Genomic DNA, 288,358 nt, shown 5'->3' with positions numbered 1-288,358 from the left:
TTTTTGTAAAGTAGACAGTCCAAGGTATTTAGTAAGAGGCATGGTGGGTTTTTTGAAGTTGTAATTTTTTCCCACAATTCTTGGGAAAATTAAGAAAAAAATTTTTTTTTCTTTTTTTTCCCACAAAGTTGTCAATTTATAAGCTATTTCTAACACATAGCATGTACACAGCAAAAATTACACTCAAAAATACATTCTACTACTCCTTCCAAGTATGGCGATACCACATGTGTGAGACTTTTACACAGCCTGGCCACAAAAAGAGACTCCACGTCCAAAAAGCACCTTCAGGCGTTCTAGGAGCATAAATACACATAAAACTTTCTTACTACCTATCACACTTTTCAAGGCCCTAGAGCACCAATACAATGGAAAAGTATTGAACATATCATTTTTTTCCACAGGTTTTTGGAAAATGTGTGAAAAAAATTAAAACTTTTTTTTTTTTACACAAAGTTGTCAATTTATAGGATATTCCTAACACATAGCATGTACACAGCAAAAATGACACCCCAAAATACATTCTGCCACTCCTCCTGAGTATGGCAATACCACATGTGTGAGACTTTTTCACAGCCTAGCCATATAGAGGGGCCCAACATCCAAGGAGCATCATCATGCATCCTAGCCACTTGCCTAGGCCTATTTTTGACATTTGGTGTTTACAAGCTAAAATCAGTTGTTTTGCTAGAAAACTGCTTAGAACCCCCAAACATTATATATTTTTTTTTTAGCAGAGACCCTAGAGAATAAAATGGAGATTATTGCAATATTTTTTATCACAGCGGTCTTCCAAACGCAATTTTTTTGGAAAAAATTCACTTTTTTTAATTAAAAAATAAGAAACCAGTAAAGTTAGCCCAATTTTTTTCCATAATGTGAAAGATAATGTTACGCCGAGTAAATAGATACCCAACATGTCATGTTTCAAAATTGCGCACGCTCACGGAATGGCGACAAACTTTGGTACTTAAAAATCCCCATAGGCGACAATTTAAAAATTTCTACAGGTTGCTATCTTTGAGTTACAGAGGAGGTCTAGGGCTTAAATTATTCCCCTTGCTCTAACGATCGCGGCGATACCTCACATGTGTGGTTTGAACACCGTTTACATATGTGGGCGGGGTTTCTGTATGCGTTCGCTTCTGCGCGCGAGCTCACGGGGACAGGGCGCTTTAATTTTTTTTTTTTTTTACTATTTATTTTATTTATTATTTTTTATTTTTACACCGTTTAAAAAAAAAATAAATATTGATCATTTTTATTTCTATTAAAAGGAATGTAAACATTCCTCGTAATAGAAATAGGCACGACATGACCTCTTTTTTGTGAGATCTGGGGTCAAAAAGTCCTCAGATCTCACAAGTACACTAAAAGATAGAAAAAAAAAAAATAAATAAATAAAAATTATTATATAAAATGAAAAAAAAAAAAAAAAAAGGACCTTTAAACCGGTTGCTAGGCAACAACATTTTACGCCATCCCGGAAGGGTGATCCCACGGCGAATCCGCCGCTGGGACCACCCTTATCGGAAAGCCAACCGTCCACCGTTTAAAAAAATACCAGGGTTATGGCAGCTATCTGCTGCCATAACACCGGTATTTAGGTTTAAACGGAGGACGTATATAAACCTTTTTGGACTTGGACATGGTGGCTGTATGAAGGGTGACAGGTACTCGGGTACTTTGTTAGGCAGGTGACAGGTACTCTGGTACTGATGAGCAGGTAGCAGGTACTCGGGTACTCCGATAGGCAGGTGACAGGTACTCGGGTACTCTGATGGGCAGGTGACAGGCAGGTGATAGGTACTGATGAGTAGTACTGATACTGATAGGTGATACTGTACTGATGGGTACTGATGATCAGTACTGATACGTGATAGGTACTGATGAGTACTGATGAGTAGTGATGGGTACTGATGAGCAGGCGGCAAGTACTCGGGTACTTCAGGCGTCAGGTACTCTGATGAGCAGGTGGAAGGTACTCGGGTACTCTGATGGGTAGGTGACAGGTACTCAGGTACTCTGATGACGGGTACTCCGTTGACAGGTACTCAAAGTACCCGAGTACCTGTCATCAGAGTACCCGAGTACCTGTCATCAGAGTACCCGAGTACCTGTCATCAGAGTACCCGAGTACCTGTCATCAGAGTACCTGATGGGCTGGTGACAGGTACTCGGGTACTTTGATGGGCTAGTGACAGGTGCTCTTTATTGGGGGGGCAATCAGTGTGTTTAGCGTGCACTGTAATCGGTAACTAGCTGTTACCACAATCTCCTCCTCACACAGGATCAGTGTGTGAGGAGGAGAACATGGTGACAGCTAGTTACCGTGTTCTCTGTTGACATTTGTGACCGGCTGTGATTGGACACAGCCAGTCACGTGGTAAAGAGCCAATTTCATTGGCTCTTTACCTAGATCGGGGATCGACTCTGTCCGAGGGACGAGCCTCGTCCCCGATCGCTGCTCTGCGTGCCCCCGGGGGCGCGCATTGCAGAGAGAACGAGCGGCTCGTGCTGGAGCCGCTCATGTGATCGGCTGTGATTGACACAGCCGATCACGTGGTAAACAGCCAATTTCTATTGGCTGTTTACCTTGATCAGGGATGGGCTATGTCCGAGGGACGAGCCTCATCCCTGATCGCGCCGCTGCGCGCCGCCAGGGGCGCGCACTGGCTGCTAGAACGGGCCGACGTCATATGACGGCGGCCCGGATCCTTACAACCACTTTGCCGACGTCATATTACATGACTCGGTATGGAAGTGGTTAAACACACACCAAAACTCCAGGCAGCTTTTAAAGGGATATTGATTACAAGTAACACTAACTTTTCTCTGTATTCTCTTCTTAAGTATCAATTGTTCAAATATGAAAGATGTTGTAACAACTAATTTTTCAAGGTTTACAAAGGAGTAGAGCATGTTCACTTTGCAAAGTGAATTTTTAAACATGCACTAATATAAGTGAAAAATACCTTGCAAAGTGAACATGTTTTACTCCTTTAGTAAATCAGTCATTCTGTTTCAAACTTAATTAGAATAGAGTTTCTCAACCGGGGTGGCATTTGGGCTCCCCAGGTGTGCTGCAAGCATTGGACTAAGTTTGTCTTGGACTAGCATAATGAGTTGCCATAGTGTTGGTAGGCCAATCTCCAGCATCATAACATCTGATTATGTTCTAGGGCCATGACGTTCAACGTCATTCATTGCTATGGAGTTGGTGGCTGGCCAGCCTGTACAGTTACAGCGCATGATGCTGATCCAGGGCAGGTGGTATAAATGCCTGCCTCAAGCATTTAGGAGAAGACCTGCTCCACCCCCTGCCCTCCGCCGTGTTATTGGAACCAAAGGTTAAGGCTCGATGTGAAGAGGACACTGTGTGATTATGGGGCTCTGCGATGGGGGAACTGTGTGATTGGGGGGTCTGTGATTGGGAGACTCTGCAATGGGGGAGCTCAGATGTAATGGGGGCTCTCATTTATTGAGGTTCTCTGATGTATAAGAAGGTTTCTGATGGGATGGGGAGACTCAGAGGTGATGGATGTCATTGGGGGTTACTGATGGCAATTTCATCAAGGAGGTTGTGTGCATCATCCCAGGCTCAGGTTTCCCATTGATAAGTAACATTTCAATTTTTTACATTTTAGACTAGGGTGCCTTGAGATTTTGCATACTTTCAAAGGGTACTGTAACTGAAAAAAGGTTGAAAAACACTTGGTTAGAAAACTATAGCATATGTAAGTTGACACAAAGGAAACTATTTTCGGATGCTTAGGGTATAAAGAGATGAGGATTTACACACCAGCTGATAGAAATTATGTAATTTTAGAAATCTGTAAAAGGAGTTTAGGTCTCGTTCACACAGCTAATTACTTGTGCCCCATGCAGGACCATGTTTGGCCCAACGGGGATGTACAGATGCTGTGTGCATCCCCATCCTGGCAGTCCCATAGATGTCTAGTGGGACACATGGCTGCACGGACACAGCCGCTGTGTCCCAATGTGACATCCGTGCTGGTGCACAGTCCTGAAAGCACCCAGGGTGAGTTCCAGGCACACAATCGCACCCACACGGATGTCATATTGGGACACAGCGGCTGTCTCCATGCAGCCATGAGTCCCAATAGACATCAATGGGACTGCCAGCATGGGGATGCACACAACACCTGTACATTCCTATGGTGGCAAAAAAATGGCCCTGCATGGGGCACACAAGTAATCAGCCATGTCAATGAGACCTTACTTGCAAACTGTATGTTGTAACTGCCTTAAAATTTGTAAAGACCTGATCCGGTTGTTGAAGAAATCAGCTTTAAGCTGGCCATAGATGGATGAAATTTTCTCAGTTCAGCAGGGATCGACCAAATTTTGACCCATCTTTGGCCATTCCCACTCCACAGAATTTATTTTAAACTAACAGGTCTGCACTGATGCACTATGAAGAGTCATTATATACAGTAGCATGATGTCTTTTGACATGCATATTCAAAGACAGATTAATGTCATTATACCATTGTTGCAAATATGTGCTTTATAGATCCTGGGAATGTTCCTTAAAGCTTTACTCTAGGCCGATATAAAAGAAAAACATGGATGCAGCTTTTTGTCCAGATTTGGTTTTTCTTGATTTTTTCTTTTTTTTTTTATGTGTAATTAAAATAAATGTGAAGGATGCAATTTCTAGGTTTTTTTCTTTTTTTGCCTGGATCCACCTTTTTTTTTTACCTTACTTTCTACGTGCTTTTTTATTTTTATTTTTTGCAATAAACAAATAAGTGCAATATATAAATGGTGCTATCATATGTATCCTATTAGACAAAATAAAATAAATTAAATAACATTAATACACAACCCGTGGATATATACTAATATAGTGAGTCCATATTCCCATATAACTATATGAGAAGAAAATACAATAAAAAAAAAAAAATAAATAGCTCGAAAAATATTCAAAAAATATTCAAGAACTTGAGCAAGCAAGGATCTGTGGTAACGCCTATTGGGAGGGGCGAAACTCATCGACGTAGATTCCGGCCCTTCAGCAATGTCAACTCCAGGTTAGTGGAACGCAGGCGGAAGTGTAGTGACACGCACGCCTCTGTGTTCACATCGATCCTGAGTTTAACAAACTTCAGGATTTCCATCATTATGATACGCGATTTGACGACTGACATGCTGTAAGTGTAATTCCTCTTATATACTTAATAAAGCTCAAATGTATTACACTATTGGACTCATTCTGTCCTCCATTTCAAGTGTTGGACAATAGGAGAATCCAGGAAACCATATCCATTATACTTACCAGCCAAAGCTTCTCAGACCCCTATACAGTATTGCTAAGGGGTCCACATTGTCTGGTAAGTGAATTCACTTTGGGGGGAGTGAAACACAGCCACCTTGCACGAAAGTCACACATTGGCATGGACTTTGTGAAATAGGAGCATATTTCACGGACTTTCACTGGACACTTGCTTGCTCATGTTTTTGAATTTTTTTTTTTTAATTTTTTGAGTGATTTTTTTTTTAATTGTATTTTCTTCTCATATAGTTATATTGGGAATATGGACTAATTATATTAGTATATATCCATGTGTTGTGTATTTATTTAATTTATTTTATTTTGTCATCCACGGTGTGTCTAAAAGGATACATATGATAACACCATTTACAGTATCTCACAAAAGTGAGTACACCCATCACATTTTTGTAAATATATTATATCTTTTCATGTGACAACACTGAAGAAATGACACTTTGCTACAAATTAAAGTAGTCAGTGTACAGCTTGTATAACAGTGTAAATTTGCTGTCCCCTCAAAATAACTAAACACACAGCCATTAATGTCTAAACCGCTGGCAACAAAAGTGAGTACAAACAAATGTCCAAATTGGGACCATTTAGCCATTTTCCCTACCCGGTGTCATGTGACTCGTTAGTGTTACAAGGTCTCAAGTGTGAATGGGAAGCAGGTGTGTTAAATTTGGTGTTATCGCTCTCACTCTCTCATACTGGTCACTGGAAGTTCAACATGGCACCTCATGGCAAAGAACTCCCTCAGGATTGGAAAAAATAATTGTTGCCCTACATAAAGATGGCAGAGGCTATAAGAAGATTGCCAAGACCCTGAAACTGAGCTTCAGCACAGTGGCCAAGACCATACAACGGTTTAACAGGACAGGTTCCATTCAGAACAGGCCTCGCCATGGTCGACCAAAGAGGTTGAGTGCACGTGCTCAGCATCATATCCAGAGGTTGTCTTTGGGAAATAGGCGTATGAGTGCTGCCAGCATTGCTGCAGAGGTTGAAGGGGTGGGGGGTCAGCCTGTCAGTTCTCAGACTATACGCCGCACACTGCATTAAATTGGTCTGCATGGCTATCGTCCCAGAAGGAAGCCTCTTCTAAAGATGATGCACAAGAAAGCTCGCAAACAGTTTGCTGAAGACAAGAAGACTAAGGACATGGATTACTGGAACCATGTTCTGTGGTCTGATGAGACCAAGATAAACTTATTTGGTTCAGATGGTGTCAAGCCTGTGGGGCGGGAACCAGGTGAGGAGTACAAACACAAGTGTGTCTTGCCTACCGTCAAGCATGGTGGTGGGAGTGTCAAGGTCTGGGGCGGCATGAGTGCTGCCGGCACTGGGGAGCTACAGTTCATTAAGGGAACCATGAATGCCAACATGTACTGTAACATACTAAAGCAGAGCATGATCCCCTCCATTCTGAGACTGGGCTGCAGGGCAGTGTTGCAACATGATAGCGACCTCAAACACACCTCCAAGATGACTACTGCCTTGTTAAAGAAGATGAGGGTAAAGGTGATGGACTGGCCAAGCATGCCTCCAGACCTAAACCCCATTGAGCATCTGTGGGGCATCCTCAAACGGAAGTTAGAGAAGTATAAGCTTTCTATCTTTCACCAGCTCTGTGATGTCATCATGGAGGAGTGGAAGAGGACTCCAGTGGCAAATTGTGAAGCTCTGGTGAACTCCATGCCCAACAGGGTTAAGGCAGTGCTGGAAAATAATGGTGGCCACAAAATATTGACACTTTGGGCCCAATTTGGACATTTTCACTTAGGTGTGTTCTCATTTTTGTTGTCAGCAGTTTAGACATAAATGGCTGTGTGTTTGAGTTATTTTGAGGGGACAGGAAGTTTACACTGTTATACAAGCTGTACAATCACTACTTTACATTGTAGCAAAGTGTCATTTCTTCAGTGTTGTCACATGAAAAGATATACCATATATACTCGAGTATAAGCCGACCCGAATATAAGCCGGGGCACCTCATTTTACCATAAAAAAGTGGGAAAACGTATTGACTCAAGTATAAGCCTAGGGTGGAAAATGCAGCAGCTACTGGAATCAACTGGAGACACAAAACAGGGGCTGCGGGCATGGTGCAGGGGCTGCGGACATAGTTCAGGAGATGCAGGGCTGTGGGCTTGGTACAGTAGATGGTACAGGCATGGCACAGGAAATGGTACGGGCATGGCACAGGTGATGGTACAGGCATGGTACAAGAGATAGTATAGGCATGGCACAGGTGATGGTACAGGCATGGCACAGGTGATGGTACAGGAGATGGTACAGGCATGGCATAGGTGATGGTACAGGCATGGCACAGGTGATGGTACAGGCATGGTACAGGAGATGCAATGCTGTGGGCATGGTACAGGAGAATTTCCTGTACTATGCTCATAGCACTGCATGAGGAAATGCAAGGGCTGCAGAGGAGTCTCACTTACCTGTCGGTGAGGCGTCTTACATTTAAAAATGGCGCCGCTCGCTGCCAACACGTCACCACGCATGCGCCGCCGATGCGCGGGAAAACCCGTACACGTTCGGCTATTCCCGGGCAGACAGCGCATGCGCGGTGATGTGTCGGCGCCGGGCAGCGCCATTTTTAAAAGGTAAGTGAGACCGTGACTCAAGTATAATTTGAGAGGGGCTTTTTCAGTGTAAAAAAACATGCTGAAAAAGTCGGCTTATACTCGAGTAAATACGGTAATAAAATATTTATAAAAATGTGAGGGATGCACTCACTTTTGTGAGATACTGTATCCCATGGCACCATTCTGCTTGCAAATATTCATTCCTGTACTGCCTCCTGAAACCCCTCCTTTTAGCACCTCTGTAGTTCAGAAGGCAGGCTCTGTGGAATGTGTGACAGAGCAGTGCCTACTCACAGGACATAGTAAATATGTGCTACAGAATTCAAGTAAGTAAATGTGTGGGGACCTTAGAAACATAGAAACATAGAATGTGTCGGCAAATAAGAACCATTTGGCCCATCTAGTCTGCCCAATATATCTGAATCCTATGAATAGTCCCTGGCCCTATCTTGTATGGAGGATAGCCTTATGCCTATCCCATGCATGCTTAAACTCCTTCACTGTATTTGCAGCTACCACTTCTGCAGGAAGGTTATTCCATGCATCCACTACTCTCTCAGTGAAGTAATACTTCCTCATATTACTTTTAAACCTTTGCCCCTCTAATTTAAAACTGTGTCCTCTTGTGGCAGTTTTTCTTCTTTTAAATATGCTCTCCTCCTTTACCGAGTTGATTCCCTTTATGTATTTAAAAGTTTCTATCATATCCCCTCTGTCTCTTCTTTCTTCCAAGCTATACATGTTAAGGTCCTTTAACCTTTCCTGGTTAAAGGACCTGGTTTCCTGGTTTATAAAGTAAGAGCCTGAGTTCAAAAAGTATGTATCTGATGCTTAGAGTAAATCACTGTGGATGCCACAGTATGTTGGTTTGTGCTTGCGTATTGCCCTGTTTGTCCTGCCAGGCCCTTGTGGATCCCAGGACCACAGCTCCTGGGATAGACATTCCCAGCGGCAGCCAATAGAACATGAGCATGCGATTTATTTTTAACAGATTTATAAGTATGGGCCCCTTGGTGGCCCCTTAGTGTTTTGCATTAGTATAACATTATCTACTATCTTTATTACATGCCACAAACTGTTTAATTTCATATACGTAAATTATGTATTGCATCAATCCCTGAGGAAGGGAACGGATGTTCACGAAAAGCGTCGGCCTACCAGGATGCATTTTCATACCTACCATGGATTGTTCTATAGAATACTGAATTTGACCACAAATATATAATATACTATGTATAACATCACAAATCTGTTTAATAATACGGTACTTGTCTGTGTTTACTTGCTGACATTGTATGTTCCATACTTGCATTTTATATTTCATCATTGGGTGTGTTGCACCTCATTTAAAGTCCCAAGGGCAAACCTTTGCAACATTGTAGGGTAAGCTACTTAATCAGAAAGATCAGGGTCTGCATTAGTGGAATAGACTTCAATCCTGATGTCCCATATTTTGTAGAACTTTTTAGGGCATCCCCTCGACAAGTAGGTGGCCTTATTTAGGGACAGATTAGAATTGACCTATTTTTTCCATACCGCTAAGGTGGGGGCAGATGGAGACTTCAATTGAAGAACAATAGTTTTCCTCGTATAGAACAATAGCAGCCCAACCAGAGTTCTGGAGGCTCTGCTGTGGGCTAGTAAACCTACTAGACCCAATAGACAGACCTCTACTGTGTGCAGTATCTGCATAATGATCACTGTGTTTATAAACGATCCCACCTCTGCCCAGAATGTGTAGATGTGGAGGCCTTGCCAGAAGATGTGTATAAAATCCGCTGGGTCTGCTGAGCATCGCCAGCACATAGCAGGGACAGAGGGGTATATTTTATGCAAGCGTGCGGGGTGAGATAAATTATATGTAGTATTTTAAAATGTATGAGTCCATCTTTAGCGGAAGCTAATCATAGGAAGGGACATTCCCATATCTCCTCCCAGTCTTCATCGTCCATTTCAGGGAAAACTGATGTCCATTTAGATCTAAGAAGCTTGAGTCCTGTATGAACAGAAGGGAGCATAGACTTATATATATTAGATGGGGAGTTAACCAGAGTGTCATCTCTGAGTATCATTTCAAGGGTTGAAGTGTAGAAGGCAACTGTGGAATGCATACCTGAGCTGTAGATATCTGAAGAAGTATGCACTGGGGAGGTCAAACTGTGATTTCAAAGTGTCAAAGGTCTTCAAGTCCCCCTGTGAGCAGAACCGGTCCAGGTATTTAATGCGCTTTACTGCCCAGACCTGTGGAGGCAAATCAAGGGAGTAGAGGTTAAACCACAATGGGGTATATTGGGAAATGTGCCTGGGAGGAGTGGGTTATTCTACCCGAGCCAACGACCAGGCCTTTAGGACTGTTTTTATTGCTGTTGTCAGATGAAGGAATGTGGTTGGACCTCTCTAAACTAGATTTTTTTAACAACTCAACAAATATGAACCCACACAGGCAGCCTCCTAGGCCACAGCAGCATTAGAGTCGTCTTCTATCAGCCAGTTATAAGCATGTGTCAGCATAGCAGCCCAAAAATATTTATATAGGTCAGGGCATGCCAACCCTACCCTTTACTGTCCTACCCTGCTGTACCTTGTGCCACTTATGTAAATAAAGGAACTTTTCTTCATTGGATTCCATGGTGGTGTGTGACCATTTTATTCAGGTGGCGGGCCGAGGTTCAGCACCCACCTTGAATCGTGGACTTTGACTAACCTGAGCGATATTATCTCTCTTCATTGTTTCATGCCAACCCTTCCTGCAGCCTTGGCCTTTGTATCACCGCTAATTTGAATCTTGGTTGCTGTGAACCCCAAAAAAAGGAGACTAGACTCAAGTTGAGCATCTTAAAATATTTTTTAGGGATCCGGACAGGGAGTGCCGAAAAACGTAAAGAAAGACAGGAAGCAGTTTCATGTTAAAAAAATTGATACATCCTACTAGGGATAGGGGGAGATTTACCCACGCTTTCAGTCTGGTCTTCATGTTTTCTATTAGTGGTAGTAAATTTAATGTGCAAAAATCTGATGAGATCAGAAATTTCAATACCTAAATACCTAATCCTGTTTGTCCATAGAATGGAAAGTGTGGGGTCGGCCAGAATACGGGCATCAGGGTCAATAGGCAGAATTTGTGATTTTTCCCATTTATTCTTTAATCCAGAACAACTAGAGAAATTTGAAAGGATTTGTAAGGCCTCTTTTAGGGAAGGTCCCAGGGCATTAAGAAATAATATAAGGTCTCAGGACTGAACTCCATGAGCTCTAGGACCACATGCATGTATGACCAGGCCACGGATATAAAGGCCTTCTCGATGTCGAGTGCGGCCATAATCCTGGAGGTGGAGTCAACTGAGGGCAATTGTAGGTCGGTGAATACCCTATGTACAGTTAGGTCCATATATATTTGGACACAGGCACAATTTTCATACTTTTGGCTCTGTATGCCACCAGAATAAAATTAAAACAAAACAATCCAATTGAATTTGAAGTGCAGCTTTAATTCCAGGGGTTAAACATAAATGTCAAGTACAAATTTTAGGAACTGCAACCATTTTTGTACATAGTCCCTCCATTTAGAGGGGCTCAAATGTACTTTGTAATTGGACAAATCAATAAAATCATAAATGTTAATTTGTAATATTTTGTTGAGAATCCTTTACTGGCAATGACTGCCTGAAGTCTGGAACCCATGGACAATACAAAGACTGTGTTTCTTCCTTTCTGATGCTTTGCCAGGGTCTAATTGCAGCTGTCTTCACTTGTTCTTTGTTTGTGGGTCTTTCTGCCTTTAGTTTTGCCTTCAGCAAGTGAAATGCATGCTCAATTAGGTTGAGATCAGATGACTCGGCTATTGCAGAATATTACACTTCTTTTCCTTCAAAAGCTCCTGGGTTGCTTTTGCAGTGTGTTTTGGATCATTGTCCATCTGTACTGTAAAGCGCCATCCAATCAACTTTGCTGCATTTGCTGAAACTGGGCTGACAATATATTTCTAAACACTGTAGAATTCATCCGTCTGCTTTTGTTTTCTGTCACATTATCAATAAATACCAATGGCCCAGTGCCACTGGAAGCCATGCGAGCCTATGCCATCACACTGCCTCCACCATGTTTTACAGTGACTTCGTGTGCTTTGGATCATGAGCTGTTCCAAGCCTTCTCCACACTTTTTTATTCCTGTCATTCTGGTACAGATTAATCTTAGTTTCATCCAGACAAAGAATGCTTTTCCAGAACTGGTCTGGATTTTTAGATGTTTTTTTGGCAAAGTCTAATCTGACTTTTCTATTCTTCATTCTTATGAAATAAGAAAAGTAAACAAGAAATCAAGATGGCTAAAATCAACTTTGAGAGACAAATAGCGGAGGATAGTAAAAAAAACCCAAAGAAATTCTTTAAATATATCAACAGCAAAAAAACTAAGGCAGAGCATATTGCACACATAATTAACAATGATGGGAGGATGGTTACAGAGGACACTGAAAAAGCAACCGTGCTAAATGCTTTTTTCTCGTCAGTCTTTACACAGGAAAAGGAGGGGTACACTGACCATGACTGTATGGTTAGTAGTAATACACAGGACTTGCCACCATGGCTAACAGAGGGGGAAATCAGGGAAAGGCTGGATAAACTTAACACAAACAAATCGCCAGGACCGGATGGCATACATCCGAGAGTACTCAAGGAACTCAGTAAAGTTATATCGAGACCACTGTTCCTGATCTTTGCTGACAGTATTAGGACAGGAGATGTACCAGGGGATTGGAAGAAAGCTAACGTGATTCCAATATTCAAAAAGGGCCAGAGGCATATCCCGGGAAATTATAGGCCTGTCAGTTTGACATCAGTAGTATGTAAACTTCTGGAGGGGATGATAAGGGACTATATTGTAGAGTTTGCTAAGGACAACAACATCATCAGCAGTAATCAGCACGGGTTTACAAATGGGCGTTCTTGTCAAACCAATCTCCTTACATTCTACGAGGAGGTGAGCTGTGAGCTAGATAGGGGGAGACCAGTGGATGTGGTGTACTTGGATTTCGCTAAGGCGTTTGATACAGTTCCCCACAAGCGCTTAATTTATAAAATAAGGTCTGCAGGTATCGATAGCAGGGTTTGCTCTTGGATACGGAACTGGCTAAAAAGGCGGGTCCAAAGGGTAGTAATAAACAGCGCATACTCAGACTGGTCTGAGGTGGTAAGCGGGGTCCCCCAAGGCTCAGTCCTGGGACCAACCTTGTTCAATTTATTCATAAACAACATTGAGGTCGGGATCAGTAGTTCGATATCAGTTTTTGCAGATGACACAAAATTGGGCAGGGCAATAACTTCACAACATGAAGCAGATATCCTGCAGAATGACCTGGACAAAATAACAGAGTGGGCAACGACATGGCAAATGAGGTTTAACGTGGAGAAGTGTAAGGTTTTGCACTTGGGGACTAAAAACATAAAATCACAATACACGTTAGGAGGGGAGCCCTTGGGGGAATCAAAAATGGAGAAGGATCTGGGAGTATTGGTTGATGATAGATTAGGAAACAGCATGCAATGTCAAGCGGCAGCTTCCAAAGCCAACAGAATATTAGCATGCATAAAGAAAGGGATGCATTCCAGAGATAAGACTATAATCCTTCCACTTTATAAAACTCTGGTCCGACCGCATCTGGAGTATTCCGTCCAGTTCTGGTCGCCAGTCCTCAGGAGGGATGTGTTGGAGCTGGAGAGAGTCCAGAGAAGGGCAACTAAACTAATTAGGGGATTGGAGGACCTTGACTATGAAGAGCGTCTACAATCGCTCGATTTATTCTCCCTGGAGAAGAGACGTCTGAGGGGGGACATGATAGCAATTTATAAATATCTTAATGGGGATCCCAGCTTAGAAAAAAAGCTGTTCATTCGAAGGGATTGCATGAGGACTCGAGGGCATACAATGCGATTAGAGGAGAAGCGTTTTAACCTCAGGCAACGTGGGGGGTTCTTTACTGTTAGGGCAACAAGATTGTGGAATTCTCTACCACAAGAGGTGGTTTCTGCGGGTAGTATGGTGGCTTTCAAAAGACTCTTAGACTTACATCTCAAGGATCAGAACATTCAGGGGTATGGGAGATGATTACAGCCACACATGCCTACACAGGTTGAACTGGATGGACTATTGTCTTTATTCAACCTCACCTACTATGTAACTATGTATGTAACTATGAATGATTTGCACCTTGTGGTGAACCCTCTGTATTTGCTCTCGTGAAGTCTTCTCTTGATTGTAGACTTTGACAATGATATGCCCACCTCCTGGAGAGTGTCCTTCACTTGTTTTTATGTTGTGAATGGGTTTTTCTTTACCATAGAGAGCAGTGGCGGCTGGTGCTAAAAACGTTTGGGGGGAGGGGGGGGCGCAAACAGAAAAATGTAATAGGCATTGCTTTGCTGCAAAAAACGCGGTAAAAAATTGTGTGACTTTGAGGTCACAAAAGTGTGAAAGGGGCCTTCAGGAATCAAGAGTGTGCCCCCTTCAATGCAGAGTGACCAGTGTGCCCCTATCAATGCAGAGTGACCAGTGATCAAGAGTGTGCCCCCTTCAATGCAGAGTGACCAGTCTGCCCCCTTCAATGCAGAGTGACCAGTATGCCCCCTTCAATGCAGAGTGACCAGTGATCAGTGTGCCCCCATCAATGCAGAGTGACCAGTGATCAGTGTGCCCCCATCAATGCAGAGTAACCAGTGACCAGCGTACCCCCTTCAATGCAGAGTGACCAGCATGCCCCCTTCAATGCAGAGTGACCAGCGTGCCCCCTTCAATGCAGAGTGACCAGCGTGCCCCCTTCAATGCACAGAGGCCAGCGTGCCCCCTTCAATGGAGAGAGATCAGCGTGCACCCTTCAATGCAGAGTGACCAGCGTGCCCCCTTCAATGCAGAGTGACCAGCGTGCCCCCTTCAATGCAGAGTGATCAGCGTGCCCCCTTCCATGCAGAGAGACCAGCGTGCCCCCTTCCATGCAGAGAGACCAGCGTGCCCCCTTCCATGCAGAGAGACCAGCGTGCCCCCTTCAATGCAGAGTGACCAGCGTACCCCCTTCAATGCAGAATGACCAGCGTGCCCCCTTCAATGCAGAGAGACCAGCGTGCCCCCTTCAATGCAGAGGGACCAGCGTACCCCCTTCAATGCAGAATGACCAGTGTGCCCCCTTCAATGCAGAGTGACCAGTGTGCCCCCTTCAATGCAGAGTGACCAGTGATTAGTGTGCCCCCATCAATGCAGAGTGACCAGTGATCAGTGTGCCCCCTTCAATGCAGAGTAACCAGTGACCAGCGTACCCCCTTCAATGCAGAGTGACCAGCATGCCCCCTTCAATGCAGAATGACCAGCGTGCCCCCTTCAATGCAGAGTGACCAGGGTGCCCCCTTCAATGTAGAGTGACCAGCGTGTCCCCTTCAATGCAGAGAGGCCAGTGTGCCCCCTTCAATGGAGAGAGATCAGCGTGCCCCCTTCAATGCAGAGTGACCAGCGTGCCCCCTTCAATGCAGAGTGATCAGCGTGCCCCCTTCAATGCAGAGTGATCAGCGTGCCCCCTTCCATGCAGAGAGACCAGTGTGCCCCCTTCAATGTAGAGTGACCAGCGTGCCCCCTTCAATGCAGAGAGACCAGCGTGCCCCCTTCAATGCAGAGTGATCAGCGTACCCCCTTCAATGCAGAATGACCAGCGTGCCCCCTTCAATGCAGAGAGACCAGCGTGCCCCCTTCAATGCAGAGAGACCAGCGTGCCCCCTTCAATGCAGAGAGACCAGCGTGCCCCCTTCAATGCAGAGAGACTAGCGTGCCCCCTTCAATGCAGAGAGACCATCGTGCCCCCTTCAATGCAGAGAGACCATCGTGCCTCCTTCAATGCAGAGAGACCATCGTGCCCCCTTCAATGCAGAGTGACCATCGTGCCCCCTTCAATGCAAAGAGACCATCGTGCCCCCTTCAATGCAGAGTGACCAGCGTGCCCCCTTCAATGCAGAGAGGCCAGCGTGCCCCCTTCAATGGAGAGAGATCAGCGTGCACCCTTCAATGCAGAGTGACCAGCGTGCCCCCTTCAATGCAGAGTGACCAGCGTGCCCCCTTCAATGCAGAGTGATCAGCGTGCCCCCTTCCATGCAGAGAGACCAGCATGCCCCCTTCAATGCAGAGTGACCAGTGTGCCCCCTTCAATGCAGAGAGACCAGAGTGCCCCCTTCAATGCAGAGTGACCAGCGTACCCCCTTCAATGCAGAATGACCAGCGTGCCCCATTCAATGCAGAGAGACCAGCGTGCCCCCTTCAATGCAGAGTGACCATCGTGCCCCCTTCAATGCAAAGAGACCATCGTGCCCCCTTCAATGCAGAGTGACCAGCGTGCCCCCTTCAATGCAGAGAGGCCAGCGTGCCCCCTTCAATGGAGAGAGATCAGCGTGCACCCTTCAATGCAGAGTGACCAGCGTGCCCCCTTCAATGCAGAGTGACCAGCGTGCCCCCTTCAATGCAGAGTGATCAGCGTGCCCCCTTCCATGCAGAGAGACCAGCATGCCCCCTTCAATGCAGAGTGACCAGTGTGCCCCCTTCAATGCAGAGAGACCAGAGTGCCCCCTTCAATGCAGAGTGACCAGCGTACCCCCTTCAATGCAGAATGACCAGCGTGCCCCATTTAATGCAGAGAGACCAGCGTGCCCCCTTCAATGCAGAGTGACCAGCGTGCCCCCTTCAATGCAGAGTGATCAGTGATCAGTGTGCCCCCATCAATGCAGAGTGACCAGTGATCAGTGTGCCCCCTTCAATGCAGAGTAACCAGTGACCAGCGTACCCCCTTCAATGCAGAGTGACCAGCGTGCCCCCTTCAATGCAGAGAGGCCAGTGTGCCCCCTTCAATGCAGAGAGATCAGCGTGCCCCCTTCAATGCAGAGTGACCAGCGTGCCCCCTTCAATGCAGAGTGATCAGCGTGCCCCCTTCCATACAGAGAGACCAGCGTGCCCCCTTCAATGCAGAGTGACCAGGCTGCCCCCTTCAATGCAGAGAGACCAGCGTGCCCCCTTCAATGCAGAGTGACCAGCGTACCCCCTTCAATGCAGAATGACCAGTGTGCCCCCTTCAATGCAGAGAGACCAGCGTGCCCCCTTCAATGCAGAAAGACCAGCGTGCCCCCTTCAATGCAGAGAGACTAGCGTGCCCCCTTCAATGCAGAGAGACCATTGTGCCCCCTTCAATGCAGAGTGACCATCGTGCCCCCTTCAATGCAAAGAGACCATCGTGCCCCCTTCAATGCAGAGTGACCAGTGTGCCCCCTTCAATGCAGAGTGACCAGTGTGCCCCTTTAATGCAGAGTGACCAGTGTGCCCCCTTTAATGCAGAGTGACCGGTGTGCCCCCTTCAATGCAGAGTGACCAGCGTGCCCCCTTCAATGCAGAGAGACCAGCGTGCCTCCTTCAATGAAGAGTGACCAGTGATCAGTGTGCCCCCATCAATGCAGAGTGACCAGTGATCAGTGTGCCCCCATCAATGCAGAGTAACCAGTGACCAGCGTGCCCCCTTCAATGCAGAGTGACCAGCATGCCCCCTTCAATGCAGAGTGACCAGCGTGCCCCCTTCAATGCAGAGTGACCAGCGAGCCCCCTTCAATGCAGAGTGACCAGCGTGCCCCCTTCAATGCAGAGTGATCAGCGTGCCCCCTTCAATGCAGAGAGGCCAGCGTGCCCCCTTCAATGGAGAGAGATCAGCGTGCCCCCTTCAATGCAGAGAGACCAGCGTGCCCCCTTCAATGCAGAGTGACCAGCCTGCCCCCTTCAATGCAGAATGACAAGCGTGCCCCCTTCAATGCAGAGAGACCAGCGTGCCCCCTTCAATGCAGAGAGACTAGCGTGCCACCTTCAATGCAGAGAGACCATCGTGCCCCCTTCAATGCAGAGAGACCATCGTGCCCCCTTCAATGCAGAGAGACCATCGTGCCCCCTTCAATGCAGAGTGACCATCGTGCCCCCTTCAATGCAGAGTGACCAGTGTGCCCCCTTCAATGCAGATTGACCAGTGTGCCCCCTTCAATGCAGAGTGACCAGCGTGCCCCCTTCTATACAGAGTGACCAGCGTGCCCCCTTCTATACAGAGTGACCAGCGTGCCCCCTTCAATGCAGAGTGACCAGCGTGCCCCCTTCAATGCAGAGTGACCAGCGTGCCCCCTTCAATGCAGAGTGACCAGTGCACCCACCTGATTTGCAGCGGCGGCTTCTCCTCAGTCCTCCGCGTCTCCCTGCGTCTCTCCGAGTCCTCCCGCCTCCACCTCCTTGGCCAATGGCATGGGTTCGCCTTTCGACCAATCAGGAAATGGGTCTCGGACCAGCTTCCTGATTGGCCAGGAGGAGGATCCGTGTGACAATAGCAAATTTTCATTCCCTATTGTCACACAAATGGGTGGGCTAGGGCGCAGTGCTCTGCTCTGCGTCCCGGACCCACCCTTTTCTTAAGCCTATTAGAGCCTCTGGCTCTGCTTCAGAAAAAAAAAACCCCATTGAACTCCATGCGTCCGGCGCTCTGCATGTAGATTAGGGGGCCGGATGCATTGATAGGGGGGGCAGCTCCCCCAACGCACCATCCGCCACTGATAGAGAAGATCCGACGATCATCCACCACTGTTGTCTTCCGTGGATGTCCAGGGCTTTTTATGTTGCTTAACTCAGTGCATTCTTCTTTCCTCATAATGTACCAAACTGTTGATTTGGCCACTCCTAATGTTGCTGCTATCTCTCTGATGGATTTCTTCTTCATTTTTGAAGCCTTTCAATGGCCTGTTTCACTTGCATGAACAGCTCCTTTGAACGCATTAAGTAGGTACACAGTAATAGATTCCAAATGTAAATACCACACTTAGAAGCAACTCCAGACCTTTTACCTGCATTATTGATGAAGAAATAATGAAGGAGTAGCCCACACCTGGGCATGAAACAGCTTTTAAATCAATTGTCCAATTACTTTTGGTCCCTTGAAAAAAAAGGAGGGGGGGCTATTCTTAAGAGCTGTAATTCCTAAACCCTTCCTCCGATTTGGATGTACATACCCTCAAATTAAACGAGAGTGTGCACTTTCAGCCCATATCCATTATATAACTATAGCTTGAATATGTTTTGGTGAATACCTGAAAAAAATCTAAAATTGTGCCTGTGTTTAAATACAGTATATATGGACCTAACTGTATATTGTTATCAGTTGACTTCCCGGGCAAAAAAACGGTTTGGTCAATACTAAACAGGTTAGGAAAAATTTTAATCAATCTAGTGGCCAGAATTTTAGTTAAAATTTTTAGATCATAGTTTAGTAGGGAGATAGGCCTGTATGAGGCGCAATTGGACTTGTCATTTCCTGGCTTTGGAGATAAGACTAAATTGGTCTGGTACATAGAGGGGGTAATGTCATATGTTCTATATAATCAGAGAATAAACTATGGAGCTTAGGTGCCAGGGTGGCTGCATATATCCTGTACCACTCCCCCGGAATTGCATCAGAGCCTAGTGTCTTCTTAGCCAGGAAAGAATGGATTGCTGCTTCAATTTCCTCAATCGAAATGGCTTTGTATAGTAGAGCAACTTCCTCAGCTGAAAGTTTGAACAAAGTTATGGCACTCAGAAATTCCTGGAAGGTATTGTCTGACGGGCCCTGAGTGGTCTTGTACAGTTTACCAAAGTAATTTGTGAACTCCTGTAAAATATATGAGGGGTCAGAGGTCAGGGTATTATCTACATAGCGAAAAGTTGAGATCACAGTTTGGGACTTAGCATCTGCTACCAGGTTGGCTAGCATTTTCCCATTGTTGTCCCCCAACTCAAAGACTCTGCCAGCCAAGGAGCGCATATCTAAGTGTGTGTAGCGGAGTTTAAATGTAGAGACAATTCATGTCTCATCTGTGCAAGAAGACCGAAGTTGTCCAGAGGTGGGGATACAGAAAAGGTTGCAGCTGCCTTTACCTACTTGTCCTCCAGCTGCTGAAGTGACTTCACCACTTTAATGGCGGATATATACTCTCCAGGCATATGTGCTTTAAAAGCATCTCGCACTATTGGGGGTGCTGCTGAGCCGTCATTATATTACCAATACATTGTTATCTTGGGAGAGACTAGTTTCCCAACCTTTAGGCCCTGCACCAATTTAGGAGCTAAGCGCCAGCAGTTAAAACACCTGACATCTTGTACTTTGACACAAAGCTTTAGAGGGGCATGATTGGAGAGGCCAGAATCTAAACAGAAGACTTCTGTGAGCGCTGCCATGGCATGTGTATTACCAAACGCCAGATCAATACGAATTCCAGATTTGTTTGTAGAGTAGAAACAAGAATATGCCCTTACCCCCAGGGATTGGAGGAGTCAAGCTGGGGGTCCATAATGGAGTTAAAATCCCCAGCAATGTATAACAGGGAGATATTTAAAGGAGCCAATTTGTCATATAAGTGTACAGGACCTGTTGGTTAAAGGGAGGGGGGATATACACATTGACAAAAGCAATAAGCAACGCATTCATTTCTAGTAACAAATCAATATATCTCTCCAGTGGGTCAGTGATGAGGTGTAGAACTTTGTAGGCTAGAGATTTGTTCAGAAGGATAGCCACGCCTCTGGCATAGCTTGAGTAGGTAGTGTGGAAGGATTGTTGGTCCCACAGCCTGCATAATTCCAAGAGCTTATTACCTACCAAGTGGGTTTCCTGGAGGAACAACATATGGGGTCTGTGATGGTTAGGATACTTGAACATTAGTGCCCTCTTAAACTTGTCATTGAGACCCCAAATGTTAAATGATATTAGTTTTAAAGTCATGACATGAAAAAGGGTGGAAATTACCAAAACAGGATAACAACATAGAAGCAGAGTAGTCGTCCCAAGGAGGAAAAATGAGATAAGTTCTTTGAAGACACTCGGTACACAGTAATATATTGTGCCATAAAGTATATGGAGCACACACTCCTACAGATAACATACTTATAAACGCCCTACTGACCATAATTCCCCAACAGTTAACTAGCTCAGTTTAAATCCTGTAACAATTGTGCAATTGCTTCAACTGTGTGGTCCAAGTAGGGGACCAGATCTCTTACATCTCTAGTAGCAATCTTCTTTTGTCACCAAGGAGAGCCAGCAAAAGGGGGGGGGGGTGCAGATATAATTATATACAGTTCATATAGAGTCACCTATGGACTGCTCCCCTTAGGCATAGGAGCTTGCGTATTGAGAAGGATGGGGATATAGCTGGCGGGAAGAGTGGAAAAAGGGTTGGGTAGCCCGCAAAGCTATCCTCAGGATGCCTAGCAATGATATACCCTCTTACCCTTTTGGGCAGGTATCTGGCATCCACAGGTTGAAATAAGGACATCCACAGGATAGTTAGTAATGGTAATAAAAAGAAAAATTGTGTAAAACGAAACAGTACCTCTCAAATGCAGGAGAACAAGTTGTAAAGGCCTGGTTCTCAGCATCAATGACAAAGGAGCAGATTGACTTATCGCAGTATGTTGAGCCAGGTATCTGCTTCGGCTGGTGTGTCAAATAATTTGTAGTGCCCTCATCCTGGACCCATAGGCAGCTTGCATACAGAATGCTTTACTTTATGTTATGTTGGCCACGTACATCTGTGAAGGTCTGGCGCTTTTTTTTGGAGACGTCGGGAACAGCATAATAAATGTGCTGCAGTGTCGCAGGTTCTGGTGTTTCCTGGCCTCCGAAAGTATACAATCTCGGTCTCGGTAGTTTAAAAACTGTATCAGGAAAGGGTGAGGGGGGCCCCTGAGATGGGGCAGCCCATTGGTACTTGATGTGCTCGACTACATATGTGGGGGAGATGTCCCCAAAGCCTAAAAGATCTTTAAAAAAGGCCTCCACGAAATCCACTGGGCGGTCTCCCTCTGCGCCCTCAGAGGGACTCAGGACTCTGACATTATTGCACCTCAAACGATTTTCGGCACCATCTGTCTTTGCAACCAATAATTTTACAATTTTTTGCAGCTCAGAGATCCTGTCCACATGCTGCCATGTGCAATCCTTTACAGCCGAAACCTGGGCCTCAAACTCTGATTTTGTACAGATCATTGTGGATGAGAATACACTCCTCTGCTAGGTGATCAATTCTGACCAGTAGTGAAGCCTTGCTGCTTTCAATAGCAGCTAAAAGGATTCTGGTATCACCCACTGGAGGCTGAGACAGAGAGGGGGCAAAGGCTGGTGTGGGGACGCCTTCCTCAATGACTGTGAGTAGTGCCTGGAGCTGCTTGGGTTAGATGGCGTCAGCATGTTGATCTACAGCGGAGCCACATCCGTGGATGGTTCTGTGTGAGGCTGGGAGGCAGCGGAGCGCTGCTTAGAAGGAGCAGGTAGGCTCCGGTGACAATATAGAGAGATTAGAGTGGGCTCATGAGGAACAAGTATCCGAGGATGATTAGCGGATGGCAGGAGCTCCACACGAATATGTTCGCTCAGGTCCTCATCCGACCATGACCCCACAATGCAGTTGCTTTGAAAGGAAAAAATATTCTGCGTCTCCAAAATAACTACCCTATGCTGGTGTCTAGTTTGCCTGCATCATACATATTGACAAGGCTCTCCTATAGGCAGTGATGAAACCTCCACACTTCTGGCTGCCTAGAAAGTGATCTTCTGCTTTTTTACATTTATTTATACAAAAACAGCATGAGAAATGTGAATGATTTATTTGCAGCAGATATATTTGGCTGTGTCACAGGAATACAGTGTGTGATCAGTGAAAATTGCTCACTTAATGGAAGACATTCTGTGCAGGAGTCAATAACAGGTCACACCAATAGCCTGCATTGAATATTGGGTTGCTTGTGGAAAGATAAACTGTTTTCTCTAAATGATTTTCACTGTAATAACAAGCGTGTCTATTTTTGAGTGAGCTATGTTCTGCTGTAATATATGATTCCTTTTTAGAGCAAAGTGATATGATAGCAGTTTGCAAGCTTAAAAAAATAAATCCAATCCAATAGACGTGTTTTAAATGAATATGAGAAATGGTGATTAGATGTCCATGATGTAATTGAGTCAATAGCTTTAATTACAGCTAAACAGTACATTGCTGTTAATGTTTAGATGGAATATTCAAAAATACATGCAAATGTCTCTATAATGTTTATTTGTACAAAATAACTGGCATAATCATTTTCCACACTAAATTAGGTTCAATGTGGGCTTTTAAGCAACAGAAAATTTAAAGGACCAAATGCTTAAAACACATTCATAGGAACTGTTTATTCTGACCTATGGTGTACGTGCTCCTGTGATCCACATTCTACCTCCACCTCCTTCCTTGGTTCCCAGTGCAAGCTAAATTATAGAACCTTCAAAAATCCCTGATTCCTTGGCAAATGGAGCAAAGGAAAACCCTCTCTTGAGTTGGAGATAAAGTTAGCAGTGACACCCCTCTGAAGTGAAGGGTAAGATGGTACCCCCCCTCAACTAATCTTGCACCCTACCTGCCCCCCCCCCCTTTTTTTTTTGCTGTTAATAGTCTTCCTATTCTCTTCTCCCTTTGTTATCCTCTTTTGATGTGTGAGGTTTTTTCTTGAAGACACACAGAGTTAGGTTGGCCATAGATGGGATCACAATTCCACCGGTTCAGCAGGGACCATCCAAATTTCAATCCATGTATGGCTGTGTCCATCTGACAGAACTTGGTTCTGAAGCAGCCCATAGATAGCTTGATTTTCTTTTGGTGAAAGGAAAGAGAATCGCTCAACTGTGTTGATGGGAAATGCCTCCTGCAGCGCTATTGTGTTCTGCCAATGGGGGAGCCTTCCCGGCTAGCAGAACACAATGGTTACTGCTAGCAGCAATAGCCACTTTGCAGTAATCAAATGTAAAAAAATCTGACAGGCTGGTTGTACACAAGTCAATCAATGAATTGACTTGGGTACAATCAGCTTGCCTATACATGGACTGAATCTTAGTTGGTCCTTGCTGAACCGGCTGCATTTCAATCCATCTTTGGCCGACTTAAGATCAACTTCTGTCTAATGGGAATATTGGAGAAAAGGAGTTCCACTGTCAGAATACAATGTCTCAGCGTGGAGGATTCCGTCTTCCACCTTCCTTGTGTGAATGAAAAAAATACAAATAATCTATGGCCTGCTTTAGTACTTGACTGTTCTGGAAGGAGGCTTCACCTATACCACCCTTGCAGGTGCACCACTAAAGACTCTGACTAGGCACTTGTGTCTTTCCTGGGTGAGGTCCATTACACAAACCCTCACTGAGGTCCTCCTCCTTGATGATGCCGACTGACAATATCTGGTCAAAATCTACTTTTTGTATCAGGTTTTCAAATAAGATGATACCAGATTAGAACTCTCAGAGAAGAATTTAAAGAAAAAATCTATCTTCTACTGGGAATGGTTTGATTTGTCTGTGTAGCGTTCATATAAAATTGGTGAAGTATAAGTGCTGCTTACTCAGTGTGTGTGTTCTTTGAGTATACACATACCCAAAAATTACTAATAAACAGTGTTTAAGCCAAAGTGCCAGTGCTAAACTATAGCAGATGTATAATACGTAAAACTTTTCAATATACAATCGTGATCATAAATATTAATAAAATTGTGCACATAAAAACCAAAATATCAAAGTGATAGTGCTTATTAAATATATATATAAATAAGTATCTTGAAATAAATACTTATAAAAAAGTTCATAAATTCTTCAATTGATTAAATTGTGCTAAGTGACAGTCTTTGTGCAAATCAACGAATCCAAAAAGTGCTGAGTGCTTGTACAGGACATACTATTCAAAGTGCCGGTGCTCAAATATAGTGAGTAGGTGCTCCCCTCTCAGTCCCCTACTCACCAGAAGACAGTCAAATATAAGCCTTAAGGATAATCCTTATAGGGATAAGAGCCACGGAGAACGCCAACCAGCAGACAAAATGGTTAAAACACTCTGCACCTCGCACCATCCAGGATATGCTCATAGGTAATAAAAAGAGATAGCTTTCATGCTTTCATCGTGCAGTATATCTAGACTTTATTTCTCACGCAAAAAAGGAATTACACTTACAGTGTTGACAGCATAAAAACGACTTCACTAATCTTACGGGCCGCCAAACTATGGCTGTGCGCTCCACCCGTATAAAACCCGGAAGTTGGACGTGACCGGACGTTGCGTAGTACGTATTCGGACTGCTTGACGCATTTCGCTCCACCAATCAGAGCATTTTCAAGTCTTGATATAGTCTTGCTTATTTCCTGGTGTCCTCTGTTCCTTTCTTTCATTTTCAAATGCTTATTGTGGTACCTCATAAAAATCTAAAATATAGAAAAAAATAATCCGACCCCTGGACTTCTATGGACCTAACACAATAAATCAAAATTAAGTGTACAACAGCTATATTAAAAACAAATTCCAGCCTATGGAACCATGTGCCTTTTAATTTATGTACATTGGATGTATGAGATAGCACATTTTTTTTCTGGGACAATTTATTTGCATTGGGGAAGTAGCTCACGTTGACACTGTGAAGGAGGGTGTGGAACACCTGGTGTAAATTTGGGCTTGGCTTCTCTTGAATTGATCAACATATAGGGGAGGTACTAATCAATCTGCCTATGTTCCCTACAGAAAAAATTTTCAGTATCTGTGGATGAGAGGTAGAGGGCGCTATGCCTCTTTTATGAAATTACTGGACTTTAGTATTTCATGGGAAGAAGGTGCACTTTTTATAGTAACATGAATGTATAGCTCACTTTGTTAGTAAGAATAGGAATGATGGTTACAAAACGGAAGTGGGTGAGAATAAAAGTAGAGGTGATGAAGGATCATTTGCGATTATCTCTTTACAAAGTCAAACAACGTTAAGGTACACTTGGTGCATTATTTACGCTCCTGTAACCAAATCCCTGATGTCCCAAGTGAGGATAGTGCTGGATCCCTGAACTGGTAAGTGTTCTTTTACAGTATTTGTAGCTGCTGACTTTTAATTTTTTTCAAAACACAGCGAAGAACCTCTTTAAGTAGTCTGTAAGAAAAGTTATGTATCATTCTGTATCCAGGTATAAAAAAGAAAAAAAATTAAGTTTAAGTTTAAATGGTTGTTTTGGTACAGTCGAGTCTTCTAAGATCAAAAAATAATGACTTCTCCTATTCCACTACATATCCCAAAATTGCTCATTCTAGGACAGATGTCGAAGTCAGCCAAATCAATCCTGTACGCCCAACTGGGCAAATGCCACCACAGTTTTGGATGTGCATTTGGGCATAAAGGAATTACTTGCATTGTCCGCGCACCATCCTTTGAAGTGGTAGTAAACACGTTTTTTTATTAACTTGTACCTACAGGTAAGCCTCTAATAAGGCCTACCTGTAGGTACAGTGAATATCTCCTAAACCTGCACTGTTTACACTGCATGCAGCAGGTGATATCACGGGTGCATGCGCTCTGATGGGACGGCATACCCATACCATCTCTTCAGAACTCCGGTCCGCGAACATGAGTAATGTCATCACGGCTCGGGCATTCAGACGACAGAGCATGCGAACCCGGAAAATAGACCATGCCAAGATGGAAGATGGATGGTGACAGTGTGCCGCTGGAGGGTTTGTTCTATGAGATGGAAAAGTACCTTCACACAGTACTCTTGGTGGATATAACCACTCAAATCATCGTTAAAAAAATGATTTCTTATTTCTTCGTACAGTTACAAACTACATGGACACGTTCCTCTCTGTCCCTTGTTGGAATAGGGTAAGTTAGACAAACTATTTTTTTAATGATAAATGTTTTTACAAGACTGCTTTATTGAATAAGGCCAAACAATGACAGTGATCAGCAGCTGCTGGCTATTGTGTTTTGCTCTCAGAACCTTTAGGCCTCCTTCAGTTGCGTTTTAGGTGTATTGTCTGTCAGTCTGAGGATAAAAAATGCCCCCATGTTGGTAGGGAGTTAAAATATCTCCAAATACTGTATCTTATTGACCCCAGTGCCCTGTGGATGAATTGACTGGCTCTGGTCCTCTGTAGTTTCCATATATATATACAGTAAAACCTTGGTTTGAGAGTAACTTGGTTTGAGAGCGATTTGCAAGACAAGCTAATTTTTTAAATAAATTTTGACTTGATATACAAGCGATGTCTTGATATACAAGTAGCGTCATGTCACAACTGGCTATAAAAAAGAAAAGAGGAGCCTCCTAAAGTGTAGCAATATGGTTACATTTAATGAAGGTTCAATATTTAGCAACTCACATGGTTGATGATTAAAACAGGCACATCTAAGTATGCAGGCATCTGGGGTAAAGCTGTTCACATAGACCATCTTCTGCAAAGCCATCTTCATCATCCCTTCCCCGCTGCACTCCACGAGTGATTTAAAGCCTCACTTTCAGATCACTCTACTGCAGGCTATTCTTCCCGGTCATGATTGAAGACCTACAGTGGTGAGAGCCGGTGGTTCAGAAGATGGTCTATGTGGACAGCTTTACCCCGGATGCCTGCATACTTAGGTGTGCCTCTTTTAATCATCAACCATGTGAGTTGCTAAATGTTTAACCTTCATTAAATGTAACCATATTGCTACACTTAGATGCGCCTCTCATCTCTCTTATATTCTGTAGCTCTGCTAGATTTTGCTTCTAATCCCCTTGGGAAAGCTGCATATTGTGGATGGACATTTTATGGTTACACAACCTATCACATTGCTATAGTTTTTGTATATAGACTATAAACTGAAGGACTTGTGGAACGGATCATCTGAGTTTCCATTATTTCTTATGGGGAAATTTGCTTTGATATAAGAGTGCTTTGGATTACAAGCATGTTTCCAGAACGAATTATGCTCGCAATCCAAGGTTTTACTGTATACATAAAACCTGTGTAAAAACTGTCACCTTGGCAAAACACCTATTTTTTACTTTACTCTGTAAACGAATAGATAGTTGGCAACTCTGGTACCTCAGCCTCCACACCACAATGCAACACACATGGTAATCGCCAGTGTGTTGTGTTGTCTAATATAAATTAAATCTGATGGACTGCATTAAATAAAAAATACCACGCGTTACAATACCGCCTGTTAAATTCTGCACCCAAGTTAAAAATGCATTTGTGCCTCCTTGTCCAGTTGCCTTTGATCAGTACGGGTAGGTGGCTGATGGAGGTGTGGGTCTGGGGCAGAAAAATCGCATCTTAGCCACCATTTTTTACGAACCCCCAGCAACCCATCTGAAAGGGCCCTAACGCACTGTAAAGTATCAGAACAATCTGAATGGGCCCTCTGAAGCTGGTCATATTAGGTTCATTTTTTACTAAAAAAAAACTGATTTTTTAAATCCACACAAACAAGGAGGATGGAAGAATTCCCCACACCAGGATCTTGTGCTGCTGTTGGAATACAATGATCAGCACGGCAGCTAATTGGCTGCAGCTACTTACTAAGAAACATTTTCAATCATGTTCTTTTGACAGAAGTCCTAAAATTATCGACTTCTGTTGAGTGGGAACAGCCACACACTGATCGGCTGATCCCTGCTAAGCCCTGCGATTAGCTTAGGATAATTGCCAGACTAGCCAGATTGTTGATCTTAACAAGGGTAAGGAAAATCCCCTAAAACTGAGGATTTATGTGGAGAATCTCATAGTCCCAATCTTCCACGACTTGCCCATAATCCAAAAATTTGGTGCCCACAGTGGTTCGCCCGATTGAGGCAGGGATCTGTTCCCTATTGGAACTATTAGGGTAGAGGGTGGATTGTCACGTACAACCCTTAGTTTTAAAACTGCATGATTATATCAGGGACACCAGTGTTGTACTATCACAGATTCAGACTACCAAATGGACATCCAGCTTTTTGTGGGTTACTATGGATGTGAGAGCACTTTGTTTTTTGATCCCCCACAGTGCTGGTCTGTAAGGTGTCAAACATCATTTATATAGGTATAGCTCCTATTGTCAAGAGCTTCAGGAATTTATTCTTGTGAGTGTTGAATTTCTTTTAACACACGATTATTTCCTGTTTGACGGGTGTTACTATATTCAGAGCTGTGGGCTTCAATGGGGGGCAAAATTCTCACCTTCCATGGCCAATTTGTACACGGGATGTTGGGAGGAGTTATGGCTGTTCTCCTTGAGTAACCTTTTTTCAAAAAACATATTTTGGTATTGGCGCTATATTGACGATCTGCTGATGGTGTGGGATGGTGACACTACTTCTCTTGACAATTTTTTGGGTTATATCAATGAAAAGCAATGTAATCTTGGTTTACGAGTTCATTTGATGCCCTGATCATAAACTTTCTGGATGTTACATTGCAGGAAGAACCTAATAATGGTGATATTCATAGCAGTACATACAGAATGTCCTGCTTGGGCAATACAACTTTATATGCTATTAGTTGTCATCCGTCACACACCATCTCCACCATTCCACGTGGAGTCAAAAATGCTCCTCTGATAATGCTTTTAATAAAGAATGTAATAACTAGGGATGCACCAATACCAGTTTTTGAAGACTGAGTACGAATACCGATACCTTTTCTCAAGTACTCGCTGATACCAATTACAGATACCTATTTTGCATCTCTCTCCATAAAGGCAGCAGTTAGACTGGGTCCGGTTTTGATAGAGGGATTTCAGCCCCCTCTGGTGCTACTTTGTTCAGTGGTTCAGGTGCGATTCAGGTGTGAATTGTCAAAGTGTATGAGAATGGAAATCGCACCTGAACCATGTTTAAACATCATATTTTACTCTTTGTAAAATGCACTACAGAGGGCATGTGCATACACTATATTGTCATAAATATTGGGACGCCTGCCCTTACATGCACGTGAACTTTAATGGTGTCCTAGTCTGTAGGGCTCAATATTGAGTTGGCCTACCCTTTGCAGCTATAACAGCTTCAACTCTTCTGAAAAGGCTGTCCACAAGGTTTAGGAGTGTGAATGTATGACCATTTTTCCAGAAGCACATTTGTGAGGTCAGGCACTAATGTTGGACGAGAAGGCTGGCTCCCAGTCTCCCCTTTATCTCATCCCAAAGATGTCCTATAGGGTAGAGGTGAGGACTCTGTGCAGGCCAGTCAAGTTTCTCCACCCCAAACTCCCTCATCCATGTCTTTATGGACCTTGCTTTGTGCACTGGTCCAAATCGTTTGGTGGAGGGGGGTTTATGGTGTGGTGTTGTTTCTCAGGGGTTGGGCTTTGCCTCTTAGTTCCAATGAAGGGAACTCTTAAGGCATCAGCATACCAAGATATTTTGGACAATTTCATGCTCCCAACTTTCTGAGAACAGTTTGAGGATGCCCCCTTCCCTTTCCAACATGACTGCACACCAGTTCACAAAGTAAGGTCCATAAAGACATGGATGATTCAGTTTGGGGTGGAGGAACTTGACCTGCCTGCACAGAGTCCTCACCTCAACCTAATGGAACAACTTTGGGATGAATTAGAGTGGAGACTGCGAGCCAGGCCTTCCCGTCCAAAATCAGTGCCTGACCTCACAAATGCACTTCTGGAAGAATGGTCAAACATTCCCATAGACACACTCCTAAACCTTGTGTGTGGCCAGCCTTCCCAGAAGATTTTAAGCTGGTATAGCTGCAAAGGGTGGGCCAACTCAATATTGAACCCTACAGACTAAGACTGGGATGCCATTAAAGTTAATGTGGGTGTAAAGGCAGGTGTCCCAATACTTTGGACAATATAGTGTATGTGAACTGGCTCCATTGAAAAGGCTGCAGATTCACATATCAGGTAAATTGATTTCGGTTCAAAACGCATTAGATTTGCATATATGTGAAACGGGTCTTATAGTCTGCAGACACAAAGGTAATGGTTTTAGTATAGGAGCATTTGCACGAGTTCAAGTACTTGTGCAAATGCTTAGCATCGGCACTGATGCAGATACCAGTATCAGTGCAATGCTAGTGATAACATCAGGAATTGTTTGATACAGACAGGCTACACAAGCTCAGTTATACAGAGAGGTTTGGAATGGACAAGGGTTAAAGACAGGGAGGAAATCCTTGCAGGTGATATGGCGAAAATCGCAAGAAGGAATAAAACTAAGGGCAGGTATAGGGATGAAAGTATGAGTGGCTTGCCCATAACTTTTGTTACAACCTTTTCAAAAGAATACCAACAAGTAGTGAACATTATTAAAACAAATTTACCAATCTTTTATTCGGATTAAAGTTAGCATACTGCTTTTCCAGCCATCGGGCATCTACCTTGGGTTAGTGCCAGGATATGATCAATCAGCTAATTTTAAAAATAGAAGAAGGACGTGTCTACTGAGTGAAAGCAAAAAATAGTAAAAAGTTAATAAAGTAGATAGTAGGGCTCAAAATATCCAAGAAATAAATAAAAGTCCATAATAGTGTTAATAAAAGTCCATAAAAATATAAATTGATGATTCAATAACTGTCCACCACACCACGTAAATCTGTGTCAACGCTCCCTTTTGGATATCTACTCACCAAATTTGTTTGCCAATTCTCTCATATTGGCAAAAACAGCAGATGCCCACTCTGGGGTTAATGATTATTCACAAGATGTGTCCAATCTGCTTCTTGGTCCCCAGTGCAAAAGGAAAGAACTCTGTGTCACACATACCGCTCAAAATCAGCCAAATTAATGAGAGAAGCAAAGTCTGGGCTATGGTAGACTTCAACCCCAGAGTGGGCATCTGCAGTTTTTGCCAATATGAGAGTATTGGCATACATATTTGGTGAGTAGATATCCAAAAGGGAGCGGTGACACAGATTCACGTGATGTGGTGGACATTCATTGAATCATCAATTTATATTTTTATGGACTTTTATTAACACTATGATGGACTTTTATTTGTTTCTTGGATTTATTCACTTGTTTTCACGGATGATATTTTGATCGCCACTATCTACTTTATTATCTTTTTACTATTTTTTGCTTTCACACAGTAGATACGTCATTCTAATGTTTTCTGTTTAAGTGGCAGCTGATCATACATATTTTTTGATATGGCGCAGTGGTAGGATCTTTTCAGTACCGCGCCCCTACACTGATCCTGGTGTGTTTTTTAATTATAAAAATAACAGTGCTAAAAAAGTATTGCTTGTCAACACCTATAAGTGATTCAACAACTACTAGGGTACTACAAAATACCCAGATTGGTGTAGTGAAACTCTCACCAAAATATTACAATTACACAGGATCTTTATCAGAAGTGCTATGTACTAGCAGCCTTGGACATATAAATAAACAAAGTGCAATATCCTAAATGTCACTCCATATTTTAATGAATAGAAATAAAAAATAACTAGGAGATGGCGTCCCATACGCAACGTCATCCTGCAGCCATCTCTGCACTAAGTAGTGTGCCAGCGATTGTTATACACAAGCGATATACGGCTGCCACTGCCTATAGTGCTTCAATTGTGCAAACGAAGAACACTAGGGTCTGTGTGCTTTTTTTTTTTATCCCTACATGTATATTGGTCATACCTTAGACCCATCCATCCGGACAAGAGGCAGTGAGGATTCCGAAGTGGCAGACACTATTTCTATCCCTCTAGAGCCATGATGGTGAACCATGGCACCCTAGATGTTTTGGAACTTAATTTCCCATGATGCTCATGCACTATGCAGTGTAGTTGAGCATCATTGGAAATGTAGTTCCAAAACATCTGGGGTGCCAGGGTTCGCCGTCACTGCCCTAGAGGGAGAACTGCATGTTGTGATCTACTGGTAATGCAGGGGTCATGACAGTGAGGTGAGAGGCCATACTGCTCTTGTGATGTAGATCCTGTGTCATTTTATTATTTTGGTGTGAGTTGCGCTGCACCAATTTGGGAATACAGTATACCTACCCTGGGTTCCCTATTGTCCCCTAGCCTATTTTTCCCTTTGGAAGAATCCCAACACACCTGGCTCTCTTACCCTGTGTTGTTACCTTTATAATTAAAAAAACATGCAGGTACTGTCACTTTAAAATGATAATTCACCATTACAAAAAAAAAAACCTGTCTATGCAGGTACGGGGGTGTTTGTAGATTAAAACAAGCTGTGTAGCTTTGACTAAAGATGAATAATGCTCTTGTTATAGGTGTAGGCCATTTACATATCTTATAAAGCCTGACTGGAATACTCCCAGAACATTGCTAAGTGAGGCCTATTCATCACTGCTCACCTCCACCATCACAGCAGTGAGCTCTTTCTCTGATTCAAACCCCTTCACAAACTTTCTCTCCCCTGATGCAGTAGCGCTGAACTTACTCCTGTGATGGTCGTGGTGAGTAGTGATGACTAGGCCTCACTTAGAAAAGTCCTGGGAGTTTTCCAGTCAGGCTTAATAACATGGGTGTCCGCATGTAGGGGCAAGGGGGAGGGGGTAATCCCCCCCCCCCCCCACCGTAATCTCAACTTCCCCTTTAAAGTGGTTGTTAAGCCACTTTATACCATCCTGTCTGGTCTGTTTAATAATCCTGTGTGCCTGTGTGCATGTGTTTTAAAAAAAAAATAAGCTGTTCTTTACCAGTTTACAGAGCGCCGAGTGCCGCTCACGTGACCCGTCAGCTCTCTCCTCTCCCCATCTGACAGCTGCCTGCAGCAGGCAGGGCCGAGGATTCTTCGCTGACATCAGTCAGGGGGGAGGAGGAGGGGATAGGCAGGGGATAGGGAGAGGAGGAGAGAAGCGGCAGGTCACGTGAGCGGTGAATGGCTCTCTGAAAACTTGTAAAGAATGGCTTATTTTTATAAAACACAGACAGAGGGGCATATAGGATATGAAACTTTTAATGAAACTACAGCAGCAGGAGGGAAGGAACTGGCAGTGACACAGGCGCAAACAGGCAGTGTCACGGTCTAGAGTCAGGCTAGAAGACCAGTAGCTATAGCAGAGGAAGCTCACATGGGAGCCAGCAGGACAGGAACACAGGTTGGTCACCTGGCAGATGACGCAGGCTCACCTGAGGTGTGGAATCTAAGTACTAACCGGTGTTCACCAGCGCTCCTGATGGTGGAGATGGATTTTGCTATGTGTTAGTATCAGGTTGCGGCCCTTAGGATCGCCCCGCCAGGAGGTGAGCAAGCCAGGGACCAATAGCAGATATAGCAGGTTCGGATCAAGTAGAAGCATAGTTTGGAGTAGCCAAAGGTTGGTAACGAGTAGTTGCAGGTTGGGATTAGGGAGAAGCGTAGTCGAGGAACAAGCCAAATGTCAATAACGAATGGTAGCGAAGATACGGGCGGCAGCAGATATTGGCTGGTGAAGGCACAATATTCTGGCAACCAGGAAGTGCAGAGACATGGCTTAAATCAGGAAGTTCATGGGAGGAACAAAGGGTTTAGGTTCAAGGCAATTAAGATTTACGGCAGGATCATTCAAGGATTTGTCCAGGGAACTGTCCAGCATTTCAGGTGGCTCAGTCATTGCCAGACACAGTAGAGGTCCCAGGTTCAAGTCTTTTTAGTTTGACAAATGCTTTAAAAATAAATGCTGCCATTTGCCCTTTAAAAATAAATACTCAAAATAAGTATAACGACTAAGCCCTTCTCCTTCCCATGCTTACTAAGGTATGTAAATGGCCTACACCTACAGCAAGGGCATTATTCAACTTTAGTTAGAGGTGCACAGATTGTTTTTATCTACAGATGCTTCTTATCTGCATAGGTAGTTTTATGGTAAAGGTGAAATATCCCTTTATTGTACGTGCTAAATCTTTTGGTTCACTAGTCACTGAGAAACCATTCAATATTAGACAATACATTAACTGCAGCACAAATGATGTAGTTTATACACATTTTTGTATTTCATGTAACCTACAATATGTTGGATGTACAACACGTCCCTTGAGAACTAGAATCAATGAGCATTGTTGTGATTCAAGCAATCCAAATGCTAGATACAGTATACTGAATCTCTAATGTTTCACAATGAGTATTCAGGTGAACTTTCATTTTTTAGGTTTCTGGTTGGCTCCCATGCATAGAGGGGTGACAGGGAGAGGTGGATTCTGGGAAAAGAGGTGTGGTGGATATTCAAAGTGATGACAAAGGTTCCTAAAGTGTAAAATTTGAGATTGGACCTTGATTTACACCTACATTGATCTCCAACTCTCTCTCTCCTCGTTTTCCTTTTGGATATATCTGTCTCCTCTGTCCCTCCTCAGGCATTCTTACACATGGTTTATACATGTTTTATTTCTTTCTATCTGATTTATTTGGATCTTTTGTTCATTTTTATTTTTACGATACGTGTTTATTTTTGTCATTGTTATTTTGTACCCATTATGGTGTTTGTTTAGCTCCTCCTAGCCTCTCATTCTTGAGTGGTTAATTGACGGTCTATTTAGTTGGGTGGTGCTTAACCATATCACTATTTATTGTGCTGTTTTTGTTTATGTTATTTGTTATGACTTGGGCCATTTAGGCTGAAACGCGTCAACTTGCTGTACTAAGGCTCTGTGTTCTGTGGAGATATTTATATATATATATTAATTATACATATATATTCTTTGTATAGTAGATTTCTGGTCTTGCCCTATTCCTGAAAATTCCACATCATACCATTGTCTACCTGTGGTCCAAAAGGACCAAGAAGCAGGGACAGGATTCTTACCTGGCGTCAAGTCAGCTGTGGCCCTACGCACAGTTCATTAAATATTGCCCTGTCAGTTTGTCAATTTTTCCTTATAAAGTTACCGTTTTTCTGCCACTATATCATTCAGCTTCCTTTAGTCTGGCAAGTCCAGAGAGAGAGAGAAGAAAAGACACGGGCTCCAGTGATCTCATGTGGAATGAAGAATCTCTGGGAGGTGAAGACTTTATTGATTGCAGGGAACAGATTTAGAGGCAGTCATAAAAGTGATGTATTAAGTGAAAATGTCCTTTTATCTGAACAAAATGAGGTTTTATCTGTATTCCCAAGTAATGATTCCTAAATTGCCCAGCTGCACAGCTTGAAGCATAAAGTAAAAAAAAAAAAGTCATAAGTTTGACATAAAGTACTTTAATTCTTTAATTAAATGTAATTCTTAAAAGAAATTGTTCAGCAACAATGCTAGGACTCATGTTGCTGAAGTAAAGGGGACTGAAGCATCACTTCAAATGATTGCTGAAATAAAGACCAAACACTGTTGGCAATTTGGGTGCAATTTTCAATTGTGCAACTAGAAATCACCCAATCATATTCCCAAGGTCAATGCATCCACCCTGCAGACCTCTGACACCTATAAATGATTGTTGTGGTCAATGCACTGAAATACAAGGTCTGCTTCCCACACTGAATGATAGCTGTAAAAAAAAAAAAAAAAAAAACCCTGCATAGAAAAGATATTGAGTATACCTACCTTCCACCCAACGTCCGCTCAAGGGACCTAGGTGAGGTTGACAATGCAATCTTTCCAGCAAGATCTTGGGAGTGCCGAGTATCCTAAATCTCACAAAAAGACACTCTACAATAGCGCAGGAATATCTTCTTGAGAGGTTTTTGGATACACAGTGTTTCCAGGATCTCGCTGGAAGAGCCTCAACATTACCCTCTCCAGAAAGCTAAGTTGTTTTTTTACCTTTCCTTTTTCGCCACAAGAGAGAAGATCAGTAGCTGCCTGTGCCTTTTGTCTATAGTGCTACTTAAAAATGGCACTACAGAAATAGCCATCCACTACTCCACTATTAATAAAGCAAAACTAAAGTTAAAAAATAAAAAATTGCGAACAGGCAGGATATTTATTGAAGAAGAGACTTGCAAATGTCTTTTTTGCAATAAAATCCACTTACCTGTCTGCTTGTAGTCCCTTGTAGATTGTACACTGAGCTGCATATGCATGGATCAAGCTATATTCCTGGCACACTGCCTGTGGTACTGCGGGAGTGACGGCATCCTGTAACGGCAATCAAGATGGCTAAGGACTGGCACCTAGAACAAGCTATGGAGAAGAACCTGACTTCGCTGGCATCGAATTGTTGGAACTAAAGAACGTATTTTTACCTTTAGTTCTGCTTTAAATGCACAGAAGTAGTGAAATTGTTAAAGCGTGCAAAATAAGAAAACAAATGGGTACATCTCTGAAACTCATGCACATTTCCCCATGTTTTATCTGTTTAAAAATCCTGCATGGACAGAAAAATACCTGGTGATCTCGCCAAAAATCTACTAAGCTCCTAACTTCCTAAAAATCTGAAGCTAAAAATATTTTATTACAGGTACTTACAGTATCTCACAAAAGTGAGTACACTCCTCACATTTTTGTAAATATTATAAGAAATTACACTTTGCTACAATGTAAAGTAGTGATTGTATAGCTTGTATAACAGTGTAAATTTGCTGTCCCCTCAAAATTACTCAACACACAGCCATTAACATACAAACCGCTGGAAACAAAAGTGAGTACATCCCTAAGGGAAAATATCCAAAATGGGCCCAATTAGCAATTTTTCCTCCCCGGTGTCATGTGACTCGTTAGTGTTACAAGGTCTCAGGTGTGAATGGGGAGCAGGTGTGTTAAATTTGGTGTCATCGCTCTCACTCTCTCATACTGGTCACTGGAAGTTCAACATGGCACCTCATGGCAAAGAACTCTCTGAGGATCTGAAAAAAAGAATTGTTGCTCTACATAAAGAAGGCCTAGGCTATAAGAAGATTGCCAAGACCCTGAAACTGAGCTGCAGCATGGTGGCCAAGACCATACAGCGGTTTAACAGGACTGGTTCCACTCAGAACAGGCCTCCCTATGGTCGACCAAAGAATTTGAGTGCACATGCTCAGCGTCATATCCAGAGGATGTTTTTGGGAAAAATACATTAAGTGCTGCCAGCATTGCTTCAGAGGTAAAGGAGTGGGGGCTCAGCCTGTCAGTGCTCAGACCATACGCCGCACACTGCATCAAATTGCTCTGCATGGCTGTCGTCCCAGAAGGAAGCCTCTTCTAAAGATGATGCATAAGAAAGCCCGCAAACATTTTGCTGAAGACAAGCAGACTAAGGACATGGATTACTGAAACCATGTCCTGTGGTCTGATGAGACCAAGACAAACTTATTTGGTTCAGATGCTGTCAAGCGTGTGTGGTGGCAACCATGTGAGGAGTACAAAGACAAGTGTGTCTTGCCTAGAGTCAAGCATGATGGTGGGAGTGTCATGGTCTGGGGCTGCATGAGTGCTGCCGCCACTGGGGAGCTACAGTTCATTGGGGGAACCATGAACAGCAACATGTACTGTGACTTACTGAAGCAGAGCCTGATCCCCTCCCTTTGAAGACTGGGCCGCAGGGCAAAATTCCAACATAACGACCCCAATCACACCTCCATGATGACCACTGCCTTGCTAAAGAAGCTGAGGATAAAGGTGATGGTGTCAGGTCACCTGTGGCCAGGTGACAACTGCACCCTGTTGGAGGCAGGGGCGCAGCGCAAGGTAGTGAACCCTATAGCAGACTGCTGCGGATGGACCAGAACGTGAACCCAAGATTCCCCAGGGCGCGGAGTCTAAGACCCAGCAGGTGTTCACCCGTGCCTCCAGTGGTGAGGATGGACTTCGCTGCAGCTGGGCCCAGGTCGCGGCCCCTGGGGTCCCCCAGGTCACGCTCCGTAGGGAGTGAAGGGAAGCAGCCACTCAGGACACACAGAATGGTGAAGGGCAAGCCAAGGTCGGGGTAACAGGCAGACAAGGGTAGTCAATAGACAGGCCAAAGGTCAGGATAACAGGCAAACAGGAATAGTCAGGGACAAGCCAAAGTCGGTACACAGAGTAGTAATTTCAAGCACACTGCAAACAGGAACAGGAAACTAATACTGTTGAACAGCAAAGCAGGCCTGCAGTGCGTTGGTTAATATAGACTTCCTGTGATGACCTGGGCGGGGCAGGAACAGGAAGTAGAGGTGATAAAAAGGATCCAGAAATGCAGTCTGACCTCTAATACAGACATGAAGGTACAGGTAAGCTTGCCAAGCTCTATTGCAAGTCCATGACAGATGGACTGGCCAAGCATGTCTCCAGACCTAAACCCTATTGAGCAAAAGTGGGGCAACCTCAATCGAAAGGTGGAGGAGCGCAAGTTCTCTAACATCCACCAGCTCCGTGATGTCGTCATAAAGGAGTGGAACACAGTGACAACCTGTGAAGCTCTGGTGAACTCCATGCCCAAGAGGGTTAAGGCAGTGCTGGAAAATAATGGTGGCCACACAGAATATTGACACTTTGGGCCCAATTTGGACATTTCCACTTAGGGGTGTACTCACTTTTTGTTGCCAACAGTTTAGACATTAATGGCCGTGTGTTGAGTTACACGGTTATACAAGCTGTACACTCACTACTTTACATTGTAGCAAAGTGTCATTTCTTCAGTGTTGTCACATGAAAAGATATAATAAAACATTTACAAAAATGTGAGCGGTGTACTCACTTTTGTGAGTTAATGTATATAGCGCTGTAAATATACGCAGCGCTTTACACATATAAAAAACTAAAAAAAACCATTGAAGTGGTGCGCTGTTCAAATAAAAATGTGTATGTACTTTCAATGAATTTATATTAATATAATAATATGACTCATAACAGTTTCTAAAGGAAATCCATATAAAACTTGCAACAAATATCCATTCACAAATCAAAATTGGCTAGTATATGGTGTACAAAAATCAGTGCACAATCTTATAATGAACATGCATTAATAATGATGCAGTTGAAAGAGAAACAGAAAAATATCTTCTCCCAATAAAAAATTAATTAATAACAAAGTCTGTGAATCATCGGGTCATGTGTACCCTACAGTGCACTTAAAATGTTCAGTGATATTTAGTGAGTCCTAATTGTGTGATTAAACCACCTAGTATCCAGCTCTAGGTGCATGGCGGGCTCATCTGAAACAAACAGATAATTCCCAATGTAAGCAAAGCTTGCCTCAAAGTAATCCTATATCTTCCCTTTAGATCCTCCTCTATCCAGAGTAGTTAGGCTCCAGGGGCACATTCAAACAAACAAGATAGGTTCATCGTGTGTGCAGTTTGTTTAAAAAAAAAAAAAAAAACCTATTTAGTTAAAAACATCTTAATCCAATGCACTCACATTCACATTTAAAAGGGCTTGTAATTCGCCTTACAATATTCCCAAACAAGAGAACTTGACAGATGATAAAAGCGGCTTCAGTTCACAAACTTCCTAGCATGGGTCGCGGTGACACCGAATCTGACGTCACAGGCTCCTTCTACGCGTTACGTCACTATTCACTTGATTTCTTCAGGATAGGAGCATGGGGACAGATGCTGGAACTATATAGTCTCCAGCTTGATTGTGTGTAGTCATAGTAACTTCACTCTGGGTTCACAAAGCGAAACATTGGCATACAATCAGCTGTAAATAGGTGAACCATACATCTATATGCCATACCAAGCATAAAGGCATTTTATTTCACTGCTAACATTCATGTATCCCTAAATGTATACATCACATTCATTAGACAAATAGAGTACAAACACTGGATATTTATAAAGAAAAAATATACCATTAAAAAATAATAAATAAATATATAAAAAATATTATTAAAATTATTACAAATAATTGGAATTAATAGGAAAAATTTGTAAGATGGATTCTATGTGTTGAACTTCTAAATTGACTTTACATTTAACCAATAAGGTGTTCATTATTTTAAGATCAACGTATAAAATTATAAATGTGTAGCAGGGTATGTATAAAGATTACTCCACCTAGTGGTTGTGATGGGTATTATGGAGGTCTAATAATTGGAAAGAAAGCAATTTAAATCAAACTCAATATTATGACCTTTAGGCTGGAGTGTGCCCAATTCAAAAATCCAATAAGATTCACGTTTGCTTAATTCAATAACTTTGTTACTGCCTCTCCATTGTGGTTTGAATTTGTCTATATCCCAGAACTGTAACAAGGTTGGATCATTGTTGTGATATTGTGAAAAATGTCTTGATATACTATGTTTGGGGAAACCTTTCTGAATATTCTACACATGTTCTTTTATTCTTTTCCATATAGGTCTCTTGGTTCTACCAAAGTTCTGTTTTTTGCATGAACATATACAACTCCTTCAGTTCTACAAGATATGAAGTCCTTAATCTGATATTGCCTCCTTGTAGTCATAGATATAAACTGATCACATTTTACTCCATTTTTGTTCATCTTGTGACAGGCATAACATGGCTTTCAGGGAAAAAAAAAAATTTTGCTTGAAAAAAAGTTAAATTTTGGTTCTTTGGGGGGGTCTACAACAATTTTTGCTATGATGTCTCGTAAAGTTGGGGCTCACATGTATATAAATTTTAGCTGTTGAGGTAATATCGATTGTAATTGACTATCTGCTCTTAAAATGGGCCAATATGTTCTGAATAGTTTTTTCTACCTGCTTGTGTTGTGTATGGTAATCTAGAATAATCGGTACTTCAGTTAAAGGTCTTTCATTTCTTGGTCTATCTTGAATAAGGGTTTCCTTAGGAATGTTGGCTACTTCTTGGATCTTTTCAACGATAAATTTCCTAGCATATCCCGTTCAGTGAATATTTGGCATATCATCATGGCCTGTTCATGATAATCTGTTGGTATAATACAATTTCTCTGTAAATGTACCAGTTGGCCTTTTGAGATATTTATAAGCCATGGTGCAAAATGACAACTCTCAGCCAGTATGTAGCTGTTGCGATCCACACTTTTAAAAAATGTTTTCGTTGTTATTTGATTATTCTCAGGTTGAATGGTCAAATCTAGGAAGTTTATGATTTTTTTTGTGGGATTCACAGGTAAGGACAATGTTTTTATTGTTCTAGTTCAAGTTAATAAGAAATTATTTTAGCGTGTCTTCTTCTCCTGCCCATATGATGATCAAATCGTCAATGAAGCGTTTGTACAAAACCAGTTGGGGGATTTTTGTATACCATGTCTTCCTCCCATTGTGCTATAAAAAGATTTGCAAAGCTTGGTGCATATTTGGTTCCCATAGCATTCCCTTTTATTTGTCTATAATACTTGGAATTATGACAAAACTACTTGTATTGTAGTCCATATTCTAGACATTTTAATACATATTTCTTTTGTTTTGTTCCAAGATCACTGAAATAATTAATGGCCCATTTTGTTGCTTCTAGTGCCTCATCATGGTTTATGATTGTATATAGAGAAGATACATCCACTGTAGCTAATGTGTAGTGTTGATCTCCTAGTTTTAATCCTTCCAGGGTTTGTATGAGATGTTTGTTATCTCTCAAGTATGGCTGTTTTTTTTTTTAACCACTAAGGGCTGGAGGTAACAATCAATGTATTCTCCTAGCCTTGCATTTACTGATTGAATTCCATTCACGTTCGGTCGTCCTGGTGGGTTCTGTCTATTTAAATGTTTTTTTTGGGACAAGGTATACAATAGGTACTCTGCATACATTTGGGAGCAAGTAATTACTTTCTTTTTCATTAATAAGAATTTTCTTTCTGAGACCCTGTTTTATTAATAGTTACAAATCTTATATGTAATTTTTTGTAGGATTCCCCTTTAATTTTAGCTAAGTGCTATTATCACTTAATTGTTTTTCTATTTCTTATTGTACGCTTGCTTAGACAGCCCTACAATTCCCCCTCCCTTATCTGCTGGTCTAATCGTGATATTTTTTTCTATTTTCAAGGTTCTGTATACCTTTCTTGATATCTTGAGGGTCATTCGTTTTCTTTATCTTGAGTTTTTCTAAGTTTTATACTAACATTGTATTGAAGGCCTCCACATGATCCTTATCTCGATTAATTGTGTTGAATAATGATTTATTTCTTAAGTGATTATGTACTGTGCCACTATTTTCATCGATTCTTCTTGTACATGTTGGTTCTGGTTTATTTAACATATATTTTTTAATATTGAGGTTTCTAGTGTGTGTGTGTGTGTATGTATGTGTATATATACATATATATATATATATATATATATATATATATATATATATATATATATATATACATACAGTGCCTTGCAAAAAGTATTCGGCCCCCTTGAACTTTGTGACCTTTTGCCACATTTCAGGTTTCAAACATAAAGATATAAAACTGTAATTTTTTGTGAAGAATCAACAGGAAGTGGGACACAATCATGAAGTGGAACTAAATTTATTGGATATTTCAAACTTTGTTAACAAATAAAAAACTGAAAAATTGGTCGTGCAAAATTATTTAGCCCCCTTAAGTTAATACTTTGTAGCGCCACCTTTTGCTGCGATTACAGCTGTAAGTCGATTGGGGTATGTCTCTATCAGTTTTGCACAACGAGAGACTGAAATTTTTGCCCATTCCTCCTTGCAAAACAACTCAAGCTCAGTGAGGTTGGATGGAGAGCGTTTGTGAACAGCAGTTTTCAATTCTTTACACAGATTCTCGATTGGATTCAGGTCTGGACTTTGACTTGATATGTTTATTTGTGAACCCTTCCATTGTAGATTTTGCTTTATGTTTTGGATCATTGTCTTGTTGGAAGACAAATCTCCGTCCCAGTCTCAGGTCTTTTGCAAAATCCATCAGGTTTTCTTCCAGAATGGTCCTGTATTTGGCTCCATCCATCTTCCCATAAATTTTAACCATCTTCCCTGTCCCTGCTAAAGAAAAGCAGGCCCAAAACCATGATGCTGCCACCACCATGTTTGACAGTGGGGATGGTGTGTTCAGGGTGATGAGCTGTGTTGCTTTTACGCCAAACATAACGTTTTGCATTGTTGCCAAAACGTTTTATTTTGGTTTCATCTGACCAGAGCACCTTCTTCCACATGTTTGGTGTGTCTCCCAGGTGGCTTGTGGCAAACTTTAAACAACACGTTTTATGGATATCTTTAAGAAATGGCTTTCTTCTTGCCACTCTTTTATAAAGGCCAGATTTGTGCAGTATACGACTGATTGAGTCTCCCACCTCAGCTGTAGATCTCTACAGTTCACCCAGAGTGATCATGGGCCTCTTGGCTGCATCTCTGATCAGTCTTCTCCTTGTATGAGCTGAAAGTTTAGAGGGACGGCCAGGTCTTCGTAGATTTGCAGTGGTCTGATACTCCTTCCATTTTAATATTATCGCTTGCACAGTGCTCCTTGGGATGTTTAAAGCTTGGGAAATCTTGTTGTATCCAAATCTGGCTTTAAACTTCCTTACAACAGTATCTCGGACCTGCCTGGTGTGTTCCTTGTTCTTCATGATGCTCTCTGCGCTTTAAACGGACTATCACAGTGCAAATGCATTTATACGGAGACTTGATTACACACAGGTGGATTCTATTTATCATCATTAGTCATTTAGATCAACATTGGATCATTCAGAGATCCTCACTGAACTTCTGGAGAGAGTTTGCTGCACTGAAAGTAAAGGGGCTGAATAATTTTGCACGCCCAATTTTTCAGTTTTTTATTTGTTAACAAAGTTTGAAATATCCAATAAATTTCGTTCCACTTCATGATTGTGTCCCACTTGTTGTTGATTCTTCACAAAAAATTACAGTTTTATATCTTTATGTTTGAAGCCTGAAATGTGGCAAAAGGTCGCAAAGTTCAAGGGGGGCGAATACTTTCGCAAGGCACTTTATATACACTCATACATACATACATATATATTTATGCTTAATGATGTATAGTTCACCTATTTACATTGATACTGATTGTATGCCAATGTTTCGCTTTGTGAATCCGGAGTGACGTTACTATGACTACACATAATGAAGCTGGAGACTATATAGTTCCGGCATCTGTCACCGTGCTCCTACCCTGAAGAAGTCACGTGACAAGTGACATAACACAGGAGGAAAAAGGGTGTATATAATTCCGCGCTTAGGATGGGTATATATGTAAGGATTAACACCACACCTGGCTGCTGCCCACTTCAAAAAATGCAACCCAATCCGTATCACCATATACGGACTGCACTTATATAGGACTCCTTTTGGATTCAAAGTCACCGAGACTGCACATGCGTTTGGACTTATTTATTGGATTAATTATACGGACACTTTTTTTGATACTGCTATTTATATACATATTCTTTTATTTTCAGTTTTAAGAATACTTTGCACTTTTGCACTCACTTATTTATTGGTAGTCATTTATATATATTTATTTTCGCACTTATATTTATTGATACACTTATATTTATCGATTGTCATTTTTATGGATGTTAATTTACCACTGGTTATTATTTATTGAACTCCATCATTGTAATATTGCTTTTATTACTTCACATTTGCCACTCATTTTTGCACCTTCCTGCACGATTGCACTTAGGAGGTATATTTTTGTTGATATATTTTGAACAAGTTTTTATCTGATGTTTTTTTATGCATAAACCTGCCCTGATTTATATTTGCTACACCAAATTATCCAAACATATTATACATAGATCTTACCAGGGGTTTTTCCTATAGATCTCCATACAACACCCTACCATCAGTACAGTAAGATCCTATCCCTCAAGCACCCCACCAGGCAGCGCCAATCACTTCCCTTTTCCTTTCAATAACACAGGAGGAGCCTGTGATGTCAGATCCGGTGTGACCGTACTTCTACCCTGAAGAAGTCAAACAACTAGTGACATAACACAGTAGGAGCCTGTAACGTCAGATCTGGCGTCACCGTGACCCATGCTAGGGAGTTGGGGAGCTGAAGCTGCTTTTATCAACTGTCAAGTTCTCTTGTTTGGGAATATTGTAAGGCGAATTACAAGCCCTTTTAAATGTGAATGTGAGTGCATTGGATTAAGATGTTTTCAACTAAATACATTTTTTTTAAAAACGTACTGCACGATTAACCTATCTTGTATGAAGTGCCCGTCGAGCCTAACTACTCTGGATAGAAGAGGATCTAAAGGGAAGATTAAGGAATCAATAATTATCACTGAACATTTTAAGTGCACTGTGAAGCACATATGCACCGATGATTCACCGATTTTGTAAATAATAATTTTTTTTATTGGGAGAAGACATTTTTCTGTTTCTCTTTCAGTTGCATCATTATTTATGCATGTTCATTATAAGATTGTGCACTGATTTTTGTACACCATATACTAGCCAATTTTTACTTGTGAATGGATATTTGTTGCAAGGTTTATACAGATTTTCTTTAGACGCTGTTATGAGTCATATTACTATATTAATATAAATTCATTAAAAGTACATACACATTTTTATTTGAACAACGCAATACTTCGTTGTTTTTTTAGTTGTATGTTTTTTCAAGACTTAGGGCTCTTTCACACAGGCGGACCGTTCAGATCCACCTGTCCGCTGACATCCGATCTGTCAAATCTGGACGGATGGAAACCCTATTTTCCATCCGTCCAGCGGATTGGATCGGATGGGATCGAGTGAGAACGGACTGATGGTCCGTTCCCATCCGATTCCCCCATAGAGATGCATGGAGAACTAACAGCTGTGTAACGGAGACACAGCTGTCATCCTCCTGCTCAGCGGGGGATCAGCGGATTGATCCCCCGCTGAGAAAAACGGAGTCCTTCCGACGGACGGAGTGTGTGAAAGGGGCCTTAGAGGGCTTGATTTTTGTGGTAGCAGCAGTTTACACTCTTATTAGCAATTTCGGTCACTAGCTAGCTCACCATAACAGCACACCAGTGTACCCGATTCATAGCTTTACACATATATTGTACAATTAGTCCCTGACTTCAAGGAGCTTACAATCTAAGGTCTCTAACATTCATACATATATTAGGGCCAACGTCGACAAGAGCCAATTAACCTTCCAGCATGTCTTTGGAGTGTGGGAGGAAACTGGAGTACTCAGAGGAAATCCACGCAGATACAGGAAGAACATGTAAACTCCAGGAAGGTACTGCTGTGGTTGGGATTTGAACCAATGACCCTATATCTGCTAGGCAGAAGTGCTAACCACTTAACCCTTGTACTGCTCATATGTGTGCACTGAAAATGGCGCATGCACACTATACGTTTTTTTAAGCTCTCTTCACAAACAGTTGGCATGCACGTAGTCAAGTTGAAAATGGGGAAAGTGGAAGAAGACTTGAAGTGTTCTATCAGTGTGAAAAGTAATGGCAACAGTATTCTGGTATTCCAAGGTTGTGCAGCAGCAGTGCAGAAGACTGTTGCCATAATTTTGCATGCTGATGGAATACTTTAAGTCTTCTTCTTCCATTTTCACAATGACTACAGGGGGTGCCAATTTGAAAGAGTGCCTTGGTGCAGTGATAAAGTTTCATGTCTATGTGGTCACTCCTTTGGTGTTTGGCGGTAAATTTTTCAGATGAGTTTCATAAGTCAAAAGCTACTAATGTGAAGGAAAATAAAATTAACCCAACCCTATCTTTTATTATTTTATATTCCAAGGCCATTCTAAAGAATAAATGACACTCTCCTAGCTATACTTTGAGTTCAGAAATTCAACCACATAGGGACTGCCATGTTGGGTTGGAGGTCACAGCAAGCATGGAGACACAGGCTGTACATCATCAAATGCATGCCTCAAATTCTGTGCATGCTCTGCTCTCAGTTATGGGTTTCACACACAAAGGCTGCAAATAAAGTGTTGTGGAACTGTATTCAGTTACACGATGCTGGGGAAGGGGTTTGGCTTAAAGCAAAAGTAAACAATGAATAAGGAACAAAAAAAAAACTCTCTCTCTGCAAGACAAAGACATAATGTGCTAGTATGCATCGCATACAAGGACATTATGAAAGACCTAGAAATGAAACCCTCCAGCTGCATGCTGTTTCCAGTGGTGTACTGTCACCTGCAGAGGCTTCCACTTAAATGGCCAAGCAGCGATGATGTCACAGCTATGGCACAGGGCTCTGAAGGAATGGCACGGGTATGCCGTTCCTTCAGAGCACATGCGCTGGTGATGTCACCGGCTGCTGCTTACTAGAATATCTCCTAAACCAGGGCTCAAAATTTCAAGTCCTGAGCTACTAGCCAGGCCTTAAGAGTTACTTGCCAAAGTTGCCCTTCCCAGCCCTACCCTCATTTAACCCCTAAGCACGCAATCGTAAATTATCTCATGAAATTACACTGTTATAAGTTTTATGCAGAATTAAGTTAAAAAAATAAATATTAACAACTTTAACAATATTAACATAAAGCATATCAGTACCCATCAGTGAAACCTATCAGTGCCCATCAGTGCAGCCTAACAAAGCCCATCATTGCTTCGTCATCAGTGCAGCCTATCAGTGAAGCATATCAGTCAGTGTCTATCAGTACAGCCCCATCCATGCAGCTTATTAGTGCCGCCTCATCAGTGCCCATCAATGCCGCCTCCCCAGTGCCGCCTCATCAGTGCCCATCAGTTTAGCTTATCACCACATGGGGATCACAAGGAGGAATCAGGAGGAGAGCCGATTGGATCACACAGAGAGAGGATCTCCCACTGTGACACAGCTTGGATCTAAAATGATGGCCACTATCAAACAAAGTCCTGCCTCCTGGACCAGCTCCGATGATAGATAGCATACTAATTAAATTTCCCAGCATTGGACCAATGTGCTATCTATCATAGGAGCCAGTCCAGGAGGCAGGACTTTGACAGCGGCTGGCATTTCAGAACCTCTCTGTGTAATACAGTCGGCTCTCCTGACAGTTTTCTGGCTGATCGCTACTGGCAGAAGTGGTGCAGCCTTTTTTACAGGGCATCAGAGCGGCCCATAGGGCAATTTCTTCCCTGCCTCCCTGCCCCCCGGGCTGCTCTGATGCCCTGTAAAAAAAAAAAAAAAAAAGGCTGCACCGCTTCTGCCAGAAGTGATTAGCCAGGAAACTGTCGGCCCACTCCGCCCCTGCTACACACTCACCCTCAGCTTATTTCCACTAGCCAAATGCGAGTTGAAATTTTGAGGGCTGTCTTAAACAGTGCACGTTTAGGAGATATTCATTTAACCTACAGGTAAGCTTTATTATTAGCTTACCTGTAAGTTAAAATACAAATGGAGAGTTTACTACCACTTTAAGAGGGAGGAGACACTATCGACTTTGTCAGAAAACTCTGAACAGAGGGATAAAATTACCGTAATCAGAGATTGCAGACTTGGAGTGCTGTGGGAGTCGATTTTTCTTCTGCTGCAGCTAAGGCCCCATGCACACAGGGACTCCTCCAAAAGTTTTTCTTCTGACGGGAGAAAAGCAGCTTCAAAATCATGGTAAAACAGCATTTTTACCAATGCATTTAGGTGCATCAAGCTGTTGGGAGTTTATTCATTTCATTGGCCAGAATAGTAATTTATTCTGTCGAGTGAAATTAATAAACTCTCAAACGCTAAAAGTGCCTAGTACTTGGGCACGTTTAGGGTTTTTTTTCGACTCCCTTTCTTAAACGTGCAAGTGAATTTTTTTTTTTCTTTGTTCTCTAAACACCTATGTGCGCATGGACACTCAGGCTTACATGGAGGGCCGTTTACAGGCAGGGGGAAAAAAAACCCTACAATGTAATACAGGAGTTTTTGAGTTGCAGGGTGCATGAGGCCTAATACACAAATTGATATGCTTAGCAGCTGTATAGGAGCATTACAAAATGACATGTCTCCATCAGCACTGCCGGCTATAGCTGGAGATGCTGATTGAGAGAAAATTTTGGAATAGGCCCTTACATGGATTGAAATTCAGCTGTCCCTGCTGAACTGGTCAATTTTTAATCCATGTATAGGTGACTTTAGGGGGAAACTACCATTTTGACTACTGTACTTGCATTTTTTTTCATCACATCATTAAAAAATTTACATCAAGATTTTTCCCAAAAATAATTTTGTTGTATACAGCAGTTGGTGCTAAAATATTATCTGCCCTGGGTCTCAAATACTATAAGCACACCACGTTCTTTATTATCTTATTTTAAACTTTCTACAACTTGCTGATCACTCTAGCGTAGGATGAGCTGTGGATATGATCAATTTTAGCAGGGATTCCCAGAAACTTGAAAATTATTTCAAGGGTTCCTCCATGACAATAGGATTGGTATAGAGTGTTGTTAAGGAACAGGGCACCCCTGAGCAGGTACCTCCGTTGACAGATGCTCCTAGTGCTTCCCGAGGGCTCCAAGCACTCCACCAGACACCGTAAGCACTTCAGGCTCCACGAACCACCGCAGCTTGGTTAGGGTCTTGGCATCTCCTACCCACCCTGGACCAACGACAAGGCCCCAGGTTCCTGTGGGTGAACCTCTCTTTCCCCAGAGAGTGCAGCACGAACAAGCTCTTACACAAGCTCTTATAAGAGCTTAGTGATTCTCTAAGGGAGTATGGAAGACCATAGCAATCCCTGCAGCAGATTCCCCCAATAACGAGACAAAGCTTCGAGATGAGGGTAAAACAGGAACAACATTTATTGGAAGAACAGAGCACACTTTTATACAGAAATTGGAACATCCTTCCCCCAACAACCACTTTCCCATTGGTCAATTGTAAAGTACTTGCAGTTCTCACTAAGGTCCTCTCCAGCATATGCAAATGAGGGCTTGAAAATGAGTCAACAGGGATTGGTCAGATAGCTTTGACCAATGCAAGGAGACAGGAGCCCCAGGGGGCAATCAATGTACACAATAGTCAGACACAGAACAATGGTTCCCTAACAAGCCCTCAATACACATTACTCTGAGTGTCAATAGACCGCCCGTCTCCTCAGAACTTCCTGTAATGCCCATATTAGGAGTTGGCTTCCTGTTCCTTACAGTTTACAGGAATAAGTTTTAGCTTCCAGGAGAGGCAAGGCTCCATTAGCCACATGTTTAAAGAAACACAAAAAGACACAAAAATGCATAACTCCCAGTCTACTGAACAGAACCCATCCCCAGATAGCCTGGATCTGAGCGCTCAACATATCCAAACAGCGCTCAGATGCCACAAACACAGTCAAATTTCCATGGGGTTTACGTTTAGCCTGGGCTGATGAGAGGGTCCATAGTCCCATTGCAGGAGGCGAGCAACCAGGCTTCTCCAACGCCCAGTGGCGAGATTGGTCTCGTCACAAGTGTACTGTATGCCATCTTGCGACATCCTTCCAAGGCTGCAATCTTTATATCAGGGTGTGTCATTTGTCCCAAGATGTGCCCTCTGCTTACCATTACTCCACCTTGGCTTGAGACCTTGTGACTTCTGTTGTGATTGCTAGATGATTGTGTATTACTGTGATCATTCATTAACCGGTTGCCGACCGCCGCACGACTATATACTGCGGCGGTCAGCCCCGGCCAGGCAGAGTGACGTATCGATACGTCACTCGCCTGTCACTGACTTGCGAGCCTATCGCGGGCGGGCGCGCGCCCGCCGAGGCGCGCGCCCGCCGCGGCTCGTTCACAGGCAAGTCAGTGCGTGTGACCGGCGGACTCGATGTCCGCCGGCCACACTACGATCGCTGCTGTGAAGGGAGAAAGACAGAGCAGCTTGTGTAAACAAGCTGCCTGTCAGTTCTCCCTGTGTAAAAGTGAAGATCTGACCGTTCTACTATGTAGAACGGTTGATCTTTGCTTTTACACCAATAGCCATGTCCCTACACAGTAGAAAGCACGCCCCTAGGACACACTTAACCCCTCCCTGTCCAATAAAGTTAACCCCTTCCCTGCCAGTGTCATTTTTGCAGTAACAGTGCATATGTATAGCACTGATTACTGCAGTAATGTCACTGGTAACCCCAAAAGTGTCAAAAATGTCAGTCAAGGGTCCGATCTGTCCGCCGCAATGTCGCAGTACCGAAAAAAAAATCGCAGATCGCCGCCATTATGCGTTAAAAAAAAAAACACCAAAAATGACAAAAATCTTTCTCTTTGTTAGTAAACGCGATAACTTTTGCGCAAACCAATCAAAATACGCTTTTTGCGATTTTTTTTACCAAACATAGGTAGCATAAAACAAATTGGCCGAAAAATGTTAAAAAATTTTGATTTTTACTTTTTTTTTTGGGGAATTTCATATAAAAAAATGTGAAAAATATTGTTATTTTTGCAAAATTTACGCTCTTTTTTTGTTTATAGCGCGTGATCAAAAAATCGCACAGGTGATCAAATACCACCAAAAGAAAGCTCTGTTTGTGGGAAAAAAAGGACGTCAAATTCGTTTAGGTACAGCGTCGCACGACCGCGCAATTGTCCGTTAAAGTCACGCAGTAAAAAATCGCAAAAAAACCCCTGGTCCTTTAGCAGCCAAATCCTCCGGGGCTTAAGTGGTTAAGGGCCACATGCCAGGCCAAATGGAGGGTTTTCACTTTTTTTCCGGGGTGCAATTAGTAGTTTAGATTGTGTCATTTGTTTCACAATGTACCTCATGCTTGATTGATTCTATGAAAGCTGTAGGCCGGTCATTCCCCCAGCACCTATACTGCTCTTCGGTTTAGTTCATGTGTCTGGGCTGTGCCTGTCAGTGGCGATAAAAGTGTTTTCTGATGGTGGGGAAATCTTCCTGCTGTCAAAAATCAAAGGCTCGGAATAAAGTATTCCCCCATTCACATTGAATGTGTGGATGGGGAATGAAGTAATTTTCTTTCATTCAACTAGTGGCTTAAACAAAAGAAAAGGAATCATGTATGGCCAGCCCAACACTAGTAGTCAGTGTAGAAATTACCCCTTACACTGGTAGTTGGTGTAAGATTGCCCTCTTGTCTTTGTGGTGAACATATGTAGGAAATCAATAAATTGCTGCACAGGAACCCCCATCAACCTCAAGAGGAACCCTAGGGTTCCACTGAATCTTGGTTAGGAAATACTACTATATAACGATAAACATTACAAAAAAAGGACCAAACAGGGCATTTTGAGTACTATTACGGCCTGGACTGTCTTAGAAGTTGTACAGGTGGAGAGGTTCCAGGAATGGCAGATAATATGGACTTCTGGCACTGTATGACCTACGTTGACCTTGGTTTATGAGAAGAAGCATCACTTTCCAGCTCCCAGGAGGTGAATATCTATTACAGGAGAGAATTTACACAGCTATATTATACCTACTTTCATTTCACTGAAAGTCCCTCACAAGTGTCAGACTGATGAAAGCTTTGTAGGAGGACAATCTCCTCTCTTCTCTACAATTACCTTTTTCATTTTCTGCGTTTCATTCATGCCACTTTCCTGCTTTTCCAGTGTCATTTTCTCCTCCACTACACTTGACCCAGGAGTATTTCCAAGCTTTACTTCATGATTATCTCATATTTACAACATTCTCTGTGGGCCATGTGAAGTTAAACCAGGATTCTCCACCGTCTTTCCCATGGCTTACGTTTCATTTTATTCTGCTGGAAGAACTAAGTAAGATATATTCAGTAAATGAATAGCTCCAAAATATCCGATTTTCAGAGAGACATTCCTTCAGGTCTAAACAGGTCTTATTATTATTGAATAAGAAGAACAATATGCCAAATTTAGTAAGCTCTAGCAACCAGCTAGAAAGAATTGGTCTGATTATAGGGAAAAAAAAAACTTGATTGGTCATTATAGATTAATGTATTTTGCACTTTCTGGGCTCTTTCACACAGGTGTTGAAAATAGCGTGGGTCGTGTTTTTTCTGCTTCCCGCCCAAATATTGATGCCACTCAAAATTGTTAAAATAGGGAGCAGATGGAGGTTTAAAGACTGAAGTGTTAGCGTTGCCTTGCATCGCTTTGAGGCAAAATGAATGCTACCTGCAGTGTTTGGGTTTGTTCACATGAGCTTGGGAGACGGTAAAAATCTGTGGTTGAGCTTTATCACCCCCAAAGACTACCCTGTTTAACTGTAGAGGCAGTGGCCTGGGTGTACACGTCACAGCAGGGATTAAACCCCCTGTCGCTTTCAGCAGGTGTAGAGCCCACCAGAGAAGACCCATTCAAGTGGCACATCTAGCATCCTGCAATTGTGTGCAATGCATGCAACTGTAGTGTGCAATTCAAGGGGTTAAAGCAGGTAAAGGGGAGGAGAAACAATGTCTCCTCACCGTCTGTCAAATGTTCTCTAAAGCGCAATCTGAACGCTATAGATGCATGAATGAACAGTAAAAGCTGCTTTTGAAACACGTGTGAAAAAGCCTCCTTATTGAACAAATCTAGTTGTCTTATCTAAAATAATTCTTTTAGATGCCATTTGTATTGCTACTCTATTAGATATGTCCTTAATACTTTGCTGAAGTTTTTTAGGATGTATCGCCAATACTTAAAGTGGAAGTTTAGTCAAAACCTACTCTCTGCCACATTCGAAGTCTATTATTTCTAGCCCTTTAAAGAAAAAAAAAAATCACTATACTTACCTGTTCTGCAGCCACTCTGATCTGGTCCCACGCTGAGCTGTCAGTATACAGTAGAACTACGAGGTGAGTCTAAAAAGTTTGGTGAATAGTCTGATATCTCAAGGGCAACGTGGGTCAATTGCCCACTTATGCAAATGGCTATCCAGACACACATTGAGAAGCACCACCTAGCGTGTAGTACACGTGACTGTCAGGGTAAACCTGCTGTGGGCAGTGGAATGTAGTAAGTGTGAGAGGTAGGGTCATAGTGCAATACAGCAATGAGTGAACATTAAGTTCTGCTACAAATTGGGGAAAACGGTGATGGAGACACATGAAATGTTGGTGCAAGTGTATGAGACGGAAGCCGTGAGCAGAAAGTTTACAACTGGTTAAAACGCTTTTGCGACAGGAAGGAAACGTCTGAGGATGAGCTACGTCCGGGTCAGTCGACGAAAAGCAGAACCCCAGACATGATCGAGCAAGTGGGACAAATGCTGGAATGAGATCGGAGACTGACTCTACGATTGATGGAGGAGGAATTGGGCATTAGCAAGGACACGGTGCTCACCATTGTCCACAAAGATTTGGGTAAGTGGAAGATCTGTTCCCAGTTTGTGTCGTACAACCTGACAGACTAACAGAAAGTGAAATGGATTGAAACCTCTGGAGATTTTATTACCATGTGTGACCAGGATCCATCCTTTCTGCAAAACATTGTCACAGGGGATGAGACCTGGTGCTACCGATCCAATCCAGAATGCAAGCGGTAATCGATGGAATGCTGTTCAGGGTCTTCCCTGTGACCCAAAAAGAGTCGCCTGCAAAAGTCCATGGTCAAGACAATGTTGAAAGGCACACGTTTTGCGGTCGAGACGGCAATCCAAGAATGTGTGACACACCTCGTAAGTGCATCCATATTATAGAGCACCAAAACGCATTGTAGCATGCAACATTGCCAAAAAACACCTTTAGTAAATAGATAGAAAGGTATATTGTATTTACTTGTTTTAACCTCTTCCGGACCGCCCGACTCATATATACTGCAGCAGGGTGGCCCTCCTGGGCTAAATCACGTACCTGTATGTGATTTCTAGTTCCGGGTCTTGGGTGCTCACACGCACCACCGGAAACCCGCTTCCACTGTGATTGGACATAGCAGGAGCCAAGCAGCGGGTCTGGTGGAATGAGCAGAACAATATATGTACCACTTCCTGCTTAACACTACACAATGAAACCAGCGTGTAGAACCGTGAATGCTGCTCTGATCAAACTCGTGCATGTATTCCCGTCACTACTACTGTTGTGAATCCCATTCAGCAAAGCTCAGAGGACAATGCCCAATAGGATTACACTACTATTCCCATAGACGTGAGGCTATCTGCAGGGAGAGAGCCATGCTGTTTCCACTATGGTGATCAGGCATAGTAGAAAGACGAGAGCGTGTATCCCTTCATAAAGGCAGATAAATATCAAAATGAAATTGACTCCGCACCGCAATACACGTAGATCTATACCGGCAAACAGACCCGCGCGTGGAGTGTTTGCCGGCAGAGATACCTATGTAGAGAGAACACGTCTACACATCTAATGCCCCGTACACACGTACCGATCGTCGGCCGACCGATCGGCCGTCTTTTGTCCCTGGGCTGTCCTGTCCGCTGAAAAGTGCAAAAGACTGCACACGAATTTTGTCCGCCGACTGCAGAAGTGATGTCATGTGATGGTTAACTTTCCGTGTGTTTTTTCTTCTCTGAGCATGCCCAGTCTTGCAAATCTGCTGATTGTCGGCCGAATTCTGTACTGACTGGCGAACAATCGGCCGTTCTGGTGTCGGCATACAAAAATTTTAATGCTTGCACGACAGATTTTGTTCGGCCGAAAGTGCGCTGTCGGCTGTCGGAAGCATCATACTAACAAGCCTACAATCGGCCGACAATCGGTACGTGTGTACGGGCCTTTAGGGAAGGTTTTTAGTGCCAGTAGTCTTTCCTCAATGTCGGTTTACACGTATACGTTCTAATGAGAGTATTGCAAGCAAACCAACAACAGAAGCCTAATGTCAATCTAAATAAAACACATCCTGAAAAATGTCCACACTAGTCCTAATAAAATTTCCACAACACAGCTCCATATTCTTAACCATAGGGACGTCCCAAAGCAGTGCGAAACATGAGGGGTGGGCATAAAAACCCAAGGCTAAACACATGCCAATCCAGGTAATAGCTCAACTAGAACAGGACCCCAATCCGAAATACACCCATAAGAGGGAAAATACAGACCCTCTAAATTGCAGCCTGCAAAACTTTTGCGGCCAAAGGTGGCAACTGCAGATGCCAAAACATCCACTATGTAAAACTTTGAAAAAGTATGCACCGACGACCAAGTGTCCACCGTGCACACCTGCACCACTGACGACTGATGACAGAAGGCCCAAGAAGCACTATGTGCCGAGTAGAATGTGCCGTCACAGGGCGGGGTAACCCCACCCGTAAGTGAATAAGCATGGGTCACCGTCAGTCTGATCTATCTGGAAATGGTAGCAGAGGAAGCAGGAGCCCCTTCCGTAATCCCAAAGAGCGGGTCTGATCTCCGAAAGGACTCAATGGCTAACAAATAGACCCGAATAGCTTGAGCAACATTCAGATTTTGCAAAGCAAATACCCTGGGATGAGCCGGCCTGAGAGACAAGGACAGCAGCACAATGTCCTCATTCAAATGGAATTTATAGACAACCTTCGGGAGGAACGAAGGCTGTGGTCGCAGGACCACCTTATCCCAATGAACCACCAGATAGGGAGAAAAAGACAAAGCCACCAAGTCCGACACCCTGTGAGCAGAGGTGATAGCCACCTCATGTGACAGCGTAAGGAAAGGGATCTCCCATACGTTTTCAAAGGGAGGTTTTTGAAGGACCAACAGAACCAGGTTCAAATCCCACAGTGGCAGAGGAGTAAAAAGACGACCCCCTGAAGGCATATATGCACCAGTTAATGGGAAGCCAAAGGTCTCTGAAAAAAGACTGCAAGCAGACATTTGGCCTTGCACAGCACTCAAAACCAGTTTCTGATCAACACCCAGTTCCGTTGAAGAAAGGACAGAATCTGAGCCACCGAAAATGAACAAAGATGGGCTCCTTGAACCTCACACCAGGAAATGTTCGCCCTTTACATCCGATAAAGCTTTTGAGGTGCAGATTTCCTCACCTTCAAAATGGTCAGAAACACCTGGCTCTCAACAGCCAGGCCGTCAAATCCAGCGACTGCAAAACAGGATGGAAGATCGGCACCGGACACAACAGATCGTCCCTGAGAGGAAGCCTCCAGGGGACGGAATGGCCGGAATCCTATCGGCCTCGATCCTGCGTAGAAGTCATGGAATTAGCTAGAGCTGTGAAGCATATAAAACAGATGGCACCTGCTCCATGGATCCCCCAAAGCATCCGTGGCGTCTGCCAGAGGATCTCGCGACCCAATAGAGCCACCTCGGCGGGGCCCCACCACAAACATATCTGATGAAACACATCCAGATGAATGGACCAGTCCCCCTGGTCCAATGTTTGATGACTGAAGTAACCCCCATGCTAATATTCTGTGCCAGAAATTATGCACGGCGGAGATGGCCGGAACGAACAGTTCTGCCCACTGGAGAATGCCAGACACCTCCGAGACTGCCAACACACTCTTTGTGCTGCCCTGGTGATTCACATAAGCCATGGCCGCGGCGTTGCCCGACTGAATCTGCACTGGGAGCCCCTTGAGCTGCTCCAATCTAGGCAAGCCTGATCACTTGAAGTTCCAAGACATTGATCAGCATCTGGACTCTTTTAACGTCCAACAGCCCTGGGCCGAGTACAGCCCCAGGACCCCTCCCCACCCGGACAGACTGGCATCTGTCATAACCAATGTCCAGTACAAGTTGAGAAAGGACTTGCCCTGAATCAAGGTCGGGGAGCACAGCCACCAGACCGGAGAACTCTTTTTGCCGGACACAGACAAATCACATAGTCCAGCGACTTGGGATACCTGTCCCTTTGACCAGAATCTCCTTTTGAAGGAGTCTCGTGTAGAACTGTGCAAATGGAACTGCCTCAAAGGTGGACACCATCAGGCCCAACACTCGCATATACGCCCGAAGGGAGGACAACTTGTGAGCTAGCAACAGTTGAATCGCAGAATGCAACTTCTGCAACTGCATCACAGAAAGAAACACTCTTGCCAGAGCTGAATCCAGTCAGCCCCAGATAATCCAATCTCCTGGTCGGAACCAGGGCAGACTCCTGAAAATTCAGAAACCACCCAATCACCCACAAAGTCTGAAGAGTAATTTCCACACTGGCCGCCAGAGCCGACGGAGACTCCGCTCGCAAGAGGAGATCGTCTAGGTACCCCCCACAGCAATCCCGCACTGACACAGCAACGCTAAGACAGGGGCCAACACATTCATGAAGAACCAAGGAGCAGATGCTAGACCAAAGGGTAACGCCACAAACTGATAGTACTCCTTACAGCAAAGCGGAGGAAATGCTGATGCTGGGTGCAAATAGGAATGTGCAGATAGGCATCCTGACAAGAAGCCAGGGAAACCCCTTGATACAGGAATGCCACTGAGGTCCAGAACTGCGAATTTGCCTTCCTTCCTGGGAACCATGAAAGGGTATAATTATAACACCCAAAAATTTTCCAACACCGAAACAGGGATGAACACGCCCTGGGACAAGTTCTGCCCTGTCCACAATAGAGCTTGCAGCCGATCTGGGGGGCAGGTGCACACTGGAAGGAAGCCTTCTAGAGGACAAGAACCAGATACAACCACCTCGTGGACACCGATCGCTGACCCGGCAAGGCCGTGACCCCCGAACCAGCAAAGACGTCTTCCCACACAAGACATGGATGGGGGAAAACCTTCATGCCGAAAGGGCCTTGTTAACAGGCCACTAGAAACCTTTTGAAGAGGCTTTTAAACTTTTTCTGAAGTCCTTGTGGGACGAAAAAACTCCTCGTGAGCTGAAAAGGAAGTCCCACACCGCAGGCAAGGCACCTTCTCCTTCCCAGACAGTGGAAGGAAGGTACTCTTACCCCTTGTCAGACTCCTAATGAGGTCATCCAGGGTAGCGCTCGCCCTGAAAAGGGAAGTCAGCAGGGGCTATTTCGGATCCGCAGACTAACACTTCAGCCACAAAATACGCCTAAGCACCACTGCTGAGACAGATAGCTTGGAGCCTCATGGGAACCACATCCAAAGATGCATCGCAGACAGACTGCAGACCCTGGCTCGACTGATCAGCCAGTTTGCCATAGGTGGAGGGAAAATCAGTCGCTCCCCCCCCCCATCCCCCCCTAGTCAGACGCAAAAGCGTTGTCCACCCTGTCAGTGTCTGAGACATCAGAGCGGAGGTCAAACCAGGCCCCAATAAGGCGCCAGCCATAGTAAACAACGGGCCTTACCAATTCTGCCTGTCAGTCAGCCTGATGGCAAACGTTGCCTTAGTCAACCTGGAAATAGGGGAAAGCCGCCATCGGTGGGACCATCCACTTCCTCGAAGTGACTCCTCAAAGGGATACCAGACAGCAAAGCATCTTGGGACCATCAAGGGTCGTATAGGGCGCACGCAGCACTTCGACACAATCGTCAAAATAAGTTGGATAAGAGAAACCTATAACCACATGGGACGGCGTGTGGGTGAACTGAACGGATATGTCCACAGCAGCCTCGGCTGTATCCTCCAACATAAGTGGCTCCAGTGCTGATGCAATCAGTGCATCTACCAGCACCTTCTTTGGGCAGCGCAGCAACCATGGAGGAATCATCCTCACTGTCTAACAGGTCAGGGAAACATGGACCCAGACCCCATAGGGTGGTGACATCCGCAGCGACTGAACCAGATGCAGGATCTGAGGAGACAGGAGGGGGGTGCATTCGCTGAGCTAACCCTATCCTTACCCCGCACAGGGCTCAGCGACTCAAGCCCGACACAGGGGGGCGCCGACTGAGGCCCACGAAGGGGGGGCCACTGACAGGACCCTGCAAGGGGGTCCCCCGCGAGCGCCTTTCCAAGAAGGCCCGCATAGGAGGCTGCAAACGGAACCTCCTTAAGGGGGGCCACCCACCGCTAATGTGGGGACCATGACCACTGGGAAAGGTGGATACCCCACAGAACCATGGCAGCAAAACCTGCCTGGGACCCTGTCCCACCCCCCCCCAGAGCCGCCCTACCGGAAGGGGGCACCTAGTATGTCGCAAAACCATGGTTTAAATTTTAAGCTGTCCTGTCACGAGAGCACAATCCAGTGGAAACCTGCGACTAGCCAGGGGAGCGGAGGGAAGACAGATGTCCCGGGGTACAATGGCGGCTGTAGCTGCCGAAACTGGGGCCGCCCCATACAAATTCCAGCAAGTAGGCTGCAAAGCAGCAGCCTAAATTTTTAGTCTGCTTGACCGCGTGGTACTTGGACCCGCGGACATCAGGCCACCCGCTCCCTAGGCCCACCAGCTGTCCCAAGGGGACCCAGAAAGGACACCCACCCTGTATCAGGCCCACAGTGCACCACAGGAACCAAGGCCAAGGGCACCCACAGTCTGGGCACCAGCCATCCCCCCCCCCATGGCACAGGCAGACAAGCAAGCTCAAATGCCACCCTAGAGAGAGGGAAGGGGGAGGAGGAGGGGGGGGAAGAGAACCCTGGAGTACCTGTGCTCCACACCGTATCCAGGGAAGGGGAGGAGGGGGCACTTACCGAGCCAGCGAAGCGTGCAGGTAACACTCCCAAGACAGAAACCTCCTAGCCACCGAAGTGGGGGAGCTGTTGGCCAGGATTGCTGCGACTCAGGCCGAAACTCGGCTGTATGTGAGCTTGCGAGATGTTTAACTTGCGGGCCAGCCCCCTTCCAGTGGTGCTATGTCTCGGCCGACCGAGCGCGGAGCTACAGTCTGCACTCGCTCGCTGGTCGGGCTGAGGGGACCACTGGAACTGCAATAGTCCAGTGCTGTATCACAAAAAAAGCCTGGTGGTTTCTAGAAAATCTCCACAGGAAAAAACGGGATCAAAAAACAAAAAATAGACAAAAATGCCAGGACTTAGGGCCCGGCAGGGAGACTAGGTCTTACTCCTGAACTAGGCAAAAAAACTGGGTATATCTAAGTAGAGAGGGGGATTATGCTGAGGACAGCCCATGGGGCGTAACCAAAACTTGTGTGTTTTCTGCCTAGTCCTACTCCTGTAGAGGGCAGCATAACCCTATGGTGAAGAATATGGAGCTGTGTCAAATGGAAGAGAATTTTTTATTTTTTTTCAAAATTATCGGTCTTTTTTTGTTTATAGCGCAAAAAATAAAAACAGCAGAGGTAATCAAATACCACCCAAAAAAAAGCTCTATTTGGGGGGAAAAAAACAGGGCCTCTGTTTTTTTGATACAGTGTCGCACATCCAAGCATTTGTCAGTTAAATAACAGTGCTTTATCCCAAAAAATGGCCTGGTCATAAAGGGGGTTAAACCTTCCGGGGCTGAAGAGGTTATACTTTATCATGAGCTAAACTTCACTGCCAGTCCATTAAAAATGAATGTGTAACCTTATTGTAACAAGTCTTAACGCACAATAACCTAACGCATGGGGTGAATGGGTTCTTGATGATTTTTCATAAGTACGATATTGCATTCATTGGTTTTTTTTTTTTTTTTACGTTTCTGCCGGAGTTTAGCTTCAATAGGACAATATTTTTCAACGATATTTAGGTGTTTAATCCAAAATCTTTAATGCTTGGTATTTTTATCATACAAGTCTGAGCACATACTAGCATAAAGTGAGGGGAAAAAACTATTTGATCCTCTGCTGATTTTGTACGTTTGCCCACTGACAAAGAAATGATCAGTCTATAATTTTATTGGTAGATTTATTTTAACAGTGAGACAGAATAACAACAAAACTATACAGAAAAACACATTTCAAAAAAGTTATAAACTGATTTGCATTTTAATGAGTGAAATAAGTGTTTGATCCCCTATCAATCAGCAAGATGTCTGGCTCCCAGCGGTCTTCTATACAGGTAACAAGCTGAGATTAGGAGCACTCTCTTAAAGAGAGTGCTTCAAATCTCAGTTTGTTACCTATATAAAAGACACCTGTCCACAGAAGCAATCAATCAGATTCTAATCTCTCCACCATAGCCAAGACCAAAGAGCTGTCCAAGGATGTCAGGGACAAGATTTTAGACCTACACAAGGCTGGAATGGGCTACAAGAACATCGCCAAGCAGCTTGGTGAGTGGGTGACAACAGTTGGTGTGATTATTCGCAAATGGAAGAAACACAAATTAACTGTCAATCTCCCTCGGTCTGGGGCTCCATGCAAGATCTCACCTCGTGGAGTTGCAAGGATCATAGGAACAGTGAGGAATCAGCCCAGAACTACAAATGAGAATCTTGTCAATGACCTCAATGCAGCTTGGACCATAGTCACCAAGAAAATAATTGGTAATACACTACAACACGAAGGACTGAAATCCTGCAGCACCTGCAAGGTCCCCCTCCTTTTCTCTTCCCTGCTCAAGAAAAAACATGTATGGGCCCGTCTGAAGTCTGCTAATGAATGTCTGAATTATTCGGAGGATAATTGGGTAAAAGGGTTGTGGTCAGATGAGACCTAAATCGGGCTCTTTGGCATCATCTCAACTTGTCCTATTTGGAGCTGGAATGCTGCCTATAACCTCAAGAACACTATCCCCACTGTCAAACATGGAGGCGAAAAATATTGCTTTGGGGTGTTTTTCTGCTAAGGGGACAGGACAACTTCACCGTGACGATGGACGGGGCCATGTACCATTAAAATCTGGGATGAGAACCTCCTTCCCTCAGCCAAGGAACTGAAAATGGGTCGTGGATGGGTATTCTAGCATGACAATGACCCAAAACACACAACAAAGGCAACAAATGAGTGGCTCAAGAAGAAGCACAGTTAAGTCCTGGAGTAGCCCAGCCATTCTCCAGACCTTAATCCCATAGAAAATATGTGGAGGGAGCTGAAGGTTCGAGTTACCAAACGTCAGCCTCGAAACCTTAATGACTTGGAGAGGATCTGCAAAAAGGAGTGGGACAAAATCCCTCCCGAGATGTGCGTAAACCTGGTGGCAAAATACAAGAAACGTCTGACCTCTGGGATTGCCAACAAGGGTTTTGCCACCAAATACTAAGTCATGTTTCTCATGTTTTGCAAAGAAAGTCAAATATTTATTTCACTCATTAAAATGCAAATTGATAACTTTTTTTAAATATGTTTTTCTGGATATTTTTGTTGTTATTCTGTCTCTCACTGTTAAAATAAACCTACCATTAAAATTGTGGACTGATCATTTCTTTGTCAGTGGGCAGACAAAATCAGCAGGGGATCAAAAACTTGTCTTCCATCACTTTACATCCCTGGAATCTTCATTACCTTTTTTTTTTTTCAACTGGAGGAGGGGCTTTTTTAGCCTAGCACACCTTCCTGCCGCCATGCCTGAGATAAGGGTAGATGGATTCCAGGAAGTAAATGCTACATGAATCTGCAGTTACTCAAAATGATCATAGATAGAAATGCTAGGGGAATGATTTCTCAAAACATAATGTATGGAGATATGAATGAATTTGCTTCTTACATTAAAAATGAATTAAATCACATTTTCAGCTTGTGGTACTCAGATACAGTTCCGCTTTAATAAACAGAATATTCAGATTTATATCCAAACACTACTGGTTGTTGTATATTCATTTTATGTATGAAAGATATCATTTTAATGTAACTATTGATATCAATATACATTTTACCATCAAAAGTATTGGGACGCCTGCCTTTACACGCACATGAACTTGATGGCATCCCAGTCTTAGTCCGTAAGGTTCAATATAGAGTTGGCCCACCCTTTACAGCTGTAACAGATTCAACTGTTCTGGGAAGGCTGTCCACAAGGTTTAGGAATGGGTCTATGGGAATGTTTAACTATTCTTCCAGAAGCACATTTGTGAGGTCAGGCACTGATGTTGGACGAGAAGGCCTGGCTAGCAGTCTCTGCTCTAATTCATCTCAAAGGTGTTCTATCAGGTTGAGGTGAGGACTCTGTGCAGGCCAGTCAAATTCCTCCACCTCAAACTCGCTCATCGATGTCTTTATGGACCTTGCATCCTCATATCAAAGCTTTCCTCCCTGATGACTGGTGATCTAATGATTGGTGCTCTTACAGCTATGAGGCAAAAGGTACATGCTTTGGAACAAATACCATTTATTGATGTCCCCCCCATAAGGGTGCATTAACATTTGTGAATGAACCCAAACTCTGATTAGATGCAAAAACCCCACTGGGGGTTCCTTAGCTGGGAGAGGAAGCCCCATTGAAAGCAGTGGAAGTTTGCCTGCTCTGGCAGCCAATTGTCTCTAATAAGGGATTACATGCAACTGCTATTCTTTCCCATTGCTTTCAGTGAGGCTGCCTCCCACATCTAATTACAGGAACTCCTGCTGGGATTCTTGCATCTAATCGAAGTGTGGGTGCATTCGCAGGTGTGAATGCACCCTAAGACAGCAACCTTATCTTATATGTAAATATGGCCTGTTTGGTAAAACAATCTGTACTGGCCTGTACTATTTGAAATAATAAGTTAGTTCATGTGGATAACAGCCCAATGCTTTGACATATGTATCTAAATTATTTTCCCAGATGTCTGCATTTGTAACAAATGTAGTTCTCCTTATCAAGCCTGCAAACAGGATTTCTCCGAGCATTGGTGTCTGGAAATGATTCCTAGTGAAATGATGCCACCTAGTGTGCACACACTGACACGTCTGAGACCTCTAGTCACCAGTGATCATATCTGTCCAAATTCTTTATTAAATGATCATCATTTTAAAATATTCATAAAATTAATTGAACATTTAAGAGTCAGACTCTTCCCGGAATGGCTGGAACAGAGAGCCCCCCTAAAGGATGTGATGTGTAATGAGTGAACATCTGGCCAGCCCCGGGTGATAGTCTTCAGAGGTTTCAAAGCTTCTCCAGGATTATACACCAGTTCCCCTGATCATGGTACGTGTGCTGGACTGTAACATCCTGCAGTTTTCTGCACAGTGCCTCCATCTCCCCTTCCCGAAACACGTGGTAATATCGATGATACACTGAGCTGGGCACCAGCTGCTCTTCCCCCGTAGAGGTTTCAGAGTTCTTGGATTGACATTTTGGCTTGAGATGCCATGGCACTAAAAGGTCCTGAGAGTCGAAGGCTGTTCTGTTAGTGTGAACAGGTAATTTGCTATTGAAGTCCTGATTCACATCAGCTTTGCTACTCAGCAGTAACGGTTCATTAGAACTTTCCTTCAAGTATTTCGATTTCTTCTTGTTGTACTCTTGTTCCATCGCCCAGACATAGATCAACACTTGCCCACCTTTCCTTAGAAGACCAGTTAATTCTTGTATAGCTGCCAATCTTCTTTCCTGAATATAGATGAAAAAAGCACTTTATAACATTCTGTTTTCAAATGCAAAGGAACAGTCAGCCTCACTGCTTTTAAAGCAGACCCCATCTGGATGACATTTCATCTGCTAAAGCAGTGGTTCTCAAATCCGGTCCTCGGGACCCACCAACAGGCCAGGTTTGCAAGATAACTAAATTACATCACAGGTGATCTCATTTGCTTCTCAGTGATTGCAGTATTCTAGTCTGCATCCCCCAAGGTAATACTTAAAATCTGGCCTGTTAGTGGGTCCCGAGGACCGGAGTTGAGAACCACTGTGCTAAAGCACCGTGTGTAGTAAACAAATGTCAAGCCCGTTTTTTCATTTAGAAATTTTCATTTTTTTTTAATATTTTCTGATATCCCCCAACCTCTTTGCAACCACTTCTCTACATGGATGCACTCTGATGACAGCTGCATGTCATTGCTCAGGGTGGGTTTTCTCCACACTGGTGGACAATGCCTGTGCAAAGCTCATGAGACAAGAAGGGGACAACACAGGAGCACAACCGGGGGACAGGGGCACAGAGTTGTCACCTCATAGCAAGAAACACCTCAACAAAGAAGACCTTCATGGTATAATCACTGGGTATTATTTTAACCACTTAAGCCCCGGAAGATTTTACCCCCTTCCTGACCAGGGGGTATTTTGCGATTCGGCACTGCGTGACTTTAACGGACAATTGCGCGGTCGTACGACACTGTACCTAAACGAATTTGACGTCCTTTTTTTCCCACAAATAGAGCTTTCTTTTGGTGGTATTTGATCACCTGTGCGATTTTTTGATCATGAGCTATAATCAAAAAAAGAGCGACAATTTTGCAAAAATAGCAATATTTATCACATTTTTTTATTTGAAATTCCCCCCAAAAAAATTTAAAAATCAACATTTTTTAACATTTTTGGCCAATTTGTTTTCTGCTACATATGTTTGGTAAAAAAAAAATTACAATAAGCGTATTTTGATTGGTTTGCGCAAAAGTTATTGCGTTTACTAACTAAGGGAAAGATTTTTGTCATTTTTGTTGTTTTTGGTGGTAAGGCATCAAACAGTAAATAAATCAAAAGTAGTGGCAGCGGCTCGGAAAGCGTACCAGCGTCATAATGTCCTTCCTGACATGTTTCATCCAATGGGAAAAAGAAATCCCATTGGATGAAACATGTCAAGCTGGACGTTATGACGCTGGTACGCTTTCCGAGCCACGGCCACTACTTTTAATTTACTGCTTGATGTCTTATCACATTTGTAAGTAGAATTGTAATAAACCTTTGTATTACTACCAAAACAGGGGACTACTATCTTTGCCTCATTGTCTTTCTGGTGGTGGCTCTCCTCATTATGAGAGCTTAGGCAGCCCCATTATAAACGTGTCCAGACACTCTGAGAAGAAGAGGATAGCTGATGAGAGGGTTTGGACAGAAGTTCGCCCTTTCTATAATGCCTCGTTTCCACTGAGCGGATCGGTTCGGGTCAGTTCGGTACGGTACGCTAATTTGAGTGTTTCCATTATGAAAGTGGCCCATACAACCGAACCAAACCGCACCATTCCTGGTCCTGCTTCAGATGTAGGGCCATAGGAAATGGTACGGTACGGTTAGGGCGGAGCTACTGGCGTCACACGATAGATTCCACTGATTGGCGGACAGGAAAACTTCAATGCTCAAGTCAAATGAAAGAGCAAAACAAACACCTGATTTGGTGTAAACCCCACATGGTCCCTGGTGGCCCGACTTGCAGTGGAAACGCTCACCTGAATAGACCGGACCATTCTAACCCTTCCAAACTGTACCGACCCGAACCGCTCCGCTCAGTGGAAACGAGGCATTACTGGCTCTCCCCCTCTGTACTTTCTGTTACATGCTTCATACATATGATGGTCTGGTAAGCAGCCCCTTTAAGAGCACTCCTATGGTATTGCGTGCTATCATTTCACATGACTGATGGTGAAGGGATTTCATCTGTATGGACATTGAGCAATCATTAAATTGTTCACTCAGCGCTGCATTTTTGGACTTTTTATTTTTATGTATCTTCCGTCAAACAGATTTATTGTAGCTGCTTGTATAGTGATGTTTTAAGACTAGCGCAGATATCTTCCATTTTATATTCCTTTGTTTCCCCCTAAATACATACCTGAGCCCGATCTCAATCCAGTGATGTGCACGAGAGCAGAGGCTCCTCTCGCTACTCATTGGCTCATATGCAGCAGCAGCAGGAGCCATTGGCTCTCGCTGCTCTCAATCAAAGCCAGTGATGAGAGAGCAGGGGACACACAGAGCGGGGCTTGGGAGTGAGCAGGCACAAGTGCCCCTATAGCAAGCGGCTTGCTATGGGGGCACTAAGAGGGGGGGAGCACCGAAGGGGGACCTAAGAAGAGGAGGATCGGAGCTGCTCTGTTCAAAGCCATTGCACAGAGCAGGAAAATATAATAGATTTGTTATTTTAATAAACAAACGTAGCTTTACTATCACTTTAAAGTGGTTTTAAAGGGCATAATATATTTTTTTTAACTTAATGAATTATATGCATGTCCTTCTGTGTGCAGCAGCCCCCCTAATAATTACCTGAGCCCCATCTCAATCCAGCGATGCTGTACTAGAGCCACAAAGTCCTGGGACTCTTCCTCCTCATTGGCCAAGACAGCAGCAGGCGCCATTGGCTCCCACTGCTGTCATTTAAAGTCAGTGATTAGGAGAAAGATGGGGCAGGGCGGGCCGCGGCTCCGTATCTGAATGGACACACAGCTGCGGCTTGAGTGCCCCCACAACAAGCTGCTTGCTGTGAGCCAGGAGCACTGGCCAGGGACCCAAGAAGAGGAGGATCTGGACTGCTTTTTGCAAAACCACTGCACAGAGCAGGTAAGTAGAACATGTTTGTAATTAAAAAAAAAAAAAATGAAGACAAGACTTTAATATCACTTTAGGTAGATTTCTGTCAGTTTTTTACAGCTTAGAAACATCTGCTGCGTGTTTTACCTTAGAGAACTGGTAGAATGCCAAAATTCAGCTAACAGAGAACAGCTGTGATTCCATTGCCTCCTTTGCAAACCCGAAGATTAATTTCTCCACAGTGCTTAAAGGAACATAGGTGAACGAGGGACTATTTGTAAGCGCTTGTACTGCTTACGAAAATACTATAATCTGCATAGTCTAGGCACAGGATCACTTTAAAGGAGAAATCTATTTATTTTCTCTGAAGGTGTTACTTTTTCTTGAATTAAACACTTTGTCTTAGTTTGACATGTCAGCTTGAGTGTCAAGAGTCAATTCTCACTAGAAGCATGCAAGCTGCTGCCTTCCAACGGCTTGACATCATAGACAGCCCCATGTATATAGAAGCGCAAGAACAAAAAAAAAAGAAAAAAAAATGGGGGGGGGGGGTGAAGTCACCAATTCAAGGAGCATTTAGCATTGTAGGTCTCAGCTTTGCCCAATCATCTTCTCGGGTCCCCAGCAGCGATCTTGGCTCCTCCTCTTCTTTTTGTGTCCCCATAGCAAGCTGTTTGCTATGGGGACAAACGTTGCATGCTCGCTCCCCACTTGTGTATCTATAGATTTCACACTCCATAGTCTTTCAAATTCCGAAACATGTTGGATACACTTACCTGTTTCAAGAACCTCTGATCTGCATCCCTCACCAGGATATGTGTAATATCTATTGAACGTGTTTACATCATCATGTTCTTCAATATTTTATCTCTATATATGCGATTTGTGATTTTAAATGGATTAATAAATGTTAATTTTTATCTACTTTTCCTATACTCTCCTTATTATATTTACTATTTCCAGCCTGGTCCACATAAATTCCCCAGGGACATTGTTTTTTGTTTCTTCTATGAATTAGTTTGGGGAAGGGATCTCAGGCTGGTCTGGCATATCTCTGTATCAACCCTTTATTTTTTGCATAGTCTTACACAGTGGGACTTAGGCCCGCCCCCCACTTCCTCTTCTCTGCAACTGATTAACAGCAGCAAGAGCCAATGGTGATATCTTCTCCTCTCTCCTCCCCATCACACCGGGAAGGGCGGGCACAGGGAAACTGAAAATGTTTTTTCATCTCAATGTAAGCAATGCATTAGGGTTTAGATTTAGTATCACTTTAAACTTTTTAGTTAGACAAATGTCCTAAAAAAAGCAAAACACAACTATTCGGACAGGTCCAATAATCTACTTACCTCAGTGGCGAAATGGTGTATCACTGCTATAGAGATACAGGCATCAAATGAACCAGGTCTAAATGGAACTGACAACGCGTCACAAACACACGCCTCGTATTCCTTTTCTCCGCAAATGTCTACAAGATTTTTACTGCGGTCACAACCTATCTGCACCAAAAGGAGGGAGAGATTAGAATTATAAACAGTAGAAATATGGATGAGTCTCCATAAAGTATGTTTGCAGAAGACCCCTGAGAGATGCTACAAATGTGATACTCAAAAGAAATAAAAGAAGAACTAAACATTGAAGAAGCCAGGCAGAAACTTTGCTGGCTAAACAGCAACTGCATCCAAGCAGCTGCAGTCTTTGTTTTGGTATTCTGACAGCCATAGGTGGCAGCTGTCAAAACACCGTAACCAGCAGGAGAGATTTGTTTATCCACATTATTAAAAAGGATGAAGAAACAAAAGACATCTATGCCTGTATGGCCAGTTTTACTGTAATTGATGCTGAAGAAGTTGGCCTACATGTAACTGTAGAGAAAAATTACAAATAAAGGCCTGTGAAATAACAAAATATATTAATATGCTAAAATTATCAGAATAAATGGATTTTTGTAAAATCTTACCGTAAAATCCTTTTCTCTAAAGATCATTGACAGACGCAGTCCTCTTGATTAATATCAAATTGGGTTATACTGCCCTCTACAGGAGTAGGACACTAGGCAGAAGGAAAACGTTCTGGCCACACCTTAGGGGCAGTCCCAGAGGGTATATCCTCTCTCTCTCTGCTACAGGATGTTAGTTATGTCACAAAGCAGTGTCAGAGAATTTAACCCAACCCAACTCAAAAGTAGAGGGGCGGGTACTGCGTCTGTCAATGAGCTTTAGAGAAAAGGATTTTAGGGTAAGATTTTACAAAAATCCATTTTCTCTGTCGCTCATTGACAGACGCAGTCCTCTTGATTAATATTAAATTGGGATGTCCCAAAGCAGTGCCACAAATGAGGGGTGGGATAACAGAAATCAAAATCCAATCTAGAAGGCCCACCCGGTGCCAACTAGAAGTTTTAAAGGCTCATCAGACAACAGGATGAGACTCAACTGAAAACCCAACAGAAAAAAACCCTCGAGGTAGACCAACGGTCTCCTCAAATTGCAGCCTGCAAAACCTTGCGGCCAAAAGAGGCATCCGACGATGCCATCACATCAACTTTATAAAATTTTGTAAAGGTATGAACCGACGACCAGGTAGCCACCTTGCAAACCTGGACCACTGACGCCTGATGGCGGAAGGCCCAGGAAGCACTGAGCGCCCGAGTGGAGTGCGCCTTAACAGGGAACGGAGGATTCCGACCCTTAATAGAATAAGCCTGTACCACCGTCTGTCTGATCCATTTGGAGATAGTCGCGGCAGATGCAGGCAACCCCTTTTTGGGGCCATCCGTGATCACAAAAAGTGAATCCGTTTTACGAAACGAGTCCGTAGTTTTCAAGTATACCCTGATTGCCCGAACCACATCCAAGGAATGTAACGCAAACTCCCGAGGATGACTGGGCTTAGGACACAAGGAAGGTAGCACAATATCTTCATTCAGATGAAACTCTGAAACCACCTTAGGAAGGAAGGATGGATTCGGACGAAGAACCACCTTATCCCTATGAACCACCAGATATGGGGAACGACAGGATAATGCGGCCAGTTCTGACAGAAGTAATGGCCACCAAGAAGGCCACCTTCTGGGATAATGTAAGCAAGGGAATCTCCCTGATATTTTCAAAGGGAGGTTTCTGAAGAACCGACAACACAAAATTAAGATCCCAGGGCGGTAAAGGCGCGCGCACTGGCAGAGCCAGGTGCCGCACCCCCTGGATGAAATTCCGCACCAAGGAATGGGTAGCCAAAGGTTTCTGAAAGAAAATTGCTAACGCTGAAACCTGACCCTTGACAGTACTCAAGGCCAGCTTCTGCTCAACCCCCTGTTGCAGAAAAGCCAAGATTCGGGTCACCGAATAGGCACGTGGAGGAAATCCAAAGGATTCACACCACGCAATATAAGACCTCCATGTGCGATGATAGACCTTTCTGGAAGTCGCTTTCCTTGCTTTAATTAAAGTAGGAATAACTGAAGTTGACAATCCCTTGTCCTTCAGCACCTGAGTCTCAATAGCCAGGCCGTTAAAGCCAGCGATTGTAAAACAGGATGGAAGATCGGTCCCTGAGACCGCAGATCCTCCCTGAGAGGAAGTTTCCAAGGAGCGTCCGCGACCAGCCTGACCAAGTCGGTGTATCCGGGTGGACGAGGCCAGTCCGGAGCTACCAGGATAACTGGAATTCCCTCCACCTCTATCCTGTGAAGAAGTTTCGGCAGCAACTTGAGAGGAGGGAAGACATACAGTAGCTGATACTGTCCCCACGGGGCGACCAGCGCATCTGCTGCGTCCGCTCGAGGATCTCGGGAGCGGGCTATAAACCTCCGCACCTACCCGTTGAGCCGAGCTGCCAACAGATCCCCCTCCGGGGTGCCCCAATGAAGGCACAGCTGGTGAAATACCTCTGGATGAAGAGGCCATACCCCTTGATCCAGAATCTGAGGGCTGAGATAATCAGCCTGCCGATTTTCCACCCCCGGAGTGAATACCGCGGAGAGAGCCGGAACAAACCGTTCCGCCCAATGAAGAATGCTGGCCACTTCTATGGCCGCCAGGGCACTCTTGGTGCCCCCTTGGTGATCGACATAAGCCACGGTCGACTGGATCCGAATCGGGCTGCTCTGGAGCTGCTCGGTCCAGTAAATCAGACAAAGTCTGATCGCTCAGTTCCAATACATTTATCGGTAACCAGGATTATATTGGAAGAAATGACTTCCCCTGGCTGAGCATCGGAGACCGAAGCCACCAGACCAGAGACTCCCTGGTCCGCTCGCTCAACCGGATCCGATTGTCCTGAGAATAGGGATTCCGATTCCATTAGAAAAAAATCTCCTTTCGGAGAGTTCGGGCATGAGACTGGGCATACGGTACTGCCTCTAAGAAGGCCACCATCAGTCCCAGGATCCTCATGCAAGTCTGAAGGGAAGGCCAGTTGACGGACAGTAACATCCGAATCGTTCACTGAATCTTGCGGCTCCTGGTGGGAACTAGGAATGATCTTTGGGAAAAGTGAAGAAAACGTTCTGCTCAAGGAACGGGAACTACCGCTCCCTGTTGCATCAAGTCCATTACTGCCCCCCGCAAAGCTTTTAAGCGATCCGGGGATAGTCGAATGTTTGAAGGGAAGAATCGCACCGGTAGAAGTGATCGAAACTCGATCTTGTATCCCGACCGTATGACCTCGCGAACCCCTTTGTCCGGGATTCTGGAAAGCCATGGATCCGGAAACTGGCGAAGACGTCCCCCCACCCCAGAGATGGGTGGGGGCGCACCTTCAGGCTGTATTGGTCTTATCTTCAGGTTTGGCTGAGCCGGACCTTGGTTTACCCGACCAGCGCCCTTTGAAACCCCCTGCAGGGGCTTTGGAGGGCTTTGCCTTATCGCCCGCCCCAGCGGAACGAACAAACATTTTATGAGCGGAAAGGAAGGTCCTCGCCTGTTACGAGGTCCTTTACCCTTAGCAGTCTGTGGCAAAAAAGTGCTCTTGCCCCCAGTGAGATCCTTTATAATCTCATCCAAGGTGGCCCCAAACAGGCGATCCCCTTGAAAAGGGAGATTAGCCAAAGCTTTTTTGGAACCTTGATCCGTCGACCAGCACTTTAACCACAACACGGTCTGAGGACCACTGCTGAAACCGATGCACGCCCTAGCAAGGGAGTGGCGTCCAGGGCGGCGTCACAGATGAACTGTAGCCCTTGTATAATCTGCTCCAGCAAATCTGATACTGCTGGGGGGATACTTCTCCCCTTTATGTCACGGCGTAACAATTTGGTCCATTCTGTCAATGTTTGTGAGACTAAACCAATGGCCACCACTGGCCTAAATGTTGACCCGCTTCCACTTTTCGATCCACCGGATCCCTAAAGGACGGAGCGTCCTCCAACGGGATAACAGTGGCTTTGTTTAGTCTGGAAATCGGTGGGTCCACCACTGGTGGTACTGTCCATCTTTTAAGGAGGGATTCCTCAAACGGATAGCGCCTAGCAATGCGTTTGGAAATAGCAGGGGTTCGTTTCGGACGATCCCATTCTTCTTTAATTAGATTACCAAAACATTTGGGCAAGGGAAAAACCTTTGCCATCTTGGTAGGCTTGCTGGTCCCAAAGGGAATTTCAGTGTCAGCTACCTCTGCCGGTGTAACCTTAAGACTTAAGGTTTCTCGGACAGACATGACTAGTGCGTCCACCAACGCTTCTTCTTGTGCTATGGCAGAGGCAGAAACGTCCTCCTCGCTGTCTGAGGAGACCATACCCGAGACAGCAGCCCCAGAAGAGGGACCTGCAGCTGCAGTGACAAGCTCAGAATCCGTATCTGAAGTGTCAGATGAAATAGGGGTAGGCGGGGGTCGCTTTCTTGACCCCCGTCCCTGACAGGCTACCTCCACCCGGGATACCAAAGACTCCAAAACTGCTGATAATGCATCAATCACAAGTGGGGCACTGGAGGGTCCTGCGGCCACCTCGAGGGGATCAGGTGGGGATACATGTGCGGCAGGGTCCATGATTAATCCCAGACACTTGCCAGCAAACAAAAAATAATTGCAAAGAAAAAAACTTTTTTTTTTTTTTGTAATCCCCCGGAGCAACAGCGCCCCTCAGTGTTACCTGCTTTGGACCCCAGAGAGAGAGAGAGAGAGACCCCAAGGGCTCACCACCTGATGCACAGAAGCTTCTATCCACCTGCTCTCAGCGCTGTCTCTTACAGACAGGAAGTCTTTTGGATTGTTTTCCGGGGTAAAGGAGGCGGCTCCGCCCCTTTACACGCCTTCCGGCGCCTCCCATGCTACTCCTCGAGGTAGCTGGTCATCTCCAAAATGGCCACCCCCATGCCGGAGACACGAGGCTACGCCAAGATGGCGGCCCCGTGCGACCTGCGGGAGGATGGCGGCGGCCCCTGTGGAAAGATGGCGCGGCCTGTGGAATGCAAGCATCGGCCTGTGCGGCCTGCGGGAGGATGGCGGCCTGCGGGAGGCTGGTGGTGGCGGATGGCGGTAGTCCAGGCAATTGCAACCTTATGTATAAGGTAGGATATATCACCCTCTTACATGGCCATCCTAACAGTAATGCCAGCCACTGACTTGATCTGTGCAAAACCATTACACAGAGCAGGTAAGTGTAACATGCTTGTTTAAAAAATAAAGATAAATTACAACCTTTACAATCTCTTTTATGTAAAAACAACAGGATCCACCTAGAGGGCGCTCAAGCTACAATGGTCCTACCACTGTGCCTTAGTAAAAAAAAAGTTATATTGCAAACACATAGATGTAGCACCCTCCTAGATAGGTGCTAGGAAAAAGCATTATTATGCTCCATCTGCTTATCAGGGGAGCCTGATCTGTTAGTCATGCCTGTTGCATGTGTCCAGGTGTGAGTCACTTGGTCTGAGGGAGTGTCCCCACTGTATCCAATAGGGGAGCCTGTTGGACAGTGGAGGAAACCTGGCCAGTGACACATTGGCTTTTGTGGGAGTCCCAGTGGGAGGGCACTCTTGCAGTGCATCCTGGGATTGCTCATAAAAGCTGAGGGGAGCATGTGACAGGGCGTCTTTTGCGGGAAGCAGAGTCCCAGGAGGAGGTGGACTGCTGTCTCTCCTCCTCTTGCATGAGGAAGGTGGTCATAGGTGGTTGGCCTAGTGAACCAGGTGTGGTGCTGAGCTGCAGAGGATCCCATAAAACTGACAGTGGAGCTACTGGAAGCGTCTTCCGGGAAAAACAGTGTCCATGAGTACCAGGGGACATGCCAAAGGGTCTGCCCAGGAAGGGGACCACTCCACTGAAGTCAGAGGATAAAGAGTCAGAGTAAAAGGGGTGCCAAGTATAACCCCGAAGAGTAGGGGTAAAGGGGGTGCCAAGCGGGGCCCTGAAGAGTAATTCACTATACAGTTCGCTTATCAAATACTTCACTACAGTAGCAAGGTGAAGCAGCGGCCTTGCCGCACTCAACATAGTTAGATGTCCTAAAATTGTGCATAGTTCATGCAGTTGGAGTATCCCACTCATCCCTTCTCCTATCCAAGTTCTAAAATAAAACCAACGAAAAAAAAAAACACATCCCCTGGACTGTTTTCTGACTGAGCCAAACGCTTAAAGTACTTTGAATTTCTAAGTTGTTGCTATGGGTAACCCAGGGGAACCCGCTTCAAGCAGCTCCCCACAGAGTAGTGCTACATATAATATTGATAAACAGATGCCACTTAAACAGAAAAAGCATTATAACCAGATCTACTCAAAATAGAAAACAAATCACAAAGTAGATAGTGGCGCTAAACATAAACGCCCGTGCATAAAGCGATTAAAATTAAATCAAGTCCATAACAAAAAATGTCTATGAAGGAAATCTTTTGTGAGAACTTTCCACCACACCACGTGTATAAAAGTGTCCCCACTCCCTTTCAGTTGTCCACTCACCAGATGTGTATGCCAAATATTCTCATATTGGCAAACAGAAGCAGGTTCCCCTCTCAAGGGTTAATGATAATCACAGATGGTGTCCAAGCCCTACTGAAGCTCCATAGATGTATATCATGGATATAAAGAGAGAAAGGAAATGCCCATACTATACTATAAAAACTCTTTATTAAAAAGTAATCCTCATATATTGCACTCACATTTGGCTAGTTAAAAAATGGCACACAACAGCAGCAAGTACGCTGACATATCAAGGTTGTAGCGGAGCGAACGTAATGGAATCCATATCTCACCCGACTCCTCGCTATGTTCCCGAAACGTCACTTCATGTTTGCATGGGTAAATACTTCTAGTTGCTGTACAGCCAAGTCGACACGTTTCGTCATTCCCGCTTTGTCCTGTACCCGCTTCTGTTTGCCAATATGAGAATATTTGGCATACACATCTGGTGAGTGGACAACTGAAAGGGAGTGGTGACACTGATACACGCGGTGTGGTGGAAAGTTCTCACAAAAGATTTCTTACATGGACTTTTTTTTGTAATGGACTTGATTTAATTTTAATCACTTTATGCACGGGTGATTATGTTTAGCGCCACTATCTACTTTGTGATTTGTTTTCTATTTTGAGTAGATACGATTTTAATCTCTTTTAAGTACAAGAAATCCAATGGTGTTGACCTTTTAAATAAATAGAGACGATTCAAAGAGTATGCTTACTAAGGACAGTAAATACAATCACCATATTTACTATTCTCTATGCAAAGTTAATAACCTCTAATCATTTAGTAAATCATCCCCAATCAGCCTGCACACTCTCATGGAATTTTGCAGCCAGTATATCAGCCCCCATACAAGCCGGCAAGCAGGACCTTGTCTCTCCTATACCCAGGGAGCAATTTTGTGCTGTATTGTGCAGAGGTACTATCTGAAAAAGGATAAGTGTCCACAAAGGTACACTCATCCTTTTTAAAAGGCTATGAATCTGGACAGAAACCCTTCACGATTATTTAGAGGAGAGAAGACAGCAAATAAATGAAGACAATGCAGAACATTTAACAAAACACTGATGTGGAAAATGTTCTCATTAAGTGATCCAAATAGAGGAAAGAAAAATGACCTTGAAAGTGATCGGAACACGCCAAAAATGTTAATGAATTGTAAACTAATTGAAGCGAACAATGCGTATTAGTGTGTCATTTGCATCTAAATTGCATGAAATGCATTTCAGCCCTGACTGGCTTTTTGTCTCCTTCCAAATATAGCAAAGAGGAGATGATGAAGTGAGTTATGAGGCTCAATTACAGTTTCTGGGAGCCGTTAACTATGGGTTATTGGTTGTCATTTCTGTGTCATATACACAGAACATCCTTAGTGTGAGCTATTACAAGCAGCTACATCTAAAAACAAAGCCACTAAAAACTAGGACAGTATTTGCATTTGCAAAGCAATTAATTCACTAATGATTTTTTCATTTTCTTTACATACTCACACTTAGAGAACCTAATAAATATGTCAGAAATCTGCATTCCCCTTTAGAAATAGAGTGTAAAGCTTATCTAAACTCACAAACAAAAATGTAATGTAATGCATTTTACCAATCCTTAGATGTGGTGGCTGCATCATTTTTCTTTATTCAGTTTTTTCCCCTTTATTTTCATCAAGTGATCTGGAGAATAACACACTTCCTTGTCCCTGGGTAGCTACACTTGCTCCTCCACTGCATCTATGGTGAGAGCCATGGTTGGCACCCAGGCTGGACTTCAAACATGGCTTCCTCTCTTTATTTTGAATATATAGGGGCTAATGGAATAAGGCAGACCATACACGGTGCAAATTTCTTTCCTGCAACCACAGGCTGCAGAAAAGAAATTCGCTCACTTCCCCGATCAACACAGACAGTGGTGATGTGGGTATCCCTCCTGCCCAGCCATTGTCTTCTCCAAGCGGGGGTGCAGGGGAAGCCATCCCCACCGAGAGAAGACCGTGAGTACGGCTAGTGGCTATACCAGCCGCTATCAATAATCGCAAGTAAAATCCAGCAGGCTGGTTGTACCCAAGTTGATAGATTGATCAATTTGGTGCATTCAGCCTGACCATACAGGGTTTGAATCTTGGCCAGTTCCTGCTGGACCACCCAAGATTCGAACCGTCTATGGCCAGCATAAGTAGTTACAAAAGAAACATAACCATTGTTTTTGCTTCCAGTGTATCTCACAAGACATGCATTCCTGACAAGATCAACAGGTTTTCTGTATATATATATATATATATATATATATATATATATATATATATATATATATATATATATATATTTTTTTTTTTCACTCTTTAGGGGGTAGGAATTTATATATATATATATATATATAGGAAATAATATATAAAGGTGTAGGAATATATATATATATATATATATATATATATATAAAAAACAGACTTTTACTTAACATATGAGCACTGGTGACTGGGATTTGCTCTACAGTATATGATGAAGGACGTTTAACTTAAAATCATGGACATTTTTTATTCAGCACATCCAGTTTTATTGATTGAATATTTTAGCATTATATTTAATTTTATTTTTATTAGGAGTATTTATTGTATTTATGGGATATATATATATATATTTATGCACATGGTAAAAGGAAAATACCATATTCTTTTTGCACATCGCGAATCTAGACACATTGATTTACATAATATATTTTGAGCAGCACTTTATTTAATCATATTTTCTTTCACACTTACCTTAAGGGGAGTGATTAGTGCAAGCGGCATACTTCCTTTTTACCCATAGAAGCTTGCAGACTATTTGTTACAGTTTATTGATAATTATGTATAATTTTTTCCTGATTACCAGAATTGCCCAACACTTGAGACCTACACAGGGCATGCCAGTACAGGTGCAGCCCATTCAAGTTAATGCGAAAGTAGTGGGCAGGTGTTGGCAGTCTTGCACTAGCGTTTCCTGGCAAGGCTGCAGATTGCATGGAAGGCCACAGATGTTGAAAGAGATGAATACAGAACTGCAGTGTAGGACACGGCTGTGTGTATTGAGATGGCTAGGGAGTGGAGCTGGGAGAATTCCTTGTAAAAGGTGAATCTTTCTATTTCAAAAGTATTCATCTTTTGCACAAAATGTGCAGTATAAGCAGACTAAACAATGCTGTTAGTAATATGCAAACGTAAACCTTTATAAAAAACCATAAACAGCTATCTATAACCATTCCCCCGGCTGCTAATATGCTATAAGCACCCCTTCAGCTGTCACAAGAAGGGTAGAGGTATCTGATGTTTAGGCTATGAATGACAATCTCTTCTATGGTATGTAAAAGGCAAAATGTCGGAAACCAGCGGGGCAATAACTACAGTAGGTCATAAAGACAGACTAGGGTATGGTCGTTTGTTTATTAGTTCATAAGTTGAAGAGTTCATATTTAGCAACAGTTTCAACAACATATAAATTAAAGTGGAACTTTACTCTCTCACTTAACATTGACTATTTTTAATCCCTATGCTGCTAGCATTAGTAAATAGATAGGAAAGTATATCATATTTACTTGTTTTGAACTTTTTTTCCCCCATTTCTACTGTTACTTCCTTGGTTCTTACCTAAGCAAATTACGTGATACATCTCAAGAGTCTCCAGGAGAGGTTTTTCTCATCTAAGCCCACCCCCTTGCCCGAGCTAAGCCCAGATTGATTCCAGGAAGTAAATGCTACATAAATAATCTGCCCTTACTCAAGATGGCCACGGCCAGAAATGCTAGGGGGTGTTTATTAGGGTTTAGGGTTTTTAGGGGTTCTCAGCAAAATAAAGCATAGAGACATGGATGGAGGAGTTTGCTTTGAATAATAAAATTGTATTAAATCACGTTTTTGGTTTGTGGTGCTCAGATGCAGCGTAATTCCACTTTATTAACTTACCATGTACAAGTCCTTATTGACACCAAGATATTTCCCATTGCCACAGCCCACATCAGCCACAAGAGAACCCATTGGCAAAGACCTGAGAAAGTCCACCACTCTGGGCCATGGAGTGTGTCTTGTGCTGCTGAAATGGCCAGCAATGTCCTCATAGACCTTGTGGACGTATTCCTTTTCCAAGGATGTGGCTCCCAAGTCTCCAACCAGAGCAGGGGAGCCCCTTTTCTGCTCTTCTTGGCTGTCGCAGACTGATGGGAAGGCTGCATGAGAAGAGAAATAATTATTGTAAATTTACAAAAATATAGTTTCTAAACCAAATGTTTAAGCCCACTGCCCCAGTGACACCCACATACATCCCCCATGCCTTTACCCATGGTTACATTTTTAACATTCTAAGAATAAGAGCAACATTTACAACTTTATTTAAGTCCTTCCACTGAGAACAGCCCAACATTATATAGGAACAATTGTCTTGTGTCTATTATACTACCTAGTTACCTGCACATTTCGCATTGGTTGGTCCGCTCTACTCTTTTAGGAAGAGATCCACAAACAAACAGTAGTCAAACGGGTGCCTACTGCCCATAATATTATGCATGTAAACAAAATTAATGGTTGGTTGGCTCTTAGAAAATCACATCTCTCATTCTGATCAAATGATATCCTAGTGGAGAACAATTATATGGTAATGTTGGTAACGCCAACACATGCGCTAAATAAAATGCCTTTAAGAGTTACTAAACCCAGGAGCCTGCATTCACTATATCTGGCCTCCCACAGTACACAGAACATGGAAATGCAATTATTTTAGTAAATATAAACTAATAAATTGGGGAATGGCGCTGCCTAGTGGCGGTGATATAAATAAGGGTAAAAAATGTATATAATCTAATGAAATAAATCTGAAGGAAAGCTGATGTACAGTATATAAAATGTATAAACGATAAGTAAGTATTGTATCAAATGGTCAATAAAGTGACATGTGCATAAGTACCTATAGGGGACGTGTGCACATAGATGATAAGCGCCGTCGCATCACTTCCGGTTCCGGCGTGGAACGCACTGTGTTCCAGACCTATCATACACTGCTTGTTTGAATCATTACAAATGTGAGTACCCTTTATCTGTGATTTTCAATAAAGCATCACACTATGTGCCTTTTCCTTATCCCATATGGCCTTTGTGTACATGATCTGTCCCGCTGAAACTGGTTGACCTTACTTTGGAGCATTGGAGCCACTACCCCATACAGACAGGACCCCACCAGACCCCGGGCATCCTCTTTTAGGAATCCTGATACACCCCGGTACCCTACAGGGACCCTCCAGCACGTCCATCCTAGGACCTACAGAGGGAACAAGGATCCATCTGAAGTACCACCATCCCATTTATACCCGCTCTATAACCCTGTGTAGGGTGGGTATCTCTGGTGAGTGGGCTACCTACTATAGGGGTCACGGTCCGGAGCACCTCCCCTCACTACCCATCACAGGGTCACCTGGTAGTGTGTATTATTTACACGAAGAATTTTATCAACTGATTTATAATATTTTTTGGACTTTTGTAGCCACTAAGTCAACTTTTTCATCTTTTTTGGATATTTCTAACCACTAAGTCGCCTTTATATCATTATTACGTCACTTTATCCAGCAATAATATTCTTTATTGTTGATTATTATATCATTATATCATCACTTATCCACATCACTTTATCCTTATTTATATCGTTATTTATTTAGTAGCACTTGGTCACTTTCATATATATCATCTATGTGCACACATCCCCTATAGGTACTTATGCACATGTCACTTTATTGACCACTTGATACAATACTTATCTTTTATACATTTTAAATACTGTACATCAGCTTTCCTTCAGATTTATTTCATTATATTATATAAATTTTGAACCCTTATTTATATCACCGCCACTAGGCAGCACCATTCCCCAATTTCTCTTTATCTTTATATAGTCTTTGACTATATTCTAGGGAGGCAGCAGCCTACTACTCATTTCTCATCCAAGTATATCACCATAAGCGCGGAGTCTACCATCTATAAACTAATAAATACCTTTTCTCATCAACAGTATATAGCAGTCTTGTGACTTCTATCAGCGTCTGGCCGAGTACTAGTTAAAGCTTGAAGGAGGAGTTTTCATTCTCCACTGACTGTCCTATGAGGCTGCATAACCCCTGACCCTCTGTCTGGACAGTGCCGATTGGCCCAATGCTAACCGTTAAAATTTTTTAAAGCGTCGTCTATGGAGATTTTTAAGTACCGTAGTTTGTCGCCATTCCACGAGTGTGCCCAATTTTAACCTGTAACATGTTAGGTATCCATTTATTTGGGGTGACATCTTTCACAATATACAAAAAATTGGGCTAACTTTAGTGTTTTGTTTTTTTTATTAAGTCATGAAACTTTTTTTTCCCCCCAAAAAATTGCTGCGCAAATACCGTGTGACATAAAAAGTTACAACGACTGCCGTTTTATTCCCTAGGGTCTCTGCTAAGAAAACATATATCATTTTGGGGGGATTCTGAGTAATTTTCTAGCATGATAATGATGGATTTTACATGCAGGAGTGGAGTGCCAGAATCAGCCCAGTATGGAAGTGGTTAAACTGTCACACAGGAGCATGTAGATGTAATAATAAGCCTTGTACAAGGTCAGTCTAGATCTCCCACAACTCTCTGTAACTGGGTTACAGTGTATGGGCCGGTTCACACCGTAGCGATGTAAGACATCGCATGTGATTCGTACCGGACTGCTGTGCATATCACATGCGATGGCTGTGCGATGCAAATTCAGCCATACAGATTGTATGGCTGAATTCCCATTGCATTCGGACCAAACTCGTGCAGGACCCTTTTTTTGGTCCGCATCAGAATCGGATCGCATAGATGTTCACACCCATGTGATCAGATTCCTGTCCAAATTGAGAGTTTGCACTGCGATATGAGAACTGATCTGGGGGTGTCATTTATTTTGTATTGACACTCCCAGCGGTTTGCATATGGCAGTGTGAACTGCCTGCGAGTCGGGTGCGATGCAAAAACCCGCAGTGGATTCGCAGGGTTCCCACATCGCACCAATGTGAACCGAGCCTTCAAGAGGAAGTGAAGCTAGAGGGTGACAAGTGTGGAGAGCACCAAACAAAACTATCTGCCAATGTTTACTAAAGTATTTTCTCATTTTTTTTATACATCTTATTAAAAAACAAATTCTCTATAAGACGTACCACATTCACAGGGACTATGTCTGATTTTCCTGAAAGTGAAGGATGTCCTTGTCCCCCTCTTGTTTAACGTTAACTCCTCTGTGTTCCCGCTGACAGTCCCAACTTTCTGCCCTTCTGACACTTGAATCACGTCAAACTTTCTTGGAGTGATGCTGGAATAAAGGAAAATAATTACATGGCGTGGAGCAGGGACGAGGAGGAAATGGCCTTAGCAGTCACGATTAAGTGTCAAAGTCAATATGCAGCTGTTGAAACTGTCAGCCGCACAGCCATTACATTAGGAGGGAGAGAAGGAAAACGGTCTTTGCTATTGAAAAATAAATGAAGTGGAAACATCCATAAAGAACTAATAAAGTGGTCAGTCTGTGAGCTGTTTTCTCTTCCAGAAGACCCTATACTTTATGATAAGGGATGCACTGTGATGCATGCCAGTGTTTTAATAAAAAAAAACCCAAAAAGGTCCTTTTATGGCTGATTCACTGTGCTGTCATTTCACAGAGCAAGTAGCAATTTCATCCATATGTCCCAATATCAATTCTGTATGTCTTGATATCTGCGGTCTGTCCTGATATCTGCTTCCTGTCAGCCTTATACATCTGTCCCCAGCAAAATATCACTGATAAAGTCACACATCTGCTTGTGAAAGTCTTCTGAGCTGGGCCTGAACATTAAAGTGATTGTAAAATCTCAGTTTTTTTTTTCTTTAAAAATAACAATCATGTTATACTTACCTGCTCTGTGCCGTTGGTTTTGAACAGAGCAGCCCAGATCCTCCTCAATTTGGGTCCCTCACTGCCTCTCCTGGCCCCTCCCTCCTGTTGAGTGCCCCCACAGCAAGCAGCTTGCTATGAGTGCACCCGAGCAGCAGCTCTTTGTGTCCATTTAGACACGGAGCCGCACTTCGGTCCCACCTCTCTACTCATTGGCTAATTGACTTTGATTGACAGCAGCGGGAGCCAATGGCGCCGCTGCTGTCTTTCAGCCAATCAGGCGGGAGAGTCCCAGTCGGCCAAGGCACTCGTGCATATCGCTGGACCGAGATGGGGCTCAGGGAAGTATTAGGGGGGTTTCTGCACACAGAAGGTTTTTTATCCTGATGTATCATGCATTAAGATAAAAAACCTTCTGTCTTTACAATCCCTTTAAAGCTGAGGTTTAGATATCTGTACATATTTCTGTTGGACCAATGGAAGTATGTATGTGCCATACTTGTGGGATACCCCTAGAAGTTGGAAATCACTGTAGTAGACACTATTGCTACAGTGATCTCCACTAGCTTCTGGGTCCCGTGTTGAGCGGCTGCCCTTCTACATTGCAAACACAGGTGGTTGCTTGCTTAGCACAGGTGCCAGTAATAGAATGCTTTGAATTTTCAAATGAATACAAAGTGTTCTGATTGTACGAGGTGGAGATCAGGACGTCACGCCCCCCCCCCCCCCCCTCCGACCTCTTGTGTCTACAATGCAGCAGGGCAGCCACTTGGCACAGGACCCAGAAGATAGTGGAGATCGATGTAGTAGCAGTGCCTACCATAGTGATTTCCAGCTTCCACTGGGATGTAATGGGCAAAGAAACCTGCCTTTTATACATATGTAATTATAAGCACAATTGGGACCTATTGCTTTAAGACACAGACACAATTAAAGTGGAATTGTAGGTAGAGAAAAAAGACCTATACCAATGCAGCTTGGGAACTATTATTACACCATTATGTGTTTTTCAAAATACGAAAATTGTAAGTACTTTAATGTTACCATGTATAACCTTCTTCCATTTCTAGTATAGCAGAGCTGGGATGTTAGAGGAAGAAGCAGCACAAGGAGCCAATCAGTTCATGTGGGGAAAAGAAGCATGCTGATAGAAGGAGAAAGCAGAGTGACACAGAGAGATGAGCTCATCACTGTGCTGCCGCTCCTTTCATTATCCAGTCCCAGGCTGGGAGCAGGTCCAGTACAACCTGAGCTCAAAAGAAGAGAGTAGAATAATACTGACCTTCAGACTGAGCCTGGGACCTGAAAAGTAGCAGCAATCACTGTAGCAGCATTACCTACTACGGTGAATTCCAGCTTCCACAGGGATCCCACAGGTATGGCATATACATACTCACATTGGTCCAAGCTGGGCCAATTTAAAAAAGTATAGCCAAAGCTATTTTGGCTATTACAGGAGTAACGCATTTCTGTGATCCGTTTTCAGCAGAAATTCGGGATCCTCCAGAAGCCTGGACCAACAGCTGGTTCAGCCTCTCGACGATCTACTAAGAGCCTGGGGGGGGGGGGGGGTGTTAGAGCAGAGAGCTCTACTACAGTGAGGGAAAAAGTATTTGCTGATTTTGTCCGTTTGCCCACTAACAAAGAAATGATCAGTCTATAATTTTAATGGTAGGTTTATTTTAACAGAGACAGAATAACGACAAAAATATCCAGAAAAACGCATTTCAAAAAAGTTATAAATTGATTTGCATTTTAATGAGTGAAGTAAGTATATGATCCCCTATTAATCAGCACGATTTCTGGCTCCCAGGTGTCTTCTATACAGTAATCCAATCGCTCCACCATGGCCAAGACCAAAGAGCTGTCCAAGGACGTCAGCACCCACAATGTCCCCCTGCTCAAGAAAGCACATGTACAGGCCCATCTGAAGTCTGCTAATGAACATCTGAATGATTCAGAGGAGAACTGGGTGAAAGTGTTGTGGTCAGATGAGACCAAAATCGAGCTCTTTGGCATCAACTTTACTTGGCTTGTTTGGAGGAGGAGGAATGCTGCCTATGACCCCAAGAACACCATCCCCACCATCAAACATGGAGGTGGAAACATTATGCTTTGGGGGTGTTTTTCTGCCAAGGGGACAGGACAACTTCACTGCATCAAAGGGGCAATGAATGGGGCCATGTACCATCACATCTTGGGCGAAAACCTCCTTTCCTCAGCCATGGCACTGAAAATGGGTTGTAGATGGGTATTCCAGCATGACAATGACCCAAAACACATGGCCAAGGCAACAAAGGAGTGGCTAAAGAAGAATCATTTTAGGTCCTGGAATGGCCTAGCCAGTCTCCAGACCTTATCTCCATAGAAAATATGTGGAGGGAGCTGAAGGTACGAGTTACCAAATGTCAGCCTCAAAACCTTAATGACTTGGAGAGGATCAGCAAAGAGGAGTGGGACAAAATCCCTCCTGAGATGTGTGCAAACCTGGTGGCCAACTACAAGAAACGTCTGACTTCTGTGATTGATAACAAGAGTTTTGCCACCAAGTACTAAGTCACGTTTTGCAAAGGGATCAAAGACTTATTTCACTCATTAAAATGCAAATCAGTTTATAACTTTTTTTGAAATGCATTTTTCTGGATTTTTTTGTTATTCTGTCTCCCACTGTTAAAATAAACCTACCAATAAAATACCCTTTTCCTTCACTGTAACTGTCTGACAGTCGCCGACTCTCTGCTCACAGAATGTTGAGAACTGAGCGATCAGCAGTCTTTGATCGCTCTGTTCTTACTGTAGAACGGGGGGGGGGGGGGGGGACAGATGCAGAATCAGATTGATCTAGGAGAGTATGTTTTGGGTTCTTTTTTTTTTAACAATGTAAAAGCAGTCATACCTAAACTTCAGCTTTAACTACCTCCCACCCGGGCCATAGTACATATACGGCCGGGTGGGAGCTTCCTCCTTCTGAATGGACGTTCCGGAACGTCCTTCAGAAGGAGAGAGATCGCGCCTAGGACACAGAGCAACGAGACTCGGCAGGAGGGCCCTGTGATTGGCCCTCCTGATCACATGACGGCTGTGACCAGAGGATCGTTTCTGCAGCCGGGGTGATCAGTGAGTATTTCTAATTACTCACTGATCACAGGGGGGGTCTGTGCTGGTAATCAGATGATTGATTACCAGTGCAGCCCTGGGGGGAGGGGATGCCACTAGAGCCACCAGGGATGCCCACCCATGACCACCAGGGATGCCCACCATGGCCACCAGGGATGGGAAACAGGGCTCAGAGAGCCTGCCAGTGGTGCCCCCCTATCAGTGCTGCCCACCAATGCCATCTATCAGTGCTGCCCACCAGTGCCCGTTATTGCCATCTATCAGTGCCGCCCACCAGTGCCCATTATTGCCTACCAGTGCTGCCTATCAGTGCCCATCAGTGCCCCCCATCAGTGCCGATCAGTGCCGCCCATCAGTGCCACCCATCAGTGCCCATCAGTGCCGCCGATCAGTGCCCATCAGTGCTGCCTATCAGTGCTGCCTATCAGTGCCCACGAGTGCTGCATATCAGTGCTATCTATCAGTGCCACATATCAGTGCCCATCAGTGCTGCATATCAGTGCTACCTATCAGTGCCCATCAGTGCTGCATATCAGTGCCACCCCATCAGTGCCACCCCATCAGTGTCTCCTCATCAGTGCCTGTCAGTGCGGCGTCATCAGTGCTCATCAGTGCAGGAAAAAACGTATCCATTTACAAAATTTTATAACCTAAACAAAAAAACTTTTTTTTTTTTTTCAAACTTTTCCTTCTTTTTTTATTTGTGCACCAAAAAAGAAAAAACCTGGCGGTGATCAAATACCACCAAAAGAAAGCTCTATTTGTGGGGAAAAAATGACACAAATTTGGTTTAGGTACAATGTTGCATGACCGCGCAATTGTCATTCAAAATGCAACAGCGCTAAAAGCTGAAAATTGGTCTGGGAAGGAAGGGGGTTTAAGTGCCCAGTATTGAGGTGGTTAAACAAAAATGTTGGCAAATTTATGTCCACCCATACCTGTTTTGGGTGGGCTTGTTTTAACAATCTCAGTAACACGTAGAACACATGGGTGGGTTTTGTATTGGTACATCGGAGTTCTTCTTTAGAATAATCTGTGTTGCTCTGATGTTAGAGTTGTTCAGACATCGCTGTTACTTCCAGGCAGTTAAACAAAGCTTACAACATCTGGTATGTTTGCCTTCGCTGTCTCTTGTTGCACTGTCCTCCACAGTCAGTGTTTGCTTTCTAAATAAAACAGCAATAAACCTCCAGCTGTTCAAAAGATGGGACTGTGCAAAGCGTCAGTCTCTGTGTAGATATATGACACTATTGCAGTTTCTATCACAATGTGCTCCAGTTATAGGAGGAGATGTGCAGAAATGCAATGACTTAACTACTTGAGTACCAGCATGTATACACCTCTTCATTACCAGGTCAGTTTTCAGTGCTGTGACAGTTTAAATGACAATTACTCCACCATGCAACCCTGTTTCCAAAGAGGCAGGTACAGCTTTCTTTAGGTGGTATTTAATAACCACTGCAGTTTCTTTTTTACTATTTTTTATTTAATAATCTTTATTTTCACATTTTAACATACAAACAGATAAAGAGTAAAACAATACAGTTATGAAAAAGGATAGATCAGAGTAAATCAAACTGTTAGTGACAAGTCATACAAAGTCATGAGTCACGTTCATAATGGACAGCCGTGATAACATGAAGATTATGCCTATTGGCCAAACAGAGGCGAACCTCATAACTCCTGTCCTAATGACCGATCGCCAGGGAGGATCCCCAGTGCGACCCAGAGGATCAGTGACCTTCAGTAATTGGAATCAACCATCATAATCATCACCACCCATACTACACACTAAGGTAAGAACCATGATAACAGAAGCAGAGCAGAGAGGAAAGGAATAGACAACGATCCCAGAGGAGTCGCCAAAGGGTTAGAGACAGAAAAAGGGGAAAGGAAGAAAAGACGTCACGGAAGCATCACTGACCTCTTGGTGCACGCGTCCAGAAGGCGAGATATTGGGACAGAAAGAGAACCATCTTTTTTACTATTTTAACTTTTCTTTGAAAAAAAAAAAAGAAAATGGTTTTCCTTACTTTCTGTTATAACTAACAGAGATGCCAGGACAGTACCAACATCCCCAAAACGACCCCTATTTGGACAGTTGACACCCAAAGTGATCTAAATTTTTGCCACAATTTTATGGAAATTAGGAAACATGTTAAAATACAGGTCAATGCAGAGACATGATGGAGCTGACATATACAGGAGGAAGGGAGGTAAAATGTTTAAATCCCACTACCTTGGGATATCTTAATCTAGAACGAAAGAATGATAAATTATTATTACCTCATTTCTCTGTTGTGAGGGGTGGGCTCTCCCCCACCATGCTGTTTACATTTGTGGTCTCGGTGATTGATTAGCATAGCTAGGATTAATTCCTGCTGTTGGAGCGCCAGTATGGTCTGATGTCCGTCAAGTATTTATCCCCATTGGCGGTTCCTTGTCACCCATGTGGATATATAGCTTTCCTCTGCCCCTCTATGTACTGGTTCTGATGGGGATGCCGGTCATTCTTTGCAGTTGAGCGGATGGGTACGTTTCAATTAATAATGTACTATGAATTATTGAATGTAATTGAAATTTAAAATATAACTTATTGTATCAAGATATGGACTTTTGACATTATTGTATTTCTATCAATTTTTTCGTGCTGTTCATTACTGTATGTTTTTCTTTTTTTTTTTGTTGTATGTGGCAAAAGTTTGCATATATCGTATGCGGTCCCTGATGAAGCAGCTCTAAGAGCTAAGGCTCTGCGAAACGTGTTGGCCCTTATACCACATACGTATGAGGCCTACATTATACCAGCTCAAATGTTTTACTGACATTTTGTTATGTATGTATAGAAAGTAAACCTATGCGCTACCAAAAGAGAAGGGTACGGAGAAGAAGGAGAGGAGATGAAGATATATAAATGGAGCACCAGAGGTCCGCAGTCAATTCTGTAGTGTCACCACATACGATACAATGCAAATATAGGAATAAAACCAGCGCAAAAACCCCTTTAAGATTGGTGAACCATAGAACAGATAATAAGTATCAGTCTTCACAAAAAGTGCTAGATGTGCATAAATATATAAATATCAGACACAAGCATAAATAATTTCATGGACTTGACTAAAAGAATAAAAAGTAAATAGCTGGACGATCAATAAATATAATTCTTCGAAATATTGAAGGTAAAGTGACATGTGCAAATGTGCAATATGGAAGAAACGTAATAAAGTGTTCAAGTGATCTATAAAGTGATCAAAATACATATGTATACTATATGCTCAAATGTATGTTTTAATATTTTTTGTATCAATAAAACGTATACTTTTTTACTAAGTTGACTTGCTTATGACAACCTCATAGCCTTTAAAGTCCTGTCTACAGGGCGTGAATAGGAGCTTACTCAGCTGGGGGTTTATCCCAGCGGGTGAATCGCCATCATTTCTCGCCCTGTTTTTCTTACTTTTGATTAGCACAGCAATCACATGGAACTGAGCTGCTAATAACAGCTCTGTACACTTTGTCTATAACTTGAGCCTTCCGATAATGGCTTGGTTCATGACCATCAGGCCTCATTCACACAAATGTACTCAATCGTACACCCGTGTGAGGGCTGTATTTTTCCTGCACAGGATGCATAGGTGTTTCACGTATCCATGTTAATTTCAACTCAAGTCAACTGAGATACAGTGGCTGCACGGACACTGTTCCCAATTTGACACCCATATGAGTGCCAGTCCTCAAACCTGAGTTTGTGGACCTGCACCCACATGGATGTCAAATTTGGAGCAGGGGCTGTGTCCTTGCAGCCTCTACATCCCAAATGACACAAATGGGATTGCATTAGGAGGGATGAAAACACCACCGGTGTATCCCGTGCAGGCAAAACACAGCTCTAACATGGGTGCACGCTTAAGTATGCCCGTGTAAATGAGGACTTAAAGGATGCACTTGCTGTCTGTGTCCTATTGCAGAGAATTTTTTTTTAATTTCTTGTCTCGTGACACAAGAGAGTGTAAATCTCTCTAAAATAAGAGAAACCCTCTTTTAGACAACGGTCACTGGAACAAGTGTCCTCACTGGAAGACTTCAAGCATTTGGCACCTTTTTGGGGGGAGTGGGTACCTGTTTTTGACAGGTACCCGTCCCCGGAAAGTTTGGAAATCCTCCTTCCTCTGCTGCCGGGTCATCCACACAGCGCAGTAAGCTTTGCGCATGGGCAGTAGGGAACCAGCTGTGAAGCCATACAGTATTTGTAGCTGCTGACTTTAAATTTGTTGGTGAGAGGGCTGGAGCTCCTCTTCAAATTGTTTATAACCTTAAGAAATAATGTCACTGCCAGCCCCTCTCGCGTATCCAGCCATAATGCACAGTGTAAATATTTTTTAAAATCAATGCCTCTAAATACCTTTTTCAGAGATCTTCAGGCTGGTCACATGACTCCCAGCAGCTCTCCTCCTCCGATCCAGGGCTACAGTGAGAGGGGCCGAGATCTCCCTCTGACGCTCAGCCCCTCCCGCTGTAGCCCTGGATCGGACCTGAAGCTATCTGAAAAGGGTATTTAGAGGCTTAATTTTAAAAAAATTTTTACGCTGTGCATTATACCTGGATACACGAGAGGGGCCGCAGTGACTCTATTGAAAGTCTAATTTTCTACTGATAGCGGCAAAAGGCAGGAAGGGAGCGGGAAGACAGGACAGAGGGGAGCTGTGGATGATGGAGGCATGCAAACTGACCATGATAATCGGGGCTCAGCAGCCACGATAATCGTGGTCAGTACAGAGAGGGGGACACAGGAAGTGGCAGGATCAGCCAGGTTTTTTTTTCAGTTTCAAAAGGGGCAGATTAGACACTGTGCTGTTTTTTCTGCTATAAGGGAACAGGAGATTTTTTTTTTCTTTGGGTTACAAACACTGAGTCAGGTTGTTCATGCCGTGTGGCTCTATATTAATTTACAGCAAGGTACAAATGGGCTTTAAAAGCCTTGCAACAATTCCATATTAGAAAAAAATTACCTATTATAAAGTGCCCGTCTTTTGTCAATATGCCAAAAAACAAAAACAAAACAAAAAATCTGCATTACTCACAGGAACTAGCGGTGTTCTCCCTTTCATTTTCAAACTCGAATGTTCCAATAAGGGAAACTGGAAAACCCAGCTGGGACTGGAAACCATTGTATGATGATGGCATCCCTGTGTATGTTGCCATTGTTAGCTTCTTTAATAAATATTAAAGTTGCCTGGCAGAGTAAACCAATGTGTGTGCGCATGCTGGTTATGTTTTTTCATTTTCTTGTTATATATAAAGGAGAAGTGTGGGAGTTGGAAAAAAACAAGAGAACTGAGCAAACAAATGACCGCTGATTGCTCAGTTCTCAGGTCTGCTCTGAGCAGAAAACAGTGACCATTAGTCACCACTCTCTGGTCTGCTCCTCCAGCGCTCCACCAGCGGCTGGCTCAGGCTCTCAGCGGCATTTAGAGAGGCTGCCAGTCAGGAATCTGCATGGATCCCAAAATTATTGTCAAGATCCTTCCAGAGCCTGGAGTGGCTCTGTGATGTCAGCTGACAGCAAACTTTGGCCCACCATTGGCTGATTCTGTGTCACAGGAGAGCACAAGTAAGTGTACTCCCGTGATCCAGAAAAGGAATGTAGACAAAAAGCTTTTGCCATACTTCTCTTTTAATACAAAATTTATAAATAAAATAAACACATTAAAAGAAAAGTTGCCTGTATGTTATTCTCACCCTCTGTTTTCAATGCATTGAGTCACTGACTAGGAACAAGTATGCAGACAAGGACTTCTATTTGTCCTCTTACTTTCCCTATGTACTTGTTGAGGGCCAGTGACTTAAGCTAGAAAGAGCCAAGCAACTAGAATTTTCACTTCCTGAACAAAAATGCTATGGTGACCAATGCAAAAAATACTTCTAGCTTTGATATGTTTAAAAGAAAATAATGAAAACTTAAACATAGCACGACATGACAGTCGTCCAACTTTATCCATCCTACATACCCATGAGTCCACAGATATCTCGATTCTCCACCCATAACTAGAAGGCTTCGGCGTGGTACCATAACTGGGACACTGGAACCATTTGGATGCTTAAAGTCCATGACGATCTGTAATATTTCATTAATATTTAGAATGTTGTTTATAATCCACATTTTATAAATATGTAAGAAAAAAAAAAGTTTGGAAAAATAAACCGTTCGTGAAATAAAAGCTGAATGAGTTTAATTTTTTTTAAATTTAATTACTTTTAATTATTCCTAGATGAGGTTCACAATTTGTTGGCCCAAGTGGCAGCCAATAAAACAGAGAGAAGGAGCTTTCCTACTTTTTGGTAACCAATTAAAGTTGGGTTAGCCAATGACAGTCTGAATGTGACCGGTTGGTCAAGTTGCCTGAGACATTTTTTTTTTTTTTTTAATTAGAGGTGACGGGGTTATAAATATTGCTCATTGCATTGCTGAATCTTTAAGTGGAAGTTCTTCCCAGAAATAATCAATGAACATTAAACAGCCACATAACACATGTATTTGATAAATGAATAAGACTATTTTTCACTTCTGTCCACGCTCTGGTTATCCAGCATTGGAAACTAGTGATCGACCGATAACGTTTTTTCGTTGCCGATACTGATATTTTGGCCATTGCATATCGGTATCGGACGATATTTTTGTACATTTTTTTCACTTGACAGGTACTCTTATGGAGGGATCTGGGGGTCTAAAACACCCCAAACCCCTCCTCTGCACTTAAAAGCGTTCAAAACGCCAAGTTTGGCTGTTTTGAATGCTGTCATTTTTTTTTAATCTGGTGCCAGTACCCGGAAGTGATGTCATGAAGGCGGCAGGAGGGGGGCGTCCCCTCCCGCTCTTTGTAATGTACAGCCTACCGTCGGTTTTGGATGCCGGTACTGGGGTGATGCCTCTGGCTGCAGGCATCACTCCGGTACAAGCACTTTCCCGAAATATCGGTAATATCGGTCACCTTGGTGGCTGATTCCGATATATCGGGGAAAGTGCATACTGGCCCTCGATATATATTGCCGATAAATCGGTCGATCACTATTGGAAACTGTTGGTTATTACTAGCAACACCATGCAACTCAGGAAGTGTGTTCAAGCATTTTTTTTGTATAACTTTGCAATCACAGAACAGATAGAATGAGGGGAATCAAGTGACTCCATGAGTTGCACCAAGAAGTTCACGTTCCTAGCGTAATTCTAGGGTGAGCTTCCACTTTAAAGGATAAGTGTACCCTCAGACAAAATTATCATTTTTATTCCCCCCACCTTGACCTAAAATACCCCACCAATTCTTTTACTTAGATACATACTGACCCCCATCCTGCAGCCTGCTGCAATGTTTACATCCATCCAAAAAGTCTTCTTTGCTGCGCCTATCCCTGCACAGTTGGTCCCCATAGACTTTCAAGGAGCATCTCCTGAGCTTCTGTTTCAGGAGACCACCTCATAGAAGTCTGAGGATTAACTGTATATACACTGCAAGCATAAGGAAGACTTTGCAGAAAGATACAAACATTTCTTTGCGAGTGCATTAGCCCTTATGCCTCATGCACACTGGACGTTTTTACAGCGGCTGTTTTTGGCTTCTGACATTTTTTCTGCAACCAGTAAACTCCCTAGCATGTTATCCTATGTGTCCATGCACACATAGGCTGTTATCAGCAGTTTTTGGCAGGGGCGTTTTCAAAGTAAGGTACGTAGCATACTGCTTTGGCCAGGTAAAGAGTGGGGATTTCCTAAAAAATTATCAGTGAAAATAAATTATCACAAATTGCATTAAATTTTATCCTGTGAAACACTTTATAGAAACATTAAAGGGTCCCAACGTGATAGTGTTTCGTATTTTTTTTTATATGATGTAATCTATGCTGTTAAAGAGGAAAAAAAAGCAAGCTTTATTCTTATATAAAGTTGACCTATCATTAAAGTAGAATTCCAGGCAATTCCAAGCTAAGACCAAACCTGCACCAACCCCTCTTATAAATCCTATTCTAACTATCCTGTGCAAGGAAGATGTTTTTACTTACCTATTCTCAGGGCACTCCGCTCGTCACATGATCAGCTCTCATCGATGGCTTCAGGGGAGAGGAGGGACAACCATCAATAATTGCTCCATAGTTTGTCTATGGGTGAGTGACATCACTGCAGAGACATTTAAGCCACTGTCGCCGACCTCTCCTCTCCCCTGAAGCTGGCCACTGAGGAGATCATGTGACCATACCGTAGCGCACTCAGAATAGATAAGTATAAGCCTCTTCCTTTCACAGGGTAGTTAGAATAGGTGTTAGAAAGGGTGGGAGCAGGTTTAAAGTAGAACTATAGGCACAATTTTTTTTTATGATTTTGGATAGAGTAAGGGAGGAATAACCCCTGTCAGATTTTTATCTTGCCATCTGTGTGCCATTGGGGAGATTTCCCTTCACTTCCTGTCCCATAGCCAAACAGGAAGTGAGAGGAAATCCCTGCAAATTAGCAAATTATTTGGGGACCCTCAGGTCACCAGAACTAGTGTCCCTATTGGAAGATTTGACCTCTATTACCTTTCTGGGGACAACCCAAAATTTGGGATTTTCTATTACTTTCACTTTCAATGATAATGGTAAACAGGACAAATGGAAAGGTGACTCTTCTTAACGGGAGCACAGACAGCAATAAAAACTGACAGGTGTTCTAATCCTCCTCCACAGATTGTGCCTTTAGTTATACTTTAACCACTTACCGCCCGCCCGCCGTCATATGATGGCGGGACGGTGCGGCTATTATCCTGGGCGGACGTCATATGACGTCCGCAGGAAATGCAGGGCAGGCGCGCAATCGCGGGGGCGCGCCGCCGTGCACTGCCGGTGTCGGCGTGTCCCCGGGACACAGCCGGTCACCGGCAGGGGGGAAACAGCCAATAGGCATGGCTGTTTCCCACGTGAACGGCTGTGTTCCAATGACACAGCCGATCACAATGGAGGCGCCCGGGAGATGACCGCGCATGCGCGATCGGGAACGCGGTCATGTCGGTGGCACTGTGTTCCTAAGGAACACAGCTGTCACCGGCGGTAGTAAACAGTCACTGAAAGTGACTGTTTACTAAGTGATCGGCTGTGAATCCATTCACAGCCGATCACAAAATGTAAACAAAGAGCAGTAACTCACTGTTACTAGCTCTTCTCCCCTCATACAGTTTCCAGTATGAGGGGAGAAGAGCTAGAAACAGTGAGTTACTGCTCTGTGTACCTGTAAAAAAGTAAAAATCACACCAATAAAAGGTCCCCACACAGTCCTCAGCCCCCCCCAATGTCACCTGTCACCCAACAGTCACCTCATCAGTGCCCAGAAATTGACACCCATAACGTTCACATGTGAGCGCAGCGATCGCGGGCAGAACACTGCGATTCTGCCCGCGATCCGGAAATCATTGCAAATTGCAGGACGCCTGTGCGTTGCCCGTTTTTTGCAATAGCACCCCAAACGTTGTGCGATGTTGCCGCCATTTCCACCTGCCGAATCGCGGTAACATCGCGCAAACATCGCATGACGCCCAAAAAAGGTACAAGAGCTTCTTTGGGGCGTCATGCGTTGTTTGCATGATGTTACCTCGATTCGGCAGGCGGAAATCGCAGCAACATCGCACAGCGTTTGGGGTGCTATTGCAAATCACGGGCAACGCACAGGCGTCCCGCAATTTGCAATGATTTCTGGATCACGGGCAGAATCGCAGTGATTCTGCCCGTGATCGCTACGCTCACATGTGAACGTTGCCTAAAGTTCACCGGTCACCAGAGACTGCCATCAGTACCGCCGTGCACCATCGCCCGTCACCTGTCACCCATCAGTGACCATCGCCCGTCACCCCATCAATCACCGTCACCTGTCACCCCATCAGTCATCGTCACCTGTCACCCCATCAGTCATCGTCACCCTATCAATCATCGTCACTTGACACCCCATCAGTGATCGTCACATGTCACCCCATCAATCATCGTCACATGTCACCCCGTCAGTGATTGTCATCTGTCACCCCATCAATCATCGTCACTTGTCACCTCATCAATCGTCACCTGTCACCCCATCAGTCATCGTCACCTGTCACCCCATCAGTCATCGTCACCTGTCACCCCATCAGTCATCGGCACCTGTCACCCCATCAGTCATCGGCACCTGTCACCCCATCAGTCATCGGCACCTGTCACCCCATCAGTCATCGTCACCTGTTTGCCATATACATGCAATCACTTACTGACCGCCTAACGACTATATGCGTCGGCCATTAAAAGCAAAATACTGGGGTTATGGGGTTATGGCAGCAGATAGCCCCCATAACCCCGGTATTTTTTGAAACAGCGGGCGGTCGGCTTTGAGATAAGGGTGGTCCCAGTGGCGGATTCGCCGCGGAATTACCCTTACGGTGCAGGGGAAGAGGTGCCCCCCCCCCTCCTGCCGCGTCCCAGACGTTTTCCCAGCTTACCGGACCCGCCGGCAGCGGGGAAAACTATCCGGTCCCGGATCCTCAGAGACAGGAAGTCAAGTGAGGGCAAGATGGCCCTCACTCGACTCTATGGTCTTGGAGGACCGGAGCTACGTCAAGACGTTGCCTAGCAACCGGTTTAAAGGGACGCTTTTTTTTTTTTCCTCTTTCAACAATTTTTTTTTTTCTTTTTTAGTGTAGTTGTGAGGTGTGAGGTCTTTTTGACCCCAGATCTCACAATAAAGAGGACCTGTCATGCCTATTTCTATTACAAGGGATGTGTACATTCCTTGTAATAGGAATAAAAACATTTTTTTTTTTTAAACTGTGTAAAAATAAAAAAATAATAAATAGGAAAAAAAAAAAAAAATTAAAGCGCCCTGTCCCTGTTAGCTCGCGCGCAGAAGCAAACGCATACGCAAGTCCCGCCCACATATGTAAACGGTGTTCAAACCATACATGTGAGGTATCGCCGCGATCGTTAGAGCGAGAGCAATAATTTGAGCCCTAGACCTCCTCTGTAACTCTAAGCTAGTAACCAGCACAAATTTTTAAAATGTTGCCTATGGGGATTTTTAAGTACCAATGTTTGGCGCCATTCTGTGAGCATGCGCAATTTTGAAGCATGACATGTTGGGTATCTAATTACTCGGCGTAACATTATCTTTCACATTATGGAAAAAAATTGTGCAAAAGTTACTGTTTTCTTATTTTTTAGTTCAAAAAAGTGAATTTTTTTCAAAAAAATCGAATTTGGAAGACTGCTGCGCAAATATGGTGTGATAAAAAATATTGCAACGATCTCCATTTTATTCTCTAGGGTCTCTGCTAAAAAAAAATATATAATGTTTGGGGGTTCCAAGTAGTTTTCTAGCAAAAAAAATGATTTTAGCTTGTAAACACCAAGTGTCAAAAATAGGCCCAGTCTTAAAGTGGATAAATGGACAACTTTGTGTAAAGCGCTACTTGGATGTTAGGCCTATGTATGTGGCCAGGCTGTGAAAAAGTGTTACACATGTGGTATCGCCATACTCAGGAGGAATAGCAGAATGTATTTTGGGGTGCAATTTTTGCTATGTACATGCTATGTGTTAGAAATATTGCATAAATGGACAGCTTTGTGTAAAAAAAATGTGTTTTCATTGTCTTTCCACATTTTCCAAAAAAATTACATATTCAAAAGACTCATTATGCCTCAAAAATTATACGTTGGGCTGTTTGCTTTCCAAAATGGGGTCATTTTATGGGGGTTTCCATTGTCCTGGTGCTCCAGGGCCTTCAAAAGTGCGATAGGTTGTCAGGAAATTATATGTGTAATTTATGCTCCTAGAATGCCGGACGCTGCTACTTGGATGTTAGGCCTCTGTATGTGGCCAGGCTGTGAAAAAGTCTCACACATGTGGTATCGCCATACTCAGGAGGAGTAGTAGAATGTGTTTTGGGGTATAGTTGCAAGTATACATGTGCTGTGTGAGAGAAATAACCTGTTAATACGGCAATTTGTAAAAAAAAAAAAAAAAAAAAATCTTCATTTTGCAAAGCATTGTGGGAAAAAACTACAACTTCAAAAAACTCACCATGCCCCTTATTAAATACCTTGGAATGCCTACTTTTCAAAAAGGGGTCATTTGGGGGGTATTTGTACTTTCCTGACTTTTTAGTGTCTCAAGAAATGAGATAGGCCTTCAGTGCATCAGGTGTGATCAAGTGTGATCAATTTTCAATGATTCGCACCATAACTTGTGGACTCTATAACTTTCACAAAGACCAAATAATATACACTTACTTGGGTTATTTTTACCAAAGATAAGTAGCAGTATAAATTTTAGCCAAAATTTGTGAAGAAAAATGACTAATTTGCAAAATTTTATGACAGAAACAAAGAAAAATGCGTTTTTTCACGATATTTTCAGTCTTTTTTAGCACAAAAAATAAAAAACCCAGTATTGATCAAATACCATCAAAAGAAAGCTCTATTTGTGTGAAAAAAGGACACAATTTTTGTATGGGTACAGTGTTGCATGACTGAGTAATTCTCAGTCAAAGTGTGAGAGCGCTGAAAGCTGAAAATCGGTCTGGGCAGGAAGGGGGTGAAAGTGGACTGTAGGCAAGTGGTTAAGCTTATTTTTGGAATAGCCTGGAATTCCACTTTAATACTGACCTTCATCAGTAGGGCACATCATCAAGCAGACTAGCTTAGCAAAAGGTCACATTATCTCTTGCTACCAGGAGCACTGTGGGTTTTTCATGTCCTTACAGATTGCAGAGTGTCCTCTGTTTTTATTAAGCCAAGCCCTGTCTGGTATACATGCAGTACAGTAAGAAGATCACCACAAATCAGAGCCTATGTATGAACATACATTTTTAAAATGTATGAAAAGTTCAAACAACTTTGGGACACTATTTCTCCCACTAACACTATTGATGGGACTTCTATTCCTTCCACTGACAGGGCACTCTTCTTCCCACTTACACAAACAATGGTGCACTACTCTTCATACTGACATGAATACCGAGGTGCTCATTGACACCGATACGGAACTCTTCCCCCCACTTACACCAACAATAGGCCACTATTTCGCCCACTGACACCAATGAAGGGGCACTATTCCTCCCACTGACACCAGTGATGGGATACTATTCCTCCCAATGACATCAATGATGGGACATTATTACTCCCACTGACAACAATGATGGGACATTATTACTCCCACTGACAATGATGGGACAGGATTCTTTCCACTGACACCAATGATGGGACACTATTCCTCCCACTGACACCAATGATGGGGCACTATTCCTCCCACTGGCACCAACGCTGGGGCACAATTCCACCCTCTGACACCAATAAAGGGGCACTATTCCTCCCACTGACACCACTGATGGGATACTATTCCTCCCAATGACACCAATGATGGGACATTATTACTCCCACTGACAACAATGATGGGACATTATTACTCCCACTGACAACAATGATGGGACATTATTACTCCCACTGACAATGATGGGACAGGATTCTTTCCACTGACCCCAATGATGGGACACTATTCCTCCCACTGACACCAATGATGGGACACTATTCCTCCCACTGACACCAATGATGGGACACTATTCCTCCCACTGACACCAATGATGGGACACTATTCCTCCCACTGACACCAATGATGGGACACTATTCCTCCCACTGACACCAATGATGGGACACTATTCTTCCCACTGGCACCAATGCTGGGGCACAATTCCACCCTCTGGCACCAATTAAGGGACACTATTCCTCCCACTGACACCATGAATGATGATTGATTATTCCTACTGACATCAGGGCATTTTCTACTACCACTGGCTTCAGTCTGGCACCCCCTAAAGTCTGAAGGACAGTGAACTGGCCAGTTTTTCTTACAAAGTCCCAGTACTTCTGACCTTAACTGATACATTTCCTTGTTATATCAACGTTAGCACTGTAAAATTGTGTAGCTATAATTTCTCCTCGGAATCAAGGAAAATCTGAACACCACTAGGCACAATGGGCACCTAAAAGTGATTGTAAACTCTTACATATACCCAGTGAGGTAAAAATCCTAGGGTGATACACAGAGAAGAGTCTTCTCTTCATCAGTTCAAAGTCCAGAATTTATACAGTTTGTCTGAGCTGTCATAAAAAAGGGGACGGAGAGATGAAGTTACACTCTGCAGAGCTCAGTGAGGAGAGCTCTGAGAGCTGATTGGAGGGAAAGGACACATCCCCCTTCACACAGCACCCAAAAACAGAGCCGAGGATCAATTTGCTGTCACCTTTTTTTCAGGACACTTGTTAGAAGTGATTCATGCTGATAGCAGAGGAAGGAAGCAGCAGACAAAAGTAAAACTTAATGCTCTTAATTGATACAAACACACATTATAGAGGGATATGCTTTGTTCATATTTCAAGTCTAAGCTTTAGAAATCACTTTAAAAAGGACACCTAGAGGACTAACACAGATTGTAATGGCTTTTTCCACAGTTCTGGTCAATTCACGGACTCACCATCCAAAAAATACATTATTTTCCAGTATGTGCATTCAATCAGAATGATTATTCTCCATACATTCCATCCTTAAAAACAGTGTTACAGTTTTTCAGACTACAAAACGAAAAGCCTCTGGCATTATAAACAACACAAACAGCCTCTGCATTAATAACTCTGCTATAAATAATTTACCAGAAAAATCTCTACAAAGTGCCTGTTAAATATTAATATTTCCCCTTTGCAAAAAAATGTAAAGGAATTAAAACAGCATTGGGCACATTGAGAGCGGGACCCTGACGCAGGGCCCTCTTTTTTTCCTTCTCTCTGTCCCCTAGGGCCAAAATGCTCATAGGTTGCCCATACCAGCAGCTGACGTCAAGGCTCTCACTGCAATACAGATCCTTAGAGAACACTTGTCCCTGGAAGGCTTAAGAGAAAGACTGCACCCTCCTCCTCCCCAAGTTCATTTTGTTCCCCGTCAGCTTTGTGGCAGGCAATGTAAATTTTATTATGCCCACATCATGCGTTCGTGAACCTTCTCCTCTAGCAGGAACACCAAAGACACTTCCAACGCAAACACATAAAATACAATCAAAATGTCCCCCGGTTACAAAAACAAAGCCAGAAAGCAGTGTGTGCCTGCTCACACTATAAAACATAAAGTAGGACTCTGAGCAAAAACAAAAATCCACGATACAATCTGTTACTAGAATTAACACAGCAGTCTTTGTATAGCTAAATTCCCCCTGTAACAGTTTTATTACCTGTTGATCCAGTCGGTAGATCCTTTAATTTACACTTACTACTGTAACAATGTGATACTGCTGTTCATCCCACAGTAAAATTGCTGCAGTGTTGTCACTATGTGGACAGGAAAGTCTTCGAGAGACAAGAGGTTTGGATGGACTTTAAACACTTCCCGACTGTAGGACATCCTTAGGTTGAAGTTGTTATTTACTGCAGCTACAGGCATCATCCCGGTATTTATTTTTTTCAGCCAGCGATGCCCTTTTTTTGTAAAAAGCCATCTTAGCTGATTAGCCACTGGATTGCTTTTACAGGCAGCGGGAGGGGACATCCCCACCAGCGCCTTTCCTGCTCTCCTGTGTGATGATCAGGGAGCTCGGTATGCTATCCAACATCTCTAAGGTCCTGGGAGGCCTGAAGCGACATCATGACGTTACTTCTGGTTCCTACAGATGTAAACAGTGCCATTTTGTTTTCTAGAAAGCAGAGATCTTTTTGTTATTTTTTTGATCTCATGCTTTCCAGGGTAGAGGAGAGAGATCTTTAACAACTTTAAGACCGCCCCCTGCAGTTATACTGCGGCAGGCAGCCGCTCCTGCGCAAACCGCCGTAAGTATACATCGGTCGCGCACAGGGAGCTAGGGGGCGGGCGCGTGGCGCGCTCCCGCTAGTCAGCGGGGACTCTGATGCACAGGGCAGGCGGCTCCGATTGCTGCCTGACACTCGTGATTGCTCCCCACTGAGAGAGAAGGGCGGTCAGCTGTTGTAAACACAAATAGATAAAAAAATTCCGCGCTATTATGATAAATTGAAATGATAAATAGATATCAGCAGCCAACACAAAATCAACCAACAGTGACTCAAATTAACAATAAAACATAAAAGTGTAGCGCTAAAAGTATTAATGATCACACAAATAAAAAATAGTGTCCAAATGAATGGAGAAAAATAATAATCACAATAGTGTGTATAAAAGAAAAAAGTGTAGGTATGAGAGTGTCCAAATGAATGAGTCCCAATACAGACGATGTGAGAATAAAATCATAAATCCACGTGCACAATATTCCAAGGAGTGATTCAACCCGTGACACCAAGGGTATGTGAAGGAAGGGAACACCTCAGTGATGGAGTATGTTAAGCAGCTTACCAGATTTCATTGGCTGCTCAACTTAATGAGTCAGCCTCTCCCAGCTTTTAATCACTGAAGATCTGATGTTACATGGATGCCTCCTCTCAAGATGCGTACAAAGGATCAATATGGGATTGGCACTCCTCAGTATTTTTCATCAAACATAAATGAATATGTAAAGAGAAAAGGAAGCGAGGCCCATAGCGTAATCCCGTTTAAAAAATAAATTCCACTTTATTAAAAAATATTACTCACAATTTATCATAAATAGACAGGCTTGTCAATGTCGCTAGAACAAGGGATGAAGGTGCGGCGTCCCGCGAACAGTCCCAAGTAGCAAAAATGGTGAAGGCCGGCTAAATTTCAGGGGGCGTGTGGACGTTGCGTCTGGAGTCGCCAACGTTTCGTCTCAATAGACTTCGTCTGGGCGTGTTGTAAACACAGCTGACCATTCTTTTCCCTGGAATGGTCACAGAGCTTCTATATAGGATCACAGTTCTCTATGATCATTTCACAAGCCACACCCCCCCCACAGATAGAAACACGCCCCTAGGTACACATTTATCCCCTTGATCACCCACACTGTTAACCCCTTCCCTGCCAGTGTCATTATCACAGTAAGAGTGCATATTTTTAGCACTGATTACTGTAGTAATGTCACTGGTCCCCCCAAAAGTGTCAAAAATGTCAGTCAGGGGTCAGATCTGTCCGCCGCAATGTCACAGTCCCGCATAAAATCGCAGATCGCCGCCATTACTACAAAAACAATAAAAATCTTTCCCGTAGTTAGTAGACACAATAACTTTTGCGCACAACCAACCAAAATACGCTTATTGCGATTTTTTTACCAAAAATATATAGCAGAAAGCTAATTAGCCTAAAATGTTAAAAAATGTTTATTTTTTGGAAATGTTATATAGCAGAATGTGGAAAATATTGTTTTATTTTTTTCAGAATTGTCGCTTATAGCGCAAAAAAAAAAAAAAAAATTGCACAGGTGATCAAATACCACCAAAAGAAAGCTCTATTTGTGGGGAAAAAAAGGACATCAATTTTATTTAGGTACAGCGTCACACAACCGCGCAATTGTCCGTTAAAATAACGCAGTGCCGAATCACAAAATATGGCCTGGTCATTAAGGGGGCAAATCCTTTCCGGTCCAGAAGTGGTTAAAGGCTCATTCACACAATACGTGCATGAAGGATAATGGGAAGCGATCGGAAAACCATCATCAGTTTCACATCAGTTTTCATATCCTATTCACACCAATGATATTTTGTCAGTGTTTTTCCCGTGCAGAAAAAAATCTGCAAGTGATACCAATGTTGTGGTGTAGACAGGGCCCATAGAGAAAAACTGACATCTCTGTACCATATTGTGAATGAGGCCATAAGCGTCCCTGTCCCCTCGTGCTTGCATGCAGAAGCAAACGCATACATAGGTCATGCCCGCATATGGAAACAGTGTTCGCACCATACATATGAGGTATCACCGCAAAGATTTTAACGAGAGCAATATTTCCAGCACTAGATCTCCTCTGTAACTCTTAACTGGTAACCTTTAAAAAAAATTAAAGTGTTGCCTAAGGAGATTTTTAAGTACAGTCGTTTGGCGCCATTCCACGAACATGTGCAACTTTAAAGCGTAACATGTTAGGTATCTATCAACAAAGTGTAACATCATCCTTAATGTTTTACCAAAAAAACTGGTCAAATACTGTGCTTTTTTGGAATTAAAAAATTGTAATACCCACCATTTTTTTCTCTGCTTAAAAATATATATAATTTTAGTGGGTTCCGAGTAATTTTCTAGGAAAAAAAAATGATGGTTTTTACAAGGAGGAGAGAAATGCCAGAATTGGCCCAGTAGGAAGGTAGTTAAACAGAGGACAAGCAAATTAAAGCCCAACTCCAGCTATATATATTTATTTTTTTAATAGTTAGTACATTCTTTTGGAAGAAATTTTTAAAAAATATAAATAAAATGCAGCTGTAACTGTCACTTTTGCTGCACAACTTGGCCTGTATGTAAAATGTGGAGAAAAATAAAAACTAAAAGGCACAAAAAATGGAACTAATATAAGGAAAAGTGCCATTACAGGTATTACCACATACAATTAGCAGAATATTATATCTGCCAGTATAGTGGGCCTAATAAACTTTACATATCAGTCCGTCTGTTTGATGTTCCACTTTCTGACATTGAGGGACAGCAAAACCTGAGATAAATGTTTTAAATCTCTACAACGCAGCTCACCGCACCCATTTCCAATCAGCAGAAAGCTTCGGATGATTCTGCACTAGATATAATAAATAGAATGATATCTGCTATACACAGAAGTGTTTCACTTCTTATTACAGCCTCATAAGGTTTTAAAACAACAAAGCAGATTTAGGCCTCATACACTGGGCATTTAGTTTCACTGCACGAGACTCTGGCGTTTAGCTGGGGGCAGAGGGCACATGAGTGCCATCCAACCCTACTGTCGGCAGCCTGTTACACTGTATGAGAGGCTGACAGCTACTGCCGCTGGATGGGGCTGAATGGTGGACCTAGCAGTTTGAACGTTTAGGACAGTATGTGCCCAGGGACAAATGCCCAGAATGTAAGAAGTCTGCATTCCTGGCATTCATCCCCGGGCACATACTGCCTGTAAATGCTTGTACCGCTAGGGGCACCATCCCTAGTGGAGGCTACAAGTTGTAGTGCCGACAAACATTGGGCAGGCATGATCCACTGCTGTCACTATCATGAAGTCAGCCTACAGAAACAAGACATGAAGTGGCTGAAAGGGGCTGCAGAAGATCCCTAGAGTTGGGAACAACAACAAAATAAAAAAAGGTGAAAAAAAAAAAAAAAAGGTTAAAAACAGTAAAATTGATGCCAATTGTTTATGACACACAACTAAGACTTGTGCAGTTATGGTTTTCTTTTTCACTTACAATATTTTTGTTAAGTACATATCGGCATTTTCACGCATTGTTGCTCCTCACACATAGGGCAGGCCATTCATTTTAATGGGCTCCCCTACATGTGACAAACTCAGCAAACAAACTTAAGCATCTCTTTGAGCTTTACATGTTTTTTTTTTTTTGCAAACTACAGATTTTTTTAATGTGCAAAACCATGTCTTCCTTACCACGTTTGGTGGAAAATAACAATGAATGGCACCACAAACACAACACTGGACTAATTGAATTTTGATCAATTCCCACAGGTCAGTGTTAAGCAGAAGCTTCTCTGATGGGTTTCTGCTTACAGAATGGGACAATGGTTGCCGACCTCGGCAGGACTGCTCTCAATCAGTAAGCAAAGCATTTTTAAACCTCTCAGGAATTGTGTAGTAATTTAATGTAGTAGTGCAAAAGTGCACCTGTTATAGTGGTAGTAAACTCTGTTACATCACTTGTACCTACAGGTAAGCCTATAATAAGGTTTACCTGTATGCACTGTGAATATCTCCTAATCTTGTACAGTTTAGGAGATATTCAGAGTGCATGCAGCCGGTGATATCACCGGCACATTCGCTCTGAAGGTCCGGCTCACAGTGACGTCATCGTGCCCCTGGCCACTCATGTAGCCAGAGGCCGCAAACCCTGAAGGAAGCCTGGGGGAAGATGCCAGCCAACTCAGCGATGACATTGCGGTGCTGGAGGGTTTAGTTCTAAGGTAAGTCTGTTTCAATGTGCTAGTATGCAATACATAATAGCATATTATGACATTGCTTTGCAGGGAAAAATTTTTTTTTTTCCAGCAGCTGCAGGTTAACTACCGCTTTAACCTTTTTGCTGCCTGAGCGATTTCTGCATTTTATGCACACATCATTTTAAGCCTGAAAATTACACAGAACCCCCAAACGACAACGTTATATTTTTTCTGGAAGCAGACACCCCAGAGCATATTTTATGTCACTTTATTAGCACAAAGGTATAGGAAACACAAAAGTTCAGTAGAAAAAACATACTAGTAAATTGAAAAAAAAGTGAAAGTGAAAAAAGTGAAATTTAGGCCAAACAAAGATAGGAGCTTCAAAGGTCCTCTATAGGTCATCAGTTTACTGTTCTGAAGGTCTGGTGCTAGAATTATTGCTCTAATTCCGGCATTCGTGGCGATATGTAATGTGTATTGCAATCAATGTTTTCAAGTGTAGACACCCCCGACATGTGCGTTTATATTCATACATGTGGACATATTATATTTTTTTGCTCACCTTTTAATTTTATTTATTTTTTTTATCACATAGGGGACAAAAAGTTTTCTGGTCAGACCAAGATGGAGAGTCACTCTTCCCTCTACCCACCAGCACCGTGCTCGCAAGTAGGGGGGGGGAGTTGGGATGGGGTATGGTCCCGGTACCGCCCGAATGCGTCAACCTTACAGGCAGCAGACTGCCTATCAGTTTTACACACAATCCGGGAATTCTGTGTGAAAACCCCCCGCTGTCAGGTCTGTATAAAAGTTTGAACCTAGCAGCGAAATGGTTAAAGCAACGGTCACAAGTATGAATAAATATAGCTTTTTATCTTTTTTTTTAAAGCCCGTGGTGTGTGAACACACTCAAAAAACTTACACCCGGTGCATAAAAAGTGCACACACGCAAACGTGAAGAACACAAAAACTGCACAGGGTGTGCGAAATGGTCTGGCCTCCGAAGAGGTTGGAACCTGACCTTGATCCCCCGGGGCGCAAGACTCCTGACAGGGACTGAGGTACTTCCAAATGGTCTGCCTGGCTGAAACCAGGCAAACCCCGTTCTCTAGGGGGACTGTACAAACAGCCCTCCCCAAGTACTAGGTGGGGCTCCCCCGAAGGGGGACCCTATGAGAGAGGGCGAACTAAGCCAGAAGGCCATATCCACCCCCTCCCAAGATGTTCAAGGTAGGCCCAAATATGAATAAATATAGCTTTTTTTTTTTTAAAGCCCGTAGCGTGTGCAACACACTCAAAAGACTCCACCCGGTGCATAAAAAAGTGCACACACACAAAGTGAGTAACACAAAAAAGCACAGGGTGTGCGACAACGTATGGTCTTCCCTCCGAAGAGGTAGGACCCGAAACCTCAATCCCCCGGGGCGCAAGACTCCTGACAGGGACATAAGGTACTCATGGTCTGTCTGGCCGAAACCAGACCGACCCCGTTCTTCAGGGGGACTGCCGAAACAGCCCCCACCGAGTACTAAGTAGGGCTCCCCCGAAGGGAGACCCCATGGGAGAGGGCGAACTAAGCCAAAAGGCCATATCCACCCCCTCCCAAGACTTAAGGCTGGGCCCGAGGACCCACACACTCCAGTCTGTGCAAATAAAGAAAACAAAGGTGACAGTGCAGGTGACGGACTCCAAAGAAAAAGACAAACAAAACATAGAAGTGGGGAAGGGGAAGTGGGGAAAGTGCAATGGTGCCATGTGAGGAACCAAGGCAGGCCTTCCAGCCGGAATAAAAAATTCCTCTGGTGCAAGCCAAAAGGCCTGTCCCAAGAGGCAGGTTTGAAAAAGGTGTGCATAGTGCAGTGACCAAGGTGCCAAAAGAACTCACAGCGAGCTGCCCCTCACCAGTGAGAAATTAAGGCACCCCTGGGCTGCCACCCCAGGGGCACTTACACTACGGGCTTTTTCAATCTCAGCCCCCGGCCAGACCGAGTGTAGCCTATCCCCACCAGCAGACATCAGAACCTGGACAGCTTAGAGAGAGCTTACCAACAACTGGGGACAGGCTCGCCACAAAAGCCAGATCAAAACCCAGGAGAGAAAGCCCTCCCCTCGCCATCCTGTTCCTCAGCCCATTACATCCAGGAGCAGTTCCACCGGGCTCACCCTCCAGACCGGCTTTCCTGCTCCCTTCAAACTGGTTAGGCTAGTTCAACCCATTCGAATCAGAAGGCGGCGGGCCCCACATGCTTTCCCAGATGACCTACTCCCCATACCTCAATACTCAGAGCGCTCCGGGTTTTGGTCATACTGGTACTAGCTAAGGCCCATACCAACTGATAAGAACAATAAATATAGCTGCCATACCTGAGGAATGTTAATGATTCAACACAATCGGTAATTCAGTTACATTTTCCACCACAGGACAGCATCACTACTGGCAGAGTCAGGGAGATCGTCCACACAAGTGGAGAACACGTATGGGGAGGATAACCAAGAGGCTCTCAAACTTTTTAATTCACCTGCCTGGAACAAGAATGTAGAACTCTTGATTAGCAAATCCTCAGACTTCCAAGTTTTCTAAATAACTGACCCAGAACAATTATTCAGGTATGTATTAATAAAAATGATCAAATGTACTTTAAACAGATCTCCTCGATAAGCTCACTGTCCATCATGAAGTAGGGTGGGCTGGTGACCAAACTGCACTACTAAAGTGTAATGAAGTAATTCACCAATCTATCTAAATGGGCGTGGCCTCCTTGTGACGTCATCACGTACCGGAATTGAACCAGAACTGCGATCTGATTATTATTATTTAACTTAAAAAAAATCATATTTTAATGTACTACACCATGAGGAGTGTTTATCCCACATGGGTTTGAGCCAATAGAGAGCTGGAGGAGGTACCTCAGTGCTGGGTATAGATGTCTATGTTGGAATTCCATGAGGGAGAGGTGTCAATGCTGCTGGTTAAGGTCTTTGAGCTCATGTTAACCACTCTGAATAGGGGGGGGGGGGGGTCACTGTGGTTTGGTAAGCCCTGACCTTAACCATTTCTTGGCTGTTGGTGAATGCCACTGGCACACTTTGGAAAATGACAAAGATTTTGAAATGATGCACGCTTCATTTGGGACTCTTCTTGGTTCTGGGATTTTATATGGGCATTTTCTTTACTTTAATTAATGTTTAAATGAGTTTTTGTACCTTACATAAATGTTCTCATGTCTAATGAATTATGGGGAATTTATAATTTTTTTGGTTCTTAGTTCAACACTTTAATTTACACTTAATTAGAAGGGATATGTTCTATTAGTAGTTGCAGCTTAATTTAATTTTGTGCATTATTTGCGCGGTTTCCAGTTGTTTTCAAATCTAGCTATGTGGTTTGGCCGGGGTGCCTGGATCATAAAAACTTTTGAAGAGAATAACAAATGTTTGTCTGTTATTTGATGTAAGGTACAATAGAATGAAAGGAAGTACAAGATACCATAATCACAGCTGTAGTAATTGCGCAAAGCTGGAAACTTAGGTGCCAGAATAATAAAAGAGAGGGTGATTTACTTTTTCAGGCATCTTCCTGAATCATTCTGTGTTGATTTAAATGAGAAGTTCACCTTTTAAAAAAAATAAATAAATGAATATCTTTTTTCAGGTAAAAAAATTCTGCACTTATTTTTTTTTTTACACTGCAACCTGTAAGGCATTTCCAGGATCCTGCAGACTCTCAGTCAGCTACCTGCCTGTACCTCCCATATGGGCAGATAGTTACTAAATTGCAGGAAAAATCAATGAACTATGAGAGCGCTCACGTAGTTCATTAAGAATTCCAAGCAGTCTGCCACAGTGGCTGACGGTACTTGCAGTTCAATTATTCATAGAAGTTTGTGAATGAATGAGGCGGCCGTGAGGGCGGAGCCCTATACTGCTGCTCTGTTTTTAAATAGTGACATCAGGTACGGGGAGAACATCCCCTGCCCACTATCACGGGGGAAATTGGGAAGTGCAGGCAGGTGCTGTATTGTAATATATTACATTACACCTAAATACGGTGAAAGATAAGGTGAACTGATCCTTTAACAGAGCAAAATGCAATGGCTATTTTGTCTGAGAACAGAATTTCAGCCTCCAAAGTGTTAAGAGACACGCACATATTAAACTTTCCTCAACAAAGTGAAGTTCTGCTAATTACAACTTCTCATTTTCTTTCTGATGGAAGTTAATTAATGTGTCCTATATTAAATTGTGTGAAATGAGGAAATGGTATTTATCTTTGCTGCTTTTCTGAGGTTTTTAGAGACGTATCATTCCCCAATTATTGAAATGAGCTGGCAAAGGCAGCATTCATTTCAGCTTCACGAGCTGACAATAAACAATGCCACCAGTGGAGCAGAAAAATCGATTTAAACTTTAAACTGAGATCAGAATGAGAAAGACCACAGTGAGAAGAAAATCTTGTTGTCGATTAAACACTTTGCATGCTCCGGTACAAACCGTACAGAAAGGGAAGAAATAAACAAACCCAAAACAAGCTGTAAGACATATATGGCTACACCACAGGAAAAAACAAGTGCTAATCTGAATGCTAAATAAAACTGCCATTGAAAAGTTAAGTTCCAAAAATAAACTCCCTATTGTCTCTTTTTGTGTGAAAAAAGGACTTTTCTATTGGCTTTCAGAGTATGCTAAGCTTTAGTCTGAAGCTTGATTTAAAGCTCAACTCCCAGCTTACCTTTATTTTAACCACTTAAGCCCCGGAAGATTTTACCCCCTTCCTGACCAGGGCCTATTTTGCGATTCGGCACTGCGTGACTTTAACGGAAAATTGCGCAGACGTGCGACACTGTACCTAAACAAATTTGACGTCCTTTTTTTCCCCACAAACAGAGCTTTCTTTTGGTGGTATTTAATCACCTGTGCGATTTTTTGATCATGCGCTATAAACAAAAAAAAAGCGTCAATTTTTCAAAAATAACAATATTTTTCACATTTTTTTTTATATGAAATTCCCCCCCAAAAAAAAATGTAAAAATCTAAATTTTTTAACATTTTAGGCCAATTTGTTTTTGCTACATATTTTTGGTGGAAAAAAAAATTGCAAAAAGTGTATTTTGATTGGTTTGCGCAAAAGTTATCGCGTTTAAGGGAAAGATTTTTTGTCATTTTTGTTGTTTTTCTTTTTAACGCGTAATGGCGGCGATCTGCGATTTTTTGCAGCGGACAGATCAGACCCTTGACTGACATTTTTGACACTTTTGGGGTTACCAGTGACATTACTACAGTAATCAGTGCTATACATATGCACTGTTACTGTAAAAATGACACTGGCAGTGAAGGGGTTAACTTTTTTTTGAGAGGGAGGGGTTAAGTGTGTCCCTAGGGGCGTGTTTCTAACTGTGATTGGTTGTGGCTGTGTGTGTAAGAACAGTGATCAATGGTCCTACATAGTAGAACCGTATGATCACTATTCTTACACAGGGGAGAATGACAGGCGGCTTTGTTTACACCTGCCTTTTTCCCCGCAGTAACGGAGGGTCGCGAGTGCCCGGCAGACATCGGGTCCGCCGGGCACACGTGCGGGGGGGTCCGTGACCGCGCGGGAGCACGCATCCGGCGGCGCGCGCGCGCTCCCCAGAGCCTCACAGGCTAGCGACGTAGACCTACGTCGCTTTGCCTGTGAGGGGCTGACTGCCAATGTAAATCGTCGTTAGGCAGTCGGCAAGCGGTTAAATAGTTTGCTTGGGCCAAGCTGGCCCAGACAAGCTATTTCCTTTACTAACTGATGTGCCTGCTGTCAGCACTATATGTAGCAGAGAGGTGGATGGATGATGTCACAATCTCCACCTCAGCCAATCAGAGAAAGCCTTGTGTTTGTTGATAAAGAACAAGGCTTCCATGTGAATGGCTGAGAAGGGCTCAGTCTGACTTGACTTTGTTCCGTCAGCACAAACTTGAGTCAAGCTGAGCCTTTATTTTACTGAAAAGGTAGATGATGCTTGGAATAGACTTCCAGAACAGGTAGTGAGCCAGTCAAAAGTAAATGGCTTCACACATGCTTGGGACAAACCTAGATCTATACAAACATAGATCTGCCGTCACTTTTCTATGTTTCCATACTGCTGCCAGAACCCAGTGCTACATATAGCCCGACGGCGCATCTATTGATAAAGGAAACAGTTCCTTTGGGCCAGCACGGCCCGAACAAATTATTTAAAGCAAAAGTATACCTAGAGTTAAGCTATGAAGTAAAGCACCACTATTATTTTTATCTACAATGGCCACATTATATAGGCCCAAGGCAGTTAAAAATAATAAAACACTCTGTCAAAAACAACTTTTGGTAGCGTTTCTGTTTATGTCGTGTGTGTGTTTCTTTCTTGTAGGTATAGCTATTGAAAAAAAAAAAATAGATGCGGTTTGGCCACAACTCCTCAGAAAATCACAGGTGTCCATGGTGTGGGTGGGCACCGACATATGATTACCATGGACTCTCAATAACCTTAAGTGGAACTCTAAGCATTAGGACCCCAAATGCTCCACCTCGTCCAGCCCAAAGAATACTTTGCATTCATTAAGAAAATGCAAAATCTTCTCTGAATGACGCCATTGCCGCATGAGCGACATCCTGTGCTCTCTGTGAAGGGCAGGACACGGGAAGCTGGCGCCAATCACTGTAGCAGCAGTGCTTATTAGAGTGATTTTCGGGCTTCCGTGGGGATCTTACAGGTAGGACACATACATACTTAAACTGATCCAAGCTGAACCAATGTAACTATGCAAAATAAAGAAACAAATTCTCCTGCGCTCGAAAGTGATGTGGCGGCAGTGAATCTCTATGGCTCCGGGTATATGCACAGACTTCTACAGAAGAGGGGATCTCCCCTCAAAACGGGTCAGCCATCTGGAAGGCCCTCCGGCGTGCTGGGCATGGTCCCGGTGACCTGGTTTTTTTTTTCATTGTGGACTGGAAATGCTTTTATGACATTTTTGTTTGGGAGTTTATTTCTTTTCCTTTTTTGTGTCAATAAACACCACTTGGGTGATATACAAAGCTGGTGTGCCCTCTTTTTATACAGTGTATGCAAAATAAAGGCATACCTAGAATTCAGCATTAATGTTTTGCAATATGTTAGCTGTGCTGTCAGGATTCAGTTGGATTCAGTTCCTAATATTAGTTGCTCTTCAGTTACAGAGAAAAGAAGATAATAGTTAAATGGTTGAATTAGTGATTTCTAAAGCATCGGATTTAAAATCAAAACCTTGGTTTTAGACTAGGATTGTTCTTTCTAGAGCTTACACAACCCCCCCCCCCACAAAATTTTTTTTTCTCTGCCTCTGCTTACCTGGTGGTGTTGTAAGCACAGTTTGGATACTCGCCCAGCCACCGGATCGAGCGTTGTCCCGATTACATCTTTTAGCCAACAGACACCGCTGGGTCCCACGCTGCTATCTTGCTTGTGACATCAATGTGATGCCTAGAGGCACATCATTGCAAGGCATTGCCAACTGAACCCATTAGCACAGTTACTGAATTGCAGGAAAAATCAATGAACTACGAGAGAACTCACCAGCGTCCTTTTAGTTAATTGGGAACTCCAAGCCTGACTGATGGGAAAGCCGGCAGGGCCTCACGATGATGTGCTGCTAGGTCCACCAGCTTCCAACATACTGAGAGACTAAAGGCCCCCTGGGATTTGTGATGTGCATATCCAAGGAGGCCCAGCGAGCACTGTGCATGTCATTCGTCTAGGTGAATGACGCGCATTGAGGGGAGGAGCCGAGGCTTTTACTGAAAAAACAAAAACTCCCGGAGGAGGGTTGGAGCTTAAAACGGGCGAAGTTTCACTTCAACCCCTTCCAGGACCGGTTTCACATAAAAGTGGTCCCAGCGGCGGATTCGCTGTGGGATCACTTTTATGGGCAGCGGGGAGAGGTCAATTCCTTGTAATAGAAATAAAAGTGATCAAAAACAAAAAATAAATATGAAAAACAAAATTAAAATTGCCCTGTCCCTCCGAGCTCCTGCGCAGAAGCGAACGCATACGTAAGTCGCGCCCACATATGCAAACGGTGTTCAAACCACACATGTGCGATGTCTTCTCGATCGCTAGAGCGAGAGCAACAATTATAGCCCTAGACCTCCTCTGTAACTCTAAACTGGTTACCTGTAGACATTTTTAAAGCGTCGCCTATGGGGATTTTTAAGTACCAATGTTTGTCGCCATTCCACAAGCGCACGCAATTTTGAAGCATGCCATGTTGGGCATCTATTTGCTCTGCGTAACATTATCATTCACATTATAGAAAAAGAAACTTTACTGTTTTCTGTTTTTTTTTCTTTTATTCAAAAAAGTGTATTTTTTCCCCAAAAATTGCATTTCTAAGACCGCTGCGCAAATACGCAGTGACAAAGTATTGCAACGATCTCCATTTTATTCTCTAGGGTCTCTGCTAAAATATATATTTTAATGTTTGGGGGTTCTAGAGAATTTTCTAGCAAAAACTGAATTTTTGTAAAATCTTACCTGTAAAATTCCTTTCTCTGAGTCCTCCGACAGTCGCCGCCTCTTCATATTCGGCACATATGGGGGTATTAGACTTTGCTCCGAAGGAGTAGCTAGGCAACAGAATATGTTAACAATAAAGCTTTTAACATATCCCACCCTCAAGGGGTGGTCCCCTCAGTCAATACCCTCCTACTTCCTGCAACCATATCTCAGTTTTAGTGGAATAGCAGTAGAGTATACAACCAAACCCCAAAAGAGGGGCGGGGGCGGCGACTGTCGGAGGACTCAGAGAAAGGAATTTTACAGGTAAGATTTTACAAAAATTCCGTTTTCTCTTACGTCCTCCGACAGTCGCCGCCTCTTCATATTCGTCACATATGGGGACGTCCCAAAGCAGTGCAAACATGAGGGGTGGGAAACGCATCCGCGCCGAAAAGGCAACGCAGTCTCCGCATCAAAGAAAGGAACCTTACCAAAGGAAGGAAACCAGCTGGGCAACAGCAAAAAAACAAGTGCTCAACAGGAGCAACAACCCAGGAAAAGACAAAAAACCAGGGGATACAAAAAAACTATCCCAACAGCCAGGAGTCCCCAACAAGGGACCCTATGGAACAGCCGCACTAAGAACCTTGCGGCCAAAGGAAGCATCCGCCGATGCCTGAACATCTACTTTGTAGAATTTTGTGAAAGTGTGCACGGTCGACCAGGTCGTCGCCTTACACACCTGGGCTACAGAAGCCCCATGACGACAGGCCCAAGACGTACTCAAAGATCTAGTAGAGTGCGCCTTCACAGGGACAGGAGGAGCCTTACCCTGCAAAGCATAGGCCTGTTCAATGGTCTGCCTGATCCATTTGGCGATGGTAGAGGCCGAAGCCGCCATGCCCTTCCGAGGACCCTCTGGAAGAACAAACAAGGAGTCAGCCTTACGAAAAGACTCAGTCGATTTAAGGTAAACCCTTATCGCCCGAACAACATCCAGAGAATGCAACCTCACCTCCTTTGGATGTTTAGGCTTCGCGCACAGCGAAGGCAAGACAATATCCTCATTAAGATGGAATTCCGAAACTCGTTTCGGAAGAAAAGAAGGATTAGGTCGCAAGACCACCTTATCCAAATGAATAACCAGGTACGGAGACTTGCAGGACAAAGCCGCCAGCTCCGACACTCTGCGAGCTGAAGTGATCGCCACCAAAAAGGCGACCTTTTTGGACAACATAGACAACGAGATCTCCCTGATCTGTTCAAAAGGAGCACGTTGTAACACAGATAGAACGAGATTCAAGTCCCAAGGGGGCAAAGGATCCCTCCTAGGAGGAACCAGATGCCGCACACCCTGAATAAAAGTGCCAACCAAGGAGTTGGAAGCCACGGGACGTTGAAACAGAACGGCCAGCGCAGACACCTGACCCTTTATCGTAGCCAGCGCCAAACGCTGATCAACACCCGTCTGAAGAAAAGACAGCACACGGGAAACCGAGTACGTGCGGGGTGAAAACCCCCTGGACTCACACCAGGCAAAATAGGCCTTCCAAGTACGGTAATAAACCCTCCCCGAGGAAGACTTCCTCGCGTTGATCAAAGTATGAACGACCTCTGGAGAGAGACCGTTCTCCTTCAGGACCTCGGTCTCAACAGCCAGGCCGTCAAAGCCAGCGACTGTAAAGCAGGATGGTAAATCGGTCCCTGAGACAGTAGATCGTCTCGAAGAGGTAGACGCCAAGGGGCGTCGACCGCCAGATTCACGAGGTCTGCGTACCAGGACCGGCGAGGCCAGTCCGGTGCCACAAGAATCACCGTGCTGCGTTCCGAGAGTAACCTGCGAAGGAACCTGGACAGCAACTGAATCGGTGGGAACGCGTACATCAGCCTGTACTGATGCCACGGGGCCACTAACGCGTCCGACGCGTCTGCCCGAGGGTCGCGCGTCCTTGCCACGAACCGTCTCACCTTGTTGTTGAGACGAGACGCGAACAGGTCCACATCTGGAAGACCCCACTTCGCGCACAACATCTGGAAGACAGCCGGGTGAAGAGACCATTCCCCCTGATCCAGGGTCTGGCGACTCAGATAGTCCGCCTGCCAGTTCTCCACCCCCGGAATGTGAACTGCCGTTATCGCCGGGACATGAGTCTCGGCCCAAGACAGAATGTCGGCCACTTCTCGAGCCGCCCGGGCACTCCTGGTGCCCCCTTGGTGGTCGATGTAGGCCACCGCCGTGGCATTGTCCGTCTGCACCCGAACCGGGCAGCCCTGCAGCCGGTCCGTCCAGCGATGAAGACAGAGATTTATCGCACGTAATTCCAGAATGTTGATCGGAAGGGAAGACTCCCCCTCCGACCAAGTCCCCTGGGCAGACAGAACGCCCAGAACACCACCCCAGCCCGACAGGCTGGCATCCGTGGTGATCACCGTCCACGAGATAGGACGAAACGACTTGCCCCCGGACACCATCGGGGACTGGAGCCACCACAGAAGGTCTCTTCTGGTGCGATGACTCAACGAGATCTGAAGATCCAGAGATTGAGGTCGCCCGTCCCACTTGGACAGGATCTCCGCTTGGAGACCCCGCGTGTGAAACTGGGCGAAGGGAATCGCCTCGAAGGCCGAGACCATCAATCCCAGACATCTCATGCACGTCCTTAAAGACGAGTGCGGAACGTCCCTGAGGGACCTGACTTCCTCCTGAAGAGTTCTGAGTTTGTCTTCCTGCAGGAAGACCTTCGCTTGTACCGAGTCCAGACTCATTCCCAGGTAGGGAAGACGAACCGACGGACTCAGCGTCGACTTTGGAAAATTTATCGTCCAACCAAACACCTGTAGAGTTTGCATCGTGACAGACAGGTCCTCCTCCAGACCCTGGCTGGTCGCAGACCGAACCAGGATGTCGTCTAGATACCCCAGGACAGAAATGCCCTGGGCCCTCAACAGTGCCAGAACCGGTGCAAGCACCTTGGTGAAGACCCGCGGAGCCGAGGCGAGACCAAAAGGCAACGCCACGAACTGGTAGTGATCCTCCGCAATGGCGAATCGAAGGTACCTCCGGTGACCTTCGAAAATGGGGATGTGAAGGTACGCATCCTTCAAATCGATGGAGGCCATGAATTCCCCCGGAACCAGGGCAGCCACCACCGACCGCAGGGATTCCATGCGGAACTTGCGAACCCGCACAGAGCGGTTCAGAGCCTTCAAGTCCAGAATTGGACGAACCTTGCCCTCCTTCCTGGGCACGGTGAACAGATTGGAATAAAACCCCCGAAATCTGTCCCGATGAGGCACCGGAACCACCACTCCCTGAGCCCTCAGGTCCCGCACCGCCAGGTGCAGGTCCCGCAAACGCTCTGGAGACAGTTGAAGATTTGAGGGAAAAAATCTGCTCTCCGGCCGAGAGAGAAACTCGATCTTGTAACCAGATCGAACGATTTCCTGAACCCATCTGTCCCGCACACGGGCCAACCAGGGCTGAAGAAAACCGAGCAAGCGTCCCCCCACCCCAAAACTGGGTGAGGGCGCCCCTTCAGGCCGCACTGTTATGGGCTGCAGATCCGGATTGGCCGGACTTCTGTTTACCAGACCAGGGCTTCTTCTGAGAGCCTTGACCTTTGAACGGCTTGCCCTTGTAGTGCGGCCGAAAGGCACGAAAGGACCCCTGAGGGGGCCGAAAATTAGCATGCTTCTTCCCAGAAGCCCCCTTAGCTTTGGGAAAATGGGGCAAGAGAGTGCTCTTACCCCCGGTGATCCCCTTAATCAACACATCCAGGGACTCCCCAAAAAGGCGAGACCCATCATAAGGTAGATTGGCTAAGGTCTCAAGTGAAGACTGGTCCACCGACCAACATTTTAACCAAATCAGGCGGCGAGACAACACCGCCACACTGTGCACACGTGCAGCCAACGGAACCAGGTCCAGGTCCGCATCACACAGATACATGACACCCTGGTGGATTTGATCCACCATATCCAGGGTCGCCGATGAGGCCGAATCGGCCACTAGGACGCGCCTAAGCATCTGCGTCCAACTTGCGATCGCCTGGGCCGCCATGAGAGAAGCAAACAGAGCCTTAAGCATAGAACCCGTAACAGAATAAGTATGACGGGTAAGAGACTCCAGTCTCCTATCCGTGGCGTCACGGAACACAGGGGAATCCTCTGCAGGAATCGCAGTGGCTTTGTTTAAAACCGCAATTGCGTGGTCCACTGGGGGTGGCACACACCACCTTTCATCAGTGGAAGGTGAAAAAGGATAACGCAGCTTGAATCTACTTGGTACAGCAAAAGGTTTGCGTAGATTGCGCCATTGTTCCTTAACAGCGCGCTGAAAATCATCATTGCAGGGAAAAACCTGCGGCGTCCTGCGTTTTCTCTGCGTCCCATAAGCCGCCAAGGCGGCGGGGGGACACACCTCATCCTGCAAACGCAGCGTTTGCTTTATGGAAGCAATCAACTCATCCATGATTGCAAGCTCTTCAGGCGAGCCAGGGGGAGAATTATCAACCCCCTCAACTTCAGCCTCCACCTCAGACCCTATTAGATCAAGAGAGGAGCGGGACCCCGATAAGGAGGCCCCCGCCATAACAGCCCTATCACCTTCACCCTCAGAATCAGAGGAAAGAGCAACTCTGGGCCTTTTAGTAGATTGAGCAGCCACCAGCATCTGCACCTGAGCAGCAAGGCCAGCCACAATAGTGGCCAAATCCCCCCCTGGGGGGGAGACAGCGGTCCCCTGGCTTTCCACCAAGGCTGTAGGAAATTTTCCCTCCTGAGAATCCATTGCCCCTGTAATGCCAGACAACAAAGGGTTAACTGCCCCTTTTAAGCAAGCGCGGCAAGCGCAGCCCACCGCACCACACTCAAGCACAATAAGACCCCCACAGGGAATATGCAAACTGAACACAGGCAATGGATAGCAAGAACAGAAGGGTAAAACCTGAGGAGACCCTCGCCGCTGCTGCTGCCTCGATCGGTGTTCCTGGAAAGAGGAAGTGATGCTGCCAGGGCGCTCTATGTAAGCCTATGGAGGCTACAAGAAAATGGCCGCCATGCATGTAAAACATGCGGCCAGAGCGGGTGTAGGCAAAATGGCGCCGTTTGGCGCCGAAACCGCCGCTCCACAGTGCAGTAAAAAACACACATTACATTCCAGTATCAGAATACATGTCAGATCGCCGCAGCGATCGCTGTATAGTGCCCAAACATGCCAAAAAACATGCCCCACAGCACACAGCTTCACACACTGATCAGCCTGACACAGACAGTGTCACACATCTCCCCCCCCCCCCCCCCCCTTGCAGCCCACAGCATGCAGCCGAGAGATAGGGAGACAAGCAGTGTGATTAAAGGCAGGTTACACAGTCCCAGACTGACACCCCCCCAGACAGACAGATCCCCACATAAATACACTTACCTCACATGGCGTGGGGGACCCGCACAGGCGAACAAGCCGCTGCACATGAGGCAGGGAGAGTCGCATTCAAGACGCACAAAATGGGGGTTAAGAAACCGCACAGCGTCCAGTGAGGTAGCCACCTCACCAATCATCCCTGCACCGAACAGGGATGGGTCGTTCACTGTGCCAGGAGCGTTACCTGGCTGAACGCTCGATGGCAGACCGGGAAGCCACTGACCCACGACCTGCGATCAGGGGGATCAGCCCGAGACCCAGTCTGCATGATCCTCTTCATCCGAAGAACTAACTAATGCTGACAAAAATAACAGCTAAGTAAAGGTAGAGAGAAAACTCAAACAAAATTTTAAAAAGAAGAAAGAGTCTGGGGCAGAAAGCCCCAGCACAGAAAAAGCCAGCCACTCCTGACAAGCTAGACATTAAAACTGAGATATGGTTGCAGGAAGTAGGAGGGTATTGACTGAGGGGACCACCCCTTGAGGGTGGGATATGTTAAAAGCTTTATTGTTAACATATTCTGTTGCCTAGCTACTCCTTCGGAGCAAAGTCTAATACCCCCATATGTGACGAATATGAAGAGGCGGCGACTGTCGGAGGACGTAAGAGAAAAATACTGATTTTAACTTGTAAACAACAAGTGTCAGAAATAGGCCCGGTTCTTAAGTGGTTAAGGACTATTAGGAAAAAATATAAAAAAACACTACTTACCTCTGCTCCTAAGCTCAAAGACACAATCTCATCTTCAAATGCTGAATGTGTATCAATGTGTGGGGGAATACCTGGGAAACAGTAGGAACACATTAGTATTTTTCACTGCTGGGTAAAAAAAAACTAAAAAAAAAAAAAAAAAAAACTTGTAGACAATATGTTTTATTGTACTTTCAAAGAAAAAGTTGTCAACACACATCCTCCCCCTTTCCACCCAAATTTAATAATTTCTACAGCCAGGTCTTAGCAAATAATCAAAGAACTAAAAAGCAATGAATTAATCAGTCCTTCCCCCTGATGGATTTTTCTGCTTAATGTGATTACACCAATCACACACACCCCACAACAAAATCAGTCAGAAACCAGTTAAGCTAGAAAGCACCAGGAGAAAACCCAGAATGACACATAAAAAGACTAGCTGCATGTAGATGGTGTCTCTAGTGGTATTTGAAGACAGGACCCCCAACACTGAAAGACTACAGTGCTGACCATCAAACTGCTTCACCAACTGCTTGGTTCTCTTTCCACTGCTGATAAGGCTGACACCAATTGCTTTCATATTGGAAAAGTGAGGGCAAAAAGGGGAAGTTAATTTTGGATGGATGGAAGTTTTTCTTTCTACATTGTACCCTTTCTGACTACACCTAAAGTGGAACTTAAGTTAGAAAATTCAAGCTAGATCACATCAGGCTGGGCCCTTTTACAGGTACAGCTGTGCACAACATAATAAACAAGTGCCTATACTATTTAAAATCCAGAAATACACTGCCCCAGAGGCTGATCTACTGACACCCTAAAGATTTACTGCTTCTCAGGGGCTCTGGGCTTCCATCAAATGGCAGCCACCTGGAGGCAATTTACAGGACACACTAGTTTTGGTAGCAAAAATTACTAATGTTAAATGCATGCTCCCTGCTAAAGAACATTATTTTTATCAAGTTGTTATGAGTTAAGTTCTGCTTGAACTATTTGGTATTTTTAAGCTGACAATGCAAAGCATCTTACTGATCACAGTAAAAAGAAAATTTTATTTACTGTGTATTTAGCATGGTATCCCGTATCTACTAAGCATGTCCACCTTGGCGCCAACATAAAAGACAGGAAAAAAAAAAAAGTTATACTCACCTAGGTGGATGCAGCATCGATCTAATCAATCAATCTCTGCTCTGCTCCTCCAGCTCTCACTGGAGTGCTGGGCTGTGCACGGGGCGGGAGCGGCTGGTTCAGTCTCCCAGTGGCTTGCTAAGAGGCTGATCCAGCTGCCGGTTCAGGCATCTGGGTGGATCCTGACTATAAAGTAAGGATCTTTCGAGAGCCTGGACCAGATGAAAATGGGTCACAGTAGTGTAGAATGAACTTGCCCTCCTGTGACCTACAGGAGAAGTATAGCTAAAATAGTTTTGGCCCTACTCCTCCTTTAAAGTATGTGCAAACGCTAACAGTGAACTTCTCTCACAGTTTTTGCTCCCTTTTGTTCTGTTAGGTATACCATTGGAAGTGTTTTAAAAGATATGTTGATTTTGTTAGAAATTTTGAGCTGTCCTTTGTCCTCTGCATACTTCCTAGGTTATCCCAAAAAGCCTTCCTAGCTCTTATCTTGGGCACCAGAATGATTAAGGCCCGTACACACGATCAGATTATCGAACGATCTTTCGTCCGTTTTTTGTTGCATGCTAGTCTGATGTGGAAAGTGAAGAAGTTACTTTCATATGAAAATTCCCGTACGACAGAATTTAACTTCAGAAGTGATGTCATGTGTTGAATTGTTTTGTATGTGTTCTTTTATTTCTGAGCATGCCTAGTCTTGCTCTTATGATTTTTTTTCGGACGAAAACTGTACTAATTAAACGAAAATGGGATGCTGTGTTGACGTACGATAAAAATTTTTATAGCCTCCACATCCAGATTTTGTCGTCCGAAAATTCGTAATAACTAACATTCCGAAAATCGCCAAATCGTTCGTCGGACGAAATTTTCCTTCCGATTTTCGTATCGTGTGTACAGGCCTTTAGTCTTTATGTTGTAGAGATCTGACAGTAGTAGAGTAGTTAAGCAAAAGTCAACACAACAGGACAGGGATGACAGTACACAGTCCACAAAAATGTGGTGCTGTCAGCCTACAACAGGACTTAAAGGAGATGTACTGCATGTTTTATTTTCTAATCTAGCCTTGACATACATTTCAAAAAATGGTCCTTATAGTGATGCGGTGCTTTTGTGCCTTCATCAGAAAATGATTCCCACCAGCTCACCTTGTCCTGGCTCATACTGGTTCACTGTTAGTTGGTCAGGCTTGTGTTTTATAAGCCCTTGCTGGAGGCATTTGTCCAGTACAGCATTGCAGGACTCTGGGAGACCTGTAAATACAGAAACATTCTATAGATATATTGTGGATGATAATCAATAAAAAAAAGTGAAACATACAGCAGCCCGAGACAGAAAGAGAAGTATTTAACATAAATGCATTTGCAATATATCTGTATATTCAAAGGGTAGTCACTTCTATTAAAATATAACATGCTTGATGAAAAATTATTTTACCCGTCAAATTTAACAGGAATGACGAACAATGATGTGACTCCTACTGTAAAACATGCTTACAGGTTTGCATTTATCAGGCATCATTAACAGGCTGGCCATGGTCTATCCAGACTAAGTCAATCTCCCACCCAGACCACTGTGATCACGCCACTTGGGCCCCATTCACACCTAAGCATTGTGTAGCTTAAAGCTTGAAGCTTAAAAACGCTGGAGGAGAAAAAAATAAATCAATGTTTCTCTATGGACATGGTTCACATCTCCACTCCATTTCACCTAATGCCAAACACCTGAAGCTCAAAAAAGTTCTGGAGCTTTTATTGTAGCTTAAATCGGGCAGATTTGGGCGTTTTTATTCCCACAGAAGTACATAGAAAGGCGCAACTCACGCGTTTTTTATGTGCTTTTGCGAGTTGTCTCGCAACTTGGCGCATTTTTCTGACTCAGGAAGTGGATGAATACATAGCAACAAATGATGAAACAGATGATCTTTTATATTGGCTAATAAAAAAACACCCAAGAGCAAAAACGCAGAAAAAAAAACATTAAGTCACGCCAAAGTCGCTCATAAACACGTGCCAAAAACGCTACGCTCAGGTGTGAATGCAGCCTTAAAGCAGACCTTCAGTCATTAAAAAAAAAAAACTAGCAGTGTGTACCAGGCTTTAGCCGAAATAGACAAAAAACCTCTAGTAATTTAGTGCTTTTGAAATATCCATTCAATATTAATGTGGAACCCCAGCCACAAATACTTTTCTTTTTAGTTATTGTGACTTTCTATCCTAGTGGCATTTAATTTAGCAGGTTCACTTCTCGTCGGTTTGCTTTAAGTCATGCTTTAAGACTTACCTCCAGGTAAAGGCTTGTCCTTGTCTATGTTATTATTATCATATCGGAACTCGTATCCAAAATGCTTCACTTGCCTGTGTTTTAACGCTTTCTGATTTTCTGCAATTATAAACAATGTTTTCTGTAAAGCATCATTTTTGAACAAATCCTTGACAAAAACTGCAACAAATCTCTCGATACCTGCTCTGTTTACATTACAAAGCTGCCAAGTTACTGCAGGGAGGAGGAGTAGAGGTGCTGGGAGAAAGAGGATTACAGAGTTAAGTGCTGTGAAGCTTGAATTGCTCCACAGTGCCTGCAACTACAGAAGTCAGGGATGGCTTTTTTAACCAGTCCTGGACCTCTCCATAGCAGATATACTGCTACAAGGTGGCCTTCCTGCGCTGAATCACTATATAAATATATACACACACATATACACACACACACACGTGATTCTGCACATCCGCCTAAGGGGCGTGTGCCGCCAGCAGCACGCTTCTGCTGTGATTACTTACAGCAGAAGCTGATCTGCGGGTGCAGGGCACTGGATGTTTGTCGACACCAGCCGATCACCGGGCAGAGACACAGAACAGAGCTCTGCTTATGTAAACAAAGTAGAGCTTCATTCTAACAGGGGAAAGGAGGGGGATGATGAATTCTGTGTCCCTAAGTAAAAGCACCTAACACAGTACATATAAACACAGGCTAGGCTTACCCCTTTGATTGCCCTAGATATTCAACCCCTTTCCCAGCCAGTGTCACTAGTACAGTGACAGTGCATATTTTTTAGCAATGATCACTGTATTAGAGTCACTGGTTCCCACAAAGTGTCAGTTAGTGTCCGATTGGCTGCCGCAATATTGCAGTCCCGCTATAAGTCGCAGATCACTGCCATTACTAGTATAAAAAATAAAAATGGATAAAAAAAATACCCATATACATACGAGAGTTAATGGACACTATAACTTTTGCACAAACCAATTAATATAGACTTATTGGGATTTTTTTTATTCAAAAATATGTAGTTGAATACATATTGGCCTAAATTCGTTAAGAACTATGGTTTTTAAAAACATTTTTATTGAATATGTTTTAGAGCAGAAAGTATTTTTTTCATAATTGTCAGTCTTTTTTGTTTAAAGTGGAAAAAATAAGAAACAAACACAGTAGTGATCAAACACCACCAAATAAAAGCCCTATTTGTGGGGAAAAAAGAACAGAAATTTTATTTGGGTAAAGCGTTGCATGACCGCACAATTGTCAGTTAAAGTAACGCAGTACCGTATTGCAAAAAATGGCCTGGTCATGAAGGGGGGTAAATCTTCTGGAGGTCAAGTGGTTAAAGCTAATTCACTGGATGTTAACTGTAAAGAATTTTTAGAGCAGAGGGGAGGGGCCTGATCATGGCGCACGCAGGGAGCATGTGCTAGGAGCTCAGAGGATTCCCGTTATAAGCGGCTTGTACGGCATACCTCCGCTAACCATCTCCCCCGGCGTGAGTCCTGCTGTGCTCTCCTGTGGCGACTCATCCCCGACGTGTCTCCAGAGAGGCCGTGGCTGACGGACGGAAAGTAGAGGAGGAGGTTAGTGGTGGGTTCCCTCTGGCGAGGGAGAAACACATGCTGGAGCGGCCCCGGGATCTCCTGAACGTGGGCATGGGCGGCACAGATGGATCCCCTGCAGCCACAGCTTAAGCGTGACAGGACCATATCTTGGAGAAAAAGCAGATGGAAGAACGGTGTGAGTCACTGGGACTGGAATTGATAATATGCACTGGACATTTAACATTGCAATGCAAAATATATTAAGATCAATGGCAGCATAGGACATCTTTTTTTTTCCTTAAAACTAAAACAGGAAAAAGGGAATGAGAATCACTGGACTGTACAGCATACTACCTGGTGTTAAATAAAAACACTAATATTACTCTGGGAATGTCTTAGCAGGGAATACAGAGCTACAGATCCCAGCGCAGTGTAAGGAAAAACAGCACTGCACTTTTAAAGGGACAGACCCAAAGGGGGTATAGCACTGGTATATATACACTAGGGGAGCCGCATCCAAAAGAGGCATCACAGATAAACTGCAGCCCCTAGACCAGCTGGTCCGCCAGCTCAGCAAAGGCAGGGGGGAGCTACTCCCCCCTCCAGGTCACAAGGTAAAAGCTTAGCCTACTGAGTCAGAGTTTGCGACACCAGGGCAATGGTGAATACCAGCTTCAGTGCCGAACCGGCCACAGTGAATATACTGTGGGCCAGAGCCTCCGCCTTTCTGTCAGCCTGATACTTAAAGACGGGGGACTCTTCACCTGGAATCATGGATGCCTTGTTCAATCTGGAAAAGAAAGGCTCCACCACCGGTGGAACAGTCCACTTCTTAATAAGGGACTTCTCATAGGGGTATCGCCTAGCAAATCGCTTAGGGACCCCAAGGGAACGCTTTGGTCCTCCCCTCTCTTTCGCGACAATTCCGTCAAAATAGGCGGGGAAAGGAAACCTCTTTGCCACTCTGGATTCGGCGGCCAAATTAGATTCAGGATCTGATGAGACAGATGAGGCAGGGGAAGGCGGGGGGTCTTTTTGCTAGCCCGTCGCCCGAAAACCACCTCCACCCGGATCACAAAGAACTCCAGGTCCGCCATCAGAGCATCGATGGACGTTAGGGACCCAGAGGGCCCCGCAGCCTCAGAGAGGGGATCAGGTGGGAAGATGTGCTCCAAAGACTCCATGTGTCACCACAGGGACCCCACAAAAAGTGTAAAACACTGCAAAGGGACAACCCCCACAGCTCTGGCAGCAACACCCAGTCGCCAGGAACAAAGCACCAAGTGATCCTCAGCAGAGAGGGAGAGGACCCCACCAGAAACGGGCACCTGCTGCCACCAGGATAATCTGCACTCTACGCGCAGCGATTAGGAAGTGAAAAGATCCAGGAGTCAGCACCAGGGGATGAGGAGGCGAGCCCACCACCGAAATCGCCGCCCACAGGGATCCACTGTTATGGCCGCCGCTATTTTAAATGGCAAACCACCGCAAAATGGCCGCCAGACTACACAAACATGGTCACTGTGCATTGAGCACACAGACCACAAGAAAGTGGCGGATTAACGCAGGTCCCAGGGACCCAGAAGGGATCCCTAGGCCTCAAGGACAGGCCCGGACAGGACGGGGGGGGGGGGGGCCTGCTCCATCGCCAGCTAGAGCTCTGCCCCCACCCCAGGAGGTGGACCAGACCACCCAGGCAGCCCCAGCATAAGTGGAGGGGGGTAGAATGGGGGGGGGGGGGACAGGTGAAAGGGTGTACCTGTCGAGAAGGAGGGGAAACCGGGGGTCTGACTATCCGAAGGAGGGGCCCATGTACACCCCAAAACCCTCCAGGTGGAGAGGGGGGGCAGCTACTCACCATACCAGGAACCAGGCGGCATTGTTCCAAACAAAGCCTGCTCTCAATCGAAAACGGGGGGGGGGTCTCTCAGCCAGGAAGAGTGCTCCGATTCAGGCCGAGACCCGGTCGTATGCGACCTCGCGAGACATTTAACTCGCAGGCCAGCCCCCGTCCAGTGGGGCTATGTCGCGGCCGACCTAGCGCGGAGCTGATGTCTGTGTGCGCTCGCTGGCCATACTGGTGTGACCACTGGATCTAGATTATCCAGCCCATTGCACAGTCCGGCAGTTGATTGTAGCAAGGAGTATACGCTGGCAAATATATACTGCCCCAATAAGAACCCAATAAATTACTACTATATAAAGTGGTTGTTAAGCCACTTCATAAACTATACGCAATCTCCTCTGTTATAAAGCCTCCTATGGTGCAGTGTATGTCCTTTGTAAAAAAGATGCCCATTTCTACCTGATTTCACAGCGCAGATCAGCGGTCACTTGACTCCTCACAGCTGCCGCTCCTGATCTGACAGCTAGAGTGGGAGGGGCCAAGATTCCCTCACTGACGTCAGTCGGGAGGTGGTGAGCCGAGACGTCGGCAGGGGAGGAGGGGAGCCTCGAGGAGTCACGTGTCCGCCAATCTGCGCTGTGAAATCAGGTAAAAATAGGCATCTTTTTTACAAAGGACATACACTGCAGCATACTAGGCTTTATAACAGAGGAGATTGTGTGTGAGGTCTAAAGGTATTTCAGCAGCAGAAAGAGGGGGGGGGGGCGGGATTGGTAAGAGCTGACAGGTAGGGAGGGGAGCAGGGAGGACAACAGAGGAGAGCAGAGAGCAGGGCTGCGGATGAAGGAGGCACATACACTGACCATGGAGTATGGGCTCAGCAGTCTTGATACACTGTGGTCAGTGTACAGAAAGGAAGGCAGAAACTGGCAGGATCAGCCAGATATTTTAGGTGATACAGGAGACCAAAGGACACAGCACAAGCACAGTGCTGTATAACATGCTTTAAAAAGGAGCAGGATCCATTTTTTTTTTTTAGGGTAACACACGCTTTAAGGCAGATTTTGAGAGAACCTATGGAATTTAAAGTAGGTAAAGTGATAGTGGCAGGAGGTTTTAATTTCTCAATGGATCCACAGCTTGATGCATTGGGTCGTGCCCGAAGGAGCAAAGTGCATCAACTTAAGGTACTGAAAAAACATTCTACCAATATCAATTAATAGATGTTTGGGGAATCCAACACCCGAATGTAACGGATTATAATTTTTTTCTCCTCCGTATGCGGGACATTTTCAAGACTGGATTAAATATTGGTAGAACATAGATTACTGGACATTGTAGGTAAAACATCTATTGAAGTAATAACCTGACCAGTAATAACGGAAATTAAGATGACAGAGGAACAGAATAAGACAAATAATTGGAGACTAAATGAGACACCAATACAGGATCAAGAGGTGGAAGGGAGAATAAAGAAATAGAACATTACTTCCTGTTAAATAAGACACAAGAAGTAACAGAAGCCACAGTATGGGAAGCTCATGAAGCCTACATCAGTGGTATTCTGATAGAAAATTACGATGCTAGGCACGTTACTCCTGTGCTCAGAATCAGGTTCTCAGGCTGCCTTTATCCCTGAACTCTCACTTGGCATCCACTAATGGGTAAGCCTTGCTGCCCTCTACGACTGGGGTGGTCGATAAAACACTGTAAACATAAACAAAAAGAAGGGCGCACCAGCCTAGCGCATTATCCTTAGTAGGCTTTTATTAATAAAATATTAAAAAGTGGCTACTCACAAACATGCGATGTAAACCAGCATATCAATTCCATTGAGCAACGTCCATGTTGTAAGAGTCCAATGTCTTGTAAAGATGAAAGGCTAACGCATTTCGAGGCTGTGCCTCTTCCTCAGAGCCTAAGGGCCATGTCTAAACCCTTGTTATTGTGCATATGTGTGGATGGTCATATGGTCTGGTATGAACTTAATAGCATTATTTTTGTTGCAATTTTTCATGTAAGTTATGGGCAAGCAGTCATTGAGGTGGGAGTCAGTACCCCATGTATATAGAGTTCTATTGTTTTGTATAAACATTTGTCTGTACTAGGGTTTGGTTAAAATCAATTGTGTAGCCACGCCCACAAGGGAGGTATCTCCTCCCCTAATCTCAAAGGTCAAGTGGAGGTTATTTCTACTATATATATATATATATCTCAAGGGTTTAGACATGGCTCTTAGGCTCTGAGGAAGAGGCACAGCCTCGAAAGAAGGTGCGCCCTTCTTTTTGTTTATGTTTACAGTGGTATTCTGATATCAATATATCAATAGAGAAAAAAAAAACAAAGACTTAATAGGATAAAATCAAATATTAAAGGAATTTACACACCGCATCTCCGATCTCAGTAAAGGGCCTACTGACGTAGGTTCTTTACCATGTGATCAGCTGTGTACAATCACAGCTGGTCACATAATAAATAGGAAGTGCCGTTGATCGGCATTCCTCAGTTCGCGCCTGACAGAGCATTGATTACCAGTGCAGACCCTTGGGGGATGCCACTAGAGCCACCAGGGATTGCCCACCCATGGCCACCAGGGATGCCCACATATGGCCACCAGGGATGCCCACCCATGCCACCAGGGATGCCAATCAGTGCTCAGGGAGCCTGTCAGTGCCCTCCTCATCGGTATTGCCCATCATTGCAACCCACCAGTGCCCATCATTGCCGCCCACCAGTGCCGCCTATGAGTGCCCATCAGTGCTGCATATCAGTGCTACCTATCAGTGCCATATATCAGTACTGCATATCAGTGCCGCCTATCAGTGCCCATCAGTGCTGCATATTAGTGTCTTATCAGTGCCTCCCCATCAATGCCTGCCAGTGGGGCCTCATCCATCAGTGCTCGTTAGTGCAGGAAAAAATGTATTTATTTACAAAATTTTATAACATTTTTTTTTTTTCAAACTTTTCGGTCTTTTTTTATTTGTTTAGCAAAAAGGAAAAAAACCGTGTGGTGATCAAATACCACCAAAAGAAAGCTCTATTTGTGGGAGAAAAAAAATGACATAAATTTGGTTTAGGTACAATGTTGCATGACCGCGCAATTGTCATTCAAAATTTAAGAGCGCTAAAAGCTGAAAATTGGCCTAGGCAGGAAGGGGGTGAAAGTGCCCAGTACTGGTTAAAGAGGGACCCCCAGCCCTGCTTCTGTCAGTAGTTGCTGAAAAAGCATTTGACAGGTTGTACTGGGGTTTCATGTTAGCGACACTAGAGGAAATAGGGATGGGTCCAAGAATGATCCAGTGGATTAAAACATTATATAAGTACCCAACGGCAGCAATTAAGAGAAAAGGAATTCTATCTTAGCCCTTTGAATTGAATAATAGAATGAGACAGGGGTGTCCCCCTCTCTCTCTTATTCGCATTATCGCTGGAACCTCTACTTGCAACTATTAGAAACAGTATAGATATAAAAGGAGTGAAAATAGGAGAGGAAGAACAAAGTGGCAGCAAATGCAGATGATATTTTGTTTTAGGTTTCAAATCCCAGAACATCTCTTCCAAATGCAAATATAATGAAATCCTAGAAATAATATGGAGAATTATCAAATTTCAAAATAAACCTGATAAAATGGGAAATCTTAAATATAAATGTGGATATAAAGAGGAGCAATGTTTGCAAGAAAAATTCCAGTTTGAATGGCAGAAGAAATGCAAATATTTAGGGGTAAATTTAACAGCTACCTGGAAGGAACTGTATGAATTGAACTACATCCTGCTATTAAAATAAATTAAGGAAGAATTGAGATAAACCTCAATGAGGCCACTCTCCTGAGTGGGGCATTAAAATATAATCAAAATTAGTATTTTACCAAAAGTGCTTTAGAAGTTCCAGATGCTCCCGATCCAAGTGCCACAAAGTTATTTTAATATATTAATAAAGAGGACACTGGGGTTTATATGGAAACACAAACAACCAAGAATTTAAATTTGCTACAATAAGTAAAGGTAAAACACAAGGGGGATTGGCTGTCCCATATTTTAACCACTTCTGGACCGGAAGGATTTGCCCCCTTAAGGACCAGGCCATATTTTGTGATTCGGCACTGCGTTACTTTAACTCGTGCGACGCTGTACCTAAATAAAATTGATGTCCTTTTTCCTACAAATAGAGCTTTATTTTGGTGGCATTTGATCACCTGTGCAATTTTTATTTTTTGCGCTATAAACAAAAAAAGAGTGACAATTCTGAAAAAAAAAATATATATATATATATATATATATATATTTTTCACATTCTGTTATATACCATTCCCAAAAAAAAAAAAAAAAAATTAAAAAATCCAATTTTTTTAACAATTTAGGCCAATTTGTTATTTGCTACATATTTTTGGGAAAAAAAAAAAAAAAAAAAAAAATCGCAGTTATCGTATTTTGATTGGTTTGCACAAAAGTTATCTCGTCTACTAACTACCTGAAAGATTTATGTAATTTTTATTGTTTTTTGCGATCTGCGATTTTTTGAGGGACTGCGACACTGCGTAGGACAGATCAGACCCCTGACTGATATTTTTGGGGGGACCAATGACATTACTACAGTAATCAGTGCTAAAAATATGCACTATTACTGTAATAATGACACTGGCAGGGAAGGGGTTAACACTAGGGGTGATCAAAGGGGTTAAATGAGAGCCTAGGGGCGTGTTTCTAACTGCAGGAGGGCGTGGCTTGTGAAGTGATCACAAAGACCTGTGTTTCTATATAGAAGGATCACAGGCGCTCTGTGATCATTCCAGGGAGAAGAACGGTCAGCTGTGTTTACAAAAGCGGCGGGGGAGCGATCGCGGGTGTCAGGCAGCAATCGGAGCTGCCTGCCCGTGCATTGGCTTCCCCGCTGACGAGCGGGGCAGGAGCGCGCCGCCAGCAGCCTGCCAGCACCTACGGTGGTTTGCGCAGGAGTTGTTGCCTGACGCAGTATAAAAGATACTACAACGTGGTCTTATTAACACGAGTTATGGATATGTTGGATCCATATGGAGTTATGGATATGAAATATAATTTGAAAGAAGAAAGTCGGGTTACAATTGAAAAGGTATAAAAGTAAGATACCATTACACAAGGTGATATTGGTGCCACAACAATATCACTATTCAAAAGCACACTTACAATGCTGGTAAATAAAATATGAGATTTAATGCACAGAGAAAATGGGATTATTATTCGCCAATAATATCATTATCAGGGACAGATTTTTTTTTTTTTTTTTTGCCAGGGAATAAGACACTGATTAGGGGTTGGATAAAGGATACGAACGCACAATTAAAAAAGGAGAGATATGTACACTATAGGAATTAAGACAAAAAAAAAAGAGAATTCATATTGATTAATGAAAAAAGGTCACCAATTAAAGCACTTTATAAAGACACTATCTCACCCAATAAGACTAGGCGAAAATGTATTACCATTTGAAAAAATGCTCAGCTCACAATCTGCTCCAAGGCACTGCATTTCCCAGGTATATAAGACTCTTACCAGGATCACGGAACCTGAAACTCCACCCTATCTGGAGAAATGGGAGGCAGAGCTTGACGCAGACAGGAGCGAACAAGAAAAAGAGGAAATACTGAAATTAACAGACGGGACAGCGATAGATGTAAATACGAGAGAAATTAACTATAAATGCCTATCAATATGGTATACAACACCTGCCAAAGCACAAAAATGCCAATCAGAAAAATCACCACTTTGTTGGAGAGGATGTGGGATAATTTTTTTTGGTGTGAATGCCCAAAGATACAAGAATTCTGAGAAGAAATTATACAACAGATTCAGGGAATAACAGGACTAGAGATGTCTAAAAATCCTGAAACCCATCTATTCCATAATACTAAACTGACAATTAAGCAATATAAAAAGGCGGTGACACCACATCCAATAAACGCAGCAAAATCTCTAATTCCAAAATCCTAGGAAAGTACCAGAGAGTCCAACGTTGAGAGATTGGGTTAAAAAGATAGAAATTATTTATATTATGGAAGAACTGTATTATGGGAAAAATGAAATAGGAAAATTCATAAACATCTGGAGAGATTGGATAGAATTTAAGAGTACAAATAAATATTTTGAATTAAGGGAATCTGAAACAAAACATAGGGAAGGAATAGAGGAAGAAGAGATTACGACGCAAGTGTAACGGGAAATGGGGGAGGAGGGAAAAAATTATATGTAAAGGTTTCTTCTTTTTATTGAAGTAAACACATGTATTTTGTATATTGGAAAACTAATAAAATTAAAAAAAAAAAAAAATAAAAAAAAAAAGGAAAGATTTTTTAGATTTAACAAAGAAACATGATTCTTTGTTGAGATGGAATCTTTTATATTTGGTCCCATCAGAAACTATTGACATTTTCCAATCTGAATGGAAATTCAAAGCTTTTTCCAGCAAAAATGTAAAAATACACTTGTTACTTTTATTATATCTAAAAGAAAATGGGAAACATTGCAAGATTGATCTAACTAAAAGTGTTTGGGCACCTTTAGATATTTTACTTATATCAATGTATTTTCCTATCCAAAATGAATCGTTCCTGTTCATATATTTATGCTCTAGCATTATATCTAGACCTTGCTATCGGCTTTGTATTGTGTAGATTTTATACTGTGCATACTTACTGCAGTTATCCGTCTCCCAGTGAATGCTTTCCAGCAACGTCAGTTCTTCTGCGGGAGAGACAAAATCTTCTACAATGATCAAGCCGGGAGGTAAAGGGGGAGGGGACATCGCCTGTACATCAACTGGAAATAAAAGTAAAAGCACCATATTTTTGGTCGATTTTGTTTTAACATTTATACATTTATAGATTGATGTTTGACATTGTGATTTTCATTGTATTTTTACTAATAAACAGTAAATACAGAGAGCAACCAGGATGGAGGCCAAATGTGTAAATACTGCACTTCTGGAGAACATATAAAGCCAGTGTAGGGTAATCTCACATTAATGCAGGACAACTAGACAACCTGGTAAAGTAGAATGTAATATGAGGCGCTAGAAGAGTATGATAACTTATATCTACTAATCTTCAATTGCAGTAGAAAACATAATAAACATTTATTCTGCAGTCAAAAGTAAGGCCTCAGTAATGCTCATAAGCCTCTTGTGTTGGTGCAGGAGAAATGGATCTGGGAAGCAAAAAATTGGATTTTTGTCTTACCGTAAAATTCTTTTCTCTGATGTTCATTGACTGACACAGCTCCAGAATATTAACCATTGGGTTATGCTGCCCCCTACAGGAGTAGGACACTAGGCATGAAAAAGCTTTACCACGCCTATGGGGCAGTCCCAAGGGATATACTCTCACACTCTGCTATAGGCATTCTGTTTTGTTGCAAGCAGTGTCAGAAGCAAGCCAACTCCACATAGCGGTGGGTGCTGTGTCTGTCAATGAACATCAGAGAAATGGATTTTACGGTAAGTCAAAAATCCCATTTTCTCTTTCGTTCATTGACGGACACAGCTCCTGATTGTTCTTAACCATTTGGAAGTCCCAAAGCAGTTAACGTGAGAGGTGGGAAAAAAGCAGAAAAAAAATTCCCAAGGCTAACCATAACCAACCAAGTAACATGGAGCTCAATCATACACAAATGGAACTCACCTGAAAAAAACAAAACACCCTCAAAAAGGACCAGGTCCTCTACACAGCAGCCAGAAAAACCTTGCGCCCAAAATAGGCATGCGCAGAAGCCAACACATGCACTTTATAAAAATTTTGTAAAAGTGTGCACAAACGACAGGTGCCTTGCAAACCTGCGCCACTGACGCTTGAGGACAGAAGCCCAGTAGACACTAAGCGCTCTAGTAGAGTTCTCCTTGACAGGGTAAGGAGGAACCTGATCCTGGTGCAATAGGCCTGCAATAGGATCTGTCTGATCCATCTGGAAATGGTCGCAGAAGAAGCAGACAACCCTCTGTGAGGTCCGTCCGCGAACACAAATAGAGAGTCTGATTTCCTAAAAGACTCCGTAGCTGTCAGGTACACCCTAATTGCCCGGACCACATCCAAGGCATGCAAGGCAATTTCCTTTGGAGGTTTTGCCTGGGACACAGGGAAGGCAGCACAATGTCCTCATTGAAAACGACAGTCAGAGACCACCTTAGGAAGGAATGATGCACAGGGGCGAAACATCACCTTATTCTTGTGAATCACCAATAAGGTGAACGACAGGATAACGCCGCCTGTTCTGACACCCTGCACGCAGAGGTGATAGCCACCAAAAAAGGCCACCTTCTGGGGCAGCGCAAGCAGGTAAACCTCCCAAATATTTTCAAAGTGAGGCTTCTGTAGAGCTAAAAGCACCACATTAGGATCTCAGGGCGGCAACAGAGCCCGCACTGAAGGAACCAAATGTCGGACACCCTGAAGAAAGGTACGCACCAGGGAGTGTGAGGCCAAAGGTCGTTGTAAATAGACCGCCAAACCTGATACCTGGCCCTTGATGGGCCATTCAAAAAGAAAATAAAAAAAAAAAAAGAAAATCACCAGGACCAGAGATCCCAGCAAGGAACTAGGTCCTTACTCCGGATTAGGCAGAAAAATTGTTTTTTTCAGGTAAGCTCCAGTTGTTTTGGTTGAATGCCTCTTTACCTAGCTGGCTATAATTAGCCTTGGGAATTTCTTTTTCGCTGTTCCCACCCCTCATGTTTAACACTGCTTTGGGACGTCCCAATGGTTAAGAAGATCAGGAGCTATGTCCGTCAGTGAACGAAAGAGAAAATGGGATTTTTGACTTACTGTAAAATCCATTTCTCTGATCTTCATTGATGGACACAGCACCCACCCCTCTGTGGAGTTGTAATTCTTCTGATACTGCTTGTAACAAAACTGAGTGCCTATAGCTGAGAGTGGGTGTATACCCCCTGGGAATGCCCATAGGCGTAGTCAAGCTCTTTCCTGCCTAGTGTCCTACTCCTGTAGGGGGTAGTATAACCCAATGGTTAAGAAGAATCAGGAGCTGTGTCCGTCAATGAACGAAAAAAAAAAAAAACTTTTGCTTCCCAGATCCATTTTTCTTTTGTTTAACTGTACTTGCATATACATGCCTTTATCTGCATAAAACCAGGCTAAACGGTCCAGAAACAGAAAGACCAAATGTACCCATACACTTCTTCAGCTGTGCAGTGTCACTTTATTTAGATATTGCTTAGAGTCACCTTAATTTATTCATTATATAAGTATTTATTTACTCACTTGTTATTGATATAACCATATCACTTAGCACTCTCCTATTTACAGATCCTTGTTTTTTGCACCATAGCCTATTGGTTCATCTCATTGGTTATTTATTCTTCACCTTTTTATTTGGTACCAGTAATACCACAGGACCTTATCCATTATTGTTCAATTGGTTTGCACCTGAAGGCACAAGTCACTTTATTTATTGTCTGTCTGGCTTGTATTTAATAACATATCACACTGTGATTGCCTTTTACATCATACCTATCCTCTGCCGTCTACCTACCCATCTCTGACTTGTATTTGCCATTTGATTTATTTATATCACCATTGTCATCTATATAAGTTTATTGTTTGTTACTTACTTATATTGCTTACCAATATCAACCATCTATACCAACACTACCATTTCTAGGCAGTGCCGTCCCTTTTGTCCCCCCCCCCCCCCCTTTCCATTGTCGAATATAACTCTGGTTATATTTGAGGGAGGCCGCAGCCTACACTATCCTCCCCCTCTCCATTTTTCCGTAGCACAGAGCTTACTTCTCTTTCTTCTGTCAGACAGGCAAGGAGAGATCAGCAGTTTCAGCTAAGCTGGAACTGTGATCTCTCTATGCCTGTCACAGAACCACCCCCCCCCCCCACACACACACACACACACACACACAGTCAGTAAGCATATTAGGCACACATTGAACCCCTTTGATCACCCCCAGTATTAACCCCTTCCCTGCCAGTGTCATGTATACAGTAACAGTGCATAATATTTAGCACTGATTACTCTATTAATGTTACCAGTCCCCAAATAGTGTCAAAAATGTCAGTTAGGGGTCCGATCTGTCCGCTGCAATGTCGCAGTCCCGCTAAAAATCGCAGATCGCTGCCATTACTAATAAAAAAATAAATAAAAAAGTCCAAAAATCTATCCCGTAGTTTGTAAACGCTATAACATTTGCGCAAACCAATTAAAATACGCTTTTTGGGATATTTTTAACAAAAATACGTAGCAGAATACAAATTGGCCTAAACTGATACATTTTAATTTTTTTAATTTTTTTTATTGGGAATGTTTTATAGCAGAAAGTAAAAAATATGGCGTTTTTTTCAAAATTGACGCTCTTTTTTTGTTTATAGCGCAAAATCTAAAAACCGCAGAGGTGATCAAATACCACCAAAAGAAAGCGCTATTTGTGGGGGAAAAAGGACATAAATTGTATTTAGGTACAGCATTGCACGACCGCGCAATTTTCCGTTAAAGTAACGCAGTGCCGAATCGTAAAAAAATGGCCTGGTCATTAAGGGGATAAAACCTTCCGGGGCTGAAGTGGTTTAACAGAATCTTGACTACAACAATATTTGCACATGCAACACAGTTTATGCCAACATAGAAGAGGCCTTATTTACCACTACTTTCCTCATCACCATTATGGTAATATTTCCTAATTAATTTGTTGCATCAGAATGTAAATGTTGCACATAAGAACTATCTGAATTTGTTTCATGTCAGAATTAACAAAAAAACTGTTGCACTGCTTTCATGAATTTGGTGCAGGTGAATATGGCCGTAATGCTAGAGAAGTGGTGCAAATGCTTTAATAAAATTGGCCCCAGTGTGTTAAAGTTAGAAAGATGTTCACCTAGAGAGATATTAGCTTCCCTTTACTAGCTACCCTCCTATCTCTAGGTTCCACTGCTGTGCACTTGCTAACTGCTAAGACCAATGGCCATCACTCAATACTCATACTATTAGACCTTTCTGCTTTCATATGGTGGATAACCCGGGGGCGTGTCCAAGATGGCGACTTGAGCAGACGTGCCTGCTGAGAGCTCCGAGAGCGATTTATCCTGACTATACTCCGTGACTCCTTTTCCTACTTACCTTGGCCGTTTCGGTCCTCTGCATGCCCAGCCGATCATCCGCCCGACCGCAGCGGGCGAAGAAGCTCCGTTTTCCGCAGCCTGTGCAGTCCCCCGAGGCCCCCGCTCCCACGCAGACTAGGCCGCAGCCGCCTTGCCCTTCCTGCAAAATGGCCTCTCAGATGGAGCAACACCCTGCTGCCGAGGTCCCGCTGCCTGGCATCCCGGAGGTCATGGCGGCCATAGTGGCCTGCCAGACGGCACTCACCACGAAGATCGAGGCGGTGCAACTGGATGTCTGTCTGATGCGGCAGGACTTTGACAAGATCCGGTCCCGTCTCACGGAGGTGGAGCAGCGTGTTGGCCCGGTGGAGGATGTGGTGGCTGAACATACGGCCTCCCTGCGGGTCCTGCATACCAAGGTGAGGGCCCTGGAGTTCCGTGCCGAGGACGCCGAGAATCGCAACCGGCGCAACAACCTCCGGATCGTGGGACTCCCGGAGGGGGCGGAAGGTAGGGAACCGACGCTGTTCGTGGAGGAGCTGCTCCGGTCCTTGCTGCCTACGGCCCGCTACTCCCAGCATTACACCGTAGAGCGGGCTCACCGGGTCCCTCCTCGCCCGGGCCCGGAAGGCTCCCCCCCTCGCACTCTGATCCTTAGACTGCTGAATTTCAGGGACCGGGATGAGACCCTGCGGGCGGCTCGGGCGGCGGGGTCTCTGTCTTACCAGAATGCCAAGCTCATGATCTTCCCAGATTACACCGTGGAGACGCAGAAGCAGCGCCGTTCCTTTGATGCTGTCAAGGCTGCGCTCCGGTCTCGGGGCATCAAGTATAATATGCTGTTCCCGGCTAAACTCCGAGTGATTGATGGTGAATCTACACGTTTTTTCACGGATCCTAGAGATGCATCGGACTGGCTGGAGCGCCTTCCCCCCCGTGGCTGAGTGGGTATCTATTGCCCAGCGTTGTTTACATCACCTATATGTCACCGCTGGCTTGTTTGCTCTACCCTTCCTGGTTTTTCCATAAGCCCTGGCTGCCATGTTGGCGGTGACTTGCACCACCCTTGTTGGATTGATTGCGGCCCTGCGCCTGGACGCCCAAGGATTGCTGTCTGCACCTGCGGTCGAATGAATGGCTGGCTGACTTGAACTCATTGGACCTACAGATTTGGATCCGGTTTGTGATGCTCTCGGCTGCACCATGCAGCTGCACTTGACTGGTACCGGTTGTGCCTGCCTTACCTGAGAGCCCGTTGGCCCTTGGTATCACGTCACCTGTTTGACTTGTTTGTTGTGGGGTGTTAGGGGATCCATGCCTGCCCTTGTTTTTGGGTCTGGCGGGGTGGGGGGGGGGGACCGTGGGTTGTTTTGTTCTGACTCGCATGCTGCATTTTTTTTTGTTGTTCATTGTTGGATAACCTGCGAGCTCAGGGGTTTGTATGTACAAGGTTTTGTTTTTCTGGTTGCTCTTTATTTTGTGCCTGGTGTGGCTCCGGCCCTCTGTGGGACCCTTGAGGGGGTCTGGATGGTGTGCGGGTGGCCTGGCCCCCCGGCTTTCGGTGGAGTGGTGGTGCGGGCCTATCCTTCATTGCTGGTCCCCTTGGGTGATAATGGCGAAGGTTGATGTGATTTCCTGGAATGTGCGGGGTCTGAACTCTGCGGTTAAACGCTCCTTGGTTTTTACCTTTCTGCGCAGGTATGCCCCGCACATTTGTGTGTTGCAGGAAACCCACCTGTTGGGATCTCGTACTCGGGGTCTCAGGCGGGCCTGGGTGGGCGCCCACTATCACTCCACGTATTCATGCTACGCCAGGGGGGTTAGCGTCCTCGTGCATCGATCCCTGCCTTTTCGGCTGCTGGAGGTTAGGACTGACCCGGCCGGGAGGTATGTGCTGCTACATGCTATCATACATTCTGTGCCCTTTTTGTTGGTGGGTCTTTACTTGCCTCCTCCGGTTGATCATGCCTTCCTCTACACTCTTATGCAATTGATTGTCTCGTATGATGTGGTTAATGTGCTTTTGCTGGGTGACTTTAACATGTCTCCCACTCCGGATCTGGATCGCCTTCACCCTCCCTCGGTCTGGTCTGACGCCTTGGCCCGTTGGATGTCCACCTTTTCTCTGGTGGATGTCTGGCGGAGCTTACACCCGTCGGATCGGGCGTTTACGTGCCACTCGGCCTCTCATCGGACTTTCTCCCGCATAGATTTGGCGCTGGCCTCTATGGAGGTTGTTAAAATGGTTGCGGCTGCCTCTATTTTGCCCCGAGGCATCTCTGACCATGCTCCCTTATTGCTTTCTCTCCGGTTGTCTGATGGGAGGCCGAGTGGAGGGTGGCGGCTGTCTAGATATTGGATATCGGAGCCCTCTATTGTGGAAGTTATGCCGGCTGAATTGTCCACTTTTTGGTCGCGCAATCTCGAGCACCCTGACCCTCTGGTCCTTTGGGATGCCTTCAAGGCCTGGTTGAGAGGAGTGTATATTACCCGTATTGCGGCAGCTCGCAGGAATTCTGTGCGGTCTCTGGAGCAGCTGGAGGCATCCCTTCGCTCAGCGGAGGAATTATATGTAGCGGCCCCTGATGCGGCCCGTTATTCATCTTTCCAACGTGCGTTGCGGGAGCTCTCGGTTTACAGGGCTGCTGCCACGGAGAAGTCCCTTCTCTCGACAGCTCAACGAATTTTTGAACATGGGGACAAAAATGGCCGTCTGTTGGCCTGGTTGTCGAGGGAACAGACTCCGGTCACGCATATAGGTCGGATCCGGTCCCCTTCGGGCGACATGGTATCTGATGTTTCTGTTGTAAATTCTTGTTTTCTAGATTATTATCGGACGCTATACACCTCTAGGGTGAACTATGCTGATGATGATTTGGAGAGTTATCTGGATGGTGTCTCCCTCCCGGAGTTGGATGCGGAGACTAGGGCACGCTTGGATAAACCCATCACCTTGGAGGAGGTTCAGATGGCGTTGTCGAGGATGCAGCCTGGCAAGGCTCCGGGCCCAGATGGTATCCCAGTAGAATTTTATTCTACGTTCCAGGAACCCCTGGCGCCTCGCCTGGTGGATCTCTTGACTAAGTTTGCGGACCTGGGTGCCTTGCCGGACTCTTTCTCCGAGGCCCTCATAGTGCTCATCCTTAAGCCTGGTAAGGACCCGGAGGACTGCTCCTCGTATCGCCCTATATCCTTACTGAACGCTGATGCCAAGCTTCTGGCCAAGGTCTTGGCCATTCGTTTGTCCTCGGTCATTGAGGACCTTGTGCATGTGGATCAGACTGGTTTTATGCCGGGGAAGGGGACGGACATTAATCTCCGTCGTCTTCACCTCAACCTTTCTGCTCCCCATCTCAATCCTGGGCAGCGGGTGGTGGCCTCTCTGGATGCGGAGAAGGCTTTTGATTCGGTCGAGTGGCCGTATCTCTGGTCGGTGCTCCGTCGCTTCGGGTTTGGTCCTCGCTTTCTGGGTTGGTTGCGCCTGCTCTATCGACGACCGTCGGCTCGGGTCCGCACGAATGGCGTCGCCTCTGCGGCCTTCCCTCTGGGCAGGGGGACGAGGCAGGGCTGCCCGCTTTCCCCCGGGCTATTTGCCCTGGCTTTGGAGCCGCTGGCGGCCCTGGTTCGCTCCTCGGAGGATGTTCGCGGTTGGAGGCTGGGCTCCCTAGAGGAGAAGGTGTCCCTCTACGCCGATGACACCTTGCTGTATCTGGCGGATGCGTCCTCGTCCCTGCAGGCCGCTCTGGCCATTTTCGAATCATTTGGCAGGTTTTCGGGGATATGTATTAATTGGTCCAAATCGGTGCTGTTCCCCCTCGATTCGGATGCGCGGGCCTTGGCGGCCCCTTCTCCTTTGATGTGGGTGGACGAATTTAAATATCTGGGGATCCGGATTACCAAAAACAGTGGCGACTATCTCTCCCGCAACGTTACCCCTATATTGGACCGTCTTCGCGACCGCTGCGCAGGTTGGGGATCTCTACCATTGAACCTACTGGGCCGTATTAATATCGTTAAGATGATTTTTTTGCCAAAATTCCTGTATGTATTTCGCCAGTCCCCGGTGTGGATCCCGGCCGGCTTTTTTCGTGACCTCGACGCTTGCGTCGGCTCCTTTTTATGGGCTGGTTCGCATCCCCGGTTGGCGCGGTCTACATTACAACTGCCAGTGTCGTCGGGGGGTTTAGCTCTTCCTCATTTTAAGCTTTACTTTTGGGCGGCAGTCCTGGTCACTGTCCATTGGTGGTTCGCAGGCTCCCGATCTAATGCAGCGACGTGCCTGGAGGCTGCTTGCTTGGGCTCCCTGGCGGGCCTCGGCAATCTGCCGTATCGGGGAGTGCGGGCATATCCGTCTCTACCACTGCCTACTAGATCTACCCTCAGGGTTTGGACGGCGGCTCGAGCGCGGTTTCTCCAACCTAATACTTGGTCCCCCTATCACCCTTTGTGGGGCAATCCCTCCCTCCCTCATCTGCGGACGCTTCCGGATCCGCAGGTCTGGGCTGACCGTGGAATTCGCAGGCTAAGGGATATTATGCCAGTTGGTGAGCTGCGCACGCTTCAGGACTTGCGTGGCTCCTTTGACCTCCCCCGTTGGATTGGGTTCCGCTATCTTCAATTGCGCCATGCGATCCGTGCCCAGTTCCCGACCACTCCAGTTTTCCAGACTGACCGCCTGGAGGATGTCCTCGCGCAGGCTGAGCTTCCCAAACCGTTATCCGTCCTTTATTCTACCCTCCTTGTTGAGGCCTCTCCGGCCCTGGAGCGCCTGTGGCGGCGTTGGTCTGCGGATATACCTGGCTTGGATAGGGAGGATTGGGACGACTGCTTGGGACGGGGCTCGAGCTCAGTTATAGCTGCCAGAGACAAGCTCATCTACACTAAATTTCTGCATAGGGTTTACTTCACTCCTTCGAGACTGCACAGAATGTATCCTGCACGTTCGGCTGACTGCCCTAAGTGTCTGCTGTCTGAGGGCTCCTACATGCACATGTTCTGGGACTGCCCGCGCGTGGCGGGGTTCTGGGGTGAGGTGTTTGAAGTTTTGAACACCCGCCTAGACCTTAGGGTTGTGTGCACCCCGGAGCTGGCGCTTCTGGACATCCCGGACCGGGTCAGGCGCTCTAAATACTCGAGGTTAATGCTATCTTTGGTACTGTATTATGCCAGGAAAGAGATAATTCTGCGGTGGGGTTCCCCCTCCCCTCCCACGCTGTCGGCGTGGAAGGTCCTGGTTAACGGGGCCCTCCCCATGTATAAACTTACCTACATTGCTAGAAATTGCCCCCGCAAATATGATAAGATTTGGCAACCATGGGTAGATAATGTAACTTGATTTCCTATTCACTGGTTGTGTATCGCATACTGATCTACTGGTTCTCTCAGGGATCTTACTTGACCTCCTTGTATCTCGCTGTCGTATCACTGTATTGTGCTCCCACTGTGCCTTGTTGTTGCCTACTCTCAATGTACTGATGTTTTGGGATTGCTACTTCCCGTTTGCTCTCATGGTGGCCATTGTCTACACACTTACTGTATACTGTTTTTACCTTGTTTTTTTTCAATAAAGAGCAACCTTGTTTGTAAAAAAAAAATGGTGGATAACCCGCTCCTCCTCACAAAAATCCATTCCCTTGATCTCCAAGTCTCTGTTCTTTCCTGGTTCTCCTCCTACCTAATGAAGAACTCTTTCAGTGTCGCCTACAACTCCCTCTCCTCCTCTTTTCACAGGGGTCCCCAAAAGCTCTGTCTTTGGAACCCTTTAATTCTATATCTTCACTTAAAGTGGAGTTCCACCCTAAAATGTAACTTCCGTCCATCTTCTTGCTCCGGGTCCCCTGGAAAACAATTGGATAATCCCAATTTTTTATTTTTTATTTTTACTTACCTTGTTTTAGAAGATAGTATACTTACCTTACTTCCTCTTCCTCTCTCGGCGGCCACGGCGAGTCGTCACTTCCTGGCTTGCAATGATTCCTGGGAGCTGAACGTCATCGCTCCCAGTAATCAATGCGCCTGCACCGGCCCCGACGTCATTTCCGGTGCAGGCGCTGTCATACCTTGCCAAATAGCTTCTGGGCATGCCCAGAAGCTGTGCAGGGATGACGCTGCAGCCCCAGAAGTGACGGCGGGGACCGAAGAAGACGGAAGAGGATGCAGAAGAGGATCGCGCTGGCTTCAAGCTGCCCACACCTGAGATGGCAGCGCTGGAGAATACATTTTCAAGGTAAATATTTCTTCTTGCAGGTAAGTGCAACCCGGGACAGTACAGAGGCTATCCATTGTGGAATGCACTAGCCCTGACTGTACGGGGGTATTTTTATGTATTTTTTTTGGTTTTAGGTGGAACTCCGCTTTAATCCCTTGGTCGCTTGATAACCTCCCTCAACTTCCAATACCATCTCTATGCTGTTGACACCCAAATCTATCTCTCTACTCACCTCACCCCTTCAGTCTCCTCTCCCATTACTAACTGACATATCAGTATGGATATCACATCACTTCCTCAGACTAAATCTTTCTAAATCTGAGCTCATAATATCCTTTCCTCCAGCTCCCACCCACATTCCCAACACCCTTACCCGCAACCTTTGCACCAAGATCACTTTTCGACTGTCATCTTTCAGTCTCTCCCCTCATGCCAGGTTGCTAGTTGTAATCCTCGACTGACTTGTTATTTCAGCCCCAAATCCAATCACTTTCCAAATCTTCACCTCCATAACATTTCCAAAATACGCCTCTTCTCCAACCAGTGAAACCACCAAGCTACTGTACTCATTCCCTCCCTTGTTATATCTCGCTTTGACCATTGCGACTCCACTCTCAGTGGTCTACCTCTACCCTCTCGCACTTTCTATTGTGAATGCTGCTGGCAGATTCATTTATCTCACTTACCGCTCAGGCTCCTCCACACCACTCTGCTGAACCTTCCACTGACTTCTGACTGCCCAGCTAAATAAAGTAGAAAATCTAAACATGCAAAGCTATTCACAATACTCTGCTCCCAGCTACATTTCTAATTTTGTCTCAAAATATCTCTTAAACTGTCCTTTTCACCCCTCCAAAGATCTTCTGCTCTCTAGCTCCCATCCAGGACTTCTCCAGAGCCTCTCCCATCCTCTGGAACACTCTACCCCAATTTGTCTTGCTATCTTGTACTCTGTCCACCTTTAGGTGATCCCTGAAAACTCATCTCCAAATAAAAAGTTTTTAAATCCTCCATCAATTCATCCTCACACAGTTATTACCTCTTGACCTAGAAACTACTGGATTTCTGGCAGATAAACAGATATATTTTTCTGTGCCTTCAGCATTTTAAAAGGAAAAAAAAAAACACGTATTGCTAAGATGTACTGCATATGTTTTTTTGTCAAGGCACACATTTTAAAGCAGATCTTCATCCTCCCCCCATCCCCCTTTTTTTAACCCCTGCCTGACGTCATCGGTAAGCACAAGCTTTTCCGGGTTCAGCCACCGGGTCTACTGATGACACTCTGCTAGGCCTGCCCCCCTCCTCCTTTACTGAATGTAGAGACAATGCCTCCTGGGAAATGTGATTTGCATATCCCAAGAGGCAAAGGGAGCACAATTGACTTCAATCGCCTAGGCCAGGAGTCTCCAACTTTTCTAAACAAGGCCCGGACTGTGGCAATTGGGAGTATTAAATGTTCCAACATCAGTGGGGAAAAAATAATGCCCCATCGTTTGTTTCAGTGGGAGTAAGTGTGCCTCATCATTGGTGCCATTGGGAGAAATTATACCCATCATTGATATTGAAATTAAAAGTTTCAAGCTACCTTGAACCTTATCGTGTAATCCTATACAAATGCAAAATGCTATATAAATGGAGGGTGCTGCTCACATACATATGCGTTCCCACACGTGAATATGATGCTTAACAACATTTATGCGGCGCGCCCTCAAATTTTGTGATCAAAGACAATTAGTGTAAAATACCCTATGTGTGAATACACATTGTTGTGGAAATTTTATTAGGACTAGTGTGGACATTTTTCAGGATGTGTTTTATTTAGATTGTCATTATGGCTTCTGTTGTCGGTTTGCTTGCAATACGCTCATTAGAGTGTGTATGAGCGAACTGGCATTGAGGAAAGACTACTGGCAGTGAAAACCTTCCCTTAGATGTGTAGACGCATTTGATCTAGATAGACATCTCCGCCGGCGAACACTCTAGGGCACGGGTCTGTTTGCCGGTAGAGATCTATGTGTATTGTGGTGCGGAGTTCAAGGATCAAGCAGCAAGGATAGGACCACCAGGGGGGGCCCCTGTATAATGTGCAGATTTGTTCGCTCGGCGGGGATATGAAGTCAATATCAATTTGATATCCATCTGCCTTTATGAAGGGATACACACTCGTGTCTTTCTACTGTGCCTGATCACCATAGCGGAAACAGCATGGCTCTTTCCTTGCAGATAGCCTCACGTCTCTGGAACAGTAGTATAATCCTATTAGGCATTGTTGTCTGAACCTTGCTGAGTGAGATTCATGCCAGTAATAGTGGCGGGAATACATGCACGAGTTTGAACAGAGCAGAGTTCGCAGTTCTACACGCTGGTTTCATGGTGTAGTGTTTGGCGTGAATTCCGCTACACGTGGGTTTTTACTGTTAACTACGGTGTGCGAATTTCCACAAACCAATGGCGAGAAGCCGTGCACACTATTCTGCTCATTCATGATCATGTACTCCCCCATTCTATTGTATATTTGAATGTATACAGGTGCGTCATTGGCTGATTCTATGTGAGTAACTTATGTTATGTGACCGTACATTTGGAACCGATTGCCTGATGTTGTATAGCCATCACTTCCTGCTGTTGTCCCTTTGATGTCCCATAAATAAACAGAGCTCAACGCTTTAGGCAGGACAGTCTATCGAGCATCCAATGCGATACCAGTCTGTGTGTCTGTATTACTGGGTACTGCTGAGCGCGCTCCATTACCTTATACAAAAGAGCTGAGTACTGTGCTTTTTAGCACAACGGGATTAATTGCGTTTGGTGTATATTAATATCCAAAAGTGCACTTATTAGCGTAGCGGAGTTACTTGCGCATCAATCGTACATTAAGATCCAAGACAACATATATACAATGCTTCACATCAAATATAAAGTGAACAATAATGTAGATTGACAATCCACATCGAATATCTGAATCTTCCATGATGGGATTTAAGTCTACAGAAACTATAAATATCAATTGGTTTATAATCTAGTCCTAAAGTGAAGTATCCATATCATTGCCTTCTCCACTGCGTGCTCAAATATTACAATATATCCACACCTTAATGCAAGTGTATCCCGCCACATTCACTCCAAAGCACTCACTTCAATGCTTGGACCTAAGCACATACATTGTTAGGTCTCACGTGCTTATGTGCCCCTGGGGTATGGGTATGCTGGTCTGTCTCTTCACATGTGTCCTTATGGGATAATACCTTCCTTGATGGTAATGAATGGCTGGTATTTGAAGGGCTCGACAAAACCCAGACGCCAGGTTGGAATAGTGACTGGAAACTGCATTCTGGCAAGTGGGCTACACCGCAGCAACGGCCTGTATTCCTACCATGTGGACCCCCACGGGACTAAGTTCAGGCTGGCCGATAATTGAGGCCGCGGCTTTGCGGCCTGATGGAGCGGGATACAGGCTCCTTTGTGCGAACCGGCTTCCTCCTCTGGTGGGTGGTGCTGTGATGAACACAGTTTGCTCTCACTGCCCGCCCACCTTTGACATCTTTCTAGTTTGACAGCTGGGGTTGAGGTTGCGGGCTTGATCAGTCACCCTTTCTCACCGCTGATGAGTGCAGGGGAAGTGCCACCTATCAGTGCCACCTCATCAGTGCTTATCAGTGCCACCTGCCTGTTCCCGTCAGTGCCACCTGCCAGTGAACATCATTGGCGCTTATCAGTGCAGCCTATCGGAGACCATCAGTGCAGCCTATCAGTGCCACCTCATCTGTGCAGCCTATCAGTGCTGCCTCATTAGTGTCGTCTATCAGTGCAGCCTATTAGTACCACCTCATCAATGCCCATCAGTGCCTATTAGTGCAGTCTATCAGCACCCATCAGTGCTGCCTATTAGTACCACCTCATCAATGCCTATCAGTGCCGCCTAATCAGTGCCCATTAGTGCAGCCCGCCAGTGCCCATTAGTGCAGCCTCATCAGCGCACATCAAAGAAGAAGAAAAATTACTTATTTGCATTTTTTTTCCTTCTAATTTTTGGTCTTTTCTTGCTTGCCACCAGGCGTGAGCATATCTTATTGCCAGATGCCATGGACATGCAGTTCTGGGCGTTGGGCAGCTGATTTAAAAAACAGGCTCCTAACTTTTTTAGCTGGCTCCTAGATTCAAAGCCAATTTATCAAGCCCTGCTTTAAAAGACCCTCAGCCTCTATTCCTCAGCTCCCAGTCTTTCAAAACAACACAGGTTGGGCTCCCATAGTGTAGTATGTCATAAAATACCAGGTTTAGTAGAAGAATTGCACTTACATTAAAACAGGTGCATTGTGCCTTTTTACAACTTAACAGGCAGCCGTGATCCAACACTCGGCGGTTGTCCTATGTATTTGATCACAAAATTTGAGGGCATGTCGCATAATTATTATTAAGCATCATTGGAATTAGTAGGAGGAATTGTGCCCCTTCATTGGTGTCAGTGGGAGGATATAAGGGCCCCAAGGGCCGGATAAAAGCAAGGAAAGGGGCCGCAGTTTGGAGACCACTGGCCTGGGCCAATGATGTGCACCTGGGGTGGCCTGAAAAAAAAGAAAATTAAATAAATAAAAAAAAACACAACTCCATTTAGGGAGAGGAGTGGTGGAAAGAATTGAAGGGTGAAGATCTGCTTTAATGCTAGAAGTATGATGGAAGAATTTTAGAGTGTATAACAATAACACTTCTTACATGCTTCACTGGCACATAGTGAACTTTGCTGTGAAGCGTGGCCTAAATTATTTTGTATTGATGTTTTTCTTCTATGAAGGGCAAAAAAACTGCATGCTGTCTGTTTAGGTGTAAAGTGAAATCTTGAAACCACTTATAAACAGAATCAATAGCTGTGCTCTTATGTCCTGTAATTCTGCTGCACTAGTCCTAAATAGACTGCTGTTCTGTCCTAAATTACAGAATGAAAGAAAAGATCCCAGCATGAGTTTTCATCTAGTTCTGCACAGCGCTGTTCAATGAAAGCAGTCCAATCTTACATACGCCACTTAAGAGAAGGAGATAACTGGAGGAAAGCAATACCTTTATCAACAAAGCTGAAGTACAGAGTTATTTTCTGTTCCCAGTCACTAGATTGGAGCTCTTGACCACTGAGTGATGTATAAGCATTTATGGCCTCTTCGGTGGATGAATATGTGACAAATGAATAGGGCTTGTTTGGAGGCATTATTACAGATTCTACAAATCCACATCTCTGCAGGACATCCACTAGCTGCTGTCTGCTCACTCCATTTCCCAGACCGCCATTGGCCACGACTAGACTCTATAATAAAAGGCAAAGAAATTGTGTTTTTTCATTGAAAAGAATAACTTCTAACATTTTCTTTGTTTAAAGAGAAACTGTCACTTTGTCCATTAAAGAGAAAGTAAAGTCATAATATGCTAGTATGCACCCCGTTATGTGACACTTGCCTCCAAACTAAGTTCTCATCATCCCTGCTGGAGGCCGCATCCATCTTCGCCCGTCTTCCTTCTGGGTCCACGGACTCTGGCTGTGCTACTGGACGGAGCCATGTGACGTGCATGCGCGGGAGCCACCGGTCACGGCACAGGGCTCTGAAGAAACGGCATGGGCGGCTGTTTCTTCAGAGCGCATGCGCCGATGACGGTGAGGTATAAAGTACAGTTCTCATAAAAACGGTGCAAGCTTAGGAGATATTTACAGTACCTATAGGTAAGCCTTAATACAGACTTACCTATAGGTACAAACATTAAAGGGGGGTTTACAACCATTTTAAGCACTTGGCGACTAGCCGCCGCACATATACAGCAGCAGGTCAGCTCTATTAAGCGCAACAAGGTACCTGTAAGTCGTTTCGTGTATTAGGCAGTGGGGCCTCCGGCGGAGCGTGCGCTGATTGGCCAGAGGGGGAGCCATTCAGCGGGTCCGGCGTATGCGATGTCCACCGGCGATCGCTCCCCATAGAGACAGAACGATGGTCTGCCTATGTAAACAAGGCAGACCGCCATTCTGTCACAAATGAACACAGGCATCCCTGTGTTCCCTGTGATTCAGCGTATAGAATTCACACAAGTAAAATTGGCTTCTGATTGGTTGCTGTGAGTTTATGGTCTTTTCATAACATGTTACACCCTGAATATGGGTGTAACATGTTATGAAAAGTGAACTTATCCTTTAATATACTAAAAAAAAATAAAAATAAAGCCAAACTCCAGTTAATACTTTAAGCAGTTGAAACAACAGTTTTTTCCCTGCTGGGGTAAATATTTTACATAAATATATACAGTTGTGCTCATAAGTTTACATACCCTGACAGAATTTATGATTTATTGGCCATTTTCCAAGAATATGAAATTATGAATGATAACAGAAAAACTTTTCTTTCACTCATGGTTAGTGTTTGGCTGAAAGCATTTATTATCAATCAACTGTGTTTACTCTTTAAATCATAATGACAACAGAAACTACCCAAATGACCCTGATGAAAAGTTTACATACCCTGGTGATTTTGGCCTGGTAACATTCACACTTTGACACAAAGGGGTTTGAATGGCTATTAAAAGGTAACCATCCTCACCTGTGATCGGTTTGCTTGTAATTAGTGTGTGTGTATAAAAGGTCAATGAGTTTCTCTACTCCTGACAGACCCTTGCATCTTTCATCCAGTGCTGCACTGACGTTTCTGGATTCTGAGTCATGAGGAAAGCAAAAGAATTGTCAAATGATCTGCGGGAAAAGGTAGTTGAACTGTATAAAACAGGAAAGGGATATAAAAAGATATCCAAGGAATTGAGAATGCCAATCAGCAGTATTCAAACTCTAATCAAGAAGTGGAAAATGAGGGGTTCTGTTGAAACCAAATCACAGTTAGGTAGACCAACTAAAATTTCAGCCACAACTGCCAGGAAAATTGTTCGGGATGCAAAGAAAAACACACAAATAACTTTAGGTGAAAACATGTGGTGTGGCTGTTTCACGATGCACAATAAGGAGGCACTTGAAGAAAGATGGGCTGCATGGTCGAGTCGCCAGAAGAAAGTCATTACTACGCAAATGCCACAAAGTATCCCGCTTACAATATGCCAAACAGCACAGAGACAAGCCTCAAACCTTCTGGCACAAAGTCATTTGGAGTGATGAGACCAAAATTTAGCTTTTTGGCCACAACCATAAACACTACATTTGGAGAGGAGTCAACAAGGCCTATGATAAAAGGTACACCATTCCTACTGTGAAACACAGAGGTGGATTGCTGATGTTTTGGGGATGTGTGAGCTACAAAGGCACAGGAAATTTGATCAGAATTGATGGCAAGATGAATGCAGTATGTTATCAAAAAATACTGGAGGGAAATTTACATTCATCAGCCCAGAAGCTGCGCATGGGACGTACTTGGACTTTCCAACATTACAATGATCCTAAACACAAGGCCAAGTCTATCTGCCATTGGCAGAATAAAGTGAAGGTTCTGGAGTGGCCATCTCAGTCTCCTGACCTCAATATCATTGAGCCCCTCTGGGGAGATCTCAAACATGCAGTTCATGCAAGACAGCCCAAGAATTTACAAGAACTGGAGGCTTTTTTGCCAGGAAGAATGGCAGCTTTACCATCTGAGAAGGTAAAGAGCCTCATCCACAAATACCACAAAGGACTTCAAGCTGTCATTGATGTTAAAGGGGGCAATGCACGGTATTAAGAACTGGGGTATGTAAACTTTTTGATCAGGGTCATTTGGGTAGTGTCTGTTGTGATTATGATTTAAAAAGAGTAAACACAGTTGTTTGATAATAAATGGCTTCAGCCAAACACTAACCATGAGCCCCCGTTCACATTAGGTCGCTCCGACTTCGGGGACGACCTGTGAAGTCGCGTGCAGCACGACTTGCACGGACTTCATAACATGAATGTCTATGCAAGTCGCTTCCAGGTCGCCCCGAAGTAGTACAGGACCCTTTTTCTAAGTCGGAGCGACTTGTGTCGCTCCTATTAGAACGGCTCCTCTACTACACTATGGGAGTGATGGTGCACGACTTGTCAGGCGACTTGGTCAGTCATACCAGTGTGAATGGACACTGATAGACAGAAAAGTTTTTGTGTTTTCATTCATATTCTCGAAAAAATGGCCAAGAAATCATAATTTCTGCCAGGGTATGTAAACTTATGAGCACAACTGTATATATTTCTTTTTGTACAAAGTGACACTTGGGAGAGAGTAGCACATTGTAGCGTTTTATGCCTCCTGATGATCAGCGTGTCTTTGTACAAAGTGACCTCTAAAAGTAGTATGATTTATAGTAATACTAGAAATAAAAGTGTTTATTTGTTAGGAAAAAAAATACCACTTTAATTTTTAATATTACTATAAATCATACTACTTTTAGAGGTCACTTTGTACAAAGACACACTGATCATTAGGAGGCATAAAACAAAGTGCTACTCCCTCCCAGGTATGAAGGTGGTAGCTGGTTTATTTGTCGAATACCTTAGAAGGATGGGAGACAGTCTCTATGCCTTCATGTTTCAGAAGAATATTCTTGGCCTTTGCTTGCTTTCTATGCTGCTTCTTCTCCTCTTTGCTGAGTTTTGGTTTTGTGTTATTCATGTGCTCCAATCTTTGTTCTGATGGTGAAGACTAAAAAAGAGAAAATAAAAATGCAATTAAAACAGGGCAATCGCTAATGCTTTCAGACTCATTGATTATGGAAAATCACTATACACACACAGTACAAGAAAAACTCACAGCAACCAATCAGGAGCCAGTTTTACCTGTGTGAGTTCTATACACTGAAAGCTAATTAGCTGACTAGGTTGCCACAGTTTGCAACACCTTACTGAATGTATCCCAAGTATGTGGTAAACGGTCGATATTATCCAGCTCACTGCTGAGGTTTTAGTAGGATTATATTGTCATTATTTTGCTGGTGGTATTTGATCACCACTGGGTTCATTATAAAAAAAAAAATAAAATTAAAAAAAATGTTTTTTTTCTAAAAAAATATTTTTTACTTTTGGTTATAAAAAAATAAAAAAAAACAAATTTCTTCATAAATTTAGACCAAAATGTATTCTGCTAAATGCCTTTGGTGAAAAAAAAAAAATCCCAATAGGTGTATATTGACCACTTCTGGACTGGAAGGTTTTACCCCCTTAATGACCAGGCCATTTTTTGCAATATGGCACTGCGTTATTTTAACTGACAATTGCGCAGTCATGCAACGCTATACCCAAATAAAATGTATGTCCTTTTTTCCCCACAAATAGAGGTTTCTTTTGGATGTATTTGATCACCTCTGCAGTTTTTATTTTTTGTGCTATAAACAAAAAAAAAATAGTGACAATTTTGAAAAATAAAATAAATACATATTTTTTTATTTTATTTTCTGCTAAAAAACCAAGCCATTAAAGTTTTTTTTTTTTTTTAAATCTTATTTTTTTTAATCGATTCATCAATTTAGGCCAATATGTATTCTGCTACATGTTTTTGGTAAAAAAAAATCCCAATAAGTGTATATTGATTGGTTTACGCAAAAGTTATAGCGTCTACAAAAGGATGCAATATTTTTATGGAATTTTTTTTTTTTACTAGTAATGGTGGCGATCAGCGATTTTAGTAGGACTGCGACATTGCAGGGGACAAATCCGATACCTGACACTTTTTGGGGACCAGTGACACGAATATAGTGATCAGTGATAAAAAAAAAATGCACTGTCACTGCACTAATGACACTGGCAGGGAAGGGGTTAATATCAGGGGTAATCATAGGGTTAAATTTGTCCCTAGGGGATGCTTTCTAACTGTAGGGGGGTTGCACTGATTGGGGGGAAGACAGAGATCCTGGTTCATGCTTAGCAGGAACACAAGATCTTCATCTTGTCCCCCCCCCCCTTGCAGAACAGCGATCTGCCTTGTTTACGTAGGCAGATCACCGCTCTGTCTCTCCTGGGGTGATCTCGGGTGGCTGGCGGACAACGGGTCCACCAGACCGGCTCATTGACATCCCCGCTAGCTATTCATGGTGCGATTACGCCATCTAGTGGCTACTGAAAAAAAAAAATGAACTATAGGTACGTCGTTTCGCACAATAGAGCCAAACTGCCGCTGTAAATACACGGCGGCCGGTCGGAAAGTGGTTAATTGGTTATACATGGTATATATACTGGAACTCTGTATTTATTTATTTTTTATACTAGTGATGGCGGTGATCAGCGACTTATAGCAGGACTGTGATGTGCGGCGGTCAATCTCACACTGACACTTTGTGGGAACTAACTGCCACAGACATCTCCAGTGACACTAATACAGTGATCAGTGTTAATAATATACACTGACACTGTACTAATGACACTGACTGGGAAAGGGTTAACATCTAGGGCAGGGGTGTCAAACGAAATTTTATTGTGGGCCGCATCAGCGTTAGGGTTGTCCTCAAGGGGCCAGTTGTATCTGTAAGACTATCTACTTAGATACCTAGGAGTACGCAGTGTACAGAGTGTAGAGTTCACAAGTGCGCTACATACAGATGGCAATGTTCAGGGTTGCGCTGGGTACAGACTGCAGGGTTGAGGAGTGTATGACATACAGAGTGCAAGTTTTATGGCTGCTCTACGTACAGAATGCAGAGATATGAAGTACAGGGCATGCAGAGTATAGAGTGCCCCACCCCCCCTTCCTCACATCTCATCTGCCTGGCTCTAGTACCTCCCAGCAGTGTAGGTGGCTCTGCGTCTGTCTCCCACTTACAGGAAGATCATTGGTTGGCACTTCTGTGCCCCGCCGTGAGTGCATTAAGGGTAGGCCGGGATCTGCAAGAGTCAGAGGTGGCGGAACTGAGTTCCACCACATTCCAGCTGAAAAAAGCTCTGGGTGCGAGGGCCACATGAAATGGCTTGGCGGGCCGGATTCTGCCCGCGGGCCTTGTGTTCTAGAGTGATCCAGAGGTTGTGTGCCTAACAATGTGTGCTGCTTTTTACTACAGAAAGTTTTGCAGAGAAAGGAAACAAAGCAATCATTTCCTCAGTACAGAGCCCTGTGTTGATTGGCTCTGTGGGTGGACCAGCAGGTCCCAGCCATGAATCATTGGCAGGGATCTGTTGACAAACTCCTGCTCAAATCACAACCAGGGAGTGACATACAGGTACATAGCTGTGTCTGTAGGAGCCGCCAGCAAGCCGTTTAATCTAGCCATTCACGTTGGTTGGATTTACTAGTCATTAATTGGTTCAAAGCGATGTTCATTGTTTACCATCATTATGAGAATATTTGAAGGAGCATGATGGAAAGTTTTTCTCAAATAAACTAATTTCAAGCTTTAGTTGGGAAATTATAATAATTCCAAAATCAAATGGTAAAAATTTGAAGTACTTTCAAATGACATTTGTCAAGTCATTGGAACGTAATGAGTATTTTCTGACAAATCTATGTACACAATATATGGTCAGATTTAACTATTTGTGCTCCAGAAGGTTCATGACCAGGCCATGTTTTGCGATATGGCACTGCATTACTTTCACTGACAACTGCGTAGTTTTGAGAGAAAAAAAATAATAATTTCATGAGTTTTCTCCATGACACTGCGCCATTTGGATTCCTGTGTGATCACATTACCTTGTATCTATACCGCCTGTTAACCACGAAGAGAATGTAAGTTTTCTACTTTTAATATAGTCCAACTGTAAGGGTTTTACGTTATGAAGAGGCTTTTTGTTTTCTTGGGTATTCGAGTTCCTTTATGGCTATTATAAGACCAGAGGAGGCGGTGACAACCCTTGTGAGACCGTTGCAGCATCAGTAACACCACTTCCTGTTTGAATGACTCTTTACCTAAGGTATTAAGAGTCCACACATTTTGGTAAACGCTCCTGAATCTCTATTCTGGTGATGGTCACATGAAGCCTTTCTCTCATTTGGATATGAACTTTATTTTTCACAGCACCTTTTTCCAACATTGAGGATTTCATATATTCACTTTCATGCAGTGAACTTTTGTTCAAAGATTTCTATTTTTCAGTTGCTTGTTCACTCTTAACTTTGCACATTTGCATGCACTTTAAAGATATTGCTATGCAACACCACATTTCATTAGTAGTTGCATATTACCACACATTTTTATACACATTATAGATATTATTTTGACATACATGACTGTATGTGACTTTATTTCATTAGGAGTAGTTGTATACTAGCGCAGCACCTTCGCTTTTTATTTTTAAAGACAGGGATTACTGGAACTATGTGCTGTGGTCTGATGAGACCCAAAATAAAACGTACTTGGTTCAGATGGTGTCAAGTGTGTGGCGGCAACCAGATGAGTACAAAGACAAGTGTGTCCTGCCTACTGTCAAGCATTGTGGTGGGAGTGTCATGGTCGTGGGGCTGCACGAGTGCTGAGGGAACCATGAATGGCAACATGTACTGTGACATACTGAAGCAGAGCATGATCCCTTCCCTTCAGTGACTGGGCAGCAGGGCAGTATTCCAACATGATAATGACCCCAAACACCTCTAAGACAACCACTGCCTTGCTAAAGAAGCTGAGGGTAAAGGTGATAGACAGGCCAAGCAGGTCTACAGACCTAAACCCTATTGAGAAACTGTGGGGCATCCTCAAACAGAAGGTTGAAGAGCGCAAGGTCTCTTAACTACCTCCCACCCGGCCATAGTACATATACGGCCGGGAGTCTCGTCCTTCTGAATGGACGTTCCGGAACGTCCTTCAGAAGGAGAGAGATCGCGCCGCCGCGGGCACGCGCAGCGGCGCGATCTCGATGTGCCTGTGTCCCTCGGACACAGAGCGACATCATTCGGCAGGAGGGCCCTGTGATTGGCCCTCCTGATCACATGACGGCTGTGTCCAATCACAGCCGTCATGTAATGTAAATAGAGCCGTTGTAACGGCTTCGATCTCTTCTCCTCCTGACAGATCCTGTCAGTGAGGAGAAGATCAGAGGATCGGTGCTGCTGCGGGGGTGATCAGTGAGTATTTCTAATTACTCACTGATCACAGGGGGGGTCTGTGCTGGTAATCAGAACATTGATTACCAGTGCAGCCCTGGGGGGGGGGGGGGGGGAGGGGTGCCACTAAGCCACCAGGGATGCCCACCCATGACCACCAGGGATGCCCACTATGGCCACCAGGGATGGCAAGCAGGGCTCAGAGAGCCCCCCAGTGCCCTCCCTATCAGTGTTGCCCACCAATGGCATCTATCAGTGCTGCCCACCAGTGCCATTATTGCCATCTATCAGTGCAGCCCACCAGTGCCCATTATTGCCCACCAGTGCTGCCTATCAGTGCCCATCAGTGCCCCCCATCAGTGCCACTATCAGTGCCCATCAGTGCCACCAATCAGTGCCCATCAGTGCTGCCTATCACTGCCCATCAGCGCTGCCTATCACTGCCCACCAATGCTGCATATTAGTGCTATCTATCAGTGCCACATATCAGTGCCCATCAGTGCTGCATATCAGTGCTACCTATCAGTGCCCATCAGTGCTGCATATCAGTGCCACCCCATCAGTGTCTCCTCATCAGTGCCTGTCAGTGCGGCATCATCAGTGCTCATCAGTGCAGGAAAAAACATATCTATTTACAAAATTTTATAACCTAAACAAAAAAACTTTTTTTTTTTTTTCAAACTTTTCAGTCTTTTTTTATTTGTGCACCAAAAAAGAAAAAACCTGACGGTGATCAAATACCACCAAAAGAAAGCTCTATTTGTGGGGAAAAAATGACACAAATTTGGTTTGGGTACAGCGTTGCATGACCGCGCAATTGTCATTCAAATTGCAACAGCGCTAAAAGCTGAAAATTGGTCTGGGAAGGAAGGGGGTTTAAGTGCCCTGTATTGAGGTGGTTAACATCCACCAGCTTCGTGAGGTCATCATGGAGGAGTGGAAGAGGACTCCAGTGGCAATCTGTGAAGCTCTGGTGAACTCCATGCCCAATAGGGTTAAGGTAGTGCTGGAAAATACTGGTGGCCACACAAAACATTGACAATTTTGGCCTAAGTTAGACATTTTCACTTAGGGGTGTACTCACTTTTGCTGCCAGCAGTTTAGAGATTAATGACTTTATATTGTAGCAAAGTGTCATTTCTTCAGTGTTGCCACATGAAAAGATATAAAATATTTACAAGAATGTGAGGGGTGTACTCACTTTCGTGAGATACTGTACAGTACACAACGCTGTGTCCGGACAGTGGGATGGGGACTCAATTTTGTTCCTCCTGCAACAAAATGGAGTTGGACTGAGTGCTGCTCAGCCATTCACAGGGAGTTTTGTATTTTATGAAGGATTACAAAGCTTCCTCTGATTGGATGAGGCAATGATGCAGGTGGATAATGTATCCTAAAATACAAAGCTCCCTGTGTACGGCTGAGCAACACTCCGCTGATTCAGTTTTTTGTTCCAGGAGCGGGAGTATTTCTTCTCTTAGGCTCCATGTACACGGGACGTTGTTAAAAGTCCCTTTGAATGCTGGAATTTTTAGGACGTTTGAAACGTCCGTTCAGTCGCGTTTGTACCCGCGTTTAGCGGGCGTTTAGCAGCGTTTGCGGGCGTTTGCATTTAGAAGCGTTCCTAGAGGTCATAAAAATTATTCCCCTTTGAAATGGAAAAACGCGAACGCTAAACGCGGGTCATCGCGTTCAGACGCGTTCGGACGCGTTTGAAACGCCGGGAAACACACGTTCGAACGCAAATAATTGCGTTCTAAAAACAGTCCCTGAACGCAACTGCCTGCAAATGACTGTAAACGACCTGGTGTACATGGACAGATAAGATAAAATGTAGATGGGTTCAGGGGCTTCTGAAAAAAACGCCCAACTGCTCCTAAACGGCCATTTCCAGCGTCCCGTGTACATGGAGCCTTAGGGCTGGTTCACACCACAAAAAAAAACGCAATTCTGATCAGTTTCTGCATGCTGGTGTTTAACACGATTCTGGATGCATTTCTTGATGCTTCTTTTTTTCCCTTTTTTCATTTTTAGTTTCTCCCTCTGCTGGAGTCCAGTACGTTATTGATGCATTTTACAGCATTCCAGTACAGTCCAGTGCAGGAAAAATGCAGCATGTTCTACACTTTTTTTCTGGAACTGACCACACTGGTGAACTATGCCATTGGAAACCATATAACCTACTTTCCATGCGTTTTGATGCAGAAAAAAAAATGCACTGGGCTGCATGTGGTGTAAACTGACCTGACCCTCAATCTGCAGGCTAAATTAAAGGCTAAGTTCACCTTTCAAAAAAAAAAAAAAAAAATAATAATATATGCACATCTTTTTGTAGGAAAAAAAAAAAAATGTGTATGCATTATTGTGACAGGAGCCAGCGGTGGATTGCGGGTGCAATGTCAGGCTCCTGCTACATACACTGCCTACAGCTCTCTGCTTGTACGTCTGTTTAGGCAGACAGTTCCTTAGTTGTAGGCTATGTGAATGGACTACAAGTGTGCTGACCAGCAGGCTCACAGTTCATCGATACTATAAGTCCACCTACAACAGTGGCAGACAGAACTTGTAGTTTATTCATTCACACATTCCTATTTCTTGAAAAAGAAGGGTCAACGCTGCAAATATTGACTCTTTGCATAAACTTCATGCAATTGTCACTAAAAGCCTTTGACCCTTATGAAATGCTTGCAATTATACTTCAGTACACCATAGTAACATCTGACAAAAGGCAGCAGACCTTGTGAAAATAATGTGTGTCATTCTCAAATCTTTGGCCACGGCTGTAGTTACTTTGACCCCTTTCCTGCCCAGGCCAATTTTCAGCTTTCAGCACAGTTACATTTTGACAATTACTCAGTCAAGCAACACTGTACCTAAATTCAATTTTTATCAATTTTTTTCCACACAAATATTTAATATCTGTATTTAAATAAAAAAAGACCAACAATTTGGAGAGGCTGCCCTGATAAGGATGCAATGATAGCTGGCCACACCGGCTCTAGGCTATCCAGGGGGTTTCAGGCTCCCAGGCGGCCCAGACCTGACTTGGAGCCACTGTAGGAGGAGCTTCAGGAGTACGGAGAGGGAGGCTAGAGTCCACATCGCCATGGGGACACAGAGCCGCACTTTCTGCTAGGGGCTCCTCTCCTCCACTGACCCTCTTCTCACAAACCTTCCTACTTCCCCTAACCCGCTCTTCACAGTCCCGCCTCTATCCTCCTTCAACCTGGTGCCCTTTCCCAACCTCATGCACACCTGCGGAATAGGGACACCTGCCAGCCAGCCAGCCAGCCAGCTGCCCAGGAATGACAGGACTGTTCCAGCACACCAGGCGCCAGTATGCTATTTCTAGTCGCCATGGTGACCTGGTGTCTGGCATTTGTCAAGCCCTATTTTAACACATGCTGACATGCATACGCAGCATTATGGTGTGAATAGGACACATAGGAAATTACGGTTTTTTCAAATGTCGTTCTGTTGATCTGTGTTTTACAGCTGCGCTAATAAGCAAATCAACACACTGATGTGAATTGGCCCTTTCAGATGAAGCAGTATCATAAGCTGTGCTGGAAGAAGCCGGTTTACAGAAAACTAACAATGATTTGGCCGTTATCAGATGGATTAAGCTGACCGTTTATCTTAAAAAGCTTGTTATCCAGAATAAATGTCCCTAAAGTGCATCTACACGCATAACCATGCATTGCGAAAACGCAATAGTGTACATTCAGCCTACAAACTCAGGAGTGCAAGTATTTAAAATTCAAAGACACAGAATGCCATTAACACAGCCCAAACAGGTCATAAAAAGTAGTTTTATTTTTCAACATATTAACAGTTCAAGAATTACATGCATTTAAACAAACCTTTAATTGAGGAGTACAGACAATGCTCATTTGGCAGTTTTCCTGTGAATCACAGACCTGTTTTTAGCAGACAGCAGGCTAAAGCCCACTGACGTCACAGCGGGTCAAGGCTCAGGAAAGATTGCGACCATATAATCTGGATCTGCCCACATGCCTGGACAGCCACTCATCTAAGAAAGCCGCTGAGAGCCTAAGCCGGCTACTCCTGCCACGAGTACAGCCCTGCAACGTGCACAGTCAGAGCAGAGAGCTTGTGACTGACTCTTATTAGGGGGTCACCGAGAACCGAGTGATCCAAGGGGTTTGATCGCTCTGCTCTTCACCTTACAGGTGGCGGGGGACAGATGCTGCATCTACCTAGGTAAATATGATTTTAAAAATTCCCATACCTCTTATAAATATGAACTCTCGGCAAGCTAAAACTAAACACAAATTAAATACAAAATATGTCAACTGTTTCAACAGCGAAAGGTTTTTAAGGATTTACTTCTGCAGCTTTTGCTCTACATTTAGCAGTTTGCTGGCTGGTACAAACTGGGTAGACCACATGCCTTTTAGCTTTTCCTAAAAGTCAGAGAGGTCTCAAAGTTACGGCAATTAAAAGAGGATGAAATATTAGAAGATACAGTCCCTCTGACGCTGTAGAGGCCAAGAATCCATGTAGAGCATCAGCCAAAGCTCATAATGAAGGGTTAGTGTCTTGATATTACCTTGGAACCCTGTAAAGACCAAAATTGTGTTACACATTTGTATACATGACTAAGATTAAGGGGATTTTTGACTTACCGTAAAATCGATTTCTCTGATGTTCATTGACCGATACAGCTCCTGGTCTTCATAACCGCTGGATTATACTGCCCCCTACAGGAGTAGGACACTAGGCAGAAAACAAAAAAAAAAAAAGTCTACCTATGGGCAGTCCCAGGGGGTATACTCTTTCTGCTATAGGTACTCAGTTTTGTTACAAGCAGTGTCAGAAGATCTACAACTCCAGAGGGGTGGGTGTTGTGTCCGTCAATGAACAGAGAAATGGATTTTAAGTCAAAAATCCCATTTTCTCTTTCGTTCATTGACAGATTCAGCTCCTTATCTTCATAACCATTGGGATATCCCAAAGCAGTGTTAAACATGGAGGGGTGGGAATAGCAAAAAATTCCGAAGGCTAAACCGTAGCCAACCAGGCAACAGGAGCTCAACGAAAACAACTGGCGCCCACCTGAAAAAAAAAAAAAAAGAAAAACACAACACAATACACCCTCAAAGAGGATCAGGTCCTCTCAACAGCAGCCTGCAAAACCTTGCGGCCAAAAGAAGCATCCACAAATGCCAAACACATCCTCTTTATAGAACTTTGTGAAAGTGAACACTGAAGATTAGGTGGCCGCCTTGCAAACCTGCATCACTGACGCCTGACGGAAGGCCCAGGAGGCACTAAGCGCCCGAGTAGAGTGCACCTTGACAGGGAAAAGGAGGAACCCGACCCCTGATGGAATATGCCTGAATCACCGTCCGTCTGATCCATCTGGAAATGGTCTCAGAGGAAGCGGACAACCCTGTCTGAGGCCCATCCGTGAACACAAATAGTGAGTCTGACTTTCCAAAAGACTCCGTAGCTGCCAGGTACACCCTAATTCCCCGGTCCACATACAAGTCATGCAAGACAATTTCCTTTGGATGTGTTGGCATGGGACACAGGGTAGGCAACACAATGTTTTCAAATGAAAAGAGACAACCTTTGAAAGGAACGAAGTACAGAGGCAAAGAGCCACCAAGTAATGTAAATGACAGGATAATGCCGCCAATTCCGACACCCTGCACGCAGAGGTGAAGTAACCAAAAAGGCCACCTTCTGGGACAGCGTAAGCAGGAGAATCTCCCAAAGATTTTTAAAAAGAGGCTTCTGGAGGACTTGAGAGCACCAAATCGAGGTCCCAAGGTGGAAACAGAGACCACACTGGAGGTGTCAAGTGCCTAATTCCCTGAAGAAAAAGTACACACCAGGGAGTATGTGGCCAAAGGCCGTTGAAATAAGACCGGTAAGGTCGACACCTGACCCTTGATAGTACTCAAGGCCAGTTACTGCTCAACCCGCCGTTGAAGAAAGGTGAAGATCGAGCCACCGAAAAAGAGCGAGGATGAACCCAAGAGACTCACACCAGGCAATGTACATCTTCCACGTTCTATGATGATAGATCTTTCTAGAAGTAGGTTTCCTAGCTTTTAACAACGTTGGAACACCGACTCATGACTGTAAAGCAGGATGGAATATTGGTCCTTGGGACAGCAGATCCTCCCTGAAATGAAGCTTCCAAGGAACGTCGGTGAACAGCCACACCAGATCGGCGTACCAAGCCCGGTGAGGCCAGTACAGGGCCACTAAGATGACCGGAATCGCTTCTGCCTCGATCCTATGTAGAAGTCTTGGCAGAAGCTTGAGAGGAGGCAACTGATAAAACACCTCTGGATGAAAGAACCACTCCACTTGGTCCAATGCCTGCCGACTGAGGTAATCCGCCTGCCAGTTTTCCACCCCGGAAATGTATACGGCGGAGAGGGATGGAACAAACCGTTCTGTCCACCTTAAAGCGGTTGTAAACCCTAGAAAAAAAAAAAACCTGCAAGACAAAGGCATAATGGGCTAGTATGCATCGCATACTAGCTCATTATGTGTAACTTACCTTAGAACGAAGCCCCGACACGGACCCCCGGACATCGCTGCGGGCGCTGCCATGATCCCTCGGCGTCTCTTCCGGGTTCGGCGGCTCCGGCGCAATGATTGGCCGGAGCCGCGCGGGAGTGATTTTCCGGCAAGCTCCCGGCAAATTAATTGAAGGTCCCCCCGGACCTTCAGAGCGCATGGGCCGCTCGCTAGAGCAGCTGCATGCACTGTAAATATCTCCTAAACCATGCCGGTTTAGGAGATATTAATTGTACCTACAGGTAAGCCTTATTATAGGCTTACCTGTAGGTAAAAGTGTCAAAAAGCGGGATACTACCGCTTTAAAATGCCGGCTAATTCCAGAGTCCCCAGGACACTTGTTTTGCACCCCCCTGGTGACTGACGTAAGCCACAGCCGTGGCATTGTCCACCTGAATACGATCCAAGGTTCCAGGCAGTCTGATCTCTCAGGGTTCCAAGATATTGATCAGTATTCTGGACTCCTCCAGTGTCCAGATCCCCTGAGCAGAATATTTGCCAAGGACGCCTCCCCAACCGGACAGGCAGGCATTCGTGGTGACCACTGTCCAATACAAGGGGAGGAACCAGAGACTGCAGATTCTTGTCCCATTTGGCCAGAATCTCCCTTGCAGAATCCTCGTATGGAACTATGCAAACAGAACCCCCTCAAAAGGTAGACACCCTCAGGCCCAGCACCCGTATGCAAGTCCGGATGGATGGCCATCTGCTGGACAGCAGGAGAGGAATTGCAGCCTGTAATTTCTGGAGTTTGTCCAGAGGAAGAAGCACTCTGGCTAAGGCTGACTCCAGAGTCAGACCCAGATAGACCAGCTTTGTGGACGGAACTAGAGCAGACATCTGGAAATTCCGAATCCAGCCAAACTCCCGGTTTTTCACCAGGGAAGTAGAAGAATCAGCTCGCAGAAGGAGGTCATCCAAGTAACCCAGTACCGCAAACTAAGCAGGATAGAGGCAAGGGATGCCACCACCAGGCGAATGGACTCCATCCTGAACTTCTACAACCGCACAAGCAGTTCAGCGCCTTTAGGTCCAGGATTGGACACACCTTGCCTTCCTTCCTGTGAACTGTAAACAGGTTTGAGTGAAAACCCTGAAAACGTTTCAAAGTCGGAACTGAGACATCACCCTTGAAGCAACAGCTCTTGTAACACCCCGAACAGACCCTGTAAACGGTCCGGGGACAGACGCAAGTTGGAAGGAAAGAACCTTGCAGGGGGACAAGAGTGAAACTCGATCTTGTAGCCGGAGCAAAATACTTTGTGGACCCACTTGTTTTGTACAAGGGAAGTCCACGGGTCCAGAAACCAACAAAGAAGTCCCCCCCCCCCAATCCCCATGCTGTAGGAGCCTTGTCCGCGGGTCTGGAGAAGCCCGCTCTCGACTTGCCAGACCAGATTTGTTTGGATCCTCCAGGAGGCGGCCCTGAAAGGCTTCGAGCCCTTATCAATCAACCCTGGAGGGACAAAAAAAATAAAATAAATAAAAACGTATGAGCCAAGAAGGCGGGCCCATGTCTACGGAGAGGTTCCTTGCCCTTAGCAGCCTGAAGAAAAGTACTCTTCTCCCCTTTGAGATCTTTATCCAGGGTAGCCCCAAACAGGCGATCTCCTTGATCCACAGACCAACATATGAGCCAAAAGACACGCTGAAAGGACCACTGCGGAAACAGAGAGCCGAGCCACTAGGGGAGCCGCATGAAAAGGAGGCATCACAAATAAACTGCAGCCCCTGGACCAGCTGGTCCGCCAGCTCAGCAAAGGCAGGGGGGAGCTATTCTCCCTCCAGGTCACGGCATAAAAGCTTAGCCCACTCGGTCAGAGTTTGCGACACCAGGTCAATGGTGAATACTGGCCTCAGTGCCGAACCTGCCAGAGTGTACCTATTGCGGGCCACAGCCCCTGCCTTTCTGTCAGCCGGGTCATTAAAAGGCCGGCGACACTTCAAACGGAATCATGGTTGCCTTGTTCCATCTGGAAACCGGAGGCACCACCAACGGTGGAAAAGTCCACTTCTTAATAAGGGACTCCCCACAGGGTTAACGCCTAGTAAATCGCTTCGGGACCCCAAGGGGACGCTTTGGTTGTTACCCCACTCTTTAGCGACAATTCTGTGAAAATAGGTGGGGAAAGGAAACACCTTTGCCGCACTGGATGGCTTGTGAGTGCCAAAGGGAACTTGCGCCTTCGTCGCAGCCGTGTCCTCTATCTTCAAGGTCTCACCAACAGATACAATCAGTGCTTCCACCAGCGCCTTTTCAACGTGGTTACAGATGTGGAGGAATCATCCTCACTATCATAGGTTTCTGGGCACGTAGTTGCAGACCCAGCAGGATGACCCACGTCCGTGGCGGCTGAAACAGATTCATGATCTGATGGGACAGATGAGGCAGGGGAAGGCGGGGGGGGCGCTTTTTGCTAGCTCGCACCCAAAAGCAACCTCCACCTGGGACACAAAGGACTCCAGGACCACCATCAGTGCATCGATGGATGGCTGGGACCCGGAGGGCCCCGCAGCCGCAGAGGGATGGTGGGGGTTGTGCTCCAAAGACTTTATAAGTCAGGGCTTGACAAATTTGCCTGCAATCTAGGAGTCAGCTAAAAAAGTTAGGAGCCAGTTTTTTTTTTTTTAAACTAAGCAGCCGCATCAGGATCGGATTGCACAGCGGTTCACATTTGTGCGATCCGATCCTGTGCGAACTGCAAGATCGCACTGCGATATGCGATCAAACTGGGGATGTCATTAAGATTACATTGACACCCCCAGCGTATCGCATATGGCAGTGTGAACTGCCAGGGGCGCGCTTGCGATGCGGGAACATGCTGCGAATTCGCAGCCTTCCCGCATCGCATAAGTGTGAACCGTGGCTTACAACCAAGCTTTATTTAATAAAACGGATACTAAATTTACAAATAAATACGACTAGAACTCCACTCTCTTCTATAGCGCAATTGGATGGAAACAGACTGTCTCTTTCCATCCGATGCCATCTGATCCGATCAACGGGATGGATAGAAAATAGAACCACCATCCGTCTGTTTTTGGCGGACAGGATCAGATGGCGGCAGATTACTGCTCCATAGAGGAGACTGAAGGGTCCGATCAGGTCTGCCTGAAAAACTGACAGGCGGACCTGATCAGACAGCCCGTGTGAAAGGGGCCTTAGGCTGTGGTATGGCGATGAGGAAAAAAAAAAAAAAAGATTGATATAATATTATATATATATCAATTTTTTTTTTTCTTTTTTAAATAAGAATTGGAAAAAAAAAAAAGTATTTTTTTTTAATAATTTAAAAAAAAAAAAAAGAAAAAATTATTTAATTTTTTTTACATTTAAAAAATAAATTAATAATAATAACCATACTCCCTGTCCACTTACCTTTAAGCAAAGGTAACTGGACAGAGAGATGAAGCCTTAAAAAAACTTTCCTTTCATTTCCTCTTTGGAAGGAGATGGAAAGGCATTAAGAACATGCATTACTCCCGGCCACCACAAGAGGGCGCCAGTTCCCCTAGCCTTTCTCATCTCACAGAAGAAGGCCGAAAAGCCGGGGCCTCAATTTTTGGACAGCGCGGAAGTCCGTGCACTCGAGGAGAAGGTGGGGGGCTCAAAAGGGACAGGACACCCTATGCAGGGCACCCCAGGCGCCAGGTCGCTAATTCTAGTCGCAAATGCGACCTGGCGCCCGGGTTTGTCGAGCCCTGTTATAAGTCACCAGGGGGACCCCACAAAAAGTGTAAAACACTGCAAAGAGACAACCCCCATTACGCTGGCAGCACCACCCAGTAGCCAGGCACAAAGCGATCCTCAGCAGAGAGGTAGATAATCAGGAAAATTTGAACTTCAGATGCGGCGATCAGGAAGTGAAAAGATCCAAGAGTCAGCACCAGGGGATGAGAAGGGGCCCCAACTGCCCGAAATCCCCACCCACAGGGCTCCACTGTCATGGTCACCGCTATTTTCAATGGCAAACCACTGCAAAATGGCCGCCGGACTACACAAACATAGCTGCAGTGCATAGAAACATACAGAATACAGCAAAATTGTGTCACCACGAGAGACCTAGGAGGGATCCCTGGGCTTCAAGGACAGGATGGCCCTGGCAGGAGCCCCCACCAGGTACAACCCACCCCCGCACAGCCGATCGTCCGATCACCGGCGGCGCACCCCCCTGGCCTCCATCGCACCTCATCAGCGTGTGTTGCAGGGTACTGACACTACGATGTCTACTGCATTGGGGTGCAATTTACAATGAAGTGACATCATAACCAGATTTGTGTTAATAACACAAACAGAATTCCAGTGTCCTTATAAGTGCCTTATAAGAGATATCGCACAATCATCCCCCCCGTAATGCAGATGAGGAGGGGTTTGTAGTCCAGATCAGGAGCGCAGCCTAGGGTGACAACAATGCTCCTCTAAATGAACGCAGCCACCACATCTACAGACTGGTAAGCTGCCATTTATCACATTTCTGCTATTGGGTGTAGATACGCTTTAAGTTTAATGCACACCCCTGTCTGCTGCCTATGCAGCTTATGGGGGCATTCACCTCTATAGAGACTACACAGTGCAGAAAGATGGAGGTTAAACACTTATGCCCTATACACACATGCAGATTATCTGAAGACTTTTGTCTGCAGACTTACCTTTTCTATGTAGTGCAAGGGCCTGCCGGATTGCATACAAATTGAAAGTGTTTAGGTTTGACCTCATATTATATGGTTTTGGTAAGTCTGCAGACAAAAGTCTGCAGATAATCTGCACGTGTGTACGGGGCATTACAGACCAAGCCCCCTCTGACACTTTTTGTTTACAAGTAAAAATCTGTATCCCAGTCAGTCTTAGTCCGTAGGGTATAATATTGGGTTGGCCCACCCTTTGCGGCTATAACAGCTTCAGCTCATCTAGGAAGGCTGTCCACAAGGTTTAGGAGTGTCTCTATTGGAATGTTTGACCATTCTTCCAGAAGCACATTTGTGAGGTCAGGCATCAATGTTGGACAAGAAGACCTGGCTCACAGTCTCCGCTCCAATTCATTCCAATGGTGTTCTATCGAGGGTTGTGGTCACTGCCAGGCCTTCTCATCCAACATCAGTGCCTGACCTCACAAATGTGCTTCTGGAAGAATGGTCAACCATTCCCATAGACACTCCTAATCCTTGTGGACAGCCTTCCCAGAAGAGTTGAAGCTGTTATAGCTGCAAAGAGTGGACCAACTCAATATTGAACCCTACAAACTAAGACTGGGATGCCATTAAAGTTCGTGTGTGTGTGTGTAAAGGCAGGCGTCCCAATACTTTTGACAATATAGTGTACTTAAAAATCTCCACAGGAGACATTTTAAAAATCTTACAGTTTAACCACTTCCCGCCCGCCCTATAGGCGATTGACGGCGGGAATGTGGTTGCATTATCCTGACCAGACGTCATATTACGGCGGCAGGATAATGCGCTCTGCGCGCCCCCCGGTCCCGCCCACCAGTGCCCTCCCCATCAGTGCTGCCCACCAGTGCCCATCATTGCCATCTATCAGTTCCGCCCACCAGTGCCCATTATTGCCCACCAGTGCCGTCTATCAGTGCCCATCAGTGCAGGAAAAAACTTATTTACAAAATTGTATAACAAACAAAAAACTTTTTTTTTTTTTTTCAAACTTTTCGGTCTTTTTTTTGATTTGTTTAGCAAAAAAGAAAAAAACCTTGCGGTCATCAAATCCCACCAAAAGAAAGCTCTATTTGTGGGGGGAAATGACAAATTTGGTTTAGGTACAGTGTTCAATAACCGCGCAACTGTCATTCAAAATGCAACAGCGCTAAAAGCTGAAAATTGGCCTGGGCAGGAAGGGGTGAAAGTGCCCGGTATTAAAGTGGTTAAAGTTACACAGGAGGTCTAGTGCTAGAATTATTGCTCTCGCTATAACGCTTACGGTGATACCTCACGTATGGTACAAACGCCGACAACATGTGCGTGCCACCTATGTATGCGTTCGCCACTGTGCCCAGGTAAAGGGGAACTTCCAAAAAAATGTATTACTTATTTTATTGATTTGTTTTTCTTTTACTGTCCACTTTTTTTTTTATTACTTTTGTTCCTATCACAAGAAATGTAAACATTCCTTGAGACAGAAATAAGGGATGACAGGTTCTCTTTATGGAGACATGTGGTGTCTCTAAGATCCCCAAATCTCTCTCCTGAAAAACACGAGACCAAAAAAGAAAAAAAAAATGTATACTTTCCAGAACAGAAAAAAAATGACAGTGTTTACATCTGCCAGATCCAGAAGTGACAGCATGACATTGCTTCTGACCTCACAGGACCATAGAGATGGCTGGCGACTGTCTGGTCCACAGCCAGCTCTATGATAACCTGGTGACACTGTCGGACCAGATCCCAGGCTCCCTGATTGGATGTCTGGAGAGGCAGCGGTGGGTAAACATTCCCTCCCACCATCTGTAAAAGCAATACATTGACTGATTAACCGCTAGGATGGCTTTTACATAAATGGGAATCGTTGGCTGAAAAAACAATACCAGGTTGACGCCCCCCCATAACTGTACTCTTCTGTCTCTGCTTCCCCCCCCCCCCAACACTGCGCAGTCTCTGCCCCCCCCCCATACTGCACTGTCACTGTCTACCCCTACCCCCCAATACTGAGGTGTCTCTGCCTACCCCACCCCCAACACTGCGCTGTCTCTGTTACCCCCCAATACTTCATTGTCTCCACCTACACCCCCCCAATACTGAGCTGTCTCTTCCTACCCCCCAATACTGAGCTGTCTCTTCCTACCCCCCAATACTGAGCTGTCTCTTCCTACCCCCCAATACTGAGCTGTCTCTTCCTACCCCCCAATACTGAGCTGTCTCTTCCTACCCCCCAATACTGAGCTGTCTCTTCCTACCCCCCAATACTGAGCTGTCTCTTCCTACCCCCCAATACTGAGCTGTCTCTTCCTACCCCCCAATACTGAGCTGTCTCTTCCTACCTCCAATACTGAGCTGTCTCTTCCAATCCCCCAATAATGAGCTGTCTCTTCCTACTCCCCAATACTGAGCTGTCTCTTCCTATCCCCCCCCCCCAATACTGAGCTGTCTCTTCCTACTCCCCCCCCCCCCAATACTGAGCTGTCTCTTCCTACTCCCCCCCCCAATACTGAGCTGTCTCTTCCTACTCCCCCCCCCCAATACTGAGCTGTCTCTTCCTACTCCCCCCCCCCAATACTGAGCTGTCTCTTCCTACTCCCCCCCCAATACTGAGCTGTCTCTTCCTACTCCCCCCCCCCAATACTGAGCTGTCTCTTCCTACTCCCCCCCCAATACTGAGCTGTCTCTTCCTACTCCCCCCAATACTGAGCTGTCTCTTCCTACCCCCCCCCAATACTGAGCTGTCTCTTCCTACCCCCCCCCCCCCCAATACTGAGCTGTCTCTTCCTACCCCCCAATACTGAGCTGTCTCTTCCTACCCCCCAATACTAAGCTGTCTCTTCCTACCTCCAATACTGAGCTGTCTCTTCCAATCCCCCAATACTGAGCTGTCTCTTCCTATCCCCCCCAATACTGAGCTGTCTCTTCCTACCCCCCAATACTAAGCTGTCTCTTCCTACCTCCAATACTGAGCTGTCTCTTCCAATCCCCCAATACTGAGCTGTCTCTTCCTATCCCCCCCAATACTGAGCTGTCTCTTCCTACTCCCCCCCAATACTGAGCTGTCTCTTCCTACTCCCCCCCAATACTGAGCTGTCTCTTCCTACTCCCCCCCAATACTGAGCTGTCTCTTCCTACTCCCCCCCCCCCCAATACTGAGCTGTCTCTTCCTACTCCCCCCCCCAATACTGAGCTGTCTCTTCCTACTCCCCCCCCCCCAATACTGAGCTGTCTCTTCCTACTCCCCCCCCCAATACTGAGCTGTCTCTTCCTACCCCCCCAATACTGAGCTGTCTCTTCCTACTCCCCCCCCCCCCAATACTGAGCTGTCTCTTCCTACCCCCCCAATACTGAGCTGTCTCTTCCTACCCCCCCCCCAATACTGAGCTGTCTCTTCCTACCCCCCCCCCAATACTGAGCTGTCTCTTCCTACCCCCCCCAATACTGAGCTGTCTCTTCCTACCCCCCCCCCCAATACTGAGCTGTCTCTTCCTACCCCCCCCCCCAATACTGAGCTGTCTCTTCCTACCCCCCCCCCCAATACTGAGCTGTCTCTTCCTACCCCCCCCCCCAATACTGAGCTGTCTCTTCCTACCCCCCCCCCAATACTGAGCTATCTCTTCCTACCCCCCCCCCAATACTGAGCTGTCTCTTCCTACCCCCCCCCCCAATACTGAGCTGTCTCTTCCTACCCCCCCCCAATACTGAGCTATCTCTTCCTACCCCCCCCCCCAATACTGAGCTGTCTCTTCCTACCCCCCCCCCCAATACTGAGCTGTCTCTTCCTACCCCCCCCCCAATACTGAGCTGTCTCTTCCTACCCCCCCCCCCCCCCCAATACTGAGCTGTCTCTTCCTACCCCCCCCCCCCCCCAAAATACTGAGCTGTCTCTTCCTACCCCCCCCCCCCCCCCAATACTGAGCTGTCTCTTCCTACTCCCCCCCAATACTGAGCTGTCTCTTCCTACTCCCCCCCCAATACTGAGCTGTCTCTTCCTACCCCCCCAATACTGAGCTGTCTCTTCCTACTCCCCCCCCCCCCAATACTGAGCTGTCTCTTCCAACCCCCCCAATACTGAGCTGTCTCTTCCTACCCCCCCCAATACTGAGCTGTCTCTTCCTACCCCCCCAATACTGAGCTGTCCCTTCCTACCCCCCCAATACTGAGCTGTCCCTTCCTACCCCCCCCCCCCCCCAATACTGAGCTGTCTCTTCCTACCCCCCCCCCCAATACTGAGCTGTCTCTTCCTACCCCCCCCCCCAATACTGAGCTGTCTCTTCCTACCCCCCCCCCCCCAATACTGAGCTATCTCTTCCTACCCCCCCCCCCCAATACTGAGCTGTCTCTTCCTACCCCCCCCAATACTGAGCTGTCTCTTCCTACCCCCCCCCCCCCAATACTGAGCTGTCTCTTTCTACCCCCCCAATACTGAGCTGTCTCTTCCTACCCCCCAATACTGAGCTGTCTCTTCCTACCCCCCCCCCCAATACTGAGCTGTCTCTTCCTACCCCCCCCCCCCCCCCAATACTGAGCTGTCTCTTCCTACCCCCCCCCCCCCAATACTGAGCTGTCTCTTCCTACCCCCCCCCCAATACTGAGCTGTCTCTTCCTACCCCCCCCCCCCAATACTGAGCTGTCTCCTTCTACCCCCCCCCCCAATACTGAGCTGTCTCTTCCTACTCCCCCCCCCAATACTGAGCTGTCTCTTCCTACTCCCCCCCCCCCCAATACTGAGCTGTCTCTTCCTACTCCCCCCCCCAATACTGAGCTGTCTCTTCCTACTCCCCCCCCCAATACTGAGCTGTCTCTTCCTACCCCCCCCCCCCAATACTGAGCTGTCTCTTTCGACCCCCCCAATACTGAGCTGTCTCTTTCTACCCCCCCAATACTGAGCTGTCTCTTCCTCCCCCCCAATACTGAGCTGTCTCTTCCTACCCCCCAATACTGAGCTGTCTCTTCCTACCCCCCCCCCAATACTGAGCTGTCTCTTCCTACCCCCCCCCCCAATACTGAGCTGTCTCTTCCTACCCCCCCCCCAATACTGAGCTGTCTCTTCCTACCCCCCCCCCCCAATACTGAGCTGTCTCTTCCTACCCCCCCCCCCCCAATACTGAGCTGTCTCTTCCTACCCCCCCCCCCCCCAATACTGAGCTGTCTCTTCCTACTCCCCCCCCCCCAATACTGAGCTGTCTCTTCCTATCCCCCCCCCAATACTCAGCTGTCTCTTCCTATCCCCCCCCAATACTCAGCTGTCTCTTCCTATCCCCCCTCGCCCATACTGAGCTGTCTCTTCCTATCCCCCCTCCCCCATACTGAGATGTCTCTTCCTATCCCCCCCAATACTGAGCTGTCTCTTCCTACCCCCCAATACTGAGCTGTCTCTTCCTACCCCCCAATACTGAGCTGTCTCTTCCTACCCCCCAATACTGAGCTGTCTCTTCCTACCCCCCAATACTGAGCTGTCTCTTCCTACCCCCCCCCCAATACTGAGCTGTCTCTTCCTACCCCCCCCCCCCCCCAATACTGAGCTGTCTCTTCCTACTCCCCCCCCCAATACTGAGCTGTCTCTTCCTATCCCCCCCCCAATACTGAGTTGTCTCTTCCTATCCCCACCCCCCAATACTCAGCTGTCTCTTCCTATCCCCCCTCCCCCATACTGAGCTGTCTCTTCCTATCCCCCCTCCCCCATACTGAGCTGTCTCTTCCTATCCCCCAATACTGAGCTGTCTCTTCCTACCCCCCAATACTGAGCTGTCTCTTCCTACCCCCCCCCAATACTGAGCTGTCTCTTCCTACCCCCCCCCCCCCAATACTGAGCTGTCTCTTCCTACTCCCCCCCCCAATACTGAGCTGTCTCTTCCTATCCCCCCCCCCAATACTGAGTTGTCTCTTCCTATCCCCACCCCCCAATACTCAGCTGTCTCTTCCTATCCCCCCTCCCCCATACTGAGCTGTCTCTTCCTATCCCCCCTCCCCCATACTGAGCTGTCTCTTCCTATCCCCCCCCAATACTGAGCTGTCTCTTCCTACCCCCCAATACTGAGCTGTCTCTTCCTACCCCCCCCCCAATACTGAGCTGTCTCTTCCTACCCCCCCCCCCAATACTGAGCTGTCTCTTCCTACCCCCCCCCCCAATACTGAGCTGTCTCTTCCTACCCCCCCCCCAATACTGAGCTGTCTCTTCCTACCCCCCCCCCCAATACTGAGCTGTCTCTTCCTACCCCCCCCCAATACTGAGCTGTCTCTTCCTACTCCCCCCCCCAATACTGAGCTGTCTCTTCCTACTCCCCCCCCCCCCAATACTGAGCTGTCTCTTCCTACTCCCCCCCCAATACTGAGCTGTCTCTTCCTACTCCCCCCCCCAATACTGAGCTGTCTCTTTCGACCCCCCCAATACTGAGCTGTCTCTTTCTACCCCCCCAATACTGAGCTGTCTCTTCCTCCCCCCCAATACTGAGCTGTCTCTTCCTACCCCCCAATACTGAGCTGTCTCTTCCTACCCCCCCCCCCCCAATACTGAGCTGTCTCTTCCTACCCCCCCCCCCAATACTGAGCTGTCTCTTCCTACCCCCCCCCCCCCCAATACTGAGCTGTCTCTTCCTACCCCCCCCCCCCAATACTGAGCTGTCTCTTCCTACCCCCCCCCCAATACTGAGCTGTCTCTTCCTACCCCCCCCCCCCAATACTGAGCTGTCTCTTCCTACTCCCCCCCCCCCCAATACTGAGCTGTCTCTTCCTATCCCCCCCCCAATACTCAGCTGTCTCTTCCTATCCCCCCCCAATACTCAGCTGTCTCTTCCTATCCCCCCTCGCCCATACTGAGCTGTCTCTTCCTATCCCCCCTCCCCCATACTGAGATGTCTCTTCCTATCCCCCCCAATACTGAGCTGTCTCTTCCTACCCCCCAATACTGAGCTGTCTCTTCCTACCCCCCAATACTGAGCTGTCTCTTCCTACCCCCCAATACTGAGCTGTCTCTTCCTACCCCCCAATACTGAGCTGTCTCTTCCTACCCCCCCCCAATACTGAGCTGTCTCTTCCTACCCCCCCCCCCAATACTGAGCTGTCTCTTCCTACTCCCCCCCCCAATACTGAGCTGTCTCTTCCTATCCCCCCCCCCAATACTGAGTTGTCTCTTCCTATCCCCACCCCCCAATACTCAGCTGTCTCTTCCTATCCCCCCTCCCCCATACTGAGCTGTCTCTTCCTATCCCCCCTCCCCCATACTGAGCTGTCTCTTCCTATCCCCCAATACTGAGCTGTCTCTTCCTACCCCCCAATACTGAGCTGTCTCTTCCTACCCCCCCCCAATACTGAGCTGTCTCTTCCTACCCCCCCCCCCCAATACTGAGCTGTCTCTTCCTACTCCCCCCCCCAATACTGAGCTGTCTCTTCCTATCCCCCCCCCCCCAATACTGAGTTGTCTCTTCCTATCCCCACCCCCCAATACTCAGCTGTCTCTTCCTATCCCCCCTCCCCCATACTGAGCTGTCTCTTCCTATCCCCCCTCCCCCATACTGAGCTGTCTCTTCCTATCCCCCCCCAATACTGAGCTGTCTCTTCCTACCCCCCAATACTGAGCTGAACATATAGACTGCATTATAGGAAGTCATAGAGAGCCTCAGCCATTCCCAGAATGAGCGCTCACCCTCCCGGCATGAGATGACTGAGTCTGTATGTCTGTCCACCGACCTGACTGACTCCAGTGACCGCACACTCCCGGGCGGCTCCTGTCATATGCGGCTGATCAGGAGAGGACATCGAGGAACGGGGCATGACTTTTAGTCAATGCACGATGTGCATAGCTTGGGTCATGATGACGTCAAGTCACGTCGCCGGGTCACACGCAGGCGCAATGCCACGACCGAACAGGCAAAGCAGCAGCAACTCAGTCGGAGCTCCAGTCGGCCTCGGCTGGCCCCGGTGCTGCGCATGCGCAACTCCCAGCAGAGTCAGCCGACAGAGTTAAGCCATGTTTTTAAAGGGCACTCTTCTCCTGTCACAAACATTTATAGACATGGGAAAAGTGGCCGGTTTTTACATGCCCCCCCCCCCCCCCCTCCATAAAGAGGACCCGTCATGCTGTAAAATGTCAAAACATTGTCATCTTAGGTCCATGGCCATTGTTCTGTCAGAATAGCGTTACCTATCAGATTCTGCTATCAGAAGTGACGTACGGAGTAGAACAACTTACTGGAAATGTGCCATGCATTCCAACATGGCCGCTATGCGTTCCAATAGGTTTCCTGATGTGACAGAACACGAAGCAGAGGCGGACATCTTCTTACACCCACGCAAGTCTTCACTTTTACATTTATTTTAGCAGTAAACTCACCTTATATACTGAAATAGACAATTTCACCGCGACCGAGTGAAATAATCTATTTCACTATATAATCAGTTTGTTGCTGAGCAGTGCTGGGTGTACCAAGATGGCCGTCGCCACTTTCTACCTGCAGGTTTCTTGCTATACTTACTAGAATGCAATAATAATACAAATGTAATACTGTGATTCGGTATATAAGGTGAGTTTACTGCTAAAATACATGTAAAATTCAGGACGTGCATGGGTGTAGGAAGATGTCCGCATCTGCTTCGTGTTCTGTCACATCAGGAAATCTATTGGAACGCATAGCGGCCATGTTGGAATGCATGGTGCATGCGCAGTAAGTCTCTAACGGTAGCAGAATTCTGACACAACACCAGGAAACTACCTAGTCCTTAATCCCATTGAGAACTCGTGGTCAATCCTCAAGAAGCGGGCGAACAAAAAAAAACCCCACAAATTCTAACAAACTCCAAGCACTGATTATGCAAGAATGGTCTGCCATCAGTTTCAGTCAGGATGTGGCCCAGAAGTTGATTGACTGCATGCCAGGGTGGATTGCAAATGTCTTGAAAAAGAAGGGTCAAAACTGCAAATATTAAAGCGGAGTTCCGGCCACAAAATCAACATAATCGAATTTGTGGCCATCCGCTTGCTTTTAGTAACCTGAAAAGGAAATGGATAGTTACGATTTTTTTTTCTTTACTTACCGTGTTATCGTAGAAAAATATACTCACCTTTCTTCCACTTCCTCCCTCGGCGGCCACGGCCCGCGCCGTCACTTCCGGTTTGCAATGATTCCTGTTAGCTGAACGTCATCGCTCTCAGGAATCAATGCGACGGCACCGGCCCCGCTCGTCACTTCCGGTGCGCCTGCACCGGAAGTGGCGAGCGGGGCAGGGGCAGTGCATCGTGGGACCGAAGAGGTCGGAAGAGGATCGCGCTGGCCTCAGCTGCCCACATCCGAGATGGCAACGCTGGAGAAGAAATTTTAAAGGTGAGTATTTCTTCTTGCAGGTAAGTGCGACCCGGGACACTACAGAGGCTAGCCATTGTGGAATGTACTAGCCCTGACTGTCCCGGGGGTATTTTTATTGAAAATTTTTTTTCATGGCCGGAACTCTGCTTTAACTCTTTTTCTATAAACTTAAAGTGATTGTAAAGGTTCAAACTTTTTTAATAAAAATAACAAACATGTTACACTAACCTCTTCTGTACAATGGTCTTGCAAAGAGCAGCCCAGAACCTCCTATTTTTTGGTGCCCCGCCGGCGCTCCTGGCTCCTCCCCTTCATCAGGTGCCCCCACAGAGAGCCACTTTCCATGGGGGCACCCATGCTAGCGCACTCACAAGTCTTGCTGCTGCGTCCATTGACGCAGACAGCAGGACTCAGCCCCACCCCTGTGTCGCTGGATTTGATTGAGAGTAGCGGGAGCCAATGGCTCCTGCTGACATCAGTCTATACCATAAGGACCCGAGGCAGCACATCGCTGGAACAGATGGGCTCAGGTAAGAAAAAGAGGGGCTCTGGGAGCAGCTGCAGCACAGAAGGTTTTTCACCTTAATGCATAGAAAGGCATTTGAGTTGTAAAGGCAGAAGGTTTATTTTATCTTAATGCATTCTATGCATTAAGATAAAAAGCCTTCTGTGTGTAGCAGCCGCCCTAACACCCCCTAATACTTACCTGAGCCTCATTTTGCTCCAGCAATGTCCACGAGTCCCTCGGCTGTCTGGGACTCTCCCTTCTGATTGACTGAGACACAGCCATGGCACCATTGGCTCCCGCTGTTGTCAATCAATGTCAGTTAGCCAATCAGGAGAGAGAGGGGGTGGGGCTGAACAGTAGCTACGTGTCTGATTGGACACACAGAGCTGCAGCTCGGCTCAGGTTCTCCCATAGCAAGCTGCCTGCTGTGGGAGCACTCGACAGGAGGGAGGGGCCAGGAGCAGCTAAGTGGGACCTGAGAAAAGGAGAATCTGGGCTTCACTGTGCAAAACCAACTGCACAGAAGAGGTGAGTATAACATGTTTGGTTTAAAAAAAAAAAAAAAACACGAGACTTTACAATTTATTTTAAGGTAAAAAAGACCTTGAGACTTTACAATCCCATTATTGTAATTATCAATAAAAGCCTTTGACACTTATGAAATGCTTGTAATTATACTTCAGTATACCATGGGAACATCTGACAAAAAGATCTAAAAACACTGAAGCAGCAGACTTTGGCTCCTTACACACGGTCCGCTGTCCGGTGCGGACCGTTCTCTGCTCAGCAGGGATCGATCCGCCGATTCCCGCTGAGCAGGCGGATGACAGCTCTGTCTCTGCTCTGTGTGCAGAGAGGGAGATGTCAGAGCCCCGCTGCTCTCTATGGGGAATCGGATGAGAGCGGACCGTCTGTCCGCTCTCATCCGATCCCATCCGATCCCCTGGACGGATGGAAAATAGGGTTTCCACCCGTCCAAATTTCACAGACAGGATCGGATGCGGATGGCAGCGGGTGTCAGCACACATGTCTCCGCTGACATCCGCTGCCCCATAGGGATGCATGTAGGATCTGATTAGATCCACCTAAAAACCTGACAGGCGGATCTGACCGGATCGTTCGTGTGAAAGAGGCCTTTGTGAAAATGAATGTGTCAATTAATGTGTCATTCTTAAAACTTTTGGCCAAGGCTGTACACCCCCAGCTACATGTCAGCACCGGGTACACACACACTGACAGCACCAGCCTGGAGATCCGGTGGTGCTATAAACTCATCTGCCACTTTGTTAGGTACAACTGTTTATCTGCTTGGTAAGACACAGATTGCTAATCAGCCAATCACATGGCAGCAACTCAATGCATTTAGGCATCTAGACGTGGTAAAGATGACTTGTTGAAGTTCAAACTGAGCATCAGCATGGGAAATAACAGGGATTTAAGTGACATTGAAGGTGGCATGGTTGTTGGTCTCAGACAGGCTGGTCTGAGTATTTAAAAAACTGCTGATTTACTGGGATTTTTATGCACAAATATCTCTCGGGTTTACAGGGAAGGGTCCCAAAAAGAGAAAATATCCCATGAGCAGCAGTTGTGTGGACGAAAATGCCTTGTTGATGTCAGAGGTCAGTGGAGAATGAATAAGACTGGTTTGAGATGATAGAAAGGCAACAGTAACTAAAATAACCACTCGTTACAACCAAGTTATGCAGAATACAATCTCTGAATGCACAACACTTGGTACCTTGAAGCAGATGGGCTACAGCAGCAGAACACCACACTTGGTGCCACTCCTATCAGCTAAGAACATTAAAACTGAGGCCACAATTCACACAGGCTCACCAAAATTGGACAATAGAAGATTGGAAAACATTGCCTGGTCTGATGAGTCTCAATTTCAGCTGCGGCATTCAGATAGTGGGGTCAGAATTTTGCGTAAACAACATGAAAGCATGGATCCATCCTGCCTTGTATCAATGGTTCAGGCTGGTGGTGGTGGTGCAATGGTGTGGGGGATATTTTCTTGGCACACTTTGGGCTCCTTAGTACCAATTGAGCATCGTTTAAACGCCATGGCCTGCCTGCGTATTGTTGTTGATCATGTCCATCCCTTTATAACTAAACTGTACCCATCTTCTGATGGCTCCTTCCAGCAGGATAAGATTCCAGAAGTGTGTCTTTTAAATGATAGAAACGCTATCCGCATTTCTATTGGCTCCTACAGCTAAAATGACAGAAGTGAAATTGCTAGCAATGTCACTCTCAGCCTCCAAGTACACATGGGGACCAGTGTGAGCCCCAATAATATATTACCAATATCAGCAGTAATATAATATATACAAAAGCAGGCAGCAGTCTTTTAATATAATATATACAAAAGTAGAAGTATTTTCTTATAATAAAAAACAGCAGTCATTTAATTTAAAATATATTAATATATACAGTATCTCACAAAAATGAGTACATTCCTCACATTTTTGAAAATATTTTATTCAATCTTTCATGTGATAACACTGAAGAAATGACACTTTGTTACAATGTAAAGTAGTGAGTGTACAGCTTGTATAACAGTGTAAATTTGCCGTCCCCTCAAGATAACTCAACACACAGCCATTAATGTCTAAACCGCTGGCAGCAAAAGTGAGTACTCCCCTAAGTGAAAATGTCCAAATTGGGCCCAATTAGCGATTCCCCCCGGTGTCATGTGACTTGTTAGTGTTACAAGGTCTCAGGTGTGAATGGTGAACAGTTGTGTTAAATCTGGTGTTATCGCTCTCACTTGCTCATAGTGGTCACTGGAGGTTCAACATGGCACCTTGTGGCAAAGAACTCTCTGAGGATCTGAAAAAAAGAATTGTTGCTCTACATAAAGATGGCCTAGGCTATAAGAAGATTTCCAAGACCCAGAAATTGAGCTGCAGCATGGTGGCCAAGACCATACATTGATTTAACAGGACAGGTTCTACTCAGAACAGGCCTCGCCATGGTCGACCAAAGAAGTTGAGTGCATGTGCTCAGCGTCATATCCATAGGTTGTCTTTGGGAAATAGACTAATGAGTGCTGCCAGCATTGCTGCAGAGGTTGAAGGGGTGGGGGGTCAGTATGTCAGTTCTCAGACCATACGCCGCACAGTGCATCAAATTGGTCTGCATGGCTTGCATCCCAGAAGGAAGCCTCTTCTAAAGATGATGCACAAGAAAGCCCGCAAACAGTTTGCTAAAGACAAGCAGACTAAGGACTTGGATTACTGGAACCATGTCCTGTGGTCTGATAAGACCAAGATAAATTTATTTGGTTCAGATGGTCTCAAGCGTGTGTGGCGGCAACCAGGTGAGGAGTACAAAGACAAGTGTGTCTTGCCTACAGTCAAGCATGGTGGTGGGAGTGTCATGGTCGGGGGCTGCATAAGTTCTGCCGGCACTGGCGAGCCACAGTTCATGGAGGGAACGATGAATGCCAACATGATCTCCTCCCTTTGGAGGCTGGGCCACAGGGCAGTATTCCAACATGATAACGACCCCAAACACACCTCCAAGACGACCGCTGCCTTGCTAAAAATGCTGAGGGTAAAGGTGATGGACTTGCCAAGCATTTCCGCAGATCTAAACCCTATTGAGCATCTGTGGGGCATCTTCAAATGGAAGGTAGAGGAGCGCAAGGTGTCTAACATCTACCAGCTCCGTGATGTTGTGGCAATCTGTGGAGCTCTGGTGAGCTCCATGCTCAAGATGGTTAAGGCAGTGCTGAAAAATAATGGTGGCCAAACAAAATATTGACACTTTGGGTCCAATTTAGACATTTCCAATAAGGGGTGTACTCACTTTTGTTGCCAGTCGTTTAGACATTAATGGCTGTGTGTTGAGTTATTTTAAGAGGACAGCAAATTTACACTGTTATACAAGCTGTACACTCACTACTTTACATTGTAGCAACGCGTCATTTCTTCAGTGTTGTCACATGAAAAGATTGAATAAAATATTTACAAAAATGTGAGGGGTGTACTCACTTTTGTGAGATACTGTATATGTATAAGCTATTGGGATTTGATCACAGATATATCTTATTTCTATTGCAGTGGAGGTCAGTGACCAGATCTGAACCTACAGCTCTACTACAACTTGTGTTTATTTGCCCCATATTGGCATGATATCCACTAGGGTGTTTGCATTTTGCAGAGCAGAGTAGGGACTGGCAAGAGAGGGATTACTTTGACGCAGTTGGCCAGCTTAATCATATATTGCAATGCATATGAACAAAAAGTCCCTATTATTGTGGAAATTTTGTCAGAAAGGTTGTATAGCAGTGTACAGAGGGTTCATCCAGAATTTTTAGACTCCTTTAGCACCTGATGGGTTAATACAATTTTTAGACTGTGAAAAAGTCTCACACATGTAGTATTACCATACTAGAGAGGAGTCACAGAATGTGTTCTAAGTATGACTATGCGGAGCATTAGATATATCTCATTACTTGATGAATTTGTGTACAAAGGATACATTTTCATTTTCATTTTGCAATTTCCAAAAACTTGTGTCAAAAATGAAGTCTTCAAAAGACTCCCCATTCTTTTTAGAAAATACCTTGTGATTTTTCCCTTTCCAAATGTGGTCATTTTGTGGGTGTTTCTGCTTTCCCGATGCTCCTGGGCCTACAAAAAAAGTCATAGGTAGTCAAAAAATTAGATGTGTAATTTATGTTCTTAGAAAGCCTGTGTCATGGGCTTGCAATAGTGTTTGGCAGCTTACCTGCTCCTTCATGTCTGCATTAGAGGCCAGATTCCCCTTCTGGCTCCTTTTTATCATCTCTCCTTCCTGTTCGGCCCCACCCCAGGCCATCACAGGAAGTCTATATTAACCAGTGCACTGCAGGTCTGCTTTGCTGTTCAACAGTGTATGTTTCTTGTTTCCTGTCTGCCGTGTGCTTGATCTATCTTTCTGTGTACCAGCTTTGGCTTGTCTCAGACTATTCCTGTTTGCCTGTTACCCTGACCTTCGGCCTGTCCCTTGGTTACCCTCGTCTGCCTGTTGCCCCGAACTCGGCTTACCCATCACCCTTCCGTGTGTCCTAAGTGGCGACTTTCCCTCTCTCCCTACGGAGCGTGATCCGGGGGACCCCAGGAGCCGCGACCTGGGCCCAGCTGCAGCCAAGTCCATCCTCAGCACTAGAGGCTCTGGTGAACACCTGCTGGGTCTTAGACTCTGCGCCCTGGGGAATCTTGGGCTCACGTTCCGGTCCAGTCAGCTATCGGGTTCACTACCTTGCGCTGCACCCCTGCCTCCAACAGGGTGCAGTTGTCACCTGGCCACAGGTGACCTGACAGTTTGAACAGCCATGAACCCGGCCGACGTGCCGCACCCTCCAGATGATCCATTACAGGGCTTAGTTCGCAGACTCGAGACGCAAGAAGCTAATCAGACTCAGGTGATGCGATTCCTACAGGTTCTGGCTTCCCGCTTTGAACAGCTTCAGACCTCGTTGGGAACCCCGAATCCACAACCCCAAGAGTTACCAGTGGTTGGGCCTGTCGCGCCTGTCGCAGATTCGCATTCGCTGCAACTACCTCCTCCAATCCGTTTTTCTGGAGACTCCAAGGCCTCCAAGGGGGTTTCTTAGCCAATGCACCATCCATTTTGAGCTTCAGCCGCAAAACTTCCGGTCAGATCGGGCAAAGGTAGCCTATATTATTTCCCTCCTTTCTGGTGAAGCTCTAGCCATGGCTGCCCCCCTATGGGAGAAGAATGATCCGGTAGTTTCCAACCTGTCCGACTTCTTGAACCTCTTTCGTAACATCTTCGAGGAGCCGGCTCGGGTTTCTTCAGCGGCAAGTGCTCTTTTATGTCTCCGCCAAGAATCCTGTTCAGTGGGACAATATGCTCTCCAGTTCCGTATCCTCTCAGCTGAATTGAGCTGGAACAATGAGGCCCTGGTCGATACCTTTTTGCAGGGTCTCTCTGACTGAGTGAAGGACGAATTAGCGGGAAGAACCATTCCCGTCGGTCTGGACGATGTCATCTCCTTATGCAACCAGATCGATATTCGTTTTCAGGAGAGGTCCATAGAAAAAAGACACCAACACTCCCTAGGTCCTAGCCAGTCTGAGCTCCCCTCACTTCGTCCCGTGGAGTATCCTCTGCCTGTTGGGAAACCTATGCAGCCCATAGAAAAAAGATGCCAACACTCCCTAGGTCCTAGCCAGTCTGAGCTTCCCTAACTTCGTTCCGCGGAGCATCCTCTGCCTGTTGAGGAACCTATGCAGCTGGGCCGGACCAGACTAACCCCCGAAGAACATGCTAGGTGCAGAACTTTGGGCTTATGCCTCTATTGTGGAGGCAAGGGCCACTTTCGTGACTCCTGCTCACTTTGCCCGGAAAATGCTTGGGTAATACATTTAGAAGGTGGAATATTGGACCCAGAAACATCGCCTTCCCGTCTTCTTCCGGTGTCCCTTCATGTAAGCACTTCTCCCCAATCGACCCTTGCATATCTGGATTCCGGGGCTGCCAGCAACTTTATGGACTAGAGAACTGCTTCTTCTATGAAGCTCACCCTTTCACCCCTTTCAACGCCGTTGGTAGTCTCGTTAATTGATGGCACTGTTCTTCCAGGGGGCCCTATTCGCTTCCAGACACTACCTATTAGGATGTCGGTAGGGATTCTCCACTAGGAGTGGATATCCTTTCTCATCCTACCCAAAGCCTCTACCCCCATTGTATTGGGCCTTCCTTGGCTAAAGCTCCACTCTCCCCATGTGGACTGGGTCTCTGGGCAGATCCTGGCTTGGGGCCCCTCATGTCTCTTGTCATTCCTTTCCAAGATGACCCCAAAGGAGAGACTTCCAGTTGCTACCACATTGGTATATTCTGACCTTCCCACTGCATACAGTGATTACCGGGATGTGTTTTGTAAGAAATCAGCTGAGGTGATTCTTCCCCACAGGTCCTTTGACACTTTGGACAAGGAGTCCACTCCTGAACCTGAGCCGATCGTCCCAACTTCTTGCATTGTTGCCCATTCTACCACCCTGGACTCAAAAATTCCTCCTGGTAAGACCTTTGTCCCCACTGAGCTAAGAGCTAAGATTCTCCGTTGGGGGCACGATTCCAAGGTGGCAGGCCACGCAGGTTTTCTCCGGTCCTTCTTGCTCATCAGCCGTCACTACTGTGTCACGGAACCATGAACCAGACGTACAACAACAGATAAGTGAAAATAAGAAAGCTTTATTGAAAAACAAGCTATAAAGCAAAAGTCCAAATGGATGGCGAAACCGATGCAGAGTCTTGCGAAGCCAGGGATCAGGAACCAGCAGGGTAGTCAGACGAAGCCAGGAACAGGAACCAGCAGGGTAGTCAGACGAAGCCAGGATCAGGAACCAGCAGGGTAGTCAGACGAAGCCAGGAACAGGAACCAGAAGTAGCAGCAGTCTTAGTAGCATGTGAACACAGGAGGACCAAGCAGGGAACTGAAGCCACAGACCTCCTATATATATGAGCTAGGTATCCAGCTCCTCCCAGTGGGAAGGAGGAGCCGCAGGGTGGGAGGCTACAAGAAACCCAGAAACCAAGATGGCCGCCAGCACATGTCAAACGAAGGAGAACAGCAAGAAGGTAAGACCATGACAGTACCTCCCCCTCAAGGGCCCCTCCTCCGCGGAGTAAAGAACGGTTTCTGAGGGAAGCGTGCGTGGAAGGCTCGGAGCAAGGCAGGAGCATGAACATCTGCGGAGGGAACCCAGGAACGCTCCTCTGGACCATAACCACGCCAATGAACCAAAAACTGCACCCGACCGCGAACCAGGCGTGAGTCCAGGATATTGCTCACCTCATACTCCTCACGATTGCCCACTCGGACCGGACGAGGCCGAGGAACCGAGGAAGTGAAACGATTACACACCAGAGGCTTCAACAGGGAGACATGAAACACGTTGGAGATCCGCATGCCAGGAGGAAGCGCAAGGGCATAGGCTACCGGGTTTACCCTGCGAAGCACTCGGAAGGGACCAACAAAGCGAGGCGCCAGCTTGGGAGTGGGCACTCGAAGGTTGAGGTTGCGGGTGGACAACCATACACGGTCTCCGGCCTGGTAGGAAGGAGCAGGCGCTCGTCTGCGATCAGCCTGGAGTCTCTGGCGCTGCGCAGAGACCTCAAGGGACTTCTGGATCTGTACCCAAGAAGCACGTAGGACGGAAAGGTGATCCTCCACAGCCGGAATATCCTGGGGAGAGAATACCTCCGGTAACACGGCAGGTTGGAACCCATAGTTGGCCATGAAGGGAGACGTCCCAGAGGAAGAGTTCACCGCCGTGTTCCTGGCAAACTCAGCCCAAGGCAGGAGGTCAACCCAATTGTCTTGGTGATCGGAGACATAGCAACGAAGGAATTGCTCCAAGGCCTGATTGGAACGTTCTGCGGCCCCATTGGACTGAGGGTGGTAGGCCGAGGAGAAGGAGAGATGAATCCCCAACTGGGAGCAAAAGGCGCGCCAGAACCTGGACACAAACTGACTCCCCCGATCCGACACAATCTCCTTGGGCAAACCGTGCAACCGGAAGACCTCCCTGGCAAAAATCGTGGCCAACTCCTGTGCAGAGGGTAACTTCTTGAGAGGAACACAGTGACACATTTTGGAAAACCGATCCACAATCATGAGAATGACCGTATGGCCTCGGGATGCAGGGAGGTCCACAATGAAATCCATCCCCAGGTGTGACCATGGGCGCTCCCCGGTGGCTAAGGGTTGCAGAAGGCCCAACGGAAGGTGCCGAGGGGACTTACTCTGGGCACAAACGGAGCATGCCGCTACATATGCGGCGATGTCGGAACGTAGGGAAGGCCACCAGAACAGACGTGAAACAGCCCAGGACAGCTGATTCTTTCCAGGATGCCCCGCGGTCTTGGAGTTATGGTAGGTTCGCAACAACCGAGTGCGCAACTCCTCAGGCACAAAACATCTGCCGTTGGGTCTCCCAGAGGGAGCACCAGATTGAGCCGCCAAAATCTGCTCACCCAGGGGAGAGGTCAGGCTGGTGCGAATGGCAGCCAGGATCTGATTCGGAGGTATGACCGAAGTCGGAATCGACTCCTCCCTGGACAGGTCGGAGTACTGCCGTGATAAGGCATCAGCCCTGATGTTCTTGGAACCGGGTAGGTAGGAGACCACATAATTAAAACGTGACAAGAACAGAGCCCATCTGGCCTGACGTGGTGTCAATCTCTTGGCCTCAGAGAGGTAGGTCAGATTCTTGTGGTCCGTCAGGATGAGGACCGGAACCACCGAACCCTCGAGCAAGTGCCTCCATTCTTTAAGAGCCTGCACGATGGCCAATAACTCCCTGTCACCAATCTGGTAGTTGCACTCCGCGGAAGACAGTTTCCGGGAGTAAAACCCACAAGGAAGCAGAGGACCCTCTGGTGTTCTACGCTGAGACAGAAGGGCGCCTACTCCCGTCTCAGACGCGTCCACCTCGAGGACAAAGGGCAACCCAGGGTTGGGATGCGACAGAATCGGAGCCGACACAAAGGCGGACTTTAGAGCCTCAAAAGCTCGGATGGCCTCGGGCGGCCAGACCTGGGAATTACTGCCCTTCCTGGTCAGATCCGTGAGAGGCTTGGCTAGCATGGAAAAGTCCCTGATGAACTTCCGATAATAATTGGCGAAGCCCAAAAAGCGCTGCAGGGAGCGAAGACCACTGGGCTGGGGCCACTGTAAGACAGCCGAAACCTTCTCAGGATCCATGGAGAACCCCTCAGCGGAAATGATGTAACCTAAGAAGGTTACCTGGGATCGGTGAAATTCGCATTTCTCAAGCTTACCGAACAGCTTGTTCTCTCGTAACCGTTGCAACACTCGTTTGACATCCAGAATGTGGGTCTCCATGGACTCAGAATATACCAAGATGTCATCCAGGTAGACCACCACACACTGCTGCAACAGGTCACGGAAAACATCGTTGATGAATTCCTGAAAGACTACGGGCGCATTGCACAGCCCAAAGGGCATAACCAAGGATTCATAATGACCGGTCCTGGTGTTAAACGCGGTCTTCCACTCATCGCCCGCCTTGATCCTTACGAGGTTATATGCCGCCCTCAGGTCGAGTTTGGTAAAGACCGTGGCCCCTTTAAGGCGATCGAACAGCTCGGAAATCAAGGGTATCGGGTAAGCGTTCTTGATCGTGATGCGATTGAGACCCCTGTAATCGATGCAAGGCCTCAACTCACCGCCCTTCTTTTTCACAAAGAAAAATCCAGCCCCTGCCGGGGACGAGGATTTGCGAATGTGTCCACGTGAAAGCGCCTCCCTCACGTACTCCTCCATGGCCTCATTCTCCGCTACCGACAGTGGATAGACTTTGCCACGAGGAGGAACGGCACCAGATTGTAACTCGATGGCACAATCGTATGGGCGGTGCGGAGGTAGGGCAACCGCGCGCACCTTATCGAATACATCCCGGTACTCCTCGTATTCAGGGGGCAACAGAGAGTCCGAGGAAGTACACAGCAACTTGACAGGCCCATGGATGCAACTAGCCCCACACTGCGGTGACCACGAGAGGATCTCGGCCGATCTCCAATCGAAAATCGGATTATGCTTCTGGAGCCAGGGGTACCCCAAGACCACCGAGTAGTGTGGAGACGAAATAACCTGGAAGCAGACCGACTCTCTGTGAACGGCATCAATGGCTAACCCCACTGGAAGGGTCTCATGAGTCACGTGTGGCGGCAGAAGGGGTCTGCTGTCTATCGCCTCAAGAGCCAGAGGAGAACCTCGAGCCTGCAGAGGAATGGAATTGGCGGCTGCGAACACACTATCAATGAACAAACCACCAGCACCAGAGTCCACCAACGCCTGGGTCGTCACCGAGCCCCCGACCCAGGAAAGGACAACAGTGATCAGTGGTTTGTCAACACGGGAAACCGGGGACGAGGAGACTTCACCCAAGATCTGCCCCCGACAGGATCTCAGGTGCAAGCGTTTCCCTGGACGGTTCGGACATGCCAACCGAAAATGCCCACCGAGACCACAGTACATGCATCGGCCCTCGCGTCTCCGGAGTACCCTCTCCCCCTCGGACAGGCGAGCAAACCCCAGCTGCATGGGTTCACCCCCAGACAAGTCATCCCCAGGAGGCGTGGGAGGAGAGGGAGGCACGGGTGGGACAACAAAGGTAGGCGCCAATCTGTTAGGAGGCCTCCGCAGACTCTCCTTAAAGGAAGGTCTCTCTCTGAGTCTGGTGTCAATCAAAATCAGGAAAGAAATAAGAGACTCGAGCTCCACTGGTAGGTCCTTAGCTGCAACCTCATCCTTCAAGGCATCCGAGAGACCATGAGAGAAAGCAGCGACCAGAGCCTCATTATTCCAGCCCACCTCTGCTGCCAGGGTACGAAACTCAATGGCGTATTCAGCTACGGATCGTGAACCCTGTCTGATGGACATAAGGAGCTTCGCAGCAGAGGCAGCACGAGCCGGCACATCGAATACCTTCCGAAGAGAAGCAACAAAACCGGAAAACTCGGCAACCACCGGATTGTTGTTCTCCCATAAAGGGCTGGCCCAGGCCAAGGCCTTGTCCGAGAGCAGCGAGATTAAGAAGCCCACCTTTGATCTCTCAGTAGGAAAGGCATGTGGCAGCAACTCGAAATAAATGCCCACCTGGTTAAGGAAACCTCGGCACTGAGTTGGCTCTCCCCCAAAGCGCTGTGGAAGGGGGGCAGAACCGGACATACCCCGAAACACCGCAGGCGCAACAACAGGTGTCGGGGTAGACTCTGGCGCAACAACCGGAGCGGCAGTAGGAGCGGACCCAGGAGCGACAACCGACCCATCGGCAACGGGAGCGAAATGAACCGTGCGTTCAAGCAGGGTTTGCAACGCCACGGCGAACTGACCCAACAGGTGATCCTGCTGATCAAGTCTGGCAACCAGCGTGGGTAGTGAGGATGGCCCTGCACCGTCAGAATTCGTGGCCTGGGGTACCGTGCGTTCAAGCAGGGTTTGCAACACCACGGCGAACCGACCCAACAGGTGATCCTGCTGATCAAGTCTGGCAACCAGCGTGGGTAGCGAGGATGGCCCTGTACCGTCAGAATTCATGGCTTGGTCCTAATGTCACGGAACCATGAACCAGACGTACAACAACAGATAAGTGAAAATAAGAAAGCTTTATTGAAAAACAAGCTATAAAGCAAAAGTCCAAACGGATGGCGAAACCGATGCAGAGTCTTGCGAAGCCAGGGATCAGGAACCAGCAGGGTAGTCAGACGAAGCCAGGAACAGGAACCAGCAGGGTAGTCAGACGAAGCCAGGATCAGGAACCAGCAGGGTAGTCAGACGAAGCCAGGAACAGGAACCAGAAGTAGCAGCAGTCTTAGTAGCATGTGAACACAGGAGGACCAAGCAGGGAACTGAAGCCACAGACCTCCTATATATATGAGCTAGGTATCCAGCTCCTCCCAGTGGGAAGGAGGAGCCGCAGGGTGGGAGGCTACAAGAAACCCAGAAACCAAGATGGCCGCCAGCACATGTCAAACGAAGGAGAACAGCAAGAAGGTAAGACCATGACATACTGGTGGCCTAATCTCCGCTCGGAGGTCAAAGACTATGTCAAGGCTTGTCTTGTCATGTCTGTGCTCAGTCTAAATCCTCCACACAAGCTCCTGCTGGTCTCCTCATGCCTTTTCCCATTCCTAAGGAATGCGAGGTCAGTCAAGTTCTGGATTCCCGACTCTGTAGAAGCGTTCTTCAGTACCTTGTTCATTGGAAAGGCTTTGGTCCTGAGGAGAGGTCTTGGGTCCCTGCATCGGAGGTCTATGCACCTCGTCTGTTAAAAAAGTTTCATCTGAAGTTTCCCTCTAAACCCAGGCCCAGGCGAGGTAGGGGGAGGCCTCGTAAGAGGGGGGGTACTGTTATGGGCTTGCAATAGTGTTTGGCAGCTTACCTGCTCCTTCATGTCTGCATTAGAGGCCAGATTCCCCTTCTGGCTCCTTTTTATCATCTCTCCTTCCTGTTCGCCCCCACCCCAGGCCATCACAGGAAGTCTATATTAACCATTGTATTGCAGGTCTGCTTTGCTGTTCAACAGTGCTTGTTAGTTGTCTTCCTGTCTGCCGTGTGCTTGATCTATCTTTCTGTGTACCAACTTTGGCTTATTTCAGACTATTCCTGTTTGCCTGTTACCCTGACCTTCGGCCTGTCCCTTGGTTACCCTCGTCTGCCTGTAGCCCTGACCTCGGCTTACCCATCACCCTTCCGTGTGTCCCGAATGGCTGCTTTCCCTCTCTCCCTACAGAGCGTGACCCGGGGGACCCCAGGGGCCGTGACCTGGGCCCAGCTGCAGCCAAGTCCATCCTCACCACTAGAGGCTCTGGTGAACACCTGCTGGGTCTTAGACTCCGCGCCCTGGGGAATCTTGGGCTCATGTTCCGGTCCATCCGCAGCAGTCAGCTATCGGGTTCACTACCTTGCGCTGCACCCATGCCTCCAACAGGGTGCAGTTGTCACCTGGCCACAGGTGACCTGACAGCCTGGAGGTGTTCCTTGGACTTTGGGCCACTCTATGTGGTTAGGCTCTGGAAAAGTCTCACAAATATGGTAACCATACTCAGGAGAAGTAGTAGAATGTGTTTTGAGGTGCAAGTATGCTTAAGAGTCCTCTATCACTCCTCCTATTTGCCCTGGCTATATAACCCCTGGTGGAGTGCTCTGACTCAAGTGTCCAGGGTCTTATTATTAATGGGCTAGAGGAAAAGGTCTCCCTTTATGCCGACAATATGAATATTTACTTAGCAGACCCACAGTCATCCCTACAGTGACTGTAAACTACTAATCAAGAATTCGGCCACTTCTCAGGATTCTGTGCAAACTGGGAAAAATATATGGAAAAAAAGGGGGGGTCCGCGCTTGTGGACGATAAACAAAGGCTGCAGACTACCTCAAAATATGGCCGATAGGCTATATCAAGGTATGTGGGTAAGGTGAGGTAAAGTGGCGCTGCCTGATAAAAAATGATAAAAGTAAAAGTGATTAATTGAAGTGCTATAGTGAAAATAAGTAAAACTTCCGTGTAAAAGCAGTCTCACAATTGATATATAAATTAATTAATGTATCTATAAAGTGTTGTGATGCAAGGTGCATAAATGGTATGTGTGCTGATCACAGCAAATATATAAATAAAAACACTCAATATACTGTGCACTAAAATATATACAGTACCTTCACATCTGTGCTCTTAACAAAATAAATAAATAAATAAATAGTGCTCATGCAGTGAGTAATTAGTCCCAACAAGGCACAAAAAACAACAACTCCACAGTCTATATTGTTGCTAGGTGAGTCTGTGATTAAGCCCCGGTTCACACTTGTGCGTGTGTGGGGTTCGCATGTAATGTCGGAGCGCACTGCTCCGACATTACATGCGATCGGCTGTGCGGTGCGAGTTTAGCCATACAGTTTGTATGGCTAAATTCGCACCGCAGCCGCACCAAACACGCACAGGACCCTTTTTTCTAGCCGCATCAGGATCGGATCGCACAGCGGTTCACACTTGTGCGATCCGATCCTGTGCGAGCTGCACGATCGCACTGCGATATGCGATCAAACTGGGGGTGTCGTTAAGATTACATTGACACCCCCAGCGTATCGCATATGGCAGTGTGAACTGCCGGGGGTGCGTGTGCGATGCGGGAACAGGCTGCGAGTTCGCAGCCTTCCCGCATCGCATCAGTGTGAACCGGACCTAAAAGGAACGAATATGCAGTAATCAATAAAAAAGGTGACTTTTCAAGTATAAATAAAGTGCTTCCAGTGCTTCTTTGGGGGTGATGTGAGTGATAGGTGAAAACCACAGGTGCACCCCTCCAATTGCTCCCGCACTCACCGGAGGTATGTACCCCTACAGGGGTGACAGGCCTTATTGCAGCGTAGTCTTTGTAAGGCTCCCGTGGGAGGGGGGGAGGGGGTATCCCCCTTTTAGTACCAGGTGATAGGCTCTCCTCTTAGGTGTGGGCGATGGTAATATGTAAGGAAGAAATACTAATATAGTGATGTACCGTTAAAAAATAGCTTTATTCCAATAAATAAAAGTCAGGTACTCACATAAAATCCAGTAGAATCAAGCATCCAAGCAGTAGGGGCCGCGAGTCCCTCGTTGGCGGCCGCTTCCGGGATGCTGTGCGGCTCAGCGACCGGATCTGCGTTGCAGTGGGGCGGAAATGACGTAATCGCGCATGACGCGTTTCGTCAGAGCTGACGTCACCTGATGAACTGCATATTCGTTCCTTTTAATCACAGACTCACCCAGCAACAATATAGAATGTGGAGTTGTTGTTTTTTGTGCCTTGTTGGGACTAATTACTCACTGCATGAGCACTATTTATTTATTTATTTATTTTGTTAAGAGCACAGATGTGAAGGTACTGTATATATTTTAGTGCACAGTATATTGAGTGTTTTTATTTATATATTTGCTGTGATCAGCACACATACCATTTATGCACCTTGCATCACAACACTTTATAGATACATTAATTAATTTATATATCAATTGTGAGACTGCTTTTACACGGAAGTTTTACTTATTTTCACTATAGCACTTCAATTAATCACTTTTACTTTTATCATTTTTTATCAGGCAGCGCCACTTTACCTCACCTTACCCACATACCTTGATATAGCCTATCGGCCATATTTTGAGGTAGGCTGCAGCCTTTGTTTATCGTCCACAAGCGCGGACCCCCCCTTTTTTTCCATATATTTTTCCCAGTTTGCACAGAATCCTGAGAAGTGGCCGAATTCTTGATTAGTAGTTTACAGTCGCTGTAGGGATGACTGTGGGTCTGCTAAGTAAATATTCATATTGTCGGCATAAAGGGAGACCTTTTCCTCTAGCCCATTAATAATAAGAACCTGGACACTTGAGTCAGAGCACTCCACCAGGGGTTATATAGCCAGGGCAAATAGGAGGAGTGATAGAGGACTCTTAAGCATACTTGCACCTCAAAACACATTCTACTACTTCTCCTGAGTATGGCGTTACCATATTTGTGAGACTTTTCCAGAGCCTAACCACATAGAGAGGCCCAAAGTCCAAGGAACACCTCCAGGCTGTCAGGTCACCTGTGGCCAGGTGACAACTGCACCCTGTTGGAGGCATGGGTGCAGCGCAAGGTAGTGAACCCGATAGCTGACTGCTGCGGATGGACCGGAACATGAGCCCAAGATTCCCCAGGGCGCGGAGTCTAAGACCCAGCAGGTGTTCACCAGAGCCTCTAGTGGTGAGGATGGACTTGCCTGCAGCTGGGCCCAGGTCACTGCCCCTGGGGTCCCCCGGGTCACGCTCCGTAGGGAGAGAGGGAAAGCAGCCATTCGGGACACACGGAAGGGTGATGGGTAAGCCACCCAACTACCAATGTCAGAAGGAGACTTAGCACTACCCAATCTCTAGGGTTACAATTTCACTTTGCAGCTTGCCCTTACTCACTTGTGATCCTTTACTAAGTCTAAAGCCTCGTACACGGGGGCCGAATGTCGAGCGATAACGGGCGGTTAAAAAAAAACTGGCCTACATTCAGTCCCTGTGTAAAGCAGCTGGTCCGGACAAGCATGCGTGAACCAGCAGCCAACTGGCTCCCGGGGCCACCCCCCTGTCAGAACTTAAAAGAACAGCAGGGGGGAATTACTGCACTAACATCAGATTGTTAGTACAGCAGGTCCAACCGGAGCTGTCAGTTTTTCGTTCCATTTAATACGCTGGGTTGAACGAAGTTTAGTACCGTCGCTTGCTTCCCAGGGCCAGCGTGCATTCCACCAGTCAAAAGTGCTGAAAGGATGGCTCCAATATAAGCGTGTAAGGCTTGCTTTTCAATGCATTTCATATGGAAGGGGGTTTTTGATCTCAGTGGAGCCCTTTAGTCGGTTTTGCCACCGTCCCGTAGATTCTAATGTTGAGCGCTTGTGGGTGCCTCAAACCCAATTGGTGGGGACTTTATGGGCAAGAGTGAATCAAATAGTAGTAAAAATCAAGAAATGTATTGATAATAACAAGAAATACAAGTCATAATGGGATAGCCCATAAACATAGATTGTTTGTGTATGGGTAAGGGCCCATTGTGTGAGGTGAGAAAAGTATGGAGTATATAGTTACTCGTGAATATCAAAAAGGAGAGGTGACTTGGGTGGACTGTTTTCGCTCTGTTGTTCCCTTGTATGGAAACAGGGTCCAGAGCAAAGGTCCTAAAGATGGTCACAGTGGTCCTACGCGTTTCGGCCTAAAAAGGCCTTTCTCGAGGATAGGTCACCAATTCTAAAATAACAATAATATATATATATATGAACATCCAATGTATAAACTCACAAAAAGGAGAAATTCGTGCTGACAAAAGAAAACCAATTATTTAACATACATGTTTTCTAGCCCAATCGATGCATGTGTGTGCACTGTCACTGTGTGCACTTGCGCACACTCGCAGAATGGCGACAAGCTACGGTCAATAAAAATCTCCATAGGCGATGCTTTAAATTTTTTTTAACGGTTACCAGTTTAGAGTTAGGGTGTAGTTTATTTATTTTTTTTATTGCTCACGCTCTGGCGATCGCGGCGATACCTCCCATGTGTGGTTTGAACAGCGATTTAATTTGCCGCCTGACTTCCCGTCTACATTTTCTTTCGTGCGCGAGCTCACGGCGACGGGGGTGGCTAAAATTTTTTTTTCCTATTTATTTATTTATTTTTGTTAATTTTAACGCAGGTTTTTAAAAAAAAAAAAAAGTCTGATCACTTTTATTGCTGTCACAAGCAATGTAAACATCCCTTGTGACAGCAATAGGCAGTGACAGGTACTGTTTATGGAGGGATCGAGGTCTAAAAGACCCTAGACCCCTCCACTGCACTTCCATGTATTCAAAACGCTGAAAACTGCATTTTTGAATACATTCACGTTTAAAAACTGCCGTCTTTAGCAGCTGAGTAATCCGGATGTGACGTCATGAACGCCACCTCCGGGTTACGTCATCGGAGACCCGATCAAAGCCGCTTCCGGCTTTGATTTGGACTCCATCCAGCCAGAGGACGCGTCAGCTGGTTGCTCGGGTCTCCCGGAGGGACGGGAGACCCGGGCAGAGCCGTGGAGGGGGGGGGACGTCCCCTACCGCTCGCCGGGGGGAAAGGATCGAGCGGCTCCCGAGCCGAATCGGTTGTTACCGCCGGAAAGCCAACCCCGGGCTCTAAAAAACAGTACCAGGGTGATGCCTTTAGCTAGAGGCATCATCCCGGTACAACCACTTAAAGTCAGCCAACGTAGGTCTATGTCAGTTTGCATTAAGTGGTTACGTTTAGGTAAATTTGATAGTGACTGTTTGTGGACTGCAGTCTTCAAGTCATTCCAGGGGTGTAGCGTGGGTTGTCAGCACCCGGGGCAAGGCAAGTAATTTGCGCCCCCTAACCCGCGGGATTTTAGCACTCGAGTCTCTTCCACTAGATTAGTTAAAGAAACCCTTACCCTCTAAGCACATGTATTGTTTGTTATGAAAATACTGATGTAATTAAAGTAAAATGCATCTAAATACAAGTTTAAATTACCAGCGTGCCCCCTTTCAATGCAGAGAGACCAGCGTGCCCCCTTTCAATGCAAAATGACCAGCGTGCCCCCTTTTAATGCAGAATGACCAGTGTGCCCCCTTTCAATGCAGAATGACCAGCGTGCCCCCTTTCAATGCAGAGAGACCAGCGTGCCCCCTTTCAATGCAGAATGACCAGCGTGCCCCCTTTCAATGCAGAATGACCAGCGTGCCCCCTTTCAATGCAGCATGACCAGCGTGCCCCCTTTCAATGCAGCATGACCAGTGTGCCCCCTTTCATTGCAGAATGACCAGCGTGCCCCCTTTCAATGCAGAGAGATCATCGTGCCCCGTTTCAATGAGGAGTGACTAGCGTGCCCCCTTCAATGCAGAGAGACTTACCTGCAGCGGCAGCTTCTCCTCAGTTCCCCGCCTCTCCTCGAGTCCTCCCGCCTCCTCCTCGGCCAACGTCATGAGTTCGCCTTTCGGCCAATCAGGAAGCGGGTCTCTGACCCGCTTCCTGATTGGCCAGGAGGAGGATCCATGTGACAATAGCGAATTTTAATTCGCTATTGTCACACAATGGGTGGGCTCGGGGCGCACTGCTCTGCGCCCTTGGTCCACCCTTTTTTGAAGCCTATTAGAGCCTCTGGCTCTAATCAGGTGATTATAAAAAAAAAAACACTCTGTGACAGCGCCAGGCTGCTGACTCACTCGCTGCTAAACTGACTGAGCAGTGAGGAGAGGCGGCATAGGCGGGGCTTGGCTTGCAACGCCACCCCACCCCACCCTAAACCAATGGACAGGTGAGGCACAGTCCAGCCCCGCCCCGCCATTTTCAGCCATAGGGCGACCACGCTGGACATCTCCCAGCCTAAAGATGGAGGCAGCCGTAGACAGTGTGTGAACTGTGTATGTCAGAGTCAGACAGACAGAGTGACACTGCGGATGCGCCCCCCCCAGATGTTGCGCCCGGTGCGGCTGGCCCCCCCTGAACCCCCCACGCTACGCCACTGAGTCATTCCACAGATTTTCAATGGGGTTGAAGTCTGGGCTCTGTCTAGGCCATGCAAGGACATTCACCTTTTTCTCCTTCAACCACTGTGTGGTCATTTTTTGCTGTGTGCTTTTTATTATTGTCATTGTCACCTTCTTCCCATTGACAACTTTCTGGCAGGAGCAGCAGATTTTCCTCAAGAATTTGATGGTATTTTTCCCCATCCATTTTTCCTTCTATCCTGACAATTGTTCCAGTCCCTGCTGCAGAGAAACACCCCCATGACAGGATATTACCACCTCCATGCTTTACTGTAGGAATGGTTCATTTGGATGGTGAGCTATTTTGGATTTCTGCCAGACATATTAATTGGTGTTGAGGCCAAATAATAAAATTTTAGTTTCATCTGACCATAACGCCTTTTTCCATATGGCTGCACAATCTTTAGGTTTGTGACTGCATGTGGCCTTTTTTGACGAGTCGCTTTTTTCTTGCAATTTGCAATTGAAAGTCAAATGGTTTTGTGTGCCATTGAGAAGGAGATTAGCTACACCTGATTGAGTTTACATTAAGGCCCCTTTCACAAAGGCGGACCGTTTTTTTGCGGATCTGAACGGTCCCCCCAAGCATCTCTATGGGGGATCGGATGTCAGCGGAGACATGTCCGCTGACACCCGATCCGATCCGTCAAATCTGGACGGATGGAAACCCTATTTTCCATCCGTCCAGCGGATCGGATCGGATCAGATGAGAACGGACTGACGGTCCGTTCCCATCCGATTTCCCCCATAGAGATGCATGGGGAACTGACAGCTGTGTCTCCGCACACAGAGCGGAGACACAGCTGTCATCCTCCTGCTCAGTGGGGGATCGGCGGCTCAATCCCCCGCTGAGAAAAGCGGAGTCCGTTTGACGGACTGCTGTGTGAAAGGAGCCTTACACAAGTCATTTTTAGGAAGTGGGTGATCCTTTTTCTAACTCAGTGATTTTGTTTTTGAATCTTTTTAATTTTTTTCTGACATGTTGGTGTTATATCTTTCACTTGGATCTTATAAGGTGTAAATACAGCAGGATTACAGCAAAGCAATACAGGGGGCCTCACACTATGGGCCCTTACAGGGGGGTGAATATTTTCTATATCCACTGTATATAGAGAAAAAATGCTTTGCATTTTCTAAATGAATGAAAAGTATTCCCTTATTAGATGAGATGACATGGTGGTGACATCTCCCGCTCTCCACCTTATCAAATCAGAGAATGCTTTGCATTCCTTGAGAAAATGCAAAGCATTCTGCGAATGGTATCTTTGCTGAACGTGTGTCTTTCTGTGTTCGCAGTGCAGCAGGGCAGAGGCTTAGCACAGGACATGGAAGCTAGTGCACATTATTGGAGTAGTCGTGTCTATTACAGTGATTTCCCGGTTCTAGAGGGATCTCACAGGTATGGTATATACTGTACATATGTAGCACTTTCCCTGTAGCTGTGTGATGACTTCTTGGGCCTCCTCTGCAGACACTTAGGGACTTAGGGACAGTTCACACATTCATCCTTACTCCCAATGGCTGGTTACTCAATAAACAGTCCAGGGGTTTTGGTTTTTGGTATTTATTGTGGAACTTGGATGGGAGAAAGGAATAGTGGGATACTCCAACTTGAACTATTTGCAGTTAATAAGGACAACTCTCACTTGGCCTTACCAGATTACTTGTGGAAGCAGTCACACTGCTTTAACCATACCGCCACTTGTCTTTTTGCTCTCACCAGCAGCAGACTTGATGCAACTACTTTATCTTCAGGATACCCTCTAGCATCCGCTTGACTGACACCCGTCCACTGACTCTTCTGGCTGAAGGGGTGGCCCTCTCAAGATAGGCCCTGTGACACAGATTAGCACTCACTTTATGCAGAATCGGGTCCTTTTCTGTGTCTCCCTTCCAGTCAGCTCTGCAGGATCTCCGGGTTCAGTCCCTCTCTAACCCTCAGGCCCTCAGGTCGACCACCTGAGGCCGCGTTGCAACTTCTACAGCCCCCTCCCTCTGTGACCCCACTCTCCAGCTGAAAGACCCAGAGCACATGTGCCCCTGCATTTATACAGTATCTCAGCACGCACCGAGGCACATTCCTCTGCCAATCACCAGGGCTGTACTAAACGCCTGTGCACTCATTTGTCAGGTTTCCTCCCACTGCCCAATATTCCTCCCTATTGGACCAGTGTGAAACACTTCAGACAAACTGAGCTGCACCTGAGCACCATGAGCAGATCTCACCAGCAGATCCTGCTCTCTGGTAGGCAGAGAACAATATAGATTTACCTGGCAATCTTTTTGGTAAGCATAAAAGATCCAAAACTATACTCCCTCTCTCTAGCACCTACCTAGGAGGGTGCTACACATAGGTACATTGGTCCAAGCTGGGTGATGTAAAAATACCCTTAATTGAAATTCTTCTTTAACTACTTCCCACCTGCCCATAGTAGTTGCACTGTGGGCAGATGGCAGCTGCATGCCAGGCGATGTACCTGTACGTCGGGGCCTTTCTTCTGGGTTTGAGGCATGCATGTGTGCGCCCCCTGCTGACCCAATTATAGAATGACTTTGACAGCTGATTTCAGACAATGATTTTGGCTGAAGTCAGCTGATCGGCTGTGGCCAATCACACACAGAGTTCTGTGTTTACAAAAACACAGAACTCTGTGATAGTAAAGTAAAAACAGCACACATTACACTTGTTAGGCAAACAGTTAACCCCTCCTTGATTACCCCAAATGTTAACCCCTTCCCAGACATTATTACAGTGTCAGTGTACAGTATTATCCCTGATCACTGCACAAACCAATTATTATACACTTATTGGGGTTTCTTTTTCTTTACCAAAAGACATGAAGCAGATTAAATTTTGCCCTAAATCTATGAAGAAATTAGATATTTAATTTTTTTTTATAGGTGTAGCACCCTTCTAGGTAGGTGCTAGTGAAAGAGTATAGTTTTGAGCTCTGTCTACTTACCAGAGGAGCTGCAGGTAATTCTCTGCCTACCAGAGAGCAGGATCTGTTAGTGAGGTCTGCTCAGTGTGCTCAGTATGCGATTCATTAGGTCTAGAGAGTGTTTCACGCTGGTCCAATAGGGAGGCATGTTGGACAGTGGGAGGAAACCTGACAAATGGGTGCATAGGCTTTTGATACAGTCCTGATGATTGGCAGAGGGCAGGTCACCTCGGTGCATGCTGGGATACTGTATATAAGCCAGGAGCACATGTGCTCGGGGTCTTTCGTTGGAGAGTGGAGTCCCGGAGGGAGGGGGCTCCGCTCTCCAACAAGAGAGAGAAAATACAGAGTTGTAAACACAGCAGACCGTTGTTCTCTCTGTAATGATCACAGAGTGCCTGTGATCCTTCTATATAGGATTGCAGGTCTCTGTGATCATTTCAAAAGCCCCGCCCCCCACAGTTAGAATCACTCCCCTAGGCTCACATTTAACCCCTTGATCACCCACAGTGTTAACCCCTTCCCTGCCAGGGTCATTATTACAGTAACAGTGCATATTTTTAGCACTGATTACTGTAGTAATGTCACTGGTCCCCCCAAAAGTGTAAAAAATGTCAATTAGGGGTCCGATTTGTCCGCCTCAATGTCGCAGTCCCGCTAAAAATCGCAGATCCCCGCCATTACTAGTTAAAAAAAAAAAAAAAACAAGAAAAATGAGATAAAGCTTTCCCGTAGTTAGTAGACGCGATAACTTTTGCGCAAACCAATCAAAATACGCTTATTGCGATTTTTTTCTACCAAAAATATGTAGCAGAAAACAAATTGGCCTAAAATGTTAAAAAAAAAATTAGATTTTTAAATTTTTTTTTTTTGGGAATGTCCTATAGCAGAATGTGTTTTTTTTCACAATTGTCGCTCTTTTTTTGTTTATAGCGTAAAAAATAAAAATTGCACAGGTGATCAAATACCACCAAAAGAAAGCTCTATTTGTGGGGAAAAAGGACGTCAATTAATTTGGGTACAGTGTCGCACGACCGCGTAATTGTCCGTTAAAGTAACGCAGTGCAGAATCGCAAAATAGGGCTTGGTCAGGAAGGGGGCAAATCCTTCCGGGGCTGAAGTGGTTAAATATTAACCATGGTATATATTTCCCCAGTCAATGCATGTTAGAACCCAGTGACATTTCCTATTGTATAATGAATCCCATTACTGTTAACTGCCTTTTGCATAGAAGGAGCACAATGACATGAACTTTGACCTTCAGTTTAGATAGCACCTCACAGTTGGTTATGAAAATAATCCCTTTCACATGCCAAAGAAATGACTGTCTATGATTGGATGTTGTCATTGGGCTGGTTAATCACTGTCTGGCCTTGCTTGGAATACAAAACATATTCATGAATTACTCTGATTGTAACCACTGTTGTGACATAAACTATTCAGTTAATTAGGTTACATTATTTGTTGGGAAGGAGCTTTCCATACAAATGCTTTATCCCATTTCCATATCTCTTGCCGTAGTCTTGGACTAGGTACAGAGTGTACACGAAGCTTGTAAGCACAGTTAATGATTCAGCCGTACTTTATAAAGTGTAACACCATCAGCAGTTCTCATAGTTTTCTAGCCCTTGGCACGTGGACCTCAGTCCTTTCTGTTGGAGCTGATGAAGAGAATCACACATGGATCTTATAAACACTCAGGAAAGCTCTGTACCCCCCGAGCCTACGAGAAGACGCATCTCAGAGGTACTTTCAAAGGTGAAAGAGAGGGTCTTTAGGTGGTACGTATGCATATTGGTCATTGTTGGGAATTTACAATCCACTGTGTGTATCTTACTGTCTTCTTGGACTTTTTTATGTCTTGGAAGTACCATGGACACCCAGTAGTATGGGTATACCACTGAGTGTCCATGGTACTTATGTCCATGGACATAATGGGGTTGATTTACTAAAACTGGAGAGTGCAAAATCTGGTGTAGCTATGCATGGTAGCCAATCAGCTTCTAACTTCAACTTGTTCAATTAAAAGGATTGTAAAGTTTTTTTTTTTTATTGTAACGCATTCAATGCATCAAAGCGGAGTTCCGGCCTCGGAAACAGCTTGCTAAATGGATCCTCCCGATTTTTTTTTCTTTACTTACCTTGTTTTTGAAGAAAGTATACTTACCTTCCTTCTACTTCCTCCCTCTGCGGCCGTGGCCCGCGCCGTCACTTCCTGCTTGCGTTGACTCCTGGGAGCTGAACGTCATCGCTCCCAGGAGTCAATGCGCCTGCACCAGTCCCGCTCGCTCGTCAGTTCTGGTGCAGGCGCGGCATTCCCTGCTAAACAGCTTCTAGGCATGCCCAGAAGTTGTGCAGGGCTGACGCGCCTGCACCGGAACTGACGAGCGGGGCCGGTGCAGGGCATTCTGGGACGAAGAGGACACCAAAGAAGACACCGAATAGGACGCCCTGGCTTCAGCTGCCCACACCTGAGATGCCAGCGCTGGACAAGAAATTTTCAAGGTAAGTATTTCTTCTAAAAGGTAAGTGCGACCTGAGACAGTTCAGAGGCTATCCATTATGAAATGTACTAGCCCTGACTGTCCCGGGGGTATTTTTATTGAAAAAACCTTTCCAAGGCTGGAACTTCGCTTTAAGTTAAAAAAAAACATGTGTGCAGCAGCCCCCCTCAGCCACCCTAATACTTTTCTGAGCCTGTCTTTATCCAGCGATGTTGCAGGAGTGTCTCAGCTGCCCGGGACTGCCCTCCTCATTGCAACGCGGCATGATTGGCTCCCACTGCTATCAATCAAAGTCAGTCAGCCAATCAGGAGAGAGAGGGGGCGGGTAAGTATAATATGTTTGTTATTTGTGTTCAGCAGCCCCCCTAAAACTTTTCTGAACCCGTCTTTATCCAGCGATGTTGCAGGAGTGTCTCAGCTGCCCGGGACTCCCCTCTTCATTGCAACGCTGCATTATTGGCTCCCACTGCTATCAAAGTCAGTCAGCCAATCAGGAGAGAGAGGGGGCGGGTAAGTATAATATGTTTGTTATTTGTGTTCAGCAGCCCCCCTAAAACTTTTCTGAACCCGTCTTTATCCAGCGATGTTGCAGGAGTGTCTCAGCTGCCCGGGACTCCCCTCCTCATTGCAACGCTGCATGATTGGCTCCCACTGCTATCAATCAAAGTCAGTCAGACAATCAGGAGAGAGAGGGGGCGGGTAATTAAGTATAACATGTTTGTTATTTAAAAAAAAAACAAGACTTTACAATCACTTTAAGATCGGGTCAGGTCCGCCTGTCTGGTTTTCAGGCAAACCCGATTGGGACACCCATTGTCCTCTATGGGGAGGCATATGTCAGCAGACATATGTCAGCTGACTCCCGCCTGGCATTCAATCCGACAAATTCCGCTGAAGACAGACGTATGGGGATACGTTTCATATCCATCCAGCGGGTCGGATCGGATAGAAAAGGACATGCAGTCCATTTCCATTTAACGGCTGCATAGAGGAGAGCGGGCTCCGTCCATTCTCTGCTCTGCATAGTGGAGCGGACAGGACCTGCAATCTGCCTGCTTAGCAGGGATCAGCAGAGAGATCCCCCACTGAGCAGGCAGACTTCGCTTGGACGAATCCGCCCCGAGTAAAGGGGGCCTTAATAATAAAACCTGGAAGTTTCTATGCAGAGCTACACCAGATTGTATAAACAGAAAATTTGGTCATCAGAGCATGTTCATTATAAATTATGACAGTTGTCAGTCTTGGCCCCCCTCAAAGCCATGGTTAGACCCACCCAATTGTGGACAGTCAATTGTCCCAATTTGTACAGAGCTTTTTGTATGACTGTCAGGGCCTGGTTTACCAAGATGTCACCTACTATATCTATTTGTCAAAATGTGTATCAACTTCTGACAATCTTTTTCCAGTCATTTACAGTCTGTTTCCATCATTTTCCTGTGCAATTGAGTGATTTTTGTATCATAAGTGAAAATATACAACCTCCAATTATTTGATTACGTTAGTAATCATGTTGGAGTTCAGCAACCACTGCAAATATAGGTGAACATTTAAAAGGAAAATTGTGTGAATCCCCAAAAAAAAACCATGCATAAGTGTAGGCAGGTGCAGTCTTTTTTCTCTATGGCAGGTGGCGCTCTTCCGCAGTGGCACTGTTGGAGGGGAAGTCAGGAGGAACAAGGTTTCTCTATGGTTTCCTGGGTCACTAGGGAAGCTATCCTATTGGATGCTGCCTACCTCATGTGACTCAAGCAGCCCTTTTGGGTCAGGCAGAGCCTGTTGAAGACCCTGGCTCCAGAGTTTTGGTGTACTTTGGCGAGTAGACAGAGTAGGGACAGGTACCCTTGCCTGTGAGGGACAGTAACAGTGCTCGGGAAACGTTCCTGACCAGGAGGGTAAGCGTAGGGCCTCATCTCTTCTGGACATTCTCCGAATTTGGGACAAGGCAGCAAGGCCACATTCAGTCCCCTCTTCCGGCAGGGTAGCCTTACCGCCAGGTTAGTTGTGAACTGTTGCTGCATTTCTTCAATACAAGTTTTATTGCACCTGCCTATGTGAGGTAATGTCTCTGCACAACGCTGCACCCCACCTACACACCTACCTACTGCAGCATTGGCTATTCTCTGCTACTTCTAAACAAGAGAACTCAGTGACCACATGACCACTTATAGTTCAGATCTCAGGTCCGCTCTGAGCAGTGAGCAATGACTGTCAGTCATCGCTCTGTGCTCTGCCTCTCTAGAGCTCACTGGAGCGCTGGGCTGTAGGGGGAGGGGGGCTCAGCCAGCTGCCAATTCAGGAATCTAAGTGGATCCCAACATTATTGTCGGGATTCCTCCAGAGTCCTCTCTTATAGGGTGAATTCACACTATAAGCGGTGAAAGATGTTTTACCGCAGGGACTCACAGGTGTCCCATTTACACTGCAACGCACAAAGTTAATCCACTAGCGATCACCGCAGGTAATTGCTGGCTGTGCAGAGAGTGGTGAACAACTGCAGGCTAACTGTCATTAAAGTGAACGGGGCTGACAACCGTACCTAACCGCTTAGAGCCGCAAGAGTATCTGCTGCTACTACAATTCACACCAGCTTTAATCACCGGTATGAATGCAGCTTTATGGAGGTTCCCTGCAACAGAGGAGCCCTCATACTCACCTGTTTGACAGTCCATACCTCCTACCTTCACTCTGTTCCTGCACTTCAGCCTCTATCAGACCTTTTAGCTTTTGGCACTTCTTGGATACCTTTGTTTCCTGCTGAGCACTATGAGTTCAATTCTTTTGTTGCAGTGCACCTCCATTTACATTGTTTTTTTTTTTTGGTGATTTAAACGTTACTTTAAATATTGCTGAATATGGAAAGACCTCATTGCAAGGATTTGGAAGATTTGTACTTAGAATAGATGAATATTTTATTTTGCCACTAGAGTGTGCTATCATACTCTGGGAAGCAAATGTTATGTCTAGCTATACTATAGGTATGTAAATGATAAAAAGCTCAGATTAGACACTGTTATTTGTATTAAAAGTGAGAAATACAAGCCATTTTCTGTTAAAAACAAAAACACAAGCCTCAATTCACAAACTAAGGGCCGATTCACACCTGCGAGAAGTGCAGGCACGGCTGACAGGCATTTGGAAGAGGATATTTCTGCCTCTTGAACGCCCTTTTTTTTGATGACAGCTGAACTGCCTTTTTCAATGAGAATACTGCGCCCAACCAATAACCTAGCATTTGGCTTGCAGTAGCGTCACAGCCCCATTCACTTGTATAGGGCGCATCTGGAGGCGGTAGTGCCCTCCGAAAGTGTCAGGAGGGATCATTTTTACCACCGGGCTGACTTTGCAGGTTAAAGTCAAACCTAAAGGGGAAGTATAGTCAAAGCTTGTTTGGCTGTACTTCTGTAGATCACAGGACTGCAGATTGTTTGCACTCCTGTGAGGTCTGCAAAACAAGTTCAGCAGACAGTGGGTTGAAGCCCGCTGTCAGGTGATGTCACAGAGCTGGTGCAGGCTGGGGCAAGATCCTGACAATGAAGTAGGGATCGGCCCGCATTCCTGGCATTCCTGGCAACTGACTCAGCCTCTCAGTGAGCTGCTGGGAGCCTGAGCCGGCTGTTCCCGCTCCCTCCACAGCCCAGCGCTTCAGTGAGCAAGGTGGTGGTGGTGGTGGCAGAGCAGACAGCGGTAACTGACAACCACCAGTTCTCTGCTCAGGAAGCCCTCAGAACTGAGCAATCGTCTGTGTTTGATTGCTCATTCTCAGTGGTAGTGTCAGTACTTTTTCCACCTGCACTGTGAATGTTTACATGGTGTGTTCAATAAAAACATGGCGACATTTCATTCTTTCTGTGTTATTAGTTTAAGCTTACTTGCCAACTGTCCTGTTTTTGCTGGGACAGTCCCAGCAAATAGGTGCCTGTCCCAGGTAATTTACATTGTCCCTTGCACTTTATTTATATTTACATATTACATTTTTTCTATGGTCACATCTGAGCACATTTGACACTTCAGAATTGCAGGGAATTGTGATGAGAATTTTAAACTTTAGGCAGAAGTAGTGCAGCTGGATGGAAGAATTATTCCAATTCTGCTACTTTGGCCTTAAAGCGGAGTTCCACCCTAAAATTAAACTTACCTCCATCTTCATGCCCGGGGTCACCTGAAAATCAAATGGATAATCGTAATTTTTTTTTTTTTTTTACTTACCTGGTTTAGAAGAAAATATACTTACCTTACTTCCTTCTTCCTCCCCTCGGCGGCCACAGCGATTCGTCACTTCCTGGCTTGCAATGATTCCTGGGAGCTGAACGTCATCGCTCCCAGGAATCAATGCGCCTGCACCCGACATCGGTTCCGGTGCAAGCGCCGTCATACCTTGCTAAACAGCTTCTGGGCATGCCCAGAAGCTGTGCAGGGATGACGCTGCAGCCCCGGAAGTGACGGCGGGGCCGGTGCAGTGCATCGTGGGACCAAAGAAGACGGAAGAGGAGGAAGACGGAAGAGGACACAGAAGAGGATCGCGCTGGCTTCAAGCTGCCCACACCTAAGATGGCAGCGCTGGACAATACTTTTTCAAGGTAAATATTTCTTCTAAAAGGTAAGTGCAACCCGGGACAGATCAGAGGCTAGCCATTGTGGAATGTACTAGCCCTGACTGTCCCGGGGTATTTTTATTAAAAAAAAGCTTTCCCAGGGTGGAACTCCGCTTTAAGGTTGAAATTCCCTTCTCAATTTCCTGTAATTCTTTCTTTATTGAGTAGACCCTATAATCTGATAAGTAGGCGGAGATTAATTATGCAGAGTGGGCGGAGCTTCAGGGGGTGGGTGTGGTAAAAAAATTAATAGCTGTGCTGCAAAGTGTCCCTTTTTTTTCAAATGTTGGCAACTATGGTTTAAGCAGACTGTGATTGTCTATTGTTGTGACTTAGATGATGATCAGATCACATTTTATAACCAATTTGTGCAGAAATCCATATCATTCCAAAGGGTTCACATATTTTTTCTTGCAGCTGTATATACTGTGAGGGGTAGGGAAGCGGTTAAAATCCTCACATTCCTTTTTGCTTTCTTTTGCTGGGATGTGACTTCCTGTTAGAGTGTGGCTACATTTGTTCTCCATGGTCTTAATATACCATGTACCATATACCTATTATTCCTGACATGGCCTATGGACTGTGGGATTTATAGTTTACATAAAGTAGCACACATGACAACTGTTGTGCACTGCTTGCTCTAAAAAGAAGTGAGTGGGAGGAAAAAGAGAGGTCTGGGAGTTCACAGATGACATTACAAGAAGGCGGAAAAAGAAACAATTTATTGAAAAATAGATTACAGGATTCTTAAAGTGGGAGTAAACTCCCTTGCTTGATTTTTACCTACAGATAAGCCTATTAGGCCTCCCTATAGGTACAGTAAATATCTCCTAAATGTGCACAGTTGAGGAGATATTTACTTGTGACGTCACTGGCGCATGTGCTCTGAAGGAACGCTATACCCATGCCGTTCCTCCAGAGTCCATAGGACCAGAGCCCACCAACCTGAAAGGAAGACTGGGTGAGGAGCCTGATTTTAGGGTAAGCTTCACATAATGTGCTAGTATGCCATGCTCACACTATCACATTGCCTTGCAGGTTTTTAACTAGTTGCCGACCACACGCCGTGTATTTACTGCGGCAGTGTGGCTCCCCCAAGCAAACCGACGTAGGGCTACGTTGTTCGCGCGCCTACAGCTACAGGGTGAGCGTGTGCCGCCAGCGGCGCATTCCTGCCCCTGCTCGTCAGTGGGGAAGCCGATGCACGGGTCAGACGGCTCCGATTGACCCCTGACACCCGCGATCGTTCCCTACTGAGAGAGAAGAACGGTCAGCTATTGTAAACACAGCTGACCGTTCTTCTCTCTGGAATGATCACAGATCGCTCGTGATCCTTTTATGTAGGATCACAGGTCTCTGTGATCATTTCACAAGCACAAATCCCCATACAGTTAGAAACACTCCCCTAGGCTTACATTTAACCCCTTGATCATCCACTGTATTAACCCCTTCCCGGCCAGTGTCATTATTACAGTAACAGTGCATATTTTTTAGCACTGATTACTGTAGTAATGTCACTGGTACCCCCAAAAAGTGTCAAACATGTCAGTCAGGGGTCCAATCTGTCCACCGCAATGTCGTAGTCCTGCAAAAAATCGCAGATCGCCACCATTATTAGTTAAAAATAAATAAATAAAAATGACATAAATCTTTCCTATAGTTAGTACAGTAGACACGATAACTTTTGCGTAAACCAATCAAAATGCGCTTATTGTGATTTTATTTTACCAAAAATATGTAGCAGAAAACAAATTGGCCTAAAATGTTAAAAAATTTTGATTTTTACATTTTTTTTTTTTGGGAACCTTATATAGCAGGATGTGAAAATATTGGGGTTTTTTTTCCAGAATTTTTTGTTTATAGCGCAAAAAATAAAAATCACAGAGGTGATCAAATACCACCAAAAGAAAGCTCTATTTGTGGGGGAAAAGGGACAACAATTTTATTTGGGTACAGCATCACACGACTGTGCAATTGTCCGTTAAAGTAACGCAGTGCAGAATCACAAAAAATGGCCTGGTCATTAAGGGGGCAAATCCTTCCGGTCCAGAAGTGGTTAAAAGTCAGCAGATACACTTTTTGTAGCTGCTGACTTTTAATAAACACAGACATGGCTGGAACTCCTCTTTAAAGAGGCTCTAAACCCAATTTTTTTTTCAACCTGAAAGAGAAACACATAATGAGCTAGTATGCACCGCATACTAGCTCATTATGAAATACTTACCTTACAACGAGCCCCCGCCGTGCCGCCCGCCCGCTTACCTCTATGACGGGCGACATGTTCAGTCGCCCTTCTTCCGGGATCGCGGCATCCGGCCATCTGATTGGCCGGAGCCGCGGTGACGTCACTCCCACGTGTGGTCACGGCACGGGGCTCTGAAGGAACCGTACCAGCGGCCGATCCTTCAGAGTGCATGCGCCAGTGACGTCACTGGCGCCATGTAAGGTAAATATCTCCTAAACTGTACATGTTTAGGAGATATTTACAGTACCTATAGGTAAGCCTTATCATAGGATCACCTATAGGTAATAGTGTCAGAGGAGGGTTTACTTCCTCTTTAAGTAGTGAAAGGGTTTTCTTTTTTTGAGAATAAAGATATCTTTTAGTGTAATATGGGAAATGAAAGCAGATTTGTTATCAGGTACACCTGTGGTGTTGTACAATTCATCATTATCATCGCTGAGCCCGCATACAACAGCACAGCCTGCATGTGTACACAGCTCTCCTGTCCTCCCAGCTCAGAGCGATCACTCGGCGCGCATTGAAGTATCCTGGCCATGTGCTTTCTCTGGACTCTGCTTGTAATGTCTGGCTGACACGTTAGGAGGAAGAGCTAGTGACATCAGGACACGCCCCCTCCGTGAGAAATCTGATCCACATGGAGGGAGCACAGAGAGCCCGGAGAGGAGGGCGGACTTCACCTGCAGCACAATGACCACCACCATCCATTCCTCCATCCCATCACACGGGGGCTCATCTACATCATAATGATAAAGAAATAAGGACCATGTGATCAGCATCATCCCTGTCCTCATTGGATCACCGTAATTGACATCATTGGATAATACCTGTCCTCATTGGATCATCATTCCTGTCTCTTATTTGAAGATAATCCCTGTCCTCATCTGAAGATCATTTCTGTCTTCATTGGATCTTCATCAGATCACTATTATTGACATCACTGCATGATTCCTGTCCTCATCTGAGGATCATCCCTGTCCCTTATTGGAAGATAATCCTGTCCTCATTGGATGATTCCTGTCCTCATCTGAGGATCATCCCTGTCCCTTATTTGAAGATAATCCTGTCCTTGTCTGAGGATCATCCCTGTCCCTCATTGGATCATCATTGTCAGATCATCATCATCCCAGTCTTCATCACTCAATCCCTGCTGTCCCTCATTGGGTCATCCTTGTCAGATCATTATCCTCATCCCTGTCTTTACCTGATCATCCCTATCCTCCTCACTCCATCCTCCTCCTCATCATCATCATCCCTATCTTTCTCACTCCATCCTCCTCCTCATCCCTATCCTCCTCACTCCATCCTCATCCCTATCCTCCTCACTCCATCCTCGCTTCATCACTCCATCCTCATCAAATCATCACTCTGTCCTGTCATCCCTGTCCTCCTCACTCCATCCTCCTAGCTTCATCACTCTATCCTGTCATCCTCACTCCATCCTCCTAGCTTCATCACTCTATCCTCATCACACCGTCCTGTCATCCCTGTCCTCCTGCTGAGCACACCGGGCTGTATTGGAGTCTTATTTGTCTTCTGCTTGTGGTTGAAGGATGGAGGATTTGGAAGCCAGTCAGCCCTCCCTAGGGGGCCCCTCTCCTCCTCTACGGAACCCCAGGATGTGTGATCTCCTGTCCCAAGTCTGGGGGAAGATTTTCTCATGGTAACTTGTCTGATGGTGCTGGGATGGGGGGGTAAAAGTTGTTATATGTATTCTGCGTGTAACCTTATGCAGCATGTGACCCTTTCTCAACATTTGTCCCTAAGTCTAATGCCTTGTTTCCATTAAGCGGTTCGGTTCGGTACGGTAATTTTTGCTGTTTCCATTGTCAAAAGTTGTGAATGGTACTCTAATTCCGAACCGTACCGTACCACTTTTTTAGGACCCTTTAGTTGGGGTACCAAGCACATGAGTACCGTACCAACAGGGTGGAGCTACACTGTTGAGGTACTGTTGAGCTGAGGTACTGTTGGCGGTGGAAACACAATCCTGATCAAGGTGTACGAACACTGAACCGAATTCCGAACCGTACCGCTCAGTGGAAACGAGGCATAAGGAGCCCCTGCTAAAACCAAATTATCAGAGGTCAGTGGGAGAAAGACTCTTATATTGGGGGTCAGGTGGATAAATGCAACCCTTGAGGTCCTATTACATGAGCGGTCTGCTCAGTGGACTCAGCTTTGCTCTGCGGGGGATTGCTCCTCTGATTCCCGCTGAGCAGGCGGATGACGGGTCTGTGTCTGCTCACTGTGCAGTTCTGCTCTCACCTATGGGGAAATCCGGTTAAAATGGACAACCTATCCATTTTCACCTGATCTGATTCTCCAGACGGATGGAAAATAGTGTCACCATCCACCTGGATTTGGTGGATCGGATAGCGGCGAGTGTCAGTGGACATGTCACCGCTGAGATCCACTGCTCTGTAGCAGTGAATGGAGGTTCCGATCAGGTCTGACTGAAAATCTAACAGGCGGATCTGATCAGACCGTCCGTATGATAGGACCCTTATAGACCGCTAAAAAAATATTTGGTATCTTGCTATTGGATCTGCCATATGGTGTTGGTTCAAGAACAATGCAGGCACCATCACATGGGGGATCAGTCAGCCACAGTTTAAAGTGGAGTTCCACCCATTTTCGTAACTTTAGATGTATGTAATCCCCTTTAAAACGACTTTTACCAATGGAAACTTTTTTTTTTTTAGCTAGTAAATACCTTAATTTCTGCTTTATTCCTCCTCTCCTCACTTCCGGGTGCGATCGGCGATGACGTCATTCGGCGATTCGCAGTGTGTGCTGGGATGTATTCCATGCCAGAAATCTTGCAGTATTAGTCAGGAGCTGAGCTGTACTGTGTGTATTCAGGCCGTGACCTGCCCCGCCTCCTCTCAGTGAGTTGTACTGTATGCATTGTATTCAGGACGTGCTCTGCCCCGCCTACGCCCCGCCTCCTCTCAGTGAGGATATAATGCTTTCAGTCCTCGCTCACTGAGAGGAGGCGGGGCGGAAGCGGGGGAGGTCACGGCCTGAATACACACAGTACAGCTCAGCTCCTGCGAGATTTCTGTCATGGAATACATCCCAGCACACACTGCGAATTGCCGAATTACATCATCGCCGATCGGACCCGGAAGTGAGGAGAGGAGGAATAAAGCAGAAATTAAGGTATTTACTAGCAAAAAAAAAAAAAGTTTCCATTGGTAATAGTCGTTTTAAAGGGGATTACATACATCTATGTAATCCAACCTATTAAAAATGGGTGGAACTCCGCATTAAAGAGCCCATAACAACTTCTGTAGGAACCCTGGGGTTCAACAGAACCCAGGTTGAGAATGGCTGGTATACGCTGTACACTGTGAACACTTCTCATTCAATAATACACTCACCATTGTGTGATTGCTATTAGTCACTAGAAATCATTCACTGTTCTGTCTTCAGTAAACAGTTTTTGTTATCTCTGTCTTTTCAGGTCACTTTTGTGAAATCCAGAACACCTCCCATCTATGTTATTTAGAGGGGATAATCCTAACACTTCCTGATCTTTGGTGACAACTCTGATCCTACATAGATATATTGAGTGAGCGTTGTCACCTTAGGACAGGATGTGTGTTACTGGCAGGATCACTAGGTGAAAATAAAGGGAGAAACCTAGTGCAGTTTTTTTTTTTTTTTTTTTTTTTTACATTGAAACTTGTTTAAGTGGCCCTAAACCCAAAAAGTGAAGATTTGATATGTTATAGGGAACATTTAGAAATGTTTATTGTGCCTAGGCAGTAGCCTGATATTAGGGATGCACCGAAATGAAATTCTTGGCCGAAGCCGAATAATAATGAAATGCTTGGCCGAAGGCCGAATACCGAACGCGGTGTTTCGCATTTTTTCCATTTATTTTGCCGCGAACAGGGGGGCGGGGCGTGGACCTAGTGTGAAGGAGCCGCAGTCAGGAGCAGGGGGCGGGACGCGCGCGTGACGTCACACCCCCTACTCGCGGCCGGACAGGACACCGGCGGCGTGTGAGAAGGGAGCCGCGAGCCGCAATGAGGAAGGTGAGCGGTCAGGGCGGAAGCTACAGAGGATCATTACATACATTATAGCAGAGGGTTACTGCAGAGGACATTTACATAGATCATAATAGAGGACCACAGCAGATCACTACAGAGATAATGGCAGAGGATTATTACAGAGATCATAGCAGAAGGTCACTGCAGAGGATCATAGCAGAGGACAATTACATAGATCATAATAGAGGACCATAGCAGATCACTACAGAGGATCATTACAGAGATCATAGCAGAGGATCATTACAGAACAGGGGGGCGGGGCGTGGACCTAGTGTGACGTCACACCCCCTACTCTATGAGGAAGATGAGCGGTCAGGGCGGAAGCTGACATTGTTCGGCTCAAAATTATTCGGCCTTTTGACTTATTCGGCCGAACACCGAAAGTGCTATTTTCTCTATTTTCGGCCGAATAATGTTCGGCCGCCGAATATTCGGTGCATCCCTACCTGATATATGTACTTTTTGTCTTGAATTTCTTCTGAGAAAAGGCACAGTACTTCCCGGTAATGGAGTGTGCCTAGGCACTCCACATCCTTATACCTGCAGTGTGAGATCTAGGGCACTGCAGCTTCTGACTGCTAGCCAAAGGAGATTTGGATGTATCATTACTCTGCTGCTCCCTTTTCTTGCTAGAGGCTTTGACATAAGGAATGAGACTCTGTGCAGAATAAGGCATGGTAAAGCCTCATTCACACGACTGTTCCTGTCCATATACAACCCACATCAGTGTATTTCGGTGGCAGGTACGGTCAGGTAGCTGCAAATACATATTAATGGGAAAAGGCTTATTTTTTAGTTCTAAAAGTCTGCCCACAAAAGCTGATTTAAAGTTGTTTTAAAGGCTCAAGGTTTTTTACCTTAATGTATTCTATACATTAAGGTAAAAAACTTTCTAGGTGCAGCTTCCCCCCCCCCCCCCCCCTTAGTCTTACCTGAGCCCCAATCTCGATCCAGTGAGGTGCATAAGAGCAGCGGCTCTCCCAGGTTTCCTGCTGTTGTTTATTACAGCCAGTGAGCCATTGAAAGGGTGGGACCGAGCCACGCTCTGTGTGTGACTGCTTCATTTCATGTACTTTATAATTCCTTTTATTAATGAATTTCATAATTTAATGTTTCTGTATTTAGAGTTTTTGGTTTATCACTAAAGGTTGAGTATATTGCCTGTCATTTGCTAGCTGCTAGTCTTCATTCAGGTGTATAGTTCTGACTTTTGTTTTGGAGCCTGCTTGAGTGCCCCCCTAGCTAGAGGCTTGCAAATGGGGGCACTCAGCAGAAGGGAGGAGCCAGGGGAACCAAAAAGATGAGGATTGGGGCTGCTCTGTGCAAACCATTGCACAGGATAAAACATAAAATCAAGTACAACATGTTTGTTGAAAAAAAAAACTCTTTCCTTTTAATGATCACTTAGGCCCATTTCACACTTGTGCGACTTCAAAGTCGCATGATTTTACAGCGATTTTGACGTGACTTTTTGCCGCGAATGTGATGCGAGTTTGACTGGGCTTATAAAGTCTTTTCCTCAAAACACATCAAAATCATGACAAAAGAAGTGCAGGGAGTACTTTGAAGTCGGTGCAACTTCAAGTCGCACAGATATGAATGGGGCTCATTGGAAATAATGGAGAACGACTTGTCATGCGATTATTGCAGTCCCAAATCGCATGACAAGTCGCACAAGTGTGAAAGCCTTAAAGCCTTGGTTCACACTGCCGCGACTTGTCATGCGACTTGAGAGTTCAAAGTCACATGATAAGTCATGCCCCATTAGCCGCAATGAAACCGTTCTAATCAGTGCGACTTGAGTCGCTACAATTTGCACTACTTTTAGTCCAACTTCAATGCAACTTGCATTGACTTCTGTTTTTAAGAGCAGGCCTTTTCTGTAAATTTTTGTTTACAAGTATAAATTAGTATTTTTTGCTAGAAATTTACTTTGAACCCCCAAACGTTGTGTATATTTTTTTTTTTAAGCAGAGACCCTAGAGAATAAAATGGCGATCATTTGCAATATTTTATGTCACACCGTATATGCGCAGCTGTCTTTCAAATGCAATTTATTTGGAAAAAAAAACAGTTTTTAATTAAAAAAAAAAAATAATAAAGTTAGCCTATTTTTATTTTTTTTTGTATAATGTGAAAGAGGATGTTAGGCCGAGTAAATAGATACCTAACATGTCATGCTTTAAAATTGCGCATGCTCATGGAATGGCGACAAACTACGGTGCTTAGGCTACGTTCACATGTTAGCGTAGCGGACCGCGGGCAAAATTACCGCGATTCTGCCCCCGATCCGGAGATCATTGCAAATCGCGGGACGCCTGTGCGTTGCCGTTGATTTGCAATGGCACCCCAAACGCTGTGAAATTTTGCCACGATTTCCGCCTGCCGAATCGCGGTAACATCGCGCAAACAAAATCGCGGGCCGCATGATGCCCCAAAGAAGCGCTTGTACCTTTTTTGGGTGTCTTGCGAACCGCGATTCTGCCCGCGGTCCGCTACGCTAACATGTGAACGTAGCCTTAGGGCTCTTTCACACGGGCGTTCCGATCAGATCCGCCTGTCAGTTTTTTAGGCGGATCTGATCGGATGCCCCATTCAGCCCTATGGAGCAGCGGATGTCAGCGGTGACATTTCCGCTGACACCCGCTGCCATCCACATCCGATCCTGTACGTGAAATCCGGACGGATGGAAACCCTATTTTCCATCCGTCCTGGGGATCGGATGAGAGCGGACAGTGGACAGGCGGTCCGCTCTCATCCGATTCCCCATAGAGAGCAGCGGGGGCTGTGACACCTCCCTCTCCGCACTGCAAGCGGAGACGGAGCTGTCATCCTCTGGCTCAGCGGGGATCGCGGATCGTTCGGAGGCGGACCGTGTGAAAGAGCCCTTAAACTTCTCCACAGGTGGCGCTTTAAAAATGTTTACAGGTTACCTGTTTAGAGTTACAGAGGAGGTCTAGTGCTAGAATTATTGCTCTCCCTCTAACAATCGCAATGATAACTCACAAGTGTGGTTTGATATGCATGCATCTTAGAAAACAGCAAGGTTTCTCTCTCCTACATGGCTTTATAGTTATGATGGAATGGAGTGGGGGATGAATGCACCCCTTGAACCACTCCCTATACCACCTTTTGCCCCACTAGGGGCTATTGGCGTCCGTTGACCATAACAGTACTCAACAAACAAGAAGGAAAAAAGGAAAATTCTCCTCAGAGGTCAACCAAGGACACTAAGGCTCCATTCACATGTAGGCGTTTTGGGGCGTTTTTGGGGAGTTTTTTCTGCTCTAGGATCAGCTCTCAAAACGCCCAACAAGACAAATCCTATTCATTTCAATGGCCCCTGTTCACATCTGAGCGTTTTGACGCTGTTTACAAAACGCCCAACGCTCAAAAAAGTACATGAGCTTCTTTTTGGGCAGATTACAGGCGTTTTCCATTGGTATCTATTCAATCAAAAAACGCCTGCACAAAAAACGCCTGTAAATTGCGGTAAAAATTGCGGTAAAAAACGCGCGAAAACGCTACGCTCAGGTGTGAATGTAGCCTTAATTGTCCAAAAAGATACTTTATTGAAAAATATGGTATTTGTAGTCTCCCAGACACATACACAGATAAAGGGTAAAAAACATATACTGTACATAAAAACAAATATAGGGGTTGCGGAAGCGGCCAACCAGGCAAATACCCAAACCTGTGAAAAAAATATAATGTAAAGAAATAGGGATCCACGGTTGTAACAAAACACTGTCCCTAAATAATCAATAATTATCCCCAGGCTGAGTAGTTGAACCCTGATGGATCCACAGAGTTCCAGGGAACAGTTCAAAATGAGAGGCTCTAATCCAGATGGATTACTCGGGGGGAATGGTCCCTATGGTTGGACAAGGCAATGAGAACTGCAAGCCTGGATAGCATAGTCCAGTTGTGTAGAGGTTGTTTGGCTGAGTCGGTGAAATAGAGGTTGTATTGTGCAAAGATTGAATGGTGTAACAGAGTCCTCTGTATAGTCCCAGTAAGCAGCACGGTACCTCCTTTAGTGTAGCCGGTCAGTCATATCTGATGAAACCAGCGTACATTGGCTGGTGAAACGCGTCATCTTCACCGCACCAATCAGGGATACCAGCGTCGGTAAGCCTATCTGCTTTGGCGAAAGAATTTACAAGGAAGTCACGCTGTAGTGACAGCTTCCTGTCCGCCCCCCGCACATGCTCAGTAGAAGCACAGGAGGTGGCTGGAAACTTCAAAGCGAGACAAGTACACCGCAGACCAACGCTGAACACCGGATCCCGTGAGTACAAGTCCATGAGGGTATGACTGACCGGCTACACTAAAGGAGGTACCGTGCTGTTTACTTGGACTATACAGGAAGATTGTGACCGCGCTGTGTTGCTAGGACACGGCGCGACCCCGATCTTGGTAAAGGGCCAATGACCTGGCTCTTTACCCATTCACAGACGGTCACATGTAAATGAGGAAGTGTCGTTTATTTGGCTCTCCTCGTCTCACACTGTCAGAGTGTGAGCGAGTAGAGCCAATCAGCGGCTCCTCCTCACAGGGGAGACCAGGACAGTTAATCAGGGCACTGATCATCAGTGCCCTGATTACAAAAAAGTGAAAAACAGTGCCCACCATCAGTGCCCATAGTGCTGCCAGTCAGTGCCTGCTCATCTAGGCACTGATGGGCACTGACTGGGAGCACTATGGGCACTGATTGTGGGCACTGATGGTGCTGCCCACCAGTGCCACCTCTAAGTGCTCATCAGTGCTGCCTATCAGTGCGGCATATTCGTACCTCATCAGTGCAGCCTATAAGTGCAAATCAGCGAAGGAGAAAAATTATTTATTTTCAAAATTTACTCATAGAAAATAAGACACTTTTTTTTTTTTTTTTTCAAAATTTTGTCTTTTTTTTCTTTTAAAAATTCCACCAACAAAAAAGCTCTATTTGTGTGGAAAAAAAAATGATAAAAAAAATATCATATGGGTACAGTGTAGCAAGATCACGCAATTGTCATTCAAAGTGTGACAGCGCTGAAAGTTGGCTAAGTGGTTAAATGATCAAAAAAAAAAAAAACCATTATTTACACTTTTTTTTTTTATTGATCAGAATTGAGTTTTAAAGTTCCCCCACAGCCAGCCAATGCAGCAGAGCCTATAACAGATGAAGGGATTTTTAGATTGTATTAAATGAAGAGGAACATTCAGGCTCTGCATCCAGAGGTGCATGTCCATACGCACGCACAGGGTTACGCAGGTACGGGCATATATGTGTACACCCCCTGTGATTGATTTCTATGGGCAGCTGTGTTTCCCAGGCAAGGAAATCCACAACTTTTTCATTATACAGCCCCAGGCGGATGTGTGCAGGTGGCATGGGAAGGTACAGCCTTTCACCTGGTCCTCCACACCCTGTTGTGCTTATCTTTAAAGAAGCCTTTTCCTGTGCTAAACTGCTGCCTATTCTGAGGCTGGGTTCACACTAATGGGATTGCAGACATCACATGTGGTGCAAATTCTGCCTTACAGTTTGTATAGCTGAAATTGCATTCACACCAAAAAGGTGCAGGACGCTTTTTTGTCTGCACTGTAATCGGATCGCATTGGTATTCAGACTCATGCGACTTGATTTCATCCAATTCCACAGTTCACACTGCGTTCTGCCAACCGATTTGGGTTGTCATTCACTTTATATTTCATACCCGCAGTGGTTTGCAGAGTTCAGTGTGAACTGCCTGCGATTCTGATGCGGTGCAGGTTCCCGCATCGCACCAGTGTGAACCTAACCTGAAGCATGAGATCACACACCGCTCACCTATGCATTATCTGTAAACAAAAAATCTGTTCCTGATACCCCGTCTGCACTCCAGCTTGGCACAGGAAAGTCTTTCAGTTAGATTCAAGTATAACGAAAGGCAAAACTTTGGTTAGAGTGGAGAGGGGTTAGAACAGCTGTCAGTTTTTATTGCTGTCTGTGTCCCCATTACGGAGATTCACTCTCTCCATTTACCATTATCCTTGAAAGTAAAAAAATTCAGGTTGTCCCCAGAATAGTAATGGAGGTGAAAGCCTCCAATGGGGACACTAGTTCTGGGTCCCCAAGGAATTCCCTTTATTTGCAGGGATTTCCTTCCACTTCCTGCTTGGCTATGAGACAGGAAGTAAAGGGGAATCTCCGCAATGGCACACAAAGGGGGGGGGGGGGGGGATCTGACGGGTTATAACCTTCCCTTGCTCAATCAAAAATGGGGGGGAAAAAAAAGTTTTGCTGTAGTTCTACTGTTAAGTGTTGAAGAGACATATCCACCCTTCCTATGACCTCTATTAGGATGCATAAATCAGTGCCAAAGGGATGGAGAGGGTTATCAACATTTTTCAAAAAAGTCAAAATCTGCGTATTGGTAGCAGCACTTCGTAGGTCTCCTGCACAATGGGCCTCAAAAATGGCACTTAAAGGCTCTGTTCACACCTGAGCATATCGTTTACAGGCGTTTTTTTGGGGCTTTTTTCAGGCTTTTTTTTTTTTTTATTTGGCTTTTTCTTCAGGCATTTTTTTTTTTTTTTGGCTTCCTTTTCAGGCATTTTTTGGGGATTTTTTTCAGGCGTTTTTTTTTTTTTTTTTTTTTAGTTTTTTTTCTGGTGTTTTTTAGGGGCTTTTTTCCGGCTTTTTCCGGGTGTTTTTTTTTGGGGGGGGACGCTTTTTTTCAGGCATTTTTTTGGGGGATTTTTTCAAGCGTGTTTTGGGCTTTTTTTCGGGTGTTTTTGGGGCTTTTTTTGGGGGTTTTTTTTTTTTGGGCTATTTTAGGCAGTTTCTGGGGGCTTTTTTCAGGCGTTTTTTTGGGCTTTATTCAGGTGTTTTTTTTTTTTTTATTTGGGCTTTATTCAGGCGGGTTTTTTTGGGGGCTTTATTCAGGTGAGTTTTTTTGGGCTTTATTCAGGCGGGTTTTTTGGCCTTTATTCAGGCATTTTTATTTGGGCTTTATTCAGGCGGGTTTTTTTGGGCTTTATTCAGGCGGGTTTTTTGGGCTTTATTCAGGCGTTTTTTGCAGGTGTTTGGAGGCAGGCATTGACAACTAACAAAAAAACGCTTGTAATCAGCCGAAAAAGAAGCTCATATACTTTTTTGAGATTCAGGTGTTTTTCTTCTGGAGTCAAAATGCTCAGATGTGAACAGGGGCCATTGAAATGAATGGGATTTTGCTTGTTGGGCGTTTTGAGACTTCAGAGGTGAGCGTTTTACGAGCTGAAATATTCTCAGGTGTAAACAGGGCCTTGAGGGCGTTTTTGACTTTTTTTTTCCCCCTCTAAATGCCGTTTTATGTTAGCCTATGTATCCCTGCACACACAGGTGTTTACATATGTATAGAGACAAAAAAGAAAACCCAATGCCAGCGCATTCCGGAGAGGAGAGCTCTGGCAGAAAAAAAACGAACAGGCATAAACGCATCTAGGCACCATTAGCGCTTGAGTGTTCATTCATTTAATGGCGAGAATAAATGGCTAGAATAAATTATTACTCTGACCTGTGAAATGTATGAACACCCCAATGCCAGATATGCTTGAATGCCTTAAACGTGTTTGCAAAATGCGACTTTCAGCATGTTTTTTTAACCACTTTACCACTAGAGCATTTTGCTGTCTTACGTCTGGGCCACTTTTTGCGATTCGGCGCTGTGCGACTTTAACTGACAATTGCGCGGTCGTGCGATGCCGTACCCAAACGAAATTGACGTCCTTTTTTTCCCACAAACAGAGCTTTCTTTTGGTGGTATTTGATCACCTGTGCGATTTTCACTTTTTGCGCTATAAACAAAAAAAGAGCGTTTATTTTGAGAAAATAACAATATTTTTCACATTTTTTTTTATATGAAATTCCCCCCAAAAAAAATGTAAAAACCAATTTTTTTTTAAATTTTTGGCCAATTTGTTTTCTGCTACCTATGTTTGGTAAAAAAAATCACAATAAGCATATTTTGATTGGTTTGCGCAAAAGTTATTGCGTTTACTAACAAAGGGAAAGATTTTTGTCATTTTTGGTGTTTTTTTTTTTTTAACGCGTAATGGCGGCGATCTGCAATTTTTTTTGCGGGACTGCGACATTGCGGCGGACAGATCGGACCCTTGACTGACATTTTTGACACTTTTGGGGGTACCAGTGACATTACTACAGTAATCAGTGCTATAAATATGCACTGTTACTGTAAAAATGACACTGGCAGGGAAGGGGTTAATTTTATTGGAGAGGGAGGGGTTAATGTATGCCTGGTGCTTACTGACGTGTGGGGGGGGAGGTGACTTTGTGAGACAGGGACAGATCGGATGTCCAGCTATGCTGAACACTCCGATCTGTCACTGAGGAGATCCGCCCGCTTGTGTTTACACAGGCGGGCGGATCTCCACACTAGATACCCGACGATCGGGGCAGAGCAGCGGCGATCGCCGCTGCTCCTCCCCTGGCCCGACTCCCGCTGTGAATGAAAACAGCGGCAGCGTGCCTCCGGCGGCGCGCGAGCGCCGCCTACAGGGGAGGAGTCTGACGACGTAGGTCTACGTCGTCAGACGGGAACGAGCCACTTTGCCGCAGTACTATTACAGTACTTAGCGGTAAAGTGGTTAAAGCTCCAGTTTTCTTACCAGAAAGAAAGCGTTCATAAGAATTGGGCAAACGCCTTAGGTAGCTCAGTCTGCTTGTTTAGGAAAAGAGTTTGTTGAAAAAACATCTGTAGGAGCAGATAATGAAGGTGCTTCTACATTTAGGTATTTGGGGTATGAAAGGGTTAAATAAACCTTCTGGCCCTGACTGTGATCAAGAAATAAAAGAGAAGTATAGTCTATAAGTGCCGGTTCACACTTGTGCGATGCGGGAACGCTGCGAATATGCACTAAAACACTGTGTTCAGAATGCACTGCTGTTGCGATCTGCAGCAAGGGTCAATGTCAACGAAACCCCTAAGCGCAAGTCGCAAAAGCATTGCATTTTCCTGCATCAGATAACATGGCACTGAAGTACAGTGCACTCCAAGCCCTTTTAAAATAAATGGGCCCAAATCGCACTGCACTGGACCGCTTGTGAATCAGACAGGTAGATGCAGCGTGTTCTGTGCAATTTCCTAATGTGAACCGAGCCTTGGTATAGTATGGACTAGAAGTGTATCAGTAAACCAAACAATAGAATCACATCAAACTTTTTTACTGCTTTAAAAATATACCCCCTGACCTTCTGAGACCCAACCTTTGCTACCCTTAAAGTAGAACTATAGGCAAAGCTTTTTTTAGGGATGCACCGAAATGAAAATTTTGGGCCGAAACCGAAACCGAAAATGCAGGATGCCATTGGCCGAAAACCGAAACCGAAAATGACTTTCCCAAAAAAAATTAAAATAGATAGAAGAGGGGCATACACCAAAAAACAGGCAGCAACGTACACCTGTCGCTGCCACCCTGTCACAGTATATGTACTGTGACGGGTTGGCAAGAGGTTAATTTAATTACCAATGGTATTTGTATTATGCAGCATGAGGGGGTTAATGTATTGTCACTGATGCATTAGTGACCGACCAGTGGCAGGTAATTAACCCTTTTGTGCTGCATTAGTGCAACCAGTATCAGTGTTAATTAACACTGGTTGCACTGATACTGGTTGCACTAATGCAGCACAAAGGGGTTAATTACCTGCCACTGGTCGGTCACTAATGCATCAGTGACAATACATTAACCCCCTCATGCTGCATAATTAATACAAATACCAATGGTAAGCTGCCTCAGCTATCACCCCCCCTCCCCCCTCCCCCCTCCTCTCTCAGCCTCAGCGTCAGCGTCCCTCTCCAACTCACTCAGCTCCTCCGGTCACTGTGTCCATTATTCAAATGTCCCGCCTCTGGCCGGCCGCCCGCCTCCCGGTGATGTCACTACTACTACGATCTGTCCATGAATGAACTGACACACCGGGCGGGCGAGCGGCCTCTAATAGCTGTCACTATGAGCCGTTCACTTCTCTTCAATTCCCTGACAGTCCGAACGGCCGCTAATACATAGTACTATGTGATCCTTCCTGTCAGCTCAGCGGGACTATGACTATGTGTGAATGAGATCTGATCTGACCTGACACCGGGCGGGGGGGCGGGTTGTAGCGGCCGCTATTAGCTGTAACTATGCAAGCGCTTCACTTCCTTGTCAGGCATGTATCTCCGCTGACAAGGAAGTGAAAGGCTCACATAGTTACAGCTAATAGCGGCCGCTCTAACCCGCCCCCCCCGCCCGGTGTCAGGTCAGATCAGATCTCATTCACACATAGTCATAGTCCCGCTGAGCTGACAGGAAGAATCACATAGTACTATGTATTAGCGGCCGCTCGCCCCGCCCTCCTGCCTGGTATGTCCATTCACTAACGCAGAGATCATAGTAACAGGGACGTCATTGAGAGGCGGGCGGCCGGCCAGAGGCGGGACTTTTAAAACCTGCCCTGCGCTGCGCTGCGCCCTCCTCCTTCCTCACGGCGGCCATATTAATTTCGGCACCGTTAACCCATTATCGGCCGAAATGAGAGAGGCTCATTTTCGGCCGATAATTTCGGTGGCCGAAATTTTGGTGCATCCCTAGCTTTTTTCATTTTGGATAGATCAAGGTAAGATTATATCGAATGTAAGATTTTTTTTTTTTTTCCGCCATCTGTGTCTGATTGCAGAGATTTCCCTTCAATTCCTGTCCCATAGCCAAACAGGAAGTGACAGGAAATCCCTGAAAATTAAGAGAATTCCTTAAGGACCCTCAGATCCACAGAACCAATGCCCCCATTGGAAGATTTCCCCTCTATTACTTTTCTGGGGACAACCCAAAATTTTGGATTTTCTTTACTTTACTTTAAATGATCAAGGTAAACGGGACAAATGGAGATGGTGAATCTCCTTAACGGACAGGGGTTCACTTCTAATCCCCTCTGCACTTGATCCAAAACCAAAAAAAGAAAAAAGATTTTGTCTTTAGTTATGCTTAATAGAATATGCCTTAGTTATGCATTATGCCTTAGTTATGCCTTTAGTTAACTCTAATAAACCATAACTCCTTCTTCCCCTTTTTCCTGTTAGCTTTTAGGCTCCATTCACACCTGAGCGTATCGTTTTCAGGCGTTTTTTTTTTTGGGCGTTTTTTTAGGTGTTTTTCAGGCATTTTTTGCAGGTGTTTGGAGGAAGGCATTGACATCTAACAAAGGCTTGTAATCTGCCAATAAAGAAGCTCATGTACTTTTTTGAGCTTCAGGCGAGAAAACGCTCATATGTGAACAGGGGCCATTGAAATGAATGGGATTTTGCTTGTTGTGCGTTTTTGACACTTCAGAGACGAGCGTTTTATGAGCTGAAAAATGCTCAGGTGTGATTATCCAAGGGAGTATGGAGGACATAGCAATCCCCTGTTGAAGATTCCCCTAATGAGAGACAGGACTCTAGATTGAGGGTGAAGTATATCTCTTTATTGAACAAGAAACAGACTTTTATACAGTTTCCCCCCACAAGGTTACTGCCCAGGTGGACCTTGTTGAGAACAGGCCCTGACATTCACAATCCAATGAAAACAGAGTTTTACACTCCCATAAAAAGTTTATCTTAAGGCAGACGGAACAAGAGAGGTCATTAACATTTAACAATGGGACAGGTAAACTTTAACACAATACACATTCCATTTCAATACACAAACAATAGGGAAGCTTGTCTGGCATGCAGGGACATGGAATACACACATTATCTAGGAGTCAGACTTCATGGCTATTGTCTATAACAGTCTGAGTCTCCCAGTGTAAAATAGGATTAAATCTTCGTATTTCTATATGAAGATATTGCTGACAAATAATACTGTCCCATCTGAAGCAATTCAATCCATTAAGTATCTGCTCCTCACCAGTGTCAGTGTCTCCTCCAGTGACTGTGAATACCGTTGCACCGTTCCTGTGTGCTGGCAGCACATTCAAACTGAAAAGGCTGTCTTACTGCAAACCATGATCTGTTTTCATCCTGGGCTCCTCCTTGCTTCCTTTATTTTTTTTTTCCTAGAGCTGTTTGTCTTCATAAATGTTCATTGCTTCTGCCTGTATGTATCTTGGTTGATTATTGATATTTGCCATTGCAGGTATGTCCTGAAGATTCTTATCATGGGCCAGTTGCTGTCTCTCTTCATATGTGGGACTGCAGTGACCAGCCAGTATTTGGCGATGAAGTATAAGGTGGACACCCCAATGCTGCAGAGCTTTATTAACTATTGCCTGCTGTTCATGGTTTACACTGTCTGGTTGGCGTTTAGGTCAGGTGAGTGAAGCAGATTTAAACATTTTATTATCTTCTTTTCTTGCATAGTTACATAGTTAGGTTGAAAAAAGACACAAGTCCATCTAGTTCAACCAATAAAAAAAATCAAAACCTTACAATCCCATATACACAATCTATACTCAGTTGATCCAGAGGAAGGCAAAAAATCCCCAGCAGAGCATGATCCAATTTGCTCCAGCAGGGGAAAAAATTCCTTCCTGATCCCCCAAGAGGCAGTCTGCTCAAATCATACTTGTAACAAAAAGAACCTCTAAACTTGAATTGCTTATAATACTTCATTAGCTCAGTGCTCGACAAACCCCAGACGCCAGGTCGCATTGGTGACTAGAATTAGCGATCTGACGCCTGGGCTGCACTGCAGGAGGTGTCTTGTTCCCGTGCGACACCCCCCTCCCGCGGTTGCGTGGACTAAGATGCTGCGCCGGCCGGTAATTGAGGCCGCTGCTTTGTGGCCTTCTGGAGTGAGAGGCTTCCATCAGGGAACTAGCGCCATCTTGTGGTGGCCAGGGATGTTCTCACTGCCCGCCTATCTCCTTCCTTAACCAGTTTCGGACCACCCACCGTCTTTTTACTGCGGCAGGGTGGCACGGACAGGCAAAGCAACGTAGGTCTGCGTCGCTCTCCTGAAGGCCGCTAGGGGGCGCGCGCGCCCCCGATCGGCAGCAGGGAAGCCGATGGGGGTGTCAGGTGGCTCCGATTTGCCGTCTGACGCCCGCGATCGCTCCCCGCTGAGAGAGGACGGTCGACTGATGTAAACCCAGCCAACCGTTCTTCTCCCTGAAATGATCACAGAGCATGTCTCTGTGATCATTTCACAAGTGCAACCCCCCACAGTTAGAATCACTCCCCTAGGGTTACATTTAACCCCTTGATCACCTATACTATTAACCCCTTCCCTGCCAGTGTCATTTACAGTAACAGTGCATATTTTTAGCACTGATTACTGTAGTAATGTCACTGGTACCCCGAAAAGTGTCAAAAATGTCAGTTAGGAGTCCGATCTGTCCGCCGTAATGTCGCAGTCCCACAAAAAATCGCAGATCACCACCATTACTAGTAAAAAAAACATTAAAAATTACATAAATCTTTCCCGTAGTTTGTAGACACAATAACTTTTGCGCAAACCAATCAAAATACGCTTAATTTTTTTTTTACCAAAAATATGTAGCAGAAAACGAATTGGCCTAAAATGTTAAATTTTGATTTTTACATTTTTTTTTTTTGAGAATGTCATATAGCAGAATAAGAAAAAAAAAAAAAAAAAAATATATATATATATATATATATATATATATATATATATATATATATATATATATATATATATATTTTTTTTTTTTTCAAAATTGTCACTCTTTTTTTGTTTATAGTGCAAAAAATAAAAATTGCACAGGTGATCAAATACCACCAAAAGAAAGCTCTATTTGTGGGGAAAAAAAAGGACGTAAATTTTGTTTGGGTACAGCATTGCGCAACCGCGCAATTGTCCATTAAAATAACGCAGTGCCGAATCACAAAATAGGGCCTGGTCATTAAGGGGGAAAATCTTCCGGTCCAGAAGTGGTTAAGCTGGCCATACAGTAGCCGTAATATCGGGCAAACTCATCTTCGAAAAAAACTAAAAAATTGCCCGCTGTCAGTGGATGGGTCAGGGTTGGGGGGGGGCGCGTGGGGACTGCTGGAGCATGTTACCCTAAATATGGGTGTAACATGTTCCCAAAGGTGAACTTATCCTTTTAACCACTTGAACTCTGGAAGGTTTTACCTCGTTCACGACCAGGCCATTTTTTGCTTTTTAGCACTGCGCTACTTTAACTGGTGTCATGCAACACAATGTGCAAATGAAATTTATATAATTTTTTTTCATACAAATAGTTTCTTTTGGTGGTATTTAATCACCACTGGGTTTTTTGTTTTATATTATATAAATGAAAAAAGACTGAAAAAATTTTGGGGAAAAAAAAATATATTTTCTACTTTCTGCTATAAAACCTATCCAATTTAAAAATTAAAATGTATTCTTAAATTTAGGCCCAATGTATTCTGCCACATGTCTTTGGAAAAAAAAAATCCTAGTAAGGTGTATAATAATTGGTTTTTGTGAAAGGTATAGCGTCTACAAACTATAGTAAATACGATCAGCAACTTAAAGTGGGGCTGTGATAGGGAGACGGGCAATCTGACACTAACTGACTGGCTGGGAGGATCACTACCTGACCCTGACATCACTAGTGACACCGTAATACAGTGATCAGGGATAATACTGTACACTGGCTGGGAAGGGGTTAACATCTAGGGGCAATCAAAGAATTAACTGTGTGCCTAACAACAATGTGTAATGTGTTCTGCTTTTACATTTTGATCTGGCTGTTTTTTTTTCTCCTTGCTTTTCTGTGTTTGCAAACACTGAACTCTGTACTGTGATTGGGCACACCTGATCAGCAGGTTTCAGCCAAAACCATTGGCCCAAATCTGCTGCCAAAGTCATGTGTCCAATCACACCACTGGTTGGCAGAGAGCGTGAGCATGCGCACCGCTAAATCCATGAGGTGAGTTACCTACATATATGTGACTGTCACTGTACTTGTACTCGCCACCTGCTCGCAGTATACGATTAAGTGGGTCTTTACTCCCAGGTGGTGAAACGGGCTACCCAGTCACATGACCACTATGATTGGCTGTCACATGATTAGTCATGGTCGGGAGAAAGTGGGACAGGCTTCTAGAGACTGAAAAAGGTCTGACCGCTCAGTCACTGTGTTGTGCGCACACTCTCTGCACAGAAACCTGGACCATCCATGGACACACATGGGTGTTCAAGCGTCAGTATATATGTGTGGCATATTCAGCAAGAGGTTAAAGTAAACTTGTGCTTTGCACGCACAGGGTTCGCTCTAATTTTCACTGTACCAGCAGCAATATACTCCATCCTTTTACTCACCCATTGCTCCATTTAGCAACCAGAAATAAAGGAAAGCCCTGTGTAAGTTATTGGAGTCCTAGTCCTGATAGGCCCATTGCTGTCCCATAAGGTGAAGGGTATTTTCTTTGGCTCCTGGTGCGGAATGGGGCAGCGGAGAGGTGAGTGAGAGGTAAGTATAAGCTGGGAGGTAGGTCGGAGCAGGTGAGGTGAACAAAAACCTATTCCTTTGTCCCAAGGTTTGCTATAAGATGATACAGTTCTTTTTTTATCTTGGCATTGCTTGAGTAGACCACGCTAACCAGCTGTGTAGAATAGTTTTGTGACCTAATCCTATTATGTAATACACTAGCCGACCATTTCCATTGCTTCTGTCTGGAACAGGCGAGAACGGGCTTCTGTACATAGTGAGACACAAGTGGTGGAAGTATCTTCTTCTTGGTATTGTCGATGTGGAAGCCAACTACTGCATTGTGAAAGCCTACCAGTTTACTACCCTTACTAGTGTCCAGGTAAGAAACGACAGTGGATGTGTGGTTTGACTTATTTCTTTATGTTGCATATTTAGTATTTTTTTAATTTCTGTGCACAAATACCCAATGGGACGCCTATGTCAGTTTGTGAAGGAAGAGCTTTTTGTTGCAGCTAAATTCCCATTTTTATAACCTATTTAACTTTTTTTTTTTTTTTTTCGCAGAATACTTTGTATTGTCTCAATGAATGCAAATCATCCTCTGGATGAACGAGGTGGGGGTGGTGATGTCACAATCTTCACATCAACAGAGCATTTATTGAGAAAATACCGCGTTTTCTCTGAATTGTGCCTGTGCTGAGCAAGCTACCTCCTGTGTTCACCATGCAGCAAAGCAGCCGCTCAGCAGGGGACCCAGAAGCTAGTGGGGATCACTGGAATAATGTTGTCTACTACAGTGATTTCCTGCGTCCACAGGGATCCTACAGGTATGGCACATACATATTTATATTGGTCCAAGCTGGATCAATGGAACTATGTAAAAATTGCCATTCCTCAACTTTAAAGCTATTGTTCTGTTCCGTACCGTATTTCTTGTCTCCCTGAAGCTGTCCATAAAAGGATGAAAATTCATCAATTTCAGCAGGGACCAGCCAAATTTCGATCCATCAATGGCCATTATTACTGAAGATTAATTCCTTTTGAGCGGGACTGGTGTTAGATTTTTGTTCAATCAGTACATGCAGCCAATCAGCTTCAGTGCATTCTTACAGTGGAAAGGGGAAAAAAAAAAAACGGAATAACGTATGACGTTACTGGTGTATAGTGCATTTTATAAAGTGAATAAGACATTTAGAAGAGTCCTTGAGAGATACAAGTAGATGGTGTCAACGTTCCAGTATCTGCCAAATACTGAAATATCAGTTTTAAATAGACCCCCCCCCCCCCCCCCCCCCTTTGACTGCCAGGGACTTGTCCAGTATTTTATGTCAGTCTAAGGCTTAAAACAAGTTCACGGCTGCACGGTCGGGGTATGTTCGTTCCCCCCCGCAAATGTACAGTGATCCGGGAAGTGCTGCACTCAGAGCATATTGCAATTATCCAGCCTGGTGTTTTTATTCTTTTCTTATTTTTTATTTTTTCTACTTTTTTTTTTTTTTTGCCATATAGCTTCTGGACTGTGTCGGGATCCCCGTACTGATGGTTCTCTCATGGTTTATCCTTCGCTCAAGATACAAACTAATCCACTACATTGCTGTTGTGGTCTGTCTGTTGGGAGTTGGCACCATGGTCGGAGCAGATTTTATGTCTGGAAGAGAGAGCGGCACAGGTCAGACACCTAATAGGAAAAATTTCTTTGTGCTGCCAAGTCAAGCTTCACTTTTGAGTAGCATGATTAAAGGGGAACAGTTATATATTTTATATTATAAATAAAGAGTACTTGAAAATAATATTGATGCGGTATTTACATTTTAGGTACTGTATTTATCGGCGTATAAGACGCACCTCACATTTTAGGAGGAAAATGTTAGGAAAAAAAGCTTAAAATTTTAAATAGCATTGAACTCTATTTTTTTTAATCAAATGCAGTCTTACCTGTTCCCATAAATGCAGCCTCCTCAGCGCAGTGTCCATCAATGCAGCCTCCCCAGCGCAGTGTCCATCAATGCAGCCTCCCCGGCGCAGTGTCCATCAATGCAGCCTCCCCGGCGCAGTGTCCATCAATGCAGCCTCCCCGGCGCAGTGTCCATCAATGCAGCCTCCCCGGCGCAGTGTCCATCAATGCAGCCTCCCCGGCGCAGTGTCCATCAATGCAGCCTCCCCGGCGCAGTGTCCAACAATGCAGCCTCCCCGGCGCAGTGTCCATCAATGCAGCCTCCCCGGCGCAGTGTCCATCAATGCAGCCTCCCCGGCGCAGTGTCCATCAATGCAGCCTCCCCGGCGCAGTGTCCATCAATGCAGCCTCCCCGGCGCAGTGTCCATCAATGCAGCCTCCCCGGCGCAGTGTCCATCAATGCAGCCTCCCCGGCGCAGTGTCCATCAATGCAGCCTCCCCGGCGCAGTGTCCATCAATGCAGCCTCCCCGGCGCAGTGTCCATCAATGCAGCCTCCCCGGCGCAGTGTCCATCAATGCAGCCTCCCCGGCGCAGTGTCCATCAATGCAGCCTCCCCGGCGCAGTGTCCATCAATGCAGCCTCCCCGGCGCAGTGTCCCCAATGCAGCCTAGCCAATGCAGTGTCCCCAATGCAGCCTAGCCAATGCAGTGTCCCCAATGCAGCCTTGCCGGCGCAGTGTCCCCCATATATTCAACAGTTCGCCCATATATTCAACAGATCGCTCATATATTTTTTTTTTAAAAAACAGGCAGCGCTGAGGTAGAGGGGGGGGCGGGCCGTGCGAGGAGAAGCGAGTACGAGCCGCCGCTGTCATCTGATGTCCCGGCGCCTATGATAGACGTCACACGTCCCGTGTCCCGGCATTGGGCCACTATGCTGTCTATCATAGGAGGCGGGACTTCCTATGACAGCAGCCGCTCATCCTTCCTTCTGCTCTGCCCGGCTCGCCCCCCTCCCCTTCCTCTGAGCACTGCCCGGCTTGCTTTTTTTTTTTTTACTATATCGGCGTATAGCACGCACTTGTGCTTTGCCCTCCATTTTAGGAGGAAAAAGTGCGTGTTATACGCCGATAAATACGGTATTTTGCAGTGGCACATTTTCATATGCACATCCTTAAAGCGGAGTTCCACTCAAAAGGGCAATGGGGGAACGGGTACCTGTTTTTGACAGGTACCCTTCCCCACTTCCTGTGAGACAGCGCCGCAACGCTGTCCCTCAGAAGTTTGGCCCCCTTCCTTCCCCCGCCGCCACTGGGCCAATTACAAAGCGCAGCGTTCCGGTGCCGACATTGCGGGCTCCCTGGACCGGTAAATTCTACTATTTAAAAGTCAGCAGCTACAGTATTTGTAGCTGTGGCCTTTTTTTTATTTTAATTTTTTTTATAAATTTTAATTTTTTTAAGAACTGTACCAGTATTTAATAAATGTAATTAAATACTGGTACAGCTCTTTGTTAGGGATCAGCATACTAAAAGATTTTAAATTGCTAAACTGTGAAAGATCACATGCCATAATAGAAAAGACTGGGATCTCCTTCATTTAAAATCTTTACACTGGCCCAAGGCCAAAAGGAAGGAGTAAGTAGACTGAATACGCCCCAAAAATCCTCATCCTGACATGTCTGCTTAAGAGTATAAATGGGAATCACAGTGCCAGTGTCCTTCCCATGCCCTGTGTCCATCATGCTTTTTGACTGAGGACTGACCTTTCAAGTCTTCAATGCCTAAAATCTTGTAAGACCAGACTTTGCAATTTAAAAAAAACATAATTTGCTCATAGTACAGGGAACTGTTTTTAGAGTCACTATTATCTGCTTTTATCCGCTACAGAGAATAAAGCAGATACAGTAAACCCCCCTCCATTGCGGGTGTTACGGACCCAGCCGTGAAAAGTGAAAATCCACAAAATAGAAAAACCCTATTAAAATGCATTGTAGGCATGTTTTTTTTTTTTTACTGTCACTGTACGTGTAAAATAACATTACAAAAAAAAACGCAATATACCGGGACCGCAAAAACTGAACCGCGATGGAGCGGGGCTTTACTGTATACTCTTTTTTAGCTTGCTTTTGGCTGTATGTGGCCATACTGATGAAGAAAAAGTAATTTCCAGCAATGACGAATAATGTCTTTATCAGAGATTTATTTATGCTGACTAAAGTGGGTGGAATATACAGATTTAGCTTGTAATGTGTGGATTTTCTGTTACCAATACATTCTGTATAAAGTAACATGTACACGGAATCTTTTCATGCATGTTTTTTTCTGCATCAAGTGTGCAAACGAATATGATTAAGTTTGATCTTTTTTTTTTTTTGCAGCCGCTGACATGTTGATCGGAGACGCTCTGGTTATCGTGGCAGCATGCCTGTATGCAGTTTCTAATGTGACTGAGGAGTATGTGGTGAAGAACCTGACCCGGGAGGAGTTCCTGGGAATGTTGGGCCTCTTTGGAACATTCGTCAGTGGGATACAGCTGTAAGAGTCTGATAGTTGACATAACTGTCATAATATTACTTTTGGGCAGAAGCTATGCTATTGTCTCTACAGCATTGCTTGGTCAGTCATCATTCCTGATCTGTGATCTTGGAGAATGAATGACGTAAACCTCTTTGCAGTAGCCTCGGTTATATACACAAGTGACTCATTTTAGACTTTTATGCTGTGACTTACCAGAAAGTTGCTGCAGTGTACGGTATAAGTCAGTGGACCCCCAACCTCAGTCCTCAAGTACATCCAACAGGTCATTTTTTTGGGGAATGTCCATTGGATATAATAGCTGTCATGAAAAATAAGCCATTGACATTAATTTAAAAGATAAGTTCACTTTTGTAAAAAAATAAATGCACATCATTTTGCAGGTTAAAAAAATATGCGTTTATTATTATTTTTTAAACTTGGACCCTGGAAAGCATTGCACCCGGGGGATCGCGGGTGCCATGCAGGACTCCTGCAGACTGTCAGTGTAACCATCTGCTTGTACCTCATATGGGCAGGCAGTTACACACTCCCAGGAAGAGTGCTCAACAGCGTCTGGGTAGTTCATTGAGAACTACAAGCCAACAGTCGCAAACGCTGTCATTAGTTGTATTTCTTCCATTCACAGACCTCTGGGAATGAATAACATGGATAGGCGGTTGAATCCTCTCAGCCTCCTTTATGGTCTCTTGACTGGAGTTTTCTGTTCCAACGATAAAATGCAAATTATTTTTTTCTTTGACTGTTACTGAAAATTGTGAGTCCAGGAAGGACTTATTACTTTGGTGCTGAGGCCCATGGATTGCAAATGATCTGTTTGTTTATGCAGCTTGAGCCAGAAGGTGCTGTGTGCTGGCAGCCCATGTAAGTGTATGAGGATGCATCACTTGCATGGAAACAACCGCTAATCCTAATTTTGACAGGGGTGCAGGTGAACAGCCCTGAACGCACATAGTGGTCGTGCAGCCACCCATTCCTGCAGTTACTCCGTCACCATACACTACATGGTCTGCCTGCATGCAGCACCTAGCAGCTCAAGTCACATAAATAAATGGCCCTTTCACATGTCAATGAGGCTTAATATATTCATGCAGACTTCTAATATTTCATTCTGATATGTCCTCTTTAAGCTCCAAGAAACAAAGTTTTAACTTAATTTACATAGAGAACACACCAGAATAAATATATTTTATTCTTAAAAAAGGAATTGCTCTAAGATTTTAAAATGAACCACATAGATAAAATAAAAGATTCATATCCTTGTGAAGCAAGTCTAATATATGAATGCCTAGAAAGGTCATTGAATATTCTCTCTATCACGTGTTGCACTGTAGCCCTGAAGAAGGTACATCTATATACAAAACACATGGTGGGAATGTCTTCCTAATGATTCACATAAAAATCAGGAGGATCTTTAGAAATGATCAACACATCTAAATGGGAAATCATTTTTCTATTTTTTTTTTCTTAATCGTAAGCAATGATTTCACTGATCCTAGTGCTCACATTTAACCTCACATGTTCATCCTAATATGGTTGGAGTTACCTTTGATCTCCAGTGACTCGTAATGACCATTCTGTCTGCTGTCAAGATATATCTGAGAGTGCTTTCATCAAGCAAAGCGATTGGCCTATGGACATAAAGATGGCAATGTCATCTGAAGAGAGTTACAGTTTGACTACAGATTTTTATGTGAATCATTAGGAAGACATTCCCACCATGTGTTTTGTATATAGATGTACCTTCTTCAGGGCTACAGTGCAACACGTGATAGAGAGAATATTCAATGACCTTTTAGGCATTCATATATTAGACTTGCTTCACAAGGATATGGATCTTTTATTTTAGTTATGTGGTTCATTTTAAAATCTTACAGCAATTTATATTTTAAAAATAAAAGCGATCCTTATTCTGGTGTGTTCTTTATGTAAATCAAGTTAAAACTTTGTTTCTAGTTGTAAAACTCAGGAGACAACTGCAAAGTTCTTATACAATGATGTAAATGCAGAGAAAATCTACTTTGCACTTTTTTTGGCTCACTCTCAATCATGTGTTGGCACACTGAACAAGATACATTAATACACTTGTTGTGTTCCGTTTTGCAAGTGAGCCATGCTTTACTGGTACCTGTATTTTTTAGCAAATACACACCGAGGGGAAGCACACGGGTGTGAATGGGCCCCAGCAAAATAATGGTAATCTTCTTGTGCATTGTCATTGACCGATGTATGTAAAATCATACAGGTGTGAGTAGGGGCTAAAACCTTGTACACACTAGTAGTTTTTTTTTTTTTTCTTTCATTCAACCCAGCAGGGCTGAATGAAAAAAACCTGATCACTTAGGAGAAACCTCTGTACTAACTATACGTTAGTACAGCAATCTCCCCTGCTGTTTTATTGTGTTCTGACAGGGGGACGGCTCCTTGCCAGAACACTACGGTCAATGCTCTGAGCCATTGGTTTATATTGAACCAGCGGATGCCGCCAAACATTCGGCCTGTGTGTACTAGAGTGGGGGGGTGAATATACTGGGAGTATATCCCTCGCACCAAATGGGTTGAGGTTGCTTATAAATAAAGATTGTAAAGAGTAAGATTGTAAATGTGAAAATGAGCAGCTGCTATAGTATAAAGTGTGGGGTGAAAAGTGTATAGCCTCAAATTGGGGGCTACCTATAGCGCTTGCTAATTGGTTGTGTAAACATAAATTACCAGGTGCACACAATAATTCGCATTAAAATAAATTCATAAATAATTGCATAGTGTAGTACATGTGTGTACTAGACTTAAAGGTAATTACATAGTGTAGTACATGTGTGTACTAGACTTAAAGGTAACAGAGAAAGCAAACATAGTGCATTAGATAGCATAGATAAAGCACATTTTAATGTAGCAAATTGTAGATAAAAACACAGTTAGAAAACCATAACTGATCAGAGCATATCACAGGAAAAAGCAACTCCCATCAGATGTCATGTCACATTTTACAGGTGCAGAATAGCAATGAGCTCAGCCATGTTCTGATCGTAGTCCAAACCCACCTGAGCTAACCTGCCAGAAAGCTGTCCCAATACAGAGCCAATGGTATGCAACTTGGTAGAATCTAGGAGGTAGTACTCTTGGATTGGCTTTCCTTAAGTAGGCTGGGGTTTGCCTTAGGAGGAAGCTGTGTGGATTAATACATGTGCGGTGCATCAGCCATTTGAGACTGACAACCAGAGTGACGCTGGTTGATGCTGCAGAAGAAAAGGGTCCCATTTTTGTAAAATTTTTAAATGTATGAGTGCATATAGGTAATACCTACATACTGGAATATGGCGATGGGAGTTAATCACAGGTGAAAATCCTTTTAGTATAGTCCGGTATATTTAAAATGCTTGGATCTCTATTAAGATGTCAGCATTTTCTACAGTTTTCTGCTTATCCAGACCTGTAAGGTATCACCACATGCACAATTCTGCTAACTGTTGGTGTCTGAACATGTACCTTTTTTGTTTTCACACTTTTTTTTTTTTTTTCATCTTCAGCATGGTTGTTGAATACAATGCCATAGGCAACATCCAGTGGGAATGGCAAGTGGGTACGTAACTTATTCATTATACACTCATGGTAAGAATAGAGCATAGAATATTCTACAACTGCACTCTTCCCTTGGCTTTAGCATATGATGAGTTTCAAAGGATTTAGAATAATGAATTGCTAAGGAATTTAATGTGCTGACAACTGTGAGAAAGTTCACATGATGCAGGCAGTTAAAGTGGGATTGAGCAATGTTCTTATGTCTGTCTACATTTGTATCCCAAGTACTGCACACACATACTGGATAAATCTTTTTCTGGGCAGTGTGGATTGGGGTTGGATTTTCTAGATAATATTGCTATTTTTTTCCAAGATAGGTGGGTGCAGGGATGTCTGCCGGGATATCTGCAAGGTTCCATAGGCACAGGTATCTCTGTTGGGTTCTCCCCTCTCCATAGATATAGGGTTCTCCTCCTCCCTTCTCCATGGGCACAAGGATGTTGACCAGTTCTCCCATTCCATTTTCATAGGGTTGTCTGCAGGGTTATTTTTCTGCCATATTTACAGGAACAAGGATGTCTGCATCCCCCATTCCCTCCCCCCACAGGCACAAGGATGTCTGCAGGGTTCTCCGTCTCCCCTGCATAGGCACAGGGATATTTGTAATTTCTATCCCCAGCCCCTATGGGCAAAAGGATGTCTCTAGTGTTCTCCATCTTCCCCTGCATAGGCAGAAGGATTGTGAGGGGGGCTGTGGAACCCAGCTGCTTACCTAGGAGAGGTTGGGAAATCCCTGTCTCAGCTCCCTAGGCCCCTCTTATGTGTAAGTCCCCCTGTGACTATTAGGGACACAGGGTAAACAAGGAAATGAACAGCTAATTAAGGGACACTAAGAATATAGTTTTACTTCAAATGGGACAGTAATATTTATCAACCATATATCTCAAGGAACATATGAGAACTATTTCTGGCCTGTTTGATTCTGAACATGTTCATTGAAAGAGCTAATCACATTGGCCTCTGTTCCACGTTCTTCAATGTCAGAGACGGACAGTCTGTCACTGGTGGTCTCTTCCTATTGTCTGTGTATTAAGGTGTGATGTGTTTTCTGTTAAGCCTGTCTGTTTCATTGTTAATTGTTAATGAACTCCCATATTGTTTCTGTCCAGATGGCTAGATAATTAGTTCAGGTTAATTCTATTTCTGTATACAATCTCATCGGCATATGATAATGTAATCAGGCACGTGACCTGATGGGGAAATTTGATCAGGAGGGGGATGTCCTCATGTGTGTGTATAAATTGTGTGAGACTGTTCAATAAAATAGTTGATGTTATCATATGCATACAAGCTGTGTTGGTCAGCTAGCTTTGTATGGGGGCGGCTGAAATATCTGATATCTATGTTCAGACTAAAGGAAGCCCACAACTGATGGAAGCCCACAAACACAGTGTGGGTCGAGGTTCCGTTACAAGGATATTTGTAATGTCTATCCCCAGCCCCCATGAGCAAAAGGATATCTGCAGGGTTCATCTTCCTATAGTTACAGGCAGTCCCTGGGTTACAAACAGGATAGGGTCTGTAGGTTTGTTCTTAAATTGAATTTGTATGTAAGTCAGAACAGGTAAATGTTTTAAGTTTAGTTGCAGCCAAGAAAAAATATTTTTTTTTATTCCCTGACGGACACAGCTCCATGTCTTCTAGACCCTTGGGCTTATGCTGCTCTCTCTCCAGGAGTAGGACTAGGGGGAAACTATTTTGGCTATGCCGCTAAAGCAGTCCCAGAGGGCATACCATCACTTCCCGCTTTAGGACTTCAGTTTTCTTTGCCTAGTCAGGAGTACGGGCCTGGCTTTCTGCTGAGATCTGCGGTTCTGGCATTTTTTTTTCCCCCTTTTTTAAATGGAATTTTTTCTTTTCTCTTTGTTATTTTTTCGTTCCTGTGTGAACTACAATCAACTGCTGGACTGGGCGACACACTGGATATCCTAGATCCTTATGGTTATTCCAGTCTGGGCTGCGAGCGTGACCCAACTATTAGCTCCTCGCTAGGTTAGGGGGGTGGCCGGCGAGTATAACACCTTGCGGGGTCACATAGCCCTGGTCATGACAACGGTCACGATCAGAGTCACAGTGTGCCTCTGGCCACAGCACCCCCATTCCAAGATGGTGCGGTGGACTGCCAGGAGTGGTGCCCGCCTAACGCCAAAGTGTGGTGAGTAGTGTCCCCCCTCTTTTCTCTGGGAATTGCTGGGGTTGTTGCGGGCCCTCCCTGGGGATGGTAGGCCTCCCCTGTGTCCTTCTTCTCCTCCCGTTCTCCCCCCCTCTCCGTAGCGAGGTTTTCCCTGCCTGGTCATCCTCACCTGCCCCTGTCCTTTTCTCTAGTCCCATTTTAGGCTGCACAGGTGGTTGTTTTTTTTGGGGGGTGGGGGGGCTAATTTGGTGCTGGGCCGAAGGGTGGTGGGTGTGTGCCGCTGGCGGCCCCCTTTTTAGGGATTTCTGGGGGGCTCCCTCCTGCTGGGCCTGTTACTTCCCTGGGGTCTCGCGTCCTGCGCGGCACCACCATTTTTTGCTGTGGATGGTTTTCACTAGCCTCGGCGGACATTTTTGTGTAGTCCGGTGGCCATGTTTTGGGTTTCCCTGTGTAATCTATAGCGGCGGCCATTTTCTTGTGGTCCTGTACGGTGACGTGCAGCGGGGGCCTCTAGTATCTGCTTCAGCGCTTCCTCTTTGATCGCAGTGTGGCAGGCTGTTTGGCGCTCTCCAGCTCTGGGGTGGTGAGTCTCTGTGGGTGTGCAATCCTTCCTCTGCTATATACAGTGCTACGGGTGCGCTGATATCCGCTCCGAGCGGTGCACAGGTTTTTTTTTCTTTTGTGCTGTGCGGCTCAAATTTAACCATGGAGCCCATGGAATGTATATCCCCACCTGATCCACTCCTTGAAGCTGCGGGACCCTCTGGGTCTCAGTCTTCCCTGGCAGCCATGACGGCGGCCCTGCAGTCACTTGTGTAAAAGGTTGATTTGGCCCTGCAAAGGCGGCCTAGCAAGAAGCGCCCCCCGCCTTCACCTGTATCCTCTGCCTCCTTAGAGTCTGGGTCTGCGTCCACTCACTCTAAGTACTCTAACAGTGAGGATGTATCCTCCTCCTCTGCAGCCACGCATGAAAAAGCACTGGTGGAGGCATTGATTTGTGTCTGTGCGGGAAACTTTAAAGTTGGAGGACTCAGCTGATGCTAAATCGGCGACGCTGGTGCAGTTTGGCACTCGCAGATCTTCCAAGGTGACTTAGGTGTTCCCCTTTCCTGCCTATTTTGACGAGATTGTCACTAGTCAGTGGGGTACCCCGAAATGCATGGTTGGAATACCTATGTGTTTCGCTAGGAGATATCGAGGAGTCTCGTATGAAGAAACTAACGGTTCCACCGTAGGTGGACTCTCAGGTTTCCAGGCTAAATCGGGCCACACTTTTGCCCGTGAAGGATTCTCCCATCTTTTAAGGATCCGCTGGACAAGACAACTGAGGCTCTAGTCCGTTACCTTTTCACCATGGCAGGTTCAATGTTGAGAACAGTGTTTGCTATCACCTTGGTATCCCATATCTTAACAGAATGGGCAAAGATTTTACGCCAGGATCTGGAATGGGGTCAACACCCTCTGGAGCTTGCGGATCAGTTGATCCAGGGGCTACAGTACGTTTGTAATGCGTCTTTGGATGCGGCACCCCTGGCTGGCAGGGTATCTGTGACAGCGGTGATTCTTCACCGCATAATTTGGTTGAAGTACTGGTCGGCTGACCAGGCTTCTACAAAGGTGCTGACTGATCTACCTTTTGTAGGTGACCGTTTATTTGGTGCCTCTGTGGAGGAGATCATTAAGGGCCTTATGGGAGATAAAAGGACATTCCTTATGCAGGTTGCTAGGGGCAAGGAACCTCATTGTAAACGTGGTCCTTTCTTTCTCGGCTCACAAGCAGCCCTTTCGTCCGTCTGGATCGCAGGAAAAGGGTTCGAGACCCACCCATAAATTTGCAGGAGGTTTCAAGAGACCCTGAAATGGTAAGTCAAAAGCAGGCACTACTGGTTCTGCAGACAAGCCTTCTCCAGCCTGAAGGGGCGCCCTCACCCGCAAGGTTCTTTCCTTCCAACTTACACCTGTCTCACGATTGGCTGCAAGGCCTTTATGGGGCACAACAGGACCTGTTAGCACAAGGGGTCATTGTGCCGGTTTCAATTCGGAATGTTTTCAAGGTTTTTATTCAAACCCGTTTACCTTTTCCAGGAAGGAAGGCAAGGTTCGCCTGATCTTGGACTTCAAGGCTCTGAACCACTTTGTGTGGGTACAGAAATTTCGGATGGAGTACATCTGCACGGTAGTAGCTTTCCTTCATCAAGGGGATCTTTTGGTGGCTTCTATCAATTTCAAGGATGCTGACCTTCATATTCCAATATATGTCGGGCATCAGCGTTTCCTTTGTTTTACCGTGGGCGAGGAGCATTATCAATAAGTGGTGTTACCTTTTGGTCTCGCTTCAGCTACTCGGGTATTCACAAAGGTTTTGGCCCCGGTGCTGGCCTTGCTTTGGCAGATGGGATCGCAGTACTAGGTTAGCTGGATGATTTGCTTCTGCGTGCGAGTCGCTTTCGGCTCTAAAAGTCGACTTGGACATTACTGTGCAAACTCTACAGGCGTTCAAATGGACACTGAATTTTCAGAAATTGCTTTTGACTCCGTCCACCAAGCTGGACTACTTGGTTTTAATGCTGGATTCAGCGTCTGCCCGGGTGTTTCTTCCACACGTATCGGTCTTCCCTCAGGACTTGCGTGCAAGTGCTGGGTCTGATTGTTTCCACCTGCGAGGTGGTTCTGTTTGCTCAGTTCCATACCAGACCTCTGCAAAGAGAGATTCTGGCCAAATGGAACAAGGATCCGCTGTCATTGGACGATCTGCTCCTGTTAAGTCTGGGTACGAGGGGGGTTTCTGATATGGTGGCTTCGCTCCCCGGCGCATCGCCTGGGAAAATTCCTTTCTTCCTTCTTCCCCTGTATTGGACAGTGATTTTCGTGGATGCCAGTCTGTCTGGGTGGGGAGGTGTCTTGGGAGTGTACTCGGCCCAAGGTGCTTGGACTCAAGGAGTCCAGTCTGCCGATCAACCTACTGGAGATTTGGGCGATCAGACTTTGTCTGTCCTAGTGGACGCATTGTCTGCAGGGATGCCCAGTGAGGATACATTCGGACAATGCTATGGCTGTGGCATATGTCAATTGTCAAGGGGGCACAAAGAGTGCCCTGACGGCCCGGGAAGTAGCAGGCATCCTGAGGTGGGCAGAACTATATGTTCCCGCCCTCTCTGCTGTGCACATTCCAGGGGTAGGGAATTTGCAAGCTATCTCAGTCAACAGTTGTTGGATCAGGGAGAATGGTCTCTTCACCCGGAGGTGTTTCATCAGCTGTGTCTCTGATGGAGGACCCCCGATGTAAACCTGTTGGCCTTCCGTCTCAACAGGAAGGTGCAGTGGTTTGTCTCAAGGTCTCGGGATCCTCTGGCCAACGCCGCAGATGCCCTAGTGGCCCCTTGGGGTCAGTATCGTCTGATTTACGCTTTTCCTCCAATACAACTTCTGTCGAGACTGCTACGCAGAATCGAAGTAGAAGGGACTCAAGTCATTCTGGTGGCACCAGACTGGCCTCACCAGTCTTGGTACGCAGGCCTGGTAAGGCTGGTAGTAGACGTCCCTTGGAAATTTCCCAGGGAAGATCGTCTGTCGCAGGGACCAATCTTCCATCCTGCTTTACAGTCGCTGGCTTTAACAACCTGGCTATTGAAAGCTTGGTGCTGAAGGACAGAGGGCTGTTGGAGTAGGTGAATCCTATGCTGTTTAAAGCTGGAAAATCTACCTCCAGGAAGGTTTATCATCGAATTTGAAAGGCGTACATTACTTGGTTTGAGTCTCTGGAGTTTTCTCCCCGTTCCTTTTTCTGTGTCTTGCCTGTTGGAGTTTCTACAACAAGGTGTAGATCAACGTTTGGCTCTGGGCACCATCAAGGGGCAGATTTCCACTTTGGCTATATTTTTCAAAAGGTCGTTGGTGGCGAAGTCCTTGGTTCACAATTTTGTGCAGGGTAATCACCATCTGACTCCTGCAGTGCGATCCTTGGTATCTCCCGTGGGATTTCAATTTGGTACTGTCGGTACTTCAAAAGCCTCCCTTATAAAAAATTAGTGATCCTCCTTTGCTCACTCTGTCGCAGAAGGTGGCCTTTTTGGTTGCTATTACTGCTGCGCGTAGGGTGTCGGGAGTTGACTGCATTGTCCTGTCGGTCACCTTACCTGGCGGTTCACAGGGACAAAGTGGTGTTACGACCCTGTCAGGCGTTTCTTCCTAAGGTTGTCTCGGGGTTTCATTTGAATGAAAATATTGTGTTGCTGTCCTTATGTCCTAAGCCAAAACATCCTAAAGAAATTGCTCTACATTCCTTGAATGTAGTTAGGGCAATTCAGGTGTACCTGGCGGTGACTGAGCCGATTCGGAAATACGATTTTTTGTTTGTTCTTACAGATGGACCTCGTAAGGGACAGGCCGCAACTGCTGCGACCATTCCTAGATGGATCAGGCAGACGGTGGTGCAGGCCTATTCTATTAAGGGTCAGGTTCTTCCTTTCCCTGTCAAGGCGCATTCTACGAGGGCGCTTAGTGCCTCCTGGGCCTTCCATCATCAGGTGTCAGTGGTTCAGGTGTGCAAGGCGGCTACGTTGTCCTCTGTACACACATTCACAAAGTTTTATAAGGTGGATGTACTTGCATCTTCAGATGCGGTTTTTGGCTGCAAAGTTTTGCAGGCTGCAGTTAGAGGCTCCCGCCTCTTGAGGGTGTATTTTTTTTTTTTTTTTCCTGGTGTTGAGCTCCTGTTTTACCTGGTTGGCTATGTTTAGCCTTGTTGGGAATTATATGTATTGCTGTGTTTTCCCACTCCTCATGGTTATACTGCTTTGGGACATCCCAAGGGTCTAGAAGACATGGAGCTGTGACCGTCGGTGAACGAAAGAGAGAACTGGATTTTTGTCTTACGTAAAATGCTTTTCTCTGAGGTTCACTGATGGACACAGCACCCGCCCCTTCGTTGGGTTGAGTTATGTATTCTGACACTGCTTGTTAACTGAAGTTCTATAGCAGGAAGTGATGGTATACCCCCTGGGACTGCCTCAGGAGCGTAGCCAATATTGATTCTGCCTAGTCCTACTCCTAAAGAGAGCAGAATAAGCCCAAGGGTCTAGATAACATGGAGCTGTGTCCGTCAGTGGACCTCCAGAGAAAAGGATTTTACAGTAAGACAAAAATCCAGTTTTTAAAGTGTTTTATTTTTATTTTTTTATTTTTTTGGGAGAACATAGGGAAGGGTTAACACCCCTATAACATTTGTTTCGCTGTCTGTGCCCCTATTTAGAAGATTTCACCTCACTTTCTGTCCCGGTGACAATTGGATTTTGAAAATTTTGGGTTGTTGTGAAAACAAGGATTGGTGATAAAGCTTCCATGGAAACACCTTTTCCCCATAATAACTCTTAGGCTCCATGTACACGGGACGTTGTTAAAAGTCCCTTTGAATGCTGGAATTTTTAGGATGTTTGAAACGTCCGTTCGGTCGCGTTTGTACCCGCGTTTAGCAGCGTTTGCGGGCGTTTGCGTTTAGAAGCGTTCCTAGAGGTCAAAAAAATTATTCCCCTTTAAAATGGAAAAACGCGACGGGTCATCGCGTTCGGACGCGTTTGTGCGTTTGAAACGCCGGGAAACACACGTTCGAATGCAAATAATTGCGTTCTAAAAACAGTCCCTGAACGCAACTGCCTGCAAATGACTGTAAACGACCTGGTATACATGGACAGATAAGATAAAATGTAGATGGGTTCAGGGGCTTCTGAAAAAAACACCCAACTGCTCCTAAACGGCCATTTCCAGCGTCCCGTGTACATGGAGCCTTACAGGAGTGAATGTCCCTTCCTAGGGGTAGATTTCCTTTCACTTCCTGTTGCCTCCTTCTGTTTGTAAGTCGGATGTTTGTAACCCGGGGACTGCCTGAATAGAGGAGTTTGCTGGTCTCCCTATTTTCCTCTCCCTATGCTAATTTTTTTGTCATTTTAAACAGTCTTTTTTGTGTTTATTGCAGGATTGCTGTTTGCAGGTTTTGCTATATGCATGTTCTGTCTGTACAGCGTGATGCCACTTGTCATAAAAGTCAGCAGTGCCACCTCCGTCAACCTGGGTATCCTAACGGCTGACATCTACAGCCTCTTCTTTGGCCTTTTTCTTTTTGGGTACACGGTCAGTAAACACTTTAATCTAATGTTTATTGTAATATTTATCAGTATATTATGGAAACAGTCTGTCTGTGTTGCCCCCTTTTTAAAGGGTATGTCAGAAAATTGGTCAAATGTATCCCTCTAGAGCAGTGATGGCGAAACTTGGCACCCCAGTTGTTTTGGAACTACATTTCCCATGATACTCAACTACACTGCATAGTGCATGAGCATCTTGGGAAATGTAGCTCCAAAACTTCTGGGGTGCCAAGGTTCGCCATCACTGCTCTAGAGGATGCTTCATATTTATTTCAAAGACCTAAAACAACTCTAATGTTGAATCTAATATCCTGTCCAATAAACTTTATTCGCATGTCAGCATTTCCATCCACCTGAGCTCCAAATGGAGCTTAGTTGTAGAGTCTTTGACTAAACTTTCTAAAAGCTGGGCGTGGGCAAGCTGAAATTCTTCTGGTTCAGTAAGACCAACCAAAGTTCGTTCTGTGTATGGCACACACTGACAGAAGTTCATTAGTTAAATCCACTTCTGTCAAACATACACGCAGGAAAACTTTTGTCGACTAGCAGCTGCACCCGAACGAACATAACCTGTTTTAATTATGCATTGAACAGGCCGATAGTCAGGAAATATGTTTGTTTGAACGTTAGTGGTGAATAAAATATATAAACACCAAAGTAGATACTTAAACTAGATTATATTAGAGGATTTTGTTCAGGTTACCTTGAATCCAGTAGTAGATATTGAATCTGAATCTGTCTGGTTTATAAAAGAAGGACCTGGATCAGTAAGACAAACCTACATAAAACTGACTGTCCCACTTGTTGATCAATCCTCTATTGCACAGTTATGCCTAATGTAAATGACTGCTAGCTTTATAGCTTGTCCCTAGAGTAGAGAAAATGGTGAACACCCCTGAGAAAGGAAAAATGATGTCCACCTATGGACATATACCTTAGCTCAGCCTTTCTCACCTTGGGCTCCGTTGAACTGTAGCATTCCATGAGAGGTCCCCTGGGGTTCTGCAGATGTTGCAGCGGATTTATATCAACCCCACAGTGGTTCACTCTACCCCTAAAGCTAATGATTTACTTCTGCCAGGTGAACTTATCCGCTTGACACTGTGCTTATAGTTCTGGTTCCTGACGTCATGCGGCAGGACATATGACAAGGAGAGCAGCGCTTCTTTCCAACTTGCAGAGACTGTTTTATCAGCCACTTCTTTTACATGCCAACGCTACAGACTAAAGGGGAAGCTCCGATTCTTCCAAAAACACAGTACTATTTTCTGTATCAGAATTGTGCAATGCTGTTGACTGTAGTACCACCCTTGACTTGTTACTGTGCATCAAAACTTACAGAATGGGTGCTTTTTACCCACTTCTAGTAGTATTATGATTACTTTTATCTACTGCTGCTTAACTTCTTGACCTTGGTGGGAGGACACTCTCTTTTTAATTTTCAAGAAGTATTTGACAATACTGAACACCAATAGAAAGTTGGTGGTGCCGATGAGCACCAACAGAAAGTTGGTGGTGCCGAGGAGCACCAACAGAAAGTTGGTGGTGCCGACGAGCACCAACAGAAAGTTGGTGGTGCCGACGAGCACCAACAGAAAGTTGGTGGTGCCGACGAGCACCAACAGAAAGTTGGTGGTGCCGACGAGCACCAACAGAAAGTTGGTGGTGCCGACGAGCACCAACAGAAAGTTGGTGGTGCCGACGAGCACCAATAGAAAGTTGGTGGTGCCGACGAGCACCAGTGGAAAGTTGTTGGTGTCACTGAACAAACACGCAAATTTTGTGTTTTTTTTTTTTTTTTTTTTCTCCACATTTAAATATTTTTGCACTTCATATTTTTGTGTTTGTCATAATGACCTATTTATTGCTATTTTTACAACTCCCAAATCACGCTAATGTATCTCAAGATGTTGATCAAGGTTTCCAAAGACTTTAACCTTTTTTTTTTTTTTCAAGGGTAAAGTTGATAGTCTGACTTTGTGAATATAGAGTATAAAGACTGGACTCACTTAGCGTACTTTGGCCTAAAGCTAAATTTTGCCAATAAAAGGCCATTTCTCTTTCGTTCATTGACACGAACACAGCTCCTGTCATTCTTGACCATTGGCTAGTCCGACCAGCGAGTGCACGCAGGCCTCACCTCCGCGCTAGATCGGCCGTGACATAGCCCCACTGGACGGGTCTGGCCTGCGAGTTAAACATCTCACAAAGGTCGCATAAGACTGTACTTCGGCCTGAGTCGCAGCGTTCCTCCTGGCCGACAGCCCCCCACCTGGTTCCTGGTATAGTGAGTAGCTGTCTCCCTCTACCCCTGAAGGGTTTTGGGGTGGATGTGAGCCAATCCTTGGGACAGTCAGACCTCTGGTTTCCCCTCCTTCCCGCAGGCACTCCCCCCCCCCCCCCCCCCCCTCGCCAGGTTCCTTATCCTTCCCTCCCCTTCCACATATGCTGGGGATGTATTTTTTTTGGGGGGGTTTGACCATTTTCCTGGGGTGGGGGCAGGGCGCTAAGTGGCGATGGGGCGGGGGGTGCACGATCAACTGGTGGGGGCTCCTGCCAGGGCCCCCTGTCCTGCCTGGATCAGTCCTGGGTCCCTGTAGGCCTCGTGGCGCAATGCGGAGCCGCCATTTTATTGTAGCCTTGTGTATTCCTATACAGGGCGGCCATGTTTGTGTAGTCCGGTGGTCATTTTCTTGTGGTTTGCTTTGCAAATAGCGGCGGACATGACAATGGCGCCCTGTGGACGGTGATTTTTTTTTTTTGCGGTGGGAGCCCCTCCTTATCCCCTGGTCCTGACTCCTGGATCATTTAGCTTCCTAATCGCCGCACGTATAGTGCTAATTCTCCTGGTGATTCCTGGTGCCTTTCAGCGGGTGGTGAGTCTGGTGGGGACCTCTCCCTCTCTGCTGAGGATCGATCTGTGCCTTGTGCTTGTTGACCTGGTGGTGCTACCAGCGCGGTGGAAGTTGTCCCTTAGCAGTGTGTTGCACTTTTTTGTGGGGTCCCCCTGGTGATTCAAGGAGACTTTGGAGCACGTTTCCCCACCTGATCCCCTCTGTGAATATGTGGAGTCCTCCAGGTCCCGACCATCTATCCATGCACTGATGGTGGTCCTGGAGTCCCTTGTGTCCTGGGTAGAAGCGGCTTGCTGGCGACAGGCTAGCAAAAAGCGCCCCCTGCCTTCCCCTGTCTCATCAGATCGTGAATTTGATTCAGCCGCTGTGGACATGGGTCACCCTGCTGGGTCTGCGACCACGCGCCTGGAATCCCCTGATAGTGATGATGATGATTCCTCCATGTCTGTGGCCGCGCATGTAAAGGTGTTGGTAGATGCACTGATTGTATCTGTGCGCGAGACCCTAAAGATGGAGGATGCATCCAGAGCGGCAAAAGTGTTTCCTTTCCCCGCCTATTTTGGCAGAATTGTCGCTAAAAAGTGGGGAAGTCCAAAGCATCTCCTTGGGGTTCCTAAGCCTTTTACTAGGCGTTAACCCCTATGAGGAGTCCCTCCTTAAGAAGTGGACTGTGCCACCAGTGGTGGACCCTCTGGTTGCCAGATTAAACATGGCAACCATGATTCTGGTTGAAGAGTCCCTGGCCTTTAAGGATCCGGCTGACTGGAAAGTGGAGGCTGTGGCCCACTTTATGTATACCTTAGCTGGTTTGACAATGAGGTCGGTATTTACCATTGCCCTAGTGTCGCAAACTCTGCCCGAATGGGCTAAGCTCCTACTCCGTGACCTGGAGAGGAGAACCGCTCCCTCCTGCCTTTGCTGAGCTGGCTGACCAGCTAGTTCAGGGGCTGCAGTTTATCTGTGATGCCTCTTTGGGCGCGGCTTGCATCCCTGTTTTGGCGGTGGTCCTTCGGTGTGTCTTTTGGCTCAAATGCTGGTCTGCTGACCAGACTTCTTAACCACTTGCCGACTGCGCACAATATAATTACTGCGGCAGTCGGCCCCCGGCCAGGCAGAGTGACGTAGGTCTAAGTTGCTCGCCTGTCACTCCTTCTAGAGCCAATAGCGGGCGAGCGCGCGCCCGCCTCGGCTCTTTCACGGAGGAGTGCGGGAGTGTGACTGGCGGACCCGATGTCCGCCAGTCACACTACGATCTCCGGGACAGCGGGAGAAAGACAGAGCGGCTTATGTAAACAAGCCGCCTGTCAGTTCTCCCTGTGTAAAAATGAAGATCAGACGGTTCTACTATGTAGAACCGTTGATCTTTGTTTTTACACAAATAGCAATGTCCCACTACAGTTAGAAGCACGCCCCTAGGACACACTTAACCCCTCCCTGTCCAATACAGTTAACCCCTTCCCTGCCAGTGTTATTTTTGCAGTAACAGTGCATATATATAGCACTGATTACTGCAGTAATGTCACTGGTACCCCCAAAAGTGTCAAAAATGTCAGTCAAGGGTCCGATCTGTCCGCCGCAATGTCGCAGTACCGCAAAAAAAAAAATCGCAGATCGCCGCCATTACTCGTTAAAAAAAAAAAACACCAAAAATGACAAAAATCTTTCCCTTTGTTAGTAAACGCGATAACTTTTGCGCAAACCTATCAAAATACGCTTTTTGCGTTTTTTTTTTTTTTTTTTTACCAAACATAGGTAGCGTAAAAAAAACAAATTGGCCGAAAATGTTAAAAAATTTTGATTTTTTTCAAATTTTTTTGGGGGGGAATTTCATATATAGCACGTGATCAAAAAATCGCACAGGTGATCAAATACCACCAAAAGAAAGCTCTGTTTGTGGGAAAAAAAGGACATGAAATTCGTTTAGGTACAGCGTCGCACGACCGCGCAATTGTCCGTTAAATTCACACAGTAAAAAATCGCAAAAAACCCCCTGGTCTTTTAGCAGGAAAATCCTCCGGTGGTAAAGTGGTTAAAAGGCCTTGACTGATCTTCCCTTTCAATGAGATCACCTGTTTGGAGCTACCCTGGATGACATAATAAAAGGTCTCACGGGGGGAAGAGTACCTTTCTTCGGCAGGCTACTAATGACAAGAAACCTCGTCAGACGTGGACCTTCCTTCTCGGCTCATGAGAAGGGTTTTTTGTCCCTCAGGGTCAACTGACAAGGGCTCGACGCCTTTCAGGGCCTCCTCTGGCGGATCCAAACGAACCTGGTTTGGCAACCCGAGAGCGAGCTTCTCCAGAAGGGTCATTCTGCATGAAGGTGCGCCCTCACTTGTATTGGGGGTGGGGGGGGAAGTCTTTGCTGGTTTCCGGACCCGTTGACTTCCTTAATGCAAGAAAAGTGGGTCCACAGAGTCATTCGGTCCGGCTATAAGATCGAGTTTCGCTCTTGCCCCCCGGCAAGGGTTTTTCCTTTCAACCTGCGTCTGTCCCCAGACCGGTTACAGGGTCTGTATGGGGTGGTACAAGACCTATTTCTTCAAGGGGTGATTGTCCCGCTTCCGACCTCAGAACATTTTCAGGGTTTCTACTCAAACCTGTTCAGTGTACAGGAAGGAAGGCAAAGTGCATCCAATCCTGGACCTAGAGGCACTAAAGTGCTTTGTACGGGTACAGAAGTTCAGAATGGAGTCCATTCCAACGGTGGTGGCATCACTGCGTCGCTGCAGGGGGATTTCCTCGCCTCCTATAGAGATCAGAGATCAAGGATGCCTATCTTCACATTCCAATATGTGCCAGTTGCCAGCGTTTTTTCCACTTGCTGTGGGAGAGGAGCAGTATCAGTTTGTGGCATTACCCTTTGGTCTCGCCTTCACTCCTTGGGTCCTCACAAAAGTGTTGGCTCTGGTGCTAGCCTTGCTACGCCAACGGGAGATCGCAGTACTGGGCTACTTGGACGATCTCCTTCTGCGAGCCGAATCTCCCTCTGCTCTAGTCGAGAACCTGGAAATCACAATACGAACTGTGCGTGAGTTTGGCTGGATTCTGAAAATTGCTCTTTCCTCTGGACAAACACAAGAAATTGCAGGCTGCAAATCGTCTCCTGCTGTCCAACAATGGTCATCCCTCCGGACTTGCATGCGGATACAGGGCCTGATGGTATCTACCTTCGAGGTGGTTTTTGTTTGCACAGTTCCATACGTGGTACCTGCAAAGGGAGATTCTGACCAAATGGGACAAAACTCAGCAGTCTCTGGACAATCAGATCCGGCTGAGTTGGGGAATAAAGGAGTCCCTGATATGGTGGCTTCGCTCTCCAGGGCTTCGGCTGGGAAAATCCTTTCTCCCCTTATATTGGACAGTAGTCACCACGGATGCCAGCCTGTCCGGCTGGGGAGGCGTCCTCGGCAAGCATTCTACTCAGGGGATCTGGACACTGGAAGAGTCCAGACTACCGATCAATGTCCTGGAACTCCGAGTGAGCAGACTGTGTCTGGATCATTGGACGGATTGTCTTCAGGGATGCCCAGTGCGCATTCAATCGGACAATGCCATGGCTGTGGCTTATATCAGTCACCAAGGGGGCACAAGAAGCACCCTGGCGGCTCTGGAGGTAGCCGGCATTCTAAGGTAGGCAGAACGGTTTGTTCCAGCCCTCTTTGCCATACACATTCCTGGGGTGGAAAATTGGCGGACAGATTACCTCGGTCGGCAGGGGTTGGACCAAGGGGAGTGTCTCCGGTGGATCTGTTGGCGTCCCGGCTCAACAGAAAATTGCAGAGGTTTGTGGCTCGGTCAAGGGATCCTCTGACAGATGCGCTGGTGGCCCCGTGGGGTCAGTATGGTCTGATTTTATGCCTTCCCCCCCCCCCCTCTCTCTCAAGCTTCTGCCCAGGCTCCTACGCCGGATCGAGGCAGAAGGGATTCCAGTCATCCTAGTGGCGCGGGATTGGCCTCACCAGGCCTGGTATGCCGATCTAGTGTGGCTGATCATCAACGTTTCTTGGAAGCTTCCTCTGAGGGAGGATCTGCTGTCCCAAGGACCGATCTTCCATCCTGCTTTACAGTCGCTGGCTTTGATGGCTTGGCTGTTGAACGCCAGGAGCTAATGGATAGAGAATTGTCTGTGTTGGTGATTCCAACGCTGTTAAAGCTAGGAAATCTACCTCCTAGGAAAATGTACATTGCGTGGTGTGATTCTCTTGGAGTTCATCCTTGCTCCTTCTCAGTGGCTCGGATCTTAACCTGCCTTCAACGGGGGGTTGAACAGAATTTGGCTTTGAGTACCAGCAAGGGCCAGGTATTGGCTTTGGCAGTCTTCTTCCAATGACCTTTGGCCACACACTCCCTGGTGCGTACCTTGGTGATTCACAAGGATAAGGGGGTGCTTTGCCCCTGTCTGTCATTCCTTCCTAAGGTGGTCTCTGACTTTCATTTGAATGAAGGCATTATGTTGCCTTCTCTGTGTCCCAGGCCTAAACATTCTAAGGAAATTGCCTTAGAGTCTTTCAGGAAGTCAGACTCTCTATTTGTGCTCATGGATGTTACTTGCAAAAGGTTGTCTGCTTCCTCTGCGACCATTTCCAGATGGATCAGACAGACGGTGATTCAGGCCTATTGCATCAGGGGTCAGGTTCCTCCTTTTCCTGTCATGGTGCACTCTATTAGGGCACTTAGTGCCTCCTGGTCCTTGCGTCACCAAGCGTCGGTGACGCAGGTTTTGCAGGGCTGCCACCTGACTGTCGGTGCATGCTTTTACAAAGTTTTATAAAGTGTCTGTGTTGGCATCTGCGGATGCTTCTTTTGGCCGCAAGGTTTTGCAGGCTGCATTAAGAGGACCTGATCCTCTTTGAGGATGTATTGTTTTTTTTCAGGTGGGCTCCAGTTGTTTTGGTTGAGCCCCTGTCGCCTGGTTGGCTACTGTTGAGCCTTGGGAATTTTCTTTGTGGTTTGCCACCCCTCAGGTTTGACACTGCTTTGGGAAGTCCCAATGGTCAAGAATGACCGGAGCTGTGTCCGTCAATGAACGAAAGAGAAAATGGGATTTTTGGCTTACCATAAAATCAATTTCTCTGATGTTCATTGACGAACACAGCAACCACCCCTCTGTGGAGTTATAATTCTCCTGACACTGCTTCTAACAAAACTGGGTGACTATAGCAGGAAGAGGGAGTATACCCACCTGGGACTGACCATGGGTGTAGCCAGAAGTTTTTTTCTGCCTAGTGTCCTACTCCTGTAGGGGGTAGCATAACCCAATGGTCAAGAAAGACAGGAGCTGTGTCCATCAATGAACATCAGAGAAATGGATTTTACGGTAATTCAAAAATCCTATTTTTCTATTCAGTCAGTTAAATGCTTTGGTTACATCCAGTGTTACTAAAATTCTTGTCGTCATGGGATTGTAAAGTGTGCATATTCATGCATATTCATTTTATGTTTAGTTCAGTGTTTTATCTGGCATAAAGCCAGCCTGACCTTGATTATTTATTGATGTAATAGAATGGCTATGTTCATGGGCCAGAGCTTTTGATGGCAAAGGGCGTAATAAAAGCTGCATCTTAATCGTACAGAACAGGACATAAGCTAAATATTCATAGATTCTGAGTTATAGGCTGGTACCTTCAGGTGATTGGCCATTGGCAAGCTTTTGAGGACACAACCCCTGGGTGTCCCCCATAACCCTACCCCACTCAAGAGTTTGTTTGCTAGTATCCCAAGGTGATGGACCTCTCATCCCTCTAGACAGAATTACTTTGTTTAAAGTAGAAGTTCAGCCTTAAACTAAAACCTCTAAATCTACTTGCAGCCATATTCTAAGACTAATCGATATAACCTTTTAGAGAAAAAAATCGCTATACATACCTTTTTTCTGAAGCCTCTCTGGTCCCACACTGAGCTGTCAGCAGCGGCTTCTGTGTGTAGGAGAGTGCAGAAGAGGCAGCTGTCAACTGAAGCGCCATAGTAAGTCTATGGGTGACATCACTTTCCAGGTGTTTTCCAGCCATTGTTGGCTGTGTCGAACACACAGCTTCCACTGCTGGAGACCAGACTGGATAGGCTTCAGGGAAGGTTTAGAGATATATAGAGATATATATATATATATATATATATATATATATATATATATATATATATATATATATATATATATATATAATATATATATAATCTCTCTCTATCTATCTATATCGATTTTTGCGTTACAAGGTTAGAGGGGTTAGTCTTAGAATGTGGCTGCAAGTAGATTTAGATATTTTAGTTTTAGGCTGAACTTCTACTTTAACTAGTTTTATTATTTTTCTTCAAATAAAAATAATGCTGAATTGGTACTCAAAGGAAGAGAGGGCCAACTAGGCTAAAATGTTTATGATGCCCCTACTCCTAAATCTTCTCCACAACTACCCTGTAGTTACCTGTTACATTTTTCTAGGGTAATTAACTTTATATTTTGATCTTTATTTTGGAAGTGGGGTAGTGCAAGAATGGGAATAGAATTACAGAACCCTAAAGATAGAAGCCTTTCCGAATCCATTGATTTTTATTACTCAATTGCAACATATGGTGAGCGGTTTGGCAACGGAATCTGAGAGTGAACGAGAGACCCAGGACTCTGCCCCCTGTCCATCATGCATTTTAGTGATGCAGGCACTCTTGCAGAGGGACTGGAAGTGCAGCTTTTCTGTAAACCTAACAAACAATACCCAACATACATGCTCCTACATAAGATATGGGCAAAGGGGAAATGGAACAGTTGAAAAAGGTCCCAGGTGTTACCAGATCTAGTCCTATATGGTATAATCTGACTTATCCAGAGCTGGCAAAACTACAACATGCAGCAAGGTAGCAAGAGTTTGGTGTGACGCATCTTAATCCTTGTACACAATATGGCCCCTTTCACACGGGCTTTCCGATCAGGTCGGCCTGTCAGTTTTTTTTAGGTGGACCTGATCAGATGCCATATGCACCTCTATGGGGCAGTGGATGTCAGCGGTGACATCTCCGCTAACACCGCTGCTATCCGATCTGATCCTGTCCAGACAGATGGAAACTCTATTTTCCATTTGTCTGGAGGATCGGATGAAAATGGACAGGCGGTCAATTTTCATTCGATCTCCCATAGAGGAGAGCGGGGCTCTGACAGCTCTGTCTCCGCACACAGAGCTGAGACGGACGTGTCATCTGCCTGTTCAGCGGGGATCGGCGGATTGATCCCCGCTGAGCAAAACTGAGTCCACTGGGCGGAAAGCTTGTGTGAAAGGACCCTACTAGTTTTTTTTTTCCGCTGGGTTGATCGGAAAAAACTGACCGCTCATGTCGGAGCCTCGGTACCAACAATCTTATGTTAGTACGGCAATCCCCCCCGCTCCACACTCCAGTCAGCACTCTCAACCATTGGCTGAGAGTGGTGATTGGGAGCCAGTCGGCAGACCTTTTGCAGTCAAGACCTTCGACAGAAGCCGGCACTGCTGCTGAACACACAGCCCGAGTGTTGGGTGGTTTCTATTGAACTGGCCAATGCCAACTGACATTCGGCCCGTGTGTCCACAGCTTTAGACATACACTATATTACCAAACATATTGGGACACCTGCCTTTTACATGCACATGAACTTTAATGGCATCCGAGTCTTAGTTCGTAGGGTTCAATATTGAGTTGGTCCACCCTTTGCAGCTATACCAGCTTCAACTCTTCTGGGAAGGCTCTCCACAAGGTTTAGAAGTGTCTATGGGAACATTTGACCATTCTTCCAGAAGGGCAGGTTAGGCACTGATGTGAACAAGAAGGCTCGCAGTCTCCGCTCTAATTTATTCCAAAGGTGTTTTTATCGGGTTGAGGTCAGGACTTTGTGCAGGCCAGTCAAATTCCTCCACCCCAAACTCGCTCATTCATGTCTTTATGGATCAGTAAATTATTATTTTACAGCGCTATATGATTAATTAAGTGGCAAAAACCCCAATATTCAAAATAGGTACATGTCAAACAATTTGTGCAAAGTGCTTATAATGCCAATAAGTCAAATTCAGAGCTAAAGTGTAATGTCCTTTATGAATCCAAATGGGTCCAAAGGCCACAGTGAAAACACTCCACCAGTCACTATGCGTGTCTTATCTCCCCCGACATTTAAGTACACAGCCCCCTCACCAGAATTAATTGACCCTTATTACAGGCCGTCCAAAACAGCATGGGTATCTAATGGTTCCACTTGAAGTGTTCAAAGGAACAGGACAGTCCATTAGTGACGGTACTCCTGCATTTCTAAATGCTCCTACCAAACCATGTGGAGGTAAAAGAGAAGCCTCTCCTAGTGCAGTACATACAAATGCTTTATTAAAAAAGGTTAAAATCACACTTACAGTTGGTAAGTTAATTAACAGCATTGGAAAAAAACAAAGAATGCCAGTTTGCTCTCCACTTGTGTTCCAAGAAAGCGGAATCAACGTGTCAACTTCTAATCTACGCGTTTCAACAGTGTACCTCTAACGTTCTCTGGGGTCACATGTTCTATCCGGTTGAGGTAAGGACTCTTTGCAGACCAGTCTAGTTCCTCCACCCAAACTCGCTCATCCATGTCTTTATGGACCTTGCTTTGTGCACTGGTGCGCAGTCATGTTGGAACAGGAAGGGGCCATCCCCAAATTGTTCCCACAAAGTTGGGAGCATGAAATGTCTTGGTATGCTAATGCCTTAAGAGTTACCTTCACTGGAACTAAAGGGCCATGCCCAACCCCTGAAAAACAATCCTACATCATAATTAGCCCTCCACCAAATGACCGAACAAAGTAAGGTCCATAAAGAGTTTGGGCTGGAGGATCTTGACTGGCCTGCACAGAGTCCTGACTCTTACCCAATAGAACACCTTTGGGATGAATTAGAGCGGAGACTGTGAGCCAGACCTTGTCCACATCAGTGCCTAAACTCACAAATGTGCCTTTGTAAGAATGTTCAAACATTACCATAGACCCACTCCTAAACCTTGTGGACAGCTTTCCCAGAGGAGTGTGGCTGTTATAGCTGCAAAGGGTGGGCCAACTCAATATTGAACCCTACGGACTAAGTCTGGGATGCCATTAATGCTCATGTGTGTGTAAAGGCAGGCGTCACAATACTTTGGGTAATATAGTGTATTTTTGAGTCAAGAAATCTACTTACCTTTGCTCAATTACAATGCCTATATGATATCCCACCTACAATGCATTTCTACTATTACCTACTGTAGCTTGTGATTAAGGCCCAACAGACTAGAGAGACCCTAAATTAATCACCAACACCTGTTTTCAATTAAATGCAGCAGTCCAGTTTCACAAAAGGCTTTATCTCAACATGCTATGCTATTGGGGGAGGTTTTGGAGAGATTTTCTAGCTCAGGGTTTGAGAAATGGGAGAAAGATGTGGGTGAAATGCCTGAACAACAATGGGAAGAGGCATTGGAATCCATACATCTATGTTTCTGGAACGTCGCCCAACCACTTTCTCAGTTTTATTTCCTATTGAGAGTATGTCACGCCCCACTTAAGTTCCACAATATGAGCGTACGCCCAGATCCTACATGTGCTTGATGGGGCCGATAAAAGGGGGACCTTTTTTTACACTTACATTGGCGGTGCCTGAAACAACATCGCTACTGGGAAACTATTGTAACTACATTTAACACTGCCTTCCAGATCACTGTCCCTTCTGACCCTAAACATTGAATACTTGGTATCCTAGAGGAAGCGATAACAGATGTTTAAATTAAAGAGGCAGTGTCTAGGGCCCTTTTCCAGGCACGTAGGCTTACGATTGCTCCATTGGACCTAGCAGATTTCCCAGACACATCGCAAATGTGGCTTGAGCTTATGGGTAGAACATAACGTTATGAGAAATTGATCCATCAACACTGGGATTACCCACTTAGATTTGAAAATCTATGGGGAAGCAGGCTGGCTACTCTAGGTCTGGCTCTGGTGGACCTGGTGATGAATAGACTATGGCTCTAAAATATCACTTTTCCTGGCTGTTGTGCACATGTCTTTGGTATATATGAGTGGGTAGGGGCTGCCCCCGTATTTACTGTTTGTTTTTATTTTTTTTCTGTTCAGACGGAAATGTGAGTACAGTGCCTGAAATTTGTAGTACTTGCTGTTTGGCGAGCGTGAACTCTCTGCTATTGTATTGTTATTAGATTGTATGATCTAATGTTATTTCAACAAAGACTTTTTTTCTGATTTTGTCCCGGGTCACACTTGTGCGATGCGGGAAGGCTGCGAATTCGCAGCCTGTTCCCGCATCGCAAACGCACATCTGGCAGTTCACACTGCCATATGCGATACGCAGGGGGTGTCAATTAAATGTTAACGACACCCCCAGTTTGATCGCATATCGCAGTGAGATCTGACAGTTCGCACAGGATCGGATCGCACAAGTGTGAACCACTGTGCGATCCGATCCTGATGCGGCTGAAAAAAAAGGTCATGTGCGACTTTTGTGCGGGTGCAGTGCGAATTTAGCCATACAAAGTGTATGGCTAAATTCGCACTGCACTTCCGATAGCATGTAATGAAGGAGCAGTGCGCTCCGATATTACATGCGATCGCCGCACACGCGGAAGCGTGAACAGGCACTATGACTGAAATCACACAAATGCGATGTGGGAACCAGCGCGATTCTACTGTGGGTTCCCTCAGCGCATCTCCCCCCCGCAGGCAGTTCACACTGCCCTTTGTTAACCTCTGCGGGTGTCAATACAAAGTTAATGACACCCCCAGTTTGGTTCGCAGTGTGAACTGTGAATTCGGACAGGAATCAGATCGCATGGGTGTGAACACCCATGTGATCTGATTCCAGTGCTGGAAAAAAAAGGTTCCTGCACTATTTTCGTGCAAATGGATGCAAGTTCAGCCACACAAACTGTATGCCTGAATTTGCATCACGCAAACATTGCATGTGATCTGCACAGCAATGTAATGCAAATCACATGCGAGGTCTGTGTTCGCAATAGTGTAAACCCAGGCTAAAAAAAAAAAAAAAAATGGTGCAATGTTTCCTGAGGGAGGTGGGGGAGATGAGGGGTTGAGGGTAAATTTGAGTAATGCCTGAACATATACCTTAATGTTTTATTTCTTCTTGCAGTTTTCCATTCTCTACATTCTGGCGTTTGTCGTGTGTATAGTTGGATTTATCATGTACTGCAGTACCTCCTCTTTCCGCGCTGATCCGCCACCCGATAGGACTAATGAAGGGGTTGAGAATGGCGGTATGAAACGGGAGGAGGCGTCACCTGAGTCTGTCACTCCTCTACATCCCTTACCAGAGTTCCACCCTGTAGACCGCCCGGACTAAGTATTGTCACTTTTTTGAAGAGTTTTGTATTCAGTTGGCCTTTTTGTAAATTTAAGGAGGAAGAACAAATATTTTTTGAGAAACCTTCTTTTTTTTTTTTTTTTTCTTTTTGGATTTCAACTTTCTCGAGGTGAACCGGAGCCAGTTTCTGTGTCCTTTTACCCAAAGAGCGTTGCTGAATCTTTACATTATGGTGGTTTTGTTCTCTCCTGCCAAATACAATCTGGATACAACTGGAGCACAAAAGTGATTTTTTTTTTTTGTTGAAGTACTGAATATTCACAAGGTTGCCTATTGGTTTTAAAAACCATAATTATGAAGATTGACAGCATCTCACCGGTGCAAATTTCTGAAATGAAAACTTTTGAATCTGCCTCACAGACACTAAATGAATTAAAAGCTGCACTACAGGATGAAAGCGTGATTCTGATTGGTTTCTATGAAGATCTATTGGTAACTGTAGCTTAGCCTGGTGACAGATGTCTGAAAAGACCAATACCTCAGATTTTGAATCTCCAGTTTTTTTTAAATGTAGAACTATGGTCAAACTAGAAAATCACATGTGATATAGGCTGTCCATACCAGTAAGACCAGGGACCCCTTGGAACATTTTATAAATACCTGATGATCCTGGTGGTAGAGCTGTTGGATATGCCCTTCTATTGATTGGGGTGACAACCCTTTTTCTTCAGCAGTGTAATAACTGCAGCATTGTTCCTTCGTTGGTTTTTTAGCTGCTGGTACTGTTGGTAGTCCTATCAGTGAATAGCTCTGCCCACAGCCCTTAAAGCCGGTTATAGACAGTTTGAATATCAGCCAGTTCAGCAGGGACTGGCTGAGATTTAAACTGTGTATGAGCAGGCTTATTGTACCCAAGTCGATCCATCGATCGACTTGGGTACTACCAGCATATCAGAATTCTTATGCGATTATTGCCAGTGGCTACTGCCGCTAGCAATAAACACTGTGTGTTCTGTTGGCAGGGACAGCTCCCCACTGTGGGAAGAAAATAATACCTCCGCGGGAGGGATTCCTCCATCAAACCTGACTGTGTTGATTTGGGAAACAAGCTATTTTTTTTTCTTGCATCCTGTGGTTGCAGAAAGAAAATGGCACCATCTATGGCCAGCTTTAGATTGACAGTACATCAATTAGCCCCTCCTTTCCACTTTCTAGCAATGCTGGAGAAATCCAATTTTCCATTTGCATTCACCATTAAAAGAGTTAAATATATTTCTTTAAAGATATTTAACATAATGAAAAATTTGCACTGAAAATGCCTGTTTATTACTTTATTATAAAAAATATGGGCTTTAGATGGACATATTTGGTTCTGTTTATATGCATTTTAAAGTATGTTGTACTCTCCTATTTTAATAGTACTATGCTAGCCAAACTTTAACCACATTCCCAGGAAAAAGCACAGATGCAATGATTGCACAATTTTTAATAGAACCTCCCTGGAGGAGGTGTTAAAGCAAATGCAGGTGGTGCCATTGTTGGGTTACCTAAGAAAATGCTAGATACCTGGCTGTCATACTGACCATTCGGCTTTAAACCTTTGAGCTACAGACTTGGAAACAAGTATGCGAATCAGGAAAGTCAGAGAAAAGACAGAAGCCCTTATTTATATTCTTGTTCTGCGTCAGTATCTCAGAGGTTTAGCATGACAGTCAGGCAACTAGCCTGGTCAACTATGGTCTACAATGTGTTTTTCTAATGACAGATTTGCTTATAATTGATTGCATTCTACCATTGCAACTTTTAAAGTCCATCTTTAGTCATTGAAGTTGTCGTGCTACACAGGGTGACAACACTGCAGCGGCTTTATTGCTAGCCATTCAACATGGTCACACTGCTTAAGGAAGGAGGATTAACTGGCAGGATCAGCAGGTATTTCTAAATGGAATTCAGCATCATATTGAAGTAGAATAGCACCATTTGGATTCATTGGTGGTGATATTTGAGCATTTTTTTTATTGTTGGGGAATAGTTGCACTTAGAAGCACTCTTGTAGCGTATGAAGAACCTACCTCTGTTTGTCTTTTAATCTAACTCACTAGTGAGAAGCTCAAAGTGGTCAGTATAACCTATACTCATTAGATGAGGAGTGCTGCTCATGATCCCTTTATAGCAAAATGTATGGCAGTAATTAGCTGATGGCTAACACCATCTTTTATATGAATTATGTGTCCAAGTGTTCCTGTAATGAATTTCAAAATAAAATGACTTCAGTTAATCTAGTCTTTCTAGCCTCCTTCTAAAGGCCCCGGGTCACACTGTTATGCAAATACCAACTTTTTCTTGGAAGGTGGCCTGTTGGCACTTGGCTTCCAAGCTGCAGCACCTCCTTATTGGTTGATGAGGCACCCTTAACATTGTGTAGGCAGTAGCAAGGCACTGGAGGAATCCAGCCAAAGCACAACCTTCCTACTGAAGTCACTATATACATAATTGGTTCGGCTTCAGGGGTCCTCTGATGTCTCCGAAGATAATTCAATGAATGTAGAGCCACCTCTGTAGTCAGTTTAAAGAAGAATTCCAGGTATGGATTTTTTTACATAACTACATTAGTTTAGCTTGAATCCCCCTAGAAGCTGAAAATCACTGTATTACTCCAGTGACCTCCACTAATATCTGTGGCTGCTCTCCTGCTGCATTGTGAACACAGGAGGTTATACTCAGCACGGACACCTTTCAGAGATTGCAAACATTGAGAAAACCAATGGCAAAGCATACTCTGAGTGGAAGAGGTGGAGAGTCGGAACGGTGATGTCACCGGACTTGGAAGCTAGTGGAGATCACTGTGCTAGTGATCTCCACTAGAAATCCAGCTTCTACAGGAATCCCACAGGTATGGCATATACATAGTTAAATTGTTCCAAGCTTGACCAATGTAACTATGTAAAAATATCCATACCTGGAAATCTTCTTTTAAAATCTCTTGATTCAGTATTCATATGCCGTACATTAAACAAAGCTTGGTCCATAATGGCCAAAACATTGTGTCTTTCAATATGTAAAATATAATTTAAAGGTACTTTTAATGGTTTCTCACAAATCATTAATAACCTTATTGTGAACTTGCTGACTGCCATTTAGTTGAGTTGCCGAAATGATGACCGTCTGCCTTTAAAGAGGTTGTAAACCCCTTTTTTTTTTTTTTTTTCTTTTTGACCCTGCAAGAGAAACACATAATGAGCTAGTATGCATCATATACTAGCTCATTATGAAAAACTTACCTTACAACGAGCCCCCGCCGTGCCGCCCGCTTAGCTGGATGACGGGCGACATGTCCAGTCGCCCGTCTTCCGGGATCGCGGCATCCGGCCATCTGATTGGCCGGAGCCGTGGTGACGTCACTCCTGCGCACGTGCGCGGGAGCCAACAGTCACGGCACGAGGCTCTGAAGAAACGGCACCAGCGGCCGTTCCTTCAGAGCGCCTGCGCCAGAACGTCACTGGATGCATCTAAGGTAAATATCTCCTAAACGGTGCATGTTTAGGAGATATTTACAGTACCTATAGGAAAGCCTTATTATAGGCTTACCTATAGGTACAACTTGCAGAGGAGGGTTTACTTCCTCTTTAACAGCTTGGAATCCATTTTTGGTGGCATGTTGAGGGGGGGGGGGGGGAGTAGTGTACAGTTGCACATTCATATGCAAACTCTTAGCACTGCTCATGGGAAATTAAACCAAAATCCCCCCTCCTAATAATTGTGGTAGATAATGGGATTTATTTAAAGCAGAGATCCAGTCATTTTTTTTTGTTTTTTAAGTCCGCAGCTACAGAAAGTGTAGCTGCTGACTTTTAATAAACAGCCACTCGTCTGTCCCACGATCCAGCGGTGTAATCACTCCAGCCATGGTCTCCCCGTTTCCTCCCTCGACATCTCTACTATTGTCTCCAGCTATGACAGCTTGCAGCTTCACAGCCGGGTGTGACTGGTAAGTCTTCTAGGACCTGTCAATGTGTCCCAGAAGACTTTGGGAAGGAGAACTTCCCCTCCCGATTGCCTAAAGCAACAGAAGTTGGAGTAGGTAACTGTCAAAAGCTCAGTTTCACAAACCAAAGTCGGGAAGGAGACCTTAAATTGGAAGTTCCACTTTTGGGTGGAACTCTGCTTTAATTGCAGTAAGGCTGGAATCGCACCACATGTGTTTGTATTTATTGATAACACATACTAAATGCACTTGAGTTGCAGTGCATTGACATGCTTCAAAATAAATTGGCTTTAATATGCGACTCTTTTTTTCTTTCAGCAGCATGAGACAAAATACTATTTCCCAAAACCTCTTTTAGGACCGCACCTAAGAGATCATGGCTTCTTTCACCAGGCAATAGGAAACACCTCACAAACAAAATCTTCAAAAGGAGGCTCCCACCCACTCTTCAGTTTTCGTGTTTCCGCCGGCCTGGCAGGAACACCTGTCGGGGAGCTATGATCTCTCAAGCCTTGTACACACGATGAGATTATCAGACAAATAATCATACATTTTTTTTATTGCATGCTAGTCTCATATCAAAAGTGAGTGAGTTACTCCACTTACAAAAATTCTTGTACAACTTTGGAAAGGGGGGGGGGGGGGGGGGTGTTGAATTGTTTTGCAATGTATTCTTTTGTTTCCGAGAATACGTAGTCTTGCTCTTACGATTTTTTTCGGATGAAAACTGTACTGATTAAATTATAAACTGTTGTTGTGTTTACGTACGTTAAAATTTCTATTTATTGACGGACACAGCTCCTAACTTTCTCAACCATTGGGTTATACTGCCTCCTACACAAGTAAGACACTAGGCAGGAAAAAAGTCTGGCTACGCCTATGGGCAGTCCCAGGGGGTATTTCTCTCTCTCTCTCAAAATTTTTCTCTTGGTGTTTTCCTGTGAGATCTACAATCAACTGGGAGACGGGCTGGATAATCTAGATCCATTGGTCACACCAGTCTGGCCAGCGAGCGCGCGCAGACCTCAGCTCCGCGCTAGGTCGGCCGCAACATAGCCCCACCGGATAGGGGCTGGCCTGCGAGTTAAAAGCCTCACGAGGTCACATACAGCCGGGTCTCGGCACGAGTTGTAAAGTTTCTCCTGGCAGACAGCCCCACATTTAGATAGCGAGGGGTTCTGTCTGGAGCGGTGCCCGTCTGGTTTCTGGTATGGTGAGTAGCTGCCCCCCTCTCCCCCAGGGGGTTTTGGGGTGGACCCCGGGTTTCCCTCTTTTCTGTCAGGCACCCCCCTTCATCTGTCTTCCCCATCCTACCCCCTTTCACTTATGCTGGAGCTGTGTGGGTGGTCTGGTCCACCTCCTGGGGTGGGGGCCGGGTGCTATGCTGCCGATGGGGGTGGGGGGATGCGCCGCCGCCGACCGGACAATCGGCTGTGCGGGGGAGGGTTGTGCGGCTGCCATTTTGCTGTAGACTGTGTGCTCAATGCACGATGGCCATGTTTGTGTAGTTTGGCAGCCATTTTGCGGTGGTTTGCCATTGAAAATAGTGGCGGACATGACTGTGGAGCCCTGTGGGTGGCGATTTTGGAATTGGGAGCCCCTCTTCATCCCCTTGTGCTGACTCCTGGCGCTGGTGGAAGCATTGATTGTGTCTGTGCATGAGACCTTAAAAGAGAAAGGACGCGGCTGTGATGGTGGCGCAGGTTCCCTTTTGGCACTCACAAGCCATCCAGAGTGGCAAAGGTGTTTCCTTTCCACGCCTATTTTTACAGAATTGCTGCTAAAGAGTGGGGGCGACCAAAGCGTCCCGTTGGGATCCCTAAGCGATTTGCTAGGCGATACCCTTATGAGGAGTACCTTTTTTTAAGGAAGTGGACTGTTCTACTGGTTTCCAGATTGAACAACCCCGGTCTTTAAGAGCTGGCTGACAAGAAGGTGGAGGGTGTGGCACGCTATATGCACACTTTGGCTGGTTTGGCACTGAGGCCAGTATTCACCATTGCCCTGGTGTCGCAAACTCTGAGTGGGCTAAGCTTTTACTCTGTGACCTGGAGGGAGAACAGCTCCCTCCTGCCTTTGCTGAGCTGGCGGACCAGCTGGTCCGGGGCTGCAGTTTATCTGTGATGCCTCTTTGGATGCGATTCCCCTAGTGGCTCGGCTCTCTTTTTCGGTAGTGGTCCTTTTGGCGTCTTTTGGCTCAAATGCCGGTCTGCGGACCAGACTTCTAAAAAGACCTTCACTGATCTCCTCCCCTTTGCAAGGAGATCGCCTGTTTGGAGCTACCCTAGATGACATCATCAAAGGTCTCACAGGGGAAAAGAGTACCTTTCTTCCGCAGGCTACTAAGGGCAAGGACCCTCACCTCTGCTCCTCAGGTCTTTACAAAAGTGTTAGCCCCGGTGCTAGCATTGTTACGACAACGGGGGATCGCTGTACTGGGCTAATTGAACGACAACCTTTTGCGAGCGGAGTCCCCTACTGCTCTGGTGGAAAACCTGGAAATCGCCATGAGAACTCTGAGGGAGTTCAGCTGGATTTAGAATTTTCAGAAGTCTGGTCTGGTTCCGTCCACAAAACTGGAAATCTGGGTCGGACTCTGGACTCGGCCTTAGCCAGAGTGCTCCTTCCTCTGGACAAACTCCAGAAATTGAAGGCTGCAATTAATCTCCTGCTGTCCAGCAGATGATCATCCCTCCTGACTTGCATGCGGGTGCTGGGTCTGAGGGTGTCTACCTTTTTGAGGCGGTTCCGTTTGCACCGTTCCATACAAGGTCCCTGCAAAGGGAGATTCTGGCCAAATGGGACAAGACTCAGCAGTCTCTGGACAGTCAGATCTGGCTGAGCCGGGGAACGAATAAGTCCCTGATATTGTGGCTTTGTTCTCCGGTTCTTCGGCTGGGCAAATCCTTCCTCCCCTTGTATTGGACAGTGGTTACCACAGATACCAGCCTGTCCGGCTGAGGAGGCGTCTTCTGCAAAAATTCTGCTAAGGGGCTCTGGACACTGGAAGGTTCCAGACTACCGATTAATGTCTTGGAGCTCCGTGCAATCAGACTGTGCCTGGACCATTGGACGGATCGTTTTCAGGGATGTCCAGTGCGCATTCAATCGAACAATGCCACGGCCGTGGCTTGTGTCAATCACCAGGGGGACATAAGAAGTGTCCTGGCGGCTCTGGAGGTAGCCGGCATTCTAAGGTGGGCAGAACAGTTAGTTCCAGCACTCTATGCCGTACACATTCCCGGGGTGGAAAACTGTCAGGTGGATTACCTCAGTCGGCAGGTGTTGGACCAAGGGGAGAGTGGTCCCTTCATCTGGAGGTGTCTCATCAGTTGTGTCTCCGGTGGGACATCCCGGAGGTGGATCTATTGGCATCTTGGCTCAACAGAAAGATGCAGAGGTTTGTGGCTCAGTCACGGGATCCTCTAGCGGATGCCACAGACACGCTGGTGGCCCCATGGGGTGAGTATCATTTCATTTACGCCTTCCCTCCTCTCAAGCTTTTGCCAAGACTTCTACGCAGGATCGAGGCAGAAGGGATTCCGGTCATCTTGGTGGTTCCGAACTGGCCTCAACGGGCTTGGTACGCCCATCTGGTACGGCTGGTCACCGACTTTCCTTGGAAGCTTCCTCTCAGGGAGGATCTGCTGTCCCAAGGACTAATCCTTCATTCTGCTTTACAGTCACTGGCTTTGACGGCTTGGCTGTTGAACGCCAGGTGCTGATGGATAGAGGTTTGTCTCCGTCTGGGATTCCAACACTGTTAAAAGCTAGGAAACCTACTTCTAGGAAGATCTACAATTGTATGTGGAAGTCATACATCGCGTGGTGTGAGTCTCTTGGGGTTCATCCTCGCTCTTTCTCGGTGGCTCAGATCTTGACCTTCCTTCAAGCGGGGATTGAGCCTTAGTGGTCGTCTTTCAACGGCCCTTGGCCACATACTCCCTGGTGCGTATTTTTCTTCAGGGAATTAGGCACTTGGCCCCTCCAGTGAGGTCTCCGTTGCCACCTTGGGACCTCAATTTAGTGCTCTCAGTCCTCCAGAAGCCTCCTTTTGAGAATCTTCGAGAGATTCTCCTGCTTACGCTGTCCCAAAAGGTGGCTTTTTTGGTGACTATGACCTCTGCTCGCAGGGTGTTGGAATTAGTGGCGTTATCTTGTCGTTCACCTTACTTGGTGGTTCAAAGAGATAAGGTGGTTCTTCGTCCCTGTCCGTCGTTCATTCAAATGGAAATAAGAGACAACCTTAGGAAGGAAGACATTGTGTTTCCTTCCCTGTGTCCCAGACCAAAACACCCAAAGGAAATTGCTTTGCATGCCTTGGATGTGGTCCAGGAGATTAGAGTGTACCTGTCAGCTACGGAGTCCTTTAGGAAATCGGACTCACTATTTTTGCTTACAGGTGGGCCTCATCCGCTTCCTCTGCAACCATTTCCAGATGGATCAGACAGACGGTGATTCAGGCCTATTCCATCAAGAGTCAGGTTCCTCCTTTCCCTGTCAAAGCACACTCTACTCGGGTGTTCAGTTCCTCCTGGGCCTTCCGTCATCAGGCGTCAGTGACGCAGGTTTGCAAGGTGGCCACTTGGTCGTCGATGCACGCTTTCACAAAGTTCTATAAAGTGGATGCTTCCTTTTGGCCACAAGATTTTGCAGACTGATCCTCTTTGAGGGTGAATTGTTTTTTTTCATATGAGCTCCAGTTGTTTTGGTTAAGCTCCTGTTTACCTGGCTGGCAATAGTTAGCCTTAGGAATTTATTTTTTGCTGTTCTCACCCCTCATGTTTAACACTGCTTTGGGACGTCCCAATGGTTAAGAAGATCAGGAGCTGCGTCTGTCGGTGAACAAAAGAGAAAATGGGATTTTTGACTTACCATAAAATCCATTTCTCTGATGATCATTGACGAACACAGCACCCACCCCTCTGTGGAGTTGTAATTCTTCTGACACTGCTTGTAACAAAACGGAATTCCATTTAGCAGAGAGAGGGAGTATACCCCTTGGGACTGCCCATAGGCGTAGCCACTTTTTTTTTTGCCTAGTGTCCTACTTGTGTAGGTGGCAGTATAACCCAATGGTTAAGAAGATCAGGAGCTGTGTCCGTCAATGAACATCAGAGAAATGGATTTTACAGTATGTCGAAAATCCCATTTTCAAAGCACGCACCTTCTTCAGTTTTTGTCATCCGAAAAGTTGGATTCGGCTGTCGAAAGCACTATACTAATGATCCGCTAATCGTCCGATCGCTCATCGTACAAAATTTTACTTCCGATTTTCTTAGTGTGTACGGCCTTTAGGGCTGTCCTGGAGACGTTTTGTTTTCTAACATGTAAGCCCAACAAATGTGGTGTGAATGGGCCCAAAAATTAGATTTTTTCAGTGAACCCCCCCACTCACCCACTCTGCAGAGTTGGGGGGGGGGGGAGAGCACAATTACAAAGCAAAGCAACTCTAGAGTGCAAATTTAAGGGAATGTATAATGTCTAAATCAAAAACGCGTGTGGCTGATTTAAAGAGCCCCTATCACCAGCTTTAAAAATTGCAGGAAAAACCACTGAAATATCAAGCATTTTACATGCAGTGTATTTCCTTTCCATAACTTTATTTTTATTCATTTGCAATGTGCCTTTTGAACTTGCAAGAAAGTTTGACTACTTCTGGAAGAGTCCATTCCCACCGCACCAGCCCCCTTGCACATCATATCCCTCTCTTCTTCTGCTAGTAATTACTGTCTGTGCTGTCCCAGCTTTCCAACCCTCTCCCTACATAGCTTTTTATGTAGTAGTTAGGGGAGAAGTGAATGATAATACTTGAGTGACAGCTCTGTGGCATGGTGGCCCCCCAGCAGCAATTTCAGGTCTTTTGGAGAGGCTTTCGCATATAAATAACATGTATGTTAAATACACATCTAATCTTGTGGGAAGATTTGTTTGAAGCAAATGGTCTGCCAACTTGTTCTTTTAAATCGGTTTGCCTAATCTGACCAAACTTCAAAAAGTGATTTGTAAAAATACCTTTCTATGGCCAGTGGAAGGAGCTGATGATCACTGGAAATAAATACTTATTTACTATAAATGTTGACTCAATCTAATGGCCATAATAAAGTATTTTGCCCTCATTTGCGGAATGAATAGCTGAATACTTTTTTTTTTTTTTTATTATTATTATTATATATAAATACACCCCTTAAAGCGGAATTGTATCTTTTTGACATACTTTACATAGTACGTTTGGGCCAGCTTGGTAGGTAGGTTGCCCTTTCTCCACAGAGATAGTGAGCCATGTGTTCATCCCTGTTTCACATGCTGCAGTTGCTGTGCAGCTGCCAGTCCTGGGAATAAAAAATAAAAGTAGTCGTAGCAGTGTTCCTGCTCTTTTAAAGGTTTTTATAGAACATGCTTGTATATTCACTCTATTACGGAGACGGTTAGGAATCATCCTTTTTATGTAAATGGTTTTATTTGCCAAACCACCTAACTGTGACTGTTCCAAAATCCATTCCTTGAATACAAGAGTATGTCCTGTGTCAGCAGTCATTTGTGTACTGGTTTTAATTTTTTTTATTTGCAGCTATAATGTGCATTGTAATGAAGGCTAAAAATAATCTGTAATGCTTTATAATTTGTATAAAGAATCAAAATGCCTTAGCATTTTACAAACTGTGGCCAGTCATCAGTACTAGCTTAGCAAAACCTAAGCCTTATCTGGGTGTCTTTGTACCCAACATCTACACGTCCGTGATACAGGTCTGCCCCGTAGCAGTTTTACTGCTACAGGGCAGCGCAGGATCGTGTGTGTGTGTATAGGATATGATCCGTCACTCCTGGGTAGGGCACGCACATGCACGGCGCCTCGCTCCTGCTGTGTGGGAGCCCAGCAGCGAGTACTGCGGACTCAATGTCCATCGGCACCCGCTGACGTATTAGCAGAGAGGCAGAATGGCAGTCTATGTAAACAAGGCAGATTGCCATTTTGTCAGTAGGGAAGGCATGGATCCTGTGTTCCTGCAAAGCAGGGACATGGATTTATACCTTCCTAAAGTAAAAGCACCTCCCACAGTTTAGAGAAACACAGGCTAGGCACACATTTAACCCTTTGATCGCCCCTGATGTTCAAGGGTAACTCCACTTTCGTAGGGAAAAGAAATGGCAAATAAAGGAAAAATAATATAGCGACACAAGTCATATTGTAATTGAATGTTATTAAAAATGACCTTTCCTTTGTAATCTGCAGCTCTGTAATTTTCTGCAAAATGCGATATGGCTTCCTGGAGGTGTTCTGTACACAGAATGTATATAGAACATCCCCCCAGAAACATAATTTCCTGCTTGTGTGATTGGCTCACCAATTTTCCCAAAAGCCTGCCTAAGATGTGAGTCAGATATCAGGCATCCCCTACAACAAGAAATGTAATTTTTGGTGAGATATTTCCAATAGGAAATCACGTCTAAAGGGATGCAGGCCCAGCAGTTTTCTTCATTATTGCCCTGCAGGTGCACAGTTGATGGATAATTAAGAAAACACTCCCATTAGACTCACTTTCCCTACATGGATACAGAATCTGGAACAAAAAATGTTAAAATCCTTGCAATGTGCAGAGATCACCCATGGGGAATGTTTTTTTTTTTTTTTTTTTTTTTCTCCCCTCAACATAAGTGAAGTTGGGCTTTATTCCCTTCCCAGCCAGTGTCATTAGTACAGTGACAGTGCATATTTTTTAGCACCGATCACTGTAATAATGTCACTGGTCCACAAAAAGTGTCAACGTCCAAATATACGCCTATTGGGATTTTTTTTTTTTTTTTTTACCAAAAACATGTTGCAGAATACATATTGGCCTAAATGTATTAGGAAATTTGATTTCCGTAAAAAAAAAAAAAAAAATCTTATTGGATATGTTGTATAGCAGAAAGTAAAAAATTTTTTTTTTTTTTTTTTTTTTTGTAAAGTTATTGGTCTTTTTTTGTTTATAGTGCAGAGTAAGAAAACACTCAATGGTGATCAAATACCACTAAAAGAAAGCACTATTTCTGGGGAAAAAGGGACATACATTTTATTTGGGTACATAGTCGCACGCACGCCATATCGCAAAAAAATGGCTTGGTCATGAAGGAGGGTAAATCTTCCGAAGGTCAAGTGGTTAAACCCGGCCATAGACGGTTTGATTTTAAACCATGTACGGCAAGCTGAATGTACCAAAGTTGATTGATCGATCAGCTTGGATACAACCAGCCTGCCGGATTTTAAAGCGGAGTTCCACCCAAAAGTGGAACTTCCGCTTTAAATAGTCCTAACCCCCTGACATGCCACATTTGGCATGTCATTTTTTTTGGGGGGGGGGGGGGGGAGCGGGTACCTAGTTTTGACAGGTACCCGCTCCCACTTCCGCTCGGAGCGCCGCGGCGCCCTGAGTGGAAGTTCTCTCTCTCTCCCTCCCTGCAATCTTCTGGGACATGTCAGAGGTCCCAGAAGATTGCCGGCCAATCACGACGCATAGCGCAACTCGCGCATGCGCAGTGCGTACCCGGCTGTGAAGCCGCAAACTGTCACAGCCGGGTGCCCACATCAGTGATGCCGGCGCCGCAGAGCAGAGAGGGAGAAGACGGCGCATCGCTGGACCGTGGGACAGGTGAGTGTGCGGTTAGGCTGGAACTCCGCTTTAAATGCGATTATTGCTAGCGGCTGTTATATCCGCTAGCAGTAATCACTGTCTTTTCCTGGCTGAAAGGGATTCCCCTGTCAACACTGGTTTCAGGAAAGACATTTGCTCTGTCTGTGGCTGGCCTAACTGTACAGGCTACTCTCTGGTGTCCAACAGAGTTTACGTCTAACCAGGTCATTGTTCAAAAATAGGTATTAATCTACGTTTTTTTCTCCCTCTGACTCAAGCTAGTTACACACTGGCCAAATTGTAGTGTTAAAGAAAGAACTGGATTAGCTGCTTTGGAAAAGTTCCATCCATTGTTTTTTGAAATGGCGGCTCAGTGCTCTGGTTAGTTGAAAGGATAAATTCTGAAGAATGCTTGGTTTTTCTACGTGGTGATGGTATGGAGTCGCCCTATGTGATTGTACAGCCCATACAGATGTAGGGGTCCCAGGTGTCCCAAAGGGCCCAATCCTGAGGGATGCCGAGGGGCTCCAAGTTGGCACCTCCCATTTTGTCCCCCCCCCCAACACTGTCAACTAGTCCCCATTCCCACTGGTGCCACCCGCTGCACTAGCTCCTGACTCCCATCCTGCCTCTGGCCACCGCTGTCAAAAGTATTGGTTGCTAGGACCGCCTGGCATCCTAGCAGCCAATCATATGCATTCACAGGCTACCGCAGAGCAGGAGGATGTAACCTGGTGGTAAGGCCCAGGGCCATCTTACCGAATGGGCATGCTGAGGGGCTCTACCTGCCCAGCGACCCAACCCCAGCCAAGCATTAGTTCCGATTCCCTTGTGCATCCCGCCGCCAAACTTAGCAGGTGGCTGAGCTGCTGTCAGGCTACTTGGACTGTGGAGGGGATCCCACAACTGCAGGAATGCCTGTCCGCCTCCACGGGAACAGGCGCACACACAGGACAGTCGAGTCTGACTCCCGTCCATGTGTGTGTTCACCGGACCCAGCCGTCGAACTTGGAAGCTGTCATTAGCCTGGCACTGCTGTACCAATAAAAATCGCCTTATCGATAATTTGCATTTTTATTCTCGTGGGTGATTGTGTAGGCAGGGCCCTAGTGCACTGCATTGCCCGGGGCCCTTTAACCGCTTGCCGACTGCTCACAGTATATTTACTGTGGCAGTCAGCCCCTCACAGGCAGAGTGACGTTAATTAAAGTCACTAGCCTGGGAGAGTCTGGGGAGCGAGCGCGCGCCACCGGAGCCGTGCTCCCGCGCGGTCACGGATACCCCCCCCCCCCCCGCGCGTGTGACCGGCGGATCCAATGTCCGCCGGTCACTCGGCGATCGTCGGGGGAGAGGGAGAAAGTCAGACGGCTTGTGTAAACAAGCCACCTGTCATTCTCCTCGGTGTAAAAACACTGATCACACGGTTCTACTATGTAGAACCGTTGATCAGTGTCCTTACACCTCAAGTCACAGCCAATCAGTAAGAATCACGCCCCTAGGGACACACACAGCCCCTCCCTCTCAAATAAAGTTAAACCCTTCGCTACCAGTGTATTTTTACAGTAACATTGCATATTTGTAGCACTGATTACTGTAGTAATGTCACTGGTAACCCCAAAAGTGTCAAAAATGTCAGTCAAGGGTCCGATCTGTCTGCCGCAATGTCACAGTACCGCAAAAAAAAAATCGCAGATCGCCGCCATTACGCGTTAAAAAAAAACAACAAAAATGACAAAAATCTTTCCCTTTGTTAGTAAACGCGATAACTTTTGCGCAAACCAATAAAAATACGCTTTTTGCGATTTTTTTTTTTTTTTTTTTTTTTTTTTTTTTTTTTTTTTTTTACCAAACATATGTAGCATAAAACAAATTGGCCGAAAATGTTAAAAAATTTTGATTTTTACATTTTTTTTTTTGGGGAATTTCATATAAAAAAATGTGAAAAATATTATTTTTGCAAAATTTACGCTATTTTTTGTTTATAGCTCAAAAAGTAAAAATCGCACAGGTGATCAAATACCACCAAAAGAAAGCTCTGTTTGTGGGAAAAAAAGGACGTCAAATTTGTTTAGGCACAGCGTCGCACGACCGCGCAATTGTCCGTTAAAGTCACGCAGTGCCGAATCGCAAAATACCCCCTGGTCGTTTAGCAGCCAAATCCTCTGGGGCTTAAGTGGTTAATGCTCATAACCACTTGCCTACAGTGCACTTTCACCCCCTTCCTATCCAGACCAATTTTCAGCTTTCAGCTCTCTCACGCTTTGAATGACAATTGCGCGGTCATGCTACACTGTACCCATATGAAATTTTTATCATTTTTTTTCACACAAATAGAGCTTTCTTTTGGTGGTATTTAATCACCTCTGGGTTTTTTATTTCTTACAAAAAAAAATGAAAAAAGTCAGAAAATTTTGAAGTTTTTCTTATTTTCTGTGAGTAACAAATAAAATTTATTTAAAATAAATACATTTTTCTCCTTCACTGATGTGCGCTGATGAGGCGGCACTGATAGGCTGCACTGATGGGCACTGATGAGGTGGCACTGATATGCCGCACTGATAGGCGGCACTGATGAACACTGATAGGCGGCACTGATGAGCACTGAGAGGTGGCACTGAGAGACGGCACTGACGGGCGGCACTGATGGGCACTGAGAGGTGGCACGGATGGACACTGATGGGTGGCACTGATGGACACTGACGGGTGGCACTGATGAGCAGCACCATCAGTGCCCACACTCAGTGCCCATAGTGCTGCCAGTCAGTGCTCATCAGTGCCTAAATGAGCAGGCACTGATGGGCACTGACTGGCAGCACTATGGGCACTGATTGTGGGCACTGATGGCAGGCACTGATGGTGGGCAGTTATAGCAGTTTATTTCAATTTGTGTAATCAGGGCACTTGTGATCAGTGCCCTGATTACATTTCTCTGTGTCCCCTATGAGGAGGAGCCGCTGATCGGCTCTCCTCGGCTCACACGCTGACAGTGTGAGCCGAGGAGAGCCGAATAACGGCACTTCCTCATTTACCTATGACCGGCTGTGATTGGACACAGCCGATCACATGGGTAAAGAGTCATGTCATTGACTCTTTACCGAGATCGGGATTGCGCCGTGTCCTAGCAACACGGCGTGGTCACGATCGCCGCTTCACGCGCCCCCGGGGGCGCGTGAGAGAGGCTGTTCTGGTGCCCTGTCATATGACGGTGCCCCAGGATAATAGGTACACCGCTCCGCTGTCATTTGACGGCGGGTGGGTAGTAAGCGGTTAAGATGGCACTGGTCAGGCCTTGGGGGCCCAGGCCTAAATCTGTGTAAGGGGCCCCAAAATTTCTGATGGCTGCCCTGGCTGTAGATATACTATGCCAGGGGTCTCCAAACTTTCTAAACAAAGGTCCAGTTCACTGCCCTTTAGACCTTAGGGGAGTGGCACATGGGAGTAGAAAATGGAATATAGAATAATTCCCCATTGATGGTGTTGGTGAGAAGAAGAATTGGTGGGAATAAATAATGGGTAATATCTTAGGTGTCAGTGGGAGAAATGGTGTCCCAAGGGCTGGATAAAGCAAGCAAAGGGCAGCAGTTTGGAGACCACTGTACTATATATTAGCAGGGTTTCCTGAAACTGGAAATTTTATTAACCACTTCAGCTCCGGAAGGTTTACCCCCCTTTTAATGACCAGGCCATTTGTGCGATATGGCGCTGCATTACTATAACTGACAATTGTGCGGTCGTGCAAAGCTGTACCCAAAAAAAATGTCAGTCCTTTTTCCCACAAATAGAGCTTTCTTTTTGTAGTATTTGATCACCTCTGCGGTTTTTATTTTTTGTGCTATAGACAAAAACAAAAAAAATCCCAATAAGCATATATTGATTGGTTTGCGCAAAAATTATTGTGTCTACAAACTATGGAATATATTTTTGGAATTATTTATTGATTTTTTACTAGTAATGGCGGCCATCACCTATGGACGGCCTATAGCAAGACTGCTATATTGTGGCAGACAAATCGGATACCTAACTGACACTTTGACACTTTTTGGGGACCACTGGCACTAATACAGTGATCAGTGCTAAAAAGAATATGCACTGTTACTGTACCAATGACACTTTCAGGGAAGTGGTTAACATCAGGGGCGATCAAAGGGTTTTAATGTGTTCCTAGGGAGTGCTTGCTAACTATGTGTGAGGCGCTTGTACTGTGGGAAGGCAGAGATCTGTGTTCCTGCTTAGCAGGAATACAGGATCACAGCCTTCCCTTGTCCCAGAACAGCGATCTGCCTTGTTTACATAGGCAGATCGCCGTTCTGCCTGTCTCCCGAACGATCGGCAGGTCCTGGTGAACAATGCGTCTGCCGGACCTGCTGATTGGCTCCCACTGTGTCCAAATACAGCAGGAGCAGGTTGCCTCAGACCCAGAAGTGCAGTCAGGTACAGGTACATGATTCGGCCCAGAGCGGCCACCCTCCTGCAGTAAATGTACGTGGAGTTGTTGGCATCTGGTTAAAGGGTAAAAAGAAAAAAAAAAAAAAAAAGACTGTCCTAGAAAAAAGAAGCGGAGCCCAAGAGATTCTCATTCATCTCCTGATGAGGCAAGTATCAAAATCTGTTTGTTCTGGTCTTTTTATCAGTGCCTTTTTTCTTTATTCTGTACAGGGATTTTCTCCTTTTTATCTCAATACAACTGTAAGTGATTCTAAAGTACCCTTTAGGTACCCCATGCACGTGGAAAATTGATTGAGCGATAGAATTTCCAAATTGTATTTTTTGTTGAAATCGCAAAGCAATCGCTTTATTGCCCAGTCAGCTTCACCATTGACTGAATTCTGGTGGTCAGTGAATCTCTTGGAAGGCAGATTTTGTTTTCAGGAATTGTTAATTAAGCTTGCTGTTCCCGGTGGTTTTGTAGTAGCCATAAGTTGCTGAATGAAATGTTTTGCAAGGATTGGGTCATGTAAGGCTATTCTGAAGATTTTAATGCACTAGAATGTTTTTTTTGTGTTTACAGCCATTTTCTACCAGCTTTCAGTAAAATAGCAATCAGTCATGACAACCTAAAACCAACAGTTTCTATTGAAACCGAAATGCTTCCTGACATTTTTTTTTTTTTTTTTGTGATCAAAAGCTTATTGAAACTGAAAAAAACTGGAAAATGCCAAAAAGTTGCCTAGTGAGTGACCAGCCAAAAGGGCAGTAGTAAGAGATGCAAATGGTCGTGAGTTTATTAACATATAGAGATTTTCAGACCTACAATGTGGTCGATAATTCCTTGATCCTTGACTTATCTCATTGAGAAGTTCTTAACCACTTAAGCCCCGGAGGATTTGGCTGCTAAACGACCAGGGGGTATTTTGCGATTCGGCACTGCGTGATTTTAACGGACAATTGCGCGGTCGTGCGACGCTGTACCTAAACGAATTTGGCATCCTTTTTTTCCCACAAACAGAGCTTTCTTTTGGCGGTATTTGATCACCTGTGCGATTTTTTGATCACGCGCTATAAACAAAAAAAGAGCGTCAATTTTGCAAAAATAGCAATATTTTTCCCTTTGTTTATATATGAAATTCCCCCCAAAAAAAATGTAAAAATCATAATTTAACATTTTCGGCCAATTTGTTTTATGCTACCTATGTTTGGTAAAAAAAAAAATCGCAAAAAGCGTATTTTGATTGGTTTGCGCAAAAGTTATTGCGTTTACTGACTAAGGGAAAGATTTTTGTCATTTTTGTTGTTTTTTTTTTAACGCGTAATGGCGGCGATCTGCGTTTTTTTTTTGCGGTACTGCGACATTGCGGCGGACAGATCGGACCCTTGACTGACATTTTTGGGGTTACCAGTGACATTTCTACAGTAATCAGTGCTATATATATGCACTGTTACTGTAAAAATACACTGGTAGTGAAGGGGTTAACTTTATTTGAGAGGGAGGGGCTGTGTGTGTCCCTAGGGGCGTGATTCTTACTGTGATTGGCTGTGGCTTCAGCTGTATGCAGAGTGATCAACGGATCTACATAGTAGATCCATATGATCAGCTCTCATACAGAGGGGAGAATGACAGGCAGCTTGTTTACACAAGCTGCCTGACTTTCTCCCTCTCCTCCGCCGATCGCAGAGTGGCCGGCGGACATCGGGTCCGCCGGTCACACGCGCGGGGGGGTCCGTGACCACCCGGGAGCGCGCCTCCGGCGGCACGCGCTCGCTCCCTAGACCCTCACAAGCTAGTGACGTAGCCCTACGTCACTTTGCCTGTGAGGGGCTGACCGCCGACGTAGATCGGCGTGCGGCGGTCGGCAAGTGGTTAATATGTGTTTTATTGAAGTGGTAGTAATGCCCCCCCCCCTTCTTTACTTTTACCTATAGGTAAGCCTAAAATAAGGTTTACCTGTAGGTACAGTAAATATCTCCTAAGCGTGCATGGTTTAGGAGATTAGTACTATAGTAGCAGCTGGGACGTCACCACCATACTGCTCAATTGAGAGAGCCGTGCAGTGACCATGACTCCCAAGAGCATGCACAGGAATTATGTCATTGTGACTCAGCCATTCAAACAACCGAAGCTCGTGAACCCGGTGGAAGGAAGAACGGGTGAAGATGGAAGCTCTGTCAATGGTGACGGCACACCGCTGGTGGGCTTAGTTCTACGGTAAATCTTTCATGTGGCGCATACTAGCACATTATGCTATTATCCTGCAGGAGGACCTTGTTTTTTTTTTTTTTTTTTTTTTTAAGCGGTTTACTACCGCTTCAAATTTCCTGAATTGTAAGCTACAGTGCAGGGAATTCTGTGGTAATCAAAGATAGACAGATGTGCCACTCTTGCTGATTAATGGTAAGACACATCTACCTGTTTGTGGTCACCCTTAAAAAAAAAAAAAGAAATTATCCTGATCCTCTAAAGCATATTATAAAGCACGGTGCTTGTGCTTTGTCATTTACCCCTCTCTGTGTACTGCAAAAACCTGGTTGATCCTGCCAGTTCCTTTGTCCCCCTGTCTGTGCTAACCACTGTAATCATGGCTTCTGAGCTCGGATTACCATGGTCAGTTTACTTGCCTCTGTTATCCCGCTGATTTCTTCACTCCATGCCTGTCAGATTAGGAGTCTGTAGTATTAACAATAAGAAATTCTTTAATCCTCTGTGTCACAGGATTATATCATGTGCAAAGTGTGTCTTTGTGTAAAATTATTGCAATAAATTCCTTATTTACAGCGTCGCTGGGCGTTCACGGGACCTCCCACTGCTCTCCTCCTCTCCTACTGGCTACCCATCAGCGGGGGATCTTGGTCCCTCCCTCTGCAGTGCTCAGAGCTGGAATGAAACGCCCAGTGGCGCTGTAAATAATGTGTTTATCACAATAAATTTAGAGATACACTGTACATAATATAATCCTATAATGCAGCGGATTACAGGATTTCTTAATGTTTACTTTACAACCACTTTAAGACCCCATACACATTGGAAGTTATCAAAACGTCAGTAGAAAGCTGTAGCTGTAGAAGGCGTTTTTCAGCTTTATGCAGTAGCGCTTTTTTAGCTTTTTTTTTTTTTTCTTTTTTTTTTTTTTTTTTTTTTTTAGCAAAACTATATTCCCACAAAATCTTATGGCTCAAAAATGTTGATAAAAGCAGAATAGCTGCATTTTTTTTTTTTTTTTTTGGCATTTTTCATCGTTTTTAAGCTTTTATCACAATCAGAGCATTTTTACAGCTGAAAAACACTTCTAAAACCCATTAGTTCTGGGTTTTTTGTATATCCAGAAAGCACCCCTGCCAAAAACTGCTAAAACGGCCTGTGTGTGCATGGATAGATAGGATAACATGCTGGGGAGTTTTCTGGCTGTAGAAAAAAAAAGTCTGACGCCAAAAACAGCCGCTGTAAAAACGTCCAGTGTGCATGAGGCATAAGACATAAACCATGGAATGCTAAAGATGTTCTCAAACCAAACTTATGGAGCAAACTATGTGTATAATATTAAATATAAAGATATGATTATCCCCACACAACTGTGAGATTTTGAAGTTTGTAAAGGAGTATGATGATGAGTGTAAATGATTGCAAAATTATCCTCCATGTCTTTTTGATAATTAAAAAATATTAATAATTTTTACTGAATACAACGCTTTCTATGTTTTTTTTATATTTTTGTTTTTCTTTTGTATAGCGATAAACACTAGAGTTCACTGAATTTATTACCTCATTTGTATCTACGAAATGTTTCTGCTAGCAACATGGTTTTCTTTTGTATATGATGGGTAGTTTTGTTTGTTTTCAGTATGTATTTGTATTTATTTTGGAGAAAATTATAGTAAAAGCTTTTTAATTTTTTTTTTTTTTTAAATAAATGAATTAAAAAAATATTGTGTAGAATGAATAAATCATTTGCTTGTTACTTGTGTGACTGTGTGTCATTAAGCTAGGTTTCTCTTTTTTTTTTTTTTTTTCTGTTGGTTTGAAGTATACTCATAACTGAAATATCACCTGCAGGGTGGTACACCAGTGAGTTCACTCCTCCCATTACGTTCTCTCTCCTACAGATTTCAGCAGGAAGGTTTTCCTTCTACATTTCCAAGGCCATTGTATGTCACTCATCTGACTTCATTCTCGAATGTAAAATCATTGTGCCTGCAAAATATATATAAAATGCCAGCTAATGTTTCAAGCAGCCACCGTATACTGAAAACCGAAATTGATTTATGATAAAAAACGCCATTAATAATCCTATTCATATTTTGTTGAATAATTGTATAGAAATTATTTAGAGCGGAACGTTACTATCTCAAACAACATTACCTATTTTATTCCATATACAATACTGCTAGCCGTAGCAAATATACAGGAAAGGATGTTAAATTCACTTGTTTTAACCTTTTTATATTTATATATATATATATATATATATATATATATATATAATATCACACACATACACACATTGCTTTCTGGCCTAGACCAAGATGTTATGCATCCAAGGAGTCTTCACGGGCATTTTTTTTCTTTCAACTGGATGAGGAGATGAGGGGTTTTCTCAGCTAGGTACACCCTCCTGCTTGCGTGCCTGAGCTAAGGGCAGATGGATTCAGAGAAGTAAATGCTATGTGAATTATCTGCCCTTACTCAAGATGGGGGTCTTTCAAAGTGATTTCTTGAGAAAATAAAGCATGGAGAAATGGATGGATGGGTGGGTTTTCTTTAGGGCATGCAGGCAAGAGTCTGTGCTTAGTTGAGAATACCCCTCCTGAAGCCTCCTGGGACGTATGATCTAATTTGCCTAGGCCTGGAAACCAGGAAGTAACTGGATTGATTAGAAAAAAATAAAGCAAGTAATATTTTCCTATCCATTTACTAATTCTATCAGCATAATGATTAAAAATAGTCAATGTTGACAGAGAGTGAAGTTCCACTTTAAGCTGTGTTCACTATGAATACCCAATTATGTACAGAAAAAAAAAAAAAAAACAGGCTTGCCCATGATTGAAGCAAACAATAAAAGCTTTAAAGCGGAACTCGTTGAAATGTTTTATCCTCCCATGCAGTGGGGTTGTGCCCGCAGTGCACGGGTTAACTGCTCATTTAGTTTAGGGGCGCAAGGGAAAACTGGTCCTTCGATCCTCCGGAAAACTGCACTCCCCCCCCCCCCCCCCACATCCAGCAGTGGACTGTTCCTGCCGTCCTCAAGTCCAGAGCTGGTCTATGGGTGTGATTGGGTCAGGAAGAGTCCATTCACAAGACCGCTAGTGTGCAGGGCGGCAGGAGTGGTCTTGCAGTCGGCGGATTAGGTAAGTACATCTCTGCTCTGCAATCCCCTAGGTGAAAATGAGCAGTTAACCCATGCAGTGCAGGCACTGCCCCACTGCATGGGAAAATCATTTTTTGTTCCTGGAGTTCTTCTTAAACATGTTCACTAAGCTAAACTAGCATTCACTTTGCAAAGCGTACATGCTCTATTCCCATACTAGATCATCCTCAGAACAATAACAAACATGCAGAAGAAAGAAGTGAAGAGTGAAAGTCACATTAAAATCTATAGCTAGCTATATAATTGTTCATTTTTTATTTTCGTTCGTTCAACCAGGGAATTGAATGAAAAAAAAAAACGATTCCCTCATCCACACAGTCTATGCAGATGGGGGAATCCTTAATGCTGAGTCTTTGTATTCTGACAGCGGGAAGCCTTCCCCGCTGTCAGAATACAGTGATCAGTGTTGCCAGCTATAGCCTGCGCACTGATCGATCAGAAAAAAAAAATTGACAGTCAATTGATAGATTGACTTGTGTACAACCAGATTGCCCATATATAGATCGAAATGTGGATGTTCCCTGCTGAACCAGACAAATTTTGATCCATGTTTGGCCAGGTAAAGCAAGCTGTGCAATTTTAGCTCAGTATCTGGGACACTGACCACCACAATCGGGGGCCGCTGATAGGGGTGGGGACCACCAGTCCGTCCTCCTGTTGGGAACCCAAGCACACAGGAGAGCCCCAACAGCAAAGGGAATCAGTGTGGTCGGGCGGAGGGGCAATTACAGAAGGAAGCCCTTTGCGGCTCTCTGCAGTAGCTGAAAGTTAGTTTCTCCTCCTCCTTTCAGCTGCTGCGGAGAGAGACACAGGGCAGCGTTCCTGTAATTGCTTCTCTGACGACAATCCCCCTCCCTGTTCTGCCTGCTTCTGATCCCCTCCTCCAGCACTGCAGGCCTCCCTGTCCTGTAAAAAAATAGCAAATTGTAAAAAAAAAAAAAAATTAAACACTGTAATAAATATTAAAAAAATGTAAAACACAATTTAAAATGGGCTAATTCACACAGCTTCTAGGTTATGTTTGTGTTCGCTAATAATGATATTAGTGTATTTTTAGTGGAAATGTTGTCTTGATATATTCTGGGGGGGGCTGTGATTTCTAACCGTAGCCCTGACCACATTGGTCCTGACCAATCTAGGGAGTAGTTTTCGGATACATATGGACCTGTGTATGAATGATCGGTGCATGTAAAGAACCATAGAAATGCATAGCTATTAAATACCATCATTGAAATAATGTTCATTGACACAATGGGGGAGATTTGAGCTGGATACACACTATACAACTTTCTTTATTTTTTTTCCTTTAGGTTTACTAAAACCATATAATAAGAGATCAAACCTAAACACTTTCAATTTGTATGCAATCAGGCAGGCCCTTGCACTACATCGTTTAAGGTAAATCTAAAGGAAATCGAACAAAAAAAGTTTAGAGTGTGTATCCAGCTTTACTAAAACTGGAGAGTGGAAAATCTGGTGCAGCTGTGCATAGAAACCAATCAGCTTCCAGGCTTTAGGGCCCTTTCACACAGGCGGACCGTTCAGATCCGCCTGTCAGTTTTTTTGGCGGATCTTAATGGTCACCCCATGCATCTCTATGGGGCATCGGATGTCAGCGGAGACATGTCCGTTGACATCCGATCTGTCAAATCTGGACAGATGGAAACTCTATTTTCCATCCAGCGGATCGGATGAGAACAGACCAATGGTCCATTCCCATCCGATTCCCCCATAGAGATGCATGGGGAACTGACAGCTGTGTCTCCGCACACAGCACGGAGAACAGCTGTCATTCTCCTGCTCAGCGGGGGACTCAGACTTTTCGGCCGAAAAAAATCTGGTGTGCAGGTTATAAAATTTTTGTTGGCCGTCAACACAACGGCCGATTTTCCGTCAGTCAGTACAGATTTCGGCAGACAAAAATCTGATGAGCAAGACTGGGCATGCTCAGAGAAGAAAAAACACACGGAAAGCACATGACATCACTTCTGAAGCAGATTTTTGTTGGCCGAGAAAATTCGTGTGCAGTCTAGGCACATTCCAACCAACAAAACACCACTCTGGACAAAAGTCGGACGATTGGTCGACCGATAATCGTTGCGTGTGCACGAGGCATAAGATGGCAGCTTTCTTGGCTGAAAAGGATAGGAGGGTTTAGTTCATGCATATATGGTGTGAATGAGCCCAAGCTGTGATCCATATCCAAATAGTTTCTCTTGTTGTCTTTCCAACTACTAATTTGACAGTTTTTTTTTTTTTTTTTTTTTTACTATCCCTTGCCATTGTTTCCTGCCTCACCCCAAAGCACAATGATGGCTGGTATATTGGTACTTATCTCACTAACTGTAACAAGCTATGCCTCAGTGGTTTATAGAGATTACAAAATGAAATTCACATTTAGTATCTGCCCATAAGGCAGCTTGAAAACTAGGGTCTCCACCACAGTAAGGCCAACCATAAACGGAGGGAATTTCTTTTCTGCAACGATTTGCAGGAAAGAAATTCACTTCATTCCCCCAATAACACAGACTGTGTTGATGCAGGAATCCCTCTGGCCGGGCGATTGTCTTCTCCGGGCGGGGGAAGCCACCCCCACCGGGAAAAGACAGTGATTATTGCTAGCGTCTATAGCAGCCCCTAGTGATAATTGTAGGTAAAACCCAGCATACTGGTTGTACCCAAGCTGATCATTTGATCAACTTAGTACATTCAGCCTGCCCATATACGGTTCAAATTTTGGCTGGTTCCTGCTGACCTGGCCTAGATTTACACAGTTTGGCCTGCCTAATGGGCCATACACACTATACAATCGTCTTTAGATTTACCAAAACCATATAATATGAGGTCAAATCTAAACACTTTTCATTTGTATGCAGTCAGGCAGGTCCTTGCACTACATAGTTGAAGGTAAATCTAAAGGAATTCTAACAGCAAAAGTTGTATAGTGTGTATCCAGCTTAAGGCTGGCCATACTAAGTGCAAATCTCGGCTGATTCAGCAGGAACCAGCCAAGATTTGAACTGTTAATGGGCAGGCTGGATGTACCAAGTTGATCGATCAACTTAGGTACAACAAGCCTGCTGGATTCTCTTACGATTATTACAGTTTCTATACCAGCCCCTAGCAATAATCAATGTCTTCTCCCAGCGGTGACGACTTCCCCCCCCGGATTAGAAAATTGCTTGGCAGGAGGGATTCCTTTGTCAGCACTCTCTGAGTTTATAGGGGAATTGTGTGAATTTCTTACACGTTGCAGGAAAGAGTTTGCACCATGTATGGCGTACCTTATTTGGAGACCCTTAATAGGCACAATTTGGGTAAAAGCAAATTAACCTTCCAGCATGTGTTTTTGGGATTGTCGACTCCCACAATCAGGTAAGACAAACATATTGCATACATATGGTTTCTACGGGTGGGGACAGATCTTAGGACCCCAAATCTCTACTGTATTGTAGCTAACCACTTACCTAGCTTGCACTCATTCTGCCCATCTTTTTGTAGATTAGCCATGCATTGGCTGAGAGTGTGATCTTACCTTTATATCTGACTATACACTCTGTGTGTCTATGGCCAGCTTTAAGGTACCCAGTAGTAGAGATCGACCGATTATCGGCAAAGCCAATATATCAAGGGCCGCTCTGCACTTTCCCCGTTATATCAGAATCGGCCCCTGAGGTTACCGATATTTCGGGAAAGTGCATGTACCGGAGTGATGCCTGCAGCTAGAGGCATCACCCCAGTACCGGCGTCCATAGCTGACGGTAGGCTGTCTTGTAATGATAACCGATGTGGCTGAGAAGGAGCGGGAGGGGATGTCCTTCTGCGGCTTGCCCAGGTCTCCCTTCCCACCAGGAGACCCGAGCAATCAGCCTGCAAGGCCGCCGAAGAGAAGACCCGATCAAAGCCGCGTTCGGCTCTGATCGGGTCTCTATGTAAAAAGCCGGAAGTGATGTCATGGCGTTTTGAATGCTTTTAAGTGAAGAGGAGGGGTTTGGGGTCTTTTAGACCCCCAGATCCCTATACAACAGTACCTGTAAAAAAAAATAACAAAAAAAACTTAAAAATATCAACCAATACCGATATGTGATGACCAAAATATCGGTATCGGCAATAAAAAAAATGATATCGGTTGATCACTACCCAGTAGGGCTCTTTTAGACCTGATAAGGAATTTCTATGAGCAGGAGACCCTGTTGGCCAAGAATGGTTTTAATGGAGAAGCAATCAGACAGGTTGGGGAACTTAAGGCCCCTTTCACATGAGCGATTGGATCAGATCCGCCTGTCGTTTTTTTAGGCGGATCTGATCGGATCCTCCATTTATCCCTATGGGGCAGCGGATGTCAGCGGTGACATGTCCG

The 288,358-nt window shown here is 45.2% G+C and overlaps 2 protein-coding genes across 2 annotated transcripts; one reads left to right on the top strand and one right to left on the bottom strand.

The window, feature by feature from the left end:
• Positions 1 to 64,843: 64,843 nt before the first annotated feature.
• Positions 64,844 to 177,847, bottom strand: ALKBH8 (alkB homolog 8, tRNA methyltransferase). Its single transcript, XM_082245351.1, has 12 exons — positions 177,763 to 177,847; positions 154,396 to 154,545; positions 150,974 to 151,214; positions 135,287 to 135,409; positions 125,243 to 125,341; positions 124,108 to 124,212; positions 121,856 to 121,926; positions 93,231 to 93,337; positions 83,396 to 83,547; positions 80,152 to 80,411; positions 69,679 to 69,828; positions 64,844 to 65,479 (listed from the first exon to the last, which is right to left on the bottom strand). Exons 1-12 carry the CDS (start codon positions 177,844 to 177,846, stop codon positions 65,033 to 65,035), a joined length of 1,989 nt encoding a protein of 662 aa, XP_082101477.1. The 5' UTR covers position 177,847; the 3' UTR covers positions 64,844 to 65,032.
• A 35,454-nt stretch (positions 177,848 to 213,301) lies between these two features.
• Positions 213,302 to 261,671, top strand: SLC35F2 (solute carrier family 35 member F2; the record flags this gene model as incomplete). The annotated part of the gene is made up of 8 exons (XM_082248397.1): positions 213,302 to 213,411; positions 227,930 to 228,105; positions 231,431 to 231,558; positions 232,689 to 232,848; positions 235,454 to 235,610; positions 239,138 to 239,190; positions 247,295 to 247,449; positions 261,434 to 261,671. 8 exons carry the CDS (start codon positions 213,302 to 213,304, stop codon positions 261,641 to 261,643), a joined length of 1,149 nt encoding a protein of 382 aa, XP_082104523.1. The 3' UTR covers positions 261,644 to 261,671.
• Between the last annotated feature and the right edge of the window lie 26,687 nt (positions 261,672 to 288,358).

This window comes from Pelophylax lessonae (assembly GCF_965119305.1).
Source record: "Pelophylax lessonae genome assembly, chromosome: 2".
NCBI lineage: Eukaryota > Metazoa > Chordata > Amphibia > Anura > Ranidae > Pelophylax > Pelophylax lessonae.
Note: the sequence above shows the minus strand (reverse complement) of the source record. Positions and strands in the feature narration are given on the sequence as shown.

Bases quoted from the DNA above. Each gene is read 5' to 3' on its own strand.
- ALKBH8 (XM_082245351.1), bottom strand. From the start codon at position 177,846: ATGCCCCGTTCCTCGATGTCCTCTCCTGATCAGCCGCATATGACAGGA. The intron at 151,215-154,395 runs GTATTCGACAAA...CTTTTATTATAG, and splicing joins CTGTCTCCCATCCTTCTAAG to AGTCTAGTCGTGGCCAATGG. The intron at 83,548-93,230 runs GTATGTAGGATG...CCTTTATTCCAG, and splicing joins AGATATCTGTGGACTCATGG to CATCACTCCAAGAAAGTTTG.